Raw genomic sequence first — 288358 nt, 5'->3', positions numbered from 1 at the left:
AACAGAATTTGACCAGAATTTAAAATCTCCATTTAAAAAATTATCAATTTTCATGACATTTCCGCTCAGGAAAATCTAAATAAAAGGTAGCCTTGTGGCCAGCCACAGTCACTCTTTCTTTTACAGTCACCTCTTTCCCTGATAAGAACTGTAAATTGTAGGTGAACCTCAGCCTTTCATGCTCTCCTGCTGACTTTGCTCCCCAGCCAGACCATGTGCCATTACATACCACATCCCTCCATGGTGAGTCCACCATGGTGCATTGCATGTTTGTCACACTGGTATTTCTAAATTGAATAAACTTTTTCATTTTTATGGGTCAAACTTTTGTTGTCAGTGAGCAGTTAATCTTTTTATTTCTCTCAGCTTTCGGGGGGAAAATGTCAAAGCAGTAACTGGAAATTCTATAATTTAATCTGTTTTCATAAAAATGAACTAACCAACAGGAAGAAACTTTTCACAGATATTGATTTAATGAGATGCATTTTAGTTGTTACTAATGGGCTGTCCACATAATGTAGACTTCTATGAGATTAAGTATAATCATGACATCTATTGTGTCATTAATAGCCATAGACATCACTTAAGGACTTCAGAACTCGGAAAGAACATTTGTGTCCATGGTCTTCAGCTGCCTGTGTGCCTGAAATCTACTGACTGAATTACACAAAGGGAACTTGAAATGAGAAGCTAATACCTCCCAAATTCAGTGTGTCAGACAAGGATTATGATTGGAGGGAAGGAGCTTGTTTGCATTACCTTGCACAGAGCCAACCATTTTCTCATCATCCACTGGTGGATATTTTTGCCTTCATGTCCATAACTTTCTTTTCCTTTTCTAAAATGCATCTGTAGAGAAAAACCTGCTTCTTCTCCTGATACTTTTGAATGCAGTTTGTTATAGCTAGGATGGTGTCATATGGTTTACTCAGTCACTCTGAATAATACTGAATAATTCCAGCCACTATAATTGCATACAAATTTGTTGTGGAAACAAATAGTAACTCGTACCACCATTTTTTTTTCTTTCAAAAATAAACTTAGTAAAAATCAAGACAATAATTTCAAAAGCAGTGAGTAAATGTGGGTGCACAGTAATACCTTAGATAAAGAGGTGGTGTTCAGCATCCTCAGAGAATCTGCTCTCCTGGAGGCATGCCGTGTGGGCAGACTTTTGAAATCATGGCTTAACATGATCAGACAATGGTTTTAAATTGTGGTTTATGTGCAACAACATAGTAAACAGCTATCTGGTGTGCCTACCCTGTTCTATGTTACACATATTTAGGGCTAAAAATTACTCAATTTTTCAATAAAAAATGAAAATCTGCTATTTCTTGGAAAAGGTTCTTTTTTCACTTTTTTTTTTTAAAAAAAAAAAACCCTGAGATTTCAGTTTGGAAATATCTGGGGTACTGATATTTCAGACTACATTTCCCATGGGAAACCAATGGATTCCATAATTCATTGCAGCAGCTCAGCAAGAGGTGAAAACTATATGCAATGTAGTCTGTTTAGGGAGAATCACACAGCAAGAACAATGGTGGGATAAGGATCCAAAATATAAGTCCCATGAGTGCTGTGGAAGTATTTTTCAAATAAAAAAGTTCAGTTTTCAATTTTTGGTGAAAAGGCAAAATATTCTAAAGAACAGCTGCATGCTTCAATGCAGTCTGGTTAACTCCTGTGTAACTGCGACAGTAGATACAGCCAGGAGTTCATTTCTCTGTGTAATGTCTGCATATACTAACATGACTTATGTTTTTTTTTTTTTTGCAGTGCTGTGGCAGATTATGGCACTTACAAAACATGTGTCTTGTTAGCCAATATGAAACATGGTAGGAAAGACATAAAACTCCACTAAAGTCTCCAACCTACTACTGCAGTGTTGGTAGCTTAATAGTAGTAAACAGAGGTCAGCATTAAAGTCTATCTGATTTCATTTTCCACTTACCACATATTCTGTACATCAATCATGGACTATAAGACTCCGTGGCCCCTTCCACAGGAGGAAGGGTGACTTCATAGTTAGGGCATTAGACTTGAGCTGAAGAGATTTGGGTTCAATTTCCAGCTCTCCTATGGAATCTTGGGCAAATTATTTAATCTGTCAGTTCCTATCCCCCAACTGGGAAGACGATAATACTTCTTTCGTCACTCTTATGGTTTATTCACTTAAAAAGTACTTAAGGGCAGGAACTGCCCTACAGTGGATGTCTGTGTGCAGGGCTCAGCGCTGCAGAAATCCAACCCTGCTTGAGGAGTCACTGCGAGACCACAATAATAGCAACAATAACCTATTTCCAGAGATATAAATACACATGTAGGTTGGTTTGAGCATGCACTTAAGCCATTGTGGAAGGCAGGCCCGCAAGCAGAAGAGGCATATGCAGTGCCTTTGATGAACTCGCAAGCTGGCCGTAGCTGTGAGATGAGTCATGCCCCACTTTAGCCTTTTGCAGCAACATAGTGATGCTACCTGGCACCTGCAGGCTTGTGAAGCCTCACTGCCTGAGATCTTCACCCGTTATTTGGAGAGCACTTGACTGACAGGAGCTGAGAAGTGTTTCACCCTGTGGGGCTCGTGACAGCCACAGTGTCTGTCAACACATTCTACCAATCTCTGCTTATGCAGACAATTTTTTTTTTCCTTTTTCCTTTCTCTGTCTCTCTTTATTTTTTCCTGATGTATTCATCACTAGGCTGCAGACACCTAGTTAATCCATTTAGAACCTATCAGCTCTGTTCATCGGCTCATAAACCCATTACCTCGGAGGCGCTGTGCTCAGGGACACAGGTGCCAGACCAGTGCACAAAACCCAATTGAGTTATGTAGCAGGCAGCAAGGCCCTCGGATTCATGATTCTGCCTGCATGGGGAATTGCACGCGTTATGTGGCAGCAGCCACTTTATTAAATATCGATTTAAATCACAGCCTTTAATCAAATCTGATAGAAGACCTTTCTCACCTCCTGTCTCTCCTCCCCCCCGCCCTGCATGGCTTCTGCATGCTTCTGCCTCTTCCCCAGCCCTCCCCAGTCCCCTCCTGTCTTGCACGGGTCCTCCTGATGACAGCAAAGCTCAGGAATGAATAGTTAGCAAGTAGTTCAACAGCAAATCCTTATCAACAGTAATGAGGCATTTGCGATAATCGAGTGATGAAATGTAAATGGGCAGTAATGAGCACAATTACATCCACTGGGGAACCATCAAAGCTGCTTCTTTCCTCACAGATAGATGAGCTCTCTTGCTGTCGCTGCCCATTGCTGCCTTCACTCAGAGCATGGCGCAGATGCAGGGACCGGCAGGGAGGGAGGTGGCACTGGGAAGAGTGGGACCTGGTGGTGCCTCACCGAAGGAGATTGCTGACAGCAGCCAGGTAGCAGCCAGGGTCCCTCAGTGCTAATTCCACCTTTGATGATTAGCCTTCATCTCCTTCTCCTCCACCCTCCCTTCACCCTCTCCTCCCTCCCTCCCAGTCCTTAGGGATGATTTGATTTGCTGCAATGTTTGAAAACTGCCTCATTGTGCTAACAAGATTAACTTGAGCCTATGTCTGTTTGATACACTGGAAATGTGCAGGGTGACTCGGACTGGCTTTCAGCTGGAGCTGAAAAAGCCAAGAAGTGGGACGGTTGCCAGGGAACAGGCCCAATGGCAGATTATGTCATCCTTGCTGGTGAGGGACCAGCGGGAAAAAACACCAACACGTTCAGGAAAGGGGGAAAGTCGGCTCTTCCACAATCCGACTGGGGAACATTAACAGAACCCAGAAATTGCTCACCCAGAAATAAACACATCAAACTGCATAATCTGGCCCAGTTACTCAGTTTATCCTGGATAATTTGTGCAATTAAATAGTGATGGAGAAAATTCAAAGACCCAGGGTTAAAAAGTTGGGCTGCAGAGAAACCTGTGTGGAAAATGCCCTCTGCCCACTGTGTGTTCACCAAACCACTCTTGACTCTATTTCCTGGGTCTCACAGGATTTAACTGTGGCAAATAACCTATTGTCAGCATCCTTATTTCCCTGTTTTAAAGCCACGTTATCAATGGAGAATTATCACAGGTGTTTATTTAAGAAGTGATCAGCTAAGGAAAGCTCATCAGTTGCGACTTTTTTTTCTTCAAAGTCACAGAAGGGCTTCTCATATGCCTAAGCCCTGACTTAATGGTCAAAGTTATGTTTCTGATACTTCCTTACATTAAAATCCTCTTTAATTATTCATTTCTTATATCACACGAAGAATTCCTATGCAGACAAATCTCCTCCCTGCTGGATCACTCATTTGAAAGCCAGGCAGAGTGCAGATGGTCTATGAAGAGCACACGGCAGGACTTTTGACCCCTGGGAGATCTGCAGAGAAGGGTAGGTATCATGTTCAGCACGGCCAAAAACACACCAGCCCACTGTGGGTGCAGAAAGGGGTGGTTGGCAGAGCAGGATGCAGGGAAGAGTTGTTCACTGGTAACCGTGAACTGAATTTACACACTGTAAAGATGTGGGTCTCACTTACAATAACACCATTTCACAAATTGACTGGGAAGAGGAATCTGTGCACTTTTCTTGTTTTAAAAAGCATACACATTTTGTAAAATTTAAATGGCTACAAAGTCTCTGGGTTAACTAGAAACTCACACACAGGTAAATGGTAAAGCAAGCAGTGGAGCAAACTAACACTGGTGGTTAGAGAGTAATGGAATAGAAAACGGTGAATTTTTGGCAGATTTTCTTTTCCAAGGGCTACAAGGATTGTAATAGGTGGTATCTGATTGAAAACAAGGTTTGGTAATGGAGAATGCTAGCCAGAGAGCAACTGGCTCAGGGGCAAGAAAAAACCTCAAAAGGAAACCTGAAACACTTGCTAAATGTTTCGAACAAAGTCAGGGTAGCAGGCTGAACACACCCAGGCTGCCCGACTGTTTTCCAATACCACTGAGTTTCTCTCTCATTTGTGACTTCCCAGCTCTCAGAACATGTCAACTCATGGCAATAAATTCCGCTGGTTACCTCTTGCGCCAAGCAAGAAATACTTCCTCTCTTCACACTTTAATCTGCTGCCTTTTAATTTCAGAGACCGTTCCCCACTTTTTGAGTCAGAAGGGGCTCCAAAGGGCCAACTGTGGTGCAGAAACCACATGAGCAAAGAAACCCAAATCCTGGCAAACAAATCACATCAACTCGTCTGGGGACTAATTACATCAGTGTTGCTTCTGAAGGCATATGACCAATGCACAGGTTTAGGAAAGATCCCGTAAGTGGGCCAGCATGGTGTTGTAGTCCACCTACACACCCTCAAGGCAGGAAGCAGCTCAATGCTGGGCAATCATATGGTTTGGGATGGTCACCTCTGCTGGCTGTCACACGAGGTCTTCCTGATGTCCTAAGGAGTTACCTAATATTATGGAGTTCCATCTCACCCAGTATCTGGGTGTTTTTAACTGCACTATTTTGAGTGCACGTTGCATTTAGAAATACACTAGGATCTTTTACTTATTAGAAATGCAATAGCTATTAAATTGTATTAGTTATTGACCTTAGCAGCAATAAACTGTAGCAAGAGTAGTCTACAGTAAACACTGCTAAATCATAATCAGCTGGCACAACGAGGGTATTTCTGATCACTTGCACTATGCTCTGTAAAATGCATTTGATCACAGTACATAAAAATGTGAGACTACTGTATACGATTTTGAAATGTACTGAGTTTAAAGACATATTCGACCAATTTATCATTAACTTATGGCTTCGCAAAAGCTATTAAACAACACTGTGAGCCTGGAGGCCACACATATGCTACAGCCCTGGAAACTTGAAGAAGTTCATTTGAATCCCTTAATAATGACCTTGACCTATCGAACAAGGTGTACTTATTGTCAACAATTCATCTCACTCTTGACCCTGGCAAAACGCCTAACCCCTGAATACTTATGGTGGGGGAGGAAAGGCTTGGGCTTTTTTTTCCTTTTCCCCTGGTGAAATGGGCCAATTTTTTCCCTGTTTAGCAAAATCTGGAACACAGATCATTAGAATGCTTTTGGCAGCTAATTTGAACATCAGTGACTCAACTTTGAGAAGGAAGCCTTTTTCTGCCCTAAAGAATCTCAGAGAGTTTTCAGACTACAGTAATTGAAAAATCCCTAAACACTCACTCACAGAGGAGATACACATTACTGGAGGAACAGTCTACAAATTGTAAAGTATTCAATTTACATTCTCAGTACCTCAGGGCAGTTGTGAAGAATTTATATCTTCAGAAACCTTTGAACTAACAAAAGATAACATTTCACAGCAAAGTCTACTTGCATAAAAGTTTTTTAACTCCCTTCATTCTTATTCTGAAGGAAGTGTCTTTTGCACTTCTGGAAACAAGGTTCAACACAGGTATCTGAGATGTTAAAAATGAGATGGAGATGGAAATAGAAGTGTTAAAAGAATTTAATGGACATACTGCATCTCATTTAGAACATGAGTTCATTATTCATCAGTCCACACATGATGTATTCTTGCTCTGAACTTGATGTCTTTTTAAATGATACTTCGGTTTGATCAATGTGCAAAGATTCTTAGTTATATTAAGGCCCTTTATGCAAAGGGCTTCATAATGTGTAGGTAACGGGCACAGCTACACCCTGGGTGAGGGCAAGAGGGCCTTTTTTATTCCCTGTGTGCATCAGCTGGGGCAGTGTGTAGTGCCATATCTAATGCAGTCTGCTGGCTACATCACTCCTCTGTTTACATCGAGCCTTCATCTGCTTGGAGACGTTGCATTTAAAAATGAATTTTGATGAGATTCAGACCTGATGCTTTGTAAAACTGGAAAGAGAATCCTTCCCTTTAAAAAGTGAAACATTTTTGGTTTTGAATCGGGACACTTTGTAGACTACATTACTTGGAGCTCTACCAACAAACCATCGTTTTCAGAGGTTCCATTGTGAACCACACAAAAAGCTGTGTATTTATTTAGGACCAAAGAACATCAGGGGATTCGTGGAATAGTAGGTAACTTTAACGATGTGCTTAAGTCACACAGAAGTCAGAGTTAACATCCAGCTGGCACTTGAGTATACTGGGAAGAAGACAGAGACTGCTAAGTCATTAGGGTTGAAGCTCACAGAATCAGGCCCTGTTTGTGTAAAGAAAATTGGTAATAGAAACAGGCACCACATTTGCTAGCTAGGAAATGATCTTTCTCTTCCTCTGCCCCTTTTCCTGATCAAAGAACACTCAATATAATTACCAATCTAATGACATCCTTTTGCTTTGACTTTTTAAAAATTTCTACAGAAGAGAAGGGAGGAAGGGCAAAAAACCAATCTGCTTCAAGCCAACCCTAAATCTGTGATTACCATATTCATGTCCAACACTAAGCATTATGTGGAAACATTAATGAAAGTTTTAAAATGCAATCATTGGTTAAAGTTTTTTTCCCTTTCTCTATAAAGAAATTGATAAATGTTTCTATTAACTAATAACCCAGGAATCAACAGTCTTATAAAACCGGTTTATTCAGCCCAGAAAATTAGGCAATCCATCATGACTGATTTGTTCACATTTTCCCCTGCAAATAAGTGAGATGAAAACTTTAAAACCAATAAGATAATGCACTTAACAAATTCAGCTGAGAGAGATGGATAAACTAAGATGCCACTGGCATCAGTTAAGGAAAATCTGTCGTGTTTCCAATTATTTGAGCAGATTTTGTATCCCAATTTGCTGCCAGGCTGGCTGCATCCCCCACTCCCCTCTTTCAAACCAAATCATCTGATCTTAAATCAGAACAAGCTCATCATATCACACTATGAAAGGCCAACAGGGGATAAATGACACCAGATGTTATATGAGTTTTCTTTTAGGCTTTCATTTCAGACTTACTGCATTCCCCATGCTGCTTTTTACTTGTCAAAAACTAAAATGTGCTTTGATAGATAACAACCCTATTTTCTTCACTGCCTGAGCTTAGAGAATACCATTAAGTATTGATATTGATGGTGCTTAACTAGGGAATGCAACCTGGGACTACAGAAAGCACGATCCTGGGATCCTGAGGTATCTTTCAGTCCCACAGATACATTTTCTGCTAGTCCCAGGGTTTTTCTGTCGTTGCTGCTGGGGGTGGCATTGGGATACATGCTGTGTGATTTTACAACACAAAATGTGAGCGCACAGACAGACAGGAAGAGCAAGGAGGGGCAGGCATGCTCAGAAACATAACTCTTAGGCCCATCTGCTGCTGCTGCCTGAGCTGCTGAGGGAGCCGATATCATACCAAAAGACTAACAATGAACTTCTGAAGCTGAACTGAGGCTTGCTGGTGCAAAATCCAAGGCACATCATTTTAATTTGCTTTGATTATGGTCTTCTGGAGTCATTGTGTGCCCAGACCAGTAGGGAGAGGCTGGAAAATGGCAGAAACAAAGAACAGCACATGCTGCTCGACAGCGGTGGGAGAACAGGGCATGCACAGTAGAAGGCACACATGGCTGTTTGTGTCTGCAGGGTGCACGGTACCCCACCAGCCCAGGTGTGAAGGGAGAAGCTGCTCTGTAAGAGAGAAACCTGATGATTCTGCTGAGGTGTGGGCAGCCTTTTAAAAGACAGCTTGGCCATATGCAGTGTACTGTGCTCCTAGGCTTAAAATGGCTGGCTGGTGCTGCAAAGAACCTGATATAAAGGAAATATGAATCACATTGGTAGGGGGCAAAGAGATAAATTAATGAATAAGTTAGTCTCGATCATGAAGTAAAAAGCCATTTCTTTTCATAGTGTCATAAATGATTGTTTTTTAAGAGTATTTATGAAGCTATGCTAGCCTGTCAAAATTGCCACAAATATTTTCTGAAGAAAATACCTAAGTGGTGAATGCACTTTAACTCTTAAGCCCACAGTGACTGGTGACATCACATCATAGTGGTGTTTCACATCAAGATGATATAATTGTCTCCCAGATGGCCCAGTCCGTGTGTTTGTATGGAAGCACTATCATGGCTTTGAATACTTCAGTCTACTGCCTGGGAGTAGCTTGTTTGTCTCATGGGCAGCTGTAGGAGGTGGCAGCTTAACCTCATCGACTTTCCTTCCAATACACCCTGCAGATGCAATGAGGGAGCATTTTCACACATAGTCTGACTGCAGCTGCTGGCAAGGTGCACTGAAGTCAACAGGGTTATGCCTCAGGAGCAAAGGAAAAGATAAGGGTATGCTCAGTGCGAGTGACAGCAGATCAGAAATGCTCAGTCACTGATTCCGAAGCAGAATTCAACTTCATTTAAACAACACAACAACATTCCCCTCTCCACAACCCTTTCTGCTGCCCCAGTGCTCTGCTGCCTGCCTGTGCATTTCTGCCTACCATCGTGATTCCACATACTTCCATGGATAGCATCACCTTTGCAGCTCATGCAAAATATGCGTGGTGAACAAAACACATCAATAAGCCAGCAGCTGTCAGTAACCATGACTTATAAACAGCATCAGTTTGATTAGGCTGCCACTCTGCAATATCCACGTAGCACAGCATCACTTGATACTAAGAATGAGCTGGCCTTAGCTCCCATCCCAGCAAACCTTTACAGGAAAGTAGAAATCCTCACCAACCAACTTGTGCCATGAAGTGATAATGCAGAACACCCGGGGTACAGCGAGGGGGGCTGGCACCGGGTACATCAATGTGTTTAGCCATGTCAGTCTAGACATCAGTGCCTTTCTGAGCCTGCTTTCATTCAAAGAGCTAGGCAAAACACAGAGTGAAGAACGGAGTCAACAACGCTTATACCTGGGATGACAAGAAAAGAACCATCACTGAATATCTCACAGCAGCAAAGCTGTGCCAGATTTGCCTCACCTTTAGCCACTTGTACCACTGTATCATGTCTGTGATTTACAGGAGTCGTAAGCAAGAGCTTGAGTTGGTATGTTAATGCTCCTCTCCTTACAATAATCTGTTTGAGAACAAGCATCATATCACTTGTTTGTCCAAACTTTAAGTGTATTTTATGTCTTTCATAGAAGACCAGCAGAATAGGGTAGAAGGTGATAAGCTGATTACTAGACTAAAAGCAACTAACAGTGGAAGTTATTTAGGTGAAATGATAATGAAATCATCATCTACTCAAACTATTTCCCCCAAAAAGGTGATGAATTAACCTCTTTGTCCTTTCTAAATGTCTACTTATTATAAATGTGGTCAGATATGCTAGTTAGCAGACGTAAGGAAAGATCTCCCATCCTCCCGTGCTCTCTTTCAATGCTAATTTATCTTCCTGCACCTGAGTATGCACCTGCTCACATGCTTTGTGGAAGAGGGACAAATTGCTGCTTTTGGATCCGTGGGCACAAGAGAAAAAGCCTGTGACTCGGCAATCCTCCAGCATCATCAGGAAGGGTCATCCCTACAGTCACCGGAAATATAAAAACTGTGGCCCCCTGGTAGCCAAGCTAAGTTTGTTTCAAAATGGGCCGTGGTGGGGAGAGATGCCAGGATGCCACCTCTGCTCCCCTCCATGTCAGAACAGAACCAAATGGGCTTGGAAATGTGTTGTCCTGCACACTGTCACTCAGCATTTTCAGTCAATTTGAGCTGGCTTTCTTGGCACCTCTGGAGGTATTCCTGTAAGGGTTTTCTCTCTACGTGAGTTTCTCTGGCGGAAGGTTTTGCCCAAGCTGAAGATTTTAAGTGAAATTGGAAAGACATCTGTGGAAAGTGTTTCTGGAACCTCTGTTGGTGGACAGCCACCCTGGAAAGCTTGTTCCTCAAACCACGAAAGGAAAATGGTTCTCAAGACAGTGTGACATCAAAGCAGTTTGAACTGCAGTAGCAAATGCTGACAACAAACTTCTCTCAACCGAACTCCAGGCTGAACATTGCAAGCAGAAATTAGGCACCTAACACTTCATCATGACCAATTGATTTAAGAAAATCTACACTCTGCTGACATATAAGTCATGAAACAGGAGCAAAATTAATAAAATCAATTACTTCTTTCACTGTGTGATATTCAGCTCAGCTAAATCCCACCCATCACCTGCTTAGGCCACCAATAGAGTAAAAGTGCCATGTTCTGTCACTGGTCTGCCTGTGGAAGCAAGCTCCTAATTTAATTATTGCATAGTCTCTGCCCTTATTGCAGAGCTATTTCCTTTTACATTTGCTCTGATCTAAGACATGCCATTTCCTGGACTGAAGATAAAAGAAACAACACTGAAATACCCCCAGCAGTAACCCTCTTAAAATAAAAGTCTGGGAATTAACAGCAGCCACATAGGTATCTTTGGAGATCACAGGAACAACTCTGAATTTCCCCGCATACAACTGTATGAATATTTGCCTTCTCATATCTTTCCAGTTGAGAATGAGGCAGCCAAGTAACGGGATTTGAATGCATATTGGCTTGCTGCCTCTGCTGTTTTGATTTGCAGACTGGCCAAGCAGAACGCAATTAGTGGTTATTGACACCTTTACAGGAAGCACTCATAAGGGAAATGGGAAATTGAAAATGTCCTTTAAAAGATGGAAGCAAAATACTGTATCAAAGCTTGCTGGTAAATAAGACGCGGCCAGAAAAGTGCTCAGTCAGAATATTTGTATTTCTGTATCATTTAGGAAAATCCTATTATGGCTTTAGCCACAGAGACATCCCTGGTGTGCAAGATAGAGGCAGTTCATAAAATACATAGCATTTTCAGCCTGAAAATAGGGCAACCTATTGCTTTCTGTAGATGGCTATGTTACACCCCAGTTCCCATCAATAGAACATAATCTCATTGCAGCAGGCAATACTCAATATCAATGAAACACTGGTACTGTAGGTATTTGCAGACTGCCAGTACCTAAAGGACAGAAAGACTTTGTGTTTTTACAACGGCCAATATCTCTGGAACACATTTATGAAACAAGGCAGCACACCAAAGAGGCAAACGAGTTATACGCATGTGTCCACAGAGCTGTCTGGAGGCGTTTGTTTGCTCTTTCTCCCCTCTCTCTTTCCCGATACTTTGCACCATCCCTACCTTATACTCACTAAGTTTCACTAGCAATGTCAGTTATGCAATTTGTCCCCTGCCAATTAATGCCAAATTAGATGCCTGCTGTCAGCGTTCCCTAGCACTGATGGAGTGTATGGTAATAATCTGTAGCCAGGATAATGCTCTAAGGATTCTGCATTGTTCTCTGGGAAGGAAAAAAAAAAAGAAGGAAAAGAAAGAAAAAGAGAAAGGAAAAGTATGTTGCACGTTCACTTATGCCATCAGCAGTCAGTGCAAAAATAAAATAAGTTTTGTTGTGCAGTTATCCCAATGATTAAAATATAATAGGCTAATGAGATTACAAAGCTGATTGTGAACAAGACCAATTGTGTTAATTGGAGACTCCTGAATGGCAATTTGAGCTGCTGCCGCTGCTGAGTTTTGAAATATAATCAGTTTTACTAATTTTATCTGATTTCTTAATGAAGCTTGCCTTGAGCAATTGTTCTATGTGTTCTTTAGCAAACAGCGTGTGTCATAACTGCTGACATTAATCTTGATTACTTTAGTTAAAATAAATAGTTATACTTGGGCGGCTTTCAGAAAATACATCAGAGCAAATGTAATGTTAGGAAGAGATGGGGTTTTACTTCTTATATTTGTTGTTTTTTCTATATTATATTTGCAAAATCCCAACCGTGAAACATCTTTCTTGTGTGACCTGATCTGTTTGAGACTCCCCTATCTTTTGCTCGCCCTTCAGAAGGCATTTTTGACTTCCACAGAAAGAGGGATAAAGACAGTGTCAGTATAAGAGGAAAAAAAAATCCACCAACAAAACCCATCCCAGGAAAAATACTACGAAGAGCTTTTTCATGCATGAATCTCAAAGTTGGCACACAGATTCTTACCACCTCGTGCTCCAGCTGCCAGTACTTTACACTCAAGCCTTATAGAAATGCTCTCTCTCATATAGCTTATTTATTTTTATGGAGGATTAATATACTTAGGATGGCTCTTTGGAGCTTTCATAGTGCATTTGATGGGATGCTGTACCATATTGCTGCTTACAAAGGGACACATAAACATTAACAAAAATAAACAGTAGAAAAGGGGAAATGGGAATATAAGTGCAGTCTGAATTAATGGTAAACATAGCTAGAGATTGTTCATATTTCAGAACTCCTATTATTTTATGGCCTTGCCTTTACAAGGATAATCCTTTCATAATTAAGATAATGGCTAACTAGTCTGATAGGTATTATACATCTTTTTGAGCCAGTATGCTTATATGACAACATAATTTGCATGTACTTATTACTGGACTATAAAATCTGTGGATTTTATATGAAGTTGCATTGATTAGGTACTTGGATGATAAATAGAAACCATTTTGGAAAAGATGATATAGGATATATTAAACATTTATTTCACCCTCTCTTCATAGCCAGCACTGGTTTGGTAAATTAAAAGTGTTTAGTCTGGCCTGGATAGTAATCTATGTCCAATTAGGATCTAAATATGTATAATAAACAGTCTAGCTTTTAATCTATATGCATGTAGCAATTTCTTTAGTCATGGGGTTTTAGAAAGAATTACAAAGTTTTTCTCTAAGACACAGTATGCTGGAACAGGGGAAGGTCACGGGCAGCAGTGCGAGCGCAGAGAGCGGCTTCAGCACAGCACTCCCCAGGACTGCACTGAGTACCAAATAGCAGCATTTTCTACTCACAGATATAAAAGGTGAAATTCTGGATTTCCTACTCAAACACTGCTTCCCCAGTGCTTCAGTGCCCTACTGCTTGCAACAACGCAGCTAGAAAACATGTCAGCTTTTTGTGGGCAACTCTGACTTTTGTGGAAAAGCTGACATCTGCCATACAGTGTTTTCACTCCCTGCCCCTGAAAGTATTGCCTTTTATTTAAAACTATTTCCTGTCCTGCTTAAAAACAGAGCTAGAAATTTTGGGGAGAAAAAAACACCAAACATAAGGTGTTTCCACAACTACCTTCCCTTGATAGAATCGTAATTCGTAATCATGATTCATAACCACGATTCAGACCCTCCCCGAGAATGGCAGGGTCCCATCAGCCTGGGTCCCTCAAACACTAAACAACCTTTTTCAGACAGGTTGAAGTCTCCAGTGGGTAGGTTCGTGGCTTCTTTAGAAGATCTGCTTCACTCAATGAGTAAAAAAATACATGTGAAATTGAATCTGTGTATTCTCACTTCTGCTTAATAAATATGAAAATTTATACTTAATGAGAATCTACTTTTACCCCTCTCTGCCTTCCTTAATGAGATCTAATTGAATAGAACAATCTTCATTTGGCAGGACACATCACGAGGGCTTGTCTATACTTAGAAATTTACCAAGATAACTAATCTAAAATGGTTGAGAAATATCCCTACAGCTTTCTGCCCAAATAGCTCTTCCAGAGCAATTATTTCAAATGAGCTATTTTTGTAAAATTTCAAGTGTATACAAGTCTCAAATCTAATAGATGGCTGGCATTACATACCCAACCAGTTTTTATGGATCAACCTATTTGGTCTGGTGAGTCAGTCACACTGTAGCAACAAAAAGAATATGCCAGTGTTGGCTCTGATTTGCCTTTATGCTAATGCATGACACTATAAAAAAAAAGCATTAGTGCCACAGATAATTTGGCTATATATGACCTGGATATTGATGCTACAGTACCAGTTACAAATTCCTAGCCCCAAATACTTCTAAAGGTACTGTGCAGGCTACTTCATAATAAAATTTTTCACCTTTTCACTTTCCATTAGGACTGAATAATTTATTTCTCAAGTGCTTTCCCTGCAATTTACAGACAGCTAGGCTGCTGTAACTTTCAAAGGTACATTAGTGTGTGATAAGCCCTATTTCAGGTCCTTGCTGTGCTCAGTGCAAGAATGGCTACCAAGTTTCAAAGCTCACATGTATTTCTTTGGGGTCTGGCAGCACACCAAAACAGCAGCCTCTGCTAAAACAGCCTGGATTCAGCAGACATGGATTGATCCTTTCTTGTTATGTGTGAGAACCATTTCCCTCAGCATGACCACTGCTTTAATCTTGTATTTTAAACATAAACAGAATGACAGATTTTACAGTATAATCTGGTAGGCACAGCAGCGTTTTAGAAGAATGAATCATTAACCTAGAAGCTACGTTTAAGTAAAAAGGACAGACAACAAGGAAGGGGGAGAGAGGGAGAGGGAGAGAGATTGGTTTTGTTCATGATTTAACACACAACTGTGATCCACCCATCTCTAAAATGCATTGCTGGAGCAGAAATAAACCTCACTATAAGCAGGGCAGGAAAAAGCGGCAATACAAAAGAGTTTGATGAGCACGGTTAGAGAGCGGAAGGAAAAATGAATTTTAAAATTTTCTCTCCTGCTGCATTTTTGAAATGTAACACATACTTTTATGGTAATAATGTTCTTGTTGCTGTGCTGGTGTAAAGACACAGAAGAGAAGGAAGTCATGTTGAGAAAGGCAATGCCTCTCATTAGGCGAACTGCTATAAGTGGAAGAAAACAGAGAAGAGGAAATACAGATGTACTGTTTTCCTTGTATTCGAGTCAAGCAGTTTAAAAGAAACTTCCGTTCTATTACAACACTAGGTCATTTTTGTTTAGAGGATAACTAGATTGCAGCTAACGTTGATATATTAATCAATTTACAGAGGAAGAGCTTCTGGGGCAGTTTCTCATTTATACTACTGTCCCTTTTGTATCAAGCTGGTCAGATTAAATGTAATTTACACCCTTGTTTAAGTTTATTTTACATTGCTATGTTGTTAGAGTAAATAAGAATCAGACCCTCTGCTCTTAAACTACTCCCAAAGGTGGCTTAAATAATAGAGACCCAAATGTGAAACTGATACTACTCATTCATTATCTCTTTTGTCTTAATAGAATACATTTTGCTTTCATTTATATGAATATAACTGTGTGTGTAAATGTATTAACATTGCAGGTACATAGGTGGAGCAGGAGAATCTGTTAGCTTAGCTATAATTACAGTATTTATGTTAGTTCATCATGTGTACACATGTAGCTTTCCTTCTCCTTGATTACAACAACGAGGATGTTAGATTGACCCATTATTATCTTTGATGTTTTGTTTGTGGGTTGCATTTTCAAATTTGAACCCTTAAGAAGACAGCATGGAAAAAAAATAAGCCTTTAAACTTGCGGTTAGGGTTGGTACAGTCTTAGGAAATATATTTTCCGATGTATGACTTAAGTCCTTTGTGTAACTTGAACTTGTGCTGCCCAATTGTTCACTGCAGTTGGTATTCCCAAATGCATATGTAACCCATGTGATCAGCAGTTTTTTTCAGCCATCTCCTTGGAATTGTTTTATACACCTGAGTCACCAGAAATGATTGAACTAGATCAAAGTAGGGCGAGAGTGAGGTCATCCAGTTGGGTGGGTGTTGTCACGTGTCCTGATACAATTTGGTGATGCAGTGATAGACCATGTTACTGTCACAGGATGCATCAAAAGGAAATTAGATATGTTTGAAGGGAGCTCATGTCACCAGGAAAGCTTAGGCATGGCCAAATGCATGCGTATACACGGAAATATCTGAGGAGACAGATTCATGGCAATCTATAAATGACATCCTGCTAGCCTGGCTATGATGGAGGACCATCATCCGCTGGGTTTCCCATTTGCTTGACGGAATGAGCAATAACTCTTTCTTCTATTCTTCATTCAAACTAAGGCATTTGTAAACAAGAAACAAATTCATACCAGATGGGATCTTACTTTTCATAATGCAAAGACCAAATTGTTATTTAATCCTTCCAAATTGGTTTACTATGTCAGGCATGTCTTCTGTTGCTAATGGTAGGAACTCAAGAATTTGGGGGTTTCCCTGCCTCATCCCAAAATGCAGAGTGACTTATCTCCCCATTCTTATGACTTTTCTCACATACACGAAGCTGAAGCCACAGATGAATCAATCTTACCCTGGCCATTAGAAGTCTTTCACAGAAGACACACATGCCTTTACCTTCCTCTCCTCCTTCAAGCCATCTCTACATAGAAGAAAGAAAGATGGTGTTACAATCCCTTCCTTTAATTCTTCACAGATTTTTTTTTTAGTGCTGTCACACCTACACTTCTGAGATGCTTTCCTAAACTTTTTCTTTTTGCCCTCAGTTTCTCAAGTGGATCTGCTGAAAACAGACGGTTGTTATTTTTTCAGGCAGTATTTACTTAAATTATGTCGCATAGTCTACATTCAGCTTCCACTTTCAGAAGAAAACATTGCCTCAAACTGTACATACATGTAGGTAAGGTACCTTTACTATGTTTAGATTATTTAAATTTTTTTAGATCTAGGATTTACTTCTTTCCATATTGTTTTTATACTGCTGTTTCTTTTTGTTAGGGTTTTTTAGCATATTTGTGATATATGGCTGTGGCTTTCTCTGTAAGCCTTTAATGTATAAGGGAAACTTTTTTATACAACAAATAAGAATTAACTGATTTCCCAAAACAAAAGGAAAAAACCCCAAAAGATTAAGGTGAGGTTAAAGTCTAAAATTTGCCTATAAATGCTGTCTGGCACTTAAATAGGCACATAGTTTTAACTATATGAATATTCCCGCTGAAATCTAGGACAGGCAACTGTATTTAGAACAGGTTTTAAACACTCTTCTGACCAACGGGGGTTGTAGCAAGTTTTGTGTTCAAGCATAACACGATTAACAACCACGGGGAAGGGAAAAATAAAAGTAGGCTAAAGAGTCATCCTGGGTTGCCTGTAGAGTGATTTTATTCCTGATGCCTTCCCTTGGTTGGACAAGCCATAGTCAAAGCACACTAACGCAGCAGAAGCATGCCATGGAGCAGCTTGCCAGGCACCCAGGGTCTGTGGGACAACCATTGCTGAATGCTGGAGCAAAGGCTGATCTGCCTTTGCTTCCTGTGTGGACAAGTCCTGAAGTGCTGGAAAACAGAGGGAGAGGTTAGACCTTGGTTCTTCAGGTTTGCAGGAGAGGGCAGTCAACCTCAGTTGGGCTGCTTTCTTACCTCCCTTTTCCTCCAGAATTAAATCAAAACTGACAGTGTAAGGAAAAGATTAACACATTTGGAGTTTGGGAGCAGGAGGACTGATTCATTCTTGTTTATGATGCTTGCCTGGTTTGTGATTTGGAACAAAAGGAAAGTATCCAGCTAGATTTTTCAAGCATATGCCAAGCATGAAAGGTTGCCAAGCTTCAACCTTCCTCATGACATCATCTGTAAGGCTGTGTAATTCCCTGCAGCAAAATATCTACAGAGGTCATGGCAACCTGCTTCAGCAGCTTAAATCCGTTTGCTGTCCTCTACACACTTGCAATTGGAAGAAGGTTTATGATAATTATCTAATTTGGGGTATGGAAAAGTTCACAGGCTATTCATAAATAAACAGCCAGGAGAGAGATTAAAACAAAGGCATGATCTAGTGGAAAAAGAATAAGTAAGCATAAGCGTACTCTAGACTGCAGACCCCAAAGTTGTCTCCTTTATCCTTCTTCCAGAAGAACTTGTGATCTTATGAAAAACTAACAAAAAATAAACGGACCTCTTTCCTTCTCCCAGTATCCTGTTATCATAAGCCGTCTGTCAAAAATAGCATCTCAATGCTGCACAGATCTTCTTGATCCCTGTGTGTTCAAAAGTACTTATATATTTCACCACTGCTAACCGAGTTCAGTTAGTTTGTGGAGCTAGCTTGATTATTTTCACCTTGTGAAACAACAGAGTTAATTTAATTCCAGTTCAAACTTTTGCCATACTGATAATGCATATACCTGGGAGAACACCTTTTAGCTTTCAGATTTCAAACTGAATTTAATACTTGGCATGTCTTCCTGAGAGGGAAAAGTTGAATCCATATATTTCCTATCTACTTAATTCTGTGTAGTTTCTTTTGATTTAAAGGAAGATTGCAGTAACAGGAACTAATGTTAATTCTGTTGTTTTCTAATAAATTCAGTAAACCTCCATTTTCACAGACGTCAACTTTCAGGTCTGCAGACTTCAAGCTTTAGAAAGAAACTTATGTTTTTAACAACTGGGCCTTGTCTTTTCTCTCTCTTTTTAGCTTTGCAATGCCACATAATTTTAAGAAGTGCTAGTCTTACTCTGAGGTTTTAAAAATAAATTAGAACATCAGTCTTGTAAAATCACTAGTAAAGAACTGTAAACTAAAGTCTGCAGAATTTTTCCCCACAGAAATTTTGTTTTCAGGAATGAATAAATTTTCTTCTTTGTTTCAAAGTATTCAGTTAGTTCCAGCCAACGTATACTTCAATAAACATTGGAAACTAGTTGCAAATTTAAAAAAAAAAAGTAAAGGGCTTGTTTTTTTCTTTTAATTATGATGTATATAGTAGACTTAAAAGGTTGACCTCTACCATTTTGAAGGCCTTGATGGACATTATGAACAGAAACAGTTGGTTTCACTATGCCATTACACCACTTCTTTAATGTATTTGTTTTAAATTAAGAAAATCTGTTCAAGTAAATACATTTTTCCTTTCTGCACATCCCTCAAGTTTAAGAGAGATTTATTTACTTAGTGAGAACTATTTTAAAATTATTTTTTCCTGCAGTTGTAAAGATGCTGTGATTCCTGTATAAACAGGGTTTAACATAAATACCAAAGAAAAAACAGTATTCACCTAATGAAGCAGAGGTACATCATTCACCGTATTCTGACATTATGTAAAAGTAAAAAATGAAGAAGTTAACTATATTAAACTAAAAAGTTGGCTAATTAAATGCACAAAGGTATAATGCATCCTTCTAATCAGCAATAAATACGTTAACTTTATACAGCTTACTTTGAAGGATGTATTTAGTACATATTTTACAGTTCAAAAAACAACAGAAAAAAGGAAAGCTTTCTAAAGGGGAAAAAAAGGACAAATGCAAACAAGAGTAACAGATAACTTAAACCAAGTTAACTTCCTTGATGACTTAAATTGCAGTTAAAACAAACAATTTAAATCCTTGGGAATTAAATAAAATCAATGAAAGTTTTGGGTTTGTACACACTTTTCACATGTATTGCATTGAGACCCTGGCACATGCCTGCAATACCAATAGTTAATCACGCCTGTTCTTACTTTGGAGCTCTCTCCTGGTAATCAAGCTTGACAGATACCCCTGTCAGCTGCAGGGTTTAGCTCTGGGCCACAACTGGATTTTACCCATAACGTTTAAAGAACGGGCCACCCCAGAGGTTTGCAAACTGCAACATACATAAATGCTAGCCAAGTTGCCGCTAGTAGTTTGTGAACCGCTTTGGGGTGATACGTGACAGACGGTTGGGAGAAGCACTGGTACCCAGAGACACACCTGCCCCACTTAACCCTGCAGCCACTGCCAGGCAACAGTGACCAGCCTCCTGCCTTATAGCAGAGCAACGTGGCAAAATCACTTTCTCCCAGGGTCTGCAGTGACCAGTCTTATGCAGATGCCCATGAACTTCAGGTTCAGTGCTGTCAGCTGGACCTCTCATGGTCCTTGCAATGAGGAGGTCTCTGCCCATCCCTGCTGAGGATCTCCTCAAAACTGAGTGGCAGTATCATAGAAAACAACCAACAGGTTTTTGGTTTGACAGTCACTCTCACCAATATCTACCCTTTTGCAAATATTTCTTTCTTATAGGGAGCTGTCTGCAATGGCTGCATCAAGGTAAGTTTGGAGATAAGAGCATCCCCAGATTTTCTGCCCCTCTTTTCTCTTCTGTTTCAAGCCAGCCACTGTGCTGCAGATTGAATTTCTCTAGCAAGGGCTGAGACCTACCAGTAATAAAGTTCACCATGTGGTAGGTTCTGGGGGAGATAAAGAGGCCAGTTTTTTGATGCTCTAAACATGTAACCTGCAACATGGTGATGATGAGTCATTTGGCATTTCCTTTCTGCTAGAAACCCACTTGTTCCAACTCTTAACTCGCTGTCTTGCTGTGATTGAAACTTGAGCAAGTAAAACACAGTGCAGATCTCACAAAACCTCCAGTGAAGGGGCAGGCTTGATAGCTGGTCACACAATAGAAGAAATCTGCCTGGTTTTATTTCTGGTAAAAGTCACTTTTTGAGAAATTGGATTTATAAAACTGCAGGGCATGATACAATGATAATAAATGCATAGAAGCTTTCATATTTATTAATTGCACATATTATAAGATAGAAACCAGCTAGAGTAGTTTTCTAAATTGGGATCAAGAATTTTTAAAGCAGCAGCTCTTTTAGCTGCAGATTCTCATACAAAGCCCACCAGTGAGGTTTCTGAGTGTCGAGAGGTTGTGAACTGTGTTAGTATTTCAGATAAGGTAAGCGAGACCATCATGCGAAGGGCACAGGTCCATAAAATCACCTTGTTCATATGTCCCAAGAGGGACATTAAAAACCAAACCAAAGGAAGCAGTGACACTTCTTAAAGTCTTGTCCCAAACCAGTCAATAAAAAGTGACTTCTAGAATCACTTTCTCAGAAATTATTTGCAAGCTTCCATTTAGTGATCTGAAACATGAATGGTATGTGGCAAGAAACTGCTCTTGATCGTAGCTTAGAAAGCAAAAACTTAGGTTCCAAAAATTTGTGTAATATTTTCAAAGTCACAAAGGACTTGGGAATCATAGAATTGTTTAGGTTGGCAAAGACTTTTAAGATCATCAAGTCTGACTGTAAACCTAACACAGTCAAGTCCAACACTAAACCATGTCCCTGAGTGCCACATCTACACATCTTTCAAATACCTCAGGGATGGTGACTCAGCTGCTTCCCTGGGCAGCCTGTTCCAGTGCTTGACAACCCCTTCAGTGAAGTTTTCCTAATAACCAATCTAAGCCTCCCCTGGTGCAACTTGAGGCCATTTCCTCTTGTCCTATTGCTTGTTACTTGGGAAAAGAGACCAACACCCACCTCACTGAAACCTCCTTTCAGGTAGTTGTAGAGAGCAATAAGGTCTCCCCTCAGCCTCCTCTTCTCCACACTAAACCCCAGCTCCCTCATCTGCTCCTTATACTACTTGGCTCTAGACCCTTCACTAGCTTCATTGCCCTTCTTTGGTCACACTCCAGCACCTCAATGCCTTTCTTGTAGTGAGGTGTCCAAAACTGAACACAGTGTTCAAGGTACAGCCTCACCAGTGCCAAGTACAGGGGGACAATCACTTCCCTACTCCTGCTGGCCACACTACTGATACACACCAGGATACTGTTGGCCTTCTTGGCCACCTGGGCACACTGCTGGCTCATGTTCAGCCAGTTGTTGACCAACACACCCAGGCCTTTTTCTGCTGAGCAACTTTCCAGCCACCCTTCCCCAAGCCTGTAGCGTTCCATGGGGTTGTTGTGACCCAAGTGAAGGACCCGGCACTTGGCCTTGTTGAGCCTCATACAAGTGGCCTTGGCCCATCAATCCAGCCTGTGCAGATCCCTCTGCAGGGCCTTCCTACCCTCAAGCACATTGACACTCCTGCCTAACTTGGTGTAATCTGCAAATTTATTGAGGGTGCACTCGATCCCCTCATCCAGATCACTGACAAAGATATTAAACAAGACTGGCCCCAAAACTGAGCCCTGGGGAACACCGCTTGTGACTGCTCGCCAACTGGATTTACCTCCATTCACAACTCTCTGGGCTCGGCCGTCCAGCCAGTTTTTTACCCAGTGAAGAGTCCGCCTGTCCAAGCCATGAGCTGACAGTTTCTCCAGGAGAATGCTGTGGGAGACAGTGTCAAAGGCTTTGCTAAACTCCAGGTAGACAACATCCACAGCCCTTCCCTCAGCCACTAAGCAGGTCGCTTTGTCATAGAAGGAGACCAGGTTAGTCAAGCAGGACCTGGTCGCCTGGTTGTTCTATGTGTCGTGTGACGGCATTCAAAACGATCTGCTCCATAAATACAACTCCTGTCCTCAGCCTGAAGATCCTCCATCCATTTTCAAGAAATGGGAGACATTACTGTAGTGATTGTATTGTTTTCCTTAGAGTGGGAGGTGAGTCTCCTCCCACCCTATTTTCTTCATATTGTGTCTTTGATCTTTTTTGTCAAATTGCTTCTTTCAGCTGTCAACAGGGCATTTAAAAAACCAAATGTGTAAAGGAAAAGCTATGCCACATAGCAAGCATAAAAAGCAACATTTCTAAGGATTTGTGCAAATATTAAAACAAACCTCATACATCTAACCTGGTGTTGCTGGTGTTTTTCTGCTACACTGCCCAGTGGTATTTAATTGTTTCCTACAAAACTGCAAAGGGATACTTAAATTTTTCCTTTTGCTTTTATCCCAGTAATTAAGTAATGACTGACACTTAGAGACATGCAGGGTGAGACACCCCCATGCATTTTCTTTTGACGTTCCTTGAAGTAGGCTTAATGCTAAAAGATAATATTTTCCTGCACTCTTCCTGTATATTTTTAAATGAATGTCATCCAAATGGCATTGCCATTCAAACCTTACAGTGAAATTCCTTGCATGCTGATAGTGCAGTGTGGGAATCTCTAAAATTTTCCCCCGTAGGTTCAAACTGAGCCCCTGAAGGTTCACTTGAGTTTAATTTCACTAATCACACGGGGACAGTTATTTTTTCTCTCGCTCAGCTTCTCTTTCACATGCGGGCAGGCACGCGCACACACACACGCATGCTGCATCCCTCCCGTTCTGTTGCACTTAAGTCCAGATTAGCTCTGACCATTCCCGCACACAAGTGGAGAGCGACACAACACCACGGTGCCTAAGACCATAGGTGGGTCGTTTGCTTCAAGCCAATTTATTCACATTTGCGATGGTAAGATTGATTTTTATCCTGCATTTCTGAGTTTATTTAACTGATTTCAGAAACTGCCACAGAGGTGGGGGCAGAGATCGTCTTCAAGGTTGCTGTCATCTGGAATTTTATGTCCTTCATTTTCTTTCACTCTGTATGCCTGTCACATCGGCTTAACTGTGAGTAGCGTACTAGCCAGTACCTCTGGCATACTGTATATTAATAGAATATTGATATAGCCCAAATACTGTTGTGGGATTCATCATTTGGTAAATCCTCTGCCGTCTGCAGTTTTACAGAGCCGTTTAATTAGCAATTTTACAACCTCCTATTCTCTCATTAAATTAATTAATAATTAAGTTCAAATATAGGCATCTTTAATGTCATAATTATATTTCAGTTTTATGGTCACCAGAGTTTAGCTCATTAGGAAAGGTAGTCATAAACCATAGCTCTATTTAGGGGCTGAGGCACTGATGCACAGGTAGTCTGCTTCTGCTTTGTATTTTTATCCTTCTCACTTTCTCTTCTTCCTCCCCCCTCCCACCCCACCTTCCCCCTCCCCCCGTGCTTCCCCAGCTCCCCTCCCTCCCATTGCTCTCAACTCAGACTGGAGGTTTCTTCTGTGGCAGCTCTTTCTCATTCATATGTAAGGTTTAAAAAAATCCCCGACACACACACCTTCACAGCTCCCCCCACTCCCTGTCACTCTCTCTGGAGCAGTGTAGCGATGCTGGCCTGTTGTGGGTCCTGCCTCCCTGCAAGCCTCAGGGACCACCACCTTCAGCACTGGGCACCCAGCGGTGGCAAATTTTCTGTAGCATCATATCGGTGACATTGTACTCCTGTTTGACTGCATGATTTACCAAAGCATGGGACTTAGAAACGGCATTTCACACAGTATGATATGTTGTGCATTGTGTTATATGTAGTGGATTTATTTCAGTCATTATCACTGATTAAACCAGCTTAGTTGAAAAGGCAAAGCAAAACTTGGCTTTGAAATTGTTCTTATTTAATTTTGTTTGCGCTCACATAACCCAGGACAGCACTAATTATCTCTTTAGTGTAGCTCATATTTCTAATGTAATTCATATGTAAATTGTAATTTAATTCATATGGGAATGTTTGTGTTCCTTGCATATTCTCAGTAAAGAGCACAAACAGTGAATTAAAACTGTTTGGAAATGGAAACTTTATGTTGCCTTTTTTGAACTGTCTTTGATTTGTTTTGTCTTGTTGTTTCTCTAATGAATTGTGATTCTATTGGATGGTTAAGGCCAACGTACTCAGTCTCTTCTCTGTTTAGGCACATTGCTCACTGGCCTGCTTTTCCTTCTGAATTTGGAAGGTGGGGCAGGGGGGGAACTTTCTGCATGCTCACTACTTTTGGAAAAAAAAAAATCATTGTATGATGACTGTTATTAATAACGAATAATTATAGGGTACATTTGTATGACTACAGAGCCTATGAGCATGGCATGGCACTATTTGTGCCGCTTCACTACTCAGACAGAACCACAAGAGAACACAGCAAGGCTTTAGGAGTGTTATTTCTGGTTCAGTGTATCTGATAATGTTAGGTTAAAATTTTAAGCCCAACCCAAATTTTCCATCTAACAACCTTTACATTTTTATTGCCTTTTAAAACCATCAGACTGCTTAATGCAGAATTACTGTCATCTCTAAAAATTGCTGCTGCCCACAGCAAAGTGGTCTTTTGACAGGGCAAGTCAAAACTTCTTATTTGTATGAGTAAAGCGTAGGACAGTAAAAGTTGTTCCCAGACTGCTGAATTTTCAGGACAGGTTTGCTTGCTGTACATGGGAATAATGCTGTGGTACGCTCTAACACCAAAAGCAGAACTAAAAGTAACAGCAAATGCAACAAACTCAGAGTCACCAGGATGGTGAGCTTGGAAGCATGCAAAGCCATGGGCAGCAGGCACAGAAGTGCTATCAGCTACCACAGCAGACAGGGTGAAGCAAAAGACCTGAAGAAAACAGGAAGGATAAAAAGTTCAAATGAAAGAATAATTAAACCTGAAGAGCAAGTTACTGAATGATGATGTAAGGTACAGTTTTCTTTGCTGAAATTTCCTTTCACATTTCCCAAGCAAAATTGCACTCACATTAGGGAGATAATAAATGTCTATTCTCATCCTGACAAAAAGATCTTTGCTTGGCCCATGCCAAATGAAGCCACCTGTGCTGTAAGGACTGAGGCCAGGCTCAGAGCCACTGCTTTGCCCTGGCGAACCACGACGTGACCTGCTAGTGGCTGCACAGGAGCATATGTGCAGTGCTCCCCCAGGTTTGGTGCTAACCCATCATGTGGGCACGGTGCAGGGGATTCGTGACACGATGGTCCTGGAAGCCTCTTCCCGTGGATAACTGCTGCTCAAGCTGGTATGAAAAGCCCTTGGGGAAAAATCCTTAACTCCCTGCCGTCCTCTCTGTTGCTCCTGGGTATTGCTGTGTCCAAAAGAGAGGTAGGGCTTTGAGGACTAATATTTATCTATTAGTCCCTGCTGCCTTAATGCCCAGCTCTGGGACAGGTCACCCTGTTCACTGGTGGGAAAGTTGTCATGCACCAAGAAAAAAGGCAGAGAAGTCACAGCAGTGAACAGGCACATCTGCTTCATAACATCCCGCTGCCAACCTCCCCATCACAAAAACTGCTCTCTATTTTATGGCAATCTCGTCGTTCTCAGGGTTTTGGGACCCCCTGCAAAGAAGCTCACCTTGGGAAGGTGTAGCATCAGGGTGCTATTTAGGGGAGCTGAGTAGAGGGTAGACAAGGTGGGCAAGAGGGACTGCTGGTTGGGTTTTGCTGTGATCACACAGCCCCCCCCCCCCACAGCCAGGTGCCCTCCGGAGAGGTACGCTGCCACATCTAGGGCATGCATTTGAAACATGCGTGTGGACAGACACATGCACACACACACACACACACACGCTCCCCATGACAACACGAGAGCTGTCCGAAGCTATTTTCAATAATTGATTTGCTGTTTAATTGAACATCATGACTGACTAACATAGCTCATTACTTTACTCATTAGTTAATTATCGAAGAAAGTAGGACAAGTCAATAAAATGGAAGGCTGTAAATTCCAATACTAATTAGCGCCATTTCCTCAGAGACATATTTAAGGGCAGATTGGCTACCCAAATGTCCCTGGACCTTGTAGATGAAGGGAAAGGGTAGACTTACCATAAATCCAGATTACCGGCAGGCAAGGCTCGTCAGCATTAAGTAGTCAACTACACGGGTGCTGAGCTACCGCCAGGCACCCTGTTTGAACTGGAATATTGGAACACAAGCAGCACAGAAATTCCTATTTTTAAAAGGAAAGGTGGGGGGGGAGGGAGGGAGCACTCACTCACCAGAGAGGATCCGTATTTAAAATAAATTATGCAAACTGAACTACTTCTGCAGAGCACATTTGCTTTTCCTAAGCTCTCTCTTTTCCAATCCCCCTTGCATACACACACTTCACTCACTCAGGTTTTTTGGCAAGTCAAATCCTAGTCAAAACATCACTGTGTCCCTTCTGGAGTGGGCACATTTTTGATGTGTGGATTCTAATTTATATCTCTTATTTTGTGTTAAAAAAAAGTTCAAGTAATCCAGTAACAGCATTTATATTCACCTGTTATTGCTATTATTTTTTGTATTACCTTTAATTTAAAACAAGTCTGAAATACCATCAGAGGAAGAATTTAATAGTTCCAGCAGATTTTTAATCTAGCCAAAAAGTGCTTTAAAACAAGCAAAGGCAGTCTCAAAGCAGACTGGGAGAAAAGGAGGCAAGACGACTGTATGTATGTATGTACATGTTTGTAGTCATGGTTTATATTTTATATGACATGAGATTATATATATACACATATATATAGTTAAATAAATGTGTGTGTATATATATAAATATATACGCAGACACATCCATACATACACACCCACCTACTGAAATATGCCTATGTAGGGTTCTTGGTGCTCAGTAGGAGGAAATCAGCAAACTCTTTGAGTTCTGCAGTTTAAAAGACCAGGGGTCTTACTGGCTGCCTTTTAAAAATCAATACAAGAGGACTCAGACTGTGAAAAGGTTCTGTTGATATGCTGGTACCCTGTTGAGCAGTTTGTCTAAATTAATTATAAACAACTTGCCATCACTAACAGATCAAGACAGATACGCTTTTTGAATTCCTTTTATTTAGAGGCACATCTTGTGGGTCTTCCCCTCAACAAATATCCACCTTTGAAAAACTAAGTTCCAGTTAGGTGAATGAAAATGGAGATCAAAAGCATTACCTGAGCTCAACTTAAGCAAAGAAATCACCCTAAGAATAGCTCTCAGTCTGAAGCTTTAAATATTTAGCAATTCTATAAATATATTAATGGATTAATGTAAAAAAAAATGCTAACAAATGTCTATTACTTGACTTACTATACTTTGTGCCTGCAGTTCTGATTTTCAAGCCACAAGCTGTGATTTATTTTCAAGTGTTTTAAAAAAGTACCTTGCCAAAGTGTTCTAAAGATTGCATGGATTTCTTTTTTTAATCAGCAGTTTTGAGAATCTGGCCTCTGGTGCTAATAAAGCAAGACTGAAATTTAGGGCAGAAGGGGGAAATGTGGTTGTTTTGCTCAATAGAAAGCTCCTGGTGGAAATAATGCAAAGAAAATTCTCTAATGATTTTAGTAAAACTTAAAAAAAAAAAAAAGTGATATTTATTATCCATGTTCAGAAGGGGATATTTGTTTGGGATGTTCTCTTTAAGTTAGTGAAGAAACAAAAAAATACCCACCCTGTAAAACTGACCTGGGACAGAACAGAGAGGAAAAGATTTCCCGATGAGGTGTTCGCTCTGCATAAGCTAAGGTACGAGGTATATACATCATACACAAGCACCACGTACTTGCTAGCAGTTGGAAGTTTTAAATGAGAAAATTCAGAAAAGCAGATGTGCTCCGTCGTGTTTCCAGACAGTGCCAATGCTCTTTGATACTGAGACATTTATTTTTTAAATAGTTCTGGTCAGGCCATGCTGGATCCCTAGCTCTGCTTGAAAGCCTTGGCTAGAGGGCCTAGGGAAGCGCTCCCAAACTGAGCAGCCAGCATGCTCAGCCTACAAGGGCTCAGTGTACACACTTGGTATGGAAATGGGGAGAAGGCTGGGAGAGGACTCAACCTCAAGCTTTGAGTCATGCTTTAGACCCACAAATGGCTCTAAAGTGTACACTGAGGCTTAACATATGCAGTGCTTACATTTTACACTGCCATTTGTTGTACGTAATGTAATGTACATACATAATGTAAGGTAATTCTCATTTGCATGTTTAACTTCTTGTCTGTATCTGTTATCAAACACTCCAAAATTGGGGACAGAAGTTGGAGTGCTCTGTGCTAGACTGGAAGTGCTTTGGTGAATTTGCAGTGGTCCTGTTTTCAAGGTGGGGCCCCCAGGCCCCTGCAGCCTTTAATCAGCTGTAACTGGAGTGAAGATGTCAGCTTCTGCTTGTATTCTGTCAGCTTCAGTACTACTTAGAGCATCCCTGACAAATGCTCAGTGCACATTTAGCAGTCAATCTGTGAGCAAGCTTTTGATTTTGGAATAAACTTTCTAAGGTTCCACTTCCTACATGGGAAAACTTGTACATTATTAGGGAGGAGAATAGAGGAAAACATCCTTCAGCCACACTCTTTTGTTTTATGGAGAAACCCAGCTGTTATTTTTTCTTTAGCAGGATGATGGATTGGCTCAGTCCAAGGTGAAATCCCAGGCAGTGCAAGACCAAGAAAGGGCTATCATATGACGGTGACACCTCTCCTCCTCTGTCAGCCAGACCGTGCTAGCCGTATCGTAGAATTCCAGCAGCCTGCTGTTATTAGTAGTATTGTCATATAAATTATTCACACTGAAATATTTGTTCAGCTCTGGTGTGTTCATAAGCTTCCCATCAAGAATTCAAATTTAAATATCTTTTCCAGCTGCACAAACTTCCCTAAATACCTTTCCCCCACTCACCTACCTCTGGTGTTGCTTCAACAACACACAGGTCTAAGTGTGACTGCCTGGGACGAGTGACTTTGAGCAAAGCTGTTCATATATTTTAAAAATACTAAATGCATTTCAAAATAATGCAAACCCCACCCACACCCAATAATTCTTTCTTACGTGTAAATTATTTGAAGACTTCTTCCTTATCCATTTCCTTCCCTATGTATGGTGATTTTTTTTTTTTTTTATGGGCAGTTTATGGCCTAAGCCTATTATTTTCTAATTAAGGGTCCTTCCTCCTCCCCTTGGGACTTTAAAAATTCCAATATTATTTCTTCGCAGAGTGCAATCTTACAATGTCCCTGCTGTAAATGCAGCTGAACCTTACCTAATGGTGACAAAAATAAGGCCATGGCATGTCTGAGCAGACTGGAAGGGTACAAGGGGAGGAAGGGACAGACACAGCTTCTTCACAAGTCAAAGCAGTCCATAGCATTCAGTTTCCCCACAGTCCCCAGGGTAATGTCACTGCAAGAGGGAAATTATTGTAACATTACAACACTGAGCTCCAATAACCATGCTGATCCCTGGGGACTCTGCCGTTTGTCATCCCACAACACAGAAAATTCCCTCAATAGGCTCCTTCCCTAGCCCCATTAAAAACAGTTTTCCCAAGTAGAAGACAGAAACTTTCTTGAGGTCGCTGTAAAAGTTAGAGCTTTCAGAAGACAGTATTTGGAGGCCTATGCCATTTCTGTAAAATGGGCACGAAAACACTTCTGGTCTCCTAAAGGTGTCACATGAAGATTATGGCAACCTCATCCAGACAGAAATTAGGAAATTAATTCTAAATTAATTAGAAATTAAATTAAGCATTGGAGTAATTAATATTTATGTGGCACCAATATGTAACTATTTATTACTACTAGTACTACTGTTGTTAGTGTCACTTTTACTATTTTGATTATTTTTTAATTTCTGTAACACTTAGAATCCCCTGCCACAGAGGAGACTGTCGTTGCACCAGCCAAACAGAACAAGTCAAGGTCCTTTCTCCAAAGGGAGATCTGGTCCTATCAATACAGAGAGTTGCCTAGTGAAAGCTGGAAGATTATTTAGAGGAAAAAAGTATTAATTCATATTGCTTTCAGTGGGAGTTAGGTGCCTAAAATGCATTAAAATCCATGCCTGGATTAGGCAATCACAGCTAGTGACAAAGAACGTTTACTGGCAGACTCAGTAAACTGAAGCATAAGACACAGCTTTAGGGGAAAAAAAAATGCAGCGGCAAACTCTTGCAGACTTTAATTTTAATGCGGGAACATTTCCAGTCATATTTAAAAAGAGAAAAAGTTTCACACAAAGCCAGGCCTACCCATCTTGCAGAAGACCAAGGAAAGAGCAGTGTGCCAAAAAGAGTCGAAGTAAAGTCACCCATCTCCATTACACATTAAGTAAGAGGGAGACAAATGAGGAAAGAAATAAATATTTGTGCGTATATTTCAAAAGCCCTTCTTTCCTGCAGTTAACATTCATCAAATTCTCACTGCCTCTCCCAGTCAATTCTCTTCTTCAATTAACCAATAAGTCAATTTGTTCCTTCCCCATCAGAAAAATCCCCCTCTCAGCAAAAAATACATAACTTCACTATCAGATCAATTCACCCTTCCTTTTTGCTGCTTAATCGATATACTCCTCCTCTGCATCTACTCAACAACAAACAGGTCAGTGGAAAGAAACCTGCCTAGGAAGCTTCTCTCCTTTTATGTGGCACGCTACATATGTACGGGTGGGTTGCTGGGCACTTCCCAAGCACGCGAGCACGACAAACACTCAAAACAATACTGTAAAGAATTGGATTTTAAGACAACAGGAAGATCTGAACTGAGCTTTTATTTCCAATAACATTGCAGCTGTTTGGATAACCAGTGGATTTATATGTTAAACCAGCAGTGCATGTAAAATTTCACTCTATAAAAACAAATGGAAAATTGAGGATGCAATGATAGACTGCACCATTTTTAGACAATATGCAGCGTGTACAAACCATTCTATTCCGCTGAACTATGCTGATTTAGTTTGATAAAAGTAACAACATGTGCCCAAACACAAAGCTCTAGACAACCTTAGATTGCAAATGGAGAGAGCTACGGAGGCAAAAAAAACTGTATTCAAATGAAGAATGACTGTAAACCAGGGACTTTTCATTTGACTTCACCAGAAACCATTAATAAAGTTCAGTATATTCAAAATGTCTCTGCAAATCAAGAATGTAATGAAATATGGTATTATAAAAGCACAAGCTTATCTGAGAGGTTGCATCTTCTGTACAAAACACGTACAGAGATACAAACCTGGAGACGCCATTAACACAGGCAGGCATGCAACCCCAGGTGAAATACAATTATCATATAACTAGACAAAGTGGCAGTGTTCAGCAGATTAGGGCACAAAGTGAAAACTCTGAGACATTTAGATTATATAAAATAATGAAATTAGACAAATTGGTCAGGATGCTGATATCAGTACTCACACCAAGGAAAGGGCAAGGAGCTCACTTCCACCAGAAACCTTAGGCAAACAACAATAAGCACTCCATCTGGTGATTAGGAAATATATTTTGTGAGATTGTATTTTGGGGGGTTTCTCCACCATTTAGAAGTGTGAAGACTTAAAATAGGAACTAAAAGCAATGGGTCTTCACTCAATTCTTTTTTAAAAAGTTCTGTTCAGTGTCTTTTCATGTCAGGTTTGGGGGTTCCCCCCCCTTCAGTTGTTTGCTTTCTGTATCAGTGAGGCTGGATATGGAGTACATTTTTTACTTCCAACTGTTTAATCAAACCAAAAGTGAAAGCTAGACCTTTTTCTCTGCAATCTCTTAAGACTTGTGAATATTTTCATAACTAGAGCACTATTTGAATATTTATGAATAAAAATCCATAGAATATTAATGAGTTTACCATTCTCATTTGCTAGCCTGTTTCTTAATCTATTTTGCCATTAACTGATAATCTCAACATAGTAGTCCAAGTTAGTCTTGGGCAAAAAGTCTCGGCTGAATATTTTATTTAGGGAAGAATGCAAATTTGGGCCAAGCCAAACTATTCATAAACTTGTGCTGAATTTTGTTAGTAGGTCACCTGAAACTAAAAAGAAAGAAATTCACAAAAGTCAGGCTGCCCCTTTCCCCTCATTTCAAAACCATGTTTCCAGTTATTGTCTCAAACTGATTCTTTTCTGTTCCAGGGAGAACCAGGTCTCAGTTTAACCCACTTAAATACTTTCTGAGCAACTTCAGCTTTAGACACCAAAATCTCCCTAAAAACACCCAGGGAGCTGTAGTCTCCTTTGGGAGTCCAGCTGTTTTTGAGTGCCTTGCAGCTGGGCACATCACTTGCGTCAAAGAGCTCCTGGCGTAAGGGCTCCTCCCTGCAAGGATGCTGCATCCTAGTTTAGGCACCGACAGTATATTGCAAAGAGGTGGGACATCACACTACCTCCAGTTTAACTCTCCACGGTATAAAAGAGCCAGAGGTCAGGGTTGTAAAAGATGCTATAACACAAACTGAAAAGCTAGGATAAGATACAGCTTCGAGACAAAAATGTCTTCACTTTTGAGACAGCTTAAGTCTATATGAATAACATACACACATATTGTGCATTATACATTTCATCCTGTGAACACAGACACATGCATTGCTGATCACTTCTGATACGGCTTCTTTTGAGACCATCCTGCAGAAGCTGAGACTTTGGCAGTGTCAGCACTGCGTTTCATTTTACCACCAATTTTCTAGGCAGAGAAAGCAGAGATATTTTTAAGACTGAAAACTCTGAGGCAGCTGACAGTGCAATCTCTCCAGCCCAACCTTCCATAATATAGACATACGTTTATTTTGGGTCACAGATGATTTTATATGTGCCTTAAAACTCCAGCATAGGGAAATCTCTCCTTACTCTGTTGAGCTGCCCTAGTTGCAGGATAAACAGTTTTCACAGTGTTACCCCACAGCTGTGAGAGCTGCATGGTGGGGAGGGAGGAGAAAAGTAATCTGTGTGCAAGATTACAGAGGGGACAGAACATTGCAGGACACAGACTGTGCCTACCACACTCTTTGTGATCATCACCCAATGGGTCTCCCTTAATCTGGGAGGACAGAATTAAAAAAAAAGATACGAGATCTTGTTCTGACCAAGCAATTTACTTCCACATTGTGTGGTAGCAGGGAACAATACCCATACATCACTTGATCAGACAGACGTTTTCATGCTGTTGCTCTTGAAATCCTTATTTTTGTTAACCACAGGGCTTAGGGCTTCACTCCCCTTCCCCTCCACCCCCTTCCTTTTCAGCTCCCAGTAGCAGGGAAGGGGTCAGGCAGCCCACTCCTGGCCCCAAGGAGGAGGTGGCAGAAGGCTGGCCTTATTTACCTTAGCCATTTCCCCGTGTAATCTGGGTAATCATGTGGCTAATCAGCGACGCAGAGGAGCCCCCCACGCTGTGATTCACAATGCTGACCCATTCATATTTCATACAATAGGGTATTTAAGTCATCCCATGCCTTGCCAAGGCGATTGCGCTCCCTTTGTTCTGATGTTTTGGGCAGGGGTCTACTGCCCTACCCCCTCTTTCACACTGGCATATGTCCTACCTCTTGCCTGCTGCAGCTGGACAAGGGCTGTTGTTTTTGTTTTGTTCTTCGAAACCAATGAATCGATTATGGTGGTGTGAAATGTGGGTTAAAACAGTCCCCTCATGTATGCATACATTAGCCATTTGCTACATAACAACTTCACAGCAAGGTGACCGAGGAGGCAACAGTGTTCATGCTCTTCCATTTTGAATGGGCAATCTGTTGAGCACAAAAGAAAATAATAAATAAAAGACTGACTGCATGTATTGTTTCAAAAATGGCTTGCCATGCTATATCAAAGTGAAATAAAAGTGCCTTTACCCCAATGTACTGCAACCATAAAGAAAGATCGAAACCTGATCTGTAACGGAAAATTACAGGGTTCACATGTATGGATACTGAATATTAAATTCAGACCACATTCCTGCAATTAAGATTGCTATTGCATGTTCACCTTTACTTGCCATAAAGGTGATGTACTGAACTCAACAGCCTTTCAGAAGCAATAGGATCCGATCTCATCTTTGTACAAACCAAAGGCAAAAAGCGCACAGTACACACCTACAGTTCAGGATTTACCCCGATAACGTGTTATCTGTGGATCAGAATTGGCACAGAGATATTGCCTTCGTCTGCTAGGCTAGGCCATTAGCTCTCTTGCAACCCTGGCTGGCAATGACAAAAAGTCAATTGCCTCCAAAAACTCTTGTACCTTGCACAAAACAGGTCTTGTGGCTCCATTTCTCTCCTGATGTGTAAAGAAATGACACATCACAGCAACTCCCTCAAAATTAATATTACAAGCTAAGGGTAAGGTCTGGAACAGAAATGACTTTTTTATTTTTAAGAATAACCCTAAATGCCTTATAATGTAGTTCAGGTAATTAAAAAGATGTGTGTAATGACAAGCTAGAGAATGTCATTCAGTCCTGGTTCAAGTTCATGCTATACCACAGACGTACTACTGATGCTGAAACACGTCACTCAAGAATTTTCTCTTAGAAATGCCTAAGCCGTGTTCTTTGGCTTGAATTCAGCGTTTGGAAGTTCACACCTGTGCTTTGTGTTACAATCGATTTTCATTTTTTTTAATCCCAATTTTAGGAGTAAAAGTTTAGAGCTTCAGTCCTGAGAGCCAATTTTCTACAGGAATCTAAGCTTTCTGTGAAGAATTAATTAATTAGCACACGTGCAATATTTTACAGACTTATAAATAGTACCATATTGTATGAAGTATGCAAAATGAAAAATTTGTACAGCATGCTCACCTACCTATATGAGTACTTAACTGTAAAGCTAGAAACCAAGAAATTCAAAATCTTGAGGGGAGCAGAGGGCACAACACAGATGTGTTTAAAATTTCATTTTGATGATCAAAGAAGTTACAATATCTTGTTTCAAAATACAACTTTTTAATGTCAATATTTTGAAGCATCTACTTTTTTTCTGTCTCAACATCACAGAATAACAAAAACAAATAAAGCTTCTCATGACTAATCTTTCAGGGCAGACTCTGGCACCCTACATCTCCCACTGAAGTAGAGCAGATTTTGTTGAAATTGCTATTGGTAGAATTTATAGCACTTGAAAATTATTCTAATACAGCTAAATTTGTAAATGGTTACCTCCCCCAGCACCCAAACAGCAGGGACGCAGCTACAGCAATATAAATGTGCTAATCCCAGCACGATGTATTCCCATATCTCCCTGTACCAAATCATTCTAAAGGGTTTTCAATATACAAGTTAATTAGCTACAATGAAGCAGCAGAGTAACATCTAATGAAGACCAGGGCTTAAAATACCAGAAGTAGCCTGTTGTACCCTTTCCCCCCTCTTTAATCTTGACATATTCTTTTGAAATGGGTTACAGATATAGTTCAAGAGTAATTTAGCAAGAGATAAAAGGCACTTAATGAACAGGATTGTTCTGATTATATGGTAAACACATTGGACATTTTAAAATATGTATAGTCAACAACATCTACAGAACACCATTTCTGTATTAGCAACTCAAAATGCTACTGCCATACAGTATCTATCTATAAATATACATATACACACTTGTGCTGAGCAAGAAGATGACACCATTTTGTTACTGAATGTATGACATTATATTCTAATTACATACTCAGTTTCTCATTTCTTAAAACAATCAGTGCATGGGAAAGCAGTTATGTACATTCTACTCAAAAAATTAAACCTCTCAAAAACTAATTGCACAAAGTTAAAATGACACAAGCAATCAATGTCTGCAAAATACAACTTGCCGAGAGAAGATAAAAAACAACATAGGAGAGTAAACTTCATTACCTGAGAAATAACTGTTCCTTTCAGGAAACACAAGAGTTGCCACAGCTGCATGTTTCAAATTTAACTAAGAAATTAAAAGCCCTAATTAATTAAGTTAAGGTCCTGATCCTGACTGGATGTGGAAGTCAATGAGATTTCACCTATGTGAACCTCATTGCTGGAGTGGGACTGAACATTCCCTTTTGCTGTCTATCAGGGATGAAGCTCATCTTGTAATCCCACCACTTCATTAGCACCTTCCCAGCACATTATCTTTGCCCTAATCCTCCTGTCACTTTAGGGATTGAGGGTCATTAGAGCACTTGAAGGGTCGATGTTATTGTCATGGAGGTGTGAATTGATCCCTAAGATGACAACTGGTAACAAGTGTACTTTATTAGTCTGTTACTTTGCCTCTTAATTGCTACTGATTAGCCTGTCTGTTAGAAAGGAAATTTGGACTCCTTCTGCCATTGCAGAAGATTATACTGCTTTCTAGTAGGCCTATCTAACAACTTCCCCCGCCCCCTGCAATAAGCCCATTTAGACACAAAACCAACTGAATAGAACAATTTATGTGAGTAAAATCAAGAAGGTGGGGCCCTTTAACCCTCCCATTACATTTGGTTTAGCTTTTGACTGATAGGAGAATTTATCTGTTAAAAAAAAATCAAATATTTCTGATTGTTTCTTTTCCTTCCCAAAGACATGAATAGGATCATCTTTTTTCCAAAAATCCTGTTTTAGACATAGCTGTGCTTACTATTTGAATGGATATCCCAGAGGATGTGCTGGCTCTCCAAATATTGCACTGCATTTAAACTACACATTAAGACAAAACAACAAAAAAAATTAAACTTGCGCGTCTTGCCAGAGTTCACATGCTTCAAGTCTTAATTGCTGTTGACCACAAGAACTGAATGTTTACTCATACAGGGCACATCTGCCAGCAGCGAAGTAATACACTTAGTATTTTGTTTTACAGAACTCCCTGCTTAAAGGGGGGGGGGGAAAGAAAAGGAAAAAAAAAGAAGAAAAAATATTTTCAAACTAGATAGCTAGGATAGCAGAAAAATCTCAACGCAGCATAAATGTGCTATTGTACTTGCTCGACAGTGACAATCCTTGCATTGCTGGTGTTTTTGTTTCATACCAGATTAAACATATCTATAAGGGATCATGCTTAGCAGAAAGATAATGTGAATGCAGATCTCTGTAAGCTAACTGTTCACTTTTACCAACATTTATTCAAACATAACAAAGACAACAAAAAGAAAACAACTCCCACATCTCCTGTTTGTACTCCTAAATCCACGTAAAAATTATGCTCCCTTCCAAAACCAAGTGCTAAACTTAAATCAGCAAAAATTAAGGACATTACAAATGCCTAATCTTGAATTGTGCACTGGAGACATTATAATATGAATCTAGCTGCTCAGGATGAATATTTGACCTTCCTGGAGTCATCTGAAGTGTTCAGGGTTATTTTACAGTATCAGTATTTCATATCCTAATTTTCAAGGATGACACATTTCCCAAGAAGAAAGCCTGCTGAATAAAATTCATTGATTGGCTCTTTGAATTTAACTGTGGTCAAAAGAAAGCTTCAAACAGCTTGTGCAATAATCTGATCCCTCCCTTCCTCTTTTAATCATGCCTACATAGAACTTCTGCACAGGCATTTAGTTTGCTTATTAAAAAGAAGTTCGAAGATTATGGGAACCTTTATTTATTTTTAAATTTGATTTCACTAGAGAAAAATATCAAATACCTATGGTACTGGTTGTCCAAGAGTATGGCTGCTTTTTATAGATAGTTGTACGTGCGTAGTGCTGTTCAAAAAAAACAAAGGTTCTTTCACTCTACCTCCACAGGTTGATACAAACCACATCTGCTCCTGCCTAGAGTGTTGTCTGGTCTTCTGGTTCCACTGTCATCTGCAAAAAGAGATCGTGCCCAATATTTGGATGGAAGCCCCTGTAGACCCTATTTTAAACTGTAGCTACTTTAACTTCACTAGTTTATTTTTAAAATATATTAATTAAAGTAAGGCAAAGCCCATGTGTGGTCAATGTAATTTCAGTCTGAGTGATTCACCTCAGTTTTGATTAACCAGTACCTAAACAGCTTGGCTTACCTGAAACAAATTGGTCTGTGTGGAAATAATACCGCTACTGGCTGCAAGAGGTACTGGCTTGATGGGCAAGATAGTTAGAGCTGGTATATCCAAGTAGTCGTTACCACCAGCAGTTGTAGCTGGAGCTGGGGAGATGCATGCAATACCTTTGTGGGCCCAGACTGAGCAGTGCCGTACCAACTGGGGGACAGACATATCTGGAAAGTAAATGGGAGCAAGTGAACACTATCAAGGTCACTTCTGAAACAAATGTCTGTGCTTGCTTTACACAGACTGCTCTAACAAATGTAGTCTTATGAAATAACTGCTATCTGCTAGTATTTCTGGAAACAATCATACCTGGACATTCACGTTAGAAGATGGGTACTAAGAAACAGAAGACACTGTAAAGGCGTTGAGACAAACTGGTGTAGTGAGATGTGGTTGAAGATGCCACCGTTGCTGCTCTGATGATTCAAAATTTGGTTCCCACAGAATATAATTGCCTTCCTGCAACAAAAAACTAGTGAGTAGCCCTTCCTGGAAGGAGACTGACTGACTAACCAACCATAATCTACCCACTATGATTTAGGTAAATCATGAAGTCAGGTAGATATTTGGTTTTAAAAAAAAAAATAAATAAATATATTTCAGGTAAATTATCTCTGCTTGTCTGGACAGCCTTTCCAATGATTTGAAATCTTTCTGTTTTACATTTGAAAACATGGACTCTGCTGTTGGACAGCCTTTAAATTTTAGTAGAAATAAGCGTCAGACAGCAATTTCTGTGGTCAAGCCACACCATGCTGCTGAGCTGTTTGCTCCAGGACTACTCACAGATCAGAAAGGTATTATCCTCTTGTCAAATTTTCCACTGCATTGAAATTTAAGTAGTACAAGATCATCTGTCTTGCAAAAGATAGTTCTGAGTAGGTCCAAAAATTCACAGGAACAACTTTCAGGACATTCCTATAAAAGAAGGTAGGCCTTATGTTAGATGGAAAACAGCAGCTCAGAAGAAAGGATGCTGAACACCTTGGGAAGGGGGATCTTAGTGTACTGCAGTGGCTAGCTGTACTAACTTGACAATATCCTGGAAAAACAAACAGGTCATATTACCTTTATATTTGGCAGTGAAAAAACTGCTACTGAAATATACTTTGATATCCATATCTAAAGGATAGGGCAGATAATTTGAAAATTTTAAGAGAAGAATTAAAGGACTGAAAAATTAAAGGACTGAAAAAATATGACAAAAAATGGGAGAAGACTGTAAATTTGTCTGGGAGGAAAAGATCTAGTATCAAAAGGGAAACTAGGACCTCCTGGCTAAAAGCTAGGAATAGTCATATTTTGAGCCGAAGGCGGGCATATATTTTTCAGCACAGAAGATGGTACATATCCCTTTGCAATGACTGAACAGAGACGGCTTAATTACAGGCCCATCCTCACAGGCAGAGCTGAATCGTTTTCTCAGACCTGCTCTTTTCAAGCTGAACATCAGCAGATGCTAAGGCACCAGCATCAGTTCCAGGGTCCTTGTGGCAGAGGACATATCTGATGACAACAGTGATCAGTTCTAGACTTAGCGTCTCTATAAGAAGTATCCTTGACCCTACTGGTTTGCCCTCACCTGAATATTTCCAGAGTTTCTTTCCTCCCACAGTCTTGGCTTCCCAGCCCATTGCTTTGGTGTTTAACACCCAGGCACGATGCAGCTACTATGCGCCCAAGGCCCCCTCACAAACAACCCTAGTAAACTAATCTAAGAATGCCACAGCACATGATCAGAAAGGGGGAAAGGTCGTCTTTTCCTAAAAATTATTCTGATACAATACATTGGTGCTAGTGGGACTTCCAGTTCAAGGGATAGCTGTTTGGATAGGCAAAGCTCATGAAGTTCTGGTCAGATTGATAGCTTAGCTCAGGACTCTGGCATTTGGATTAAAGCAGTAGAGAAATGAATCTTATATTTGACATTTAAAACACTTTCAAAGGGAACCTTTTCCACTGCCTGTAGTTTCTTAAATCATAGCAGAAAGAACTGCCAAGGCAGAACGGTGTGAGAAATTACTCTCCAACTGCTTCTCTGTTTTCCTACATTACAACTGAAGACATTAGCCCGTGAATCATTTTACATCCTGGCATTATGTGCAACAACACTGTGTGTAATAAACAGACGATGCAACAGAAAGAAAATTTGAAAATTCATTTCTCCTTTCTTTTGGACAGCATCTAGAATATAAATGTGGTTTGTGGCAATGCCAGCTGAAAGAAAAGAAAGGGCTGCTTTTGGAGGGCTAGCATGACTAAAAACTTTGGATTTATACAGTCTGACACCCATTTCCTGTGCGACCTTGGCAAAGTCACTTATTGTAACTTTTTCAGAAACGGATGCTGTTTCCTCAGGCTTTCATTCTACTTCTCATATCCCAAGTGTCTGACTCTTTTGCAAGTACAACCAACAGCAAAAATAAATGTCTGAATGGACTTTATGGAATGTCTGGATCTTGACCCTTTCAGGCCTTCAGAGCTGTTTGGTGTAACATATATATAGCATGATTTGCTAGCTTGTTCCAGGACTTCCCCACAAAACTTTGGGTTTTATAGAAAGCCTTTACGGACTGCCAGAGTTTTGAAAGCCCATTTTGAGACAGCTAAGTCATCCAGATGAAGTCAGTAAGAGATACAGTAATTCTGAAATACCAGATCTTTTTCCAAATTAATTTCTTCCTATGCACATTAAATGCTGCATTTAACAACTGAAGGACACAAAACTGAAAAGTGGGTGTTTCATCTTTCCCTTATTTCACAGCTCTCCTAAATGGCGGGGTTAGCTATTTAGGAATGGTGTGAGGCAGAAGTAAACGAGACAACCACTGATAAGATGTTCATACTCAGAGGGACTGAAGTAATATGCTTTATACATACGCTTTATATATAAAGTGCTTTGTACCTTTGCTAGCAGCTTGCATTGATTTATAAGAAACATCTTCTCAAATCCAGATATTCATGTTGAATTAGTAATTGCAATCTTACTCTGCTGCAATGTCAAATAAATAGTACACACTATGTGACTGAAAGAATCAATCTAGCAGGGAAGGACTACACCTGACTGTAAATATGAACAGAGCAAAACCTTGCTAATCTGTCAAATTAGTTATTGCTGGAGATTCAGATACACTGCATACTTCCTCTTTATCTGCACCAGTTTCTCTCCTGTTTGAGTTCAGACTGGGGTGGGCTATCAGCCTTCAGAATCATCAGAAATCACATTCTGGTGAATAATCAGGTAAGTCTGGCAGAGCATGGGAAGCCAAAGCGCTCTAGTAGGGCTTGGAAAAACATCAAACTCTCTGCTGGTGTTCATCCCACCAGCCTTAGATATTCTCTAATTTTTATCTCAGGAAAATTTCAGTGAAGCCATCGTATGATTCTTGCTGATTTTTTTGATGTATGTGCTCTACATTTACTTTCAGTTGTGTGCACTTGAAGCTTTCACTGGATAACATTTCTTCCCCTCTTCTTTCTTTTTTAAGAATATATGTAAGCATTTCATCACTTAAATGCTCTACATAGCTCTTAATAGATGTTCCATTAAGTCAAAACTATGCCAAGGTGAATATATTCCTCTCTTTACATGCCAGAGCATAAAAACAGCTTAGCTTTTCTTAAAATTCTGAGCATAAGGTTTGCTCATAAAATTTGAAAATGGTAACAAACTTCTTATGAACCTATTCTTTAGTTCCTTTGAACAGATCTAACCGCCAGGAGCAGGACAGCAGACAATGGTGCCTGCTGCTCTTACCAGCAAAACCTACACGGGACAATAACCAGAAAAGAAAGGAAAGTGCATGCATATTTTTCCAGTAGTTAAACCAAAAAGAAATGGAATGAAAGTCTTCTGTACAGGTGAACATAATATTGCATACCTCTTAGTGAAATACTGACAAGCGTCTCAGTCACTGTGCTTGCACTGACTGCCTTTTACACTTGCAAAATCCAGTTGTACCAAGATTAGCCAATAAAGAAATAAAAACAGATGAGTAAACCATGATGCAGGTATGAAATACATAAAAGTAAGCTAAAGAATTGGGGGGTGGGGGGGTGGGAAGGCAACACCTGGGAAACCACAGGAACCTGCAAAACCAAGATCTGAATATGATCAGAGGAATTAGCTGTGGCATTCACTTCAGATTCCCTCAGAACATAATGAAAGATATAATTGTTTGTAAAAAAAAAAAAGGGGGGGTGGAAACGGGACTTGGCTCTAAACGTTTTCTTAACTGCCACTTTCTAATATTTTGGAAACAAAGAAACTGCAGTACACTGAGCTGAATGGGAACGCAAACTTCTAACACCTCAGTAAATACTTGAAAGAGAGCATTACTCTAATATCTGTAAATCAGGGTACTTCAAATTAACCCCATGTTCATTAAAAAGCTTGCTGAGTTTATGTTTTTGTTATCATTCAATACAAGTCTGAGAACAAAAGTGCTTAACGATTCCAGTCAAATCGGATAAGGGCATTAATACTAGTTTGGATGCAAGAGGGACATAAATCATCCATTCCAAGCTAACAATTTAAAAAGTGCACAGCACGTTATGTTAAATAAAGTATTAACACTGAGTTAAGAACACCTATTAAGGGACTTTGAGAGTTCTGGCTCACATTACCTTACACTGGTTTTGAAATAACCTTATTCCATCTTTTTAATCCCACAATTATTCCACAACAGTATTGTCAGAAAACTCCACTGATTCTAAGAATTTATAGCTGTAAGACATTATGTGAACCACTTTAGTTAAATTCTTGTACTTAATCATATTATCAGACTGGCCCACATCAGTGACTTGTCTTTTAAAGTTTTAAGATACATAACTTTGTAGTTGCAAGATGATTAAATAAAGTGTACTTGATAATCTAAATTTCTGTGTTCTTTTAAACAAACTGCTGAAATACTGAAGAAAAAATCCGATTTTGTGTGTGCATGCACATATATGCATATACGTGTATGCAAGCATATATATATAACACATGCCTGTGGTTGGCCTTCAGTCAGTCATTTAGCAGAATGATTTCTTCCCAGTCATTTTCAAAGTTTATAGGTCAACTCTCTGAGGCTTTTCTTTCAGGACCTCAGATTTCTTTCCAAGATGTTTTCTTTTGGTCTATTCCCAATTCAATGGACGTATTAGGTCCACCATTTTGCAGACACTTGTATTAGACATTGCCACAGAATTAATTTTGAGCCTGAGATGCTGAGAGTGTAATAATTCCTTCGCGGTGATGCTGACCTGGCAGCAAAAGGGAATGGTGGGTGGCACATTCATGGACTTAGGCAATGGCCTGTACATCTGGTCGGACAGGCCATACCCATCACTTGTTTAGAGCAGGAGAGAAACTGCTACCCTAATTACCGTGTTTCAAGACAGCCTTCACAGCCTCCTTTAACAGAGTTATGTCTTCCTCAGTGGCACCTGTGGTCGCTTTGACTCAAATTGGGATTCTGAGTATATGGAGTATCTGGGGGGGATATGGCAACTGTATATGTCTATACAAACATGTACCTACAGAGAAGGAGTTCTCTAGTGTTACAAATTATTGACGTGTAGCTAGAAATCAGAGAAAACTTAGGAAAATTTTCTAACAGCAAAAAGTTTAGACGGTCTGAAGTCAGTACTATGAAACAAACCTGACCAAAATATCTGTATGTTACCGTAGTTGTCAGAGGTAGTAAATAATGATCTTGGAAAAGCAGGTCTCTTACTGTGTCTACTTTTTGGCCCTTCAATACAAGACAGGGACAAACTGGAGAGAGTCTTGCTGAAGGCCATTTGGATGGGCTGAGGACTGGAGCTGTACATGAGAGTTGTTCTGGACAACCTCCTCAAGTCCCTTCCAGCCTGAATTATTCTATGACTCTGTTAGTCTTTCGGGTACTTCTCCTCACTAGAAATTTTTTGGAATATAGACAGAATAATACAGTAGAAAAGGTCCCAAGGGTCATCCTGGTCTGTTCCGTTTCTACCCACTACTTGGCCAGATTTTCCTTCTGACTTAGCTCCATAAAGCTTTAAGCTAGCTAAGAATCTAGCACCCAAACCTATTGGATTTAAGTACATTTGTCAAGGAAATTGATTGGGACAATTAACTGAATAAATAGATATAGCATATCTTTAAGTGCCATAAAAATGGCATGACTGCAGGTAAATCATATGAATAATTACAACCAGGAGTCAGGTTTTGCAATCACTCTCCATACATACTTTGAATTGCAGGGCCTTCTGGTGGCTGATTTGCCACTTTTTGTAGAGAAATTAAATAACAGATTTGCAATGATGGCCAAGCTGGAAGGTACCAGTGAATGAACAGCGAAAATACTCAAACTTCATACTTTTAAGAAACATCGAATTTTGCTTCATCTTTGTTACTTCTCATAAATATTAATGGGAGCACAGTGTCAAGAGAGTGAATTTTTATGTCCAGAGCTGAGATTAATTAATTCATGAAATGAAAATAATTTTGTGAAACAAATAAGCCTTACTTCAGGCAGAAGTGAAAGCAGTTTATAAAATCTTACCCAATCAGAGAAAATAAGAAAACTGCATGATTCAGATAACCACTCTGATCGTATGAACTATTTAATTCTCAAGGGAACATTCCAAGCAGAGAATCTGTGGGAAAATCAAATATGCACACTGTTTACATGACATGTAATTGAAATTTTTTTAATTTATTTTGGACAGAAATTCCATTTTAAAAAAAAACAAACAACAAAACAAACAACAAGCAAACCCTGATTCTATTGAAACGGTTCACTGTAAATTTAAAAGAAAAGTTAAAATGGTCATGAAAAAGAAATGGAACAATCACAATGTAAAATTTTGCCCCATTTTAGTACATAGCTCAGCTAGCTTTTGAGCTGGAAAGATTCTGGAAACCTCTGGATATACTTTTAAATGCATATAACAAAATTGTTTTCATAGAAATTTTTCAACACCTGACTTCGCAGTCTGGTCTACTTTTCACAGAAAGTGTCTAAAAAGTAATAAAATTTACACTGGAAAGACTTACTATTACTGAGAAAAAGAGGGCTAAATTTTCTGAAAATAATAAGCTGCTATTACAGATAGATTATACAGCTCATGAACTTACCAAAGAGATTCTGTCTCTTACAACCTGCAATAACATAATTTTAGATTTTGCATTTCTGATCTTCACATTTTCTTTTTATATACATATATGTGCGTGTGTACATGTGTCTCTCTCTCTCACTCTGTTTTTATGTATATATAAACTGGATTAACAAACCTGGGGCAAACTCCCATAGATAAGAAAACTTCATGTGACAGTTTTGGCTGACATTTTCTTTCTCTTCTGTTAGCTTGTTTTATTTCTGATCAACACAATTTCCCAATTCACTATAATTATTTTTTCCTTTGTTTTTTGTAACAATTTTAGTAAGACCTGAACTCTACAACAAGCCATGACTGCATTGGCATAGGCCAAGATATTATCTTGTAAAGAGTTTTGTAAAAAAAAAGGTTAGGAGAACATGAGGATAGGTTTTTTCGCACTTTCCTGTTTCAGCTGAAACTTGCTGTTGTGAAATGTAGCTGAACCTCTACTTTGAAGTGTCCAAGGGAGAACATGCATACTTATATTTCAGAACTGAGTCCCAGCTTGGCCAAGAAATCCAGAAATGTGGCCCACAATTGCTAGTTTTCAGTCCATCTGAATGGGATCTTCCCTTAGATGTGTTGATAGTCCCAGGTGTGAGTAAATCTATTTGGAAATGCCAGGGGAAGAAAAAGAAAAATCAAAGTTTTTGCATTTGCTTGGTCATTATTACTTCTGGAAACTGGACTATAAACTAATGTTACTGATTCATAACACTTTCAGACACTCAATTTATATAAACATGCAAAGTCTGGAGGAGTACCCAAGGATTGTCAGCCTGGAAATCTGGTGCAGGTTCCCTTGCTGGGTCACTAGCTCAAGCTTCCAAGCACATTCGTGTCAGGCCCTCAGCTTCTGGATGAAACCAGAGTGAATTGCCAAAAACAGTAGACAAGAGATAACTAGATGTTTTCCAGCCTCAGGAAAAATCTATTTCAGATGGGTACACCCTGAAATTTGGACCACAGTTCAGATCTTATTTGATCTGGTCTCTGCTTGTGTGAGACACAAAGAATTCAGATTCTTACTTGTATTTGCCAAAACAATGGTAATATCAGGTCGAACACAACCAATTTAAGAAAAACATCACTAAATCTTGGTCTAAACTGGAAAAAAATTGGGAAAACCAGCAAGGCTAGCAATAAAGCAGATCACTGCAGTTACTCGGGCAGTATAATAGCACTGATACTATACTAAGCACAAAGGTTAAGGAGCTCCTTGGGCTTCCAGAATTTATTCATTAGTCCCACCTGTTCTCCTTATTTTCATATGCCAAATGCTAGCCTGTGGAGACAGGGACCTTCTTTCCTTGTACAGACTTTCAGTTCCTAACATAGTGGAGTCCTACTTCTCAGCTGAATCCTACATGTTAGTTCAAGAGATCAAAATGCATGCGTTGGAGCCGTAAGGAGGCAAACGAAGATGGGTTTCCCAGCCTTTTCCAGACTGGTTTTCTGTTGAGTAGCAACAGAGCGCCAACAGATTTGACTAAAACACAGAGATAACAATGCTGCAGTTAAGTTCCCTTTAGCTTTATGGGGTTAAGAATACTGTACACAAAAAAAAAAAAAAAGGGCGAGGGGGAAGTGGGGGAGAAAGTAACAGCCATTTTTCCAATTTTTTTTTTTCCAAACATTTGCGGTTCTGCCCATTGACAAACATACCTGTGCTAGTTTCCTTCCATGTCAAATACTGTCATGCAATGTGCTTGTTTGGGTCAGATGCTAACACAAAAAGAGGAAAGGCTGGGGCCTTTCTAAGAGTGTGTTCATTTGAAAAGGTATTTATTCAGTATATTAAATCAGTTTTCCACTGGGGATGGTTTTGTTCTCAGTGTTCCTCTCACTGAACCGATTTGGAATCAACACCTAATCTTTTGCCTTTCTTGCAGCTTGCTTTCAGAGTCTTCTCCTTAAAGAAATTATGCATGGAAATTCCTTTTTACAAGCTTTTACTGAAACCACAAGTCTGTATCTGAAATATATACTACTGCAAAATTTTGCCCAAAGCTTTGTCTTGGCTATATAAAGAAATTATAGGTGTGGACCAATTTTTGAATTAGCATGAAAACTGCTTTTATGTGCATATGAGAAAGGCCTTTGAAACATCTTGCCAAAGGCTTTTTTGTCTCCTGGTTGTTATAAGAAAACATGGTTGCCCAAAAGAAAAAACCTGATCGTGGTTCCACCTTAATCAGATTCACAATCGTGTCCTAATGCAATTTGTCCTAATCCATTTCTAAGGAAGACAACCATTTATGATTTGGAAAGACATGTGGGAATAAATGTGGCTATATGGAAATCCCCTGGGTCCTTTATGTACTATATTTTACCAGTTCATAAAAAAAAACTAATTACATTTTAGAGAAGAAGGCATTATAGATGCGATGTATATTCTAATACAAAAACCCTCTACCCGGGTGTCCTACAATCAAACTGTGCTCAGTTTGCAATATCACAGTGCATTTTATATCTCTGTGGCTGGTTTTAGAATAATGATGCCATGCTTAACACATTTTAATACTGATCACACATTTCAGCACATGGCTGAAAATGCTGCTATGCTTTTGTCTGGTAAAAGAATGCCTTCTGCTTAGCATGCCAGCAAATTGCCCTTGCAGCAAAATAGATAATTACTTGGTGCCCATGGAATAAATCAATTAATACTTGTGCAAACATCTGTATATTCATCCATACACAAAACCCTATATAGATATGTCATTAAAATGACGTGCTCCAGAGAATGAAGAGAGAGTTCAGTGTGTTCAGGAGTCTGCTTAGCCATATCTACCCCAGCCCGTGCACATGCACGTTGGGAAGTGAAGAGTGGGATGGGAAAGGGTACAAGAAAACCCTTAAGAAAAGGCTTAGCGTTAAACATATGAGTTGTCCCATTGGAATTGTGTGAATAAAGTTAACCATAAGTGTTTTGAGGACTAGGGTCCTAAAATAATAAAACGGAGTTCCAAATGTAAAATGGTCAAGGTTTATTTGCACTGAAATTCTTTCATGTGCTATTTCCCTCCATACACACACATTCAAATATTATAAATATTACTGTTAGGAAAAAATTTGCTATAAACATTACTGACTATAATGGATGGCACAAAACTGGGGTAGGTCAGCAGTGTAAATAATCAGAGTCTTTCTATTTGCCCATTTGTAATAATTAGGAGATCATGTAACTCATGAAATCATAATTGTCCAACACTTCATCATTTGTTTTTTACCTGGAAAGTTTGAGGGGGAATGTTTTTCTTTTGCACACTTCAGTTGGTGCAAACTGAGGGTCTAATTCAAAGCTTATCATCCGCCCTACCCTTATTGTCAGGTGATTGGTTTCATGTACTGGAAAAGTTGCTGTTGATGAAGAAGCAATGGTTTTGCATGCACCCTGTAAAGGAATTTTTTTGTTTGCTTGCCTGATGAAAAATAGAGCTCCACTGAAGTTAAAGTTTTGTTTTACACAGGATTGCAAGACAGAAAAATATGGCCCTGTGCCACACTGGAGCAAAATCTAAAATAGTGGAGTTGCCTCTGAAGGAAAATTCCACTCCTTGTTCAAAACACGCTGATCTTATTTTGTGCATCTCTAATGTCAAATAAGACAAATGGAAAGAAAATAAGGTGAAAGGCTGAATTAAATTAAAAATCTCTTTGAATGCCAAAATGTCAAAGCATGATTTCAATATGAAATTATTTTTAATATTTTCTGAATAAAAGCAATATTGCAAAGCATTTCAATTTTCAAAAATATGCATATTTCAAAAGAAAAGTTTCCTCAAAGTGTCTTAAACTATCTTAAAAAAACAATATAAAATTGAGTGCTTCTTCATAAGAAAGTTAGAATGTTAGTTTTTTCCCCTTTTTTTAATTTTTCACTTTTAAAGGCACAGGAGTGCAATACCCCCAATTGTTAGTCTAATGTTTCTGTATGTATTACACCATATGACTAAAAAGAATTGATTTGCCCCTTGAAACCTTACAGTCACTGTCAGAATGAATTTTGGCATTCTGAAAACTTCATGCCTTGACAGCGACACCAACAATCAAAGATTCAGAACAAACTTCAAGGGGGGAAAAACATGCATTATAAGAACAACTTTACTGGTAGCGCCTAACAAGAAGGACTAAGATTATATGCCTTCTGATGCATAAGCAAGCAGAACCTGAAGTAATCCATAAGAACTGAGTGAAGTTCAGTTTCCAAGAACACATAAAGTCTACCACATGTTTACAGTTGAGTAGAAAGTGAGACACAATACATTTTTGTTTTGGTGCACTGCATGAGCACATCTCCAACCTGAAGTTCTATTTAATGTATGAACCAAATATTGCAGCAACTAAAAGAGAAGAAACCACTTCATTTCAAGTTACTATATATACACACACATACACAAAATGGAACAGTTCTCCTTTTATTTTTGTTGTTGTTGGTTTTGTTTGTTGGGTTTGGTTTTTTTTTCTCTATTGGATCTTGCTTTTATTTGAATAATCATTTCTCCTTATATACTTGGCTCCAATGCTTGGTATGTGTTTTTTATGCACATGTCACATACCATGTAGGCCTAGACACTGGTCTAGACAATACCACTGGGCAAACTTTGCAGTCATATGACAAAAATAAACTTTTTAATTTTGAAGAATATTAGAACTAATACAGTATTGATGTGTTTTGAGCTGATGGGCAATCAGCATTCAAAATTGACAACTCTAACCAGGTATGAAAATAATCATGCTCAACTTGGGACATTTCAGAAAGAACAGTTGTCAAAGAATGGACTTTCAACACTTTCTGAAATTTTGCCTTCTTTATACTGGATATCAAAAAATAAAGGTGCCCAATTTTTTTTTAATATTTAATTTTAGATTTATTAAACCTGAAAGTTGCAGACATAGTTTTTGCAAGCTCAGCATGCTCAATATGTAACTTTGACTACCTTTAACAAGACAAGACTGATTTTCCTATTGGGAAGATTAATTTCTCATTGCTGTTGTTGTATAAGTACAGGCCTGTTTTCCTTTGTAATAAATAAAGCTGAAGTCAACACATGTAACCACCGGTATAATACGTGCATGTTGTGAAACTTGCCTTGACTCAAACCTGTTTAATGGTTTTCCACTGAAAATTCAACATCTGCCAACACCACACAAATCTTGATAACTGATGTCATCATGAACCCATTAAACCTTGGTTTTTAACATGTTAGGAAAACAAAGGGTTTATGGAAGACTGCTAACAGAGGACTAAATCCTGGAGCCCTTATTCAACAGTAGGAATTGTTCCTTAAGTAAGGTGTGAGTAAGAACATCTTAAGTCTGGCAAAATGTAAGCAAGCTCTGGTTCCACATTAAATTTGATTAGCCAAGTCATTCATGAAAATGACACTGTAAGATATGAAACCTGTCACTGCAAATCACCTGTGTTTGTGCCTTTCGTCACTGAGGCTGATTTGGGAATGTGTGTCCTGCCACACCAGCTACTGGCTTTGATGTGTCACAGCTGTGATACTGCAGCAAGGAAAAACCATTTAAATAGAGGGGGAGCTCTGGAGGAGCCAGGCATTTCACCCTAAGGATCTGAAACTTCTCAGCAGAGGCCATCCAGAGATACATATTGAAAAGGTCCTTGCACTAAGATCTCATAACATGCCTGCAGGACCCCTGTAGCTGTAGCTAGGGGAAAAGCTGTGTAGTGTTGAAACAGTAAGGAGCATTCATCCAGATAAAGGAGGAATCCCATGTTATCTCTAACACCCATACACCTGCAAAACTGATAATGCCTATCCAGCAGTTTGTTTCCTGGGCACAGAAGTGGTTAATCAAAGTTACAACATAAGACTTGTGGGGGAGGGAAAGTCATTTAATTAATGTGCCAGATATCCTTGCCAAAGCTTTTGCCAAGATTAGGTTCAGATTGTAAAGAAATCTCCAAGAAAAGGATAATTCTCAACACCTGTGGGCACTTTTATTAGCTGCCTGCACAGAATAGAAAACCTTATGTTAAAGTATTTGTCTCCGCTCTACCAAACTGACCTCACATGCTTTTATCTGGCCATAAACATAAGCAGGTTTTAAAGCAGGCTGCAGGAGAGATTGCTAATGGGCAAGTGCTCTGTGGCAAATCCACTTGAATAAAGTAACCTGAGGATGGAAGCAATCATATAAAGCTGTTCAAAAAAGATGCCATCAAAATTCACTGTCAAGGGTAGATTCAGGTGTACAGAGGAGGAAGAAAGTCAGAGAGATCAGATCACTAGTATTTTTAACAAATCCAGAAGAGTCATCCATCTAATGCAGTGTTATGCTAGATCCGGGTCCAGGCCACCAGGGCAGAACCTTGGCTTTGTTACAGGGAATAGCAAAATTCCCCATGAACCTCTAAATTTTTTTCCACTGAAAAAACTTCAGCAGCGTTTTGTGGGGTTTTTTGTTTGGTTGTTGTTTGTGTTTTTGTGGGTTTGTTTTTTTTTTTTCCAGAGGCAGTTGATTCTGCAACACTCTGCAGAATGAAGTTCAAAAGTTGAGTGCATAGCCACAATGCTTTTAAGGAAACAAAACCTCAGTAAACACCTGATGCGTTTAGAAACAGATTACAATAAATCTAGGAAATTATTATGTTTTGGTACTTTGGTAGTGTAACTCCTCATTAAAATAAATTAAAGTGAATTTAAGGTTTGTTTATCTGTATTTTGTTGTGAAATAATTTGTTTGCATCTGAAATGAACAGTTACAACTGTCTAGTGGAGACTTGTGGAATTGTTACTCACCCTTGATCCAACAATATGCACTTTCAGCACATACACACAGACACATGGATAGACATGTGCAACCCAATTTCTGCAACCATTTGTGGCAGTGAAACATGAATTCTCAAATGTTCGTCATTCCACACAGTCTCTCTTTTATCTGTTTTATCCATTTGAATTATGTTTTTCTGGGCTTCAGAAAACTCCTACCTTTTTTCAAGCTAGAACAGCAGCTAAAGGGCTCTGATTTCCATTCTTCTAGTGCTAATGAAATAAAAATACTAATAATTATAGAAAATATCAACATCTGTGACTTTTAAAAATATAGTAAAAATCTTCAGGTTTTATACGAAATCATCCTGAAATACTGCCCTGAGTTTTGGTGATGTTACTTTTCCAGTTGCATTTTCTTGTTCCTGTCTCAGCTGCACCAAAATCCTTTTAAATAAAATGTTAGTGACAACTCACACCTTGGTAATTTCAGGTCGGATTCTTCCCTCTTCAGTCATGCTAACTAGTACCTCAGTCTGGAAGAGCCTAAGTCACCTAAATGAGTGATGCTGATAATGAATAAATGACCAGGAACATCAGGAAAGCTGTAATGAATCTAAACCTTAAATCACCTCTCCTTCCATTCTTCTCTGTAAACATTACAAAAATAGTGAATCACCCTCAATATTGATTACCCTTTACATCAGGTAGGGTAATTTATGGCACTTATCACTTACCACGCTGGCAGTGTTGCATGCTATAAAGTGCTGCATGAGGTAAGGAGAGCAGAGCTGTGATAGGGCCCTGCCACTTGCAGTCATTTGCAGAGGAATTGCAGAATTAGATCTTGATGTCACGACTCTCAAAGCCAGGATGGAAGGCCCTCCCGCAGCCTCTGACAATATTGCAACTAATCCAACAACTCACACACCAAAGCAACTCCTGAGCAAATACATCACTTAGAGCCACTGTCACTTATTAACTTGCAGAAAGCTGAATACAGTCTTAATTACAACTAAATCTGCACACTTTATACAGTATAAATCTATAAGCACAATCAGCTTTTACAAAGCAGTTCATTAAAAAAACCCAAATGTATTAGAATACACCTAAAGGTATTCACACTTGTCCAGGAAGGTAAAATTGGTGTTAGGACTTTTACACTATACTTCCCAGTTTTCTGAGTCACAAGAAAAAGAGCAACCCAGCTCTTTCTGTTTATTGGTTCCCTCACACTCCAAATTCAAGGTGACAGCCTTCTACTATTATGTTATGACTTAAAATAATTTTAAACCTACCCCTAGGAATTTGCTTTGAAAACACAATATATCTGAGGATATACTGAAGAGCCAACTTAAAAGACTGAACTTGACAACATTTAACACACCATTTTTCAGTACAGTAAAGATCAGAGTCAGCTGTGCGTGTATCCTCAGCAGCATTGTTGATACAGGTTTATCTGGATAAGACCTAGTTATTCAGCTGGCTATCAATAATGGAATAAAAAATGATGCAGATTTCGGTAAAATGTAACACACTTCTGTGTTCTGCGGAATTTGCTTGGGCCCCGACCCTACAGAGTACATACATCTCAGTTTTACACCTGACTAGTTCCACCAGTTGAGAGAGGCCTACTTATGTGTATCATGTTAAATGTGAAAATAAGTACTTGCAGGATCGTAAGGAGCAACACAGACACTGAAAAAACAGCATAATCTTATTGGCCAAATAACAAACATGATCCTCCACAGGGAAAAAATAAATAAATAATGCGAGCCTGCCATAATAGTTTCACCAATGCAAATTTGGCAGACACAGCACCATGGAGGCTGACTGAATTTTTCCACTATAACTCTGACCTGTAACTCATTAACCTACCACTAAAACAGTATTCACCTCATGTTCAGTCCTTCAAAGCACTTAAAGGAAAAAGGAACTGGAATAAATTTCTATTCCCCTCCCTGGAAAAAGTGCAAGATATAGAGTATTTGTAAAATTTCATAAACACTAGAAAAAAAAGTAGAAAAAAAAAATCTGGCTGACCTATTGAATGTATTTGTACACTCAGACTGAATTTCCTGGGGTTTTTTGTCCACATTAACACCATTGGACTGTAGCTCTTCTTTGATATTGCATTGCTCTCACATAAAAATAAACAAACCCTCCCGTAACACCAAAATTGCGAAGGTCCAAGACCAATGATAAAACTGCTTTTTCCTTATTTCCCTGGGTACTTGCCACCTGCCCCGCGGCTAACACTGTACTCCATAACACTTCTGGGTATTTCTGCAAAATCCCCAATGCCACCAAAATTACTTCTAAATCTTTTCATAGAACCTGAGTTCATGAATGGCTGTTAGTTTAGGAAGTATTAATGGGAGCCATTTGACCAAATACTAACATTGTTTTCTCTTTGGTGGGCTTGTGCAGAATTTAAGACAACCTAAAACTGAGCCCATGGTTGTTGTTTTTGCATGGGTTTATCAGAGTCTGTCTAATTGAAGACAGGTCCATAAATAAAACATTAGGCCACTTTTTTTTGCTCTTATTATCCTCATTAGGATAAGATTAGATCACATAAAGGTCATAGTATGTGAAAAATTGTGAAGCATTAGATTAGACCCTTTCAATGGGAATAAACCCCATACTTCCCAAATTCCTTCAGGAAACTCAGGTGGGTGGCTCACCTGGAAACTTCCAAGCAACTGGCTGAATAACTTCACTCCAGCTTCCACGAACAAATATAAGCTGTCATTTGTTGAAGAATTTTAGGGTGATTTCCTTCCTTTAGTTTTTGTATAAACCTCTTAACTAAAGTACCGCAACTTCTAGGTAAAGGAGCATAGGCCCTTGCAACCTTGGAAACAAGATTATTTTTACTTTCTTTAACAAAATGTAGTTATTCCTATCTTGAATCCCCCTATCTCATTCTTTACTTCTATTTTAAGGTCACTGAATTTTCAGGTCGCCCCTTGACAGTAGCAAAAGTGACCCATAATTTACCAACGCACGTGGACTAACCAACCCATTACCTTTCCCCTGGTCTGGAAATTGTCTAGTTAATATATCACCACTAAACTCAGAGATTCCTACCCTCTACTTTGGTGTTTTCTGTTTCTATTTCAGACCAGAGAAGATCCTGTTTGCCTTAAAGACTACCTGGTTTCTTCCAGCTTTTTTAGTTGACGTAAGGAAAGAAGATAGGACTTCCTACAATCTGGGGCAGTACTCTGCAAGACATCTTGGAGGTCGGAAAGACTGAGGAGCTTTCTGGGAAGAATCTTTCTTTTGTTTTTATTTCTGCACTCCAAGCCATGTAATTAATGCTTCAGAAGCACAGATATGCATAACCCTTACAAGTGACTATTTTTCAGCACTGATGCAAAAAATGCAACCTATTGTGAGTTGTTCTTTTAAGCTGCATAGCAGAGGTTGATCAGCACTGTGTGTGCAGCCTAGAGGCAAACTCCTGTGCTTATATGGGCGAATTCCAGGTCTGGATGAACAGCAAGAGCAAGCTCTTCATTCCTGCAGGATTTTCTGTACTGCCAGGTCCAGTTCTATAAAATACGACCTTCAAATGGGAGGTGACAGGCGGGGCCTAATTCTATCCTGAGTTATGTGTGCCTAATTTCAGAGCTTTATGCTTTGGTGTTATCCACATTGAGACAGATACTGCATGTTGCTCAGTATTCCTCCTCTTCACACACTTTTATCACTGAGTTGCAGTTCTACAAAACTGCAGTAGTTTGAGAGGCTGTATCCCCATTTCCTCCAGTAAAGTGTAGTCATACGGAGATTAAAATAGTATAATTTCTTTTTGTCTTTCCTATTCTTGGAAATGTTGGTTTATAATGGGTTAAAAGTCTGCTGCTAAGCACTGGCCATTTTAAGGTGTATTCTTCTCCCCTGCTGATTTGCCCTCTGACCTTCTGGGGGCCAGGGTGGCTGCAGACTTCATTTTTACTCTATTTCCTGGTCTCTCTCCTGGCTGTGCACTCAGTGTTTCCACAGCAGATTAATGACAGCTAATAATATCTGATATATCTGGACATTGCCACATAATGAGTTGCAGTCCCACTGGGTGCCCAAAGTGTCACTACTAACAAATTCACCAGAGCTGCACATAATTAGCATGTAAAGGGAGTGATCATGCAGTAAATCTGGAGGGGAAGATGGATAGCCCATGAGGAAAAAATATAAGGAAAAAACACTGTTCTTAACACTCATTGGTAAATGTATGTTTCTTGCCATGAATATTTTCATGATAACAAACTGTGGACAGGTTACCTTTACAGTAACATTATTCCTTCCGCAGCTGATAGGCAGAATTTCATTATGCCATTGCTAATGTTACAATATTTCTGCAAAATGTCACCGTATGTAAATTAGAAGAGGCTAAGGTTTCCATCTTAGTTTTCTTTCAAGATGCACTGTCCCTTTCTGCTATGGCCTAATTCTCCCTTCTACAAGTTTACAGACGTGCTAACGTTGACCCAAATCTTGCAAAACAGAATCAGCAGTGGAGGATCTTCTGAAATAGCCAAATAGGAATGAAGAAACCTAGCACACGACAGAGAGAGCAAAGATACCAAAGTAGAAATTAGCCTAGTTGATGAGGTTTTATCTAAAGTAAAATCTTTCATGACACATCAGAAAAAAAAAAAACACCCAATAAAGAAAAATGGGATGCAGGGACAGTGTGAATTACTTGACCTGATCTGAACACCTTGTGACCACCTGGCTGCCCATCACATGCTAAGTGCTGCCTTCAGTCTGGATATGTGCAGGGAAAAAGGCTTTCCCAGGAGAGAAAGGTTGACAAGGAAGAGATGAACTGTCCTGATGGGCTGTATTCACCCTGAGGAGCCCTAAACAGGGCAGCTCTGCCCTAGTTTAAGTCATTCACTCCTCCTGATTAGAAACCATTGCTCACCAATGCTAAAGACTTCATTTTGGTTTGATGTTGTGTCATTTACAGGCCTTTTTCTTGTTTGACCTGCGGGTGGAAACACTTGCATTTGCATGGCTCCAGCTCTCAGGTTTCTTTGAGCAATTGGCCAAAATGAGGTTAATAAGAAATGTAAGGGTTTTTAAAAATTATTTTTATCATTATTATTATTTTGCTAAACGGAGAGGTTTTTGGCCCTGAAGGCTTCAGCCTTTAAATTGTTCTTGTCATATGAGGAGAAAAAAGTTAACAAGGAAGCCTCACTTTAAAAAACAAACCCAAATCCCAATAAAAACCCAAAAATTTCAGTCTATAACAGATATATTTTTCCATGATAAATAATTTTTTAAAGATGTGAAAAATTCATAAGGGCTTACTCTAATCTCTGTAGCCACCTTCTGCAGAGAGAGAGGTTGGCCAGGACAGCCTTGTGATCCTCAGGCTGAGCAAGCACAAGCTGACTCAGAACCAAATTTCTATCAAAGGCAGAAATTGCACAGAGTTCAGGTACCAGCCCTGGTTTGTGATGCTGATGAGCGCTACCAATAAACCTCGGCACTTCTAAGAGTGTGAACTGCTACTCAGCAGTGCAGGGAAGCACCCTGGAAATAACAGTAGCTGCTCATGTCCAGTATTGCATTCCTCTGCTAAGTGCTCATGGGCACCTCAGATCAGCTCATAAACTCTGAAAGTTTTTGTATTCACAACTGCTACTGAATGTCGTGCTGGCTCGTGTTATGTTGGAGAATCACTTTTTGGAGTTATGCGACTTGAGCTTTTACCCTTTTTTAAAAAAGAAAGTTTCCAAACTGGATGTTGCCCAGAAAAGTATAAACCCTAGAGGATTAAAAGGGGCACAGTTAATTAAGAAGCAAGAATTATTTTTAAAATCCCACAAGTTTTGCACCTTGGAAAGGGCAATCCTACTGGTTGGGGGGGTTGGAGGGAAGAAAAATCTTTATACTCTTCCTGACAGAGAACAACTTTAATTTTTAATCCCTTGTTCTATTACCTTCTCTCTGCAATCCATGTGGTAATTCTCAGCACAGTTACTCACTTCAAGATTCACCTTCCCACATAATTTCCATGTATATAAAAAACCCAAATTAAAAAAAAAAAAAAGAAAAAACCCCCCCAAACAAGAAGGCTTATAATGTTTATCTTGTTTTTAATGAAAGAATGAAGCTCACAGACTATCCAGCTCCCACCGGAGCCCTTTTTTATGCAATCTTAATGATAATTAACTGACAGTGATTGATGGCCAGTATTGGGTAATAGAAGATACAATGCACCGTTCTATCCAATTCACTTTTCTGTTTTGTTATGAGTCCTTGTTTATATCTGAATAACATCAAATGAATTATTTGTCCAATTTGAATTTCGCATTTAGGGTTCATCTGAAACACATTTGCCCAACTGTTCTGTCACCTTGCTGACTGGGGTTTCATATCCTCAAATTTCATTCCGAGTCAACTTTAGGGAAGGCAACTACTTTTGCATTAGAAATACAAGAAAACACTCACATATATTTCCACATGTTTTCTAGGTAAAAGTATTTCTACTGGAAAATGGGCCCTGGTACGCTGAGGCCATACAAAATTTTTTACTACATCCACATGAAATTCTCTTGGAAGGAGCATGAGTCTTTTTAGCTTAATTTCAAAAGATTGTTGTTAACATCGTAGACATCTCTAGGGTTATTTTTATATGCACTGAAATGTTTTATTACAAAATCACCTTTGCTGAAAAACTCCCAGAATCGGACATCCAACTTTGGTCTTGTTAAAGCTCACAGCATCTCATACATTGTCTAGAATGACTACATGAAATTTCTACATTTTATGCTTTATTCTTCAAATCCACTGTTTGAAATAATTGTTTCCATTAAGCTGGTTGTGTCAGCCTTAAAATCTTTTTTATATATCAACTGTTTTAAAAGCTCTTTGAAGAGGCCTGTTGCTTTACGAGGAAAATGGTCCAATTTGAAATATCTATGTTACACAGAAGACCTCATGTTTTAAATTTCTTCATGTGACAGGTGAATTCTTTCTAGTATTTTATCACTTGTTACATTTAAATGATATTATTTTAACTGCTTTTCTGAAAGGCTCTTTCTTTCTTTTATTGGTTGAAAGAAAACTAGGTTCTTTTTAGACATGCAGCGTTTCCTTTACAGCTTTATTGCCCTTTCAGTGTGTCATTACATATAACAAAATGTACACACAATGCGTCCCTTGGGAGCTGAAGCTTATCACGGTGCAGTACCTTCAAAGTGAGCGTTTTATGCCATTTGGCACCCCGAGGACATGTGAGGTGACACCACTGATCTCTCAGGAGAGACATCACTGATTTCTTACAGGTCTTACTGATGAAGAAATTAGTCAATAATGTTATTTTGTAACTTCTAGCAGCCTTTTTTTTTTTTTCCTTCCCCTCCCATAAGACAGAGGTTGTGGTAAAACTGCGTCTTCCTGGGCCTCAACGCATGTTTAGTTTTTGCCTACCTTTATGCCCTCCTTGATGAGAGTAACAAATCAAGTTCAAGCATCCTGTACTGAAGGATCCGTCACAGAGTCAGATGCTGTGAAGCCCTGACTACTAGGTAAGACTTCCACGAAGGTCTATCAACAAGTCTCAATCATCTGTACGGGTTATTGCTTAGGGACAAGGGACAAGTCTTTCTACCTAGGGGCTGCTGCTGTCACTTAAGCATCCTTTGCCAATACAACCAGTGATCATTTGACACACGGGGGACTTCCAGGATTATGGCCAATAAACATTTTCCACTATGAGAAGAACAACTAATGGTCATGAATCACGCATTTTCATGCACTAGAGAAGATGGCCAATACATAAAAACCTCCTTACTAAATGATTTTTGAGGAATGCTTTCCTTAAGAATAAGCTGGGAAATGTTTGTCTGTGTGCAAGAGGACATAATCCTGCCTCATGCAGAAATGACATGGTCCCACTGCTTCAGAGACAACTACAAATGGAAAGCGCAATTGCAAGAAAACTAAAGGTTATTTTTTCTTTCTTCAACTGAAGGAACAAATAGCAACAACAAATTATTTTATGTCAAATTCCAGGTGACCTGAAATGAAATACTTCCTTCTCACATACTGCAAGCAAAGTGAAGAATATGCACTGAAGTTGTGACCCAGGAGCTAGGAGAGGCATTTTTTACCCCTCACGCTACTGACTGGCACCTATATGCAAACACATCTTCCTCCTGAATTAAGTTGAATCTATTTTCCCCTGCCCTCCTTAGGAAAGGATCCTGGACACTGGGCAATTGCCTATTTCTGTCTCTAGGTACAAGGTCAGGGGAAGGGAGAGCGTTCTTAATTACTCCTGTGGAAGCACTGCCAAGTATCGCCACGGAGATCACGGTAGCCACGCAGCTGGAGTCCTGCCTTGCCACTGGGCCACATTAAGCTTTTTTTATAGAATGAGAAGCAGCACTAATAGGAAAGGCTGAGGGACTCCACACCACTTCTCCCAGTCTAAAATATTATAACGATTCTGACATTCTCTGTGCAAATAGGTGATAAGTTCAAAACCCATCAGGTAAATGTAGGAAAAGAACTGAGCTCTTCCAAGTCCTAAATTCTGTGATGTTGGAAAAGTTGAGAGGCCAGGACAGCTTCATCCCTCGCATTACAAAAGTTTAGTCTCAATTTCTTCCATCGGAGAAAACTACTCATGAACATGTGTTACCCATGAATGTAACACAAATCAGTGCTTTTCAGCAGGCTTGCTTCTAATTTTATATACACCCATCTTACATATCTGTATAAAAACATGAGGAACATATAGCAATGAAAACAATCATCTGATTGTATCTGAAACAACATTAGGTATCTTCACAACAAACAGGAATTATGCATTGTATCCAAGACTTACTGAGGTAATTATACTTTTATATTCTATGGTGCTTGCTGTGTGCAAAATAACATCTGAGATCATTTAAGACCTACTGCCACAGCAAAACACATCCTTAATTTTATGCTGGTGGCCCATTATAAAACAAAATCATAGCTAGACCGATCTTCCAAGTCCCCTGTGCTAAGCTATCGCTTGCTCTCAGCAAGGCACAGGTATAGATTTGTGAACTTCTGCCGATGGAACCACCTTCGTGCTTTGATACTTTTAATGCTTCTAGTGACATCAGCTGCCAAAGTGCTTCTTAGCTACAGACTGGATTTACAAAAGACTTAGATCAAAATGGCTTGTGCGGGTTTCAGGACAGAATCTGATTTACCTACACAAGTAGTCAGAGAGATCATCCTATATAGCAGAATCATGGCTGCTCTCTTTACTGTCTAAATCAGGCTTTCATTTTCCTGTTCAACTTTTAGGTCCACAGAGCAAAGAAAGATGAAGGAAAAGGGACTTAATCTCATTGTGTTTTGTACGATGTTGACTTAGAGGAATACACTTGAAGGCAGCAGCAAGCACCTAAACACACTGGAAGGAACAGAATCTGCATGCACTGAAGAACAATGTGAAAGGATAGCAGTAATTGTATATTATTATATATTCCAGTTCCTAGTTTTAGACTTCCACATTTACCTCCCTTTGCCCCAGAGAGTTTCAGGTGAGGTTTTCTAATACAGTTTGAAGGTTGATATCAGGCAAGCAACGAGCCTCTTTCCAGAGTGGACAGAATAACCGATTAAAAGCTCTCCAAGTGTCATGCCTCTGTATACCCAATTCTATTTTTACTGGGCACACTGCTTGCCAAAATAACATTTAGTTGGGTCCAGATGCTCAGTCTTCCCTCTTGTTATACCCGTTTGTACAGGCACCCATTAATTTTGAGCCAACGTTACTTTGCCAACACCTTATGTAGGGGAATTGGAACAATGGAAAACAGCCGCTACTCAACTTGGTGATTCATTTAAAGTTTTGTTTCAGCAAAGCAAAATTTGTACCAGTCTGCATCCCAATTATCTCAGACAAATCTGCCATGATTTGTAATTACATTATTATTTTAAATTAATCCATCCGTGAATTACAGTTGTCTTTTGTTTATTCACTGGTTTCGAGTGGTCTATAAAAATGAGCAAAGCTTTCAGCCATTTATAATAAAAGCAAAATGACTAAAAAGATCTACTTTTTTTTAGTTTGCATTAATGAGTTCATCCCAAAATATATATGCAATAATATAGGAAATTAAGTTATAAATGTAGGGATGTGCTCTGAGTCACCATGAAAATCTGCATGCAAATGCATAATAATCACAAATCTACATTATTACAATATTAAAAAATACCTACAATTAAATTATCATGTGGAAATAATCATAATGTTATTGGAAACTCAATTATTGTGGCAACCCTTGTCGGGGAATTAGCAGGCTATGGCAAAGGCAAGTCAGACCTGAATTCATCAAATATATATTATCACAATATTACATGTTCACTTCGATTCCATGCAAAGACAAACATCCTCACTCACTAGTATCTGCTCAATGCATTTGTATTATTCATGAACAACTCTGTGATCTATTATACATACAAAACTGATTGTACGCTGCTTGCCGGAGGCTACAATGCAGAGACACAGAATTAATTTTATTATATACACATGCATGATAATTGTGTAGAATTCGGTCAAATATCAAACTCTGCTCCTGTGCTCCATTATTTTACTTTCCAAAAAGAGGTCTAAGGTCAGCAGCAATTTCTCTTTGGCGACAGTGAAACTCTTTGTCATTTAGAGTAGAAAGTTCCTGGGTACTAATGAGCCTGGAGCTGTGATGAATGGTCACACATTCCCTTTCCTTTCCAACCCCCACCCATCAAAGGGAAAATGTAACTTTTATTGAGATTCTCAAGAATTCCTTGCCTCTCATGCTTGCAGAAGTCACTTTGGGGTGTGGACTTAGAGGCTTGGTTTTTCAGAGATGGAGGCAACTTTTTTATTTGTTTTGGACACTTGGCTAAAATTGTGTGAGATCTGTACAGTTAAGGAAACTTGTTTGCAGCTGTAGTTTTATTCCTGTAGGAACTGCTGTTATTTTCAAGACGTTTAAGTAAACCCACCAGAAGTGTTTTCGCAGGGCCATCTTCCCTGCTACAAGTTTTCATTAAAAACAAACAACTACCTCCCCCTTTCTTCAATAGCACAAAAGAATGATGGGGAGACCTTTTTCCTCTTCTCCCAAATCTTCCAAACTTTTTGCCAGAAAAAGAAAGATTAGTGTCATCCAAGACATTTGTAATTCTGTGAAGAGACAGGGAGATAGAAATGCATCTAACTTGAGAAGGGACTTGAACAAGCAGCACCACCTCAGAGTCCTGGTCTGGATTCAAATGTCATTGAAAGTCAGCAGGACACTCAGCTGCAATGATTCAGTTTAGGTAAAAGCCAGCTCTAAGGGAGTAAGTGGTATGCACGGATTTTGGCAACAATAACTACTGTCCCTGAGCTTCAGAGATGGGTATCAGCTCTGATGTACTGCAGTTACACAAACACCCCTTATGCATCTAGCCCAATGATACAAAAGAGTTGTTTTGGGAATGAGAAAAAGAGAAAGGTCATCTTTAACTGAGCAAAACAACTGTCCAGTGTGCCATTCTCCACACTGCATTAAAAACCAAACCCTGAAACATCTTTCCTTGTATTTCCATTCACCATCCAGGCTTCTGGCCATCATGCCCATCTGAATCTCTGAGCTTTTAGACTGAGGAACATTTACTCCTTTCCCCATGCATTCAGAGTAGGGTCCCATTCAAGCATATCCCAAACCCGCTCTTGCATTACTGTGCTGCTTTCAACAGTCATAAGCAAAAGGTGCACTCCAATGCATTTATCTTGTACATTCATAGCACTTATAGAAATAAACTGTAACCTCTAAAGGGTTTCTCTAAGTCTATTCATGAGCAAGGGGAGATTTAAACAGCTTCATCTTTAAATCTGTCTTTTGTATGCTTATGTCATGCCCAGAGTCCATAATTTTCATAGCTCCGAGAATAATGCAGGATGATCCACATTTAGTAGTGCATGGCTTGCAAGTTTACCACAATATTATACATTAACTATAAATTTGCAAAATCATCACTGTCCTAATTAAGGAATGTGATAGACACACAAGAAAATGTCAGGAAGGAGGGTGTGAATTAATCTCCCACGTAACATGTGGCTCCATCACGAGAGGTAAGTGAACATGTTAAGATGGGCTGTTTATCTTGGCTGACTCATTGCCATCAACAATAGAAAGAGCAAAAACACAGCTTTGATCAGTCTCCAGGGCAGCAGTTTAGCTAACTGAAATGCTGGAGGTGGAGAAGAAAAGCCCTTGTGTTAAATGTCTCAGTAATGCATATTTTCACTTAATAGTATATAACTCCATTCTGTTCTTAAAGATTTCTGGTTTTACACAGGCACAACCTACACCTTTTTTAGTGATAGCAATGACTCCAAGGGAGTTGGCACCTTTTAAATATCCCACTCTTCCGTGGTAAACCCATGATTATTTTCTGCCATTTCAGGCTGGCTAGGCAATTAGGTGAGCAGCAGGACCTTAAGGCTCAGGCAAGCATCGTTTAACTTCAACCTTTGCTGTAAAAGTAGGTAACATAAGCTGTCAGGTTGTGGAGAAGGTTCCTTCTGGTGATCATTAGCTCAACAGGCTCTGGCAGGCAGTAAGATAACGGGGAGAAAGGCCCTATCGAAACTACTTGTTTTGTTATCATTGTCCAAGACCTGTGAATTCTTAGGTACATATAGAAAGTTTCAGTAACTCAAGCTCATAATTCTCACTAGCAGTAAACCCATGTGGTTTGAGTTCGGATAAAAATACATATTTTAAGAAAATCAGTTCAACCTTGTGCGAACTACCAAACCTCTTAACCACATGAGGAGATCAAACAATTTGGGTGGACAAACTTTTATTAAACCTGAGATTGTAGCTCTGTCTGGTATACTTGAAAACACCTCCATGGGTTTCCCATGTCATTCTGGCACTTTCCCACTGACCTTCAACTGCTAAAACATACAAAGAAAAAACCATAGTTGTTAAGCCAAATTTTCCAAGCTTGTAAAATGAAATCATTTTAAAAATCATGTAGCTTTTAATTGGTTTGCCCAACTCCAGTTATTAGTAGCCACACTAGAACCACCAGCTAAACAGCAAATTGTTGCAAAGACCAATGTTATTTCCTCAGTTAACATTTATTTTGCATGTACCCATAAAAGCACTACATAGAAACAGTGTGCACACACAGAACAAGTCCTGGCTTCATTTTCTTGCCAGCTATCAGACAGCATTGCTCATGCACAAATCTTCTGGTAGTTAATATTAGTAGTGCAGAAGCATCTACTGATCCCAGTTAGGATCAAGAAATTTTATGAGAGGTGGTGTACAAAACAAAGATTGTCACAGTTCTGACACAAAGCACTTAGAGATGGACAAGTTGACAACTCAACTATTGCTGCACTGTGTATTATATAAGAAGTATTTTTTAATGTTATTTTAGTCACCCTTAAATGGAAATATGACACTATGTGGTAATGGAGGGAATTCCACTTCTTGCAACAAATGCAGGACAATGTTCTATCTCAGCAGCTACCAAGGCAAAATAGCTACTTTGTCTTACCAGGGTTTGTTTGTTTATTTTTTAAATATTTTTGTGCATATATTTTATTTCAGTGGAAAATTCAATGACATGGTAGTATTAGTCAAGCTGAATTTAGAAGATAATTAATTTTCAAACAACATAAAAATAAGAGTTGCTCAAAATTAACAAAACTATACATTTTGACTGTCTTATCAATGGGGACAATTTGACATTTGATTTCAAAATTCAGTAATATTTTTGAGACACATGGCCCTTCTCCAACACTTCTTTCCCCAAGAGAGATGGTATAATAGTGGTTTGCTTGCATTTGTTTAACAGAACACTTTCTCTCACTCTTAACCAATGACAGAAAGGCTTTTCTGGTTCATGAAGTACAAAAAAAAAAAAAAGAAAAAAAGAAAAAACCCAAATCTTTGCATAACCCTATTTGCCATGATCAACCTTCCTTCTTGGGAGGCATATTAAGACAGAGCAAGTTACCTTTGAAGTAAGTCTAGTATTTAAGTGTTCTTTGGGAAACCTGCATTACTGACAGAGAACAGCTTTCCCAAGACTGAGCAGAGAGCTGGATGGGACCAGAGCTCAGGAGTAAAGTCTCCCAGTCACATGCGATCCCCAGCTCTCTTCTGCAGCCCACTAAAGGCCCCTGGCAACCCGAATCCCCCAAATGAGGCAGTAGAGGATGCTTCTTCAAATATCTCCTTGATGCCAAGGATGTTTCTATGGTAATTCTGCATTCAAAGTTACAGGCTCGTGCTGTGTGAGAGGCTACACCAGGGCCCAAGGAGATGAATGAACCTATCTAAGGTTGTGCATACCCAGGGGGCTTCCATAATTTTGGGTGCACAGAAATACAAAGACAGAATAATGACAATGTTGTGCTGCACTTCAGTTGTTGGATTACTTCAATACCTTGTTCACAGATGTGTGCATGTGAATCTAATCAACCAAACTCCTTGCAGACAGCAGAGATTGTTTTGAGACATTATTCCTGCTTCTGCTACAGAAAAAGAAGCACCAGCCTTTCATAACCTCTTGTATACAGGGATGTGTGTGTGCGTGCATACGCAAACACACACCTCCTCTCTACACGCACAAAAAAAACTGAGGATAAAATGTTTCCTAGATATAGCACATTATTCTCAGAAAGATATGACTTCTAGTAAGAGACTCATCTTTTCATGCAGAAAAAACACCAAAAACCTGTTTGATTTTTCATCTACCTAAAAATTTACAACAAGAAAAAAAAAAACACAACAGGGGAAAAGGAAAGGTAGCTCTATCAGAAATAAATATCTAAAGGAAATGAGATTTTTCCATATCACTTTAAATCCTAGAAAAGGCAGCTTTTCAGTATCTTTCCATCTTGAATAATTTTTTGCTTCAGATACTAAAACAGCACATTCGACTACTCAATTTGCTGTTCAATAATGACTTGCATTGTCTTTTAAATGCATACAAAAATGTTGCATCTTTTTGCTTTCATTTTCCCTGTGTGTTTGTTGCATACTGACATCAAATTCCCTGCAGGCATCCTAACCTTGCAATTGGAGAAACAGTGCTTTAGGGTTTTCCATGTGTCTAATACACCTGGATAAAAAGTGCTAATTGTTAGCAACTTCCATTAAATGACAGCAGTAAGGCACAAAATATGCTTGATTTGCAGACGCTAGTGCCACTGGGAGTTAGCAGCAGATTAATAATTGTGCAGACCTTGAACATTCCCCTGGCACTGCCAGTCTGGGTTTCCACTGTAACACCAGATTACAAGGCCTTTGTTTTTAGCTCACTTTCCTAAGGAAATAAGGCTTAGGCAGTTCCACTGTCTCCCTGTGCGTGTGTTTGACTGTCCTGCCTTCCCACAATAATTTCTGGTCAATCTAAATACATCTTATGTGAGGGTCGAGGTCACAAATGTACAATAGCCTTAGCAGTTTTGTGAAAAACAGGCAGCTAGGTAGATATTGCCAAGCCTGAGCGTAAGTATTTCAAACATCCTGGCTTTCTAGATTCAGGCATTCTTGTGAACAAATGAACCCTAATTCTGCTTAAGTTTTGTTAGCGCTGAAAGTAGAAGGGATATGTGCCATATCACATATTCAGTAGGCAGCAACTCTTCAGTTTGACCACCTTTACAGGTCAGGTGTAAGAACAGGTTCCCAGTTGTGGGTTTTGTTTTTTTTTTTCTTTTTAAGAAGCTATATGTCAAAAATCCTATTTCAGCTTGAGGCTTTGAGTGTGCATCAGGAGGCAGCTTCTTGCACAGGTACAAGCTTGCTCCAGTTTCCTCCAGACAAGTTCAGGGACCAACACTTTACCTTCTCCTTTCTTCTTGCTCTGCTGCTTGTGCTGCTGTTTCCTCTCTGCTCTCAGCGCATGTGGGCACGTACTCTTGGGTATGAGGACACCACCCCTATGGCGTGCAAGCTTACTGACGGCTCCGGTGGCATTACAAAGCTCATTTCTGCATGCAGCAACACGATTATGGCGAAGGTGAGGGTGAGGTTGAGCGAATGTGTTTCAACACTTCTTTCTTGGTATTTATTACCATGCCGTAGCATTCCTGCAATCTGGCCTGCTGCTGCTCCAGCTGCTTATGCAAGCTTCTGATTGAGCGCAACAGCAGAAGCCGTCGGTACATAGCTAGCTGGAGCCGATACTTCTCCTTTTCCTCCTTTTTCTTATTTTCTAAGGTCTCCATTACTTCTGTGGTCTTTGTCCAAATCACCTGGCCTAGACTACAAGGAGCCATATCGCCCTTAGCACTGGTCCCCACCTGCAGCATGTGGCAGCCCCTGGGATCCTTCCCTGGCAGGGCAGTGACAGCTTGTGGGGGCTTGCCAGCCCTGCTGAGTGCCCTTGGGACCTGCAGCACCTCTGAACTCGGGTCACCATCGCAGCAGTGGCTTTTGGAGCATGGGGAGGCAATGCCCGCAGGCTGCAGGTTACGAACTGCCGCAGGGTATGATGAGCCACCTAATGATGTATTTACAGCTGTCAGAGGATGCTCAGCCAACCCAGAGGCTGCCCACTGTGCCTGGCTACCACTAACCATCTCTTGGCCAGCAAGGGCTTTTGCCTGGGCTGCAGCTTTGCTGGAGAGGATGGACAGCCTCTCTGGCACTGCTGAGTTTCCCTTTTCTTCATTAAGGGTGGCTAACAAAGGGCTGGCAGAACAACACAGAGATGCTGCTATAGCATCATGATTCAGAAGTGGGTCTTCATCATCACGCTTATTTGGGATGTCCTCTTCATCTGCTGGCATTACACCTACTGTCTCAGCCATTTATCGCAGGAGCTACAGAAAGTTTCTGTGGACAAAGTGGAAGCAAGAGGATTTCATTTCCACATACACACACACAGAAGCCCAGTGCAGAGTGACATTTGAAGAAAGAACCTCTCTTTATATTTAAGCAATGGACCTATTACTTTTCTAATAAAGCACAACCCTTGGGTCACTTCGGGCCATTTCTTGTGATTTGCATTAGATGTTCTTTGAGACACAACATTAATCCAATAATAATTAAAATGATATACTGTACTATTAACATTCTCAAATCTTTAAAGGCAAGCGATCTATCCCTGCAGCACTGGCTGTGCTGACTAATTAAACAGAATACAGTTGTAAATGGGCATTGTAAGCACTTCTCCCATTTAAGAACACAGCTCTAACAAGTGTAGTTTGTAGAGACGGGCGAGTTATCAGGATTGATCAGCTTTAAAGGGAGGCGGACGTACTACAGACAGCAGGTTGCATTTAAATGCCCTCTCCAAAATTAATCTGTCTGCTACCAGTTTTTTTACAAAGTTGCCTTTTCCCCTCCTATTAATTCTAATAGTAAAGGTATATTAGCACCATGCTAGCCGTAGACAGGAAAAAGAAACCAAACACTTACCAAGGTTACTGGGGGAAAGGAAAAGAGTTACAGTGCACTGTGTCTGTGTATCATGTTTTCTTGAATGTGAGTCAGCACAATCTGGAACAGAAACATCACAGTGCTGGAGCAGGAGCAGCAATAGCATTACACTGTTCCACCCAGCAACAACACAGTCAGTCCCAATCACAGAGGAGTGCAGGGCTGGTTTCTTCCCCCGCCAAGAGGATATTCCTCCCTGGCATCCAGCTTTTATGTCATTTCTGAGCACCAAAATGAAATCCAAGGTTGGATGACACTTCCTTTCCCACCTTAAAACCAAACATACCTGATTCACTCATTCTACATGGGGACATTATCTATGGCCCTTCCCGTCCCTGCCAGTCAGCAAGGAGGTAACACTCCACCAGAAAGAGGGTGAGGCATTCTGGTTTCCAGTGTACACATTTTCTTTCAGAGAAAATAAGCTTAGATATGCTTTATCTGCATGAACAAACTAAATGCAAAAATGAAACAAGCATTCAGTACCAACTGAATACTAAGCATAAAGGCAGGCAGAAGCTGTAGATTTAAGTGTTTAATGTGCACCCATGTTTAATTATGTTGGCCTAATCTTTAAGGAGCAGCTCTTCATCCAACTAAGGTATCCCACAGAACAATAAACTTTATCTGCACCTTTGATGTTCAGAAAAGCTACCTTCAGCATCCTCTCTTACTTGTAATGCCAGGAACAAAATTCACAAATCATGTATGTGCATCTACTTCAGTCAACTTACCACAGGGCTTCAGTTGCCCCAAGACTTTCTGTACTCCATTTTGCTAATATAAATAGAAGAAAGAACCAATCCAAAATACTATCTAGAATCTTCCTGGAGCAGGAAAAGAATAAAGGTAGATCCTATCTCCACTCCTACGTATGCTGCAATACAGATAATAACTTCTTATTTTTCATCTGTACTGACTATCTTTCTTTCTGATGAATCTGTTAGGATATACTTCCAACCTTGAACATATGAAGTCCGGTTAACATAAATTCAGATTTGCACCCTGAGGTCTAGCTTGAATACGTTTTTTTGGTGCAAGAGATATTTTGCACGGAACTGGTAAAATAAATTAAACCTTCTGTGTTTATGTGCCAGATCATGCTTCAGATTATATAAATAATACAAGGAAGATATTAATATCCAGCAAGTTAATAAACCCTCAAGTTTATATCTTGGTGATTGTCATTTATCACAAGTTATGGTAATTGAAGAATACGGAATTCAAATGACGTGGATTTTACTGTATTACACACTGGAAAGGTTCATTGTAATACAGCATTATGTATAGAGTCTTTTTAGTTTCAACTGCTTTCCTCTCCAAAGCACTGCAGGCATATCTTCCCACTACAAAGAGGACATTGGATGAGTGCTAGGTAGTACATAGTCTCCAGCTATGTCAATACTTTTCTATCATAAATAGATGTTCCTCACTTCTACCTTTGTAGCAATTTGCTGCAAAATAACTATTTTCTAATACTCTAACAGGGCATGAAGAAAATGAGTTTTGGGTTTGGGTTTCTGGGGACTTGTTTTGCTGTTTGGTTTTGGTTTTCTTTTTTTTTAAAGGTCTCTGCAGCTTTAATTTTTTCAGCAAAATTTTACAGGCAGCAATGTCTGAATGGGTGGGGAGGGGGACAAAAAAGTGGGTTTGCACACCAAATTAGTTTAATCAAAAATTATATTAAATGTTTTATATGTCTGGATCTGGATGGAATATATAGCATCTGATACAAGCAACTAAACAATAAAACTACAAACAATCAAAACTTATTGAGCTAGATGGCTTGTCATAGAATATTATGACGTCAGCTGTAATCTATGAAGCTAAATAGCAAAAAATATTCAGTCCATTGGACTTAGCGATTCAGCAAAATAGAAATATCATAAAAGATACATATTTATTATTGCTAAAATGCAAGTGCCACTTATGGCTAGGGCTGCATGCATGTTTCTGTTATTACCATCCCTTCCGTTGTTCACAACTTCCTAAAATCTCACCTGGAGTATCAGATGGGAATTTTCTAGATTCAGTTTCTGCCTGAAGGTGAATGTATCCCGAACAAATTAGCCAAAAAGACTGAGATGCTTGAGTACGAAAGCAGGAACAAAAACAGTCTTACTGCTGGGGAGATTTATAAAAACCTTTCAGGAGAAAGTCCTCTTGTGCAACACACAGACTGGGGAACAAGACCACAACTCATTTCAAAAGGAAACATGTAAATTCTTGTTCTGATACACAACCCTTCTTTTCCCCCAAGACTGTTACCTTGACAAAGTGACTCCTACAGTTTAGCCCCCTTTTATTTGCAATTAGGCAGCTTAGTAGAGAGACCTGAAAAGACCTTACATTAGCTTCCGCTGCTGCAAGAGGTACATTGTGCCATTTCACTGATGAAGAAACATTTTGAGAAGATTTTGCTGTTCCCACTGAGAGCCCGTCACAGGCAGACTTTGCTCAATGCCTCTTGCTCATTCCTGGACTTGTTTTCCAAGGCAATATTTGTGGGAACCTTTCCAGGCAGAAGCTGCTTCAGATTTCACAGTGAATACCTCTGTCAGTCCAATGCACTGAGAATTTCAGGTAGGTAAAATGAAAGCAAAGATGCCTCCAGTTGAGGTTCATTGCATTTTATTACCACCCACTCACAAGTAGATGCAACTGCAGCAGTTTCAAGGTGCAGACCCTAGGGAACCACATTCAAGCTGTCAGTCTTCCATGCCCCTGCAAAGGTCTATGCCAGTAGAGGTTTTTAATCCACCACACTCCTTCAGATATTAGCTAGAAGAGGTACTTGGCAACCTACAGGCTCATTCATACCTGTAAGCATGTGCTGAAATGCTCTGTGCTTGCCTGCCTATAAAATGAGGGCTTAGCCATCACGGTTGTATCTCACATGGCAACAGGAAAGAAATGGTCACAGGGGAGTCCCTGCAGATAGTCATGACAACTACTTCTCCTTTCACTTCCAATTACAGTGCCATTCCCTGGTGTGGACAGACGTGAGGACAGGAAGGTGCTTGGTCTTGTTTTTTTATTAAGTACAAATATTTTATTGAAGTTCAAAGTGTAACAGCCAAACACACGAACAGCATCAGAAGGTGACAAGCACTGGTGAAGATATGTCATTATAAGACTGCAGCCTGTGAAGCTATGTTGTTTTGTATTTGAGTTTGGGGAGTACTTTTAACAAAGTAGTAAAAAAAATCCTATTACACAGTAGTGTAATTCTATATTTTACATTAATGGTTCTTAAAGATCAAAAGCCATATTCTATCTGTTAATGTACACACTCACATGGCCTCCTATGAAATCAATGAGATCCACATGTGTGCGTCTGAGTCCTAAGTTTTTCCCCAAAGATTCTTTAAAATCATTTTACAGAGCAGTAAGTCATAGAAGAAAGTCATATGTTCCCTTTCTTCTGCCTCCATACCCAAAAGAGACATGAGTTATTACAGGCTGCTCTGCATTATGCTGGATGGTAACGGTACCCCGAGGGGCCACTGGCCAGCTAGAGATTGCCATCATTCTGCTCTCACCCTCATCCACACCTAGACATTTCTGCAATCCCTTTACACCAGCAGAGAAACAAGAACGAAATGGAGACCAGCTCCACGTGCAGCCCACTGATGATATCAAGAAGTGCTCTAGATATTTCAGCAGCAGGGAAAAGCACAACGGGATATCTCAGTGGCTTTCAGACAGAAGGAAATTAAGTATCTGTACAGAGCTGCAACACAATCATGTGTGAGGATAATCTGGAAGCTTTTAAGAAAAAGCAGAGTGGATACTTGATTTTACCAGTGGGGAAAGGTTCAGTGGCTTCAAACCTGAAAATCCAGGGTTTCCAGTAGACTATCTTTATATTAAGGGCAAAAAACATTGAAACAATCTGCCACAACTGGCAAAAATTAACAGGCTTGCTGCCACTCTCAACAGAACTGCCTGTCAGAGGTGCAAATCTCTGAAGGAGTAGCTCAGACTGCATTCAGACTAAGGTTGAATTGAGTTTGCAAGCTTTGAAATCTCAAGACTGCAGGTGCCAAAGTGACCCAAACACTAGGAAGGCCTTGATGACAGCTCTCACTGCAGTATTTCAGCAACTTTACTCCTAACCCTGCTTGGGCTTAAATATTCCCAGGGACACAAAATGAAAAATATATTTATATGGTTTTATAAAGATATTTTAAAAGTGGAATGTTTTTATTTTTCCTCAAGGCAGCAGCTGTTCTCCCTACCATCTATGTGGAAAGCATTAGCTTATGATTTGAATCACCATTAACTGAGTAAAAGAATAACAGCATCGTTGCCTAAACCAGTTTACAGTCTAAGTCCACATTCCTGACATCTGATCCACGGAGCTGTGTTTTTATGCTGAAACAGCCACAAAGATCTTTCTAAAGTCTTGTTGTGAACTCAGGGATCTACTTCAGCTCGCACAATAAGCAGTTAACATTGGCACAGAAGCCACGATGAGTGGCAGGAAGAAACCGTGGGCACAGGTAGCTGGGCTTTTGTTTGATTTTCTCCAGTCTGGACAGACCGATCTGTTTTGAGCACACCCAATAGCCATCAAATGGGCCAGCACATTTCAATGCAGAGCAAACTCTGCACTTCCAAAGTGGGTTAATAATGCTTCCCAGTGGAAAAATAAAGGAGGAAGGCTTGCACAACCACTAGGAAGTAGTAGGGGGACAAATGGAGATCTTTATATTGACTTCAAAACCAACAATGAAACTTGAGGACTGCCAGTTTACCCCATTTACTGTTTCTTCGCTAATGGAGAGAACACGCTTTTCTGTAATTCGTTACAATTGTACCAAAAAGGAAAATCTGATTAAAAACTGAAAAAATGTTGGGTTGCAAAAAATAGCTTCCCTTACATGTTAAGTGAAAAATAAATTCTAAAATATTAAAGGTTTGGGGTTTTTTTCCTATACTAAAGAGAAGATTGTGGTTTATGGTAGAAAAATTAAAGGTGACCTTCTTCAGCGTTATGTTTCTGTCTCTATTTTTTTTAATTTTAATTTTGCAGGGTGCCTATGATTTTGTTCAGCAAAAAATAAAGTGTGGGAGGGGAAGAGAAAAAATGCAAAAGAATTTCAAGTAGGACGATCACATAACCTGAGATGCTATTACAGCCTTTCTGTGGAGAATAGACTAAAAAATTCTTTCTGCAGAAAAGATGGTACTTGAAATATATTTGAATAACCTCCAGTATTAAAAGATTTAAAAGTATTGCTCATATATTGCAAGAACTCCATGCCTAGCAGGTAAATACTGGATTACCCAACCTAGCTGTTAGATTTCAGATGTGAAAATGAGCATGTAGACAACTCGTGTCTAGTTACAATTCACATCCGGTATGCAATGAAAGAAAAATCCTTTCTGCTAAGGAATATGTAAACAGACTGTGTAATTTTTGATAATTGATGCTTATGTTTGCTTTCATTTTGACACTTGATCATAACTGACAAACCGATGGCTAGGAAAGAAGAAAAACTTTAAGCTGTAAGAATAATAAACAGCGCACTGTGAGAGATGGGGCGGGGAAACCCTTACACGAGGGGAAAACAGCAAGTGGGGCTAAGCCACAAATAGATAGACAAGTAATTGTTTGCTGTTTCACCACAACTTAAAATTAATTTACAGGCCTTTCCAGAAGCCAAGTGCATTTTTTTAAAAAAAGTAACAATATTAAATACTTTAAAAAGGGTGTGCCTTTTCTGCCTTAGCTGTTAAACCAGAATAGTATTAAGTGAGAATATTACGAAAATTACATTTAATATAAAATTATTTTTTAAGAAACGGTTTCAGATCAAGCACCTAAAAAATAAATAACGGATGCATTCATGCTGTTTGAGCCTAACCATTTCTGTGAATCTTCAACTGACTCATGAGGAGCTTAACTCTACAGATCAGTATCAAGGGCAGAAAATACTGCATCTACAAACATAATCTCAAAAATTCTACTTTCTCATTCAGTATGCCTTCGTGCGTAGCCCACCGTGGTGTTGCCTACGTATCAACCCTTGCATAGCACCCAAAGCAATCCAGCTTTACTCATAGTGTCTACATAGGCTCACTTGCTGTCTGTGTTGTCCACACACAAACACAGAGTGAAAAAAGCTTTCCCCAAGCTCACTCGGGGCCAAGAAGAAGGTCAGGCTTGCTCACTCCATAATGCCTTTGAGGCTGCTAACATGGCTGAGATGGATGAGAGTGAGTAGGATACAAGCCTGTCTGTCAGCAAAAAACATGATCTCAGCAGTATGTAGTTTAATTGATCTAAATCTCAACTACAGCAGAATTAACAGACTCCAACAGGGATAGAAGGCATATGGTCCACAGCTTTTGTTGTACTTGACCGTGTTCTTACTTTGCAACATAGGCATTGCTCAGCAACCTGGATTTTGGCAGCCTGCTTCCAGCGGTTAGTACAGATAATTCTTTCACACCAGCAGTTTCATTTTTACATCCAGAGGCTCTTTGCTGAGTGTCTGTAAAAGCCCAATTCATCACCTGCAGAAATATCAGCTAAAACCCTATCACTTTTCTATAAGTAAAATCTTTAAGATATTAGAAAGTAACAGAGAAAAGATAGCCATATACAATTAATGAAAGATAAGCCTCCAAATGTTTGGATGTTTATTTTAGAGATGTGTATCTACAGATACTTATTTCTTAAAGGAAGAAGACGTATGGAGTCCAATTTTGATTTGATTGAACAGAGAACAGGCTAAGAAAAAAGAATCTGAGATACCAATCCCATCGAAGTCTCAGGCTGAACAGAAGAAATAATGTGTCCCAGAAACAACAAGCATAGTTAGGTTCTGGATGTCAAAATTAGGTAATGCTTCCTTGTACCACTTAAGTTCCCTGCAGCTTTGCCTGCTTGAATCGTGAACCTTTGTTGAACCTCTCTGCACCCCAGGCAAATGTCCTGCTAGAATCCCACTGGCACGTGTAGTCCCAAATCCTCCTTGTACCCAGAAGGCATTAGCAAGTTGTTATTACCTCCAGTGACACAGGTCACAATTTTATCCTCAGTCAGGCTTACATAGCCTCCTTGAGATCTAGCTGAAGAGCATTAAAAGAACAGAGCAAGACCATTGCCAACTACCAATGTATTATTTGCCACCTTGCAAGCTTTCCCTCTGTCCTTTCTAAAACCTCCACCAAGGCACCACCAGCACCACCTTAGTGACCCCAGAAGAGATCCCAACACTTAGTGGAGGTATTATACTAACGAAGATTTTGAGAGCAGTAAGCAAAAACATTGTGTTTGACCTCACACTTGGCAAATTACTCACTGTTCCCTGCTTCCCTTCACAAGATTGTCTTGATAATAACCCTTGCCAGTAGGCATCTGAGACAGAGAGTGCAGCAAATAAATAAATAAATAAATTTCTACATATGTGAACTCCACTTCCTTAGGCAAAAATAATGATTCAAATGAGTGAAGGATCTGCTGCTCTCTTATGTATGGTAGTTGTACATACACTAATGTGCAAGAAGCCTCCCAGAGACTTCTGTTATCGCTCAGGTAAGCAATAATTCAAATTGCCAGTCTACTGATTTAAGGAACTTGAATTAATCTCAAGGGAAGGTTGCTGTTTTGTCATTCTAAAACGGCAGCACACTTCTGCAGCTTCTTTCAATATAGGTTGAGGGAATGAGTGCATATCACGTATGCCAGAAGGAGGTAGAATTGGCCAAGCTGAGCAAGTTAAGGCAATCCAGAGCTTTGAGACAGGGGAAGAATAAACCCATGCAGAAGGACACATAGTACATGTATGAACAACACCCACGGAGACTGTTTGAGATCTTGCTTTCTTGCTTGGAAGAACAAACAGTCCTTTATGAATTCTGCTCATTTTTACAGACAAAGCCACCAGTAGAAGTCATAAGAGTACAGGGCACCTAATCTGGATAATTTATCTCATCCTAAAGTGTTTTCAACACAGACAGGAGAAACCGCCACTTGGAATAGGCTTCCCTTAACTTCACTTTCAAATGATGTAACTTTCAGATGACTAAGTCCACAGTAGTGCTCCTTATCCATGAGGCACATATTACTGAGAGAGACTGAAAGCTCAGCTGGAACTCTTGGTTGGTGGAGAGGGTGATCCTTACATTGCTACAGCCAAACTTCTTCCAGCAGCCACTGGTTTAGGTGTTTCCTGAGCCTGGTGCTTCATCTAGATAACTGTGCTTAATAGTCATTGATGGAACAATTTGCCTAATTCCCTTTTGAAGCCACTTATGCCTTTTGGCTTCTATAACATCCCATGGCAATGAATTCTGCAATCTAATTTTGTTGCGTGAATAGCATTACCAACAGAGCAGGCCACACCTTTCCAGGGATTCAGTAACAAGCTGACACCATCTTACTTTTGTCTTGTTTGATCTCATGAATCATGAGAAATACAACAAAGATTTCCACATCTGTCTGCGTTTTTTCCAACATGAAAAATCTCTTTTAAAACAATGTCTATGAATGGGCAAATGACCTGCTATGCTTTTGTACAAGAACATATATTTCTCACATATCTTGTGCTACCATAAACCCAAGGCTGGCTGAGGCTGTTCAGCAAAGGCAATAAAAAATGAGGAGCAAATAGTTATTTGCAGCAGTAGAAAGAGATGCAAGGCTGGGAGGGGACAGGGAATCCCCTCACTCCTGGAACAGTCCAGGTAGAAACAGTGGATTCTCCCTGGAGAAGAAAAGCTAGGAGAAACCAGCAGCAGCTTTAGAGGGAGGGTGAATGAGAAAAAGAGAATGGGAGAAGTCAAAAAGATGTCTTTAGAATTCCACAAGAATTAAACTGGAGAAGGGGGAGTGGGAGGGACAGTGGAGAGGCAGGTTAAAGGATCAGATTCCTATCATTGCCAGCAAAAAGTAGGAAACGAGACTTGGACTGCCTCTCTCCCAAGTCCGCTGCCCTAGGCAACTGTTTACTTTGCCTTTGCCCAAGCCAGCATGATATGTTATAAAATGAGTTTCCAAAATGCTCTGAGTCACCAGAACATGGATGAGATCTGTGGATCCAAGCCACCTTTCAAGATTATGAATCTCTTCTGAATATCCATTATGCCAATGATATATAACAAAATCACTGCTGTAACGTGGTGCACATGTCAACTTTAAGGATGCAGTCCCCCTGCTCAGATGGCATCAGCAGAGGGACACATCAGCATGGTGGATTACCAGAGCAAATGCTTTTGCATGCAAAGTGATGCAATGTGTTTTAACAACAATTGTTCCCCTATGTTTGTTTCTGTGTCAGGTTTGACACGACTATCTGCCAGGACAATGCTCAGGATCTTTCGCATTGCTTTGCAGAAGCTGATTATGTGATCAAATGCTTAAAGCACATAAAATCATTTCCAAGATTCAATGAGATAGATGCGCCAGAAAAGTCAGTAGGTGTTTGAAATAATTGATGCTAACAGCTAGACCTGGATTTTTCAAAAGAATATGCGTTTTGTTTTGAATTTGGGGTCTTTTATGTTCAGGGAATTTTTTTTTCTTCTACTGCACTATCATATAAACTGCCTAGAAATTCAGCCTTAGCATAATGTTCACATCAAATGAAATTCACCCGTTAAGAAAGAACATGCACAGGGTCCTCCCTGAAGTGGAAAAAAGGAGTCTTTGTGTAAAGCAGATACCCTGTGAGCCTTCTTACCCTATGTGGATGCCTGGAACAACACAACAGACGCCATTGGCATAGTACAGCTGATGCTTGTAGGACTGAGAGACTCAGCACTGAGCTGTAGCTCTTAGCAGCCCTTTCCCCCCATCTGCGACACTAAAGTTTTTCCAGTAAAGGCCCAGACTCCCATAGAAATGTTGCATTTATGTATGGCTGTAGAATAAATGGGTTACCTGCTCTTCTCTTAATCACTTTTATATTGCATTTCCAGCGTACCCTGAACCATCTCACAATGCCCGACGTGAGGAAGTGTGACTGGCATTCAGGAGGCAAAGGCAGAAGGCAAAATGACTGCGGCACTTGCCCGAAAGTCATGATATCATGTAGAGGATTCATCCTGTGAAAAAGTTTTGAGTCTAGCATGGTACCAGTGTCTTACTATGCAGTTTACTACTGAGAGGTATTTAAGCACTGAAACCAATGAGAAGTGGTACCTATACACTTTCAGAAATCTGTCATTAATTTCATCATCCCATAAATCTCTTTAATGGAGACATCCTTCATCTTTTCTGCTTCACAAGCCAGTTGTGAAGCTTAATTACATGATGATTATGAAGTCCAGTAAATACAACTTATAATAAGAGTAGTTAATGAGATTTCTGTCACAAGCAGACTTTATCTCTTGTGAAATATTACCCACATGTTGCAAAAAAAATTGTTTTCAAAAGAAAAACACAGACATATTCAATATAACACAAATCCAGCTTCATTACTTCTGTAAATAACACTACACAACTCAATGATATTTATTAACATGGCATGGAAAACAGCATAGACTTTTCTGACCAACGTGGAATACTGTCTGCCCATCCATATGTCAGTCATTATCTGAAGTGCCTGGCCAAGACTGGGACCCCAGACCTACAAGGGCTCTGATTCCCAAGAGATCTAGTGGCTTAAGTACCTCCAGTGACCTGACTGCACCAAGCACCACGTAAATCCACTACAAAGACATTGACTCAGTTTCAGATTGTCTATACTCAGTAATGGAGCCTTAGCTTACCGCTGAGCCCCATCTATAAAAAGAGTGCATGTGACATCATTGCAATTGCAATGTACTCAGCCAGTGCCAGTTCAGATTCCCCACGCTGCTTTAACCATTTGTCCACCAGTCTTTGCATGACCAAAGTACCTTGTTTTGCCAGAAAAGAGTGAAGAAAGGAAGAAAAATAAAAAAGAGACTGTCTAAGAGGTTATGCAGTATTAACTATGGCTGAAGGGGATCCAGTGTGAAGGCAAGTATTTTCCAAACAGATACTCGCATACTGACCAACTAATTCATTACATAGCACGGTGGACCTTGGCTAGATGACTATGTGCACACATAAGACGTAGAGAAAGTGTTGCCTGTATATTCAGTGCTTTCTCAAGCAGTAGTAAAGCATATAGCCTAACAAGGGTAGAAGGACTCGAAGGGGGAAGGAGTGATTCCTTCAAAAGACAGAGCTCTTTGGCGCGCATCCTTCCCATACAGAACAAACATACATCCGACCCATGCTGTATATGGGCAAATGCATTTCCTGTTAACAATTATGGTATGGAATTCATAGATTAATAAGACTTGTGCTGAGCTCAGGCAGGAGTGATTTTTCAGCACATGAAGCCTGTTACAGCAAGTTCTGTTAATATTCACCAAAGGAAAACCTGTTTGTTGACCTAAAGTGCGACTGCTTCCTATTCTCTTCTTGTGAAATTATTTAGGTCCTGTGGGACAACTGTACTGAGCTTTTGACGCAAATATTAAAATTCTATTTAGATGTACAATGTTTTAATGCAAATTTTTACCATAAAACCAAATGCTCCATTCAGTTAAATTAATAGAATTACAAAAAGATGTAATGATAGCAATTAAGTCTTGAAAATGCAAATTTTATAGTCAAGGACAATTACTTCATTTATAGTATACTGGAATGATGCCAGATGAAGGTAATTTAGATCCCCCTAGCTCACAGTTATATCATGAAGGATATCTTAATTTCATTAGTACAACAAAGATGGGTGAGAAGTTAGAGAATACAAAAAAAAAAAAAAGAGATAGAAGAGAAAATTTGACCTTTCTCATTTCATTGCAGCTAGAATACATAGATCTTACTAAAGTATTAGTAATATTTCTCTCTACTCCCATCTCTGAAAGCAGCAATGGAACATTAGTATGTAAAAGGTCAGCTTCATTCAGATACTTAGAGCCAATGTGCTCATGTCACCACAGTTATGGACCTCCCATTATTTCAGTTTTAAGGATGCATACAGTTTTAACTCATGGCTTACAGGGTCTCAAGCCACGGCCTCACAGACACATGATTTTGACTCTAATAGGACTTAAAATATTCTTGGAAAATTCCACTCACTCTTACAAAAGCATTCCTGCCTCCCCCAAACAGGAAAGTCAAATATAATTAGTTTTTCATTAATATAGCAAAGAGTGATCAAGTAGATGCAGAATACAGACTGATATACTATAGACTTCCTAGCTTGCTTTGAGGGGAAAAAGAAAGAAGAAAGAAAGAAAAGAAATAAAAGAAGAAGGAAAGAAGGAAAGAAGGAAAGAAGGGAAAGAAGGAAAGAAAGAAAGAAGGAAAGAAAGAAAGAAGGAAAGAAGGAAAGAAGGAAAGAAGGAAGGAAAGAAGGAAGGAAAGAAGGAAGGAAGGAAGGAAAGAAGGAAGGAAGGAAGGAAAGAAGGAAGGAAGGAAAGAAAGAAAGAAAGAAAGAAAGAAAGAAAGAAAGAAAGAAAGAAGGAAAGAAAGAAAGAAAGAAAGAAAGAAAGAAAGAAAGAAAGAAAGAAAGAAAGAAAGAAAGAAAGAAAGAAAGAAAGAAAGAAAGAAAGAAAGAAAGAAAGAAAGAAAGAAAGAAAGAAAGAAAGAAAGAAAGAAGGAAGGAAAGAGAGAAAGAAGGAAAGAAAGAAGGAAAGAAAGAAAGAAAGAAAGACTGTTTCATAGAGAGTCTTTAGCACATTTCCACGGTCTAATAGGAGTTTGAAAGACTCCAGAGGTTCTTCTTTCTTTCTTTCCTCACTGCTCTAGTAGCTACTCCTAATCCAAACAAGTATCCAGGGAAAAGAATATTAAATATGGTGCAGTATGAAGTTTAAATAAGAAGTCTTTACATCTACAATTTTTTCTTCATGACCTGCTGTAGTCATTACAGAGAAACCCAAGCCCAAGAGGGATGGACTCACTGAAGAGCTACATCCTCCTAAAGTATTATTGTTATACCAAATTCCCTTCCCAAAACCTGACACATGGGGCCTGGAAAGAGCTGAAATCGCCACAGACCGAGCAGCAAACTTTTCTACCACTTTCCTCACCCTGAGCACAGGTGACAAGGGAAACAGAAAATATGCTTGCCAAGAGAAGAAGGGATACTTTATTTACAAAAGGAGTGGCTTTGCTCCAGACTTTGCCCACAAGCCTCCAGCTAGCAAAGCCACCCTGGCACCCATGATGGGTCAGCGGCTAGGGACTGGGTTTATCCCCTTGCACAGCACCACACTGCCACAAGAACATGGCATTGCAGGACCCTCACCCGGATCCGCTTCAGAAACCCAGCTCACTGAAAAACAACCCATGCACTTGGGGGGTATAGCATTTTTATCCTTCATCCCACTGTTGCCATGATAGAGAGTGTAAAATTTTTAAATGGTAAAATGCATACATGCAAGCCTTACTGGGAGACAAGTGTGAACAAGTGAAACTGTTTTGTTAATCTGACCTAAAAATTCACTAAATTTTTTCTTCAGTGATTTAGTTAAAGGCACCGTTTACCATAAAAATTGGTGTCTTAAAAATAAAAGAGCAACTACGACCTCAGTTTAGTTCATTATTGATTTTAATAACAGGGCCTTTGGCTATTTTGTTTTAAGAAAACAAGTCTATTCTGAAGCAAAAAGGTACTCTTAGTAGTTTTTGTGCTTCTTCCTCCTTATTCCTGAATTAAAATACACCTGAGCATGCATGGAGACACACTGGCCTTGCTTCTTTGGAGATGGTCTTGTGATATAGGAACAGGACCAGTCGTTTTTTCCCCCTCTACTTTTCAATATGCATGCTCAGGCACATGTGTGTAGTGCCATGTGTGTTTTGTACTGATCTCACAAGTGAAAGTCTGATCATGCTGAAGTGAGCTGGAGAGATGGCACTGGCTTCAGTGGCAGGATTTCACCCCATATTTCTTCAAGACAAGGATGCTTTCAGTCACCCCGGCTGCTTGAAATCAGTGGATGATGTCCTGGATTATGGAGAATGATTGGCTCGCTGTGGGGTTCAGATTTCCTTCAGTGAATTCTGTCTTCTACTGACCAAGAGAAAAATTAGACCTTGGACCAAGATTGTCCTAATGCCATACTTTGGGTTGTTACACCCGTATTACACCAGCTGAGTTAATCTGAGCTATCTATCTATCTATCTATCTATCTATCTATCTATCTATCTATCTATCTGTCTGTTTGTTTGTTTGTTTATTTATTTATTTATTTATATGGACTAAGGTAGCATTCTAAACTCTCAGAAAGTCTTTGTGGATGTCATTTAGAGATTTGGCTTAATAAAGAGTGCTTGAGTGCATTAAGATTTGGTATGTTTGTACCATATTGTACAATACAGCTTAAACTTCCATGTCAGTTTATTGAAAAGCATAGATTTAACAAGCTCTCAGCTGTTGCAGGAAGAAATGTTTTGTCCAGGCTATTCCCAGTATGTCTCAGTTGTAAAAAAAAAACAGGCTCTGATCGTAATAGGATATTGATTAGTCTGGATCCCACACAGAGCAGAACTTGATTCTTTGGTGGACCACTCAAGGTCATATTGCTTGATTGCTCCATAGCTTCTAAAATACAAGAAATATTGAACCAAAACTGCTTTCAATTATACTGGTGTTATCTGAAGCCTGGGAATGTAACCAAGGGCAGCATTTGGCCTATTCTGTTAAAAAAATGGGCTGATTCTCAGCGTTTCACTTTATCATTAGCAAAGCTGACATCAGCTCTGCCTACCCTAATTGATGTCCTGGGCTAAACTTAATTGCAAAGTAAGAAGGTGCATATCTGTTCAATCCATGGACTTACTTTTGGATGGATCTGACATATAGTGATTTGTGGGTAGTGTAATCTGAAAATAACATTGGGTTTAGGACTAGTTTTGCTTTACATCTTCATATGCATTTCTGCAGAACAACTCTTTATGTACCTCAGATCTCCAAATTCCTCAACTGACCTGACTTTACACTGATCTCAGGTCAGCAATAACCTAACAACTTTCTGTTAAATAAGATTTAATCAAAGCATGATGCTGTGGCCAATGAAATGAATTAGCTTTTTGTGCTAACAAAGATCCAGGCCAAAAATTATGTGATGATGTCAAAATATATTGTGGAAAATAGTATAGATCTAACTCTTCCTTTTATTACACTGACACCACCAAGATTGTAAGCACAGAAATGGGCTTCTAGGAAATTTTATTACTGAAGGAAAAATTTGTCCTATTCTATCCTTTTTGAAGAAATCCAGTTTTCTAGTCAGAACTCCAACAGAGTCAATTCCATTTATAGTCACCCAGACAATGCAACTGTAGAGAAAAATTCTAGCCGCAAGTCAATTATTTCCTTGATCCTATCAGAAATGTGAGTTAGATTTATCTTGATACTAAATTCCACTGAATCCTAAAATGCAGTAGAGAATGAAATAGAGGAGTCCTACATTAATTTTAGTCAGTACCCTTCCTAGTTGTTCTGTCACTTGGTAAGACAGAAAACGACTTACTCCTAACCTCCATCTGCTTTGGAAGCTGTATGGACAGGATAATTTCTTTTCTGTTTTCTAAGTTTTCCTTTTCATTTTATGAATGCTGAAAACTGAGACGATTTCTGATCATTTTCCATTTTCCCAACTTTCTGAATACTGGAGTGGGTTTCTTTTAAGATGTGATTTAAAAAGGATTTAAGGACCTGCATTTTAAGTGCATATTTTCAGAATTTTCCTGTGTTTTTTTAGAGACTTGGCAGTTTGTGGGTCCAGTTTAGACAACTTCTTAGGTTTCAAATATTCCGAACATTCACAAGCCTGCCAAAGCACAAACAAGGCTTTCAGTGCCCTTTAGGTCCTTCAGGGTTATTATCTTCATTAACACCAAACTGAGGTATTTTGGAAAACCCTATCTTTAAAAACTCTTGCCCTCAATTAATTCCTCTGCAGAAAGTCAGTGGGAAGACCGGGTTAAGCCCAGGCTTCAAGTTTGCCTGATTCTTGCACAGTTTCTTGTCTACTGGACCGTTTTCAGCAACTACAACCACCTATCAAATTCAACCAACAGTGGAAATAGTTAGCAAGATTCTGTCCAGATAATGGAAAGCCATCTAAAATGTTATTTTTTTAAAAAGACAAAGAATGGTTTGCTTAGATGATATATACATATATTTGCCTTTTTTTACTTTGTGAAAAGGATAAAAAGAAAGTTTGTAAGACAGAATAAATAGGTATCAAATTCCAGAAAAGAAAGAGTATAGACCAATCTTCGCAAAAGCAGATTGCAGATCCACTGATACTAGCGTGTTCATAGTAATACATCAAGTAATTTCATAAAAGAGTTTTCAGCTTGTTCATTTAAAATGTTCTAATAAAACATCTAGCTCATAACATTACAGTACCCTGTAAGGGCTTTCATATGCTTTCCAGTATAGCTTCTGATTGGAAGTATTAGCTGATGCAGCAGGATATATAAAGAAATGTCTAGATTGCTATGGTTCCCAAAGGTCATTTTTATGAAAAGATCAGGAAATATGTTTCATTGAAATTAAAAATAAAACCATATCAAGTTTAATAACATTGTTACTATAATGACATAAAATTCAGTGAGATGGTGTACAATTTAATATTTGACTGTCAAGTTTCCACAGTGAAGCTGAGATGTGTGGATGCATTTAAACTTTTTAAACTGAATTTGCTTTCAATTTTATTGCTGTTTCATTATCAGCTTCCCTTTTTTTCCCCTTGCTGTAACACTGCTTGTTTCTTAGTTGAACCTGATATTTTCAGTCAAGTACAATAAAAATTCATGGAAGGCCACACCTCTATTCCTAGGAAGACTTATTGTGACTAGGCATCCCCAGATGGCCAAAAGCTTTCTACTGCAATTCATTTTCTTCTTCAGGAAAAGACCCCAGCAGTGGTTTAGGGCATGGCAAGGAGGGCACTGCCAGGGCACAGCTGCCTTCTGGGTTTTTCTCAGTGATGGCAGCAGCTGAGATAGTTTAATATCAGAAGCTGTATCAACCCTCAGCCATTCTGGAAAAGGGAGAGGATCCGGCTGGCGTAATGCCACCGCTTCCAGGTCTGCATTCACATAAACACCTAAAAAGGCGACCGAAGCCAACAACTGCAGTCAGAGTGGTCTCTGGCTACATACAGCCTTTTGTTGGACATGGTGCTGAGTGCTAGGATCAGAGAATTGAAAAGTTTGTAGCTTAGCAGAGGTCTGTAAAATGTGGATATTCAGATAAACAAACAAACCTCTGCCTCCATCCCTGCAACAGAAATGAGTCAATACATATAAATAACATGTAACATTTTGAGACTGAACCTTTTTTTTAAATGCAAGCTTGGTTTAGCACATTTCCCCAGGATGGATATTACCAGGTTAGTTTAAGAGTTGTTTGGATTCATCAACATAGAAAACAGCAGTGAATGCCCTTGAAACATTTACTTGCCGTTCCTGAGAAAGCAAAAGTCTGAGTGTCCTAGCTGCAAGAGTTATTCTAAATGTTTCAGTAACTGTAAAATCCTGCATAGCAAAGGAATCGGTACATTTATGACAGTCTTTGGAGGCCTGTCTGTAAGTGACTGTATGAATTATACTCTATATACTGACCTCTGTTCTGGAGGGCTTTTTCCCACCCTCCCACTGAGCCACCTTTTGGCTATATATGTACTTACATATGTGTGAGTACTTATATATGTGTGTGAACGAGAAAAAAGGGGAGACAACAGTTACCAATATCCATTTATATGTCCTCCCTTGCTGGCTTACAGTCCCATGTAGAAGGCAGGAGACAATTGTCAGCAGAGGCTCTACGTTGTACCTACCAAAGGCCATCTGCCAGGTGGGTTTCAGCACAGCATGTGGGGCTGGGGCATCCCTTCTGCCGCTCAGCCGTGGCATCCCTACTTTTTCATCATCCCTCTGCAATGCCCCTTCAGGACTCATTTCACATGGGGCAAACAACCCTCCATACCTTGAAAGGATACAGAGATGCTGTTGTTCATTACTATGATAAGCTTTCAGGAAAGGTTACTCAGCTAAAGGACTAAAGAAGTCTCTGCAAAGGAGGTTTCAGAGATGAGAAAACAGGGGCAGAAAAGTTACTATCTAAGAATAACGTTGCAAAGCCTTGGTCATGGATGGCATAGAGCTACATATTCTGATGGCTTTGCCTCACGCTTTCTCCACCAGCTTTGGTCACCAATAGATGATGCAAAGAGGATTTAAACTTGCTTTATTTATTCTTTGTTAGTCTTTTGGCCAGACTGGCCGGGATGAGTAGGTACTGGATGGGCACACTTAGGTCAGTTATACCTATTCTGGTTCATAGTCTGATTCAAAAAAGAGGATTTGGCAAGTCTTCTTAGCAAATACAGATACTGTGGATTTTATAAGTACTGTAAATGTGCTAATGCCATCTTGGATGCTGGTCATGAAGCTGGTAACATTGGTTTGTATAATATGCGGGTAGAGAGCTCTGAATGTACAGGTCAAAGATCTGCCACTCTTTGTGGACAAGCTTAACTTTCTGTCATTTGTGCCTGAGGTTAGTATCTGAGCTGCATGGATCATTCATTATGAAAGCTAGGACTGTGAACTATTTAGCTGGGCTTAGGTGTGTTCATGAAAGTGAAACTAAGAGGTCTGACACAAAAAAAACAGAGGAAGGACTGTGATTCTCCTTGCAGCTGGTTTCGTACAGAGATTAGCTAAATTTGGATATTTGCTAATCCCTTCTCTTAAATATCTCATAGAAAACAGAAAGTATGATACATCTACATGAGCTGGACCATATTCTAGGCTGATGTGGACTTTAGGCAATACTAAAACTGCCACTGATCCCAAATCCCTAGCTGTGGGTCACAATCAGACCAATGTATTTCTACACATCTGACTCAAGACACCTATACACTTAAATCTCACCATCGAAACAAATGGCAAAGCTTGTGGTTGTTCAAATGGATTTGGAATTTCAGACATAAAACTGACTCAAGAATTATATCCTCTTCATAGATTCGTCTATCCAACAGGCAAACTTCTCTAATAGGGATTCTAATAGGGATGGAAATAAGAGCTTTTTATTTTAGTTTTTCTTTGCTTTTTTTTGGAAGTTAGTCAACATGATTCAAATGCAGTGTTTGAAATGCACTGTGAAATCATTAATAAAGGACTCCAGTATTATTTAGTGTAAAATCTATTAACATAAAAGATCAATAATTATTCTTTCTACAGTTATTTTGGTTTTTGAAGCATTCTGTAAGCATTAATAGCAAATTACAAGCCTGGTACAGAACTATATGGGAATGGTTAAGACATCTGTATAATGGATGGCATTCTCCTTTCAACACTGTAAACTGAAATCCTGCCTTCATTATGTTTTGCCATTCATTTCAGCAAAATCAGAATTTCACTCTGTCATGTTAGAGGCATCTATCTATCTATCTATCTATCTATCTATCTATCTATCTATCTATCACCCTGTTAAATTCTGCACTTTCTTTTCCATAGACGTATCTTTTCCTATTAGTCAGGTATGTGTCCACAATGGGTGTGAGTCCAAAATTAACTGATGTGGGGAAAAGCAGGTGTCTAGGGACAAACGGAAGCCATAATTGTTTGGTGAGTTCAGACGAAAGGGGCTATGGCAAAGAGAGCATACCTTGATGAAAGTTTGGGGATTGGTGTAGATTCAGCAGTTCAAGCCAAATGCATGGATTGGGGGGGGGGTCACAGAATTAATTATTTGGTCTTCAGCAAGAAAAATGGAGCTACTGAGTAGTTATACAAATGTACTATTTATTTTTCACAATTTGCATTACTGCAAAACAAGGAGACACTACACACAAATGTAATGGTTTCCTTAGCCTTGGTCTCTCTTTGGATGTAGTATTCTCTGTTATAACATCTTGAAAGCTAATGTGTCATGGGAAAGGGACAGCCCTGGAGTGCAGAAAGAAGAAGAGTGGGCAAAGGATTAATAATAGGGTGTCCTGATTATCGCCCCTTTCCTGTAGACTATCAGACTATGGTATGCTGAGCCAGAAGGTGAAAAAAAGGCCAAATCTCACATTAGCAATGAGTCTTCTAGTTGTTAAAGGTACAAGTCATCCTGGGTGAGGTCAATTTTTCATGGTGACTCAAAAGGATGATGTTGCTTTTGTCAGCAGAAGCTTAGCTACGGTCACAGCCACACAGGTGTGGGCACTGCTTCTCTTAGCGAACCACCTGGAGACTAGACAGGTTGCTGCATGTAAGGAAAGCATTCAAGAAATCTGGGAAGGTAGATGCAGGTTGTGGCTTCAGCATGAACATTGTGACCCTTTCCAGCCCAAGGTTACAAGTGAAGGGGAAGCTGCACTCTGAACTTGGCAGGGCCAGGCATGTTGTAGAAAAGCCTGGGCAGCATCAGGTCTTTTTTTTCCTAGTTCAAAGGCCTAACCAAGTCATTCTGGGCACCACAAGTGTGAGCAGGGAGAGCCCAACAAGTCGCTGCTGGTGCTCTGCTGCTCTGCACCATGGCTGCTTTTCACTTACAGATGCTCTGTTGTTTCATGTTTTTATGACACCAGGGTACCCAGTCCTTGGCAGGCACCCCTGGGAGCTATTATAAAGCAAATAAAAATGTTCCAGCTTTCAAAACGGCTGTGAGAACTCTTGGGGAAAACATACTGAAGTTTTGGTTTTCAGTGGGTTCTCACACCAGGTCTGAAAATTCAAAATGCTGAGAGAAAGTTAGGTTTTGGGTCCCTGAAAACAAGTAATTTTAGAGTGGTCCTAGCGATTAAACCACTGGCAGTTATTTTCTCACGGCAACAGATGCACCAGGTACCATGCCAAAGGCTCATTTACAGAGCTCCTCCACCGTGGGCAGAAGCTCAGTGTTACTGCAGTGGTCCTTAGGGCAAAACAATTCCATCAAAAAAAGAGAAGGTGATTCAGAGTTATATCATGGAATATGTGCCTAGTGTTTTCTGGGTCTACTCTAGTGAGGAAACAAATCTACAAGAAAATGGCAAATGCCAAGACACTGCTGAATGGTGGGTCCCACAGATGAGACATGAAATAATGCAGACCCTCAATACTGAAGGAACTTCAAAGTTCTATAGATGCCCTCACTTGCCATGTTTTCGTAATGAAATGGAGCTGTTTACCTCAGGAGGAAGCTACAGTGAGGTGACAACCTAACTGCCCTTCCTTGCACATTGCTCTACAGTAAATGCTACAGTCAAAACGCTTGCGAATCTGAGTTGCCAGATGAAACTGTTGAATTTGCCTGCCTCTGAGTGCTGCAAAGTAGAAAGGCTGCAAGAGCAGCTTAAATCACAAAGCAATATCAATAACATTTAGCCGTGATGCAACACTGTGATTTTGAAAAATCATAAATTGTACTGGATTTGTCACAGACAGGATTTAGAGACAGGCAAGGTTATCAATGTGTTGTACATTGGCTGGGTACCTGATTTATCTGGATCAATATTCAGCCAAGACCTGAAGATAACTTATTAGGAAAAACTGAGGGATGGATGGGATGTTAACAACACATTAAAATACATGGACACTGTTGTTACTTACAAGCTACATCCTCAAGGAGTCGTGTGTGGGGAACAGCCACCTTTGCCACATGGTAGAGGAGCTGCCTAATTTCAGCATCCAGGATGGCGAAAGGAGTCCCACTCTTTGATCACTTAAGCTATTGACCTTTTCAAGTGTTGACAAGTGTTGCTGGCATTTGCTAGCAAGGCTTTCTTCTGATTGTTAGAGAGAGACTGGTTTTGTAGTACACTGCTGGGTGATGTCAGAGCAAATTCTGGAGCTAAATCCAAAGCCAATGTCTGATCTGCAAGGTGGGACTACAGCTGCCAGTATCATATGTGGGGAAAAATAGTAGAAGCTGTGTCTGTCAAAGGAGCATTACAAAATTTGTCAGGCTATGATACTGCAAAACCAGAGTGCTCCCCTTTTCATCTTGCTTTAGTCCTTCCTTCTTTAATGGGCAGCAAGTTACAGTCAATTAAAGGTGACTGATAGGAACTGCAGGGGATACAATCATAAGCAAATATGAAAAATAGCCATACCTTGTGATCAGGGTATACAAATTATATCATAAACAGAAAGTAGTTATGGTTGATTGGAGCAATTCAATGTTTTCTTTAAGAAAAGAAAAAAACACTCCAGTGAGAATATTTTAGAAAATTACTTTTTAATCATCTGTAGAACTGCTAAAATTACTGTCTCCTAATAGTTTTAAAGTGTTCCTTAGTTAGAATTAGCTTCAATCCCTTTGCAGAGCAGCTGAATACTTCCCCAGGAACCTGTTTACAGGAAACCTTATTTTTAATCACAAGACCACATCCATATGCTTTTACATAGTCCAAAGGAGACCACAGCACCTTTAAGCATATTTCCCTGCTGTGCAAACAGCCACAAATTTGGGAACCATTGCATGGGAAAGAACAAGTTCTAGAACCAATCAGGAAGACATAGCACGCAGCAAGATTCACCACTCAAGTAAGAAACATTAACACAAATCGAGAAATCAGGTGTTTCCAGTGCTATCTGATGCATACTAGCCAGCATCCTGCCACATTAATAAACCAGCTAACGCCTTCAGACTTGTCCATTCCCTCATCTACTGTCATCCCTGCAGATACTGCTAGTTTTGCATGGGTAAGACCAGATTTTGGGAGGGGAAGGACTGTGGCCACATTGCTGTGGAGAGCAGTCTCTGCCCAGCAGCATGAGAAGGATATGTGCCCTGTGGGCAAGTGGCACAGAACAGCTTGAAGCTAAACAGAGGAGCTCCTGGGCACGGCAAGACCCAGTGCTCCGCTTCTGCCTGTCCTCACCTGGGAATGCTGCCTGTCTACACAGCCTGGGCATGGCCATGGACACAAACACGGGCATGGGATGTGAGGGACCAGCCCCTGCTAGCAGTGCCAACCTGCAGCAGGTGCCTTATGAAAAAGCACCCCAGCTGAAAGGAAGGGGGATCGGCATCGTGTCTTAGAAATGGTAGACCTAAAAATGGTCCTATCTGAACAGAGAGAACACGTGCTTGGTAGATATACTCTACCAATTGTCCAATTTAACATCAAGAATGCTGCTCAGGGTGCCTTGAGAGTTCAAACCTTGTCTCAAGGAGACTTGAGAGGCTGGCAGAAATAAAGGAAAGGGTAAAATACACTGAACACAGCCTGATTTGGTCAAAGAAATCCAGAGCAGTTTTTATATAATTGTGATTTTTTCCTCAATCTCAGTGGAAAATTCACAATATTCTTCCCTTTTCTGCCAACTTCAACCATACCTTCCCTTTGTGTCTCCAAAACAAAGATAGTTATTTTTTACTCACCTGCATAAAATGCTTGAAGAACTCCAGATGATTGAAGATATAAAAATGGAAAGGAAATGTGTTTATATGCCTGTTTATATATAATTGTTATTATTGTTACAGTCTGCCAAGGAAACAAAGATTATTTCTAGCAAAGCTTTGGGGGTTTTTTATAACTTCAGAAGATGTTTAATAACTAGTGATCAGATGAAACCCAACTGCTTTTGAAATCAATGAGAACTGGATTATGTGCTGGAGAGGAAGAAGCTTCAGGAGAAAATGTTTATATTACTGAGTATTTGTTATCTTAGATAATCACCATTTCTGCCTATATCTTCCAAGAAACTCTGTTGCAATGAAAAATCTGTAATGACTTGAAGATAGTTTCAGAGACCAAAATCCCTGAAAACCTAAACCCGTGATCAAAATACTTGCAAACAGTGTCTCAGATCAGTAAAAACAACCTGAAGAGGACAAAGGGAGAAGCAATTTAATAATCTGTCCTCACTGACTGCAATACATTTATTCTGTTTTCTTTGCCCAGTTTTCCTCTTTAGATTTTTATTTCAAATAACTTATTTTTTAATGTATATGATATAAATCAATCAATGTCAATAGAATGTCTTCTAAATATAGCTTAACTGTCTGCCTGTCAGCTTCCTCAACTATAAAAGATAACAGTGACTAAAGCAATTCCCTCCATGGACTATATCCTGACTACCACCCATTTCTAGGAAAGCTGGAACAGTGGGTGCAGTTTCATGTAGACACTGTAAAAGAGGCATACCATTAAAGTGAACATGGGGATATTTATATAGTCATATAGTTTGGCTCTGAGCTCATTCATGAAGCGCACCTTATCCCTGCAGCTAAATTATTCTGTGATTCAGTCGTTCTGTGATAGCTCTACCGTGCCCACCAATGCTACACTGGAGATGTTAAGAGCTGAGCTGGTCCTTACCACTCCACAGCTTCATGAACTGCCTCAACTTTACTACAGGTATATCTACAAGGAGAAAGGCAGATATTACCTTACACCACCATCTCTATTTTCAACTAAACTACCTACCTTCTGAATTAAATAGAATCACTCAGCCTTTCTTCACCACCATAGCATAAACTCATCTGCACTGTGTGGGGACTAGGCCTGTGGTTCAGGCCCTCAGCTGTTGCTTTTCATCCCTCTTAGGTCTTGGTGATGTGAATGACATTCTGATGTAAGGCACGTTAGCCCACCAGTTGGAGCGCAAGACCCTGCTGGACTGCGTGGACATAGTCACTAACACCGTGGGAAAGGTTTGCATTCGGCAGATTGCAGTAACACCCTCAGAAGGAAAGCATTGGGCTAATACCAAGGAATAAGAATCTGGAAGAGTGCCTGGGTTCACAAGAAAAAATATAGTTTCCACTACAGCTTGTCAATGAATATTGAAAAAAGATGAGTGATGATTAAGAGTTTAAAATAATCTCCTTTCCACCCTTTCACCTGCCTCCAGTCAAATCATAAAGCCAGCCATGCCCCTGGCTTACATTATAATGGAATTACTGTTCGTCGAGGTTTGGCCAGTCAGCAGTCAATAGCGAAGAAATGACAAACGTGTGCACAAGGGAGGGCCTTTGGAAAGAAAAGAGAAAGGAAAGAAGAAAATTTATTATTGCCAGTCTACTGATGAATGCAGGCATTAGAATAGCAGATGTAGAGTATATAAGGGGCTGGAGAGTGAAAAGCTATGTGTTGCCTTAGAGCACCAGGAAATGGAGCCAGGGTTGTGAAAGCCATCAAGCTGCCTGCACTCTGCATTCCTTAATGTACAATTAAATGCTTTGATAACTGCAACAAAAAACCCTAAAATGGCAAGCGCTTCCTGCAAGAACCCTTGAAATAAGGTTTGCCACTAATGTGGGGCAGTTGTCAGTGGAAGGGAAAAAGACAGGGGAACCGGAACGCCGTGTGCTGGAATGGGATGTTTGCTTCAGCGCGTGGGACTGTTGCTTGGGATACACCAAACAGCAAGAAAAGAATGAGGAAGGATGCAGTCTTAGCTCCAAGGTAATGGATAATCCAGAAACAGCTGTTTCTCTTCCTCAACCTTTTTTAAACTGCCACAGGAGACCTTTTTCCACTCAGAGCTCAGTTATTCTTCAGCATCGACTTCTCAACACACCACTTTGGCTTTCACAAGTAATCTGTTGGACAGGCTAGGAAACCTGTGCTGAATTCCCTGGTCTCCAATGTTTGGCTTCAGTTAGGAGAAGATTTGCCCCAAGTCTAAACATGTGTAATATTAAGCATAACCTTTTCTTAGCTTTATTGTACTTGCTCCTAAATCTAAATTATGTATACCTTGTGTGTGTTTATGTGTATGTGAGTGAGGGAGAGAAACTCAAACAGGCATGGAAAATGTGGACTCCATTCACTCTGCACAGGCTGTAATATGAACAGACTCACAGAGGTGTGTGGGCATATGTAGGCTTAACCACATCTACTATAAAGAGGAAAAAATGCTGAGAAGCATTTTGTCATGTTTTCCATTTGAAATGTGTGAGCTGTGGAAACTCAAAGCTATAACATTAATGTTTCTTCTGGTAGGTTTTTTCCTGTACTATTTATTTTTCCTGTGCTATTTATTTGCTATCATGTTTTTTGGGAACTCGACAAGTTTGTGAGGCGGTTTTTTTTCCCCCTTTCCCCGTATCTAGAAAATATGCACACTTTTGAATTATGACTTTCCTACAGGAACTAACAGCTGTATGTGCAAATCATGCATATAAATCAATTACCGAGGCCTATGTACTATAAATGCACCCATTAATTAAGCAATGTCAGATGCTATGAACCATGAAGTTCATTACATCTTTAGCATTCAAACCAAGGATTATTTGAAGAAGTAATACTACGTTTACCTAATAGTTAATGAAATTAAGCCGGATTGTTGCCAACATTCTTATTTTATGCCTAATTCAGTGTTTAAATGTTTATGAATAAAACACTAACTGCTGAAAGCAGAAATGTTGAAATGTAATTACTGGTAAGTTATAACGCACTTGAGGACTCATTATACCAGACTTGGGAGTTTTAAGATCACCAGTGTAACACACACGCCAAAAACACAGAATTTTTATGGGCTAAAAGCTGGAAAGACATAAATGCTGTTGAATTTGTCCTGGCTGAGTGGAAATTTTGATGATCGTGGTAGTATGATTTATGGGTATAACATTTTCCAGTCATTACGTGGTTGCATTTCAGCATTGTGACATGATTTGCATATGTGAATATCCCTGCAAATTAACTTCTGATGAGAGCTACATCTGCCTGGATTAAGATGCTCCTATCTTAAAACCGATCCAGCTGCTACCCTGAAGGACCTATTTGAAAAAAAAAGACAATCTGCAATGTCATCATATATAGTTTTTCCATATGTATGTCCCGATTTACATTTAAATGTAAATATTGCATGGCAGTATTGGTGTCTTTATTAGGATTTATTCTGCCAACTAAGAGGCACTAAGTGATGTCAATGTTAGGATTATCACTGCTGTGTAGCACTCTACTTTCCTCTTGTTCATTAACCTATCTACAGACAACTAAGTACCAAGAGCCAGAGTAGGATCCATCCCTGCTGTTCAAAGCCATTCTTAGCCATATGAATAAATAAAATAAAATTTAAAAGAAAACAATGCAAAAGAAAGAAACAAAACCGTAAGACTCTCCAGAAATAACAGGAGAAGAGAACAGCAAAGACCTTTAGCCAAACAACACCTTCTGCTGCTGGCTCAGCATTTTCCAGGGTGAGTTTTTTCTGCTGGAAGATATGTATCCACAGAAAAATGGTACAACTTCTGCCACAGAAAACTTGTGTGTGGGCTCTGAATGCAACCGATAGACACAAGGGGTAAAGTCAGACGGGCAGACAGATGGGGGAGCACAGAAAGATAATGAAGCAGCATTTTTTTTCAGAATAACAGTAAATTCATGCCAGACTCTTGCTAAGCACTTTGCAGACCCCAGTAAATTTTTTGCAGCACAGTAGAAGAGGAAGTTGAAGGAGGAATTTAAACGAGAGTCATAAGGCAGAGTTGTAAAGGAATTGTGAGAAAAGCAGCAGTGCTTTTGAGCACTGTAAAAAAAAGGATTGTGGTGTGGAAGCCAACACAACTGTGTGATGCAGAAGACTGAGGGGGGCCATTGATGCTTGGAGAGTAGTAACACAGTCAAAGCAATGGACAAATAGACTTCTCTCTGGGGTGGCCTTCCAGTGGGTTACCAAGGTGGCCAGATTGCTTTGGACAGGCTCTGAGAAACTGGCACATTCTCAAAGAAATGAAGAGTTGTAAAGGCAGGGATGTGACTTACCTGCAAGGCTCAGGTGGGAGGGACTTAGTACCCTGGAGGCCAGGCAGTGGTGGTGTGATGCAGAGGAGGGAGAGGTTGCACCAGGAAAACAAAGGAACTTTGAGAGCCATGTGGTCTTCAGAGTGGATCTGAGGCACTTCAGAGACAGCAGAAAGGGACAGGAGCTGGTATTTTAGGGTGGGAGGAAACAAGTTTAAAGAAGCAAGGAAGCGATAGGAGTCAGTAGCAAAGCAAAAGGAGCTGAGTTTGAGTTTGTGCTGACAGTACTCAAAAATAAGAGTAGAGAGGAGCCTAAGTAAAAGTAGAGAGATACTGAGAGAGTGACAAGAGAGTTAAGAGAAGAACCAGAGAAAGGAAGAAGCACTGACCTGAGAGAAAAAATATTTAGCATGGGATTTGTGTGCTTTTTTAGGAGTGGAAGAAATGAGATATTTTTGTTTTGTTGGAAGTGTTTTCATTTTTACAGGTATCACGTTTTTAACATTTGTAGTAGTTATTGCATTGAATGTATGAGCTTATCCTTTCTTCTCTCCCAGAAATGCACTCACATTGCTGCTGCTTGAAAGCACTGCTTTTGCTAAGTGCCACTGAAATTCAATTAAAATTTTAAAATTGTGACAATATTGATAAATTTGTAATTAATTTCTCTTTGCACATGAGTTGAAAGGTTGACACACAGAAGTCAATGGCCAAACCCCAAGGAGCAATTGGAAACTGTTTCTGCAGCTCATGTGTAGAGTCTTAACTGAGGTTTAAATATGTAGAAACCAAAACCACACAGTAATACCCATACCACACTTTTAAGTGCTTTTCATCCCAGTGCTGTAAACCAAAATGTTAGTGTAAGTACAATTCAAAAATAGTTACAAACAGAAAAAAGTGTGCTCCCACCAATTCAATAAGGGGCAGCAAATACCAGTGTGCTAAGCAGCACGAAGTCTAGAAGCTAGAATAACTTCGCCAAAAAAAAAAAAAAAAGTTAACAAAATATCTGTAGGCAAAGGCATAAATAAGCCATGCTCCTGGGGCTAAACATGTGCAAGTAAATTATCCTACCCATTCTTAGACTGAGCAGTGACTTACTGTGAGATCAGTCCTCATGCGAATATATCACTGAACAGAGAAAGGATAGCAGAGTCAACACCACAATATATTTACACATGCCAAGCAGGACACCTCAGCAAGGACATAAGGCTATGTTCTGCTGATTCCATACTGGAGCTGGATTACTCCAGTAGAGGTGAGAGATCTTGCTCTGCCTGCAACCCCATGTAAGATATGTCTGTTGTTTGAAGTCTCAGAGTCTGCAGCTGGTCGTTGCCTAATATAACCAGTTACTTACTTGATGGGTGACGTCCAATGATGTTCAATGCTGCTGAATGCAGTCACGTGTTAACAAGTGAAAGACATCTATTCAATCTTACCAGCATTCATGAACAGCAATGAGATTCATTCCAGTGCTGGTAATTCTTAAATCAAGACCTCTGTTATCAAATAGGAATGCATACTTAGGGAAGGCAGGAGGAATTCTCTCTCTAAGGCACAGCTGATCTCACAAGTTAAGGAGGGGAAGAGAGCGACCTGGGGAAGACCTTGCAATCTTTATCCAGTGCACACATTGCTTCCTCATACAGTGTCTGCTTTATGGTCCCATAAGTTATAAATGCAGAGTCAGCAGCACTAAGTGAACTCATTGCCTAAATATAAACTCCTTCTTATCATAAATTGTTGGGTTTATTACATTTTGAGATGGCATCTTTGAGACGATGAGGGGTAAAATCCCTGATATTGTATGTTCCCAAGGAAGTTTCATTTACTGATTGTGTGCAATAAGAAATGCAAGAAATTTCTTCCAGTAAATGGAGTTCACAGTGGCCATATTCACATATCTATCCTGGTGTAAATCCCACATGGCTTTGTGAAGGTCTGAGGAAGCAAAGGAGTAAATAAACTCATTCTCTGTCATATTTACAGTTGCTTCTTCAAGAAGGGCTGCCTTGATTGCAGTCTGCCTGTGTTGTTCCCAGGTGGGTTCACACAGAACTCTCTAAATGATGTCAAGAGCAGAGGGAGCTAGAGCAGTGACATATATTGGATCTCAAGTTATTGGGAGATATCTTGATTTTATTTCTTCTGGCACCAGTAGTCAGTCTTTGCCTTCTATTTAGCATGGAGAAACACAACATAATATGCCCTCAAAAGGGAAGGGTGAAAAGGAAACATGTTATCTTAGAGCATCAGGTGCTCATCATAACCAGCAATTAGCAAATCTCAGATGTTAGGGTGCTTATTCAAGCTTTCTGATTCTATGCTGTTAGATAGGAAATCCCGTGAAAATCATCAGATGTGAGAATGCCAACAGTTCTATCTCTCAACTGAGCTCAAATATTTTCTTAAAAAAATCTTTTCCCCTATACCTTGGCACTTCCAAGCTTGGAAAGAACAAAGTACTGACTCAAGTATACATATTTGCTTTTAGAAAGGTTAATTCAGAGAATTTAATTGTAGGTATTCCTTAATCTAACAAGCTGGCGAGAAGTCTTTCACCATTTTAAATATACTTGGAGCTAAGAATAATGAAAGCAACAAGAGCTAACTTTTCCACAGGGCTGGGCAGCTTCAGTTCACTCCTGGCTATTACTATGTGGAAGCGTTTCCTAACAAGTACTGCATTTTCAAATGGTGCCAATGAGTCTGGTTACCTCAGATTTTCAGCACCTTATAGCACTCTAAACAGAGCATCCCAAAGGCCAGCCTCAGAAGCTACTTGCCATGTTTGCAGATATGGACCAATATTTTGCACACTGCATATTTTAGATTGGCTTTGAACACAGAAAATACTATCCCTGTAACATAAGGATTCAGTTACAGTTCTGTCACTCAAATATTTATGGAACAGTTAATTTTAGGTAGTTGCTTCAGAAGAGATACTGATCTATGGCAGCACGGAGATATCTTTTGTGGTTTTCAGTTGATAAAATGTAGCCCAAGAGCATGAAGGACCAACTGAAGCTAACTGAAATATTCCCTTTGTGTTCTATGGACACTGAGTTAGGTTCTAGGTGCTTTTACCATTGGATGATTACCCAGTGGCCAATGCAAAATACCGGTGTTTTTATCTCATTCCTCAGAAATAGGACACACAGTTCTCCCCCCACTTAGCATCATGGTCCAGAGTGCTCTAAGACAGAAAGAAAGAATGATCAGCCCACCTTTAGGGGTGCATAGATTAGTAGGACAAGACAGAAAAGCCTGCACTGGCAACACTTCAGCTGTACTTGCATGGTGAATAATGAAAGCCCTTTCATTTCTGGATATATTCATGAGAGGCCAGAAAGAACAATGAAATAATCAGTATTATAATGTGAATCCTTCAATAAGTGTTCCACATATGCCCAGATGGGTATGTGGATTTACTTTAAAACTAGATACTCTGATTTTTTCATAATGCTGTTTAAATTCAGAATAAATGTCTTTTATATTGTTTTTAAGCAAGTGAAGAACATTTTCATTTATCTCTTCACTGCACTGGCTTCCTCTGAGACCATGAGTGAATAAATGAAAATTTACCTCTTATTCCTCCAGTTCCTGCTCAGTAAGCTCAAGAAGTTTAGATAACACAGGTGGGATCCCATTTTTTATCCAGGAACTCAGACATCCAGAAAATGATTAGTCTCTGTCTCTGTATTTTTTTTTTTTTTTCATGGGAAAGATTGCACAAGTGGCTTTTCTCAGAGCATTACACCAGGAACCCTATCTTGTTTGTCTTCATTACCTAAGAAGTTTAACTCTGCTTTAGTTGCCTGACTAATTACTGATTATTTGCCTGAGTGGGGTGAAGGGGACCACATCCTGCAATATTGTCATACCCCTTTTGTTCAGTCTCTGTGTAATGCTTTGGGTGTAGTGTTGGTGCCAGCTCTCTTGCATAGGTGGGCAACATTCCAGCTGACATATTTTGCATTGGCCACTGGGTAATCATCCAATGGTAAAAGCACCTAGAACCTAACTCAGGGATTCATCCAAGGGAATACAGTGAAACTCTCATCTAGTTGTCAGGCACTGTGGACATTCGTTGCTCTGTAGCTTGAAATGACTGCTTCTATATTTTGCACTCTGCAGACTTTAGCCTGGTCAAAGCCAACTTTGGCCTTAAGGCCTACTGCCCACCTGCTCATGCCTCACTTGTAGTTCTCGCCTCTCTTGGCCTTATTCCTCTTCTGCTTATGTTCCTGGTGCTGTAGTCTTTTCTGTCACATCCAGTGTCCGGGCAGAAAGTTGATGTGGTACTGGTGGAAGAAGGATTTGACTCACCTTTCTGTGAAGCATTGGGGTGCTCAGAGGCTTTTTTCACTGGAAAATTTAATTCTGTTCAATGGCATTCTGTGGTAGCAGATAAAACAGAATTTGTTCCTGGGAAACCTACAGTATGGAAGAAAACTCTAAAAAATTGTGAGCATTTCAACAAAAAAAAAAAACCTAACTGAAATACCTGTCATGAGCAGCCTCATTAGTTTTTCTTTGATAATTAGGTGTAACTGTGTAAAAGAAATATTAGTTGTATTGAAACAAAGGAACTTTTGAAAGAGAACGAGCATGAATACTTATTGTTAGTAAATTAATTCAGAAAAGCCTTGATTAAGCAATATACACCTAATTTTACATTAAAATGCTGATCTTTTCCCCTGAAGAGTAAGTGTGAATTCCATTAATATTAAGAAAGTTCTGTCTGAATGTCAATTAGAGCTTTGAGAAAGTTCACTAGTATGCTGTATTGGGGAAAGTCTGAGTCACATACACAGAGGACCTGAAAAGTGTGGAGTTAATGGCTTCAGTTTGTCTTTGTCTAGGAGTGTCTGTGATCCCTGCTTAGGTCTGGATTTTCCTGTGGTCTTGGCGTGTCACTTTGTGCTTGGTTGCTGAAGCACAGAAGGAACAGCAGCAGAAAGTCTGCCAAAGTCAGCTGCACCGATAGCTTGATTTTTCTCAGGTCTTGCCCATTTTGTGGCTGCTTATACCCCAGATGCTACAGAATTAGGATACTCCCTTTGTGGGACCAGCACATGTTCCTTCAACGCCTTGGTGAGCCACTGAGCATTGCAGCGTGAGAGGGTGAGGTTCGACTGCCTCCAGAAGTGGGAGGTACATGCCTGGCTGCATGTTGAGTTCCCCCTGGATGAGAGAGGCAGTGCAGCATTGTCACTGCTGGAGGCTCCTCCACTGCCATCAACAGCTGAACCCTGGCAGTGATTTGGCTGTCTCTCTGGATGCCCTTTCCAAGGCTTTCTCACAACCAACACGTGCACAAGAAATGCAACTAAGTGAGGATGCTCACGGGTCACTTGCTCAGCTGTCTGTGTTACACAGTGAGGGCTGGGGTTATTGTCTCTGGGTTTCTTACCCAGGTAAAATAACATGCAGACATTGCTTCCCATGCTGTACTTGGATGCCTAGGGAGTGAGGATATTCAAAAGGCATATGTAAGTTCATTTTTATTATTAAAAAAAAAGACAGAATTGTGGAAAGGATACAATACAAAAGCATGTAAGACAGTTTTGCAATTAATTCTTCTTTTTCTTTCCTTGAATTCAAACACCTTTTAGAACAAATGGTCTGAGGCTTGGGACAGTAATAAGTCTTTGATTTGAATATCATTTTGAAAGAATCACACATCTCTAAAAGATTGTGGAAATATAACTTTTCTTTTAATGCGAGTAGTATTTTACTAGACCCTGGCAGGGTATTAGAGAAATTATCATTTTCTCATTAGTCTAACTGCCAACTAGCTCTTCTTACTTTCCTTTTCTTCACAATGGAGGGTGTCTCAGACAAAATCTACTTAATCAAATTAATTAAGAGGGAGTAGATTTCTAAAGAATGAGGTTCAGAAGGAATCAGGCCAGGAACTTAGCATGTTCAAGACTTCAAATGCTTTCTCAAGTTCCACAGACTTCAGTGGTATTTAATTGCTCTCTTGAGTCAGGTCCTAAAAGCGTGGCTTTGGGATTAAAGCAGGGAAAATTTTTGTTAGACAAAAAGGTGCCATCAAATGGATTTATGAAAATATGGAAATGTTGCTGAACTTCTTGTCAAAATAATTTCCTTCAGGAACATTCAGCTCTGTCAGTGCCTTCATTTTTTAATTAAACATTTTGACAATTCAGGTTGAAACAACGATTTGTTTCAAAATTCCTTTTTGCTGTACAGTTGTGAAGTCTGAAATCAAAACCACATCTGACTTGATCTTTTTCTAATCAATTGTTCAAAATAACTGTTTTGTGCCAAACTGAAATAATTATTTTTTGAACTGTCAGAGCTGCTGATGAATGCAAAAATGAAGCAATTGGAATAAAAGCAGTCTGTGTACAGGACTCAAAATTTGTGGGCTACAAAAAGAAAATCCTTCATGGATATTTTATTATAACTTAGCTTATTCAATTGTCATGTGCATTTATGTTAACTGCTGTGAATACAGAGTAGTTATACAGTTTATTTTAGCATATATATTGAAAACAATACTTATTTCTTCAGCTATGACATATTCATCTGCTTCCTATTCTAGGAAGAAATATCTAGTTCTTAGTTGTGATTAATACTTCAGTATTATATAATGCTCACTGTAAAAACTCACACAGGCACTACCTGCTGTGTCAGGCTCTGTACAAATCAGGACTGTGAAATATCACAGCCTGGTCCAGGCCTGCTGGACCTCAATTTGTTGTGATGGGATACCACTACAGCATCTAGTGTGATACAAAGGACTGGGGTAGAAACCAGATCCAGGCCACCTCAGGAACTCTCTCCAGGCACAGACCCTTCTTTCCCTCCTTTTCTTCAACAGAAGCCTCTCTTAGCAGTAGGCTCTTGGTAATGATCTAACCCAAAGCTTTCAGCGCAAAGCTTTAGGAGGCACAACAACATTTGGGCCTTATGACAGACAGTGACCACAAGCCCCAGGGTGGAAGAGATGCCTTCGCATAGGGTTCCTCAGATATGAGGCTCTGCTCTGTGCCACAGCATCGATCTCCAAAGATGGGTAACCATCCTGGTTTGGTGAAGCACAGCATGGAAGAGATACCACAGCACTGCTCAGTATTTATGCTGCTGCAGAGAACCTTCAGGCTGGACTCAGCCACACAGGTCTGAAGACTCTCTATGTCAGATCTCACAGATCTGCCATACCAGAATCCTGCCCATCTCCCTGTTTGTTTGAACAACCATCCCTGTTTGTCCCCTGAACATGTTTTTCAGGCATGGCATGATAGTAAAGCACAAGGCAAAAGTATAGCACACATCCTTCTGTCTCATCAAGGGTAGAAGAAATGTGTAGACCTCTCATAAACATCATGTGGCTTAGTGCAGTTCCCCTCAGACTAATCTCACCTCCCATGTTCAAGTCCTTCATGGAGAGTCAAGTCCTCACCTCTCTTATCCAGGTCCTTTAAGGAAAGCTGGTTTCATTTGCACTTACCTAGAGTGATCTGATGTTGGCAACAAAGACAACTTTCTCGCATGAAGAAGCACATCTGTTTGAAATGGTTTCTAACATTTTTTGGCAAAGAGATCAACTGGGGAAAACCAAAGCTTGTCACCATGTGTGTTCTCAGGTAGAACACTGAGGCAAGGGGATAGGGGATGAGGCACAGCCACAGCTAATAGTCCTTTCCTCAAACAGTGTTCTTAAAGAGGAAGCCAACAAACTGAGGAAGCAAACAAACTACTGAGAATAGAGCTTTGTTTTCATCTGTGGTTCAAAGGGTGTAGTGTGAAAATGTGTGATTCTCTTCTGAAAGGGTAGCTATGGTGTATGTGATAATCACAAAAACCACTGGAATCTGTGACTTGCAACAACCTCTGAAAGCTTATCCCTCTATCTCCATTTACCAATTCTCTCCCTTCCCCTCCCCTGTAGCACCATCTTATTGCAAAGCCTCTAAGGGGAGGTGCCAAATAGGGTGAAATAACTTAAGTATTTCCATAGAAAGATGAAAGGTACCTCATTCAGAAGTAATGTTTTTAAAGCCTTACAAGAGATTGCTTTATTCATTTTTTTCTAAGTAAAATGAAAGCAATAATGAACATTAAGTGGAATTAGCTGAGATGAAAACATGAAAACTTGGCCCAGCTAGGATGTCACATAAAGCAAAAAAAAAAAAAAAAAAAAAGAAAAAATTGGTCAGATGTTTTTCTGAAACTAGCTATAGAGAAATTAAGGAAGTCATGTAACCAAGTAAAGAGCAACATACTGCAGATTTTTGTTCTAATTGTTCAAAAATGTTCTCTGCCACTCTCAGACCTTCTAGACCATGTTTGAGCCCGAAGCAAATTTTTACTGTAGAGTTATAAACCCATGAAAACAGAGGTTTATAATGGAAACACTGGCACAATCCTAACTAGCGGTCTTGTGCCATGGGGTGCCTTTGTAATAAAAAAAGTCTCTCTGATCCTGTATGCCAGCCAGAATAGCTAGCAACACCCAAAAAAATAGACAGAAGTAGACCAAACATCAGCAGCACTAGCTTTCTGAGATATAACGAGTACACAAAGTCCTATGCACTGTAAAGGAGTACAAACAAATAATTTGTCACAGCTTGGAATAAATACAAAATAGGAACCATACTTTGAGAAAATGATGTGTTATTAAGGTATGGAATTTAATATCATTGTCAATCTATAAAACTTTTACAACCTCGTCTTATTTGCACGGAGATTACATCCCCAAAGCTCAGTGCCAAAGACACATGTTAATAAGCTCACAACTTTTAATTAAGCAATATGTATAAGTAGATTCCCATTAAGCTGTGATTTGTGGGCTAGTTCATTACAGTGGGTTCCAGCCACCAGACACATATTCAATACAAATCAAGCAGCCTGCATATTATCCAGCTTAATGTGAGCCTACTTGGGATATTTTATCACCAGTTCAGATTGGCGGTTCAGAGAACTATATTTTTTTCTAAGACTGGGGGCAGCGACCAGAACCTTATAATGACCCCATGTTGTTTTCTTAATGAAAATATCCATCTGAGTTGTTTAGTTGCAACTGGTAATTATTCATATAGTTAATCATAGTTCTATTATATATAATGTATATATGACATTCAGCTAGAACACATTTGCTCTCATTTGAATTAAACGTGTAAAATAAGGCTTAAAAGAAGGAAATATGGATATTAAACACATGGAATGATAAAAGTAATTCACACGTTCTACTCCAAAGAGATTGATGACAACATTTTCCAGATCTTGGAATAACTCTCTTTTGAGTTCCTCCCCCAGTTTGTGACACAGGATGTCAACTAGAATTTTTTCAATCAGCATTACTCATGACACAGTGTGGCATGCCATTTCACATCTTTCTTGCTTAGATGGATTTCCCACTGATTACATCAGCAGTGAGGATTGTACAGCAATCTGACAGACCAGTCTTAAAAATAAAATGGATATTCTGCAATATTTAACACTTTTTTTTGAGGAGTTAGAAGTTCATGGATGATTGGATCATAATCTAGAAGAAATTACTACAGTCAGATTTCTGGAAAGTAATACTTCATCATAGCATTTTCTTCTGGTATTCCTTCCATAATAATAAGTTAATGAATTAACTTTGCTACATATTTACAGTTATCAGGAGTGACAACTGTTGTTTCTAACAGCCCTTTCAGTAAGGATTCTCCTATACCTAACTGTAAGGAAATACACATTTTATTTACTGAGTGAAGTTTTCCATGTAACCTCTCTTTAGCCCCCATAAAACTACACAAAATACCTAGGGTCAAATTTTTTTTAATTTATGTTTTCTATTTCACTACTGAAATATTCTCTAAACATCCAAACTTAGCTAATGTAATGACACTATCAAGAGCTATCCAGTATTTATTTGGAAACCAGAATTTGCCATTCATGAGGTTTTACGAAACCAGGGTGGGAATGAGTTCCAGCAGAGTAGACTCCAGGCTGAAAGGGAAAGGAGGGAGCTCCTGAGAAGGAGATGTGAACTACAAATCAAGAAGACAAGGAGAGGAGAAAGATCATAATTAGCTATAGCTCTCAATGTAACAAGAAGAATTTTTCAATCAATATGGTAAGCTGCTTGTAGCCAATTAAAAGACTGTAAAGTAGGCACAATGCCATATGTAGATTAGGCTTGTCTCATAAAAAGAGCCTTAAAGCAGTGTTGCATAGTTCATGAATTGATTTTGCTTGAAGGCCAAAGAAAAAGGAGCTGCAATAAGCCAGTCCTATAGTAACAAAAGTGGTACCTCGGAGAACTCCAGCAGCAGCAAATGATAGTCAGCGGAGCTTTATACATCCCTTTTTTACCAAAGTTTCAACCCACCCCACTAACCTTCATAGGATCCCACTGGCACAAAACTGTAATGAAGATTTTTTTTTAATGATTACACTATTTCTCAACTCACTAGAGCAATGCAGACCTGGGAAAAACTACACCTCTACATTCAGCTTTCATCCACTGCTGAATCCCAGTACTTTGCCTTTGACAGCTCCATGGGATACAGCAGCATTTGGAGAAGTGAGGAAACTACCACATATGCCAGAAACTAAAGAGTTAAAAACAGTCTCCTGCAGCCTGCAGAGAAAGCGTGGAGTCAAGAAAAACACCCAGACATATAGCTGTTGAGACAGGAGCAACATTACAGCCATTAAAATCAAATGTCAAAGAAGGAACAATGCCTATTAGCTTTTAGAAACAAAAAATGAACAGTTCAGCTTTATCAAACAAATGGGTTGCACTATCCAATTACTAACTTCTGATAAGCACCATGTCAATTTTGAAATTGTACTGCTGAGTCTGTGGAGAAGAAAAAATAAATCTGAGTTATCCACATAACAAGGATAAAAGGAAGCCAAACTATTACAATCATGACCTAATTACCCAGGCAAATCACTCCCCTTTCAGGAACATTGTAAAGCCAGTAAAAACACTGTAGCCTTCGCTGACAAAGCTCTGACCTTGTATGAGGCCCCTTTCCTCTCCCATTTGTGTCCCATCTGATCAGAAGCCTTCAGAAGTCCTCCGATGGGCTCCTTCACTTGAAGCAGTATCATTCACAGCATCTTTTTGTTTCGTCTTAGCCAGGAACATAACAGCTAGGACAGTGTGTGCCCCAGCTGAGTGGGCAGCAGAGGGCTGCAGCCTGCAGAGTGAATGGGACTCCCCATCCACCGCACATAATTAGGCACAGCCACATAGAGTGGCTGGCAAGCATACTAGAGAAAGCCAAGGGCATAACCAATAGCCTATTTGCTTTTTTAGAGCAATGTCCATTGTGTTCAGGGAGGATGTAAAGGCTTCCATTCCTTCTTCAGTGTTGTTAAGTCTGAAGCTGGCTGGCAACTCCCATTTTAGTGCTATTCTCTACCCCAAGGTACATGAACTGTAGATTAAGCATGGGTTGAATTTCTCCCTCAGAGCAGACAAAAGGAGTTAGGAAAACAGCAGCAGCAGAGTATATCATTGAAAGAATAATAATAATAAACACCCCTGAGGTTTTTTTTCTTTTTGAAAATACATTTATGGGGTTAAAGCGAAGCATATTTTCACACATTCTTATCTAGCATATGGTAGTCAGATACCTGCATGGATGTAGCCTTGAACTAAATAGAACTAATGCTCCCTTTACCTTCTCCATATATCCTGGCAAAGCTGAAAGAGGGCACATTTCACCAGGGATATGGCAAAATTAGAGAGAAAGTTAATACCCTAGTAGGATTATTTATGAAGTTTAAAACACATAGCTACTTAATGACTTTGCTGACAATCTTGGGAGCGCTGGGAGCATAAGCCACGACAGAGCTGAGCAGGTTCCCTTAATGGACAGCCATCAACTTTGATCCATTAGGTGGACATTTTGTGTCTTGCCTGCTCCCAGGTGAGGTGGCATGGGTAACTTTGGAAGTTTCTACATTAGTGCCTTAGATGAGCTTTCGGTGGAAATATTCCCAATGTCCCCACTTACTGGGCTTTTTGCTTCACACTGTGGCAGTCTTGGGGCACATTCACTAGGTTCCTTAGTTGAAACTAGGCTGGAATATTATTCCAATTTATTCCTGAAAGTTTATTCCAGGAATAAACCTATCTTACTTGACTGCCTAATGGGCATTAAGTCCATAGGACCAGACTATAACTAGTCTGAAGTAAAACCCCACAACAGGTGTGACATAGATGCCAGACCTTCAGCACCAGCTGTTTTCCTCTACAGATCTGTTCCTGCTGTCCTGTGCTACTGCTAATACAGATGTAGTGTCTTAGTGTTACTTCCTTGCTCATTCTTATGGCATACACTTCTTGTGTTTTTTTTTCATCTCAATCTAAAATAAGCATTAAAGTCCATGTTTCATCCTCAACCACTTAGCCATCTTTGAGGACTCTTACCTCAAATATCTGTCTTACCACTCACAATATTTGTAGTCAAATAAGAAACACAGGACTTCCAAATAAACCCTTAAACCAGACAGGCAGGCACACAGAGCAGAAATCCACTTCAGTTGCAGCTATGCTGGATGAAGGAATAACAACATCACCTCCACCTGTCCTCACCACCCTTCTCTCAAAGATAACTGTGCTCAGAGCTGCTAGTGGAGTTGCTCATGCAAATGGTCTCTCACCTGTTTTGGGTAAAATGGCCCTGCAAAGCTTGAGTGACTGCAACAGAAGGTATTTGCAGAAGGAAATGGGTGAGCTCCCATGGGAGCTGCTCCTGCATGATTTTCATGCAGCAGCTGCAGATGATCCCTTCAGGTGGCACAGCTGTGTTCAAAGGAGAGCTTGTGTCCACAACAGTAGCAAGGGTAGAAGAGGAAAGCTAAAAAATAAAAACCTGAATGCAATAGCTCTTAATCTGGTCTCACTATTTTCTTTTAACACAAAGTTGTGCCTGTGTTCTTTTGACATTCCTTGTAAAATCCCTCTGGCTGTCAGAGGAGCATAGACAAGCCCTTGGCTTATAAATTCAGCCCCAACCTTGAGTAAAATATTGTGTTCCTGATAAGCTGGATTCATGTGTATAAGGCCATTGATTCATTGGGAAAGGCCAGCATTTAAGAGTTGTTAGTAGGTCAATGTAATGTGGTAAGCTTTTGGACCCAAAATATATGCAATTCCAAATGCAAACATAAAAAAAAAAAAAAGAAAAAAACGAAAATAGGAAGCTGTAACTGACTCATGTCCACCACTTGTTAAAGAAAAAACATCACGTGCTCAGACCATTAAAAATTTTAGACTTTTCCATCTCTAATTTGAAAGATTCTATGAAAAAGTAACATACCTTCTTACGATACACAATTCTAAACAGTAGTTTAGAGCTTCTCAAATATATTCACAGATAATATTTGTGGAAAAAGATAAAAACCTTCAAACATTGATTTTCAATTCAAAAATAAGAAATAAATACTTAAACAGCATGGACAACAGGCAAAATTCTGAAAAAGTTTGAAATACAGAGCCTTGCTACTGAAATCTGTCCTGTCATCATTCTATATACATGAACATATACACGCACTTATGCACTGGTTTTAGATATAACAACAGTTGTCTATTGCTCCAAATTCAATGGGGTTATTTTTTCCATTGCATGGTGAAGTTCTAAACTTTATCTGAAAAAATGTTGTGCATAATCCTTTCTTTTTGTATTTTTATTATTTCATTATGTAAGGACTCTGCTCCTTTGGAGTAAGAGGCTATTATAAATATATGTCGTAGTGCAGATAAGGAACTTTCCAATTTCATTAACAAGTAGCAAGATCTGTGCATATACCTCCCATACAGAACGTTTTAGAAATATGTCCTATTATGTCTAGTTAAGTCAACCTTGTGTCATTATTTCATATTAGTGTATATGACAGGATTGGCATACCCAGAAAAGATGCATCAGAACCATTACATGTCAGCTAAGAAAATGAAAAAAAAGGAATTCTATATTTTGAAAACTAGGTTAAATATCATGTCCTTAAATATTTTGAGAAGAAATGGCTGTATTGGTACCAAAAATAATGTGTGTTGTTTTAAGGTTTAAGGAAGTCCTTTGATTAAAGTTCTTGTAAAACAAGAAAAAAAAAAAAAACACAAACCACATTCTGAGTGCATATCTAAGTAGCAGATAGTGAAATGAGAATGAAAATCTTCTGCGCCAAGAGAAGGAAGCATTGCTTAAACACCTTGTTTTAGAACAATATATTGTAAAAGACTGATTTTTTTCCACAGGAAACATTTTGAAATAAGTCAAGATTTTACAAAATATTTCTTTCAGGTCCAACATCGTTATCCTACGCTGTTAGTGGAAAGTCTTCTGCTGTACAGGACTACTCTGGTGTCACTAAAATGTTAAGCACAACTTAAGCACAAATTGAAAAGATACTCATTTTGGGCAGATCTCATAATTTTCAGAGAACCCCAGAAACACAGGGCCAAAAGAAAACTCAAAACTTCTCCAGCCAACCTTTGTATTAAGAAGAGATGAACTATACCTATCTTATCCTTTAGGTATGGTTGTTTGCCCTGTCTCCGAAAACCAGAAAGAAATAATATTTGCAAGAAACTTATCCTTCCTCCCCTGACTGCAGAAAACAACTGATAGCCATTTTTACAATGAATCCCAGAAGAGGTGGTATTTTACTCCATGTATGGGCTCCTGCAATTATGTGCTGACAGGAGATTCTTGGTTTTCATCTTTTTAGTTTGTCCCTCCCTTCTTAGCTTTTACTTTTATAAAGAAAAAAGATTTCAAACCTAGTCATAGAAGAAAACTCAAAATAGGATTCCCTAAAGAATGACACTAGGGGAAAATCGAAGGACTGAAGATATCTTCATGCATAGCCCCCTAATCTTGTAATTTTGATACCTGAACTGTAATTTTCTCCCTTTCTAATGTTTTGTGTTGCTGGTGAAGATGCAGCTGTGGCTCAGACAATGGGCCATCTCCTGCACGTGCCGTTCCCAGGACTTCTGCTATGTGGCTCCTACCAGGCGACCGCTGTTTAGGAAGAGGAAGAGGCTTAGGAATGGTCTGAGACTTGGAACAGCTCCATGTGTTTGGACAGCAGATCTGAATGTCTCCCAATACCCATCATTTTGGAGGACATAATGTTGCTACACCATATAAAGGTAGCCCTCAATGTTAAAACCTGTTCTGGTGTAAATTCTCACATCTCCATCGTCTGTAACTGAGCAGCCAAAAAGTACCTGTGCTCACCATCAGTATCAGGCTTCCCATCTTTAGATTACTGGATAATAATATCCTATCAAGGAGATATAAGAGGGAATCAGAAAAGCTCATCAAAATGTTCAGTGACATGGCAGCAGATTTATGAGAAAAAAAGATGTCATTATAAGGAAAAAAAAAGGAAAGGTCATATTCATTAGTAAGAAGGAAGACCTAAAGAAGGTACAGGAGATGCAAATATTACAGATCTACCAGCACTTTGGAGCTTTGTTGTTAAGAGAGAATGAGGTTTTCTTAGGGCATTTAATTAAAATGAGGTACTGCTTCTCTTTATTTTTACATTTTCAATCTTTTTATTATCATAGCAATACATCTTCAACTGCTTCCTTAAGCATTAACAGCTGATTTATTTAATAAAACTGAGGACTGAGCATCACTGGAAATACTGCTTCCAATGGAATGCTCTCATGCTGTGATTGGTGAAGTGCTAAGTAATTTGCTTTTAATGCTAGCACATACCACTTAGCACTATATTTAACTGAATGATGAAAATCACTCATTTTTCATCCCCTTGCTTAACTGGTGCTCAGTGTAATCTATCTACTGTACTGTGAGCCTAGCACCAGATATATTCTAATAGACCGTGCTCTCCAATCTACAACAAGCATTTTAATTTTTAATTCATACTTATGTCTTTATCCTTTAATAGAACAGAACTACAGATGGGGAGTATGTTTTAGATAATAAGAGCACAGTAGGTACCTAGGGAAACTACACCACTAAAAGGATTCTTTATTTACACTTTTCAGTAATGACTACATATATATAGCTACACGGGAGAAAATTGTTGTAAAGGAACACTGCATAGACAGGCAATTACTATCCAACTATAACTGAGCATTATGGATGACGTTGCTGATAAGAGCACTTCAGAAAACAATTTCAAAGCCAATGCCACCCAGAGTATATTGACCAACAACCATGGGAACTCATAGGATATACGTAACCAAGATTAATAGGTAGGATGCTACATTTTCAGCAAAAATATAAGGTAAATTTACTTAATATTTAAGCATACTTTAAATTCAGCTTTCAAGAATATGTACTGTTGCAGAATTGTACATCCCAGAACAGATGAAAGTCAGTGGAGACATGCTGACATAACAGGGGAAATAAAAGTGGTCAATCAAGTCCTTCATGCTGATCAAAGTCTCGGGACCAGATCCACCTTTGTTAAAAAAATCAGCATAGTCCTATCAGAACTGAAGGTGTGGTGGGTCCGCACGTAAAGTCAGTCTTGCCATCAGACTAAATAGTAACATATTACCAACACTAAAGTCAAAATCGCACAGAACCAGACTAGGATCTCTTAACTCAGTGGCGGGAAAGCTACGGTATAATATTGCCTAAAGGGATTTTTACTATTACATTCAGTCACGTTCAAAGGCAAAACTGAGGCCAAGATGATGCATATAGTATGATGCTGCCCACAGCATGCTGTCGTCTTGGTACTGTTGCCCAGAAAGTGCAGTAGGTTACAGAGCACCTCCTTAACTCATAGCAGAGGACAGTCATGTACACAAGCAATCCTAGTGGCCTCCTCTGCATTGTTTGTGTCATTCCCTCATTGTGGCATAAGTGGCGTCACCTGGGGTAACTGGTGAAAAGCACAACTCTGGTAGAAAAAACACACAGAAAAATTCTTGGACTGGACGGTTTCTCTTCAGCTAGTTTCTTTTTCAAAGATTTTAAAGTGTCAACAGGCAAAGCAAACATTAAAAAGGCATTTTTATTCCTGCTATGACAAAGAAAAGTCATCCAAGTAATATCTGATGCAATAGAACCCACAAAAATCACATCATTTCTTGTAGATATTCAGAAGATTTTTAACACCATTTCTGTCTGGATGTAACACATGAAAACACACACGTGCAAATGCACACAAATCTATTAAATAAAGAAAAAAGTGAAACCAAATTTCTATCATGCATACCCAAAGAAAAACTGTTTTCAGGAGTGGCCTATAAATATCCAGATTACCACCTAATGTCATTTAATTATTATCCAGATGGACGAGAACCATAGATTTAAGTATCAAAATTAATCAACAATGTTCAAGACAGTAGGAAAGACCTTGCAAAGGTAAATGCATCTGAAAAAGTTTTACTGTACCAGTGTGAAGAAAGGACACCAGAAAAGCATACATGTTAGAAAAATGGCACTGATTACTATGTTAATTGATAACAGTGTTCTACATGAATGATTTAAAATAGCAGGAAAGCAAGGCTCTTCCCTTTTCCCTCTGCATTTTCAGGACAAAAAGGATGCTACTACAGGGAAGTCCAAGAGTCAGGATGCTGGCAGTCCGCCCTTTATTTCTACATTTGCCTCTGACTTCGGTGACCTTCGACAAATGACTTCACCTTTCTTCATGTGTTCACCTTTCCACCTTCTCCTTCTGTTGTCTCTCTTAGGCCTTGCCTTTGGGGCATGGTCTTCATTTCTTATGCATTTGTATGAAGCCAAACAAAATAGGCACTGACTGGTTCAAACTAATAGGCAATACTTTAGTGCTACTAAGAAAGCATGAGGATAACCTCCAGGTTGCTTTAAGCTGCTGTAACTCCCAGAGAAGCAGGTCTGGCCAACATTAAGACCCCAGCAAAATTATCTTCTCTGGGATCTTGTAAATTTTGCAGCCTGTTGGGGCTTGGCTACAGAAATGGTGGCATGAAGCCATCATTGTTCCTCTTCTGGGCATCTTTGCAGCCTTGCAATTACAATAGTGCTGCGCTTTGAACAATTACTGAAAACACTGTCAATATTTTAGTCATGAAACTTGAAAGACAAATCAGCAACATTTGCCCCCCCCATCACTAGCAGGTAGAAGCAAACCTGAAAAAGCAGGAACAAGCAAACCTGAGAAATCTAGGAATGTCATATAAAATAATTACATCTGCACGATCCAATCTGTGATCTGGTCCAGTGAGCTCACCACACCGAAAAGTTTAATGAAGCCACAGAAGAGCTATGACTGGAGCATTTGCAGGACACCACTGTACACACAGAGGTGCAGACGTCAGAACCGTAAATCATGTCAGACAGTAACCATAACATGGATGAGGATGTAAACAGCTCTGTGGCCTACACGTTACTGCAGGAATTAGCTCTTGTTGGAGATAACATGATTTCCTGAAGATTAGAGAAAAAGATGTAGAGAAAGACATGATGTAAATACATGGGCAACAGTTTACCAATGACCTCCCTCCCCCAATGAGAGGGAGACAGGAGCAAGAGCACATACACTATATTTATCAGCTTTTCTTCAAAGAACTGTCTCTTGTGTGATCATGTAAACTTTCCAAGGTTTCTCTGTCAGCAGACAAGATTACTGTGGATTTAAAAGTAACACAAGGTGCTTTCAACTGAACTTTACTTCTCGGAGGGCATCAGAAAACTGGCACCAATAGGACTCAGCTAAGTGCAAGGATCTGGTGGAGCCAGCTCTGGCACTGAGATCCTGGGTAAGGAACAAGAGGAGATTGATATCTTTCAATAACAGTGACATCTAAGGACACCCGGTGTGTTCCGTAATTCTCTGTCATCAAACACCCTGATACTGCTTTCAATCAGCAGCAACTTCACTTAGCAACTTAACATACATGGGCATACTCCACTCTGCAGTACTTCTCCAGGCACTGGAAGGGGTCAAGTGGCTCTCAGTACATAGTGGAAAATACAATGCATGTCTGAGAGACTGGGACTTTCACATTCAGGCCAATATGTGTGGACATATACCTAATTATATATAAAGTAGATGATTTAAGCCTGCCCTCAGCATACTTTAAACTCTGGCCCTTGCTCCACATAGATTGCGTTACTGTACTGAGTTTCTGAACGGAAAGTGTGACAGCGTTTGGGTGAATGACAGCTCTTCAGCCTTCAGGACTCTTGCAACAGAACTATTAAACCACCCAGGGATGAAGACCCACTGGAAAACACAACTGTGAAATTTCAGCCCTAACAAATCACACCCGAGCCTTTCCAAGAGAAACTGTGTTTTCAAATTATCTGTTGTCTTCTATCCCTTCCATGGTTTTACGCTTAGGTATCGGCATTGTTTTTCAGCTAAGTACAGAAACAGAAAATAATACCTTTCCAACTTGTTGTACTCTTTTTCCTCTCCCTCAGCTTGATACGTGAAGATGTATGCAACACACCGTCCATTTCGCTTACATGCTCCTGGGCTGTGCTCATTTCATTACACAAAAGACTTTCTCCAGTAATATCACCAAAAGCCTGAAAAACAGAACGGACAAAACCAACACATTATTATGGCAGCATTCAGTGAAATATCAGAGGGAACGTAGATGACTTTGATTGCACTTCCCCACCCCTCTCTTCTTGCTTTCAAAATATTGCGGCTTAGAAGCTTTTTGTGTGTGTGAAATTTTATTCTGTCATACTAATAACCCAGCTTTACAGCAGCTTACAGTTTAGCTTTCATGGTTCAGTTCCACTCCTAGGCTTATAACAATTTTTCTAACAGTTCTGCCAAAATATTATAAAGTAAAAGTTACTGTAAATGTATTCACTAATACAGATAGAGCACTGAGATTAGCAATTTAAACACATGTGAAATGTGAATTCGCCTAATTTTTCTCAGACTCTAAACACTTTAGTAAAACAGTGGAATGGGGATTTTTACGCCTGTTGCTTTTAATAATTTCTTCTTATGATGTTCTTGACACATGGAGAAGATTTGAGTGAATAAAGAATAGACCTTCAAAGAAGAAAGTCATGGCCATGAGGAGGAGATGATGTGTTATAGGACTGGAAACCGGTTATAAAGCCAAGACACTGCATCAGATCCAGCTCAGTTCATTAGCAGTTACCACATCACATGTCAATTCCTCAGCTTGTGTCATGTGGGTGGCATTTTGCACAAGAGCGCCCTGGATCTGATTGTTTTCACTTTCTGGAGTGCCCATGTAAGAGAAATTTTGCGTAGATGAATGTGAGCAGAAATCAAATTTTAGCCGCTGAGAAGTAACAGAGCCTCAGCTCTGTCTAGCTGCTGTTACTCAAACGCCAGCATGCAAAAAGCAGATTGCTCCAGTAATACCGAAATGTTTTAATGAATTTTGCTATTCTCAAGCTGGTTTAGCACAGCTGTAATAAATTATACAAACACTGGTTTATGTACAGGAATAATCTCTAATTTCTATTGTATTTTTGTGTACTTTAATAATCTGCCTGATTAAGCACCTTGAAATCTTTGTTGTACTTTTGGGTTTGATACCCTGTGAAGCTGGGAAGTGCTGTTGCCTCTCAAACAGGGGAATACAGGCAACGTAGGGGATATCCCCACCTCACGTAAAAAACTGTGATTGAACATTGGAGCGGTCTTGTGCGTCCTACATCCTAGGCAAGTTTCTTCATACCAAGCTACTCTTTCTTCTTAGGTACATACCACTTACACAGAACACCCACTACTTCATTTTTAGTTTTACTCTTTTACACTAAGAGTTAGCCTGGTTTTAGATTGTCCTAAGATGCTTCTGTCATGGCATAAAAAATCTTCAGGGCAGGTCAAAGAGAGATACATCATCATGGCAGGGCTTCATAGCAACGATTTTGCAATAGGCAAAGTCAAGAAGACAAAAGACAAAAAGGGGGCCTATTGCATCAGTGAGCTAACAGAAACAGCAATATTATTCCTGTCGCAATAAGCTGAGAAAAAATGTGGAAATATAGTCAGGGTACACCTGGACATTTAATCCTAATTCCCCAGAAGTTAGAACACTAATTTCATAGAATCATAGAATCATTTATGTTCAAAAAGACCTTTAAGAGCATCAAGTCCTAGCACAGCCAAGTCCACCACTAAACCATGTCCCTGAGCCCCACATCTACATATCTTTTAAATACCTCCAGGGATGGTGACTCAGCAGCTTCCCTGGGCAGCCTGTTCCAAAGCTTGACAACCCTTTCAGTGAAAAAATTTTTCCTAACATCCAATCTAAACCTCCCCTGATGCAGCTCGAGGCCATTTCCTCTCATTCTATCATGTCCTACTCAGGAGAAGAGACCAACACCCACCTCGCTACAGCCTCCTTTCAGATAGTTGCAGAGAGCAATAAGGTCTCCCCTCAGCCTCCTTTTCTCCAGGCTAAACAACCCCAGTTCCCTCAGCCACTTCTTATAAGACTTGTGTCTATGCAAAAAAGAGGATACAGGTGATATTTAGAGTTCACTGGAAAAGCCTTTCTATTGGTGTTGGTTAACACATACCAAAAGCTCTTTCAAATCTGATAGTTCACATACCCAGCATCCCTGACTGAAGCAACAGAAACCCTTTGCTACACTTAAGGTGCTATCATTTACCTGTGTACTTTAAATTGAAGCTTGTATGGCTATGTCAGATTTTTAGGCTTGATCAGATGTTGTGCAGAGTGGTGCTCTTAAATTAAAATCCAAGTTGTTGTTTCTGAGAGTGACTTAATAGCAGTAACCTTATGGTTAATCAACTGTGAAGTAAAGTTCACTATGCACTTACTGCAGTGTAATTATAAAGTGAGCAAAAATATAATTGATGCATTTTGTCAATCTGTGTAGCTGCAAGGTACTTTTTCAAAGGTTGGGGGTTTTTTTATTCGGATAAAATAAGTTAATGCTGGTTTGGCAATTATCTTTTGACTTCAGAGATTTTACTGCTGATTCAGGTAAAACTATGTGATAGATGAATAAAGATTACAAGCGATTAAGGGTACAAAATACCTTCTGCAGCAATCAGTGGCTGTACCCTCACAGCATAAAGTCATTCAGAAAATCACTGAAAATACAGTAAGTCTGGGTGTTTATAGTGGGTTGGAATCAAAAGGGAAATGCTTCAATGCAAAACAGCACTTTTAAAGTACCCCTTAATTACCAGCACTGATGTTTGTTATACAGCACAGCTACAGTGATATAACAACATTTGTCCCATGAGCATTGGCTCAGGCTAAATGGATGTGCTTGAACTTGCTCCCATCCCTTCTATGAACATCCGAAGGAAATAGGTCTAAGTCCTCAGGCCCCCGTGGAAAAAATAAATGCAAATATCCATGCATATAAAATATTTGTTTATCTGTCAGCTAGGTATATAACCCTTGCTCTTCACCCCATGTTCTCCGCCAGTAATAAAGAAGGCAGCATGATTTAAAATTGCATATTCATATACAGAACAAGGATATAATGCTGCAGTGTAGGTATTTCAGTAATTTTCTGATTATCTGAAAGCCTGTGCATTCTGCTGAGAGTCAGTGATGGACCTGTCTCGTCACTTTCCTGGCCCTTCTATGGGACCACATCCTCCACCACAGATAAGCAAGGCATGGCATCCTGGCAAAAATAAATATTTTTCCTCATGGCTCTGTGAGTTTCTGGAGAAGAAAATATATCTAACCTGGGATTTGGAGAAAACTAGAGAGAGGAGAAATGGCCACATGCTGCACATCTGCCTCCTTCATCTCCATCCTGTTGCATGTAGCAGCATAGCCTTGGCTGTAGTTGATAATCTTATAGACTAATAATTAATAGACAAAGACTGTACCTCAATTTACTGAAAAAAAAGTCAGGACTTGATCTCATACTTGAAAGGGTAAACAATCCAAAACAGAAGGTTTGGAGACATAATTCTCCTTGGCTGAGACACAGCGTGCTCATCCGCTTCAGCAAATGGGTTGTCTTAGCCATCATAAGGACAAGAGGCAACAGACTGGGTCCATTTCAGGACAGGATTCAAAAGTCACATGTGAGATAAGCTGGATCAATTTAAGTGAAAAGCATACAAATGCAAGATTTCTCCAGGAAAACTCTTTCTTGTTCTCACCTCTTCAGTGGGGTGGAAAGAGTTGCCTGGACAACTATTTTATTTCTTAAACTGCTTATCTTTAATTGAATTAAAAGAGAAATATATACTGGTAAAGATAACTTAAAACAGTCTGGTTTATTTCTTATTTGCAGAGAACTAGCAATACGGCCATGACCCTTAACAAAAGGGCTGTAAGTCTGCAGGCTGTACAGATTTAATTGTCTCTGTCCATGGCAGTATCCCTTAGCTGACTTTTATCATGTATGATTCCCAGCTGAATCTCAATGCATGTTGAGAGGGATCATCCTTCCACTGAATGCCATTGCAAAATATTACTTGTCTTCGATGGGACAAGATTAGATCTCAGGATTAGGCAGGCAGCATGTTGCAAAGCCTATTCAGCCTGGGAGTATGTACACACATGCATTCATTAATGTGGGTGGAATTACTCTTGCTGGGGACAAACCTTTGCTGTTAATCCCTACTTCTACAGGGATCTCCAGGAAACTGACTTGTCATAAACTGGCCGTGTTTGTGGATGACCTGGCACAATGCTGCTGAAGCCAGCAAATGTGGGTCAATTTAGACCAAATAATTACTTTTGCCCAGCCTCTCCCTAGCGAAGTTCTCACCCACTCACCTCGGCTGATCCAGCTTATGGTTTGGAAAGGCCAGAGTTTTCCTGCTCCCTCTGCAGGGTCTGGTGAGATGATGAAGCCATATAATGATGAAGACATTAGGTAGCGTATCAACCTCAGTTACTGAGCTGGAGCAATCTTTCTCTTCTCCATAAATCTTTAGTGACCACTGCAGTGACACACTTTATGAAAACAGCATGTAGGGCTTTTTGCAGTAAACTTGGCCAATTTATTCCTTTACTGAGGTCAGAGTCAGAAAAAGCTGCACTCAGATACATGCATAAACTGCACTGGAGTCAACTGTATGGCTTATGCACATACGGGAGAAAAATAGGGCCTAATATTCATAGTAACATTGCTTTTATAAAAAGAATTTGTGGAATTAAGAATAAAACATGAGTCAATTTGTTGATTTGCCCAGGGAACATATGGGAGTGACAAATGTGTGGATTATTCTAAGGTTGTTTTTTAGTGTCATTATCAGATCCAAGAACTGTATATAAAAGCATGCAGTCCTTCACATGCTAAAAGTATAGTTTGCTCAAAGAATTGTAAAATATTCAGTATTCTTAAGATTAAATATCTGAATATTGCTTCTGAAGGAACAGCTGTCAGCTTAAATCTAAAGTCTAGTTTGTTTACTGGCTGTATTTTATATCTGTTAAAAATGACACCAAATGGCAATAAAATTGTTGTAAGTATTCTACTGGGGAATATAAATGCCCTTTGGTTATAGTGTACATATCTTTATACATAATTCCAGTATATTTTCCCTAGAATTATGTTAAATATGTAAAAAGCCTTTTCTCATAAAGGTAAAAATGCTAGATGTTTCCAAGCTGTAATTTAGCATTAGTGTCAAGATTGCTTCAGAAAATAAGCTACAGTTACTGTTTCGTTCTTTTTAAGTGTCACTCAGCATACCATATCTGATCTTGTATTCAAAATAAACTTATATGATTTTATTCACTTTTCCAGAAGTGCAAGAGAGTTTAGACATAATTTATAGCATATGGATTGATGTAAATACCTTAAACTAAGCAATTGGCTAGTCACCTATTCTGTCTTATCCTATTACTACCGGGTACTTTTCAAGTAATTAGGGAAAACAGATCTCTCTTATCCAGTAAGTTTAAATTGGATGAATCCTTGACATTTGTGTAGGTTTATTTGATAGATAAAATCATACTATACAAAAAGTTTCTCTACAATGCTGAGGTTTACTAGGCCTATAATAAGAAACTGATTTTCTGCTGAGTTAAAGTAACTTATCTTTGCCCTTCTAATAAGAAATCAACTCCAGTCAGCAAAAGTCAAGATAAAAATCACTAAGTTGGTGTTATCACCATGTAGACAGCAAACATGTACCACTATCATTAACTTTTCTGTGCATGGATTTCAAATACATTTAAAATGCTAAAACTCAATAGTTTCCTGTATATTACAATAACATTAGATTAATGAATAAGGGAAAGCATGAAAAGTGATTTATTTTGGGAAGGTCATTCCTTGGTTAGCCAACACTTAAATTGAATACTATAAAGGAGAAATATATTATAGGTAAAAAGGAAAATGGGTTTTACTGCATGTGAATTCTTTGAGTTTTATGATGTTTATGATAAAAGGACTGCACTTACAAGTTTAACCTCTATAATTTTTATGCTGCACATTAAAAAAAAGAATCTTTTTATTTAACATTTCTAGGGCAATTTATATATGTCACCTTGTACTTAACGTTCCTTTTTAAACAGTTATTTTTGCCTCATGCTTATGAAACCTATAAAACTACTTTTCATACCAGCCATGAAATTTCTAGTTATACCAGCAAAGTTGGACCTTTAATGGAAACAACATACTTAAAGAAATAAGTATTTTAAATAAATTATTGCATTGAGAGACATTTATTCCTGGCTAGTGTACTCCTGCACACAGCACTTACGAAGTAAAGTATTAGTAAAGTAAGTGCTTTGGCTCCTTGGCTTAAATGAAGTTCACACTTAAGTGCTTTACTGAATTAGGGCTACAAGAAAACCTTGCTTTCACTGAAGTAAAACAAAGTAGGATGAGGTTGTGAATATAACGTAAATTCCTTATGAACATCCAAGGACTTTAAAGCAGGATCATGCAAAATTCCTCTTATGCCTGTCAAAGAACATTTGCAGATACAGAAACATATCTGATGTTGAAGTCACTAGAAGTTGAACACATGAATTTGAGGAAGAATTTGGCCCAGTGATTTAAATACTCTTCTCACATCAGCTTGTCTAGCTGCAGCAGAAACAAAAAACCTGTTCCCGAGGGCCAACAGCAGCAAGTGGTGAAGCTCAGGTGTATTTGCCCCATGGCAGCAAACTTCTCAGTAGTCAGTGTTTACTTTTAAAAATCATTAACTTATAGAATATTCCATATTTGGAACAGAAGTGGAAAGTCCTGACCTATAAAATGCACAAATGTGTCATTACATCCATTATCAACCAAATGTAAGATCCGTATGTAAGTTTTACTGCAATTATTAGTTAAGCACATTTCTTATACGTAATTGTATTTAGATCTACAAGTAAAAATGCTGTAAAGCATGCACTGATCTCCTAAATTAGATGTGCATCTTTCAAGACGATGACATAAGACTCAGCCATGTAGATTTTAGGGACAGACTATGTTGTGACCTGGTGTGGAAAACTATACAGAAGTGGCTTGAACCATCCACATTGTGCAGTGCTCACTTTGTGGATGCTGATCAGCATCAGTTCAGAAGCTGGAAGCTTCTGGGAAGACAAAATTACATTGTATGGGATCGCATTTCTCCTCTCTCGGAAATACAGAAGGGATTAATGAACTGAAGCAGTGCACTGGGTTACGATTGCCTCAAGTGTTCAAAGCCTCTCCTTCCAAAGTTTTGTGGAAGCTGAACAAAACCTCATGACCGAAAAGCTGAGAACTTAACTGGGAAAAACCATTCTGCAAAAAGCTACCATTTGTAACAGGTGGAAAGTAGGAATGGGCCTGTATCGTTGACCTCAAACAGAGAAAAGGTGTTCTAGCAAAAACCTAGCCAATGATCTTTAACAGACTTAGGCATGGACCTGGATTTGCCAGTTTTAGTTTCAATAATTAAGTTCTACTTCATGTAGGCCACATGCCTTTGCTTGTTTTATTTGGCCAGCTTTAAGACTCTGGTGTCTTCACTCTGGTGAATCAGAAGTTCCCGGGGCAAAAAATTATGTTTAGATTCCTTGAGGACAGTTTCCTTTAAATTAAATTTTCTTTAAAAAGCCAAGTAGGGCAAAGACATTAAGAATAAAATCTTTTAATGAATAAAACAGCCTTGAAACATTAACCAAAGGAGCAGAAGCAATGTTTGCCCCATGCTGGAAAGATGTACTTGAACCTTCACCTTAGAAGTGAGCAGCTGAAAACTTCATACTTCAGCTTCATTTGTGCCAGTTTTCTATGGTAAACAGACCTCCATGATGATGCTCCCACTTCTTATCTGGGTAGGTAAAGTAATATTCTTTCACTCTGTTTTCTAAAAGATGCCAAATTTTTTTTAAAAAATCTCTCAGCACAAGACCAAAGACAACAAGGAAATGCACTTCTAAGCACTTAGAACAAAAATGACAATGCAATGAACAAAATGCAGCCTACAAAGAAAGTAACAGGTGATACTTCTTTTTAATACCACCCTGTATTGTATTTAAATCTGACAACATCCAGGATTCAATCTAAAACTTGCAAGATGCCAGTAAATAATCTAGCCATGCCTTAGCTCTGTGTATCCGAGGAAAAACGAAGTGAATGACCATACCTGTAGTACTAGCTGTATAATAAATGTGCACAATGCTTAAACTGTATATTTATATATGTAATAATTCCTGTACAGAATGACCTTATGTTGTTCTAAGGAATATATATTTATAAAGAAACTCTATGTGTGTAGTTTCAGTGTATATCTTACAGAATTGCCTTTAAACAGCTCTATAAACAATACTAAATTGCTACTTTGCACTGCCAATGCATTAACTCGCTGATTTTACACTACTGTTTAGGAGCGAGGTCTTCCTATAGAAGATTTTGGTGTATATTTTGTGCAGGGTCAGGCAGGTCTATTTTCCTGTTTTGATGCTGACCTACTTCTGAAGTGCACCCCTTTGCCTTCAGAATTTGCAGGTGAGGAACCTGCTTGGACCTACCTCAATGATAGCCCCATCGGGCAGCCTGAGGAAGTGCCTATAGAGCTCCTGGAAGCCGCTGAGGTGAACAGTGTAGACAGAGACGTGAACAGTGGTGCTACCTCTCGAGCTAGCTGCAGAATCAGGGATTTCATCCTGGTCCTCGAGGTCACAGCTGGAGACACCAGGCTTGCTGGCGTGGTCCTTCCAGATGTAATCAGACACTGCCACCTAGTGAGACACAAGGCCCCCCCCATACACACGCACACACATACGCACACACGCACACACACGGAGTCCCCCCGCCCCCCGCCAAAGGAACATATTTAATTAACTTCTGGCAAGAACTTAACCGATTTAAAATGATTTTACAATAAATCTGCAAAGCCTGTACCATATGCAGTGCTTGCACACAGTTCTCTGCTACATATTTTTTTATGACATAGATCTAAATAGAGGAGATAGACAAATCCCTAGTGTATATTCTATAAAGTTAATTCTGCACAGATGAAGCTGTAATTGACTCCCGTATTAACCAAAAGTAGGGAGATCAAGCAGCGTAGGTTAAACAATAAAATGGCAATGCTGATTAAAAAAAGAAAGCTTCCCGAGAATTTCGTGAACGAGTATTTGTATTTCTTTCTCTCTGAGACGCCTTTGCGCCTGTACCCACAAGCACTTTTTAGTCTCTGATCTCTGTGTAGTATTAAAGTAACCTTGTGCTGCTAACTGAATTGTAGATGAGGCAAAGTAAATAAGATGTATTTTAGTTCCTTGTACAAAGCTAGTTTATTGACACGGTTACCTAGTTTCCTGGTTTGCTCTAAACACATTTGCTTGAGTAGGTTTTGTGCCTCCCTGTGTCAGGCAGAATTTACATTTAACCTTCTTCGTGTTAATTCTTTACACAGGCTGAGCAGAATTCAAGACTTCAGATGGATTGTGGCACGCAGTTTAAACACCTCTTATTCTTAACAAGAACTGATGATAAGAACCATTATTTTTATACTCCCACTGAAGTGCAAGCTTTTTAACCCTTCACTTTTGCAAGACCTTTGCGTCACTCATTTTCTCCCATGAGCTTCTACTCCTTTTTACAGTAGGAAGGGATTGGTGATATTGCTATATCCTTACAATACACCAGCATGCTCTTCACAAACACTTCTACTTAATGCAGAGGAAATAACTCTTTTGCTGGTCTAGCACAAGCCTTTTCTTTCAAGAAAATATATTACACTGGTTGAAATGATTGGAACTCACTCATGAAGCTAGCCATAGAAAACCTCTAATTTAAGATACGTGCATCAAAACCTTCTTTTGCATAGTTTTGCTTTTTCTGTTTGCTGAAATAAAGAGCTCAGATTCTTACAAGAGATTCCAAAATCACCAAATTTTCCTCCCCACTTGGGAAAAGTTAGATTTAGCTCAGTTTGCTTGTGTTCCAGTTCACATTTCTTCAACTGTTCTTACGCATTACAAGGAATCCCATAACTAGCACAGTGTGCCAGCTCCACAATCCTGACATGCACGCTGCTATTCTGAGCAACTGCCTTAGGAGAGGATTGGTTTTAGGTGAGTTAAGAAAGCAAGTACACACACTGGAAATTATCTCCAACTCTTCTCCAGGAACGACAGAACAATAGGAAACTTCATTTTAGTGCCAGCTTTGATTTGCCTCAGTCCTAAATGATTTTATACATTTTAAAACATGAAAAGGTCATCTGAAATTTAAGGTAAAATATGCACGGTCTGAATTTCCCACATAAAAGTCTCTGGGGTTAAAAGGCTTTCATTCAGGACGACTTGTTAGGAACACACAGCAGCTGCACGGACAGGACAAGCCTACAAGCCTAATTTTCTTCTCCCTGCAACACAAATGTGTTTTATACACCTGCCATACACAGTTGCTCCTTAAGAATTAAGGTGGCCAATGCTCTCATGAAAGCAGAAAGGCAGCTTCTGTTGGGACAGTGTTGGCCAGAGCAGAGACAAACAGCTGCAAGAGCTGCCATAGCACAGCTTGTGAAATGGAAACAAAGACCCCACCACGGTTACCCTTCTCTCTGATCCGTGTCTCACAACCAAAAGCTCTGACCTGTCCAATCAAGAGCACCAAGCCCTTCCTGGCCTCTTGTCTCCTCCCTGATGTATGATTTCAGGGAACAGAAACGACTGGGAAATCCAGCTCAGAAACTCAGCCTGCAGGGGATCCACGCAGCAAACTGGATGATCTCTGTCGTGATCCTCTTTTTATGATAGATGCATTTTCCCCTGTGCTGCTTGCTTCCTTTCTTGAGAGTGCTTTCCTCCCTCCTGAATCAATCCTGCACATTCCCCTGCTTCTTCTCTGACCTTCATCTTAGCCCACTTTCATTAAATCTGCTGGTTCTTCCTTTGTGTTTGCCCCTACCAACAGTAGAGGGGCTTATTTACCATGTGTTTTGCAAGCCGCGTATCGTTCACTGTGAACACCATATCCTTCTCTGCAGCTTGGTTTTACCCATTTGAGGTGTGAGCTGTGGGGGGCAAAGATATGCATGCTGTGCTTGTCCAGCACAGAGTACAGCATGGACCTTAGACTACCTTCGTGCAAGTGAATTACCACATATATTTTTCAATCAGTGCCAGAGCTGAGTGTAATTTACAGCGTATAATTACCATGCTAGAAGCCAAAGCCACATCACTCTAACCTTTCTGCTTGACCAAACCTTACCCTTGCAAGGCCAAAGACCGCCTTCAGGAGCTCCCAGCTCCTGTGGCACCATATCCATATGGGACCAGGTACAGTATCAGCAGCCTCTGTCTTGCCACCCACTCTGAGGGCAGACAGATCTGCAGGGTAGTGAGAGTAAACAAACCCACCTGACCTGTTGTCACATTCCAAGATCTGGCAAACTCCAAGTGCATTTATGTGACTAGCCAAGAGAACATGACAGTATTGGTTGGCATGTCCCCCTCTCCCTAAAAGCACAGCCTGATCATCAGACAACCGAGAGTGTAAAAGCGCTACCAAAACTGATGGTACTGTGCTGAGTTGCATCACCTTGTTCCTGGGTAGGCACAAGTAGAAAGGAGGGAAACTGGATGCTTGGCTGGAATATCACTCACTGACCCTTCCAAATCAAAGTCATCTGGTAGCATGAATTTGCCCAAAGGCAGACTCTGCAATATGGGTTGAATATAAAAGCTGAAAACCAACCCTGGGACAGGAAACAGCAGCGCTGGGGGTGACTGTGGACTCAGACACCCCAGCTCTGAAGGACCATTCAATTCCATCCTTGCTAGCACCATCTTAAACTATTTGGCAGATGGATGTCCACTGCCTTGAAACTTTCAAAACGCATTTCTGTGAAGTGATAAGTCACTGGAGAGCTGCTGTGGCCTACATAACCTGAAGAAAGCTCCAAAAGTAAACTCTACCGTCATCTGAAATTTCTATCATTAAGTTAATCAAAAATGTCCATTCATTTCTACAGGAATACAATATGAGTTAATAAATCCACTGAGACAGGCTAGTCAAGAGACTGTGCATATAGGACATGTCAGAGGAACTGAAGTTAGCTATGATCTAGATTCACAAGGGCTGACAAGAAACCACAAAATGCCAGAGCAGTGTACAGTAATCCTTAAATGAAATTCATCTTTCAGCAGAAAAACACATTAAGGATGGTAATTCAATGATAAAAGAGGCAGGCCAAAACAGGTCCAAGTGCTGAATATTTCACAACATAACTTAATTAAAGCAGGAGTGTGAGGCTGTTAATCGCTTTATAATAGTTCAGCTTGAAATGAGGTCTGATGTGAATGCCCTTATAGTTTATTTGTTTATATTATTATAATCACAAAATGTTACATTGACCTAATGTAAATATACAGTTTTCTCTGGTCTTTATTGTGTTGGGTTTTCTCCTTTCGATCCTCCTGTCTTTGTGCAAGTATGCAAAGGGAAGATCTGGGAGGAAGGGTCATAAATTTAGGTCAGATCAGATGACTCAGTAAGTCTCGTGTGGGTTTAAGTCTTATTAATAATTTTAATACATTCTTCCTTGACAACAATGATTTCAATCACTGCTCCTTTAACGTACAGTGTGACGTAAAAATACATGGAATTCTAAAGGAATGGAACATGCTTCTATACAAAGAAGGCAAATTATGTCACCCTCTGGAAATTACAGTACATAACCTAGAACAAAAGACAAAAATACATTTCTAATGATAAATACAAATGTACTGTGTTGTATAACTATATCATGCCATACCAAGTGTATAGAAATATGTTATTGAAGTAGAACATGATAACATTTTAAATACAAATATATTAATAAATGTATATTTATAAAAATATTACACACATTATACACAGCCAATTAATATTAATACTTCCAAGGTGAGGGTACAGAAAATGTCATGTTAGAGCATGAAGGTACTATGACATTTTCTGTTGGTTGACATCTTTTGTAAAAAAAGAAAGGAAAAGAGAATTCCTCACATTTTCTAAGCTACAATAGAAATGAGAGGAAGACTGACTTTCACTGTCTTAAAAAAAGACATCAACATGACAACATTATTTTAAAAAATTGAGAAATACATATATATCCATGTGCATCCAAACAAGTAGCACGGATTCTTGAGCACTTGCAGCATTATTATTAGCAGTGTCATATGAATCAATTCCAGCTTCATGCATTATAAAATGTATACAAAATGTTTAAAAGTAGCATTCAAAGAAAATACATGAAATGAGTAATACAGACTAAATCAGCCAGCTGAGAATGGGTGAAACTCTGAGCTGGTCATAACAAATAATTAGCAAAAGTTACAAGCTGTTAATTTTAGGTGAAAGGGCAAAAGTGTTGAAATTATAGAAAAAAAGACATCAAAAGTCAAGGGTGCTGTATTTACTTCAAGTAACTTTCATAAACACGGTACGTGCATTTTCTGTGGTAAGAGTTGTAAATATGGGAATTGCATTCCTGGAGGCAATCTTTGTTAAACCAGTGTAGCTCTACAATTAAAAAAACAAAAGCTGGCTAATATTAACCTCTGAGGAAAGCACCCTTTAAGTATTGCAAACCCCATCTCTGACATGCTATTGCTAAAAGCCTTGCCAACCCTGGGAAAAGAAGAATTTACATGGACATGCCTAAAAACACCCTTGCTGCCTGTGTCAAAGGCACCTTGGTGGCATCCAGGTCCAGGTGAGCCTACCACTGAACCTCACGCAGAACTAGCTGTGACAGTGCAGATTTTTAAGCCACCATAGGAAGGATGGGGTACTTTACAAATACATTCAAATACATCATGAAATTAGAGAAATGCAAAGCAAAGGCATGAACAAGAGAAGCTATTAGGACTGCCTAAAGTCATACCGCCATGAGAAATTCATGACCAGTTACACCAATACCCCTCATATTTAATCCTTAAATGTATAAGTATGTACACATGCTTATACATTCACAGAGTACTTTGGTGGGGAGACAGCATGCAATCTCACACCTGGGGCAATAATGAAGCCTGTAAATGTCTTGGGTTAGCAAAGGCCTTTGGTCTGCTGTTGGCAGAGGACCTCTGCCAGGCACGTGTGGCGTAACAGCCATACTCTGACCTACGGAGCCGGATCGGTGGCAAATGCCTTTAAACCAGTGTGACATCCCTGCCTATGACTGCCTGTAGTAACTCTGCAGATAGATAACTTATTTCTAAATCGTCCTATTTATGAACATAACGGACCAACATAATGGACCAGTAGTATCCGGGAATTGTTTATATCAGTCAAATTATGAATGCCTGAAGCATTGTTGTTACAGTCTTCCCTGATTTATTTAATAAACTGACATGGACAGACTGAAAGATGAAAATAACCATATACAGAGAATAACCTCTTTGTAAACGACTGAGAAGAAATCCCAGAATAGATTTATGGCAAGCTGCTCAGCATTGTAACACTAGGAAACAGTGGAAGGTCTTTTTTTTTTTTCTGACTTACGATGGCATCATGTTTATGGATATATCCAAATGAACAGTGATGCAGAGCTTTTCTAGGGGATGATTTTGATCCCCTGCTTTTAGATATTACAATGCACTGTCACATATTTCTTAGCCACTGTGCACCCATTGCTAGTGTAGTCTGCTGCTTACCATCCCATCATTTCAGATCTAAATCTTATGTGGTTTTAAGTCTCCACACTTGAATCACCTATAAATAATATACAAATGTAGAAATAGACTCTTCCAAACAATAATAAATTTGGAAAAAAAAGTCATCTCAAGTATTAAGTCGAGGAAAACAGATATTCAATTCAGCAAAAACCTTAGTGAGTGAAAATTAAAGGCTGCAACCTTTCTGCATTTCCTTGTGCATAGCAGTGCCTTTGTCCATTGATTTGCCCTAAGGAAAGGAGATAAAATACATTCCCTTCCTATTCCAGAGAATCCTGCTGTATTCCAAGCCCAGAATGGGTTTGGGTCAGATGGGTAAAACAAATCTCTCTCCACGCCTCATTTCCCAAATTTATAAGGGATGCTGGAATCAGTTACTTAAGAAAGCATCTTCAGTAACTTCAGACAGACAGGATTTTATATACAAAAGTGTTTAGAAAAAGCTATTTTCTCTATGAAAGTCAGGATTTTAATGCATACAAGGGCATATCTGTGTAAATAAGAGTGTCTGCTCTTCATTATCTGCTCATCAACATTTGTTATTCATTTCTCATCTGTTTACAAATGTAATGTAGCCAGAAAGCAGGAATAATACTATATGACTTTGGTGACCAAACACACATCAGAAACAACAAATAGTAAATAGATCAACAGAGCAGTTCATCTTATGGGATAAAATTTGCCCACAGAAGACATTCTGCAAAAATTTGTGAAAACAGCCCCGACAGATCTGTAGAAAAACAATGTGGTTCAAGAAGAATCTGTAAACAGAAAACAAAGGAGCTAAGTTTGTCAGTTAACCTATTTGCAATGAACATTTTATCTTAGACTTTTACCATTTGGAACAGATTAAATGCAGAGAAAAGATAGTTAAAAGAAATAAGTCTGTGTTCACAGATTTCATTCACCGTGTCCAAGACCATGTGCATACAAGATGTATGTTTGGGTATGAGACACATTTTTACTCACCTGTGACTTATGACAGATGGACAGATCTGTTCCTGGCAACTAAATAACATTTTTAAATCTGGATCACTATATAGGCAGTAAACCAGCCGAGAACTTAAATACATTGGACTGGTGGCTTCTAGTTGCATCTTCTCCAGCTTCAGAAAATTTCCTCCTGGGAAGGCAAAGGAATTGTGTATCCTTATGCCGGTGGGTTAGAGCATAGTGTGAACTGTGCTTTTGTGGAGGATGTCTTTTGTTGGATACCTGACTAGATTTTAAGCTTTCTTTTCTTTTTAATATTCTTCAAACAATAACAGAATTGTTATGAGGTTTTTCTAAGAATCAAAATTTTCCTAATTTGCCTGCTTAGACCCAGCTATCTTTTCAAGCAGATGGAAGGGGGCTAGGAAGAAGAAGGTGAAAGAGAAAAGCAAACTTCAACACTTTTGGTAAAACATACATGAAAATCTGTGAAGGATGGCTGCCCCCCTTTAGAAATGTTGTAAATATCCTCTGGTTTTTTAATAGTCCTAACAAGTGCATTGACTACTCCGTCATGGAGTATTAGCAAACAGATTTACCATAGAGGCACCTAGAACCTCTCACTCACACTGTGACCCCATTGCTCCAGCTGCTGTGCAGACAGGTAGAAATGGGCTGCCCGTAGAACAAAGAGTTAAAAACCTATGGGTGAGATCAAAGCAATAGCTGTATTAGCACGTATATATGGCTATTTGCTTTAACTGCCCCTAAATTATCTTATCTGTTTTTCCAAATAATCACCAGTAGTTAGCTTCTTTCTTGCAGACATCACTGCTGAGGTAGGCCACGGAGGGAGAACTGAAGGATAAAAGTTTCACAACCATCTTCCTGGCAGGATGGACAGTAGCTGAAGGGCCTGGCATATTTGTGTAAGTATTTGATGTTCCATGGCAGTAAAAAAAAATGCTGAATTAATTGTAGAAAAGAAGAGAAGAAAGAAAAAAAAGACAATGAAGGTTCAGGTCTTCTTTTGTGGTCAAAATTGGCAGTCCCCATTCTCATCCTATGCCCTCTGCCATCTTCACCCCGACGATCTTTTTTCTGCCTCCACAGGGCCAGCACCCCAACTGCAAGCTCAACAGAACCTAATCCAAAAGTGCTTCAACTCCTAAGGCATTTCCTTGCCAGTCTATTCCTTGCTTTTTCTGAACCAGGGTTTTATTTTAGCTCTTGCAATCATTTTAACCATGCCTGGCACTGACACTTCTCTAGAAATCTAGAAGTAGAAATATACTGTAGCAAGTAGACAAAGGGTCAAAGGTTCAGGGCAGTTTGCATAAGCCTTCAACAGGGTGTGCAAACCAGTTGGGTCTGCAAAACTTGTCAAAAGAACTTGCAAGATCAGGCTGCCTCCTGGGGGTCTCTGAGTGTACCAAGAGCCTCTAAGCAACGCCTTCTTCCCTGCTTGAGTTAAGAAACCAGATAGCAAAAATTCTTCTGACAAAAATGTTTCTCACTTGTAGCAGAGTATTGCAAAAACAGGCCCCTTTGTGGTATTTTCAGTAGTGCTATCTTCTGTTCAAGCAGGAATCATGAAATGCACCAAAAAAATTTTACAGCTGACTGCTAGGGACTCTAACAAATGGTTTATGGTTCAGCTTCAAGTGTGGGGTAAAGGTGTGGCATGATTTTATGCATGGAAGAAAGATTCTGTTCATATTTGATTTTACCTTAACGAGTTTGCCCTTCCTGAACTAAGAGTTACTGTCTAAGATATCCAGAAACAATTGTATTGTATTATTGAATTTGATGTGCTTGGTTTGTAGAAAAATGGTTTAGTGTACTGTGACCAATTGTCTATTATAATGAAGCTTCTTATTAATGGAGTGTACTTTTATACCCTTATTTTTTCCTCCTTGGAAGAAAGCAGAGTTCAGCATCCGACAAACATGTAAATTGCATTTTCCTTTTCACACAGGACAGATTTCAACTTCTGAACCAGCAGTCAACAAAGATTCCCCCAGCTGCTGGGGAAAAAAGTAAGTATTTATGAAGAAAGGCATAATAAGATCAGAGGGAAGCCTGTCATAAAAATGCACATTGCATAATACATGATGGATCAGTTCTATTATTTAACTTTTGCATAGATATAACAATACAGAGATATGTTAACCATCATAGTCAGCATTAATTTACAGTGGGAAAAATAATTAGAATCTCACTTTTTCTGAAGAATGGAGTGAAAATGTAAACAATGCTTCCCTCCAGGCAAGTGCTTTATCAAGTTGACAGGTGCATTTGAATTTCCATGGGTGGGGGACATAATAGGTTATTTATGTGTCATTTTAATAGAAAGGCCCAACCATCAAGATGGACAGGAGACTTTATCAGTACTGCTGTTTGCAACTAATCCACCAATTTAATACCCCATGAAAATACCTGCAACAAAACCTGGACATTTTTCTTTTCCACTCCATTATAGGCAAATCAATATGGGTGCTATTCATCTCAAATCTTTGGCTCAGCAGGTGCCTACTACTCAGAGCTCCTCACAACACTGGTGCATTGGCACAGCTGCATAAGCACAGAGACTTTGACTTGTGGTGCAATCAGTGACTCCAAGACAGGATTACAAAAGTGTGCTTGGATCAGTCATTCACCCCCAAATACAAGTAAGTCAGCAAAAAAACCTGTTGCTTTTTTTTCTTTTTGAGAGGAAGGAGATGACAACCTACAAAGTTGTGGCATGGGCCCTTGCAAGGTGTCTCTGCCAGTCAAGACTTCTGTGCTCTCTGCTTGACTTTCCTCTTGGAGCATGAAGCTTCCTACAGTAATGGTAGTTGTTGCATGGGCCAAAGAAGCGAGCCTCCTACACTAAATACTGCAGTAGTGTTTTCATGTCATGGCTGCGGGCTGAGACCTGTTTTGTGCGAGGTGCTGTGAGAACTCATGTGCAGAACAAAAAGACAGCCCCACAAAATTCAGGTACAAACAAGACCCAATCCTGTCAGACACTTCATATCCCATTAATTTAGTGACAGGTTTGTCTTGGAAACCTTGTCTTTTGTCCAAGGTACCAATTTTGCTGGTCTTTTTAGAACTATTCTTTTTTTCTGTGTGGATGTAGTATTCACATCTACACAAAGGTGCACATAACTTGGTGTTAATATAAAAAGTCTTGCTTAATTATTATACTAATAAATAAGTATGATAATATGCATAGCAGCAAGTTTTAGTTTTAACACTGAAAAAATCCAGCAAAACTTTTAAGAATTTTGGTTACTGTAGTAGTATTTAAAGTAGGCACTCCCTAATTTTCACAAACAAGTGGCATATCCTTGGTTGTGGAATAGCCACAAGCCAGAAAAATATTATGCATCTCCTAGGTATAACAGATTTATTTACACAGATTTGCCATGAAAAAGAAAGATGCTACAATATGTGCTCCAGTCACACCCTTTTGTGCATTAGCTCTGCTAAATTCTGCCCTTTTTTGTCCTGTGTTGGACTGTGAGGTTCATTGACACATAGCCCTGGTCTGACTGAGAGTAAATTTGGTAGCCACAATCCAATTTCTTCTTCTTCTTCCCTCCTTGATATTTTCATGTGTACCAGCTCACAGCTTCCCCCATATCTGTCTATACAGCTATTCCTGCCACATTTGTAACACAGAACACATGCTGACAGCTCCCCAGTTCATCACTGGGGGGGGGTGTGTGTGTGTATGTGTATGTGTGTCTACACGGTCCAAGTCTGGCCTGATCCACACACCAAAAAAAAAAAAAAGGTATTTTCCATTAGGGAATATTTCAAAAAAACTTTCACAAGAGCTGAAGGTTTTCATTATTACAAATCCATCCTCATCTGCGTGCAAAAGTTCAGTTTCCAGATTCATGACCCACCAGGGTCTATGTGGACTGGAAAGACAGTCCCTCGTGTGCTCAAAAAGCCTTAGAATAGTTCTAAGGAGGATAGAGGTAATGAGGTCATCCACCATTCCAATGTCCACTCAGAAGCATGCTCTAATTCTGTAGAAACAATTCCTTCCTAAGAAACACAGGTACAGCTCCAGAGACATTACAAGGATGTAACTGGGGGTATCTTCATGCCCCCTGGGTAATTCCTAAGACTAGCTACCCCTGAAACATTTTGCAAAAGCAAGCAATTCACAGCAACATAAATTTGATTAGAAACAGACCTGAGACATTTCCTATGCTCAGCCTTTCAGACTGCAAAGCTCATGCATCCCTGTGGTTAATTAGGATATATTACTCATAGTAAGATCCAGTTATAATAAAATGTATATTGCCTGAACATAGCATCTTAATAAGCTTCAGAAACAGTCACTGCTCTATTTTCCTCCCATTACTTCTAACTTCGTGACCATGTTTTCTGGTGGAAGGACAATGCCACTTCTCCCACCTGCAGAGAAGGACGGTATGCTGCCTCTCCTCCTAGGGCATGTGGTTGAACCTCTGACCCAGCATAAAAGAGAAGGTCCAACTCCAGGAAACAGAGGGTTTGCTGCACACATCTGCCCTGTCAGCCTAGAGAACAAGCAACATGAGATGTGCAACACAATGCATTGCACAGATACCCCCCACAGCACCAGCCTGCAGGAGTAACTTTGAGCAGGCCAGAACTGCAGTTGAGGACAGTTGAAACAAGGTTGCTGCTGCCTGGGCAATTTATCCATCCATTTATCTCTTGTGGGAGTCATTCATGAGCTTAGAGGAGTCAGGTTGTAGCCCACAGGAAATCCCCTGGGAGCACTGAGAAGCAGTCACACGTGGGCCAAGAGAATAGAGCCCAGGGAAAGACACAGACTGGGAGAGCACAGCCTGAGATCTCAGTCCACAAGAGGGGGAGGTAGCATCTCTTCCTTATGTGACAGCACCTTATATTTCACTCATATATTACTATAAGAAGTACATCACAAGCCATGAATGGTAAAGCATGGGGGGGGAAAACCCAAATAAATTGCTTTGCTTAGTCTTAAATGACCTATTAAAAAGCAGCTCAGTCAGTGCAGAAGACTACAATTGCAAAGGCACACAAGTGCAGGATGTTGAGTTGGCAGAACAAACAAAACTGGAAGTCTAAATTTTCACGAAGTTTTATACAGTGTCTATTTTTCTCTCTGCTTGGATAGTGACTCCTTCCACAAGTCATGTAAGGAATGTAAGCAGCATGTCAGTCCACCATCCTCATTACAAGGGACAGCAGATGCTGGAAAGGAAGATGACTGTTACTCCCTAATGATTTTGCTTCAGTTTTGATAGCTTAATAGATGACAGGTTTCTTCTCCACTCACAGAACTAGTGAGAGATGTTGCTATTTTATACTAGATTTTTATTAGGTAGTTAAGATATAAAAAAGGTGAACACTGAAAATTATTTTGGCCTGAGTAAACACAAGTTGATTGAGCTTGTGCTACATGGGAGAATATAAAAAATATCACCTGTAACTGTGATGTTTCCTTCCAAAAGGGCAAACTTTGAGAAAATTATTAGTAACATCAACAAGAGCTTTAAAAATATGGATCTAATGTGTTTTCACCATTTGTTCTAAGTAAATTTTATGCCTCTTACAGTGGGATTTGTATCACATTATATAAATCTTTAATTCCCGTGAAAAATGTACGCTCTATAGTAGTTTAGATAATACACCAAAGTAATTTAATATCTTATCAAAAATTATTTTTTCTGCTTTGCATGTGTGGTTGATTCACTGCAACTTTGCCGCTTTTATGCTGGTGTAGCTTCTTTGATCAAGTAAAATTAGAGTAAGTGACAGCAGCACAAGAATGAATCATGTCCATACTTTTCATGTTACTTAACTGTAACCAGAACATTTCCCCAACTTAGCAGAACAACATATCAATCACCAGAACGCTAAGCATAGAAAAACATCAACCAAATTGTTTTAGTATTCAAGAAGAAATGGGGCATGTGTACCCAAGAATAGTGTAATGCCTTCTGAAGTCAGCAGTTACCAATCACTTAGATGGTACTTTTCAAGGACTGAAAGCACCAAGAAAAAGGCTGGTTTCTGTATAATGATTGCTTAAAATGGATTTAAATGACCGTCCCAGTTTCCTGGCACATGTAAAAGCATGAGTTTCCAACCAGGACACTATGTACCATTTCTCAGCTCTTTGCTGGTTCTTTTTCTTGTTATGTGTCTAGTGGGATGGGTGAACTCTGTTCAAAGAAGATCAGAAAACACTCAGCACACCTCCAATTTTGACAACATTTTGATGGCTTGACTTTATGGAAATAAAGACTTGGTAAAGACTGTTGACTTCAAAAGTCTTAACACAGAGAGAAGGGGGATGCTCCATTTTTTTCTCGAGTTTTGAGAAAAAATTATTGAGAAAAAGTATTTTGGGATCCTTGCTGGGTGTTAAGCTTGGGAAGTTATGTTTATGAATCATTTTTCAGTCATATTAAGGATTCATTTCCCATCATTACAAGAAGATCAGCAATCTTGCTTGGCTCCTCCTTGTATTTAATTCGTTTCCAACCAACTGTACTTTGCATTTCTAGTTAACACCAAAAATTAAAGATCAGGCTACATTAGTAAACAATCACCTATCAAAAGCACTGCTCTGCCTGCCCAGAATATTTGCCTTCTTGAGGCAGGACCAGCTCCAGGTATAAGGAAAGCAGGCAGGTGCCTGGAAGATGAGTTTTGTTTCTGTCTACTTTGCCTGCAGCAGTGCCCTAGCAAGCCAGGCTGGTGACTGCTGCTGCATCCAGGCATGGTCCCTGCACTGGGGCTGCTCCTCAGGAGACAGCAAGAGCAGAGGTAGCTTGGGAGTCTCCATAACAACTGCGACACCGCAGCAGAAACCAACCTGTTCCTGCAGTAGCAGCATTCCATTTTACTTGTGCTGCAAAGAAACCTTGACTTTGACATGCTGTGGACATGGTCTGATGACAAGGTCTGTTATTCTGAATGTAGTTTAAAGCAGCCCACTGTTATAGTGTCCTGTCTGGCAGAAGCCATTTCAACACAACACTAATTTGCCTCCCAGAGTTAGACTGTGTTTGAGCTCTTGCAACCTATCTTAAAACCTAAAGTGTGATGTTTAATAATAATTTTCAAAATCCCTTTTCCATTTCCTGGGATAACACTTGTATTTGTGAAATAAATGGCCTCTCCAACTTCCAGTGCAAATGGATTTATATATACAATAATTCCTTGAAATAGAATGGCTGGAAGTGCTTCTTTAATCTTTTCTGCTTTGAGATGCTGCAGTTCTCTTTTCTAAAAAAATCAGCTTTTCTATACTTGTGTTTTCCTCACAGCTTGTTTGTACCTCATAAATATATTCTGCATGTAATACATGACTCTTTACTGATCCATTTATCTACCCATAACTTTCAGAGATAATTCTATTTACATTCAAAGCTTTCATCTACACATCAATATCTTCTGCTTCTAGTACTCAGACAGGTGACATAAGGAAAATAGTCTCAGAAGTCCCTATTTTAGGGAGAAGCAACCCAACTGGTTCTGGTGCACCACACTGCCTCATGTCCTCATATTCCTGTTGGTGCTTTGGGAATTTAGAGAGTGGCTGCTTATAGAGTTAGTCACTATGTGGGAAGAAAAAGGGAACCGAAATGGGCACTGAGCAATGTTACAGTGCAGCAGTCAGTCGGACTCAGGCAGGACGGAGGACTTGCTATAGGTTGAAACCTCAAAGATGTCATACAAGGGACTACATCCAAACTAAGAGCTACGTTATAGAGCAGGAGGGTGTCAGCTGAACTATGAAACCACAACTGTACAGCAGAAGATGTATAAATGCTGACGTTCTGGGATTATTATTATTACTATTTTAAATGTTTTAAGTTCATTATTGCCAATACCTGATGGAAAAAAGATCATGTTTCTTTCCTGGCTAACTTGCAAACTGTATTAAGTTCCACTTCTATACTGGTTATGTATGAAAGAAAGAAAAAGGGCATACCATAAATTTACTGCGGATTTTATAGAGAGTTAGACAGTATTAGATGCTCAGCTACCTAACAAATGACTTGATCTTTGTTTCTTGTTCAGATAAAGGATTTAGAAGTGGCAACGAATAAGGAAAAAGCAATTGAACTGGTATGAAAAAACTATGTTGATTTAGAAACCAGGCCAAATAAAAAACATTACAATAGAGTTTCCAAAAAAGTTATGTTTGCAATTTAAAATACCCATAGGGCAGATCTGACTTACATGACCAACACTTAATGTATAGTACGTGATAAGATGACACATGCAGTTTTGAAACTTGGCAGTAATTCAGAAAAAGAATACTTTGCTGGCCATTAACAATTTCCGAGTGATGTATTCATATTTATTATGTACGTCTGTAGTTGAGTTCCTGAGTGATTATAGTTATAACATTGTCTTCTCTTGTGATCTTAGGACACCAAAAGCTGCACTGCAAAATGAAACTAAGAGCTAATAAATGAGCTATCTTTTTTTTCCTGCTATCAGTACACCAAATTCACATATTGAGCTTGCTTTCTGTTAGCAAATGCAAATGAAGAGAAACTGCCACAGATCTACAGGGTTGTAAATGGTACAAGAATTGAGCTTGCACTTTTCTAAAGGCCCTTGAGGGGTCTGGGGGGGTGTGTGGGAGTGGGGGGAGAAGCAGCGTGAGCATTATACTGAAATATCTTAGCATGCTTTAATGCACCTAAATAATCTCATACAGGGAACTCAAACTAAAATAGCAGGCAACAATGAGCAATTATACTTTCAGTTTTATGCTGGCAAGGTTTAAATAATATATTAAGATTTGGGGTTGTTGGATTTTATGTTTTCATTTGGGGAGGGTTTTTTTTAGAAACGTGTGTGTATTTTCCAGTGGAGTTGGTACTGTCTTGCAGCTGTTTGATATTAGATGCAAGACCTACCAGCCCTCAAACCTCACATTAGAAACAGACCTTTGGCCAAGTTGTGTCTTCATTTAGACCTTGGCAACCCTGCTTACATCAGTGGGGGTAATTTGACCTCTCATTTGAATAACGCAGTGCAGTGATATGGTTCTGGTTTGTATTTTCTATGATTGTTTCAGTCGAAATGCAACAACTCCCTGGATTGTGTGCAAGATGGAAATGCCTTCCAGAGGTAACAACGCAGATACAGGAATCATGTCTGATCTGACAAACCAGGCGGCAGGACAGGTTACAACACTGTGCCAGTCTGGCCACCAAAAATATCTGCCCAGGGCCTCTCCTGATAACCTTGCACTGAAAGGATCAGAAAAGGTACTGCAGGCGATGACAAGGCAGCAGGAACTCTTGGAGCAGAGCGTTCAGCTTCCTGGCACAAACAAATTATGTGTACAATCTTTGGAAACAAGATGTGTCCCTTCTCTCTCTTCCTCAGCCACAGTGAAGTTTTAAAGTGAGCAAAATTCAGCCCAGGCTAGAGGAGAAAACTTCCAATTGGAAGAACTGCATTAGAACAGAATTAAAGTGATGGTAAACATGCTTTAGTAATCCACTTAAGACATATCCTAGTTGGCTGAATTGTTATGACTCTGAATTTAGGGGGTTTATGAAAATAGTTGTTTGTGCACTGTCTGAAAGAACTTTTACGCCCTTATGAAAAAAAAGAAATACAATATTAGAGTCCTCCAGGAAATAAGCAAAAGCCTATGACCTATGGTAACTTTCAACCCCACATGTTTAATATAGATATGAGAAAAAAATATAATGGGGTTGAAAACATGAAAAAAATACTGTGAGCTCTCTTTTTATTTTTGTTGGTTTGTTTGTTCCATAAAGCGTCTCCTTGCCCAATTGTAGTGATAATAATTCTCAAAAAAGCCTGGGCTGAGAGTCTGAATCCTAAGCTTTTAAGTAAGAATCTTTGCCTGGCTGCACATCAACCAGAAAAAGGAACAACAAACTCTAGTCATGACGATGCCACATCACCACGAAAACAGAATGAATGTATTTGAACTGCAGCATCTTTGCCTCATTCAAGAATTTCCATTAGGTTTCGTTTAAACTCTACAACCTTCTTTGTGCAGGCAGAAAAGAGGCTTGTTCCATGAAAATAAAGAAAAACAAAGCAAAAAAAAAAAACTTTTAAAGCCAAAACATTTAGCTTAATCCATCTCTAAATCCTATTACACATTCAGCAAATGACAATAGTAACACTTAGTGGCCAGAGATGAAGCAATGTATGGCAGAACAAGCAGAGTTCTTCCATGGTTAGCTTAAAGGGCACTGTCAGGTTCGAAAATCATAAATTCCTTTCTCTTTGTACACTCAAGCCTTTCCACACAGGTCTGGCGTATCATTATACCCACGCTACAGCTTTGTCAAGATGCCAGAACAGCATAAATGAGAGTCAGACCCCAGACATTTAAAACAGACACAATTACTTGTACCATCAGCAGTGCAAAAGCAAAGGGATTTTTTTTCCGGTAAATTTGACTTATTTTCATGGTCAAGCATTCAGCTGGGACAATGAAGTAAAATCTAACAGGAATTTATAGTAAATAATAATGGAGGAAGTTTTAGCTTGCTTCCTATTGCTTACCCTCTCCAGTGCCCCAGAGTTTGGACTGTAAACATTGCAGAAGAACGTTATATTTAAACAAAGATGCCATTGTCATTTGGGTTTGAAGTTTTTTGTTTGTTGTTTGCCATTGTTGTTGTTTTTTCCCCTCCCTCACTATACCCCCAAAAGCCTGTCCTGTTTGCCTTTAGTTTTCATCACAAAATGTGCAACTGGAAGCTACCTGAAGGGTTGATTTCAAGTATTTAGCATCACATACAGATAAATTAGCACCAATGAGACACTGCAATCAATGTAAAGACTGCTCCTGTAATATTTAGGTGCTGATTATAGCTCCTTAGGCTGGATGTATAAATGAGTGACAAGAACCCTAGTCCACATGCATGCATTTCAGAGTGTAAATGTGGCAAGAGGAAATTGAGGGTAAAGACTCCAAATCCACTGTCATATCGTTCTCGCTCAGGCACATGTGTTTATACTTTTACTTGTAAAAACTGAGCAAGAAAATATTTTGAATACTTTGCTATTGCTGGGCCTCCTTTTCTTTTAGTCACTCTGTGCAACATCCAACTGTGTGCCTCAAGCAAGAGCCTCCATGGCATGGGGCTCCCCGGCCACGAAGCACGCTGCACAGGGGACTGTGACACCTTGGCCTCAGAAACAGAACAGCTAAGGACCTCTGTGATGAGAAGTAGCCATTTCAACCTGCTAGGAAGCTTTGCAGCAGACTTCTGCTCTCCCCATGCAGGCTAAAGCACCCTCTTGGTTACTGGCAGGATGTCTGAACAGTTTAAAGCCATCACAAATACTCACAGTGCTTTCCTGATGAGCACTACTGTACACCTGTGCCACAGAGGGTGCTCATCCTCCTTCAGCTATTTGATTGCACGTCTATTTCCTCTGAAGAATACTACTCAAATCATAAAATCACCCTCCTCTACACATCCGTACTGAGCTGGCACACCACGGACATCAGGACACACTTGTTCAGGTACAGAACACAAAAAGGCTACTTTGGTCCCTAGCTACTTGTCACATAGCCTGGGGGGCAGAAATGGCCAAGCAAGCACAAGGAAGCTGTACTATTGAGAAAGGAGACTCAAACCAGGAAAACACACAGATTCTGCAGGAACCTGCACCAAATTTGGTGTGAAAGAAAACAAGAATGGAAGGGGCTATGGTGGACAGAGCAGCGCTTTTAAGAAGACACTTTTAAAGTCAAGCACCCTGGACCTTCTTCCATTTCAAAAGGTCTTTTCTTTGTCACTGGAACAAGTCATTGGGCGTTAAGGACACCACAGACTCAGATGTTCTGAAATGGGAGACACTGCCAATGCCAAGCAGCAGAAGATCACCCCATAGAGGAACGTGTTGAGGCTGTGCTGCTCCAATCCTGGCACTGCTGTTTGAAGGGGAGAGAGATCCATAAAGCTCCGCTGCATGGCCTGGGCTGCAGCTGGGGGAGCTGGTGGAGGTTCTGGCTCTCTCACTCTGTGGAAGGGCCTGACAAATTGTGCAGGGCTCTCCATAAGTTGTATCAGTGTCACGCCTACCTAGAGAGCCAAAGGCACTCACTGCATATCTGTAGCCCTGGAGGCCTGCATACATGTGGTGGATGTTGCCCAGACTTGAGTGTCAGGTGGGATAATATTTGTCAGCAAAAGATTTCCCATCTGTCTCAAATACTAACAATTACCTGAACCCCCCAAAAGCCACTTGAAAAGACACTAGTTCTCAAACAGCAAATTAACTAACATCCTCCAAGTTGTTATTCAAGCTGCAGTATGCCCTGCTTCAAACAATGCCATTTATAAAGCAATAATGAAAGGAACTAGTCTATAAACCTTTCCTTAGCAGCAGGAGGGCTTAGGCTCCCAGGTTCACAAGCCTTCAGTTTATTTGAAGCCCATCAGATTTCAGCAAAGAGGAACTAATCAAGGGAAAGGGTAGAGTAGTCCTAAAAAAGCTTAACAAGACACTACCCACTATGGTTTTTTCTCCACCTATATTGACTTTGAAAGAGACAGAAACCAGCTTTTTACCTTTACTACATTTCCCACTTGTTAAATGGAAATGCAGAGCCCAAATGTGTTCAATAAAGCTAAAATAAGCATCCTTCTTTGTGAACTAGTGAAGTAAGGATCGAATTGGCAAGCTTGCTCTCTCAGACAAGACCCATTAATACAAAAGGGGGTTTATCTGAGAAAAGTCTAAACTACAAGTCCTAAATGGGTAATCTCAGCTGCAAAAGAAAACAAGGTTGGGGAGGTTTTTATGCTGTGACTGAGCTTAAGCTTCAAGCCTGCAGGCTAGCGCTACTCAGAGTGTTTCTGATGGGATAATTTTCTACGCAAAGGGACCGATTCATCAAAGAATTAATCATGTCATGGCCAATGTGCCAATTTCAATGGCTGATCATCTGAAAGGTACAACAAAGCCTTCTGAGATATTTTAAATGACCAGGTGCAATTTCCCTATTTTTAAATAACCCTTCATCGTTACTGTGGCCAGAGAAATGCCCTGCAAAATCAGACAGGCTGCTCCCACTGCTACAGCCTGGGGAGGGCTTGGGGGGAACCCAGCTCCCCAAGATGCTGCCTAGCTTTGCCCTTTCCCTTTTCCTTTCTCATTTTAAGGACATGGGAATTCAGTCCTAGTGCCTGACAGTACCACTAAAAGTGTTACATCAACTTGCTGATGCTACTGTCGCTGGGCCATAATCAGGGAGCCTGGCGTGTAAATAAGTCTCTGCACCCAGTCAGTGAAGGGAGATAAACACCTCAGAAGATATGCTGAGCTGATCCTAAATACTTAGGTTAGGCAGAGCCAGAGGTGCTCAGAACTGGCAGGAGAGGAGGCCCTAGGATTCATGTGATCAAGGTGTTGTGGGGCTCAAAGTTTGGCTTCATCTTCATTAGAGCATGCCAAAGTTAGCAACTGCCCACCTTTTCTCCTGATCATTTCTCTACACCCTCTCCAAAATTGCTGGGTTTTATTTCAGAAATTTTTATTTTTAAAAGTCTGTTCTGTTTTGGACAAAACCAAGTAAGTTTTGAAACAATAAATCCACAAAACCTGTTGTACTTACATGTCTCCTGAATGGCACAATTATCCCTTTCTGACCACCCGACCTGTCAGATTTTCCGTTAATATTAATCACAAATCCTTGCAAATACAACTCCCATTTAACTGTTTATGGTAATATTTTGCAAGATGAAAAGAAGAGCTTTCAAAATAGAGGAAAAAATACAGAGGATGCGACCACATTTCACAGGTCAGTGGCTGGGGTAGCAGGAGCTACTGAAGGAGAGCTGGAGGAACATACTTGCTCAGGGGCATTTTAGCACTCTTGTGACACGATACCCATATTCATCAGCATGCAACAATCCCCTCTCCAGATGAAAAACACTACAGATCATGTTCCTAATAAAACAGTCAATTTGCCTCCTTCTCTTTTTTGTTGTTGGCAGGAATTCCTTACAACCTCACCTCCCTGGGGCATAGCTTCCTCTCCCCCTTTGTTGATCAGGAGAAAACAAGTCTCCGTACAACAACAAAGTCTCACTGGCCGGCCTCAGAGACACTTGTCCCAGGTTTCAGACAGACCCAGGAAATAACTGTTGTTTTAGATGCCCTGATTATCACCATTATAAAAAAACAATGTAGATGGGAAGCATGGCGAGAGCATATTTCTGTCCTGACAAACACGCCAGGGTGAAAATTATGACCCCTTTCAGAAAACTCCTGCAAACAGGCCCTAGACAGACCTGTCAGGCATCAGCAGAGAAAATCTAACTCAGCCCCCATTTCTATACAGCTTCAAAGGGTACCTATCTCAAATCTTGTGCCAGAGCTGGGGTTCGTAGCCTACTCTGAGACCACAGTCTTTGGCATACCTACACCAGGAAGGACAAGTGTCTGCTGAATCCTACAAATTACATGCATTCTGCCCACACTTGGCTTTAGCTTAGCCAAAGCTCACCTGTAGGCTCAGGCACAAAGTTTTCTTCACCTTCTGAGCTCAGGTTAAGACAGAAAAGGGGATGGGCTTGAGAACAAGTGCACATCTTTGCTAACCTCTCCGTGCAGACACAGAGTGGCAAGACCTCAGCCTTCCCATCGAGTCTCCTAGAGCTATTCTTATATACAGCCAGACCTTGTTCAGTGCTTGCTATATTCCTCCAGCCCCGTTCAGTGGGCAAGGGGATTTTGCTCTGCTATGTGCAGATGTCTTCAGTAGCCTCTGCTGTCAGTGTGAGGAATTTTACTTTTAAAGAAGAAAACATCATTTGATCCCACAATATTTCAAGGTCATTACTAGAACGCAAACTACTTGAGGCTTCAGTTTTGTAACATTGCTCAAGTATTCTCTAATGCACTTACATCTAAAGTAATTCACTCTTTGTTAGCAGCCTTTTGTGGGACAAACAATGGTAGTAAAGCCATTTCCTCTAAAGGAAGAAATTAAGAGCCTGATCTGCAAAAAAAATGCTTGTAACTACGTACATAATTGGCACATGAACTTCATGCAATTGCATACGCAAGCTCACAACCATATGGTGATTTAGATGTTATATTGGTAGAAGTATTTCAATTACCCCTTACCTGGCTAGATCATGAGCGCCTATAGTATCCTGCTCAACCTCAGAGGATGACTGATGCCGACGATGTAAGAAGATGAGATGAGCTCAGTAAATAGAGAAGGCTGAGATTTTAAAAAATCATATCATTGGAAAAAAGAAATCTGTACAACATCAAGGGGGATAGTTCACGAATAATTAAGCAAATATTAGCTTTTAAACAGCTACACCCACCCATAACGGACAACACCACAGTAACTTTTCCATAATGTGAGTTTCTTCTTAAGCCCCATCTGTTAGTAATTAAATTATGCCTATTAATCAACAGGGCTGATATTTCATAGAACATTTTTACTCACTACTGTAACTTTGAATGTTTTTGTTATTCAGGTAAATTGTTGATTCTTTTCACAATCCTGCTAAGTTGTTAGACTTAGAGATGTTGTATGCACCAATGAGTTACCTGTATTATACACTCCAACAGAACAAATGAGTGCAGTCAAAGGTATTAAAGTAACCTTGTTTACAGCACTACCTGACAACCATATGAGACACCTATTGGTTAATTCTGTTTTGCGCAAAAATGAAGACTCAGCTGATTTTTGTTACAAAGAATAGGAATCACCGTTAAATAAGTGACTGTCCTGGGGGTTTTCAGAACTGCTCACATCATACTTCAGCCTACCAAGGGGAGGAGAGAGTCATTGTATAAATTACTCCTGCAATATTTCATGAGCTAGTAAATTTTCCATGGAAATTATCCAGCTTGATGAAAATGTCTGTATTTCAAACCTCACAAGAGCCTGATTTAGAAGAGAAATAGTGCTCGTTTACTGCAGCTTCATTGAAGACAAAGATGGAGAGAACCTGAAGTGTTGAAATGTTAACATTCCAGGAAAACTAATTATCATATTTTCACTTGCAAACTTCAAACCTGCTGCTAATTAATCTCTGTGGAAAGGCTGTGTATGAATCAAATTATAATGTAAGTCAGATTATATGGGATGAGATGTATAACATGCCCTGCCACTGAGGAGAAATGAAATGGATTTCTTGCACAGAAATGACAGAAAAACCCAAAGAGCTTGCTCTTCATTAGTGCACTGATCTGTACCGGCCAGCTGATGACAGATTCACCCCAATGGAGTACTGCAAACCACCTTGGATTTTCAAAAGTTTGCCTGTGGTCACAAATTATCTAGATGCAAAGAGAAAAAACTATTTGACTGTGCAAACCTTGATGTGGCACTTGCAGAGTTCTGTTGTGAAAACATCTTGAGGGCAATCAAGTGCCATTAGCACATGTCAATGAAGCTTCCCATGAATTACTACAAAAATTACAGTTAAGTGTACTCCTCCTCCATCACTGTCCAACCTCTCTGACAAAACAGTTTGGATATCTGTTGAAGTATTACAGAAATTAACACCTTTCTGCCAGTACAGTAATCAGAAGGGTGTCAGCAGACAATTAATTCGGTCCATCTGCACTAAGACCTTTATATAATTCATGTATTGATTATAGGATTAAAATGATTTGTTACCATTCACTCTGGAAATACTATATTGTGTGTATAACGGGGATAGTAAAGGAGACTTGAATAAATCAGTTCTCATTGAAAAGAGTAACAAAATACATGTTTTCTAAAAACAAGATTGTGTTTACAACCCCCCTGAGCAAATTCCATGGAGTTTGACTAAATCATTTTGTTTTCAATTTATAGTGTTATCATATGAGATATCACATAGCAACCAAAAAAGAAATGCTGTAAATAGCCCGTAGTACTTGCCTCTGCAAAGTTTGCTTTTCTTTTTACCTTTTTTATTCTTTATAACCTATTGTCATGCAACTTTTAGATTCAGAGAGGCTTGCATAGCTCTTTGGTTTTTTAATCTGTTTTTCATCTCTCTTTTTTTTTTTCCTTCTTCTTTAAGATGGGATACAACATGGAATCAAGAAAGTCCTGTGCAGTGTTACTCTAGTAACACTTAACTTCCAAGGCAGTTTTCATTAGTCTACTTGTTGATTATATCCATTCAACCACTGTTGTAATTTATTACAAGGCTTCTTTTTGTCTACATGTTTGTTTAAACAGTTCAACTCCTTAGACTTACCCACCCAGGCAAAAGAAGCTTTTCCTTTACCTAGTCTGCATTACCATGTTTTCCACAGCTTGCACATACACACTTTGTGACGAGTTACTAATCAAGTGTTGTGATGCTTAATGGCATGTCTGGGTATGGTCAGCATAGTTGGCTATTCCAGATGCTTCCGAACATCCACATTTCCCCCCTTTCTTCTGTTCACCCACCACTCCCTGTGGACTAAAAGACTCTAAAAGAACAGCAAGCAAAGTGTTCCAGAACCATCTGGCCAATTTGATCCTACAGAGTTCAGGGCCTCGTCATTTCATACAGAAATAATTTTATTTTAAATCTAAGAGGCGACAGAAAGCTACACTCTTTTCTGACCTTACATTTTGCTCTGTTTTCTCTAACATCCCATTACTGGGCTGAGCCTTCCCTTTGCTCATCTCATGACTTTCAATCTCTATTTAATCTTCAAAAAAATACAGACTCTGCCTTCAATAATTTATTCCAGATGAGAATCTGACCTTATATACACAGATCACGTAGAAGTTCAGTGAGACATGGCCCTATTTCCTCCCTTCTCCTTTGCTTACAGAGACAGATGGAAATTCTGGCCCTAATGAAGTCAGAGCAAGTTTTGCTGTTGACTGCAAAGGGGTCACAGTTCCCCTCCTACAATTTCTGTAGCAGATAGGTAATTATTTCTTATTGCCTAGTGTTGTCATTTCAACATGCTAAGCCGAATTGTGCTGGACTAGCCGGGTGCTTTACTTGTACTGGTTAAAACAATTCTGCATTACCCCAGGTCAACATAGCGATTTATTGATACTGCTGCTTAAAGGATTAAATTCTACATTACTGCTCATTTTTCTGGATATGCTCAAAGTCAGTGTTGCTACTGCTTTCCAGTTTCCTATGTTACTCATACAGTAAACTTCATTTTGATTCTTGGTAGAATCTAAATTGCTGGAGACGCTATTGAGAGCTCCAGTGAGCAAAATTTTTTACAACATGGGTTAATGTTAGGAAAAAGAAACCTGACAGTGAACTCACAAAATGCTGGGTTTCTAAAAGATCACTGAAACTAGTTTAGGGAAAAGAAACCATAAATCAAAATTGTAAGACCATTTCTTCTACTGCAGCTTGAGCGCTCTCAGCCATTTGTTATTTTTTAAAGATACAATACAGAGTACATGAGGTAGAACTTACATATATAAGGTGTAACTCATAGTCAGAAAGAGTTTGCAAACAGAAGAATGGACAAATAAAAAGGAAATTTTCACTTTCTATTCTTTTGCTTTCTCAATAGGTTTTCATTTCTTCATTTACAGACCATTGATACCTAAATCAGCAATTTGAGAAGAGAATTCTTTTCATTGAACCAAAAGTAACATGATTATATAGCTATTTTTTCCCATCAACTTCTCTTACCTGGCATTTCTTTCCATTTTCCTTGGCATGTTTATGTCTTCTGCACAAATTCCTGAATGACTTTCCATTCTTTTCTCTTATGACCACCTTGTTCTTTGCTGACTTTTCCTTCAGGACCCCACAATTCTGTACCATGGTATCACCCCTTCCAGCTCATTTCCTCAATCTTTTTTTTTTTTTTTAAAGCCAAAATACCCCTGCAACTTTTCACCTATTTTTTGAAAATCAAGCTTCCTGAATGGCAATGGCAAAATTTCAATTTTTGTTCCTGGGAAAAATTCACCCTGCAACTTCAGAGAAATTTACAATGATCAGATCTATTAGATCCACAGAGACAGGCTGGCATTCTTGTTCAAAATTTGACCTGGTCTCACCATCCATTTCTAGGTGTCATCTTTCTCCAAAAAGAGGAAAGAAATTTCACTCAGAGTAGTGCTAAACCTTCAGACAGAAAATACAACAATTATGATGGCAGTATTTTCTTTAGCCTTTTTTGATCTACAGTGCAGTCTACTTATACAAGGGGAACTGAAGAGCTTGAATCTGGGATTTTGGATCAGGGTAGGGCAGGGTATCCTCCTTTTTCTGTTTCCAATATCAACTGCAAGAAAGGGACGTGCCTACTTCCATTTCTCACTACGCGCCGCACTTTCCACGGCGCAGCGCCGGCTCTCAGAGGACTTCAGTCTTTGCCCTTGGCTTCTCCCCATCCATCATCCACCTGTCTTTGCAAGCAGCTCCAAAATCCAGCATGGGAGCAAGGCCAGGACCATAAAAAGAGACAAATTATGGTGATCTCAGGTGTGGTACTGCCTGCCTTCAGCAGCCTCCACCTGTGGCCGAGCAGCTTTTGCTGGAGCACAGACTACCTGGAGGCTCTCTAAGACAAGATGAAAAGTTAACCTCCTCATGCTAAATGGGTTAAGTGACTTGCTGCCTGCCAGCCCTTGTAACGCTGACACGTCCAACATTGGTTTCCTCTCTTGCCACTGCTGATTCCACTAGCAAGGGCAGGATTTTGCCCTCAACTATTCACAAGTAATTAATGCATTATTGAACAGGAATAAATAGATAGCAATTAAATAACAAGTATTAATGACTTATTTATTAACATATTAATAGTTGGCCTGAGAGTAATAAATGCAAATTAGTGTAAAGTGGTACCAAAAATTGTGTCGATAATAGGCCCTGAAGTAATCTTGTGTGTTCAAGATAATTACAAATATATTTTCCTTTCAAAAAACTACTGCCGGGTAATTTTTTATCGTTTGCTATAATATCATTTTAGAATTAGAAAATTAGCCCTGGTCTCATTAAAATAATTTTGCAGTGCATCAGGCTTTGTTTCAAGTGTAGGTTTCACATTATCTTCTTGCCTATAGAGCTTGCATTTTTTTCAGAAACCTTCTCTATGTGCAAACCTTCTGGGCCTATGCTTGGTGTACTAATGGTGTTGTTTCAGCTTACTGCTTGTACAACTTTTCTCATCATTAGTATTGTTATGTAAAAAGTCCCACTGCAACCAGTGGTGGTACCTTGAGGGCTAAATGCAGTAAAAATCACTGAGGACCAGATTTTTTCCTTTTTACTCCTGCTGACAGCAATTCACCTGATAAATGGTTCAGAGGCTTTAAATATGAGCACAGTGATGCGCTGGGCACTGCACACCTAAAAACTGATCCAGCCACAACACACCGCATTCAGAAAACAAACCCTGGTCAGAACCAGTTTTACTAGATATACTTTCCTCTTTTTTTTTTTTTTTTTTTTTTATTTTTTAAGACTATTATCTGTTCAGGCAAAAGAAAACCCCACTTGATATTTTGGCTCAGAACTGTCACTTAACTTTGGGAAACTGATTACTTTGTGAAGACAGCAAGTCATTGTCACTTTTATCACATCTACCAAAAAAAAAAAAAAGGGCTGGCCAAAATCCAGAGTCCTGACCTCACCACTGATCTGTTGTTATCAATGGCAAGTTAACGTATTCCTGTCTGCCACTGGTCCTCATATTCCTGATTCTGGAATTTTACATACATTTAACATGTGCCCATCTCTAATAAAAGATCAGTAAATATTCAGCTCTGCCTCCATATTTATAACAGGTTGAGGAATGAGGTCCATGCTTCCTCGTGGCAGAAGGTACCCAGAACACTGTTCCTGCAAATATTTGTTTTTACAAATATTTGTCTGCCTCTATATGTGGCGTTTTTACTTCTTTTCAGCTTTCCTCATTAAAGGCATTGTAAATCACATTTTCCAAAATAATCATGTGCATTTCTGTATGGTAGGGGGCTTTAGTGGCTCTCTCCCTACAGTGCCTTCCAAAACGCTACGTAAAAGTGATTGTGGCCGTGTAATTCGTGTACCTGGAAATATAATTCGTTTTGTTGCTAATGAAGGTCCTACGGCACAAATTTATTAAAGGTATACTTTTCCATGGGATAATAATTGGGTCGATAATATTAAACTCATAGGCTCATTATTTAATTGCAAGGGCAGATTATGAATACAGCTTCTAAAATGTATTTTAATGAAAAACACTACATCCTGACCTAATCATATCAACCTTATGCTATCTAATTAAGGATGCAAAAAATCATTAGAGTTGCAAAATATTAGTTCCAGCTTCATCAGGCTGCTAGCTGCCCCTTCATGAATATATATATTTTTTTACTCTATGATAAATACTTAATGAGGTAAAAATGACAAAATTTGCATGTAGGCAAATTAGTTTAATAGAGTGATGTCTTCCTGGTCTATAGAAAGTGACCTTTTTCCTATCAAAAGAATGACTGAAAATACTTTGAAATGATGGCATGGATGTCATTCCACAAATGACAGATCGCTTCTCTGAACAATATAAAAATTATAAAATGCAATAACCTTAAATTCTCATCATACTGTAAATGTGTCCTCTGCTGCTGCATTTATCAATTTAATAAAAGGAAATTAAGCATATTATAAAATACCCATTTATGGGGCAATTTTTAATCCAGGGAATAAAAATGAGAAGCACATGGTTAATAGCAAGAAAATATTGCAAAAACGTAGACCTATTTTTTCCAGAAGGTTTGACTGACTATTTACTTGAATGACCTCCATTTAAAATATATTTTTAATATGGAGTGATGTAAGATATGGCTGTCTCATGCTTCCCTTTATAAAAATTGCTCACAGTTAATTTGGTATCTTATTTAAAAATTAACACATTAATAATGCACGCAAAAGGCCTAGTGATGTGTCTTCCATACTGATTACTTTGTACAATTAGACATACAAAAAGAAAGGGACAAGATAAATACCTTATGCAAATTTGTGGCAGGAAAAGGGTCTTTCAGTATCTGCAACGCCTAGGAGCACAAAAGACCTGAAAAACATAGTTCCTAGTCTGGCAGGGAGATGCTCAATGTGGAGAACATATTTCTGGAATGGAGCAAGTTTTCATTACAAAACCAGATTTGCCAAAGAGCTAATGAAATTTGGTTTGGTGGTTCTTTTTTCCATTAAAATAATATAAACAAGAAATTGGAGCAGAAGGGGAAGATTTCAGGTTTCTGAAGAACACTGGTTATATTTTCACAGTATTCATGTTTCGTACAGATAGCTTGGGAGTTTTGGACAGTAGTCTCCGCTTACAAGTTTTCCTCATTGTGAGGCAGATCCTGTGCCCAGTGAAATAAATTACAGAGATCCAGCTAATGCCAGGGATGCAAATCCCTGCACACTTTCTGCATTATTCCTATCTCCTTGTATCGTATAGTCTGTACCAGTATGTCCCACAGAGAACAGGAATGCTTAATACTGTCACAGCCTGGCATTTGAATAGGGCCGATATAAAGGAAAAGGCACAAAATTCATGCAGACTTAGACAGAATAGGAACCAGAAACTCAGGGACTTTGGGTAAAGGCAAAAGTGTGCATCACTCTGTTTTGTCAAATGAGGTGCACAGTGCTCCCTAGGCAGCACAGGGGAGTCCTCCCTCTACTCTGAGTGGGCCCTCCCTCCTGCTGGATCTGTCTGAGGCTGGGTCCATTTTAAAGGATCTCAGAGTAAGATCAGGTACTCACATTTCAATATGGCATTTCATACATGCCAAGCTGCATATTGGGAGCAAAATTAGGCACTTACATATGTCTATAGGTATGGGCCATGTTGTTCAATGTTCTGTCCTCTGAACTATGCCTTATTATAGCAGTGGATATGCCCCTCTACTCCACTCTCGTGAGACCCCTCTTGGAATACTGCATCCAACTCTGGAGCCCTCAGCACGAGAACAACATGGACCTGTTGGATCAGCTCCAGTGGAGGGCCGCAAAAATGGTCAGAGGGATGGAACACCTCTCCTATGAAGAAACGCTGAGAGATTTTGGATAGTTCAGCCTGGAGAAGAGAAGGCTCTAAGGAGACCTTACTGCAGCTTTTCAGTACTTAAAGGGGGCTTATAAGATGGGGACAAACTCCTTAGCAAGGCCTGTTGCAATAGGACAAGAGTTAATGGTTTTAAACTAAAAGATCATAGATTTAGTCTAGATAGAAGGAAGAAATTTCTTACACTGAGGGTGGTGAAACACTGGCACAGGTTGCCCAGAGAGGTGGTAGATGCCCCATGCCTGGAAACATTCAAGGTGAGTTTGGATGGGGCTCTAAGCAACCCAATCTAGTTAAAGATGTCCCTGCTCACTGCAGGGGGGTTGGACTAGATGACCTGTAAAGGTCCCTTCCAACCCAAAATATTCTATGATTCTATTATAATCCAGATTTCTTCCATTCAGGGGCAGACTATTTGTATACAAAGAAGTAATCATTCCTTCTATTCTTTTCCATTCATCTTTACCCCCCATCCTCTCCTTCCCGACCTCCCCCTTTTTTTTTTATTCTCCCTCTGCTCATCCAGCCCTTTCTGTACTGCTGCAAGAAATTATATACTGGTAATATCATTAGAAATGTATTCGGCACTTGAAACAGAAAAGCAGTTGTTTGCAGTTGCCTTATCCACCACTTTTTCCATATGACATTGGTAGTCCTGGCATGTAAAATGATTCCACTATATTCTTTGTTTGACCTTACTTAACCTGTAACAAAGGTAATAGAAACCAATCATCAGTAGCTATGTTTTGACTTACTGTAGAAAGGTTTTAAGTTAAAAAAGAAGGATGATTTTGCTTACTGGGGTAAAGCAAATAAGTGCTATCTCTATAAAAAGTAGGAATATCTGAGGCAGGTGGCTGTGGTAGCACATTCAGTCACTCATACCTTTTCCCTCCCCTCTGTTGAAATGCAGTGCAGTGCTTTGTGCTTTCCCACAAAAATTAAGCTTACTATCTGGTTTTTTCATTCAGTTGGTGCATTCACCTTTTTTTTCTCCTTTCAGGGTCCAAACTGTCAGCACAAAAAAAGTGGAAAATAATTACAGCTGTGCCAGACGTTTATAGCAGTGACAACTGAGGGCATATATTTAGCTGATCTTTCAGAGGTAGCTATAGAGACTTGAAAACCTGCAGACCCTGATCTGAAATCACTTGTTCCAGTGGGTTAGAAAAGAAAAGAACACAAACAACTCATACGTACTTAAGAGGACTAATTTCCTTCCTACCTGGAATCTGCTAATTTTTACACTGAAGCAGGAGAGTTACTGAACAAGGTGTTGTGCACAGAGACACTCACAGATGTATAAATCCAATCGATGAGCACTTTAGTAATTGTCCAAGAGCTGTTTTATAAGATAGTCCTATAGGAATTAATAATGGTGATGCAAAGCTAGAAAGCAAGGAAGAAAATATCCCTCACAGAAGGAAAGCAATGACCCTCACAGACTACCGACCCTGTTACTTCTGCTATTTTCAATTCTCTGAAAGCAGTTATGACCAGATGGCATCCCCAACACTGGACACTGCAAACACAGATATATCTCCTGCACATCATGGCTTAAAGTCTGTATATGGGACTAGAGCCTAGTGACTTAATAGAGGAATTATTTTGATAGCCAAAGTAAAGCAGACCAACTTCAGACCTCTCCTACCTCCCCCTGTACATTTCCAACTCAGCCTACTCCTCTGGGCAATCCCAGAAGGAAAGGGCCAGGAAGGAAAGCATGGCTATGACATCTGACTCACCAAACTCACACTCTCTCCTCAGGGCAGCCCCATCCATGCCCTTGCAGGGAGCAAATTCGACTTGTCCATGGAGCTCCCCAGTTTGCTGAGCTGGCTGAGAAATTATCTGGGATCATACTGATATTTAAACAAGCAGCAAATCTCTACAACGCAGTCAAGAATCACCAGATGCCATAGATAATTTTTTACATCAGTGATGCTGCTAAGCCTTTGGATACAAATCAGATTGTAACCCTCAAGATGTCCAAGCAATACACATACAACCTTCTCACAAAATTCTCCTGAACGTGCTTCTTAGCTTCTCCATTCAAAGAAGCACCCTAAGAATAATTTTCTTGTATATCTAGGTCTTTTAGGTAATACCCAGAAATACAAAGCATTAATTTGGACCAGTATGTCACAGGCTCTTTTTGGAGACTATTCACTGCTCACCATACGTCTTTCACCGTTGATTCCTCTCCACTGCTCAGCCCTCTTCATAATGTAGCTCAGCTCCTGATTGGAAATCTCTAAATCCAATGGAACAAAGAATGCGCCTTCCTCACCATAGATGCGTTGAAATACATCCAAGAGCCATCCTTCGCTATGTAGCCTAAGGATAGATATGACACATTTGGTTCTTCTTTGAAAGTACTCTTGATGCAAAAAAGAAAAAGGAGTCTTACCCTGTTGTAGACTTCTAAAGCCTGGCTTTCTCTTCATGACTGTCCCATGAGTAAGAACCTTCTTTCCCACAAGTTCTTTAACATACAACCCTCTCCAACCCTCTGGAGACTTTACAACACTTGAATCAAATCACATGAACTTAAGCAGCAATTTCTTTTAATTATTTCAAGATATTGACTTCCCAGAAAGATCCTGATCTTCCCTTCCTTCAGAAATGTCCAATGTCTGTCCTTAGCTTTCTGTTGGGTAAGTAATTCCAGTGCTTACATGGACTACCTCAGTTAGGCATGAATGGAAGTCCTTCTGTGCCAGGGTTCAATAAACCACATCATATAGAAAGGAACTACTCACCATTTTTTTCAACCCCAAGCCTGAAGTCTATACAATCTAAACTTCTCTTGATGTTAGAAAAGTTCATTTCATTTGTTGGCTTTGTTTTTCTATGACATTTCTGTGCTGTGGTAGGGAATTGAATAAGCACTACACAGTAAAATTCTCTACCACAAGAAAGGCTTTTTGTGTGGTATTTCTTAATGTAGGTGAAACCAAGAAATATTGTGAGGTTTTTGGAAAAGCCTAGTGTCACATTTTTAGCCTTAGATGAACTTTAAAACTTCAAAACGTTGCTGTTTAATTCAAAAGGAACCTCTTCAAGTTCATCTCTCTCTCATTCTACTTTTATTCCAAAACCAGGGGTTCAAAAAATAAAGATCAAAAAATCTGGAATCTTAATCACGGATATTGAACTGAGGTCTTTCCTTTTGTATACTCTTCCAAGCTAATATTTTATTACAATTCAGCCATTGCTTGGTGCCAATCTCAGCTTTTCCATCCCTCACAGAGACTGGCTGGGTAGTCAAGAGAAGCACAGGGATTGCTGCATGGCACTGCAACCAACAAAATGCTCAGTCTTCTGTGGGGCTGTACAGGTCCTTCACTTTTTGGCAGGTGGGAGAGAGATCACAGGCACAATTCCTCTGAACTCTCATCCTTCTCATGCAGAGTAGCACTAGACACAATTCTTGTGGCTGATCCTTTTTCTCGGATCTTGTATTGGCATTATGTGCTAACCAATGTGTGTGTGGGTGGAAGGCAGCGGACTGTTGAAGTAAATCAGAATGAAGCTGACATTTACACCAGCTCTATATATCACCTTACAGTGCACCCAGTAATTGCAGAGAAACACACTTCATAAGCTACTTGGTACAATTTTGCCCTCAACTGAGATTTAGTGAGGAACAGAAATAAGGAGATGCACCAACAGACAGTTTTTCAACTTGATCTCAGGAGGAGCTTTAGCTCTCTCTTCAAAGGGGAGTATGTATCTTAGGGTCATGCTCTATATCCAAGAGCTTCTGTGATGGAGTAGCTATTCTGATACTGAAATCTTGCAGTCTGGCTCAACATCAGATTAGGGAGTTATATCTCCTTTGCTGCAAATGCACTCTCTGTACTTTTTTCCCCACCCTTCTTTTTTGAAACATTGCTTTTTGAAGCTGCAGTCCTAAATTTGCTGTAGTTTCCAAGATGTCATTTTGGGATTCTTTTACAAAAAGAGGAGAGCAGCTGGAAGACAACCTAACTGAGAAGTAGGTAATCCTGGGAATACAAAAAAAACTGGCTACCAAGAAATAATAGAAAAAGCTCTAAAGTGTGAAATGCAAATCAGTGCTACGGCAGAGTAGGATACTAAAGTACCTTAAAAAATGCTACAGAAAATATTTTTTTAAAAATAAATAAAACCCTTCCATGGAGTAATTTTCCAAATTCCACAGCGTCTTCAAAGAAAAGTTTGTCTCTTAATCCCTGGATCTACATTAGATGTTCTTTCAACACAATAGATACATTTTTGCAAACACTGACTCATAACTTCGAATTTTCTTGTGCTTAGTTGAAAAACTACCAGTCAAGCTGGTGGGCTTTCTGACCTTCTGCTCATCTTGAAACAATAATATTTTATGGTGTTTGTCTTTGAAATTCCAGGTCAGCAATTTAAATGACTTGCCACTTATCTTGTTAAACAAGAAAAGTCCTTGCCATTTATTTAAGCTCACTTAATGTAACATTCTTATTTCAAATGAAGCAAAATTTAATGTGGTTAAATTACTGTCTATTTGCTGCCATAAACATTTTCTATATGAAGATTTTAAGCACATGGTTATAAACAATATAATTAACTTTGAATTAATTAAGAATCATGAAGCCTCACTTCCAGCTTTGTTCCTTTTGCCCAAAAGGACTCAGCCTCCTCCTGTTACCTGCTTTAATTTCTTTTCTTTGGCACAAAAACTAATAAAACACTTCTTCTTGTATCTTAATATGGCTTCTTATAAATACGACAGTAATAGTTTCTATTGCTAATGCAATAAGCAGAAAGACAAAACTCTGATGTTATTTTGTAGAGATATGAGACCCAGTATAATACCTTGCAAGGTCATTTATTTATCAGCAAGAACAGAAAACACTGAAATGATTTGCTATCCAGAGTCAGATCAAAAACTGGACTTCTCAAAACTTTACACAAACCAAAAATTGAAGAGTAGAGTGGTTTGAAACAGTTTATTACCTCTTTGCTTGAGCCTTTCTCATCCTTTTTTGGAAACAACGGTAAAAAAATATAAAAATAAATTTGCCGTTAACAGAGAAACTTTTAGATTTTTGAAGGTTTTCCCCAAAAAATATTTCAATACCAGGAAATTTAGACTCTTTCCAGCAGACACTTTTAGTTGAGATGGGTCTGCATTTTCTCACAGTGCAGAAAACATTTCACCAGCAAATTTCTGACTGTTTCTAATGTCTAGTGGAATTAAAATGAAGGAATTGCAACAAGTGCCACTTCATTTTTCCAAAAAGTAACTAGAATATTTCTCCATGCTAGATATACTACAGACTCCCAAGACACCCAAGGGGAGCCAGATTTAGTGAGGTTTGTTGGTTTATAAAGACACAAATAGATGCCTACTGCTGTTTATCCCCTGCCCATGATTTCATTAGCTTCCTGGTTGTTCACCAGTGTTGCCATGAAGCTTTCTAGCTGTGGCACAAACAGACTCTTCCCCTACTTGCTTTGGTGGTCTGGTGGGTTCACTGTTCTTATCCCTTTCTTATACTCTGCTGAACACTTCTGTTAAGTGGCAAAATACTGAGTAATTCTAACCAATGGCACCAACTCCACCATCCAACAGCCAGTCTTCCCTGTGGTCTGGTGTCTCAGGACACAGAAGATATCCCTCAATATTTATATCGGTTTACCTTACAAGAGAAAAATGTGGTGGATTCCTATGTAAAAAAATATCTGTTTTCTGAGTCGAGCAACATTACATTTGAGTATCTTTAAGATACATCACCTGAGAAATATTCACACAAAGGGATACTACTGCCTTGGCTATAATGCTATTTTCTCATTAAAACAAATGCTGTTATATCAATATTCGGAAACAATGTTATGAATTGTTAAGATGCTTTCCTTAAAAACATTTTAAAAGGTTTTAATGTTATCATTAGTGGACTGACAGTGTGCTACTCAAGAGTCCTAACCAGGTCCAAGGTTCCCATTGTGTTGGGCTGTGGGCATACAAGGAATAGAAAGTTGATCCAATTTCAGAAGCTTATAGTATAACTTTACTATGCACAAACTCCACTATTCAAACTGTTTCTTTTTGTTGTCAAGCAAAGAACTTTAAAGACCTTATGCACTGTAACAGATTTTGTTATCTTCCCTTTGCTTTTGTATTTTGCTATGAATCATTTTAAAAATGTGTCGTACTAAGACAACTTTTCCCCTAGTCACATTCTCCCCCCACCCCTTTATTGGAAAACATTATGGGAAAATTGATCCAGAAGGAAAGGAACCTTTGATGATCTTGCACCTGTTCCCTAGACAATGAAGATGTTGGTAATATTCTCATAAAAACCTGCCTTACTAATGTTTTAATTTAAATTAATTTTCCTGTGTAATAAACGACAGCAGCTAAAACTTATGAAGCTATTCAAAACTATTAAGTCAATGATTAAGAAGGCATTAACATCTCAAAAACTAATTAACTAGACTACCAGTACATTGGAGTTGTGTACAGCTTCCAGGAATACAGGAGCTTTAAAATACTTTGAAGAAATTTAAATTGTCATTTATCTTTTCTGCCTGCTGCAACAGTTTGTGGAAAGGAGACCAAGGGATGATTCTGTCAGATGGAGGGCATATGCTGAGCTTTTCTCTTCTTACGCCTGCCTGCATCTTGCCTTTGAGTACGGCTTTTTATTGATGCTTGCCATCGCTCAATGTTCATCACTGAGTGAATGGAGGGCCAGTACAAAATTCATGCTGCATCATAGATGAGTCACTCAGAAAAAAAGGAAATATACTTTTTCATTCAATATATTGGACAACTTATTCATTTTCAGTGTCCCACACCTGTCCCTATTGACTGTACAGCTAATGGTGCTCACTAGAAAGGTGGCAAGAAAGGTAGTTGGTCAAATTTCATGATGGACTGAATATTGATAATGGGCTAAAGGCATGGAAAAATTATTTGGATTAAGTCATGTCATGCAGTAGGTTAAAGCCTCAGCCACATCAAGTCAAAAATCCTGTATCATCAAAAGACTGTGGGGGCCACTGCAGACTCAGAAAGAGATCACACCATATGCAACTTCCTGAAATTCTTCCTATTTCTCCCAAGAAAGCTGCTTGGAAGACTAAAGACAACATCTTGCAAAGTACCTAAATAAAAGGTACACAAAATTTAGAGCTTAAACCCTTGACACAGGCACCACTGTCTGAAGCCAAAGGAACAGAGGCTTCTAGACTTTATGAAAAATCATTATATCAGTTGTGTTCCTGTTGAGGAAATAAGTGGCTCGCTCACTCTCTGACTCACTGTGCCCACCAAATACCAGTGCCTTAGAAGTTAAACAGAAGCTAACCCCTTCTTGATTGTTTGCAATTCCGGGATCTTGATATGTGACATTGATATGTCCTTTCTGATGCCACCTTGTTTTAGCTTACAGGAGAAGGGGTTTGAGCCTAAGCTCCTAAGCGAATAATGAGATAAAGAGACACACCTTAAGAAGTACAGGTACAACACTGTTGATGAGATGATGAACAGGATTGTATAAAGCATCACAGTGATTAAGGCACCAGGAATCCCCGACTCCTCCGCTCTTAGAAAGACCCAGTAGAGCTTTGCGGCATCAGCAGTGGGTTTCTCTACACTGTTCCCAAGTCGCTGTTATGGGGGAAAAAATCAACATAAGAAAATGCCTAGCCTGATTAGACTATTTACCTATAGACACAAAAGAACCTGAACTTCTTTATAAGAAGGATTTAACTGTAATTTGTGGGGCACACATCTTGAAACTTAGGAGTCTGTTACACACAATTTGAAATTAACAATGAGATGTGAAATTAACTATATTCTGACTTATTTTAGTACAACAAAAATCTACCCTATAGAGGCAGTTTATTGAAAAAAAAAACCCATATCACAGTGAAAGTACTTAATGTGAGCCTTGTTAGCATATTTCCGGAGAAGTGGAAGGGGAAGAAGGCTGAAATTTGTGTTATTTCAGTGACCACAGGAGCATAATATTGAATGATTTATGCTGCTGATTTTAGGAGTGCTGAGTGAGCAGAAAATACTTGTGCCAGTGCATCATTCCAAACTGACCAGTCTCAAAATGACTTGTCCTTCTCAGAAGAAAAATGCTGGTTCCTACTAGACTCAGGAAGTCACATTATTTCGAACGTGTGCACTTTGGTGGGCGTATGCACACCAATTCCCAGTTTCAGATCAAGTCACCGCTTGGTGCTACCACTGGAAAACAAAAGTAACCATCATGTTGTCTGAAATGCCAAATGGAAGTATCAGGGCATCTGCATGTGTTGCTAGCTGACACCTGTGATAGCTTTTCCACTAGCCTTGCAAACAACAGCCTCAGTCAAAGAAGGTAGTGGATTCACAAAGCTTCACTGAGGCTCAATGAGGTGAGAAAAATGGAGAAAGCAACTATAAGTAGAACAACAGGGGACACCAACAGGGTTAATTTATGCCCAAAGGGGTTGACCTTTTTTCAGTGCAAAAGTGACAACTTCCCCCGAATGAAGCAATATTTTTATTTATATACATGCATTATCAAGTCTGTCTGCAACGTTTTAAGTCAGAAAATCAGATATTCCCTTGATCCTCCACTCCTAGTGTCCAGTCTGTCCAGTTTGGGAAGCCACAAAGAACAGCCTGTAACACTGAATAACTAACAAGCATCAGCATTATTTTATGATAGAGCCATCATTTAATTTCTTTCTTTCCTGAGAAGAAATAGAGACACAAGGAGACCAATACCTCTGAAGAGGTCCATCTGTACTGTATTCCCACTGCTGTGGTGGAATTAAAGATACCTCTTAACTGTACAAAGTAGCAACCGTAAGTTGTATCATTTATAGCTTCTCCAAAGATACATGACAGTCATATACCCTACTAAGTTATGCTATTAAGAGTTTATGTTCAACTGTTCTGTAAACAAATAAACAAGTATAACTATTTTCATTCTACTGAAGATGAAACAAGTCTTTAGCATACTAAATTTTGGTAAGGAATTAATATTCCTAAAACAAAATTAGCAATTTAATTGAGGTGGTTTGTGTATTTTTGCAAAGATTCACAAAGAATCCTGAAGGTTTCCTGGCACTCAATATTTCATTATACTGCCAGTAAAACATGGAAAACAATTTCCCAAAAATTTATTATTTTCCTTTTTCCCCCCCATATCTAGTTCTTAAGAACTAGCTACTGTATTGACATATTATTGCCCTCTGCTGGATCGATTTAGAAGAATTCAGCTACATATCATGGGTCTTCTACTGCTCAGAGCTAAAATAAATACCTCTCTTCACTTTTTTCTTTTTAAAGTTACATAATGACAACCATATCCATATTAAATCACAACACATTTTGCAAGGATGTGAAACCACACCACCAAAAAATCCAGTATTTATCACTCAGAAGGGGAGTCTGTGACCTTTAGGCTTCAAGAAATTTGCACCTTCCTAAGAAACTTGCCTGGACTAATGCTTAGGAAGAGTCAAAACTTCCTCTCCATTTTTTGCTACCTTTGCAGTGACATACATAACAAACTAAAGACAATCAGAAGTCCAATGATGAGCTGTACAAGGACTGAGATTCTGGAGCGTATTTCTGTTCTCTCTCCACCCTTTGCAACCTTGCCAAGTTTCTGTAATGGAAATTACAAGTCCCTGGAGAATGGTAAAGGTATATACAGACTAGTCATTAATTCAGATCTGTCTGTATTCTTTACAAAAAACTTAAAATACATTATCTCCTGGTTCTGCTCTATCCTCTCTTCTAGCAAAAAAAAAAAGCTGTCTGACTCCACCACTTTCTCACCAAGAAGACTGTCTACCAAGGAAAATCCTCTGCACAGCAGTCACATCCTGACATCTCTCCAGAGAGGCAAAAGTCTGAATGGTAAATAAGAATAAATTTCTTTCTCTCATCCAAGCAGTTTTTTCTGGATAGGCAAAAATGGCATGGGGGAAGTGTATCTTTCTATATATTTTTCCTAACAAAGAAAATGTGTCAATCCTTCTGTGGTCCTCAAAGACGTCATCCAAGAAAGGTGTCTTCACTTTAAATTGTTTCAATAATATCTGTCAATATCTGTCTTCGGTACTTATCACACCACAGAGTGATGGTCTTGTGCACACTTTGCAGCCTCTAATGTTTTTTAAGATGACAAGTATCCATGTGGCTAAAGAGGTGTTACTCTGCCTTTTACAAGCTATAGAGAGACCAAGTGACTGGTCCTGTGAAAGCTCTGGCAGAACTGGAGCTTGAACTGCATTCTTCAAAACCATAGGAAACTTTCTTACTACTGAAACATCCTTCTACAAGCTGATAGTAAATCAAGCCTCGAATCATATATTTGACAGAGTATCTTGAACTATGAGTTGAAACTCCCCCATACATGGAACTGGCTCTCTAGTCTTCCCTTATAATAAAGCAAATTAGTTAGTAAACAGAAAAACCTTTGTCTGCAGGGCTATCTGTCATCTTTCATAAGTATTAAGGCTGTTTAGGATGCTACAATACATTCTAGCACTAAAATAACTCATATTACCACAGCACAACATTTTAAAAATGCTTGATATAAAATAGATTGGCAAGTAAATCTGAAATAGCTGCTGAAAAAATGCCAGGAGAAAAAACAAAATACAAATGTAATAATGAAAACACATGTAAGAGATATAGTTTCATTCTGGAAAGGATACACACAGTATATTGTGTAAGATTTGAACAAATTAGTTTCTACCAAGGATAACCTTGGCGGGTAAAATTGCCAAATTTTCAGTATGAAGTACAGAGAGAGGTGTGCTTTTTTTTAATACTGTAATGAAATTTTGGCTACTTTATTCATATCTCACCTTTCCCTCTGACCAAGCAAAGAAGCCCTATTTGAAACTGATAACAAATCCAGTCTGACTAGGACTGAACACAATTCCATTGAAATCAATGGCAATGATTTTCTCACTGCAAGTGTGGGAAAGACAAGGCAGACCTCAGCCTTTCCTCCAGTTTTTATGAATACACCAGTGTTGGAGTGGGGAAAGCCTTTTAAATATTTAAATATTTAAATATTTCTAGCCTCAATATTGGGCAAATATCCCATTTTCTCCTAGGAAAAAAATTAATCATCAGAATAATTACAATTAAAATTCAATTCTGTGCATGGTTTACACCATGAAATTAAAAAAAGAAAAAAAAGAAGAAAAAAAAAGCGCAGGCTGTCCAAGTGAAAACTACAGTGTGTTGCCACATGCTTAAATGTTTAAAATATCACAATTACCTCCCAAGCAAGCTCCAATTAAATTTCTTGAATGGCTGAATTTTAATTTTCAAAATCATTGCAATGGGAAACAGCATGTAAACAGTGGAAAAATCACATTTTTAGCAGGAATTCTTAAAAGCAGAGCACAGGTTAGTGGATGAGGAGCAGAGACACCTGAGAAAACCTGATCCACAACACGGACTGTGGATTACTACTTGATCTGGAGCAAGCAACACCAACAAAGATATCTTTGAAAAGCAGACGAGGGCAGAATAACAGCAATACCACGTTCCCCAGAAAAGCTCACAGCACCCTGCACCCATTGAAAGGACCTGGTTTCACCTACACAGTGAGAGCCAAATCTGAAACGCGTGTTCTGGGAGATTGGGCATTACCTCAGATGTGATAAAAGCCCCCGGCCACCAAAGTACAAATGGGCTACACAGCACATATGTAGGCACAGACAGAATTGGGAGATTTGCTCTCATAATTTTATGTGTGGTGGAGCTGTTTCCTTAAACATGTCTGTCTTTCAATCTCATGAGTCTTTTTTGGTGTGCCAGCAAGTTATATTAACTACATTGCATGTCAGGGAAGTGCACAATAATGTCTCCTTTTGGTTTTGCTATTTTTTCTGTTTGTCTGTTTCAGCGCTTAAAAAAATCTAAAGCACTAATAATCAGGACTGCTCATTAACCCATCCCCATTAAGATCCAAAATTGCAGTAATCCTTTTCAAAGCAGATGCAATCATTCCAGTGGTGGATTTACTTTCTTATCTCCATATATGGCTTATACAGTGCTCTTAATTTTATGCAGAAACACAGTGACTCCATTAGATGGGAATTTTGTTAATAAAAAGGTAATGTATAACATTATTACTTAATTTCTTTTTAACTTTCATGTTCCATTGCCAGGGGTGGAATTTCATATCTTGCAGTGATTCACTGAATAAAACAAACTTCTACGTCAAGGTCTCGTGTCCAAGTTATTTTAAGTGACTTACCCCCAGGACTGAATCCACTATGAACACTGCCAAGGGGTCTAGCACTGTCCAGAGTCCCAGAGCTATGATAAACTTTGACAAGAAGGAAGGGAATGAGTCAAACAGCTGCTGACAGCCCCATCTGATCAGGACCATAAGAAGCAGCCCTGCATTCAAGGTTAGGGGTCCCACCACAACCATGACCAACTCTTCACTGGTCTTGAGCAAGGAGTTCTGGTAGCACAGTTCAACAGTGTGAGGGAAAAGCTGGAATCTGTAAATAAGCAAAAGGAGAGGGTTCGTCTGTGCTGCTGGGCAAACTATTAAAAAATCATAGAATAACGCATACAGCATGTTGCATTGTAAAGCTGCCTCCTTATCCTGGTCACGATCCTCTGATCAAAAACTGTATGAAGCCACTCAGAAAAGCAAAATCTTTCTCCTCCTCCTGCCTTGACGTCCTTTGATCCCCTCTGACTCTCGGTTCAGTGAATGCGCAACAAGGCCCTTGGGACTGTGCAGGCAGGGCTACAGGAAGATGTTAGCAAAGGCCCCAGGAGCTCACCCCTCTCTGCAAACTGCAGTACCTCTGGACACTGCATAAAGAGCAAAATGTGTCAAGGAAGACATAGCTTTTAGTATCCCTAAAGTGACTGGAAGTTTTCCTCTTGCCACCGTGGGATGGTGGAATTTGAAAATCTCGCACAATGAGTAAATTTGCTGGCATTGTAGGAGAAAGGAACTGCATGGCATCGTGAGCTACACACAGATGCTGAAATTTAAGACAAAAAATTCAAGCAAATCAATGTGTCTTAAATTTTGCTCCTAAGTAAAGGTGAAGTGGTTTGATTCTCACTTTGGTTCCAACTCATGAGTGCTACCGCTGTATTTGGCAGGACCAGAGAGCACTTAACCCAGTCTCTTCTGCAGGCACACAGCTACAGATTTGGATGCTGATCCAGTGCATCTTGGCTTGAGAACATTATCCTTTATCTATCTGACTGCCTGGGACAGCTGTGATTAGTGGCTTCGAACCTGACCACCTCTCTCTCACACACTGCTTCCTTCTGTTGTGTTTCCTTTGCTTTCACAGACTCTTGATGCTTGGCCTCCCAAAAGTTTTAATGCCAGCTGGCTGAGCCCACCTGGTCTGTGCAAGGCCGGAGCAAGAGATGGCTGGCTTTGCATTAAGATCTAGAAGTGCACCTTAACAACATCCAGTGCTGTCCAGAGTCTGCTCAGGCACCCTGTTCAAATTTTAGCCAATAATCCCAGTATCACACCAGACACAGGTCACAGAGTTCTATGTTACTGGCTCCTACTGACTGATTCGGGTTTGCATCATGCTTTAAAGTGAAGAAAAGAAAAAAAAAACCAACATTCCTACAGAAGAAATCTTTCCTTCCCTAAGCATGACTGATCTTATTTGCTCTGTAAACCCATTTTCTACCCCACAGCAACACATGGAGAACCAGGTATATATCACCTTGTGGACTTGTTCTCCATCTTTTTTTTTTTTAATGTCAGGTAATGACAAGTAACGATTTTCCTGGAACTCTCTAGAGCGCTCTGATTCATGAGCTAAAGTCAATGTATCATATAGTTAAAATATGTCAACCCATTGCAGTCCTCACAGTAAAACTGATATATCAAAGTTAAATTCTTCAAAGTATTTTACTCATAGATCACTTTGGTAACATCAGATATGATTTAAATGCTTCTTCATTTTTGTGCACTTCTTAGGCATTTTGAAATACTTGATCCAAAATGAGAAATGATTCTTGTGGAAGACACATAACCTGCTGGGTATCTCAGAGGGGGAGAGGCAGGCATGACACAAGATGCACAAATGGACACATCCTGTTCTGGGTTGAAAATTTACATGATTAACACTTTCACCTTTCTGTTAGGGTCACATTTACATGTCAGATCATCTGCAGTCTGGATGTCTTCCTTGTTCTCCTAGTCTGTGCAGAGGCTCCTATCAGAGCTTGCATGCAGAGCCCTTAGCACGAGTCTTAGTCATCAGTTCTTTTCATAGTGTGAAGGAACTGCTTTGAATCCAACTATTTGTGGAAATATTCTGACAGAGAAAGAAGGCAACAGGACTTACTTTGTAACCGGAATGGAGATCATCTGAAGGAAGAGCCACTGGCTCAAATAATGCAGGTAAAGTCTCACGAACCAAAGCAAAACTACCAGCAGCATGAGCAGCCAGAAGTCCCTGGAGCGCCAGCGTGTGGCTCCCAGTTCTGAGAAGGCTGCGTGTACTGCAAAATGGAAATGCTCGAAAACCCGCCTGGACAGTTTCACTTCGGCAGGAGAACGGCAGCTGGAAATGTATGGAAATAAAACAACAGAGTGTCATTCATGAAAACACACAAGAAATAGCAGTCCCTAAAAGACTGTAGTGTCCTGCTATACAGATAAATGTGGCACATACTCTGCTCATAACTTTTGATTGACCAAGGCATCTGACATGAAAAAAAGGAAGAGTTTTTTTCCATTGCAGTCTAGATGATAGGTGGCTTCCTCCCAGAAATCATGCTGCTATTTTAATAACAAAAACAACAAATCACATTTAAAACAAAGGTTTTTAAGGTATTTTGCTATCATTTGGATTTTAATTTTCTCACAAATTGCTCTCTGAGGAACACTTTATCACTTATTTTCTTTCTGAGAAAATGGTAAAAGAACTTGTCATATTTGTCCTGAAAAAGTATTCATTTTTTTGAAAAATGAAAACAGCTTTTTGGCATTTGGGTAAAAGATATTCAGTAAAATATTTCAGTATATCATGTGGGCTAAAATTTCTCTTTAAACTAGTTTCAAGTGAAAGAGAATATAGAAAGGAACTTGCACTGTACAGCATTCTGCTACTGAGCGTGGTGTGATTTGCCCTTTAAGCTAATTACAATACTGCTTCAAAGGAGGGAAAAAAATAAAAAGAAATTAGATGCAGAGATGCAGCCTTGGCATCATGTTTCCAAGAAACCGGAGTCTCTCAGGTGATTCAAAGCTGAAAAGACAGTAGTTTCTTTGACCTTTTGAAACTTCTAACTGCTATGCTTCTTTCCACTGATTTACATAACTAAGCAGCTGAGATGCACAACTCTAGGACTAAGTATGATGTCATCATGCACAAATTGTTATTTATATTGATTAAGGCTTCTGAAAGTTCAGAAATATAAAGCTTTTTTTTGTGGAAGAAAACATGCTGACTTTTTAAAGTGTAACATATGACTGGAGAAGAAGCGACAGCGATACTTGCACTGTATTTCATACTCTCTTAAAGCATGTTCCTGCTGACATATATGAATTTCTTAAATAGCTGTGTACGTTTCTTTCTCCAGGAGTCACAAAGAGAACTGCAAATGGAGAACCTTAAAACAATTCTGCATTTGGTCTATGTTTGAATGAGCGGGAGAAATAAAAATCCCAACTTGCCAGCCATAAGTCTGGATTTTGGGATCAGCCTTGGCATCACATTACTCCTGTCCCTCAATGTTGAGCAGGATGTGTGTGTAGAAGGCATGCTGTTAGTCAGCCCCTTTTCTTGTGAGAAGGCTCAAGCTTTAGTTACCTGGTTGGTTGAAGAAGAGGAGGGGAAGTTGTCAGAGACACACCACAAAAGACAGTTTTTGGGTGACTGAGAAGAACTCGGGTACAAATCACCAAAACTCTTTAGAGAGTATCTGTTGGGCTGAGACAGGTGATCTTTGCAGCAACTATGGGTTGATCTGTCAGGGGGTTTGAAGGGCTTTTTGAGAGACTGCAGTCCACTTTGCTTATATCTTAATCAGTCACAAAGTCCTACTTAACAGACTTAGGGCCACATCATGAATCACCTTCCTCATATTGTAATTATTTACTCACAGCAGCCTACAGGAACATCACAACACATTTCATTAACATTATGAAATCATAGTCTAGGCTGGTGTGAGAAAGAGACAAAGAAAAATGTAAAATAAGAAATATAATTGACTGCGGTATTATATTACAAAAACCATGGCATTCTGGATGTTCTGAACTACAGATTGTACTACATTTCCTTTTATATAAAGCAATTTTTGTCATCCTTAATAATTTCCATCAAAGTCTACTCTTAAGGTATTCACTCCTTGAGGAGAGTTAATAGGGCAAGATTAGCCACACAGTGATTTTAGTTAAACCAAATAGTTTGTCGTCTGTGAAAAAAAAAAAAGAAAAAAAAAGAAAAAAAAAGAAAAAAAAAAAAAGAAAAAATACTATCTTAGCTCATAATACTCTTCTCATCCTTCATCAAACAAGCAAAATTACATAGATGTCCCACCCAGCCTCACCCATGTCAGGATTCTACATCTTATAGGGATAACTGCCAATCTTCGCCTCTGTGCTGAGAGCACCAGTAACCAAGTATTTTCTATGAAAACCTGGATTGAGATTTTATGTAAGAGTCGTTTACAACTAGGTTATTTGGGCTCAGTTTACTAAATGAAGCTACCTCTGAATAAGCAACACCAGAGTGAAATGTTCAATACGCCACCTGTAAAATGTTTCAGGACAAAAATCCTCCCTCCAACACAACACACAGATTGAAAAGGAAGGCACAGAGCTCAGAGTGCTGAAAATACCGAGTCCTCTTTCATTCACAGCTGCTCTGGAGCACCAGAAACACTGAGTAACATTAGTGACCAAAATACTGGGTTAAGAAGGGGAAGTAACTTATTCCTTATGGAGGCAGGATTCTGGCGATGCGATCAGCACTTTCACAGGTGTTTCACGACTACACTTACTCCAGCTCTGTAACTCATTGTGTGGAAGCTGCTTGTGTAAGAACCATGAGTGCACAATATGAAATGGAGCCATCGAGCTTCGCTAAGGTTTAGGCGGCAACGAAAATATTCAACTTGTGCCTTCATCACTGCATTGCTCTCCAGTCTACTTCCACTTTCAAGAGATCAAAATAGAGCTAATGCCTCCCACCTATGAGCCGTCAAGAAAGTCACACTCTTTTAGGACATGAAGATGAAAAAGAACAGAATGGACATATGTGCGTTGTCGTGCCTGCTGAGACACTGGCTCCCTCAGCCACAGGAATCCACCCACACAAATTTCCAAAGTAAAGAAATTCAGAGCACATTCGCTGTTACCAAACCCTAGACACCTTCCACCGGCAATGACCCCAGTTAAACCAGCAGAGCAACATCTGTGATCTCTTTACTTTGGTGCATCTTTCCCCTGAAAAAAGTAAGAGCAGCCCAGAAACTCCACAGAAAGCCAAGCTTGCTGGAAGTCAAAGAAATAATTAAAAATATATCCATTAGGTAAAAGCAAACAACAGTCATTTTGATTTTTGAAGAACCATTTTTCCTATAAAAAAAAACACTTCATGATTTTCATCACACACCTTGACCAATGTTTCCAGCTTTTAAATGGAAATTAAACTCCTCCTTACTGTTTAACTTGTCAGACAGTCCAGATTCTGAGTGTCACTTCTGTGCTAGCTTGTAATTCCCTGTGACTATGTAACACGTTGACTTGAACATCCTCAGCCAGTGGTAGAAATTGGTGGAAAACATAGCATATCCAGTGACTCAGTGAAGGTCCCAACCCACAACTGGAATCTCTTCATTTACTTTAAAATAAATTCAGTGGGCCCCAACTTCCTGCTTGTAAGTTACAGCAAACTATTCCTGAGTACTCATTAATCAAGGTATAAGGTTGTTTACTGGTTGTCACTTCAAAACACTGGGCTTAAATGACATCTCTTACTGACTTTTTTGAAGAATTAAGAAAGGAGGAGGCAGAAACACAAAATGAAATGCATGAAACAAGTGGAAACAGCCCCTTTAAATATTTTTAGCTGGTGTTACTAGTGAAAGCTCGTGGGTGGAGTGACAGTGCTGGCAGATACAGTTTTCAGAAGAGATTTATATAAAGTTGCTCTAGGGCAGAGAGCATGAGTATTACCTTTCAAAAACAAATCAACCCCTCCACCCACAAAAAACCCAAATCTCAACCCTTGGGTGAAAACTATATAAAGCTCCAAATGAAAAGCCACTTGAGCAATGGATTTATCCATGATTCCTTGGATTACTGGTAAGTAATTTGGCTGAATGTTTCTGTTCTAGGGCATTAGTTTTGCATTTTTCTTTGCAAAATGCTGCAGTAACAAATAGCAGAGACCGAATTACCATAAAAGCAGGTCAATTATTTCAATGGAAATTGTTCAGAAGGAAAGAAACGATGCACAGATTCTCTTAAGCTACACTTGATGATGATGACAGAAAAGTAATGGCTGATAGAAGGCAGTGTGTACTGTTGGGTGACAGCTTTGCTGCTGACAAACTATGACGAACATTTGTATAATGCACTCCAAGACTAGCACTTACAGCTGATGATGGAGGTAGATTCTCAGTCGATACAACCCTGCTTGTTCCACAGCAACACTGGTGTATACCAGCTGAGATATTCAGGATGTAGTCTTTAATGTATCTATTATTTACTTTGCATAAAATAAGGCAAAAATAAATGTTTTATGTTACCCATACAGCCAGAAAAGATTTAAATAGCAAATGCAGACGTGAATGACTTTACGCAAATTACATTCAGGGAATCACAGTCCTCACAGCCCAAGAATCTGTGCAACGTATTTACTCAGTTCACGAATAAAAAAGACTCCTCCCCATCATCGCCATAAATGGTAAGTATTTAAACTTAGCTATAAAGTCCTTTATGGCTTATCAACGGTAACAGAGATGCAGGAAATGCTGCCCCGTGTCACTATAATGAAATGCTATCACTTTCAGTGGAAAAACACACCTGTACCTGAAGGAGCAGCTAAAAATAATACACTAATACATGTAGCCCTCAAAATGGAAACCAGTTAGCAGCACTGCTGATGAAGCATGGGCAGAATGGAATCTGGTTCATTCCACCATCCACACTGTAAACATATATATAAAGCATATAATTTTATTATCATTGGAAGGATTTTACTGTTATTCCTTCTACATAATATTTTTCCTTTATAGATCTCATATTGCATTACAAAGAGATAGTCTTTATCGCAGGCTCTATGGTGATGATACAAATGATTTTGCCCAATAAGCCAACAGCAGAGCTGTGAACTGAGCTCTGCTGAGTTACAGTCCATTATTCTATCCACTGGATTCCTAATAAAATATTACTTTTTTGTTTATTTGTATGCAAAGTGAATATAACCAGGGAGAACATTTGCTAAGGGTGAAGACACCACTTTTTCTCATCTCTTTCTAGACGCACTTATCCTTCATATTCTTCAGTTTGCAAGCGTCAAGAAAGCAGATACTACGAAGAGTTAGAGAGGCTATCTGCTGTATGAGAGGTGGCAAAAGACCTCAGGGTACATTAGGTAATTCCTTAACATAAGCATGCTCAGGGGAGAATTTGTTCTACGGCTTGCTAAAAAATCCAAAATCATGCTAGAGAAGAAAGGCTGGAAATCATGACAGGTTTATTTTTCAGGTGCACCTGTGGTGGAAAAAAGGAACTGGCAAAAGCATACAAAATCTAAAAACTCTGAAGGAAGGCTTTAGGAATTTAAACATCCTTTCAAAGCAGGAAAAATAGTCAGCCAACAACTGCAGTAATTGTTTTGGGTTGCTGCAAAGAACATGACACAGGTATGTGAGTGCACCTGGCAACACCCACTTTGCCCCACCAAGCTGGGGAGGAGGAGGGCAACAGTGGCCGAGTTCCTTCCAAGGTCCAGGCTGTGCCAGCTCTCAGGGAGATGGCCAGCGGGCAGCAAGCTCTGGATCAGCAACAGCCCAGGTGTGTTTGCATCATGTGCATAGCCAGGAGCCAGAACAAACACATCAGTTGAAGTTTTCCCACAACCCACTCATGCCAAAAAGCTCACAGGGATATATGCTGGCAAAGCTGCTGCCTTGCGGGGACCACTATGCTATTCCATACTGCGAGATGGACACTGTGGGTCAGTGGACCAAGACCTGTTTGTTAAAGAGGAAGGGAAGGAAGTGATATTCCTCTGGATACATCTGTGCTAGCCCCAAAATGGTGGACACTTAGCTCTCACCATGAAAGACCTTACGGCAACTGAAAATTGGCAAACAACAGCAGATTCCTGCCCTTATCAGTCCCTTTACTCAACAGTGTAAGGCTGGCAGGGGATCCCATCTTCTGCCTTTAACTAAATAAGAACTTCCTGAGGGAATTATCTGAGAAATTCAGAAGACCAAGCTGGGGAAAGGAGCATAAGAGGAAGGAGGAATCACAAAATTTAAGCAGAGTGGCAATAGCGCTGGAAGACAGTGTGGTTCCTTGTACAGAGCTGGCAGAGCTTTGCACATTTCAACTTTGAGCAGCATCTGACAATGACAAAGCAAAAATGACAAAAAACAAATTATTATCGTCACGGCTGCAGTTTAGGTAGGCAACTAAAACTTTGCCTATTTCATGCTTAACTGCGTTTTCATGAGCCTGTTGGCTTGGCAAAAGAGTCTGGAAATCTTACAAGAACAGACTTTGTTAAAATATTCCAGTCTGTCTGGTTCCAGCTCTGGATGGGAACAAACATGAAACGAGGAAACTTGAGTGCAGCTTTCAGAACTTTTAAGAAGCTCTGTTTTGTATTTCATTCTAGAAAGGAACAAAGGCAGCAGACAGTCTCTGTTATTCATCCTCATGACATGACTAGGCCAGTCAAGAAGCAAAGGAAAGCATGTAACTCCTCCCCTACTCCTCTCCCTCTGACTGCTTTAAGTAAATAAGAAGACAATGAACGAATGAGAAAAAGTCACAACCCATATAGGGGAGGACGCGAGAGGTATAGATCTCAAAAACACAGCACTCTCTGTAAAGTTCTTCTACCATTAAGGAAGCATGAATGCTCAACCTTGTGCATGAGCAATAAAACAAAGAGTTTAGGACCTGGAGAAGAACCATACAGGACAACCAGACTCATAAATACACCTTTAAGCTCACCTCAGTTAAAAAGAAAAGAATAACTAGAGGAGGATAGATATTAGGGCTAAAACATCTATAGAGGTTCAGGAGAATCAAGATAAAAATCTTTACATTTATGTTAATAGCAACACCCTACCCTACCCAGGAGAAAAGAAATACCTATATCTGTAGGTAGCACTCCTGCTTAAGCTAAGAAGAGTCCCCTGTACCTGATGTGTGGAATGGTTTCTACCTTGACACAGAAAACATCCCCAAGGACATTTGCTCTGTCTGGAGGAAAAATGTAATCTTCCTCCTGACCAAATACATATCTAATTCTGAGAGCCACTAAACACTCAAACACCATCTGTGAGCTGTGCATTCATCTGTAACACACCAATTTAGCTGGCAGGCCATTGGGAAACAAGACTCTGAAGTTGCCAAGTTAAAATGGCGATCTAGTACCAGCCGAAACTCTACCAAGCAAACAGGTGAGGTTTCCAGCGAACATTGTAGCAAAATGCAATGAAGCTTCAAAATAAAAAACAGCCTTCTGGTGTGGAAAAAAAAAAAAGAAATAATTGAAAAAAAGAAATTAAAAAAAAAAAAAAGAAGAAAGAAAGAAAGAAAGAAAAAAGGCAAAAAAAGGCACAGCTTTGATCTTTTCCATCCTGGACTTAATTAGCAGCAGCATCACTCTAGGAGCATGGGTCTGTAGAGCTAGAGTCAAACAGCCACCTTCCTTCAGTGAGAACCACCATATTCAGGGCTGCTGTGGGCAGAGCAGGCAGGAGACGCATTGCCCAGGATGGTGCTACATTTCAGAAAGACCTTTTTATGGCTGGCTGCACAGCGATGAAACTTCATCTAATACAAACACAGACAAGCCACAAGTCAAAGCCCCTTGACTTCTTCAGTTGTATCTGTTTTTCACAGCAACAGGCTGAAACAGAAATTGAATGCCTGCATGCTTGCACTGTTTCCCTTGCCACAGTTAAATTGTACATGTGTGCAGGTGCTGGAGTTAGGACGTCGATTGTTAAACTGAACATACCTTTCGCTTCATGTGCAGATTTATAATACTCATGCACCATAGGAATAAACGTGTATAAAAATGAAAGAAAAGACCAGTGAATCTATGGCTGTAGCTCGTACATAAAAATGCTTCTAAAAAAAACCATTAGTTTTGTTCCAGTCAGACCTCTAGAAGCTTCTGTACTGACCTGACAAAAATGACCTTTCCTTTTTCATAGCAAATTTTACAAGGAAGAACTAAGCAGGCAAAACAGAGGGAGTCTGGGAAAACAACGGGACATGTATTTAAAGCAATTATGACGTTGGGAATTAATTTTTTTTCTTTATATCAGTTAGCTTCTTGTAGTTAATATTATTTTGTGCACCAACATGTCCATGCACAGAAAAGTTTGACACAGGAATAGCTTTCTGTGAAAAGAGTGAAGTATGATGTAACCTGGGTAATGCTAATTAGAATGCAGTTAAAAATAAATCCTTGCAGATTTAAACACAACCAGATAAGGCAATTCAGAAAAGTGCAATGAAAATGTAATACACTGAAAAACAAATCTCGCAGACAGAAAATTGCCTGAAATATTTCGAGCATTTACGAGGCATACTTTGTCCAAATGTAGCTATAATGAGCCATTTTGGAAGAACTCCTCCTCAAGGTTTTGACGAAAGAGAGCAACCTCAAGTTTGAGCAGATGCCTGATGCTATAACACTGCACTTTAAAACACTTTTTTTTTTTAATAAAACCTGTTTTCTGAAAGAAAAAATATCTATGTTAGGCCAGCTTAATTAAATCTTTAAGAGCCTTAGGAAAAAAAAAAGAAGGGAAAATGATAGGTGCATATACAGAGTACTCCAGGATACTATTATATTTAAAATATCATTACACAGTTATCGAGATGTAAAAACTTAGATACTGTACAGGTGTCTTAAATTCAATTACCTTATGAAAAAACACAGCTATTGGAAATGTTAAACTGAAATCTTTTTAAAAGATCTTTATAAACACCACTGAAATTATGGTGGAAATTATCCATACAATTTCGTGAAACAAAATGCATCACATAATAACAGTATTAACTTTTTCTTTTCAGTTTAATGCTGCATTATTATATTTAGCTGCCTATTTTAGAAAGTAATTTGTGTTGATGGCTCTGGAGAAAACCCAAGCATTAAAGAACTAATTTAATTCCTTCTGAGCTATGTTCGATTCAAAAATATTTCTTTTAGAATGTCCCAGTACTGCAGAATCTGACTAGAAATCCACCTTGAACTATGTGCACTTTGACTAACTCTCTCCCCAAGGCAAAATGATCCTACATTCAGCAGGGCTTTATCCCGGTCTTCTAAAGGACTTACACAGAATGTACCTGATATAACTGGACCAGAATGTCAACCATGATAGAAATTATGATCAAGACATGGAGGATACATAATGAGAACCTTATCTATTTTACAGTGGACTACTATTGGTAGGGGAGTACCTTTAGGGGGTTGTTTACAGAAATCAGGTCTCCCGCCTTTAAAAAAATAGAGAGAGAAAGAGAGAAAGAAAGAAAGAAAGAAAGAGAAAAAACCATGTAATTTCTTGTACAGTGCTTTCCTTCCTGCTTTTTATACTATATGACATAATGGATACTAGCTGTATTTAAGGTGTTCAAGTAGTGTTATAACAGGCTGCCTGGCTGCCTTTCAAATGAAATTTCACAAATTTTCTTTCAACATGAAGATATGGTTTTATTCCTCTGGTTCCACGGTATAAAGCAGAAATTAAAAAATTGCCACAGCTTGTTTCTCAAAAATCAATGTGTGACTGCTAGCTGCACCGGGAGTTTGAGGGATATCCCCTTATCAGAGACAATCTCCAGCTAACATACTTTCCTCTATTGCCCATAGCTGCATGTAAGACATGGCAAGACAAATGCAGGCCTCCTTTTCTGTTGGTGTCATCTATTGATCCGGGGAAATGTTCTTCATCTGAAATTTCCTTCCCAAAGGGGACATTTTCTATGAGATGCAAACCTTTCTGCCTGATGCTAAGAAATCCTGAAACTTCCTGCTAATTACTGCACAGCGTCATGGTAATACATAGCTCTAACAGTGAAAAAAAAAAAAAAGAAAAAAAGCTCAAATGAGACAGGGGACATCCTTTTCCTGGTAGAAATGGTGCTTTGCGCTACTGAAAGCGTAATATAATAAACTAATTTTGTGATTTCTGTGTGCTCTAGTTAAAAATGTGCTCTGGGTCTGTGTTTTTCTTCGGAGGCATTTCCTCTCAGACACATTCAAAACTGCTATCCCAGGTGTGACTAAATGGCCTCCAGTATGGGCCAAAACACAAAACAGCGTCACCATGAGAAAAAACAGTATCAGAGAATAATGAGAAGCAGAGGGGTAGGATTTTGGGGTACAAAAAGAACGACTCTGCCTACAAACAAGTCCCTGCAAAAAACTAATTCACTTGGGCATCTATGATTCCTGTGTTGTCTCACCTGTCTATGTAGTGTGCTAGCCTAAGACATCGGCACCCTCACAGTAAGCTTTGGCTACTGAGAGAGCAGAAAGAGAGGATGTAGAAAAGGTGCACTCCTTTAAAAATAAAAATTGACTTGTAAAATACATAGCTAATCAACATGAATCTTTGCAGTTTCAGACAGCTTTTGGTATGGCTTGTATGTAACTGTAATTTCATCAGATTGAAAAATACAGAGAGAAACATTTATTTTTTAAAAAAATTTCAATGGCAGCGGAATATTTTGGACTTGACACCCCTAACCAAAAGAAAGTTTTGCTTCAGAGTGAAAAAGGGGCACATACTTTTCAAGATGGCAATAAACTTGTTCCTTCAGTTCAAATACAAAGTATTACACTACTTACCCACCACATGCATAATTTCGAAAAAATTACTGTCTAAAAGAGACTTGGTCATGAGACTATACCCCTACAATAAGGATTTCCAGGAATAGGGGAACTGACTTTGTATAGGGTCGCACCTCAGTGTTTCTCTCCACAGGGGCAATAACTGAGGGATTTCCCTGCTACTCTACCCCTCCTGCTAAAATTGGCCAGCAGGTTCAGAAGTTACTAAAAGTAGAGTGACAGACAGCCTTACTGCATACACCTTGCCTTCCTAAAAAACCTGGCTAAGAAACAAACCCTTATGTTCAGGAGCCATTAGAGTAAAACTTCCAAAGCAGAAGAACCATGTATTTGAGCAGAACAAAAGCCTTGTTATTTTGCTGGTTCTGATAAATTATAGTTGGCAGGTATTGAACATGCAAATAACTTCTCTGTTTGTTTGGGCTTTTGTTTTTCTCCTGTGTATATTTGTCTGCAAGTTTATTCGTAAGCAATACAGCTTGTTGAGAATTTCTTGTAAAAGCTCTCAGAAAATATTTTTTTACAGTCTTTTTATGAAGACAGAACTCTGCTTTTTCTTGGAAGCTTTAGATTTCTCATCAAGAATTCTGAATACCTGAAAGATACAACTGCCGTTTTTCAAAGAGCCAGGTTCACCGGTAAGAAGGTAAGAAACACTTAAATAACCTTCAAGTGGCACCATAGAGGTGCTTTAGGGTTCCCTTATTCTGCTGAAAGCCGAGATTGTTGGGGGGATGGGGGGTGGTTCAGTTTGCCAATCAGCCTTAACACTTATTAATTTTATGCCTTTCTATCTACATCAACACAATCCTAGAGGACAAAATCCCATTATCTTAGACCAAGGGGGTCTTCCACAACTGGTCTGTATTCAGACAAGGTTTCCCTGGCTTTCAGTAGACTGTGCTCCTTTGACTCAACACAGCTGTTAACTCATTCAAATAGAAGCACCTACAAAGCAGTCATACCTTCCCCACCTGGAATAACTTTCCCTTATCAAAACTCAGTGTGATGAGCTAACAACACTACTGGGTCTGGTGCTCCTTTTCACTCCAACAGCGCCTGGTGCAGTGGGATACTTACTGGTCTGTCCTTCCTTCCTATCTAGAGCTTTTTATTTAATTGCAAAGCCTAATAATCAGATGAGCTTTCACAGTATTAATTCAATTTAGTTAAGTAGCCTGCTCACCTTCCCATGGGTTCCCATAAGTTTGGTAGCAGTGTATGGATGCAAAAACCTCAAGAAGTCAGGCAGGGTGTTTTCCAAAGATACTGAAGGAATTCAGCTGCTGAAATGCAACTAGAAAGAGCGCTGTGGTTACAGGACACACACTACTTTGAAAACCTCTGCCTCAGTTCAGACAATAATGCTCTCAGGCTCTAGGTATTTTATAGCCCCTTTTTCTTGCCTAATATGCAGGTTTAATAATCTTTATTTCCTTAGGGATCAACCTAAAACTTACATGATCCACAATGCATCAGAACTTACACTGATGTTAAAACTTTAGTTTTCGCATCTCCTAGTTTCGTGTTGGTGATATTTTAGTACTGTAACCTTAAAATTGTGTTAACACACTGTGTTATTTTTTTATTTTGCTGCTGTTTTAACCTGAAGGCAAATTGGTTCACAGGTCATATTCGATGTTATTCTTTCAGCTTAAAGCCTTCAAATCATTACAAAAAAGAAAGGGAGAAAGTTTTGGTGGTTTAGGTTTTTGGTTTGGTTGGAAGGTTCTTTTGTCTGCTTATTAAATAGTTTTTGCTTGCTGGGCTCAAGGTTTGAAGGTAAAATTTACAAAGACAATGCCTTTTGTCAGTGAACCTTCTGCTACATTTTTAGAGGCATTCAGCAAATTCCAGCAGCAGATTTCTAGACACAAAAGCCAAATACAACCACTCCATGATTTAGATTGGCTTTCTGTTTGTGGGTCATGAGACTCATTGCTGAGCATGTCAGAAGTTGGCTGAGGCATTTAATGAAGGTCATCAGCAACTTCATAGTTCCCATAGCAAAAGGAAGAGTGTGCTCTGGTTTTGGTTTTGGGGCATGAGTGGTTTCTTTTTTTTTTTCCCCTTTCCTTCTTTTGGGGCTTTGATTGGACTCTGAGACTGGAGTTAGTGGATAAACTCAGTTACTGCAAGAGAATCAAATTAAAATTATGGAACAAGCTAGTGCTTTGAAAAATGTTGAATTGCATAGGTTTCTTTTTTTCAGAGACATCATTTAACATTCAAAATAAATATTAAATTTCCCTTCAATTCAAAAGTTAAGAGTCATTCATGAAATTAGGAACAATAATCATACTGTATTATACCCTGTCTCATGTACGTCTCGGGAGGGCTGTGACTTGTCATAGCATGAAGAAACCTGGAAAAATGACTGCTGCCTGCTTCAAACAGAAGATGCATAGCTAAGATGCTCATTAATGAGGCAAAGAAAAATTAATTGACATGTCTAATAGTTCTTTTAATATAGCCTTTAAGCCTTGATGTGTCAATTCTCAAATTACCCCTGACGTTATTTCTTTCTCTCGGTGATCTTGTGTCGCTTTGCTAGGAGAAAGAAATAACATTTTTTTCCTTTGGTCTCTCTCAGCGTACTTTCTGGGAAATGGCATTAGAATTCTAGAAAAATGAGATGCATTAGCCCAGCTGCCTTAGCCTCTCTCCAGGTCAGGTCTAACCTCCCAGGCTGAAGTACTCCAGCTTTGGGACTGCTCTGTGTTAATGATGCATCTTTCCTGGGGCATATGGTGGTAAAAACACAAGCTTAAAAAAGCCTAAATGTGTCATCCTTTCTACAAGTCTGCACTGCTCTTGAGCACTCCTTTGACTGAGGTCAGAGCTCCTTTCAGCACATCAGGATCTTCTCTACCTCTGCTTTCCTTAGCAATGATCTCTCCTCCAGAAGAGACTGCCTCTTCTACCTTGCGATAGTCTTTCATACTTTCTCCAACATAGCCAGTGAAAGACCATTCCTTTTAAGGCTTCCATTCTTTTCACGTTATTATCACCCAATCCAGGCTGGAAAAAAGCTGTTTCCAATAATCTGCCTGTTAGTCAACTCTTTGCCTGACAGCAAATCCTTTGATCAAGATGGTTATACTGTGTATATAGGCTCATCTAAGCTTATTTAATGAATCTTTATAGTTGGCCCTGATATTTAATCAGTTGTTATTTCTATCCTACATGAAGTTAGGAAGAAAAGAAAACACAGAGAAAGCAGATGGGTCACATATTGCATCTGCAGTTTGTAGTCTGGCACAAAATGCCATGGGATTCCTGGCGCTAAACAGCATTTGAGAACTTTACACTGGCAGATTCTTTAAGCCATAACTCCAGAAGCTGAAAAAATCCTGCCTACAATGTGATTTGTTTGGGGCTGGTTTTTCATATGTAGATTAAGCAGTGTGGTTTGGAAATTAGCCCCTAACAGATCATAACAATAAATCTCCTAATGCAGAGCCATACTGGAAAATACAGCTCTTTGTGCAAAATTAAAATCACTGCATAATAGTATGTCAGATCTCTAGGATTTTGTTAAAAAAAATCAAGATATATTTCATTTTATATTCAATAATCTCAGCCGTTCTGCTTAGGGTATTCATACCTCTGGACTTTCCCATAAGAAACAGATCCGCATGTGCTGCAGAGCATAAGCATGCTCAGACCAGTAGTCAAGGAAGTACTACAGAAATACTGTCCATAAAGCTGCATGTGTGCAACAATTCCAAGGCATCTAGAAAGCACCAGATTTCTTGTGCATTTGAAGGCTATTCGTCCACACACAATAGTTCTAACATCTCAGGCACAAAGAAGTCCCTTCTAACGTGCTGTAGAGCAAGTCTGTACAGCCCAGTGGATGCATCTGGATTTGCCACATGGGCTGTCAAAGGTCCAGACATCTTGAACAAATGTTGAAAGTCTTCAGCTTCCACCCAGGCCCAAAAGAGAGAATCTGGGAAAAGCCAGGTTCTGTGAAGCTGGATGAGAAACTAATGTAAAATTTAGTGACATTTCTCTGTGAATGTCTTTTGATTATCTGATACTTTTTGAACACCCCAACCAATCAGTACTAAAAATTCAGGGAATACCACAGCTGTAATTGGCCTGAACTCCATCGATTTTGACAGAAAATGAAAGAAGGAGGGAAAATAGAAGAGAACAGGCAGAGAAATGGCAGAAAGGCAGTTTGTAAGCAAGAATGGAAACCTCTAAAAGCCACCCACAGAAAGCAGAACGAGCGTGAAGGTCTGTAGCTATAATTTTTTTCCCACAATACACATCATAATAAGAATACAATAAGGATGCTGAGGCACAGACAACAACAATATTCTCTAAGATAAAGTAAGCCAGTAGCAGGTTGGGGAACTGTCCTTACTGTTGATTTGTTCTTCTTTCATGCAAATCCTATTCCGTGTTGCTGAGATGTGGGAGTTACACAAGTTAACTACCAAGGCAGGCAAAGGGAACTAGTATAACTTATTTCATGCTGCATGGGACCTCACTTTAACAAATACATGAAGGTCTCTTAGAAGTTTTTAATTGCAGAATAAAGATGGATAAGAAATAGCTTTCCCTTCATGTGAAGATTTTCAAAAGAAAATTCTGATCCCAAATTGGGATGAAAATGTTAAAAACAAAAATGTTCGTGTACTGATAATTTGGTTAATGAAAGGACCGGTTTTAATCATTTAAAGTGCTTTAGATTATTTTGACTTTAGATGAACCCTTCTGTATACATTAAAACATCTGAAACAAAAGTCACTTAAACATATATTATTTTCAAAATATCATGATAGAATATTTCAAGAATCTCTGAATTTTGTTCCAATTACACTTTCCTGAGCTGGAAGAAGCATTATCACCAGCTCTTTCCCACTATTTCATTTTTTAAAAATCTTTGTTTTCCAGTGAAAATTGTTTTTTCAAAAAAAAAAAAACCAACAACAACAAAAAAACAAACCACAACCAACCCTTCAATAATACCACACATCCTTGTTTCTGATGTGGTCATATGTTTCCTTCATTTCGGTGGGTAGTTTGAGACAGATTGTAAGATACTGGTGTCTCACCCATTCCAGCGCCACTCTGGCAAGCACTGTGGCAGACCGTGAAGAACACTGAGATCGTACTCATAGCGAGAAGGAGAAGTGCAAACTGAAAATACATCTTCCACTGCACGATCCAAGCAATTTGCAGACTATCCTTATGCTGAGAGACTGCACTCTGACTTGGCCAGAGCACAGACAGAGGCTGTGTGGGAGGACTGGGGAATGCTTGGCAAGTCCTGCGAAAGAAAGAGAAGGGGAGAACTCTGCACTGAGCACATCACCCCCCAGGATGCCACCAAAAGGTAAAACCAAGTTCTTGCCACACCAGTCAACCAGCTAAAAGGTGATTGTGGATCCATTTAACTAGTTAAAGTACTGAAAACCCTGGCCAGTTGTCTGCACTGGACTTCAGAATGTTTTTCCCACAAATCGTCTTTTCCTCCTTAGTAACAAATAACCTAGGACTCAATTGTAGGCAAGGGCTTGGTGCAGTCTTGAACAATAAACTGGTTAGATTTATTATGAACTGGGTTGGATGACACAATGTTGGAAACATATGCAGCCAGCCTACGAGACTAGGCTTGGTTACAAAAGCATCCACCACCAGTCTATTTAAATTCAGAATTCCAAAGATGAAGAATGTTTGCTGTGAGCTACAGCTACTTGGGCTCTCTTATTGTAAATACGAGCAATCAGCACACAATCACACATACATTGCTTTTCACACTTCCTTTCTCTAAACAGCATGTACTTTCTTTCGTAAAAAGTGCACTGAGCTTCATTTTTTCAGCTGACTTAACCATCCTGCTGAAGCCACCAGACTTGCAAGCTAATTTACACTGGTGAAGTAACTGATCTCTTTTCATTTTGCTTATTTTCTTAATATGCAGTTGATGTTTTTTATTCTACCACTATATCTGGAGATTTTAAAATTAATAGTAAGCTATCTTTCTAGTGCTGTGTAAGTACTAAAGCAATACATTGCTATTATTTATCAGAATTATCAGAGTACAACTCTGATAAGTTAGTAGTAGGGCCACCAACAGAAGGGCTCTTCCAAGTACAAACCTATTCATTTTCCACTTGACTTGTGTGCAAGCTTATCCCTGAATAAAAGTCATCTCTACTGGGTGAAAACACACTCTCTGTAGTCTTTTCTTGGAGATTTCTAATGAACGCAAGGGGCAAAGGCGTGCTCTGAGTCCAAGACTCTTACACTACCCAGACCAGCAGACTCAGACCCAGCAGGAAAGAAGGCAACACTCAGTAAACCTGGTTCATGTGGAGGCTGCAACTTTATTAAATGTAAACCACATTATGGGCTTATTTAAATTAATGGGCACAGTGGGTGCTCAACACCTCTGAAAGAGTCTGCACTAGAGCTAGCCATAAAATTTTCCATTGAGTCTGTTGTGTGAAAGGGAACTGAAACTTCTGACGAGTAGTGGTTGCCAGAAAACTGCCTTTCTGCGGGATTCTTTTTCTTGATAAAATATTCAGATTTTGGTGCTGAAAAAATAAAAATGCTTTGTTGCAACAGTCCCTCTCATCAGAACCAGTAACCAGCTCTTCATTTGCACAGTCCAGGTGCTGTGTGAGGCACTCTTGCCAGATCGCCTCACTTGTGAATACCTGAGTCAAATGTCCCAATGCGCCACACAAAGGCTGAGAAGACGACGCTGCACGGGGGATGTGCATGCAGCCTGGCTGGGGAGCCTTGGCTTTAGAGGAAAATATGGCGATGACGCACAGAGCCACAGCCAAACTACTGGGAAAGTGCTTTCAGGGGTAAACACCAACATCATGGTCCTCAGACGCAGTCCCTGATCTTTTCACTGAGTGATCTCATTGCCAAGTGATCTCAAGTGTCATCCCCTTCACTTTCACCCCATGTACCCAGGTTTCCATCAAGGAAACTCAGGAGGACAGGCAGGGTAGGGGACCAGCCCATGACCCACCTTTGTCAGAATGACCAGAAGAGAGGGACCATGGAGGGTACCATGGGGTACACCACGGTGAGCATGCAACCAAGTGACAAGCTTTCTGAACTGAGCCACTTTGTTAAAGAGCTGTTGTTTTCGGCGGGGGGGGGGAATATCATTTCCCTAAAATTAGGGCTGTTAACTTAAGAATGGCTAAGGGAAAGTAGCAGGTGGTGCTTGAACAGCAACCCTCCACAGTTATGAACAATGAAAATCTCTACAAAATATACTCAGCTGAAAACAAAAGGAGGCTATTTTCCAGTTAAAAGGCAGGAGCACTGTATTGTAATTGGTTCTTGCAAGAAATAGAAATATCTTAACTGAGTGAATGACAATTGCTTCCATTATTGTCATACTTAAAATGTCAGTGTTCAATGATTGCTTTCAGCTCATAATAATGAATTTTAGACTTTTAAATATCAAAGCCAATACAGCTATGTGGAGACAATGTTTGTCATTGAAATAAAAATCATCCCAAATATAGACCCGAAGCATCATTTTTAAAAATAACAGAAATACTGCTGAAGTCATTTTAATAGCCAATGAATAAATATGGAAAAATCACACAATTGTGGCAATTAAGAAATTAAAATTAACAATTACATGAATTGGTACATTGAACTGTACCAAATGCAAATATATTTATACACAAATACTCATAAATAAATAGATCTACATTTATGTTTTTGCGTTTTGCATAACCCCCAATCCTGAAGGTGTAAAAGAGAAAACATATTGAGGATGGCCTGAATAACTTTAAAATGTAGTATTTTGAGTTAAAGTATTTTATATTCCTATTTCCAGTCATTTATAATGACAAGATAATGACTGACAGAATCACTGATAAACAGCAACTGTGTCCTTTTTATTTGCTTCCTAACACTCCTGGAAAGCTTTATAGTAAACAATTCAGAAGATAATGAAAGGTAAAACTTCCATCTGAAAAGGTTTGATTCAACAAAATTATTGGGACAATCACTTAGGTTAAGTGTTTAGCCCAGAGGGCAGTATAAAATTTCATCAAAATTCAAACCATGCATAAATGATCTCAACCTGCAGTGTCTATTTATACCACACAACATGTTAGTCACATTTTTCACTGCAGATTGAAAATAATGATGAAGTAACAGATAAGGATGAAAGACTGAATATGTGCTATGCCACCCATGTATAATTCAGTTACTGGCAAACACGGATTAGAAAATATCCTGCAACAGCACGTGTTTTTCAACTGCCTGAGAAAACCTATGAACCACTTACAAGGAAAAGGGGACAGCAATGAAAACAGAGATATTTCGCAGAGGCAGATTAGCCAAGTAAAGAAGAGAGAGTTCATAAACCAGCGGCTCTGAAGCAAGGATTCAAATTCAGTGAGAAATGCAAATAAGGGTCAAAAGAATATCAGACTTTGATATATTTATGTTTGATGTTTCTTAAAAAAATATCACTGGCTTTTTTAAATCCAGAGAACAAATCAGTGTCAGTGCAAAAAGCATCATTTTTGTAAAGCCAAAATCTTCAAATTTTGGTGAATACTATATTAAGAAAACTTTAGTGCAGTTCTCCATTTAAAGTGTAGAATACTGTCCTCAACCTCTAGGAAGAAATAATCACAGTAAAAAAAGATTACGCTCCTGCTTTTTACAGTTGAAATTTTTGCCTTTGTTATTTTGGAGAGAAGCTTTGAATTAAGAAAGAAGATCTGTGATTTTTCATTTCCTAAATCCTAAATGAAGACAAAACCTTTAGCTGATAACAGCCATTGAAACAAAAAAATAACTACAGTACAACGTGTTATTTATCAGCTGATTATGCATCACTCCACTGAGTGGATCAGCTGTTCTCATACACCTGCTACCGTTTTTGCCTAAACTATTAGAATCAGCTTCTTACATGTGTATAACCATTGAAATGACAACAGTGACACTGACCTTCAGCTGAAGTTCTGTTGCTGATAAATGGTAAATGCAAATGATTAATTGGCATTCCTTTTTTTATTATTCTAGAAACATCCAAGGTGCTGGATGAACTAATAACATTGCCAGTTCATGCGTCAGAGATTGTAATGCAGCATTGAAACTGCACAGCAGAGAATTAAACACGAATGTAAGTTGAAGGCCGTGTATGAGGCTGCGTTTTCGTTCAACATCATGCTAGTCTAGGCAGTCTCAGGTTATCACTCTAAGCAGAGCTAGATGTTAGTGATTCTTAGCTGCCTTTTTGCAGAGGATGGGATTAGAGGAAAGGCTTCATAGATATCAAGAGGAGTTCTCCCCAGGTAAAAAGGACAGGTTAAAGCGGCATGTGGAAGTAGTGGCAAGGGGAGACGAGAGCTGATATCTTTGGATGTAGAGTAACATCACCACAAGACACGCTATTAAAAAGTAGAGGGAGGCTAAGGGGTAGAGAACCTTACCAATGACTGGGAAAGATTATAGTATGACAGATGTGTCCAAAGGTAGCTAATTTAAATGCCATTAGGTGCATTATATTTCATGTGTAGACAGTTTACAGTGTGATGGAAGGTATTACAGTAAGTTAGCATGAAAGTTTACACTTCAGTCAGATTGAAGTGTCATCACTTCACTGGAAATGGCACTTTAACAACACACCTTAGCTGAGGGTCTGCCCCTTCACATCACTACAACGTTTGCTGTCTTCAGGAAATACTCACAGCAGATGCTAAAGCTGGTAGAACTTAAGCAAGTTTCTGCTGACTCATTGCTCCGAAAGGGAAATTAGAACAAAGTTAATGAACGTTCAAGCATTATACAGCATTTTTAGTTTATTTTGCTGTTCTAAGCTTCCCTTTTTTTTTTTTCAAAAAGGGTGATCTTAAATACAGCATTTTTCCCAATTAACATTTTTACATCTTTATATTTAGTGCAATGCTGCTATTCTCCCAATGAAGTCTAGGAAAAGGGCAGAATGAAGCCTGGAGTACATTATTTTGAGCTGATTTCCCTGTAATGTTAGTAAACAGTTTGATGCGCGATGTCACTAGTAGCACTATTCTCTCTTGTCTTCCCCCATTTAATGAAAATCTGTGAAATAAATGCTACAAGGCAGTACTGCTGGCATGACAAATTCCAAGCCAATAAGTCTTGCAGTTGCCAAGATGTAAGCTCTGAAACTTGGCATTTGGCATTCAGAGCTAGATAACCTTACTATAGTAACTACATTCACTGTATCTACAAGAGGTATGAATAAATCAACAATAATTGAACTACTAAAAGTGTCTAATTTCCAGCATAGTGCTTCAAGCAACAACTGAAATTAAAAAACTGTTAAAACACAGCTACATACCCATACAATCTTGTCATGAATGCACTGAAGCAAAGGTTAACAAAAAAGAATGAATATGCATTCTTTGCTAAAAGTAGCGTTCCCTGATCTACAGTAGTGATGAACTGTATAAATGTCAGGTCCCATCTAAGTCCCACGGAGCTTCACGTTCCCAGTAGCAAGAATTTTTTATTGTTCCTATAACATTACACAAAGTAGGGAAAAGGCTACTCCTGGTGCATGTGGAATGCAGCCCTTATTCTGAAGCCTGGCAGTGTTTCCAAAGTTAGAAATGATCATAAAGCCTTGAAATATGGCTAATATCTCCAGGGCCTGGTCCAAAACCCAGTGGAGGAAAATGGGAAGATTCCACATGGCTGCAGTTCTGTGGGGGCCAGGCCTAAAAATATTACTTCTTTTGTCACTTGATTCCATAACTGAGAATTTCTTATATTGCCCAAGTCAGATTTCACTGAATTTCCCATCCACCCATCTTTTCTCCCACTGTTAGTTTTTATTAAAGAAGTACAGGACTGGAAATCTTTAGGAAAATAACTAGCACAGTAGGTTAAATGGACTCAGCGCTTTAGAGAAACAGGATAGTCTAATAAACAGAGCTTTTAATGTAATACATTTCCTCACTAATGCACAGGAGAGAACCTGCCATGGGGACACCAGCCTGCTGTACGCTGCTTTGAAAACTCTCTCCCAGAATTAATTCAGACTGATTATTAGCATAGCATGGATGCGTTCACCTGGGGAACTAACTAAAAATAATAGCCAATTTACCAATGAACTAGAGTAGGATTTTTAGTCTCCTGTGACTCTGCAGATCAGTGGCAGCACACTGCAGAGCCACATCTCTGTGACTGCTGCACAGCTGGCGTTAAGCTTTTGGGTATATGCAATCACAAGGCATTGCTGGAAGCCACTGAGATGCTGGATGAAGCCATTCCTTGGGCCACCATTTGAAGGGTCCTGCCATGATCTTAACATCTGGGATGCCCATTTATTAGAGACTGATTAAAAATACCAAGGAAGAATGTTTCCATCTAAAGCCACTAAGAGATCATTTTTTTCTAGGACTGGCTATTGACCTTCTTTTGGGACCTCAAATATGTAAGTTCAGTGTTTATTCAGTTTCAGCCTTGAAAAAAAAATATAGGCATATGGTTGCTAAACCTTTCATTTATCATATTTTTGCCGAAAGTCGAGGAATAAGAAAGGCACTACCACAGTGGAGGTGCTGGCTCTTATATTTAAGTCCAGAAAAACTGGGGACCATTTTCCAATGGTTTGTGTAGTTACCTATATAACACATGTATGGACAGCACAGATGCTTTGTCATGTGATGAACCAGACTGAATATGCACCTTTCACCCTCTGCTATTTTGTAGGTCAAACTCTAAATAAGATGTACGTATGCTAAAGCCAGAGAGGGAAAGGCATACCCAGGGATGAGTGAATCTTTTCTGTCTCCAAAATTCCTGCCACGCCTAAGGCTAAACTGAATACTTGTGGCATGAACGTACATCCAAGTGTCTTTTAGAAGCTGAGGATCATGATGCAATGTTTTGAAATGGAAATTATTCCAACTTTGAAATACTATAACTTACCAAACAACCAAAGATGCTAGAAGGCCCCTGTACTACATTTAACCAAAATGCAAGGCAAATACAAACAGACAGTTACCCAGCATAAAATGATAGACATGATGGTTAAGGGTGGCATTGTTTCCTCTATATAAAGCAAGCTTCAAAGGCAACAGTAATTTTTGGATTAATGGGCAAACAATGCAGAACAAATTACATCAGTAGTTAGTTAAAAGCTCTGTAAAATAGCTTGTCCTCTATTTCTGAGTAATGGGACTGATTAAGGAATGGGATTTCTTTTTTCCATCCCCAGCTCGCTTTCCCTGCAATTGTTTAGACTGGAGGATTAACAGCCAGAGAGGGCATCTCTGCGCACTGTGAGGAAGACACAGCATTCAGTACTGCTGCAAGAATGGCTGAACCAGGAGTGTCATTACTATGAACCCCATAAAACAAAACATCTAGAACATTTCCAGTCATTATCTCTCAGCAGAGACCTAAAACAAAAACTGGGATAGATCCAGGTACCAGCTCAAGAAGCTTACGAGGACAAAGTACACCAGAGAGCTACCTAGTCTGTTTAAAACTAAGCTCAAGATGTGCTCAAGAAGTGATTCACACCTTCATAACATTCAAGCATGGCTACTGCAAATTCCTTGTTTGCTGAACTTCCTCTTAAATCAAAAGGCAGGCAGATTGCAGCTTATTCAGAATTCCATAACCAGACTCTGAATCCCTGCGGGTCGGGTTGGATTTTTGGATCCAAGATCAAGCAAATGACAGATCCCCTCCATCCTTTCCTATTCACCTTTGTCATCTCTGCCCTGTCCCAGTTTGATATTGGCAGGGAGGGAGATACTGCATTCCACGTAAAGCAAGGACAAAATACGTAGTATGAAATATTGGTCCCACTAGGTGATCGAGGGGAGGATTTTGACAGTCATCCACACAGTTATAATCACCTCTGAGCTAAGAAAATGTCACCAGTTACAAGGCCCATATTTGCCCAAACTTTCCTGCTTCCGCTCTTTTCAGCGTACTTTCACAGCTTCTTGTTCCTACCCTTTGCAAAATGGCTCAGTTTATAATGTAAACCTGTAAGGGCAGAGACCCTCCTAACTTATCTGGTTGTTTTGTCACACATCACTGTATATTTAATAATAATTATGCCTCTGCAGAGGTATTTTATTCTGATAGATTCAGAACTATCCCACCAGGATCTTCAGCTACTTATTCATTTTGCTACAGGCTACAACAGAAAGAGTTAGAGAATTTACTGAAATAACAAAGTCATTTTACATACATATGGTCTATGCTTCTGTGCCACAGCAGTGACAGATAAAAAGCAGCAATCTATCATATTTTTCTCTCCACACTGTACTCAATAGGTTCCAAAGTGTGGTACCCATTTTGCTACTAATGCACGTGTATAACTCCCACTTATTTACTGTAGTGCCCTGAAGATGTGACAGTTAGCTATGTAATGCACTTATTATTTTTATTCATTCTATTCATTAGAGATGACTGTGTATGGCACACTTATAGCTTTGCTTTTCACCACTAGTCATCAGTAATGTCATCTTTTCTAGCTCATGAAAGCAAAATGTGTATTAAATGACAAACAACCTCCACATCTCTCTCTACCCGATGCTTCACAGCCAGCTTGCCAAGTCTTCTACCTTCCTATGAGTCTGAATAAACTAAAGAGCAACTCAGCTATGCCAAAAAGTGCTTTTGTGCTGAGCAGGAATCAAGGCTGAATGGTGTGAAAAGCTTGTGAAGTAGCAATGCTGGCAGTAGTCTCTTGGAGGCACTTTGACTACCCTCATAGCAAAGGTTCCAACAACTTTGGGAGCCCAGGCTGATCGTTGACTGGAAAGTCAATGTTCCCAGTATTTAAAAAGAGAAACTAGTGATTTCTGTCAAAAACCTGCATCATAGCCATATTCTGTCATCATACCCAGCTTTCCCCTAACTATTGCCAAATTTGAACCATCTTCTTTCACTTTTACAGAATAGGAATTCACTAAGGGGGAGAATGAGAGTGGGGAGAAAAGCATTTTGGCAGGGAATTGTAAACCTGCTCTCCCAGACAGGATTAGGTCAAACTGTGAATTGCTCCATCACCAGGGAGCTCTTCTGGCTCCATCACATATAATCATATAGCAACCACACAAGTCCCTTGACAGGATCTCTAGGAGAACTTCATTTTTGTACTGAGGTTGCTCAAGGACTGAACTTACTACTCCTCTCTGCTCAAGAACATTAAAGCCAGTAGAAAAAGAAAAAAGAAAAAAAAAAAAAAAAATTAAAAAGAAAAGGGAAAAAAGAAAAAAGACCAAACAAACATCTCCCTGGCACCTTCATTGAGTGATCTCTTGCTGACCACTCTCAACTGTGTGATTTGTGTCCCTAATTTCTCCTCTCCATTGCTCGAGGCCAGCTCTCAGCTAGTGGAGTTCTGCAGGTCTGGAACCTGCGGGAAGAAGGGCAGCAGCTGCCAACTCATTTCTTCATCTTGAACATATAAATAAAATTATTGTTGAGCATAACTGCACTGATATCCATAAGTACTCACAATAGTAAATGTTCCCCTGACACCATAACAACACTGAATTCCAGCAAAATCAAATGTGTGCATAGGCATTGGAGGGCTTTGCAAAAGACGCCTGTAAAAGACAGTTCTGAATACAGGCTTATGTTTCCTTTGCATGTATTTCCAATCCTTACATTATTACTTCCTATTTTTCGAGCAGTTTAGAAAAATTTTGACATAATTTAAGACATCCTAATATTGGGGTGAAACTGAAGGCAATTTAGGCAATACTAAATATTGCATAATCCATGGAAATGAGTGGGTTGTAGCTAGAATGGGTCCCTACTGTCCATAACTTGCTGAAGGTGAGCTTGGCTAAAAATATTTAAGCAGACTACCACAGGAGGAACCAAAGACAGAATTTATAGATTATGAATACAGATACCTGGCTTTCTCTCTGGCCCAGCTAGGACATGAAGGCAACCATGCTTTTGATTGTCTAATCTGCTAGTCACCTCCCAGGATTTAAAAATTCCTTATTAACTCTGAATATGCAAATCTATGTTGTTCTGCCACTTAAATTACATGCCCTGAATTTGGACAGAGAGGGAGCAGACTCCAGATGCCTGCGCCTTTTGTTGATTTCAAATTTGTTTCCAAACAGTTTGGCCCCACTGTCTTCACCTCTACATCTGAATCATCAGCAGGAGATACACCTTATTTCTCATTCACCTTTTACTTGCACTATTTTACCACAATGCACTGGTACAGGAATATAATTCTGCAATTGAACAAGACAGCAAAGAAATACAGTCTCTCTAAATGTATGTAGTTCATTGGACTTTGCCCATCTATGAATTATAATATATAGTAAAGGAAGCAACAGGCAGCTTCAGAAAAATCACAGGGAATAGGAAAGACGCCATAGCTATATTTAGTGATTTGCCCATACAATAAGTTTCCAAAAAGTACACTTTTACTGTGACAGAAAAATTCCTGACAAAACTAAGACTAAAGCAAAAACTCCACAGAAATATTTACCGGTCTGCTGTAAAATTTCAGTCTGCAAAGAAGTGAGGACATACGCCAAAGTAAACATCGATCTGACACCCGAATACATGAAAACAGAAAAAAAACCCCAACTCCATGACCTGTGTCCTGCTATGACTTGCCTACAAAACAAAACTCCCTCAAAGAATACAGAATCAGGACCAATCCTGGTGACACACTGTGCTCACACAGCCAAAGCTTAAGCATTTTTAGGAAAGACGTGGAAGATTTTAAGGCATTCAAAGAAAACAGTAGGACTTCTGATTTCTCAAAGAGATAAAGTTTGGCCTGGCTTTAAATCTCCATCTTGAAAAATATTAACTATATTCCGCTTCAAATTGAATTAAAAAAAATGAAACAAGGTTTAGGTAGACTATCAAAAGTTACTGAGAAATTGTTTCTTAGAGTAATTTTTCAATTATTAGCACTTTTTAAAGCAAGCAATAAAGAGCTAGTCTCCTTTTCACAAAGTTGAATGCCTACTCTTAATGGCAATATTTTATATATAGTGCATGAAGCAGATCCTACTAGGACAGCTATAAAAAACTGGTAAAATTTGACCTTTGATTTTAGGTAAATGTTACATATTTGAATAAAAGGTTGCATTTATAGGCAGCCGCAGAATTCTTTTTTTTATTTTAATGAAATCTTTAGAAGAGCTCAAGGGAGAATCCAAGGAAACTTTTTAAACAGGCAACACAAATTTTGAACAAATTTTAAATACTCAGACAAGGATTTTCCTCCAATGTGTAATTCATCACCCTCCTTATTCGGTGTAAATTCAATCTGTTCTGTCTGTATGACATAAACAACAAGCAGTTTCACAGGAATGAGGCAAACCATATGCGAAGGTGTCTTAGAAAGCACAACAGGGAATACAACAAGCAAAGAAGCATCTGCATTTATTTCAATGTCAAATCACATGTGTATTATAAAGGGAAAGTTTATTGTTTTTATTAAAAAACAACTTTACTATACTGTGCTGTTTACAGTTAACTCTTCTGGCCCTTCAGTGTCCTCACTGATTTGGCAAAAAAAACCCAGCAGGTAAAATCATAAAGGCTACAGGTGAAGAGGCAGGTTGCAAAGGGATCTTCAACCCCCTCCACCCCTGCCCAGGCTGGCGTATGCTGCCAAGAGGCTGTTTCTTATCCACACTCCTCTTGGACTGGGGCTGCATCTGCTTCTGATGGCTACAGTTGAGAGCAAAAGCCTGGCCCACCTGCTTTGGATTTCAGAGCTGGGATATAAATCTAGGCAGGATTCAATTCTTACTGATGCCTGCATGCAGTGGGACACTGTCTCATCTCCTGTCTCAGGATGCTGTCTGATTCTGCACTGATGCTGCACTGACCATCCTGCAGCCAAGCTACGCATCACATGGCACTGCTGCATGCGGTGCTGGGTATTCCCCCACAAAAGGCAGCGCCCTACAATAAATTATTTTTACAGAAGCTGGCCAGAGTCAGCTTAACACGTTTGGAATTCAGGAGAAAATATTTCAAAGCAGCATTTAGCCTGGGTATGAGCTAAAGGCACGTTGTTAAAAAGCTAATTGCATGGAGACAAAGGATGATCGTTACTTTTATGTTACTGTGTAATATTAACCCTTAAGAGCTGTGTTTGATGATAAATTGTTGGTGGTTGAAACTGTTAGTTCACTATTTATATTCCAACTCAAGCTTGAAGATCCCTAGATCACAGAAAGTGTTTATGTCTTTTTTAAAATTTTTTTTAAGACAGATAAAAGGTTTTGAAACCTGATATATTTTTTCCTATCTCCTGCAAAACTATGCAAAAACATCAGTGTTAAATTGCTGACGTGCTGAAATTATTTCTCAGATCTGTATTATAATGCATTTTCAGGAAATCTGATTTTATAGAGAAAAATAGCCATGAAGAACATCTTTTCCTCAATTTTTGCTTGTTTCACGGAACAGAAGAACAGGGCTAGAAAGCTTCTGACATCAGGTTTTAGGCTGCAAGGGTCAAAATTCCTACAAACATTTTCTCTCTCAAGGTAATAGATTTTACCTGTCTTTTTTAGTCAATAGCCACTAAAAATATTCATGTTCTGCTGCAGGTTACATGGGTTTTTAGTTCCAGAAACACAAATTTCTGAGAGAAGGGAGGTTCGAAGACATGGTGGTGGGAGGCAAGGTCCTGGGGTTGGATCTCCAGGAAGACTTGCAAAGCGCCTGGTGGCTGTTTAGCAGCAGCTACGGGGCTGTGACCACGGCTGACCACATCAGTGGCGTGCACCTCCGTGTAGTATGTGACCATATTCATCTCTTGTCTTAACCTCTTCTTTCTCATCTTATGTTTTGTACTCATCCCCCTCACCATCAATTCACCGGACCTAAGCAAAAGCCTGCTGCTTTCAGCAAGGGTGTATGTGGACACAGTGGAAAAGTCACTCGGTTAGGCTGCAAGATCGAAGCTGAAGGCTGCAGGCTTCTGCAGCCAGAATGATCTTTTTATTCCATATGTGTATAATGCCCACTGTAAGGAGCTTTGACTATGGCCTACGGATGTGAGACACCACTGTCAAATTAATGTGAATGGAAAAGGACAAGCATGCTATAGCAATGGAAACTAAAAAAAAAGAATCATAATTATCAGAAAAATATTTGTGATCACAAAAGAATATTTTGCTTGTAGTCGCCAATCTCCCCATTGGCAAGCCCTACAAGAAAAGAGAAGATGAGAGAGAGGAAAGAAGAGAGGAAAAAATACAGGGAGAGGCGGGGAGAGAGAATGGAGAAAAGAGGCAGACTGAGACAGAGTAGATACTTTTAAATTGTCACAATACAACACTAGCTTTTAATTAATACAGGTTATGTACAACTTTGAAGAGTGCTGGTCGTGTACTATTTTATGATAAATACATTTTATGGGATTTTGTTTTTAAAGAGGATTTTTTAAAATAACCTAGGCCAATAAATGATTTACCAGCTGCAATAAAAGATCAAGGAAATTGCTCAGATTGCATCTTGGAGCATCTAAAACTCTGAAGTTTATGGAGATCTAAGCTGCCCCCAGATCTACAATCCTATTAAAATTTTTTGTAGTAGCTAATTATCTTGCATTGCATTTTTTAAAAGGTAGCAATCCTAGCAAAGAGGAAGGTCTGGAAACAGACAAAGAGAAGCTGATGCCCTTTGATGGGGAAAGTAAGAGGGAAGGAAAGGAGAAGAGATCGACAGATGCGAGTAACAACAGAAACATCATGCTGGTATGGTAACAAATGGAACTCACAACTTAAAAGGTATCGGATACTCCTTCAATCACACAGGAAAACTGAATTAACTCTAGGAAAAAAAAAATCAAGGGCACATTCTTTACATGGCATGCTAAGTGGAATATCTATATCTGTATTACTTGACCAAGAGTGGAGTAATTTGTTTTCTTTTTTTTTTTTTTTCATTCTGATAAAGATGCTGTTTTACCACAAGTGAAACAGAAAGCAAAGAAATGCTCTCTAAATTCTGTTTTGTCCTAACCTCATGGGACCTTCAGGTAACAAATAAGTAAATAAAGCAAACACTGGTCCTTATTTCAAACAGGATAACAGAGACAGTAAATAGAATGGCATACTGAAACAGTAAAGTACTAGCCTCAGCTGCCTTCACAGGAGGACAGGCAGCACAGTTACCATGAAGCATGCCTTGTAGCTTACTGTGCTCAGACATACCTCTGCCCCCCACGGGAACCCTAGCAAAGCCAGCACCCCTGCCTGCATGGGGCTCCAGTCAACTGGGCTTCCTAAGGAAGGACAAGGAAAGGAAAGGTAAAAGCAAAAGGAAGAAAGAACCATCATTTCTTCTTGGTCCACAGATCAGACAACGAGGTGCATGTCAGCTTAGACAAGTGCCTGCTCCCTCTGCTTCTCTGGGCACCTTGTGCAATGACAGAGGGCACGGACTTCAAAGCCTGGGGCCAGGTTGCTCCAGGGACCATGACCAGAAAGCAGTATGTGCTCCAGCAGTGCTTCAGCGTTAAGGAAGGATGGACTTGGACCCCTTTCCCAACATATTCAAGCTGAACATCTTTGAAGAGAATAAAGGATCAGTGCTGACTTTAAATGTTAATTGTATTACTGTAACTCTGCAAGACATGGAAATGAGACAGTGAAGTTCACCACCACAGAAAGCAAGCACCTTGAGATAGAAAGGGTTTATGATAATTTGGTTAATTTAATTTGAAAATTGAGGTAGGTAAAATAAAACGGGAGTCGGCAAGGATATTTAGATGAACACTGCTACTCTAAAATCTATTCTTACATTATGGCCAGGATGAGGCAGTCCTTGATTGTCCAAAATAACCACAATTAATTCAGCAGAATTATGGCAGTCTAATTGTATGATTATGTGTTATTTTTCCACTCGATTCCTGCCTTCTGCAGTACTCAGGGCTGACCACCTCTGGGGGTGAGTTCAGATTTCTATAGTGAAAATGCACTTTATGTCTGTAGGGTCTTTACCTAACTTTCTGCCAAACTTTAAAGGCACCAAGTGAATGTGGCAAGTGAGAGCAAGGAACAACAGGACTAGTGATGCTGAAGGCTACTTGGCTTGCCTGATTAGATAATCCTGCTTTTAAATGTTTTGATAAGGAAGTAATTTAAAACTAAATTTTCACAGACATCCACCCTATTCTGATGCTTATTTTCTGGATGCTTTATCTGAAACTCTAGGGGTTGGTTTGCAGAAGACAATAGGTGCCAGAGATGTACATTACAGCTGGGTTTTGAACATTCAAAACACAATACAGAGCTATGTGAAAGATTATCAGATCATCTAATTTAGTGAAGGATTGGGTCTTTATTGTTTTCTACTAATTACAAATAACTGTCCAACTTCTGAATTACCTTGAAGACGAAATCTCAGAAAAAATAATTATAAGTAAATGAAAAGATTTCATTTGATGCACTTTTTAATTTCACTTTATTTTTTCTTTTTAAGTCATTCCCAATATGCGTATTTTATAACAGAGAAAAGTAATAATATTTAAAGTAACATCCAAGAAAGGTAGTGTATTACTCTTAAAATGCTGAGAAGATTTTGCTAGAAATCGTCTTTCATTTCTTCCCCTAACACAGCTTCTCAAAGCAGCACAGCAATGTCAAAATTGCATTCTCAAACAAAAAATGCTTCCAAATTTTTTCTACTGTACTTCAATCAAAAATAATAACGACTCAAAGAAAAACCAAGTCTTTGGTTACTTATAAGTGCTAGAAATATCTTACCTCATATACCTATATATGAAGGTGAAAAACACCCCTCCCATACTTCACAATGATTTTGCAAAGAAAAAGTAACTCTTATTCGTAAAGTTCTATTGGGAAGGAAAGTACAAGGAAATCAGTCATTCTGAATTCCAGGAAGGATCTGTGTGTTGTAAATAAGGCTGGGACCACAGCGACCAGAAAGCAGAGTTAAAAAATACTTAATACTTGCAGAAATAAATAATGCACACATAAAAAAATGATCTCTGTGGAAAATAGCATATGATGTCATAATCATAACAGAATCAAACAGATGGGACAAGCTGACATTGCTTAGGTAATTGTTAACCTATGTGTTGGATTTTGCAGCCTAATAACATTCATCTGAATATAAATGCCTCTATAATACAAGAATAACAAGGCATGCTTTTGGGTTGTGAAACTATTTGATGCTGAGATTACTTACCACACAGAAAAAGTATATTTCTCTAATTCCTCCAAGTAAAAATTGTTCTCTGCAGATGCCTTCCCTTCTTCTGGGATTGCATGATTCCCAGAACCTGATTTTTCTTGATGACATTGGTCAGGTGAGTTATTCCAGGTGATCTTTAAATGCAAAAAAAAAAAAAAAATCAAAAAACAAAAAACAACCCAAGTTTGAATAGTAAGGTATTTCAATTGGAAACCTGCAATGATCATCTAGTCCAACTGCCTGACCAGTTCAGGGCTAAGTTAAAGCATGACGTTAAGGGCATTGTTGAAATGCCTCTTAAACACTGACAGGCTCAGGCATCGACCACCTCTCTAGGAAGCCTGTTCCAGCATTTGACCACCCTCTCGCTAAATAAATGCTTCCTTGTGTCCAGTCTACACCTCCCCTAGTGCTGCTTTGAACCATTCCCATGCATCCTGTCACTGGATCCCAGGGAGAAGAGATCAGCACCTCCCTCTCCACTTCCCCTCCTCAGCAAGCTGTAGATAGCAACAAGGTCACCCCTCAGCCTCCTTCTCTCCAAAGTAGACAAGCCCAAAGTCTGTAGCCGCTCCTCACAGATGTGCCTTCCAGCCCTGTCACCAGCTTTGTTGCCCTCCTCTGGACACATTCAAGGACCTTCACATCCTTCTTAAATTGTGAGGCCTGGAACAGCACATATTTTTCAGTGAATTGATTTATGTTCCTATAAGGTTGTGGTTTGACAAACCCTCTGAAGGAAGCATAAGCTCATGCTGACACCAGAAGTCATCACCCAGCCTTCCTCTACCTGCTCGCTTTTTCCTGTGTTGCACACCACACACAGTCAGCACAGAAATATGGACATGCACGTAGCAAAACATATGGAGGGAACTGATCTGGGAAGGGAATTAATGCTGTTTAGCCTCTTTTCTTTTCCTTTTACGAACTGGGTTAGTTCTCAGCTGGACCCATTCTGATCCAGGCCACCCTGCACTGGTGCCAGTACAAGGGAGCAGAGGGACAGTACTGCATCTTTCCATGCTGGTGCCAGTTTATGCTGATTTAAACTACTCCTTGAGCTACAGAGTACAGAATCCTAATCTGTGCTCACCTCTGGAATAACATTCAGCACTGGCATTGCCTCTCTCTGGAGCGACAGGCAGGTTCCTCACATACTCAGCATTATTGTCACTGGACAGAGACTCAAACACCACTTCCACCAAGAGACACAATGAGGTCTTAATTTACCAGACATCTGCAGGTGACTTCATTAAGCTATCTATTAATACCTTCCTAGGCACAATACCAAACTCTGTAGTAGGTTTGTTAACATTTAGTGAACAAACCTAGGGAGAACAAAGGGATGGAAGTTAAAACTAGTTATGTCTAAACTAGAGACAGGACTCCCTTTCTTTCTTTCTTTCAGACAGGGAGGTGGAAAATATACTGTTTAGAGGTAACCACAAAGGGAAATTTTAGTTCTCCATCCCTTGATGCCAATTTTATGGAGCAAGCAGTTGAAATTTTCTAGGCTATACTAGAAGTTAACCTAAATGATTTAAGGTCCTTTTTGACTTCTGCATTTATGAAATTTGTAACGATCAAAACACCCAAGTTCAGTCTGTAGATCTTAAAAAATCTCAGAGTTTCCAGGGAACATAGCGTTGGCATTAGATGTAGTCACATCACTGCTAATTATGAAAACTACAAAGATGTTTTCATTTTTTAACTTGGTAAACCATTTTGCTCTAAAAGGCAAATTTGTATTCTGAAGCTTGGATTACATAGACCTAATCGAAATTTTGAATTTTAATTTAAGGCTCATGGACATAACAGAGGTTCATATCCATACCTGCATAATGTTAATATGGTTATCAGTAAACACGATACACAGCGGCCATTGGAAAAGCTGCCACAAGCGATGGAATATATTGTCAAAGAGCGGTTCTATGTAAACATGAATAGTTAAGGCACAGTAGAATTGGGTAATATGCCTAAAGCTGTTTTCAAATACTAAGACCAGGCAGCTACAGATAGCATTGCATTTCACCTAGCCACATGACTGCCCAACTTAATTCCCTAGAAAAAGTCAAGTTTTCATAGTAGGTAGTGTGTGCAAAGTACCTTGCATGCACTGGCATTGTCTCCGTGAAACTATCCCTGTACAAAGTAGATATAAAAACAGGTTTTAAGCAATAAATACCAAAAGTGTTAAAGAGTATTATGAGTGAATTTGTCTGACACCGTGCTTGAACTTGTCTGAAGTACAAAAGCAGAAGCTCAGTCATCTGCACGAGGATGGGACTATAGCCACAGGATATATTTTACTTCTCTCAGAAGTCACTGACTGGGAGCATTGTGTCCTTCATAGCCACCATTCAATATCCTGAATACATGCAATGGTGTGCACATTCACTGCAATAAAAACTAAGTTGTCATTAATGTACATCACTCAAAAGATACTCAGTGGGAGACTACCTGCAGCTCCTTAGCATAGATGTATTTGGGGTTGGGGGGGCAAAGAACTAACACTTTTGGTTTTGCTGGTATATCCTATATTACCCAAAAAAGTGAGGTCAGACCCAAAGGTCTTTCTGTTTGCTTTTGTGACCAAAAAAAAAAAAATAATTAAAAAAAAATCTATTTACAAAAAGAAAAAGAACGGCTGAAGAGAATAATCCACTACGTGAACTTAGGTCTTCTGCCTTAAGTCTGTTCTTTACATTAGTTTGTAATTGTTTCCAATACATGATTGTTGGGCAAAATTATTTGAGAAGATGGTTTCAGTTCCAGAGATACAAATAGGCCCAAATAACATAATTCAAACCAAGCGTTTAAATCTTGAACATGCCAAAACAAGGATCTCTCTGAACATTAGGGTTCAGTCATCCCATTAAAAAAGAGGGGCTCTTACAACCTTTGAAAGGAGATTTCCCATGCTCACATTTCTTTTGTGCAGAAGTATTCTTGTAAGAGGCTCAGTTCAGAAATCTATTTAAACATGTCAATAACTGTAAGCTCGTGAGTCATTCCACTGAGTCCAAAGGGACTAGACAGTGCTGAATTACCCATGGGCTTACGCACCTTTCTGAAACCAGGTCACTTTAATGTGGCTTTGAGAGCCACCCACAACTGAGGTTCCTATAAGAGCATGGCACTTTGTTCAAAGGCAATGTGCTATTATGGGATTGTAGGAAATGAATTTCACTCTACCACTCCCATGGGTTGGGTTGCTTTGGCCATTACACCCACTCCATGAGTGCTTAAATCGGTCTTCCTGTTAGGTATAAGGCTACACACACACGCATGCACACATCAGTCTGCAGTTATGTTTATATATAACTCTGGTTTCTCCAAGTTACCCTTACCTCCCTGAAGAAGTAAATCACTTGAAAACTTAGTCATTTAAAATGGAGGGAATTTCCAGTTGGCCAATCTGGTTTTGCTCATAGATATTTATATGTAGATCATCACACTGCTGAAGTCAAAGTTGCAATAATAATTCCCAGCTATTAGGTATTTGTGCCATAGTACACGTATAGGTATAAACATATAGTACACAAGTTTGTGACTACTCTGAGTACCATGATGACTTTTTTCCGTGGAAAATTAAAAGCATTAAAAATATTTCAGGGTACATCTGGAACAGGGTGAGACAAATTGCCAGCACGATTAATTTGAATATTCATGTTTGCAGTTATAGTTCACTGCAGTCATGCTGATCTAAGGAAGGAAAAGGAGCAACACTTGCAGAGAAAAAATTGCATCCTTCATTGGAAAATACCTAATTTAGAATGGATAATGCATGTAGAAGAATTCTCAGGAATACAGTCTTATTTGTGTCTTATTTCTCAGGACTTATATTAAATTGGAAAGTTCCAGTAGTATCTCACCCAGAAAGTGTTGCCATGATGTAGGTGTGATTTCATGTTAACTTGTACTAATGAGACAATATTTTTTCACAGATTATGTCCTTGACCAAGATACTACAGACAAGGATACTAAAAGTATCTGATGGTAGGGGTCTTCTGCACAAGGACATGAGAGCTTGAAGGTTATAGACACATAGGAAATCTGTCTTGAGTTTAAACATTGCTGAGATAATATCATGCTGCAGTGCAGCCTTGATGAAGCTGCTGTTGTCTGGTTACTGGATGGTCTTTCCTACTACTCCTTTCAAATTCCTTTGCTGGAGAGATTAGCTCCCTATCTATGCAGGAGACAGCAATACTCCTGGCCATGTGAAGCCTTATGATAGCTATAATAAAACTCAGAGTGATAGATTAAAGAAACACAACAACAAGAAGCAAGCCCAGAAATCATTCCTAAATGGCACAGGTAGAAACTCCAATGGCTTCACCATGCGCTTTAGGGAAGACGGCGACATTCAGACCAAGGCCAGTACCTTGTGATGTCCTCCCTGGCCTTCCTTCAGCTGAAATGAGCCACAGTGCTCTTCCACACTGCCACAGCGCTCTTTTGCACTGCCACAGCAATCTTGGTAAAAATCATCCTCTGTAAGAGAAAAAAAAAAAAAGTATTTGTATATCAGTGCAGAACACAAAGCTCTGGAAAGGAAGGAGCCAGGTTTTGTTCCCTCTCCCACCAAGATCTTGTGTGACTCCAGGCAGGTCAATTTTTCCCCTCCGTCCTGGTTATAAATAGGTGTTTAGTTCTCTCCTACCTTCCAGAACTTTTAGGATGACAAATACAGAGAAAAACTCAGATACTGTGGTGGTGCAAATAATAACTCTATAAAAATGAAGCAGGGGAAAAAAGTAGAAATAAAGAAATAACAGACACAAGAAGAATGACAGTGAAGGGTATTTAAAACACCCCAGGATGTGTTCTTCAGGAAAGAGAAAGAAGCTTGTTTTCTTGTATAGACATAGATTTGGATCGAGAATAAGGCACAGGGATCCAAAGTGCTCGTATTTTCTAAGCAATGTTTGCTCAAGTAGTGTGTGCCTTGAACTCCTGAGAAGTGGTGACCTCTGGAGTAAACAAAAATATACTCCCACATCCCAGGAAGCAGTGGTGCAATGGAAACAAAGGTCTGTATTACACTTCCTAATGTACAGCTCATGGAGGATAAGCCAAAAACATACTTAATGATTATTTCACTATTTTGTTTCTGTTACTTCCACTTCCCCTCAGTAAAAGTCAGGTGTACAGTCAGGATCTGCTCTTAGGTATTAGAGCTGTAGATATACGATATGCACGTATACAGTGTCACAGCTTTGAGCCTCTGTATTTGTGGATGTACCTATGGATATCTTTCTACTTCCTACTTTCTCTATATATGCACAGGTATAGGTGTATATATGCTGAGAACTCATAGTGGATGAGGTATATACAGGAATTTACTTCATCTGGGGTAAAAGAAGAGGTCTGCTGAAATCAGTGAAACTGCATAAATACAGCTGCTGGGTATGTCACATGTGTGCACACATGCAGTATAAGCAGTTCAAACTGTCTCCACATATTCTGTTTATGTGATTCGTGTATGAACCCATAAACACATATTAAAATATAAAGTTACCTTTGTAAATATGGTTCCTGTGGGGTTTTTTGTTGTTCTGTTTTGTGGGTTTTTTTTTTAATTTTGGCTCACTCAAATGGCTTTCCAAATAGCTTTGCTAGAAATAATGAAGACTTTGACAATCTTTTTGGAGACAAATTAATAAAGCATTAATTACCTTGGCAAAAAGAAAAAAAACGGCACAATAAAAAGCATAAAGAGAACAATAGTATTCTACATTTAAGAAATAGGAGGGAGAAGGAACTCAAGTTTGTTATTTAATCATGACGTGCTCTTTTTATATTTTATTTGTAAGGCTCTGAATGCTCTTTACTTTCTATACCAGTGAGCTCATTACTTTAATTCTTCATAGATTTCTCTGAACAATTTTTGCTAAGTAAAAACACAAGGTAATTCTTCAATGGCTGTAACAGTAAGAAGCTGCTCAAATTAAAGATCAATAAAAAGTACAGAAAAATCTGTATGAAAATAAATAAATAAAGGAGAAGATGGCAAATGCTTGCAATTAGACAGGATGAAAAATCTAAAAAGAAATTAAATTTAGTTGTAATACATTTCCCATTCTTTTCTTCATGAAAATTACTACTGAAGTGGTTTTTTTTCTGTAATTTAAATGTTAAGCTGCCAGATGTGTGTCTCATGCTTGAAGAGTTGAAGCTTTGCATTATTTAGCATATTAAGATTCACAGAATTTAAAAAAGGGCTCCTTTATTGCCTGGAGGTTCTAATTAAGTAAACCTTAGCCTGGTACATTTAAAACTTGCAATACAAGAGCTTTTGCTTCCTTTTTTTTCTCTGCAGCCAAGTCTCATCAATATAATAAATATGGAAAATACTTAAGATGATATAATTTTTCTTTGGCTTGAGGAATTAAACCTATCTATTATTTTAAGAAGTTTTTAATAGAGGCCAGCAATCAGAAAGACATTTAAAGACTCCATTCTACTTTTTAATCATAGGAGTTGCTCTTAGTTAGTGGGGGGAAACGTGTCTTATAAAACTGAGCTATGTAGAAATTGTTTCTTCCACACGCACAAAACAAAGCAGTGCTGAAAAAGAAACAAGAATCACACAGTTCTTTATTATTAAATTGCATTTTACTTTTTTATAACTTGTTATAATTGACCACAGAAACCTAATAAACCATTAATTAGCTGCGTTATCAGCAATTTATTCACTGAAGGAGTTCGGATGGCTGTATCAGAAACCGTAATAAAATAGAAATTCCTTTGACATACAGTACCCATAAATCATACCTTAAATACTGTTATTTTTGCCATTTTAGAAAATGTCAAAGGTGTCAACTTTGTCCAGATATAGCACTTAGCAGAGACTATTTTAGTAAATTGACTCAAAATACATTTTGTTCCCTGACAGGGGAACATAATATCATTCATGATAAAAATGAACAGTTTGAGGAGGAGAAAATAACACTGCGTAAGAATGATCAAAGACAGGTATTGTAGCTATGATAAAGGTAAAATGGCAAGTGTAAATTCTCTGTTAATAGGTTTATTTGGAAGTCAACAAACATATGCATAAGAGTAGGAAAATGTGATTACATCAGACCCTGGAAAAGACAATAAAATTCTTAATACAATGCTATAAATCTGTGATCAGGTTTTAATGCTGTATATTTGTATAAGACAAATAGGAAAGAATGGGTGGCATTTTTTTTCCCACCACCCTCTCTGGTTAGGTCTTTTGTAACAAGTAACTGTGGTGCAAGAGGAGCGGATCCATAGAATGAAACCAGTGATTCAGAGGACACAATTAAACACTGGGGACCCCACTCTGTGTTGAAGAGTTTATGAGAGACTAGCTCTAGTCTGGTCCTGGGAATTGACGCCCCATTAGTACCCGATACACACATCTAAAGAGCGTCCTGTTACATAGCTTCACCCTAGAGGAGTCCAGTGCTTTTCCTCCAACTGCAATGCGAACCAGAGAGCGGAAACTGGGGCAGGCATTCACTTCAGAAGCGACCTAAAAACCTAAACAGAAATGTAGATACGCCCCTTGTGAACGGGGATTACAGAGTGGTGGGAAACAGTCTCTGTGATGTGAAGCTTTCAGGAGCTGCATATAGAGCTGATACCATGAAATATTTGGTGGGGGAAGAAGTTTAAAAGGTTTTTTAAAACATGGACAAAAAGAAACAGCATGGCTAGGAAATTACTTCAAATTGGTTTAGGGGGAAATACATCTGCCTTCTATGGAGGCAAAGTAGAGAAAGATGAATTGTGCTCCCTTCTGATGGCTGCAACCTGTCTTTCAGTCAGGAGAAAAGGATTTTAGAGTGGTGCCATCCATGACTGGGGCAGCAGATGGCAAAGAAATCACCAGCTTTGTTAATTACAGCAGGAAAACAGAAAATAACAGGAGAATACTATCTGGACACCCTCCCTAGTAATACCCCGGCCCATGGGAAATCAAACAGTGTGCTAAGAGTCAGAAAAGAGAAGAGTTTGGGTTACGTGGATTGCACAACTGTAAGCAGGAGCTGAATTTCATCCTATCTGCAAGAATCAACCCAATCCTCTCTACAGCCATGCTCAGAGGAGGAAAAGGCCAGCAAAGAAAAAGAAAGTTCAGCTGTCTGAGGCTCTGCCTCTGAGGCTCTGCCTGTAGAAAAAGATGAAGGGCAAGCAATCTTCATTTTAAAACATCACTTTGCTCCCTTTAAAGTGGCACCCATGAGGAACTACCAATGAGAATAGGTTTAGGGTTTTTGGTTTAGGTAATTATTTTTGCATCTGCACAAGACTGTTATGTCGATGCAAACAGCATGTCAAAAGGAGAAGAATCTCATTGCAGTATAATGAGGAATATTGCAAGGAAAACTCACCAATTTTCATGAGATTTTTTCAAAACTGGCTGCGAGCATAAATGTAATCCTCTCAACAAAACCATTTTTCACCTATACAAGCATATTTGAATAAATGAAAAACTTTGCCTCCAAAGGTAATGATAAAATTAGAATGAAATTGTCTCTGTGTTTGGTTTTTTCATATGAGGGGACACCTTAATACGTTCTGAATAAATTTCTGAGTGTTATCTGCTAGTGTACTAACTCCTCAGTTAGCCTGATGCCATCTGCTTAGGTGTTATTCTGACGCCTTGTTCAGACAGAAACGTTTTTAGATGTCACGAAAGGACACAATTCACTTCCCCACTTTTCTTCACAGATGCAGAGCGGGTTTTGAATTTAAGATCTTAAACATGATCAATAATTAATATTCCATTTTCAATATTCAGTTTATTTTAGAAGACAGACCTTGAATGAGACACTCTTTCTGAGCTGGTAGGTTTGAAAATCAGGGGCTAAAAATTTGTCCTGGGTGTGCCATAGAACGGTTATAGAGCAGAGGGTTGAAGGAAAAACAGAAGTGGTGTCAAACCCCAAAAATAGGCAGAATGCAAGCTGCTTATAACAGGTTGACTAACAATATTTACAAGAAATATTTTACATGTTTTCAGGGTTTTTACTGTAGTACGTGCATAACTAGGGGTTTTGAAAAAAGAAATCAAGCTTCATATGAGAGGAAGGTGGGGACCAGTTGCCTGCTGGGATGACTGTTGGTGGGGAAGAAAATGTAGGCATTGTTGAAACTCCAGTTTAAGCACCAGATACACTATAAATCCTAGTTTATATGTGGCTCTGCAGAAATTATCTGGGGATTTCAAAATGAGGCTTCTTTCCCTCCCTAGTTCTGAGTGCAGATATTGAGTATAGTGGTTACATTACTGACAGTGTTCCATCACAGAAAACCTGTGCTTTACAAACGTGCCTTCTGAAACCCAAGTTTTGCATGAAATTAACATGTAATAGTTTTAGCAGGTATCAGAAATTTAACTCATCACGAAAAACTTCTGTTGTCGTATGAATAAAGATAAGCTAAAAAAATTTTCACCTAATTCAAATCCATGGATGCTTTTGGAGGTCTGTTTGTATTCAGGTAGACTCCCTGTAATACAAGACCTCTTTCTAAAATCCTCAGTAGATTTTGGTATCCTCAGTAGATTACAGCATTTTCTCTTTGAATGTATTGAGTCAGATCCTCTGATGATACAAAACAATACCTTTTGAATCTAACCTTGCTTCGATAAAAATTTTAGTAATTCTGTACCTCTCAAAATCAGGCCAATTCTGCAATCACATTGTTTCAGTGTATTTGTAAAAGACACCCTTGAATTGAAAATACGGGCTCTAAAGTACTTTGTTTGGCATCAGATCTCAGCCAAACTCCACATAACTAATTTGGATAAAAATTCAACATGGTAGTTTTACACCTAGATAAGCATTAGTGATGGGGGTAGGGTGGAAAGAGGGGAGAAGGAATAGCTGTCTACCTGCACAACTAATAATTGGGGTTTGAGACATACATTCTAAAGATGGAAGCATCCAAACATTGGCAAGGAAAAGAAATCAGCAAAGAATTTAAAAAGCAGCCAAAAGCAAATGTCAAATACCATTAAATGTTATTTAAAACAACTTTTGTTCATGCAGGTTACTTATATTTTAAAAACTGTAAGTATTCTAAGCTGCTTTGCACAAGAATGTTGAGCAAATTAATTAAATTAACTTCAAAGTAGATTCCACTAACGTAAAAGTTGGAAAAAAGTTCTAAGCTAGGGCTGCAATAACATTCTTGGAAGGACAAACATCTAGAAAAGACATGTTAATGAAGCATTGGCCTTATTAGTCGGTGTATTGAGAACCCTTGAAAGACTGGGAAATTTTTATTACTTTATTACTTTCTGCAACATGCTTAACCTTTTGTCACCAACACCATTTAACAAAAATTGACACCATCTCTGTATTCTACTTTTTACTCATCTGTGATGGTCAACATCAATGCTCAGTGCTTATGAATCCTGACTGAGCAATGCTATGCTAGCTCCTACCTCTATTTATACCTGCTTAACATGAGATATTCAACAAATGTACTTATAATAGCAGATGCATAGCCATCCTGGGCAGTCAACAGAGGAGGACATCTCCAAAGAAATGGTTTTTTATCTATATTTCATGGGTTGCTGTAAAAGGAAAGCTGGTGTGCCAGTTAGCTTTAAATCAGCATCTGCAATTCTACAGAAAAATTCTGGGGAGCCCACAGACTTGAAGACAACTACAAACTACTGTTTACAGAGATAAGAGGTAGCTATCAGACCTCAGGTAGCTATCTCTTACCTAATATTTTTCAGTTCAATGTCTAAACATAACTTATTATAGCCTCCTTGTACAGAAGGAGAGTCACAGTTTCCCTTCAAAAGGAGAATTTAATTTATTCTTTCCTGCACTTTCAGTGCTTTCTATGCACCAAAGGCATGAGAATCATCCCTTCCCTAAAATGAAAGGTGACCCTTGCCTTGTTTGTAGAGGGTGGGAGAGTCACGAGTGCTGGGAATGACTGTAGATCTCAGGTCAGCTCCCCATGTCCTCTCCACTACCTCAGCCACTCAAACTACCTATTTATCCTAACCACCTGTACTGTAACTGGGAGGACTGGCTGGCACCCAAGACATGTGCGTGGGTGCGAACACGAAGGAGAGCATGCATAGCAGCGGTTTCTATGCCTCCACAGCCATTTTCCTACTGTGGAACAGAGAGCACAATTCACTACCCAGGTTGTTAAGCAGGGATGTCTGTCTATAACCTCGGTACCGTCAGACCCCTATCCTCTGGCAAACCTGCCTCTGGCCACCATGGTGGTATCTGAGTTTAGAATAGGACCTAGGGGTTGTGTTACTCAGTTCTCAGACCTGTACGTTTTACCTGGGATTCAAAACAAAACCAAAACAAAACAGTGCGAATGGTAAAGCTTTGTCTTCAAAACAAATTCCACACCCCAGAAGAAAATGCTACCTGATGTTAATACAGACAGGTACTCTTATGTCATTTAGCTCAGCACAATTAACAAAGGATATTGCTATTAACATGCCGCAGGAAGAAAAAGTACTTCCCAAGCAGCTAAGAACAACATGTTGTGATCCGTGGATATAAATGACCAAATAAAATGAAAGGATGTAAAAATGTCACAGAAACACCAGCGGTAATCTAATGTTGTCAGTGCACTCCACACACACCTTGTAATTACTAACACATTTGGCCTACTAATACTTTTTAGACAGAGGAGCCCACCACTTCTGTACCTTTTTCGCCTAAGCTGCTTTTGATCCCTCACAATTTATTTAAACTCTTCCTTGGCTTCCTTTGCTTAGTGAAATAATGATGAGATGATATCGCAGAGCGAGGGGGAAGGGAGATGAGGGTATTTACACACATGCCAAGCAGATCTATTTGCAAACTTTCAGTAAATTAAATAACGCAATAAAAGTCCTAACCTGCTGGAAGCACTTTAAGCTCTTCTCTTTTCCTCCCAGCTTCTTCTGACACACACGCTTCTCCTCCTTTCGCCGCATTAAACTGCTTTTCCACTTCCTTTACAACAGTGGGAATACTTCCCTTATGGGTGTCAGGATCTTTTGGGGAGGTCAGAGGTTGCCCTGCAGAGGAAATGACAAGCTGTGAAATGTAAAAGAACAATTCCTTCCACATGTTTTCTTGCTCCAGGAGCAGTAAGGGGTTGTCGGCTAGCATCACGATGGGATGGGCCAGGCCTTTGCCTAGCAGTCTTGTCAAAACTAATTTACAATTAAAGACCTGCGCAACTGTTTAAAGCTTTACAACTCCGGCAAGTTTCAAGGACTGCCAACACCAAATGGTACAGACCTATCTTATTTTTTACAGCCAGGAAGGCAAACAGACCAAAAAATGCTCTAAATTGTACAGTAACCAGATAAATCGTATACCTGAAAATGATCCTGTATGATATTTATTTCCGTTATAAGCTCATAGTTTGGGAACTGAAAAAAATTCAGCTGCTTTAACTTTTCTTCTGGTTGATACATGGGGCATGTGAGCCACATGTGCTGCTGTTAGACAGCAGACCTTGTAGGGGAGGTAAAAATCAAGTTCAGGAAAAAAATGAGCTATTTGTTCATTGGAAGAAAATAAGTGTCCTCTAAAACCATACTCAAACAGCTAAGTATTTTTTTTTACGCTCCCAAAGTATAGCAGTGCACAGGGGAATGAAGGACAAGCAGACTTTCTGGAAAGAAAATGTTACAGACACATAGAAAAACCTGCATGTAGGTGTTTAGTCCAAAGATAGCTGAGGTAGTGGGAGTCTCTGCACATGCATAATCTGCCTGGCAAAGCAGGGAAAACAAACACCTCTGCTAGCCCAGATACTGGGAGCAGTGTAGTCATGCTAATACAACCCTGTACACAGGCTAATGTAGCCTGTGTCACAGCTCCACTATAGCAAGATCATCCTGCTGCTAGGACCAAAGTAGCCTGGCTACCTTTGACCACTTTCCCTGAAAATCTTGGCCGGTAACACCTCTCCTCTTGATTTCACACAGTAGTGCTTGGGCTAACTTCTGCTTAAAAAGATGTACCATTGGTCATGAATATTTAGGTAGAGGTAGTGACTTCTGCTGTAATTTGACTAAAAACTGAACACAGCTTTGCACTAAAAATATTACTGTTTCAGTGTCTTAATCCTCCTCAGCCACTCTTTCACCTTCTCCCTTGTAAGCATCCTTTTTAGGTCTTGAGTGCATACGATTATATGCTAGAACAGTGCTGACCATAACTTCAGAACTTCAAACTGGCCAATATTAGAGAGGTATGAGTGAGTCACTAGAATGAAAAAGGTTTTCTTTTGGTTCTACAAACTACAGAGAATCAAAACATCCCTGGTTTTCTACTTGCTTATTTTATTTGATCACCATTTCTGACGGGCAAAAATAGGTGTTTGCATTCAGGTCAGAGGAGCAGCACAGATGGAAGAGCAAGCATTTGGAAGAATGTTCCCAACAAGTGCAGAGTGACACTTCCCAAATGAGCCTGACTTAAAAATACAAGTGCTGTCCAGCTACGTTTTTGAGGATGAAAGAGCTGCCACTTTCAAAAGACTGACTTACACTGACATTTTGCGCACGTGAATCCCCTCTTCTATGGACACTGAAGTCAAAAGGGATCTTGCTGTGAATTTCACAGTGAGAAAGAGTGCTCTCTTGAAGAATTTTTATATCTAGTGTTTTATACGAAGAGTCACATTTCTGAAGTTTTCATGCATTTAGAAGACCGGGTTACATAGATCCAAGCATATTGAGGCAACATTTTTGGTAGCTACAAATTTTCCTACCTATGCTATTTCTATTAGAGTTGTTACCACCTTCCACACTACAATGAACTCCACAGAGAAACTGTCATTTATTTATTGGCAGGGACTGTTGATCACTTAATGGGGCAACAGATCAACAACAAAGGGTTTTCTTCGAAAAAGCAAAGGATGGTGTTTGTGAAAGCAGAAGCTGTCTTCTTCCATGAACCTCTCATGGAATACCACTTCAAAGATACAGTTTGGAATAAAAGACACACTAGATCTGATAACGTGCATTTGTCACCTACAAAGGAGGTAGAACGGGAGGTATTAGGTTGCATTCCCCTGCATTATACTCTGGAAGAAAGATCCTGTGCAGCAGCAAAGAGCCATACCTAGCCCAACAGAGAGCGGTGGTTTAAAAGAATAATGTAGCCTGGAATTAATGGAACTAATATGAAGGTTCTGTCTTAAACTTCTGAAACAAGGACAAATTTAAAGTGAAGGTTAAAACACCATCTCCTGACCTGCTCCATTCTGCTTATATGTTGCAGCACCACATATGGTATCGATATGTAAGATCACTCACTATTTAGACTACTGCAGTGGAGCGAGTTACAGAGCACCAGTCTTCATTTAGACTGTTCTTGCTTTCTCTGGTTTGTGTCTCAACCTTAATGTCACTTTAACAGAGCTTTTCTTCCCCCTGCTTTTGGTGGTTTAACAGATATAATATAGTCTTTATAGAGCATATCAATGTGCAACAGCTTGCCACAGATCATAAACACATTTTTCTGTTGGAAATGGTGAAGTCGTGATTTTCACCACGTGATCTCCAGTTCCCTAAGGTTCACTCCTTTAATTGTAAATAGCCAGAAAGTCATCAAGCTAGCGTTTAATAAAGTTTTAATTTGAAATGGATTACCACATGTTGTGTTTGTTTACCCATTATTAAATCTCTTAGCAACATATCACCAGCAGAAATAGCATACTGTAGCACTGCATAGATACGTTAAAAAACAAACCCATGGGGGATATTAGCAGCTAATAATATCTTTAAAGAAGGCTCCAAGAAAAATAAATAAATATAAACAATATCAAAAATTACTTTTAGAAATTTTGTTAGTGCAAATCTGTTTGGCATGGAAATTGCAGATCTTCCATGATCAGATTATCAGCATATTTCAGAGGTCTGCATGTAAAACAGGACATACATTAATGCTCTTTCTCAGTTCTTATAAATACATCTTTCTGAACTTCTCAAACTGAGTATCACATGTTTTTCTGTTTGTTTCCAGAAGTGTGACCTATTTAGTTGCAGCCTCTATGTGTATGTGTGTGTCTGTGTGCATACAAAGACTGATGGTAGAACCAAAAAATCAGTAAGAACAAGTTTGATTTATTAAGAGCTTGTCCATAACTCTTCACTGTTGAGAAAAATTGGCTGCAACTCCACCTTTTGGATCTGCTATTCATGGTTTTGTGCTGCATCTAGAAGCACCTTAGCAGATATGTAGAAAATATATGGCAACAAGAAGGACCTTACTCCTCAGTACAATCTATGTTTACGCTTTTAGCGCTTCTGGTATCAGGGCGGTTATGTAGAAACCTTTTGATCATGGTGCAGTTGCTGCTTAGCCTAAACGTGTCACAGGGCAAGCCTCCTAAACCACCACCCACTGTCTGAAAAATACTTCTACTGGCCTCTTTTCATGGTATACTTCCAACCTGAGCTGCCCATTCGCCATGCTAAATGCTTATTGCTTATCTCCTCTCTTTCCTTCTAATGTCCTCCTCTTTCTCCTCGTGTGTCTTCTACAGTGCATCGCTGCGCTGTTCTCAGATGCCTGAGGAACCTGTGTCCTGGAGAACTAAATCTCGGTTTCAGATCTGCACATAATATTCACACAGACACTACAATCAGTGGGTTGGCTGCATTCTTCTGTTCATTAAACAAGAGGGAATATAGAAATATATATACCAAAAATGAATTCTTTTTGTCCATGGCAGGCAGGTTCCACATGCTGAAAAAGAAAAAGCAATGGCAGTACCCTGCCATTCTTCTCATTCATGGATTTTTGACAGAAGAGGAGTGATTTCTAAGTCCATTGCAATATGGTCAATTATGTCTTCAATATAGCTACATCAGGAGACCCAAGGAGGCCAGGGAGGATGCTCAGTCTAAAAGTAATATTCAGAGATTTTTAAAGAGAGCTTCTAGGGAGGTCTCCTGCACATAAGCAAACGATCATTTCTCTTTCTTATGGGTTGCCACTTGATTGAATCTTAATGGGATTTCATAGGAGCAGCATTAAGCATGCCTCTGATGCCACAACTATCTCCCTGCCAAATCTGAAGTCCCTGTTCTAGCCCAGGGAGGTGCTAGAGTTCTTCCAGAAATAATTAGACAAAAAAGGTATCTTCTCTTTTTTATTTCTTCCTGTAAGCTTGGTGTTGTAAGCAGCTGTACTGTTATTGCTGCGCCTTTCCAAGCATTATTCAGCCTCAGAAAGAAGCCAGCATGGCAAGTTTCATCCTCAGCAATGAGCTGGCTTAAATTATTCAAAACTGAAAACAAAAATTAAGCAATATTAATAAAAAGAATCACAGTATTCCTGCTATAACACATGCTGGACCAATAACTGAATGAGAAAAATCTAACTTAACAAGAACAATAATGACTAGCCAACACTGAAATGAAACTATGGGTTGCTCCAGTGAAAGCCTGAATATAACCATGAAAGGTTGACTCCATCACCTTGAGGTCCAGACTGTTCAACTTTCTGTGAGACACCATTCTTTTCGGCAACACTTGAACACATGAGAAGTTCAGGTGGGAGATAATGGTGCACATCACGCTTATTTTGCTTGTCTGAATCCTGTGGTAGTTTAATTATCTATTGAGAAAAAAAATTAACATAAGCAGTTCAGTATTCCACAAAACCAGAACATACTTGTTTGTACACTATTTTGTGAACCCTGCAAGTCAAAGATGCTGCTACAAGGATTTTAGGAAGTTCTTGTTTCTCTGTACTCCATTTACTACAGTTTTCTCTGGTATCCGTTTCCCATGTACACCTTCCCCATGCTTACAGACTAAAGCTGACATCCCAGTAAATAGGGGTGACTCACAATCCAAATTCAGAATCATCTGGGAAAAGACTGATTCCGTGGATCATTAAATCACCCCAGTTTACACATTGAGGTGAAAGACTCATTTTGCACCTTTGGGGTCTCTCCCCTGCCCCATTTCAACCAATTTTATCTCTTCTGTTATCTTTTTTACCATAGCTCTACTAATGTTGTTTCTGACATTCTCTTTCGTAGCACATCTTAAGTGTATTTTTGATATAAATTCTTATATCTCTACATGATTCTGAAGTTATTTTCACTTCCTTTTAGTCTCGGTAGACCCAAAAAAAGAAAATTGCCTGAAAACTATCACTACAAGAAAATTAATAACTATACTTTCTATTAAGTAAACTCACAGGTTAAAATTAAGAAGCTTTCAGAATACATCTCTTTTGATAAGTGTTTTTTCCTGAGCCAGACATGACTATCAAAGAGGTGTAAGTTTGAGGTCTTGTTAAGATCCTGAGGGAATGTATCTCAGGTACAATAACACCCCTAATTTGCAAGTCCAGAAACAAAACTTCCACTGAAGAAGAGTCCTTAATTCAGGTCCATTTTCACCAGACATACAAAAAATGTTGCATCTGAATTACGTCCAAAAACTATTCAAAAGTAAGATTCCTACCACACCAGAGCCTTGCTCACTAGCTGGGGATCCCAGACACACAAATGCAACAATATCATAAACAAGATTATTTTATTTTGCAGCTATGTGAAAGTACCTCTGAGATTCACTAAAACTGTGGAGAAAATTAATGTGTACCGGTGGCAGGCTCAAACTCAGCATTTCAACTTTTGATCCAATTTTTGGATCCAATTACACAGCGCCCCAAACAATATTCTGATATTTGAAATAATCCTAAAATTCAGCTGTAAAAAATCTACCATTTTCACATAAAAGTTGGAGATGCATGTGATTTTCATTTTCTTTATAAGTCCACTGGGTAGGCTGATAATCCGCTTTTTGGAGAGATGATGTTGATTTTAAGGCTGACAGAAAAAGACTGAAATCTGTTCTGAGGAACGGTGACTAAACCCACAGGTCTAATTTTTTTAAATACAAACCTGAAAGTAGAGATTGCATAACCAATGATCCAAGTCTTGAGAAATAAAATTTTCTATTTTTTTGAATCGGTCGACTCTTGAGTCATAATGGCCTCTGAGAAAGGGACATTTAAATTTTCCTTCCAAAGCATTAAAATTGTTGTCACACAAGGGAAAAGCTCCCCATCCCACTTCTCGATCGATCCAAGAATGGGTCCCACGAAGAAGGAAGAGTTCGAAGAGGAGGACCATGCCTGGCTTCACAGCTATTCTAGGTGGCAGAATCTACCAAAGGAAGAAAAAAAGATTCATTAGTTATAAAAACATCACAAGGGAACTAGCTTTATTTTATCATATTAAGCTCTACAAAATTCATACCTTTAAACCAATTTTGCATGCTAAAACAATTAACAACTCTTCTTTTTCCACCAAATCATGCATTTGAACAATTTTCCACTCCGACAGAAAATGCTGTGCTTTTTTCCATGTTAATTTTGTGATTTCTTATTTTCCTTTGGCTTTCTGAAAGTGTTCATTTTCTGTCTGTCTTTATCAGTGGTGGAAAAACATTGCCACTAGAAAACTTTAAGACAGAGTAACAAACTAACTCAGGAATGTGAGGTGTCCCTGCGAGGGCTTACTGAGATTCACCACTGGATTCTTCTTGCAGTAATTTTGGAGAGTTCATCCAAATACCCAGTAAGAATACTTGCAGGCTTGCTCCTTACTGAGCCATGAACTCTTCTCCACCCAGTTCTGGGAATGATATTAGTACACAATAGCCTTCCTTCTTCAAATTAAAGCAAGGAAACTCTTCTTGCAAAGTATGTGAACCTCAGGGTAGGGTCAAAATGATTTTGAGGTAGTAAAATTTCAACATACCAATGACTGGCAAATACTGTTTACACTTTTCTAGAGATATTCTTCTGAGCAGCTTGGAGCTGTGGAAGGGGGTTACCAATGCTGTAGGGCCCTGGAGCAATTGTGTTCCCATGGCAAAACTTGAAAATCAGGGGCAAAGAAACACCCTGAAGTAATGAATTTATGTAAATCCCCCTGTAAGATTTGCTCTGTGAAGCAATGCAAGGCCATGGAAAAGAGAGTAGAGAAGGAAGCAGGACAAAAAAAATGAAATCTGGTCCTATGCCACAATTTTAACTGTTTTCTTTAATTAATGTGGGTTGACACAGGTCCTGTTGAACATATTCAAAAGGGTGAATACAAAAGCCACAGAAACACTGGAACATGGAAGGTGATTACCATCATACCCTGGCTAAGGGTTCTGAAGGGTAGTCACCTGGGGACAAGGGGAGCAAATAGGCCAGCTACACCTCTCATACCACAAAACATCTACTTCACCACTGCTACTACACATTCTCCTGGATTACAGAGAACTAGGACTGCCTAATCTTTTAAATAAACTATCTTGAATGATTCTCTAATAAAGACATTGTTCTGTTATTGGAATGTTTTCCACCTTTTATTGTTCCCATTTCAGTCCTCAAAGTTCACAGCAGCATATACCTTCATACATTCACCTTGCAGAGACTCCTGCTCAACCTTACCTTGCCTTCCAGCCAAGGTAGAAAAAGAGGAGCCTTTTCTCCTTCTCTCCTCCCTGTGAACTGGCATGCACTTGTAGAAGGACACAATATTCAAGGGTATCTGACTCTGAGTGTCTTCTAGGATATACCCTCAGTACTTTTTGAAACCTAGAGTAAGACCTCTAAGTAGAAGACATCCATCCAAGCTGATCATCCACTATTAAAAGGCTAAAATGACAGTCGTCTTAAATTAGCAGGGATTTCTTCAATCAGACAACATTCTGCAGCTAGATAACTAGCCACAATCTTTATTGACTCAAATATTGCTGCACATAAGTACACACCTCAACACAGCTCTTTCTTGATTGATATTTTTAAATACAAGCATGACTATTTTATACTCCCGATTGAACAGTAGGCAAGATAATAAGCACAACTCAGATAACAGCCAAGCTTTTTCTCTCTCTTCTTCTGAAGCAGCTAAGGGATTTACCCATACCAATAACTGCTATGTTAGGAGATGATACATATTCATTGTTGTACTGCATTCTATAATTTTTTTGAAGAGGTGGTTATAAATTATTATTTTAATAATACACCTGCATGTTTCAAGTTATATATTGTCATTAGATAAGAGCAGGAGAGGGGAAGCCATTTAAGGAAATCTTTTAAAACTATAAATATTGTCATTATTATGTAGGTATACTTTATATTAATTATGTAAATATATTCTAAGACTTAGTGTAGGCTTAAAATGAAACAGAAGCATCTGTTGAAAAATGCCATAACCCTGTGGCAGCTGCTATTAAACCATTAACAGTATCAGGTTTCATTTAAACCAGATTTACCATTTTCTATAACAGCCCGTGGGAAAGCTAAAAACATTAGGCACAAATTACTGACAAAAGAGATCCTTAATCAAGCCATACATTTCATTTGGCTAGCTGGGTGCTAGATAGTAACCTCTGTGCTACAAATTAAAGGTGGTGGTTACAAGGCTATGATCAAAGACAATTACCTGCATTATCGAACAGTCCCAAAGCATAAGCAGCTGAAATCACTGCTGTATCACATCCCTTTCAGTTTCTCCCTTGTTTCCCGAACTTACTCTTTTCTTTAGGATAACTCAACAATACACTGTCTTCTGCCAGCCTGCCTACAAACAGACAGTGGTCAAGCAGTTGATGTAAGGATAATTGTGACTATTAAAAATTCATTTCTTTGTTTCCTACTCACAGTTATTCTTCATTTTCTGTAAACTCCTGTCCTGGACCTAGATTGCAAACTCACTCTTGGGGACTGGAAGCATCCATTTGCTTACAGTTGCAGAAGCTGGATGTTCAAGCCATGCCATGATCCAAACACATCATGACAAAACATATAATAAGAAGAATAAGGATTTTGTCACACATACGTGACCAAATAAAACACAGGTGAACCACTAAACCGGGAACCGCTGTTTAGGAAAGGACAGCCAGGCTGAAGCAGGAAAGTTTCAGAAAGGAGGTAGGTCCCCTCAAGACTCCCATACTAAACCTATTCCCATTGCCACAGTGAATGTCCATTTCCATCACAGCCAGCTCTCCCACAGCCGCAGCATCAGATAGCTCTGGGAGGGAGCTTGCTGTTGTGCCACCTGCCCTTCATTAGCTTCCTCCTAGATGGCAAGCCTGAGAGCAGGGATTTGGGGCATGGCCAGTACAATCCCTAGGCATAGATGGACAAAAGCATTTAGGCATGTAGCTCCAACTGAAATCCAGAGTCCTTGAGTGCCTGCATGCATCTATGGGTTTGGGCTGTCATGCTCAGATAACAGGGCAGGGAGCAGCTCAGGTGTTTAAAGGAGGAGGAGAACCAGTAACTGCTCTCTCTCATAGGACACTCAGGGCAGGGCCTGGGATGGACAAGGCACAGGCAGCTCAAATGAACCAGTTCATTTTGATGGACTGTTTTGTCTCTGACAAAAAAAAAAAAAAAATCCGCAGTTATATTTTCCCTGCTGGCGGCAACCTCCTTTGAGGCACTATTTGATAAGTTAGTCCATAAGCCTGCACCAACACTCTTGATGTCCAAAGAGAGCATACTACATAAATACAGCTTCCTGGATTTTAATGGGTCTACTCTCTAACACCATAGCTTACTGTTTCTACTTGGCCAGGTAAAATTTCCATTGAGGTCTGTGAGGGATATAGCTTTTTACAGTGCTATGAAAGCATCCAGCACCCACTTTCTCCTGGTGCAATCTCTTCTGCAGAGAGAGATGCAGCAGAGAATAAATAATGCTTGTGTGTGCCTGCACAGGCACAAGTAATTCTTCTTAGTCTGCAGTAAACAGTGTCGCATTTAATTGAATTAAATCATAGTGAACTAAAATTATCTCTTGCCACTATTTCTGAATTCAACTGTTTTATATCAGTTTTATTATAATACATCTTACTTCTCCATATGCCACCATAATTTCAGCAAAGAAATCATTTACTCTAGAGAGAGAATGAATTCTATTTGAATATTTCAATAAACAGATCCACTGTGAGGATATTGGGGTTTTTGTCTGTCTTACTCTTGGGCTTTAACCTTGACAGAGAAGAAATAGAGCTTTGCTTCCTCTGCACCTTCAAATACTTTCAATTTAGAAGAAAAAGGACAAATTACATTACTTAATTCATGTAACACAAGAATTTGACCATTAATCACATACAACTCAAATGGATTAAAGTGAATTTGAATATGCAAAGACAGTTCAATGTTTACTTATATAGAAGAATCTTGCAAAACACCACATAAATTAACGGCTCGTCATTTCTGATTATAAAAACTGCAACAAATGAACCTCATTGGTGTAAAACATGGGTAGAAATTTAAATAGGAAGCAGCTCCCATCAAACTATTTCATTAACAAATAAAAAATTACTTCACTGTAAAATGAATAGTGCTGAAGACGAGGCTGTTATTGCCAAAATAAGGTGGAGCTTTCACAACCAGATTTCAAGCCCTCCCTGTTTATGTGCAAGGCCCCCATACAGGTGGAGGGAAGGGCATTCTTGGGAAGTGTTTGTGCAACTTTGAAATTTATAAAAGGCCAGAGGGGAGAGAATAGAAACACCGACTGAGGTGAAAATAAAATATTGTGTTATTAGGGTTTTCCAAAAGTCCTATCTATCATCAGAATGTCCTGGAGCAGCTGGAAACTTACTTCCCCATCTTTCCATCGCTGCCTGTCTTTGAACAGGTATCTGAATAAAAAACAACACACAAATCAAAGGAGGACCATGCAGTGCACTATCATTCATTTCAGGCCCCCCCCCACCTTTTTTTTTTTTCCTATTTTCTGAAAAAGAGTACCGACCTTTCAAACCTGACATAGGTCAAACAACACCCTGACTCCTCTCCCTGCAGCTTGTGGATCTCCTTAAACCTTTGTGTAGTATCACCATATCTCCTGTGACCCAGTATCCCAACCTCCCTGATTATAGGGGAGTATGGACCAGAAGCGGCTGCAGCACAGCACGTGAACTCAGGGTCATGGATGAGCCGCACAGAGCGCAGGACAGCAGTAGCTGTAAGCAGGCAATTTATTCACTGTTCTCAGTCCTGCAGAGGTGGCAGCGAGCAGGATTTCTCCTGACATGCTGTGCAAAAGCACCCCAGTGCCTTTACAGAGGCACACTGAGTGCCTCCATGGAAACACCTCCTGCCTTCTCCCATACCACCAGAGCAGGGATGGTTCCTTGCTGCCTCCCTTTCCTCCTGGAGAGATAACTCAGGGCATAGTTAACTCCAGCAGCATCACATGCAGCATGACTACCTTACACCAGAGGACCAGAATCTGGCCTTTTATCTTCCCAAATACAGGGGAATAATGTTTGCATTCTGTGAGCTTTAGCCTCTGCATCTGTTGCTAATTGTCCTGACACATCTGCTCCTAATTCTTTTCTGTTCTTTGACCAGCAGGGAGTAGTAATGTATGGTACAGACAGAGCTAGCCTCCTCGAGCATTTCTAGTGATATACTGCTGGCTTGGGTGGATTCTGACCTCATCTAGTGAGGGGAGAAATCTGTCTGTGTAAGAGGAAGGCAGGAACCCCAGTTTCTTCAAGGGAGAAAGAGGTCTGTCTCTGTAAGAGGAAGGCAGGACCCCTGGTTTCTTCTCCTGCCACTCCCATCTCATTTACTCCTGAGATTGATTCTAGCAAGGTCAGAGCATGAGTTTCCTGGGATAACATAGGCCACCAACATGAAACAGCAGAGTTTATTTCTTTTGTGTCAAGAGGACATGTACTTTGCTCAGAAACCACTTGGAGCCAAGGAGTCTCATGAAGACAAGGCTCGTTCGGCACACAGGGCTGAGTCACACGGCAGTGCCGCTCTGCCTGCCTTGGGCTCTGGTGCAGGAAGCTTTCCTCTCCTTTTTGCTCCACCTTATATCTCTTTCCTGATGCTGTTCTGGATTCCCCATCAGGCCTCGCATAGCACAGCATCTCATTCCTCCTTCAGCTTTGGCACAGCCTGGGACACAGCAATGCTCCCTTCACCAAGGAAGCTGTGCCAATGTGGAGTTCACACTACTGCAGTATTTTCCAGATGGTCCAGACCTCATCAGCCTCTGTCCTCTTTCTAGGGGCTCAGCTAACACCCCTGGAGCACAGACACAGGAAGACTGACTCCTGATAAAAAAACAAACGAACGAACAAACAAACACCCACCTTTTCCTTGTGTACTTTGCTTAAAAATTACATGTTTAAATGGGATCACTTTTTTTGATTTTTGTGGCATAAAGTGCTCTTCCTATTTCTGTAGTACAGCTTTGCAACTAACCTGCTCATCCTGAGTTCCCAGATAACTATTTAAAACATGAAATGCTTCAAAACCAGATATTTTAGGGGAAAAAAAAAAAGGTGTCTTCTGAGGATGTTTTTCTGGCTCCCATGACTTGTAGATATGGACCAAAACACAGCATAAATCCCTTTTCACAGTTCCAGGCTGTCAGCTCTGGTGAGTCATGGAATTGCTTCATTTTTCCACTCACAGCATTTTTCACTGGGGGCAGGCATTTACTTTGCTCTCAGTGTCCTCTGTTGTTTGGAGTTTATTTGGAGCTAAGGATACAGGCAGGGGCTGCTGCATTCTGCCTTCCCTCTGCTCCACCCCAAATAATATATGACTTCTGTACAACTATTGTATTCAATGGCTCATATGAAGCTTTCTTACAGATGTGATTTCCCATTAGGTAGGGAACAGGCCACGGAGTGGTCCAAAATAAAAGCCTGTCCCTAGACACTCCTGATTTTTAACATATGTCTGCTAGATTTTCCAATGCAGACCACGTACCTTACCCTAGTTAGATATGATACATTATAATCTAGAACACATTTCTGAGCTCTTTGGGCAGTATACATTTGTCTAAGCTGAAGGAGCACACACGGTACAGTCCAGCAAGTGTTTTCAAGAACTCCTCCACTGGAGCACATTGACTAGACAACCCATGAAGCTTAACTCCAATTAATTACCAAAAACAAAACCTGGGATAAATAGTAACCTTTTGCATATATAAATCAATTGCAGAATGCTAAATACAGTAGAAACAATAGATTCTAATATACAATGGCTTTGTAATATCAGCACACCAGACTTAATCCCTTCAAGTCTTCACACAGTGCTGGGAATTGAGCTTTCCGTGTTGGGAAAGTCCATCTAAAGGCAGCAAAGGTCTCCAGAGACGCCACCTGTCTGCAGCTCACAGCCGGAACAGGATCTGTGCACAGCACTGGGCCAAAGGAGGTCCCTGTGACACTTTTGCTTGGCCCACAGCAAGGAGAAAGACTCACAGCCATTTGGGGAAAATAGCAACCAGCCAAGAGCAGCATGGGGCCCTTGGAGCTGTGGTGTGAAACAACACCCCGTCCAAGGGTTGCTCGCAGCATGCCTCAGAGGTCTGTCCCCAGGATGGCACGGGGATGTGGCACAGCTCTGAAAACATGCATTTTGAGGAGCTTTGCAAAAAGACATTTAGCAAATAGCAATCGTGGATCAAAACTCCAGAAAAAGTCAGATAAACAAAACAGAAGCAGTATGTGTTCCTGCTGTGTGGAAAAAACATCAAACCTGCAGTCTTCAAATAAATACAAGCGCCTGTCTAAGCTTAGTTCTTGCATTTACCAAAAGGTTCACGTAGCACCTTATCATCCCAACTACAAATAATTGCATCCAGGGAAAATTTAAGTGGCTCTCATTTTGAAAGTCCTCTGGCACTGCCAAGCGTTATTACTTACTATCTTTTTTTCATAGTATATCAAACTCTTGTGTTATGTCCTATAAAGTGTCCTAGAGCTAAATGCTCTTCATCTGTGCCAGCGTTTCACTCAAGAATAAAATGGAGGTGGGGGGGAGTTTGTGCTCTACTTTTCCTAATGATACCTTGTTTTGTAATTACTAAAAGCATCATAGTCCTTAGACAGCTGCTGACATACAGAAAATAAGGTCCTTGAAACTGTTTGTTTCATCATATTTTAGAATTAATACCTTAGGTCATGTTAATCAGTTTCTGATATATGTAGTTTTCAAAATGCACTTCAGGGAAGAAAATGCTGGAAATGACTAATAACAACAAAGATTTGAACTTTATTCGTTATATATCTAATTCCAAATGTGAACATTACCGAAGTACTTTGCCATCTTAAGTATTTAGGAAGCTTTAAATAAAAAATAAATCCACCTCATTCAATGAAATAGAACATGCTTTTTTCCAAACAAGAGAGTTCAAATTTATTAATTTTGTAGCTGTATTTTAAAATGAGTGTCAGCCCCTGCTAGATGACTGCATGATAAGTGTGTCCTGAAACTTCAGGAAAAGGCACTAAATTTTTCACAGGATTTGTGTTTCATTTTCAGTGTAATAAAAATATGGTGCCCTTTTAATAATGAATAATAGATCTCATGGTATGATTTACATGCGTGGATTAAATGTCATGTTTGAAAAGTTGCTATTTTATTCATATTGAATTTCCCTCAAGTAAAACAAAATGGTACCCAGCTACTGTTATAATAGTGTTAGTACCTTGCCACACTGATACATAAATATTAACCTGTTGATACACTCTAAAAATCTACAGATCTGTGAACTGTTCTGTCAGCAACTGTGGTTTTATATGCATATGGACGGATTTAGTACTATCCCAAGTTCCAGGTACATTGGGGAAAATGTGTAGTGCCATTGCTCGCATACTTCTGGAGCTCACGTTTATTTTTTTGCTAAAGTGCTGATTTTGGAAGGCTGGCACAGAATAAGGCCCAAAGCTGAATAGGTGCAGCAGGACCAGAGTTAGAAGGCAGCTTGGGGAACCCAATGCTGACTTGATTGTCCCTGCTTCTCCTCAGCAGTGCTGGACTGACATCCCACATGACTGGACAGCTTAATGAATGTTTTTTAAATGTCACTTGCAGGCAGTCTTATTGGCTTATAAATGCTCTTCGCAAGAGCTGAAAATTTCCTTTCTGAACAAAAACTCGCTTCCTAATGGGCAATGCTTTTTCTGGAAAAGCATTCCAGAAATGTTTATGATTTATTGCAAATACTTGAAATAGGAACATCTTCCATAAGGGTTCCTTCTCTTAGTAGGGGAAACTTGCAACATACAACATATTTTGGTCCTGATAATTGAAATTATAGTGGAACAGTTTTTTGTGTTTTGTTTTTTTTTTTACAGAGAAGCGTTTTAGCCACACTCCAATTTTTATTCCATTGAAGCCAATGAATATTTTGACTCCAAAAAGTGAGGATTTGTTCTTACTGTTGTATTTTTTTCATACAACTATTTTAATGTTTACTGAACTAACTTAAGAAAAGCTGACTAATAAAAAAACCACCCCACCATTTTTTCTTTTTCTGAGCAAAATTAAACTTTTGCACACTGCAACTCATTTGTGCTCTTCAGGTCATCATTAAGCTGAAAAATGTAATCTGGACTTGCTAACACTGGAACATGAGTCTTATGGAGTAATAAGACACTGCTTTAAATATACTGTGAATGAAAAATGTTTATTGACTACTTAGATCTTATCTGTAGTAGGATCTTAGCCACCAAGAGACGGCAATAAGGAAATTATACCAGTAAAATCCTCCTCCTTCTGTGAAGTGATGCAGTCACATCTGTGCAGGTGCTGCCAAGGACAGTCTAATTGCAGTAACTGCCTCACTAGATGCACAGTAAGTGTCTCACCTCCTTTCCTATCCTCTCCTTACTCAACTTTCATTCCAGACCTGAGAAAAAATCAGGCAGCACAAAAGTATATTGAAAGTTTAAAACAAAGCTTCTTTACCGCCAGAGTTAACCTACTGCTTTTTTTTTTTTTTTTTGTATCTCTGCTTGAGTTCACATTCAGTTGGTGTTATAAAGTAGGTGAAGCTTCAAAATAGATCTTGCTTCACCTAAACCAGGCAGCATTAGGCCTTCTAAGTCTGAAGTCCCTTTGCATAAACTAAATATATGAAAATGTCCTTGAAACCCTGGGTCTAAAACAAGTCCCCCTTCAGATCATGCTGTTAGTTGCTATTCCTAAAACTATAAAGAATCATTTGAAACAGCAACTGCATTTTACCCCAATCCAAAGCATTCATACATGTTTTGTCCTGCAAAATTTAAGGAAAAAAATACGTTGCGTGTGACTGTCTGGCCTTACTGAAAGCCAAATAAAATTCAGCTGGAGCTATTAGGAGCCACTGTCTAATAGGTAGTCAGAGGTTATTATTGGGGGAGCTAGGTTGACAAACTAAAAAGGAAGACAGTGAAGGAGGGGAAAGAAGGGAAGCTGGCAAGCTGGAGCAAAGAACATTGATTAATGAACAAAAAACATTTTTGAAAGGTCGGGTGCACAAGTCAGACTAGCCCTGAGGCAGATCTAACTTACATGACCAGCACTTTCTGTACGCAGCAGGTAACCCATGCTGACACCAACTTTGCCGACATGACAGGGTTATTATTTTTGGAAGGATGTAGTGTTCTGGAACAATTTCTCTAATATATTAGTTAAAACTAAGCTTTCCTTCAATAGCAAGCATGCATGTCTTAATTTTCACCACGTTTACACTGAACTCCTATCATTATTCTGGCCAACGAAAACAAAAGCTTATTCTTCATTTGTGAGCCCTTGTATTTTCCCCACTGTAATATATTCCAGGGCAGTAGTGCTGTATATAAGATTGTGTTCAAACCCAGATGCTTATCTGGAGCTCACTACTAAGACCTCCCCACTTATGGTAAGTTTTGCAGTAGATGCTAATGTCTGAAGCCTAAAATTTGCCTTATCTCAGCACAGATCATAAGGGTTTCCTTTGAAACATACCCTAAAGTTATGGGCCAATACCCAGGTGGAAAAGCAGAAGGGTAGAATCATTCAGGGTACAACTCTTATGCCTTCAAAATGAGCTGGTGGAGGAGGTTTTCTAAAATTACGACACTAAACTTTTACTGTCCGTTATACAGTAATGAAGACAGGGAATCATCAAAAGGTCATTTAATCCAACTTGTCCTCCTGATCTTGCATTTTAAGTGGACTAGCCCAAGACCTGCACCCTTGTTCACTAGATCAAAAATGAAGTTTGGTGAAGATGCTGATTAAATGTCCTCTGTGAGAGTCAAAGAGGACTTTAAAGCAAACTCTGGAGAAATGGTAAAACTGCCAAACATTTTTCTCAGACCTTTGGATGATGCATAATAGGCACCTCTAAGCAGTTACTGAGGTGTCCCCACAACCCCATAAAGACTAACAGAAAGGCAATTGTGTAGATTTGCACATACTCATAAACCCGTGTCAGGAGTTCCTTCGCATTGAGGAGCAGATGGACAAAAGATGGGTCAATCTGGACTAGCTCTTGCTTACTACTGGGAAGAGAGATGTGCTGTTTTGACCATGTGCCATTTCCCAGGTAGGAGCAAAAGCAGCAGGCAAGACCCTGGAGGAGAAACACGATGCTGAAAGCAAGAGGCAGGGCATGCTGGAGTCATTCAGTAGTACTGCCTGTACTCGTCTCCTTTCAGTGAAGCCTGAGAAGTCAGTACTTTGTCTTCGAGGCAGTAAGCAGGATGCGTGTGTCCTGCCTAGGGAGGAATCCCAGCTTAATGATTTCTCTGACAGATACACGTATTTGTTTTAATGTCATGTGACAGTCACATTCATAATTTCCCTCTGTATGCATGATTCTTTTCATACCAACAGCTGTATTTACAGACACTGTTCATTATCCATTACAGATGATAAACAATTATAAAGCAGAAAATGTGACTTAGCAGTACTTTATATACCACAAACCTAACAGCTGAAATGACCTATCTAAAAGTAACTGAAAGCATCAGTGCCATACATGAAAGTTGCTTTATCTGAAAGCTCTTTTGGGTAGGGACTTTCTGTTCTGTGTCTATACAACTCTTCACACAATGGAAGGGGTGGAGCAGGAAATCTACCATTCAGGTCATACTGCAAAATAAATAATTTAAAACAGAAAAAACTCTCCATCTTATTCTACCAATTCCTCATAACACACACACAAAAAAAAAAAACACCACACAGAGAGATGGGGGTTGTTTTTCAAACTGTAAAGAAGCTTTCCTGTGCCAGAGAGTTTATCCGAGACCAATGTTTCAACCAGCACTAGGCATTAGCTACAACAGTGAGCAACTGACACACAACGATCCTGCCACACACAGCATGCTTGGACAGGAAAATATGTGTGCCTCGGTCGCAAAAGACAGAATAGAGCCTCAAGTATTTGGGCTCCTTCCAAAATAATCCAAATGCTGCTTTTTTGGCAAATGGGGGTCAATGGAGCTAAAAACTCACAGAAGGATTTGGGCATTCGTGTGTCTATATACACCCACTCATTCATTTATTATTCTAAAGCTACTTCACGGGAATCAAATTACATAGCTGACAAGCTGCATAGATAAGAGAATAAAAGTAAAATTTAAAATTAGCTGACAACACTATGTGATGTAGTGTATATTTGGCCCTTTTAGAGTGAGTGATGAGGGTTAACCTAGGGGAAAAAAAATTGCACCTTCCTAAATTGCACCTTAAATTATTAAATAAATTATGAACATGATGGAATGCATTAAATATATAAGCCTGAAGGAGAAAGAGCGGATGTGTTTTAACTTTCAAAGCAAAGACAGCATATTTAAGAAGTGTTGCTTACTGTCTGGATACTTTGTCCAAAGTAGATTTCAGTGTTGTAGAAGTTTCCGTCGTGACTAACAGGCAGCGTTGTCCTGGCCTGAGGCTGCTCCTTCAGTTTGGGCCACTCCAGCAAGCCACCACCTAAGCGGCTGAGAACAGAAACTTTGAGGGTGTAATGGCCTTTAGGGACCTTATCTTTGACTCCCCTCAGGCATTTGAAGTGAATTTCTATTGGCTGTGGTGTCTTGGAGCAGTCAACCTAGGAAGAAGCCTCTGAGTTACTGACCTGGGTTGAGTCAACTTTAACCATACAATTAGCCATAACAAATTTCTTCAAGAAAATAACTACCGAAAAGCAGACAACATGCTTCTTGTTCAACCTGCAATTACCTATTGTTAACCCAGGATCTGCAATTAGGGAGGTCAAAAGTCATAGAGATGACAGATAAAAAAATAATACAAATACTACTAATAAAATGTTTGGCATCCTCGGGGGGAAGGTGGAGCTGTTGAAGTATGACACCAGAAGCCATTAGTCTGCAGTAATAAGGCAGAATTAACTGGAAAACAACACCTTCAAAAATATAGCATGCTTTGCAAGGCAGGCACAATATGTGATGTGATGAGCAGGCTGCAGGCACAGAGTGAAAGACAGGGCAGGCCGTGTTTTTGTACTAATTATTAGCCTTGCCAAAGCTATTAGTGCGATGTAATACGCAGACTATCCTTTCACCTTCTGATTATCGTATAATCAGATTCTCTTAAAAATAGTAATCAAAGTGCAACACGTGTAGAGTTTAATAACAACTCCCTACAGGCACCTTTATTCCAAGTCCAGACAAAAGGAAACATCTGCTGCTTGCTGTTGACAAGATGTTGTCTGAGTTACAGAATGTTTAGTATGGAATAAATGCTGTGCTGCGTATCACAAATGCCTTTCTGGTGCTTTCCTTGTACACTCAGCTTATGCCGTGGAGGTTGGCAGAGGGGAACAGACACAGCCGTACGATCCTCACAAGTCTTGCCTGAGTAAAGGCGTAGGGCCCATCCCACTATGCCAGCAGACACTTCAGTGCTGCCTAAATGCAGTCCTCAGGGTCAGACACATAACAGGCAGTCCTGGTTTGGCTCCAGTGTCGACTCCAATGGATAAAATTGCTTCTGCAATTGTTAATTATTTAGTATTTCAAATCAGCAATGATTTCACTCCTTCCCCTCCAAGGAATCAATTTCTTCCATTATTCTGAGAAAATACTAGTGCTAGGTCTTCTTCTTTTAATGCAATGTGATACAAGAGCCCATGCCACACTTCAGAATCAAACGGCTACCTTGACTACTAGGTTTAGTAGTCTCACGGTTTAAGCCTACAGTTGCTAATAATCTCCTCTTTAATCCTGTCTTGGATTTATTTTGGAAGAGATAGCATATTTCCATATAGATAGAAAGCTTCTGGAATTAAATTAAGCAGTTAAATAAACAGTTGAATTTGTTAAACTTCTTTTGTTTCTCAACACAAACCATACTTAACAGCTAATCTGAATGACAATTATTTTCAGCTTAATTAGAAAATCTTAATTAACAATGAAGATTTAACCTTAATATTTTTGGTTTCTGAATCATATATAAAAAAAATTAACATTATGTGAATAAATAAGACAATCCTTTTAAACCTCAAGGCAGGATTACTGATGCAGGCAGGCTTCGTTATTAAACACATTCTAAATTAAACGCCTCTATGAATTTTATACTGAAATATATTATGATAGTTTTGCATGCCAAATGTGACATTTTGTATTTTAGATTCATCTTCTGTAGTAATTTTGGAAATGTCATACAAACAAAGATTTTGTCATTTACCAATGGAATTACTATGCATGGCCGGTTAGCCATCTCTTTTCTGGCTCTTCTGGTTGTTTCAAGTCAGCAAGCCATAAAAAATCTTTATCTCTCTGAAACACAGCAATTTGGAAGATAATCGAATAGTGACTGGGGGGCAGAAACGCCAGTCTGAGGAATTATACTACAATCTCTCTTGCATTTACAACCTTCCTCAAAGCGAGTGTCAGTCGAGTAGGAAAAGGAGATAGAAGATTCATCATATTTCAAGCCTGTCTCATTTGCATGGTGGCATAGCTGTCTCATCTCCTGCTGAAAGACTTTGCTTGGCCAGTGCTGACAAGCTGTTTTGAAGAACTCTTGCCATGCCCAAATGATTCATCATTAATAGCTTTAGACATTCTCTTTAAGCGTGTGGTTACTACTGCTGGAAAGCACATTTTGAAACCTGCTAAACTCTATCCTCTTAAACTATGAAAAGAAAAAAAAAAAAAGAAATAGTAACGCAGTGCAATTGATCTAGTCATTTAGCAGTTTGCACCAGGGAAAAGAGCACTCATGGAGAACCTCACCTTCCCACAAGATTCTGCTGCTCCATACGATCCAGTATTCACACCTGTGACGTTACCAAAGCTGGCTACCATTTCTGTTTCACATTCACTCTCCTCCGCTTTCAACAGCCAATGTCTCACGCTGCAGCAGTTAGAAAGGGAACAGGGAAGAAGAATCGAAAAGTAATCAACCACAATGCAGATGCAGAAAGCACTCGTCAGTGGATATACATTGCAGTTTGATGCGTTCCTTGAATATATCATAAGCCTTGCAGGGCACCCAGAAGAAACTAGTGAGCTAAGCAGAGAAAAGACTAGGCTTCAAAAAGTGCCATATGAAAAATGCAGTCACAGCCCCAGTAACACAACCAACATTTGTCAGCCTGTGCCACAGGTCGACAGAAGGAACCTAAAGTTTCTCTGCCCATGTATAATCAGCTCTGTTGATATTGGGGCTATTCTGTGTTAAGAATATTAAAGTAGGAAGCCATTGCCTCTGTCAACACTTTCAGGACCCATTAACAGCTTCAATAAACTGGAACAGGTTTTTAGAAACCTTTGATTCCTCGGGGACAAAGTTGCTTTAAACCACTGAAAAAATCTTACTATATGTATAAATATTAAATTTTTTCCAAAAATCATATTAATTTTTATATAAACCTTATTCATAAATCTTCTAAAAGATCTTATTTCAGATATACTTTATATATTTTTTTGGTATATAAGTCATGTAAAGGTATACACACACACACACACAAATTGTCAGCAGTATGTGAACCATTAAACTCTCCTTAGCATTCATATGTTTACTTTAACTATACAAGAAGTTATTTTGGGAGTACTTATATCAACTCAAAGATTTTTTTATTTATTTAGAGGTCCCTGTAGCAATGCAGAACTCCAGCAAATAGCATAAGAACAGCCCTACACTGCATATCTCAGCACTGCCTTGCTTAGTGCACAGGTTACGCAAAAGGCACGCCACCCTACGGAGAAAGCCATGTTCCTAGAGCACAGCAGGAGTAGATGCAAAACTAAGTCATTTACAATAAGCACTACAAAGCTGTATGCTTTGGCAATCCCATCCCGTCTTTCAACAGACACAGAACCACGAGCATTTCCTCTGCATTTCTGAGGGCCAGCCACGTGCCACCCTGGAAGTCAAGAGAGCTGCCTGCAACGTACTGAGAGGAGTCATATGCACCAAGGAGAAATCATCGCATCAGGTACAGCTGTAATTCAGGATTAGCTTGGGCATCTACAAAAGAGGCAATCAGAGGACAAGCCATGTGTTCAGTTAAGTTTTTGGCCACAAAAGAAAAAACTAAAATTTGGTTTTCATCCAAAAAAGAAAGGAAAAAAAAAAAAGAAAGAAAAAGACGAATCAAAAACATTTCCCTAGACTGCACTTCTGAAGCATTCCTTCGTATTTTTTGACTTGCCTTTGGAAAAAGCCTGCACATTTGTACAATTAACATGCTGCTTTATCAAGAAAACTATTTGCAGAGACTCTGCAAATCACGCTAAATATCCCAGCCTGTCTCCAAGTTCCCGGTGCATTACTACAAATCAGTTTCTACTCAGACCTTGCTTATATTTGGTTGTTTGGTTTTTTTGTTTGGGTTTTCTTTTTTTTTTTTTTGGGGGGGGGGGGGGGGGGGGGGGAAGTGGGGGGTGGGTTTTTTTAAGAAACATACATACACATTTATAGCAGTAAAGTTGCCACCAGTGCATAGCTGAGCTGTTTTCCATATTCCTCTACCAGTAGAACTGCACCATGTAAATGACCAGGCAATAGCTACATCAGTTGGAAGATCTGCGTAGACACTAGTCCCAAAGACATACATAGGAATTTTGCCCAAGCCAGGACCGATGACAACTGAGGACAAAATTTTACTGCTAAGGACCGCATACGAGAAGCACAGGGTTAACCACCTTTGAGGTTTTATCCTGGAGCTGCAGTCAAGTCAGCTTGGTGCAGTTGCCCTACGTGGAAGTAACAGAAGATGTTTCTTGAATGGCTCTAGCTAATTTGTAGAACTGATACATGTGAGAAGTTAACTTCCCTCCTTGAGAAGAACAGTATGTTTGGAACTTTGTACTTATTTAGTTTCTCATGATGGAAATGATTTCACTTAATTTGGTTAGAGCTGCGTTGACACAGGGGTTCATTAGGACACCCATTTGCTTGCAATTCAATTTAAAATTAAATACACTTTGTTGTTGATTTTATTACTTTTAAACTACTGTATCTATTGCCTTTATTAGCTGCTAACACACAATTATGAAGGTAAACAGTTTTCATTACTGAACATCAAACATTTAAATAACCGCATTTGATCTCTTTTCGGGTTGCATCATTTTTCTCCTTTCCCTCCTTTTGCTGGGTATTAGATTCAAGAGAATAATTTATTCAGTGAAGTTAGACCTCTTCTGTGCTCACCAGCATGCTCATCAGCTGTCACAGCAGAACATAGCTTCCTTGGCCGTTTCCACCAGGTTATTTATTTCCTCCATTCATTTCTTTACAGGTAATTTGATGCATGTATTTATCTTAAGGTCACCTATAGCTTGATCACAAAAACATTGCTCCAATTCATATTTCCTTCTCTCTCTAAGGGTAATTCAGAGGCAGGGATGAAGGGTGCTGGGAGAAGCCATTTGGTCACCTTTTGAAGTGCACTGTGTGTAGCACTTAAAAATTACAGCCCAAGCTGGGTAGCTGAAAATGGAGGTATCCAAAACAGAGGCCTCTTTCAAAAGCAAAGGCTCAATTTTTCTAGGCCTCAAGTCCTTTGTCTGGGAGAAGTTCCACTCATTAATATCTGTAAGGCACCAAAAGACCTTTGGAAGGAAAGCACATTAGATAGAAGTACAAAGTAACCCTTATCTGACATACCTTTGAAAGAGTTCATGAATCCTGGCTTGCAAGTTCTGTTTCTTGTGGTGAGACACTTCCTTCTGGTGCTTTAGTCCCACATGTCAAAAAGAAAAAGAAAAAGGAAAAAAAGAAAAAGAATACATTACAGTAAGAACATGGAAATAAAAGCCATAAATGTGAAATCTTCCAAAGGTTTGCCTTAGGTCTTCTGGTTGAAGATTTTCAGAAGCATTAGGAATTTCAGCCACCTTTACTTTATTTCGTTGTTTTTTCCATAACTTTTTTCCGTGTATTTTTCTATATGTTTACTCCATTACTTCCAAGGGAAACTGAGCTCTAATCTTGCGTTAAAAACTTGAGTGTTACAATGTGCATTTATGCATGGTAGAGCCCTACAGTCTGTATTTTTATTACACCTAACAGTTATATATATGCATATATACATATATGCACGTATAAGTGTGTTTGTACACACACAATAAAACTTAACATGCCAAACAGTCAGTTTGGCAAACTACCAGAGAGCCCACGAAATTGCCCCACTTTAAATGTACTCCTTGTATGACCACAGCTGCTTTTTAAATGTTTGGTAAGAGGGACTTGCATTTTTGGACGTTGCAAGGTATAGGAAGCTAACTTGCATGAGAAGTCATCTCCCCCCGCAGTTCTGCAGCTTTCCAGCAAAGCAAGCTGAAAAAGTTAGTCCATCAAGAAACCAACATCCACACCTTTTTGGACTGTGTTCTCTGTACAAAACCTGAAAACAGTAACACTGTCGAAGACCGTAGACTCAGGAAAACAAAATTCTTCTCCCTGACCTGCACTGCTCAGAGATCTTGCCAAATATGCAAGGCCATATGTTGTGCTTCCTGCTGGTGTTCCTGAGATCATCCATAAAATGTGCATGCAATACTACCAATATACAAGGAGGCTTCCTACTGTATACCATATACTGTTATCTAAACCGTGTAAAATTACGTTTTTAATGTAACCCTGTAAAATTAAAGCAGGGACAACATAGTTCCTCTAAAACACAGTATGGTTTGTTGGTAATCCCAGCAGAGCCTCAGATGGATGTGGTAATTCCTCCAGGCCCTGGTCAAGCATTACACATAGGCCATTACAAAGGTGACATGAACAAACTAGCTCAAAACAAGACCGTCCAGCTTTCCACGTCGCAGCGGTATCATGGGCAACACTCCCTCCACCACTGTTCCTTGGTTAGTGGGAACCAAGCCCTCCTGCTCCTCCATGGCTTTGGACTGAAGTTCACTAGGAGCCCCTGGAGAAGGGACCAGGACTCAGTTCTCTCCTGCTCCCACAAATGCTGGCACTGGTTTTCTTCCCCCAGCCCAGTGAATCACCACCTACGTCGCTTCCCCAGGAAGGGCTGGGAGCTGGCTGTGGTCCCAGCTCTGCTCCAACAGTGCTGGCAGCTGTCTGGTTAGGGTGATCAGACACACACCACACACACCCCCATGCCACTTCTTGCAGTCTGTGGGGACTGCAGCCACCAGGGAACATGCCAAGAGAAAGGGCATGTTGTTCCTCTCGAGGTGCCCCGTGAGGACATGCTCTCGCAGGTGTAGGGGACCTGTCCCAGCAGCAGCGAAGACCAAGGAGCAGCATTCATCACTCCTGCAAGGCTCAGGAGCCAGCCTGCCATGGCTGGGGCATCTGGGATGGTGCCCAGCAGAGTTTGAAGTCCCTGAGAAAGTTTATTGACAAAAACTACAAACCAAAAGGCATCAGGCATTTCCAGAGTTTGGTGGCAGATGGGAAGGAGTTTAAAATTGGACTAAAGCTGTTAAAGCTACAGTTCATAAGGCAGAAGGGGGGCTTCGTTCACAATCTTTCTCCTGGGTACAACTCTTGGTGATGCCTGGGATAGCGATTTTTGAGGTAGGCACTTAGATTAAGAAATACATGAAATAGATTACATGAAATGAGTTTTCTATCAAGTAGCCATAATGTTACAACTACATTCAGACATTACTAGTCCAGGCTTATGCTGAGCCAGAAGTAGAGAATTCTTTTTCTTAAAAAAAGTATATTATATTACCAGACTCCCATAGCTATCCAATCCCCTTGTTTATCTTCCTAACCTTAATTAAATAATGAATATTCAAAAGAAAATATGAATCAGGTCTCTCTGTATGAACTGCACTGTTTTCCATCTGTCTGCCTCTGAAATGGCAATGGGGATATGATTTAAAACTATTTCTTCTGGATCATAGTAAAATATTTGCCACAGCATGTCATGATAATTTTTAAAAGGCTCTATCATCTACCTAATAAATTTGTTAAGTTTATTCAAATCTTACTGAACAGGAAAAGTGCAATGAGTCATGGTTAATATTTCTTTACCTACACTAAGAAATGAAATATATCAAAAATTCAGTGCTTAGGGTCCTATTCAGAAAACCTCTATGAGTCTGTAATACATCTTCTACATGATTAAAAAAAAAACAGGAAACTTGCTTTAAAATGAATTATTCACCACCTTGAATAAATTTCCATCTTTCCTATCTGCAAAACCCCTAAGTCAGTTATGTAAATTTTAACCTACACTAATTACCTCAGGGGTGTGCAAGCTAAAGGAAAGTAGATGCAGGAGAAAAAAAAATCTCAGACATTTCCATCACCAGGAAGCAATTTAATAGAGGAAAAAATGTGTAAGTTTTCAAAAACAGAGCAGCTCATATTTTTTTTTTAAATGTGGAATAATCATTGCTGCAATATCCCTTGAATCAGAGATTTACTGGAATAAACCCAAGTGCATTTTCTCAATGGCATATACCATTGCACACATGCTTGTTTCTCATCATGACACCGGCATTGTCTAGACTGTAAAAATGACCTATTGTTGGCAATGGGCGTTCCCAACAAGAAGGCATGAAATGTGGTTTAGCTTCAAATCAATACAGACATTGAGGGTCCCTTCAGAAAAAAAAGTTACTAAAATCTGGGAACCACTGGATATCCCTTCAGAGCTCACCTGGGATGTACTGGGGAAAGCAGGGCGTTGTTTGAAGGCAGAAGGGCTCAGTCACAGCACCACTTTGTCCTATTCCCCTTCCTGACACCAGGCGCTGCTTTAGCTGTGAGCCAATTCCTTCACGTGTCTTTCTCAGTTTCTTCATCGGCTATCTTGAGGTCTAATTACACAAATGACCCATCTACTGATTCCAGAGGGCATGGTTAAGACCAGTATTTGAAAAAGGTCTTTCAGGCTGGGCTCAGCCTAGAGACACACAATGGTAAGCATTGTTTCTAGTGCAGACAAAAACAAGAACCTGACTCAATACTATTAATCAGTGCTGACTGGCTATTTTCACTGGGAAACTACTTCATGAACAGTAGGACTTGATTCCTATAGTAATTTTCAATTTGGAGAAAAAATTAAACCAAACCCTGCCCCAACACATCCTTTTCTCTTAGGAGAAAGCCCACAAAATGCAGCAAAGAAGCTTTGAAGCAAAACAGAATTGGTTTTCTATCGTTTAGCAGAAATGAAGCATTTAGGGAAAGTATTTACCCGCCCCTTTTTGGTCAGTCCTAGCACTGGTATTACAACCTTCTGGTGAGGTACTCACCCCATTGTGATTTGAAACAGCTGGTTGAGCCCTGGCATTGATGCAATGGTACTCCCCTGAGAGGAGTGCTGTGGGGGTCCACCTTTCCACAAGTCCTCCTCACCGGGTCAGGGCACAGCAGAGGCAACATGGAGACACCACCAGCGGGGTCTCCAGCAGCCTCCCACTGCCCACAGGATCCCACATGCAGAGGACGCCAATGCTTCCCCTTTGTTCCACTCCTTAAGAAATCAAATTGGTACATCACAGTGCAGGCAGTGCTGTCTTTCCAGCCATAAACAAATGCCCAAATAAAAGCTTTTATACAGGATTTCCATCTCTGCATCCTAAAACTTTTTGTAGTGGTGGAAATCCTGTCCATTCCATTTTTATGGATGGGACGAGTGAGATGCCAGTGAGAAGTGACTTGCCTGAGCTCACTGAGCAAAGTGTCAGCAGGACTAGAAACAAAACCCATGTCTCTGGTCCCACAAGGGCCACCTAGTCCACATCCTTCACACTCTGGCTGCTGCATGGAGATTCACTCCCAGTCAACATCTAGTGCACCGTATACCACAAAACAAGTAAAATATGAAGAACCATTTGAGATTAAGAAAAAAAATATTGAAAGAAAAATTAACATTCTTTTCAGGCAAAGAGAGATTTGGAGAGGCTTATCTTCTCCACGCTAACTACAGAGAGATCACAGGGAAGTGAGGCACTGAGAGATAGTGGGATAAGTGCCCTTCATTCAAAGTAAAGAGACTGGTAGCTTGATAATGCCTGCTCTGAAAATTACAGTGTCCTTTGCATGCTGGAATTTAGGTGACCTTGTCTCGGGGATGGCCACAAACCAGGAGGAAAAGTTGTGTCAAAATCCTGGGCACATGGTAGTATTACTCACAGTGCAGTCTGCCAAAAATGTGCTACAAACTCTCAGACATGTTTTTAAAAGGGAAAGAGAAAAAGCAACAAAGCAACCCCCCTGTGACTTTCCTTCCAAATAGAAAATTAAACCAATTTACTGTTCATGAGCATAAAATTAAAAACTTAGACAATTGGACCATTTGTAACAGCTAGGAAAAAAAAAAGAATTCATACTCTTTTATAATTGATACTGCAGAACACAAAGTGAGATTTACTTTAGTCATGCTACAGCCTTATTACACTGAGTAATACGGATACATTTAGTGACAACATTATGGGCTGATCATTTTGATAACTTTATAAAGCATTGCATTATCTCTACAATGCAGTGAAGACTGAGCTACCAACCAACACAGGAAGGCAGTATCCTGCTACCAAGGTGAACACTTTTGTAAGGCATATATATCAAAGACACTAATTCTGAACAGTTGTGGAAACTAGATCTGGCTGTAAAGTAGGTGTGATAAACAAATACATGAACTTCTCCAAGACTCAGAGATGTTTTCATTCAGGATTTTCATCAAAGATTATAGTACTAACAAATTAAAGAACTTGAACCACTTTTCTTAAGATGCACTGAGAAAACTCTGGAGGGATGTCTGTTGCAGAGCTACCCAGTTTCTGCAAAACAAAGACTTTGTCTCTCCAGCCTTAAAAACAGAGGACTCCCCCTTCTTCTTTCCATCTTGCCTTTCACAGAGAGACCACCTGTAGTTTCTTCAGAACCACAAGGTACTCCTTCAGATGCCACTTATTTCACAGTTGAGAAGATGTGGCTTCAAGGTCATAAAGCTATGATGTCCTCATCAAAATCTACAGACTGTTGTTAAGTGTATGCAAGGCCATTTATCAGAGTGCTTGACAACCATAGCTGAGCGCTGAAAACATACAATGTTGAAATGACGTTTGCCATCGATGAAGAGACTTAGCACGTTTCTGCTTAGGCTGTCAATGCTCTGCAAGTTCAAATGTCTCCTGATTAGCCTGGAAATCACCAGCTACTAAGAAGCTTCAGGTAATTTAAGCCTAAATAACAAGATATAATGGAAGACCCTAACACGATATAATGGAAGATGCTAACCTCACTTTATTAGGGAACACATTCCCTCCAGTATAAACTCATGTAGCACAAGCAATGCCAGTGGAAACCAAGTGAATTATGTCAATCTATGGATCTAAAATGACTAGTTTACATTAAAAAGAAAAAAAGAAAAATTGTTCATAAACTATGTAATGAACTTCAGGGTTTTACAATCTTTTCTACTTTCTGGATACTGACAGTGAATCATGGCACGAACAGCTAAAGAGAAACTGAAAGGAAATACCCATTAGAAATACTGAGACTTTTTTTGTGGGTTTTTTTCCCCATTCTTCCTCAATTTAAAATGTTTGTTAATGTCAGCACAGAATGTTTTTATTATTTCTATAGCCTTTTCAAAGTCCCTCATGAAATTTTACTCCTTTAATCCTCTTACTCTTTCCTAAAGCAGGTATCTAATTTTAGGTCTGTTTTGCAGATAGGGAAAACTGAGTCATAATAACTAATTTGCTTGCTATAGCCCCATAAAACTGATGTTTAGGTTCTGAACCCCCATTCTTTTTTCTGACTGTCAGTAAAGCATTGCCTTACAAATTTGTCTCTATAATTCTAATCTAAAAGCACAGGCTTTGGCTGTATCCAATAACTTCCATTTGTAGTGGCTTTCACATCATCTTCTGTTTCAAGTGTGCAGACATGCATTTGAACACTTTATAATTAAGAGAGACATTCACTTACAATTAGTATATGAAAATTACAGGGAGGGAAACAATGCTTTAATTACAGTTTACTATATGATTGTCTTAAATACAACAGTGGAAATGACAAGTTGCCATGCCTAATGATTTTCCTCTGTAGAGACCAGATCTCCTGCAAGCCCACATCCTGCTCCATGTCTCTGCTGAAAGTTATAGGTGGAAATCATTTCACATTTTCAGCTGAAATGTAAGCCCTCCTCTGATTTGAATGCTGACATGAGCAATTGCATCATATTATGCTGACACATCTTTGAGAAAACTCATGCACTTTAGTATATGTTCTCATTGTAACCACCTAGACCGGAAAGCTGTATCTTGTCTAAGGGTCTAGCATAGCAGTGAGAGAAACCAACAGTGCTAACAGATTGCCAGCAGGTTGACCAACAGCAATGATTTCCCACCTTTGTACTAAGCAAGTAAGCATGCATGTAATGCAGCTAGACTGTCTTCCCCAGTATTTCTACACCTCTCAACTTACAGATGACCTGGCAACTTTCACACCAGTTTGTTAGTGTGAAACAACTCCAAAGCTCTTAAAAACTCAGATTGCATGTGGACAGACCAATATACCTCAGAGTTAACCATGTTTTGAGCAGGAAGTTGGACTAGATAGCCTCCAGAAGTCCAGTCCTTCTTCACCTGAAATAATCTGTTCTATGAAGTAGAGGTCAAAAGCACCACCCAGCATAGGTTCCACTTGACAAACTCAGATCTACTGTAAGACTGCAGAAGCAAAAAAGTTAAAAAATTTAGAGCAATTCATTTAACTGTAGCTCATAAAATCTGTGTAGTTAATGCTGCTAAGGAGTCTCCTGTCATAAAAGCTAACCAACAGTAGACTTAGCTACATCTGTGACTACAGTTTGGTTCCAAACATATTAAAAATACAAATTATACCTCCCTGGGAAAAAAAAGAGTGGTAATTCTGGAGAATATGTAAGCCACCAAAATTTCATTTTTATTGTATTTATTTTTGCAGGTTCATGCCTTTTTACATCAATAATGCTCACTCTTTCCTTACAATTCTCATGTGAGTTCTGCTTCTTTTACCAGGTGGTCAGTACTTGATGAAGTCACTTAAACTTCAACAGGATTCAGCAAGCGCTGATTCTCTTTGAAGAATCTTTCCAATTGCCTCTGTTTATTGAACCATAGAAATAGACTTCCTTACTGAAGTTTGTATCAGGATAATGAGCCAGAGAGCTGACCAGTCAGATTACCTTAAACTGCAGCAAATACAGTATCATCATTTACAGTAGTTGTAGGATTCATTGTTCCAGCTCAATAGAATATCAAGAATTGCTTTAGTTGTTTAATTGCCCTTCTCATCTTAAGGAATGAAAGAACACAGTAAAAACTAAGTGAACTCCTTTTTAGTGAAAAATATGAGAAATACATATTTTCATTACTTCCACCTAAATATTTACTCGACTTAAAATCCACATAACTCCTGAACAAAGCAATCAAAAAAGAATTACAATTAAAAAGAGCAGCTACATCAATGTTAAGGGTATTGTGACAGCACAGTAACAGGCCTTCTATAAACATATAAAGCACCTTTTCCACAGTTCTGCTTACGTTGACATTGATTTCCATGCTCCCTCTTCCATCCCCCAATGATAAGAAGAAAAAAAAAGAAAAAGAAAAAAATAAAAAGAGAGATGTTTATATCTGAGTGTCCAGAAGAAATGAGGAGGAACCTTAGAAATTAGGAGGGTTCCCAGGCTTCCCATTGAGGAAGCAGCAGCAAGCCTGATAGAATAAAGATACTTAGAAATTTCAGATTGCCAGCCTACAGGGTAGAGAGGTCCCCTAGCTACCCGTGCTGGTTTCTTGGTCAGGCTTTGGGTCTGCTGGCTGGGTGCTGACACACATCTGAGGACCATGGATACTCACTAGGCAGGACATCACAAGTTCAAGGGCCAGAAGCCCAGTACCCCAGGCTTTGGGAAGTTCACCTTGTGTTTTTTCTCCTCAAACACAGGTTTCAGTGAAGTGCTTTTTCACCACTCCGGGAACAGTGTACCTGGCAGGACTATAATGAATTTGATGGCCTAATGACAGATTTCAAAAGGAAATTAGGTGCTAAGCACTTCTGATGGGTGTAGATTTCAGTCTATCTGTCACCTTGTTCTTCCTCTGTAAAAATGGAAATATCCATAATTCCTACAATATCACATAAATGAAACAGAAACCATTTTACTAACAGACTGTAGAGATGCTTTGACACTCAAATAATGAGTGTAGCTTATAGGTAGCTCACCTAAAATTAAGTCATCCATTTTTAAGGCATGGTGTAAAACATTTCAAGCTTTTGTATTCTTGACCTGTGATTCTCAGTAAAACAACAAAAAAAATGACTCATTGAACATCACAGTCACTTCAAATCTTGGCAAACATCAAAAAGGAGTAGCCAGGTTTGAGCTGAGGAAAGGTCACCTTCAATTCTGTGTTGCTCTTAGGTGCACATATTCGCACAAGTACCGTATTCAAGAAGAATGATCACACAAGATTGTACAATTCTTAGTAGGCTACGTCTTTGTTAAGGGGAGGCCTGCAGGTACCATGAGGATATAAACCACAGTATTATCCAACATGGTAGAACACACAAGCAAATGTGCATTGGTGTTTTATATGACCAAGGCTTGATCCCACTAATTAGATTCCTGGTTGGAGGATACATTTGTCATTGTCTTACATAGTACCAAACTTTACCCACATGTTTTTCACCATTAACCGAAGAAAAACTGGTCACTCCATCATCATATAAATTGATCTCTCTGTGACTTGGCAAGGAATCAGAGCAGTGATGATATTGACCCTGTAAGAATATTAGGTCTAATGCCCAGAGGCATTAACCTTTGTTTAAGCAAAAGGTAAATCTCTTGATGAAAGGCAACATTTTATTACTATCCACCTGCAACAAATAGCTCATTTCTTAGTACTATAACTCAACTGCTGGCTCTGAAGAGCAAAACTAGCACTTTACCTTCAGAGGCTCTTGAGTAATTCACACTGAGGTCATGGATCAAAACTGATTATTATAGTTATAATGACCAAGTCCTGCAAGGTGTTGTACCCAGCACAGAGGGCTGAATCCTGTAGAGAGACCGAGGTTGTGAAAAAGTTACATTTAGTTAAGAATACTGACCAAGTTGCAGGAAGAAAATGGCCAAGCAGTAAAGGTGTTCTTGACTTCTGGGGCAGTATTGATCCTTACAACTGCCCCACTAAGAATTTCTTCTGAGAAAACCTACATAAAACTGAGTAACCACTTTTATTGTCTCAGTTCAGAAACAGCTGAAAATCCTAGAGCTGGTACTTTTCCATAGCATTTGAATTAATGACTGGCAAGATTATGTTGCCAAATGCCCATCAAGTGCAATCTCACCCCAATCACCAGTGTTTTCTTCAGCCTCAGCAGTCTCATGTTTTGAAATCATCTTGCCTTTAATCAAACACATTAAGCCAGCATGATGTCAGGTCTTTCCTTGCATGTTTCTCTGCCCTGTAAGATCAAGTTCTGCCCATAAGCATATGTCCCTGCATTGTCTCATGACATTCTCATGCATTCTGCATACCCTACCTTTGTTGTACCTACTCAGCTTCTACCTCAACACAGTCCCTAAGTTATTATTTTTTCTTTATTAAAAGCAAATGTAATTGGGCTTTTGAAATCTGTAGGCCTATACGGATGGTAGGCCGCAGGAAACACTACTGCTTTCCAAATTTAATATTCTGTAATGTGTTTGTTAACAGAACATTGACATCTGCTTAATGCTTTCTTCACAAGAATCTATCAGATCTCCCCGTATGTATTTCTTGCCAGCCTCAACTATCAGCTCTTGCATTTATGAAATGGAACTTGAAGTAAGTAACAATGCAGCTTAAAGTTCCAGAGCTAAAACCTTGCATAAACTTTTTTATTATTATTATTTTGGAAAGCGCATCTGCTCTTTCAAAAACTTTTAATCATGGTGATCTCATGCACCGAGCTGCTGTTTAAACAAAAGCCACCCATTTACTGTAAAGCTACAAAGCAAAGAACAAAGGCAATGAACTAAGGAATAGATAGTTAATACGTAGCTGTCCTCTTCGTGCCAATGCTGCCAGCAAAGCTCTAGTGCAAATCAGATGCCTCACTGGAGAGAATTTTTGGCAGCCTAAAAAGAAACAGCAGCAACTCAAGTGTGTTTCTGAACCTCACTTATAAAACCAGTCTCATGTACTGTAAACTCTCACTTGCTGTTTTTAACCCTTGGGCTCCCCTGTTTTGTTTTCATTTTGTCAAAGCAAAGGAATGTGAGAGAAACGTCTATTACACTCCTTTACTCCGCCTGAGGGTTAATTACTCAGTTTGGTAGACATTTGAAAATATTATGTTACCTCTAACGGCAAAATTGATAGAAGCTTGTTTCAGGCTCACTTTATGTCATTAAGGCAGATTAAATTAACTAATCATAAATTATACTGGCTAAAGTACATCTGCTACTCACTAAACTGGCAGAAGGAAGTGAAGGGTTTTTTTGTTGTTTTTTTTTTTTTCCTGAATAAGTAGTAAATGGGATGCGGCAAATTAAAGACTTTTTCAAACCAATAAACATACACTCAAACAACAAAAGCTGGAAGCATCCCAAAGATGGCAGAGACAGATTCTGAAGACCATGGCAGCAAGTCTACCACTGAACATGTAGCTGCTGCGGAAAGGCATTGACACTGCGGTGCTGCAGGGGTATATCCACAGATCAAAGAGGAAAGACAGTCATTAAAGAATAAAGAAGGTCAATTAAAGAAGAATAAGCATGCTCACATTACTGTTAGATGTCTTTGAACACCAGTATGATGTAAGCGGTGCATATTTGCAGTCCCTACTTCCAGTGTCACCTTCCATTTTCTCTTCAAAGTGACTGAATGCACCATTTCTATGTGCTTCCAAGGAAAGGGTGGACATATATGTCACTGATTTAGAAGCCAATATAGATTTTACAGTGACCCGCCTGTTACCTTCTGCATTGCAGGGTGCAGATGTGACAGCTGATACCATGTCAGTATGATTGAATTCCTAAACAGGGCATGGACAGCTGAAGTTAGAGATGTGTGGGAGGAACGGACAGAAAGCACAGGCATTCAAGACCTCTTCTGTACAATATAAAGTATTAAGTCTCTATCTGTAAGATCATGGTAGACCACTTCAAACAATCACATTAAACGAGAATTTCCTTTCTTTTGGAAGAAGACAAGGAAGAAATGCAGTATTATATTGTATTATACATGGATTCACATATGCAGTCATTAGTTAAAAAGCAGAATGTTGTTCTGGGATGACTGGATATCTTGCTCCTGTCTAGGAAACAAGCTTTGTTGAACACCTCCAAAAAAAATATCTAAGACAATCGGTCTCCCAGTGACCATGTTTGAGGGAGGGTAAAAAAAGTATTGACAAATCTATTGTGTTCCCTTCAGGTGTCACAGAGCCTCATGAACCTTTGGGGTCATCCAAACAGCCCAAACTTAGTTAAAGTGTAAACTCTCAATATATACTAATGTCTCTGGAAAGGTGCAGCACTCTCTGTTCACGTGTTCCCAGGGTCCTATTCCATCAGTCCCCTGAGGCAGGTGAAGCTTTTAATACCATCCAAGTCCTTTTCCCTCATGTTTCCTCCCATTTCATGTTCTCTGAACAATATTCCCCAAACCACCTTCTATGCATGATGCATACAGCTACAAAAAACCACAGCAGGAAGGAAATACAGCTACACAAGGATTTATAGGGAAGCAGCAATTGCGTCCCTCACCAACACACAGAAGGCAATGATGAGGTTCAATCCTGCAATGAAAAAATTCTAAAAACTTCCTCTGAAAATAAAAGAAAGCTTAGATCACCATCAGTCACTGGATAACCTATTTTAAGCCCATCAGAGCCAGTGCGCTGTTCTCATGTTGCTAATTAAAAATTATAGATTCATCAATTAATCTCTCTTCCTGTCCCCTAATGCTGGTGCAAGATTTTTCAAACGGATAAATGGTAGTTAGGTGCCCACAAGTATCATTTCAGCCCTGAAAACTCATGCCTCTGTCAACAAGAACCCAACCTTGTCTCTTTAGATTATGAAATGACAAAAAAGAAAAGCATAGGAAATTTTGCTACTCTGAAAAACACAACAGATTTATAATTTGGGAATAATCTTATCCTCTGTACAATGAATATTGCTGCATAAATCCTTCCTGGGCTCCAATCCGAACTTGTTCATTGATAGATGAATAAACCTCTGTTAAATTTGGCAGAGAGAGATATCTTAAGCTTAGGTTCTTGATTGAAACTCAATTGCAATACTCACTACAAAGCAGTCAGAGACACTCCACTATTTAGGAAAGAAACCACAAAGGCAACCTATTTTTATTCATATTGATATAGAGACAAAGATAAAGGTCCTGCTGTTAGCTTAGCAAAGTATCAGTCACATAAAGCAAGCCAATGAAATGGGTTATCTTTTCCCCTTTCAATATATGTATCGCCAGGCAGTGAAATAGAATTGGGGTGTACAAGGTTAACAAGCCAGCATCATGTTATGAAGCAAGCAATAAAATTGTCTTATAGTTCTTAACTCTGACCTGTTCCAGTGAAAAGCTGCCAAGCAGAATTATGTCATCCTGAACATCTCTCTCAAATTGTTCGATATATGAAGGAATCACTTCATCATCCAGCTCCCTGTGAAGGTCACGTGCCTTACTGGAGCTGACAGGCATCAAGTTGTCTGGAAAATTTTCACTAGCGACATGGCCTGCTTGAAACAAAAGTTGCAGATAATCTCTTAGAAAATGAGAGTTCATTCACTGATTAGTACCTTCTCAGTTAACGTGTTTGGCCTACAAACATTTTAAGACAACAATTCATGCCGTCAAGTGAACACTAATAAATAACAGCAGAAGAACAACTGGCAGTTCCAAGTGCCACTACCAGGAAAGCTCTTCTCAAGAGCAACTTCTGCATACAGGGATAAATTTAGCACATGTAGCTTGTTCCTTAAATAATTTTATAAAGGGGCACTCCGCATTTCCACCATCACTTCCCTCCCCTGCAATTCTTAAAGGAATTGGGATTTGGAATTACTTTGGCTTCCACTCCTGAGGAAGGCAAGGAATTACTGCAATTGAAAGGGAGTTTTAGGTGGAGCCACAGTGAGCATGTCATCTTCCTCCCACTCACCCTGGAGGATCAGATTCCTCCCCCAGGTGTGTGTGTGCAGCTCCTGCCTAATTAATTGGGTCCAGTTCTGCTCTCACCCACATCATTCCCCTGATTTCACTGCAGTGACATATGCAGAACCAAAGGGTACATGCTGCCCATAAATAAAAATAAATCCTATTTGTAAAGTTGACTTTGAAAGAGAAGCTATGGTTTTTTTTCAGTTTAATTCATCATGCTACATAAAAAATAGGTCTTCTCATTGATACCTGCCACAGTACTAATACTAGTTTGGGTCATAAATAATAAAGATGACAATTTTTTTCTCATTTCTCCACATTAGGATCACTAAAAATGACAGATATCAGGTTGTCCACATCTGACTTTCTTGCCTCACATTTTTGTGTAAGTGCATGTTTTTATAGTTCTCTGCCCCTTTCTCTGCAACAAACTGCCATATCTAGTTATTTGTTCTTCTCTTTGTCCATCCTAAGACATGAAAGCAGTTAAAAGATTTTTTTTTCCTCACTCCCTTTTGAAGTCTCTCATTCTCTGATGAAGACCATAAAAGAAAAGATAAAACTAAGGCTATTAAAATTTTCAGTTTTGCTCACTACTCATTGTTTAATGACTTCAATTGTTGAGCCTCCTGAGTACTTAAATCACCTCAGTGCCACCAACACACAGGAAGCAGGGTGTGTTTTTTTTATTTAATTACAACAGGATACAATTCAAAATCATGTTGGGGGAAGTGTACAGTAGATATAAACAACTCAAACCATTACCTTAGGGTACAAAATCTCTTCATGTAGCATCTTACAAGCCTAATGAAAAGTGATTTGACCTACAACTATTAACTGCAAAAACAAAACAATATTTACATTTAAATTTACTGTAACATTAAGGGTTTGGCTAGGAGAAAGAAAATCCAGGAAGTGCTGGAAAAGGAAACATTGCCAACAGCAGAAGATGCAGCATTGCTTGTTCCCCTCGATGCTGTGTTGTACACAATGGGCCATATGCTCAGCTGGTATAAATCAGCTGCTTTAAGGCTTTCACAGGAGCAGTGTGAATTTACATCCTGGGAAGACTGTACATTCCTATCTCCGGATCCTCTGGGTGTAAAGAGAGAGTCCTTATATATCAAAAAAGGAATAAACACATTTGTTTTGCAAAGATGACCATGCAGTGTGATTCATCAAAACATCTTTTTACTTTTTTGTGTTTATTATTTTTGTGAGGACTCGTATCAAGTGAACTCAGTTTTAGTGGAAGACACTGGGCTCATTAGCACATGTTTTGTGGTAAAAGAGCAAAAGAAGAGAGAGAACATTTTCAAGAGCCTTTTCTCAGGAAATAATTGCTGAAAATATAGGTAAATTTTGATTCGGATTTGAAAAATATTTGATGAAGAGATACATATGCTCATTTAAGTACAGTTCAAAAAACTGTTCATTTGCCTGAGCTGGAGTCAGGGAGAGAACAGGGTTGTTCAGCTGGCCTGTTCCTTCCACACTGGCTTCGCAAAGAGCCCTCTGAAACTCAGTCACCATCAGGTTGCTCCTTGTCTGAACTGACCCCCAGGTTACAGGTTTCAGCTGCTGGCCTGGAGCAATGCTTGACCAAAACAAAGCCTCCACCTCCTTGCTGTACAGAAGTAGCCACGGTGTTAAAAACATTACTACTTTGTACACATGCAACGAAATGGCTAAAAAATTATGAGGAAATTCATTGATAGATTGATAAACTAATTAAAAACTCACTGCATCTGTGTCAATCTTTTCATTACCTCAGCTGTACTTAACACTGCAAGTTATATTTTCCACATGGTTTAAATCACTTCTCCTATATTTGCAGATGCTGGGCTGTAATTAAAACAATCTCTGGTATTAGCTTGGCTACGTGTAACTTCATTTACCCCTGCATTTATCCATGAGATAGCACTGGTTTATATACTGAGATGAGAATTTAAAGGGTAGGTTCACCAGCAGACTACAGCTCAGCATGTGTTTGAATGTATGAAGCAGCTATAAACTCCACATGGAAAATGCATTTTGGCTGCCTGGTTCTAGAAGAGACTGTACAAATTGTAGCTAAAAAAAGTACATCACCAAAGGCTCATGCATCAGTTTCAAATAACTAAAATGCTGCAAAACACTGCATTTCAATTTTTCAGTTATTGCCAAAGAATAATTGGATAGAAAATATTTTTTATGGTATTCACCTAGCATCATTTCAGATGTGCATGGATCATGATCTTCTATTGCTTGAGAGATTTTATCCCTAGGTAAGAAATATACAGGCTACACCTTCCTCTAAAAAATAGCCAACAATGTTCATTTTTAAGTTGCCTTATAACAGATACCACAAGAGTGACCAACAGGTTACTCGGTGACAAAATGCTTTAAATATACAATTATATAAATTCTGAGCCATGTTCTTTCCTTTCCTTTGGGGATCATCTATTAATTAGGACTGTACAACTACGTGATTTTTCAGCTCAGTGGTCAAATGAAGAAAAGAAGCAGTTGTGTAAGAGTGGAACCAAATGAATCCTAGTTTTCTATGGATTTTCTGATGTCTAATAAAGGTCAAACTCCTACATTAGCTTTTCCCTCATTGAAGACATTAATAATGCTTGTCTGTTCTGCTCAGCTGCCCACTTCCATAAAACTGGTAGGGAAGTCATACCTGTGAGACTTGCTCTTTCTTAAAAAAAGGGTTGGGAATTGAACAACAGGTTCAAAAATTGGGAGGGAGAAACACAAACAGGCAGAAATAAATAGAGCCTGATATAGGCATACAGAGGTGGAAACTGCACAAGTCTTACTTCCTCATTAAAATCTTGCTCTTTTCTGGATTTTATTCATCCAAGCCAAGAAAAATAAAAAAATCAGCTAGGCCGGGGTACAACATTTACCCACAGGACTAGCTTTGATGGCACTTTTAAGAAATAAAAGCACTGAGGCACTGCTCAAGATACAAGACCGCTGTGGGCTGTGGTATCTTCCCCACTCACTGCCTTCGTGCCTACAGAGGGGGCACTGATGTGCTCCCAGAGTGCAAGACACACGTGTTAATGCATTTGCTTGCCCTTGAATTGAATCAGTGAGCTGTCAGCTCAGCAACCTCAGCACAAGATCACCATCCATAGAGCACATCGTGTGCGTTCAAATGGCTTTGGATGGATGAGATTTGAACATGTCTCACACCCCACATAACCAAACAGCAATAAGAGAATTTTGCCTCTCATGGTCGTTTGATGAAAGTAGTTGGAGAAAAAGACATTTTTAGTTTAAATGTGCCTGGTAAGTTTAAATTATAAACATTTTAGGTGGTCAGTGAAACTATATTTCTCTCTAAATATGCTATTTGCCATTATCCTCTATAAAGTGGCTGTTTTTCTTAACAATATTCATTAATGTTATTTGTAATATACTATAAAGTTTCAGGGCACCTAGCTGAAGGAGAGACTAACCACTGATGGATGGGGAAGGCTCTCCCTTCACTCCTTGGTTCCCTTGCTTAAAAGTGGACAAATACACATGGTGCAATTTGGCTCACTTACCTTTAGCCACACAAAAGGCAATCGTCGAGTCTAAGTCAGTCATCTAAGACCCTTCTAGAGCCAAAGGAAGGAGAAAAACTGCTTCCAAGGTGCAATTTATCTAATCAGCTAAGAGGCGTCTCCGTGAGGTGGGCTGAACCACTGCCCAGAGGTGCTTCTCTCCACCTCTCCCATCACTTTGGGGGAGCCTCAGAAGTTAACTTTCAGAAAGCTAATGGAAAGGGTACGAGGCCCCAGCCTGGGGCAGCCTCTCAAATGATATCAGGACATTTTCCTTAATCATACAGGTTTATTTTGATGATAAAGCTATTGAAAAGCTGTAAATATTGGTAGACGGCGATGACATAAGTACCACAGACACCCCACGTTAGTATTTCTTATTGAAATAAAGTTGACTTCACAGCCAAACCTGTTTTTATTTTAATCTATGTTTTTGCAAGATAAAAGCAACAATTGACCTGCAGCACTAGTATAATCTTTCTCAGTAATGTGGAGTTCTACATTAACATGCAACAATAGAGAGCTTGCTAATAATTTGTTAAAGATTTTACTTATACTATCCACATGAATTTAGCTGTGATGGTTGTACTTTCTTTTCCTTGCATTTAAAATGAGACAAGATGGGTTTCAAAGATGTTACTGATATGCCCAGTGCCAGTTCAAGGGATTTTGCAATGCTAGGCAAATGAAAATGTTTGCCTCTTCTAGAACAAAGTTGCTCACAAACTAAATAGTCATAAAACATATTGCAGCTCCTGGAGTTCCAGTGCCTTAGGCAAGCGCCTGCTCTGTCTCTCTGACAGAGTAGGTCCTGTGTATAACTGAAATATAACAGGAAACCTCATACAGATACAAAGAATAGAAAATACTTTTGCGCAAAAGACCTCTGCTGAAAAAGGAGGGGGGAGGGATACCCAAAAATACTCGGGCAGCCCTGAGGTGGGGCTTCTTCATATGTCACTTCTCCTAGGATGAACCAGAGGAGAGCAGCAGACGTGCACCTTGTGTAAAGGCTGTGGTGGTAACAGTCTGGTGAAACAACTGGGTGTTAAATAATGCCTATAAAAATAAGGGAAGCTAAAGTAAGGCTGTTGGCCCGAGGTGAAGAAATCTCTTCTCCTACACTTCATAGTTTTTACTGTAGATGGAACATCAATTCGTATTTTCTAAAAAGCCACAGAAAACATTTTGTTACTCACCTGGTAGTGTAAATCCTTGCACAGATAACCTCAGACACCGTGTGATGTGACCTGTGCATCTGACAAATGGCCCACCCATTTATGACCTCAAATAAGGATTTAGATTTCTAGCTTTGAGCAGATAAGCAATTATATTTCCAGTCTTCCTTCATAAGGGTGGAATTCAACACGCAATGAAGCAGCCTACAGAAAGCACGCCACTTAAAACCACATAAACATGACTCAAAACAAAAACATTTGGAGGAAGAGGTGTTAGGGGCTTGCATTAAAATCCACAACCCTTTTGCTTCTGAGTTCAAGGGGGTGGATTATGTGTTTTCCTCCCTGCATCCAGACTCAAAAAGAGTTTTATTTTGCTTTATGCAAATGATTTTGTTTTTTACCTTGGAAGTCCAGCATCTTGTTTTCTTCATCTAGAAGCTTCATCAGTTTACCATACAGGATTTGCTCGTCAAATTTCACGGCATCTTAAAAAAACAACAGTGAAACATCTATTGTTTCTTGAGGTAGTATTTCAGGAAACCCTATTTTAAACTATAAATAAAGAGATAAAAATACAAAAGTTAAGAAACCATTGATACTTACAAATAGTTTTCACACTGTGCTAGGTTCATAGCAGAGGTGACTCATTTTCTTCTGAGTTATGAAAGAGTTTAAAATAAAAAATATATAATCATATATTTTTAAATGGTGAGTAATATATCTTGATCTGGGCTGAAACCGGTTTACTAATTCAATTAATAGACTAGTTGAAATGATTATTTATATTCAAATTGCCAGATGAATTCTATGTGACTCTTAATAAAATTCAAAGTACCTAATTTCTTTTCTGGTGTGATTTTGGACCTTTTTTAGAAATTTTACCCTGTTGTTCATGCTAACACACTATCTAGTATGAGTAGTCATTGCAGCACACTGTGAATGCTGGTTTTGTGGCTGGTCAGTCATTCAAATTCCCAGTAATATCCACAGATTTTAAAAAGGAGCAAGAGAGACACGCACACATAACCTTTTCCCATGAGGCCTAAAAAATCCCTTCAAGTATCTATATTCAAGGGAGAAATGACCAATTGAGACTCTCTTCTCTCCAGATCTCTCAGACCCTAGCCTCTCCAAGTTGTCAGTGAAGACATGCAGTTAGAAGGCCAAAGAAATGCATGCAAGGTAGTTGAACTGAAGTACAGCTACAAGCAACCTTGGGTAGATCTTTTTAAGTGCCCGATACAATTTCAAAGAATAAATTTTCTTTACCATGAAATTTCAGAGCCAAGTTTTTCAGTTACACTGAACATTCAAAGAGGGAGGCTTCTGCAAACATATTCTGCAAGGACAGAATCTTTTACATTTCTTTTAGCGTGTAACATGGAAACGTTCCCTCGGCGAGGGGGGGAAGCAAATCCATAGTGGGGTGGTGTTTGTTCTCAGGGCATTATCAACTCAGGCAAACTTCCAGAACAAATTTAATTTATCAAATATAGAAAAGATAATTGCTAATATCTTCATTTTCACAGAATAACCCATTAAAGAATCCCATATGATGAACACATTAAAATTATATTTAACTTTGCATAATAGAGTTAGTGGCTGAAGATTTGCTTTTCACCAGCTATTCTCTTTGGGCATTGGGCCTGACTTGCTTAAGTCATAAAAAGAGTGTAACTTTAAAGTGTGCCCTGATTTCTTCATTTTGTTCTGCTTTTGTCTCTTGTTAGTGACAAGCTGCTAGCTGTAAAGGAAAGGTAAACAAATATAGCTTCCAATCAGGGGATGACTGTGCAGGACCAGATTTCAGTTCTGACTGTCCTTTTAACTCCATCCACTACATACAAATGTAGTTCCACTTATTTAACACTTCTGCAAGGAAAAGGAAAGCAGACAACAAGCCTGGTTTGCGAGTATCACCAAATCAGACTGGCCGAGGTGTGAAGGGGCCTCTGGAAGTCATCTGGTCCACCTCTCCTGCTCAAACAGGGCCATCTAGAGCCAGGTTTCCCAGGACCATGTCCAGCCGGTTTTTTAATATCTCCAAGGTGGAAAACTTGCTCTTGGCAGAGGTGTTGGTAAGTATAGTGCTATAACTGCTCTGCAGATGTCAACACAACCAACCTGAGGCTAGCACCATTGCTAACAGACCTTTAATAAACAAGTGTTACCCCAACCTTTGAGTGACATTTTTGCTGGGGAGAAAAAGGAGGAATGCCAAAAGGACAGCTGTTCACACATGGATGTCAGGTCTAGCCTGATATGCAAGCGCCTAAAACCACTTCTGCACTCCCACCCCCAGAACTGGATGGTCTTTCTCAGAGGTTACATCTGTTCCAGATTAAAAATAAATAAATAAATAAAACCACCACCGAACACACAAAACAAAACACCAAAAAAACCCAAACCACCAAACCAAAAAAAGCCAACTATCCACCAATTAAGAACATTTAAGGTTAAGTGTGCACCACTCAGCCTCCTCAACACAGGCAAGAGAACATTTTTTCCCCAAAGAAAACTGTACTGTATCCCTTATGCCACCACTCTATCTGTACATGGAAGGCACACGTACAGATGTGCCTTACAAGGCACGCATACAGTTACAGAAATCTAATCTGCTTTTCATTCACTGGTTATAAAGCAGATCATGACTCATCAAGCCTATTCATAAGATGAACTAAGGCAGTATCAACAGAAGAAAAAAAAAATCTTACATTTAAAAACTCTGAACCAGAAGTTGACTTTCAAGGTATTACATTGCAGTCCTATACAATGAATGGGGAAATTATATGGGGTTAGATGTAATTCACCCTTGATAAGCCTTTTTCACCAGTACACAGAAGTTCAAGTTACTGACATGCATTAGAGCCTGCTTTTCTCAGTCACACAAGTTTTTGCTTCAAAAGTTTAAACGTCCATATCTATTCAAAAGTTTCTCATGAATTTCAGAAGTGACCTGCTTTGAGACCCTTTATAATACACAAACTTTTTTAGATTTGACTACAGCTGCATGTCTGGAGAGTCTCTGCAGTACAAATAAGTGCAAGGTTTTAAAAAGCAAAGGGCTAGGAAAGTAACACAGGAGAACTGGGTCTTGCGTGCTATCAGGTTGTTAGTGCATAACAACAGGATCTGGGCCAACGCATTCAGTGCATAGGTAAGCACTTCATTTCCATGATGATGTTCTCACTTACACCCATGCAAATTCAGGCAGGCCCGTTCCCACCCTTTTTTATCTAAAAGCCATGACAGCGAAGGAGAATTTCCTCCACTAGACAATACCTCCTGGTTAATCTCTCTCATACCTATGCATAACTTCTGTTCTCCCAACTCTGCAGAGTCACACCCTCTCACTCCTCGTTGTTGCCCACAGACAGCAAAGCTAAACATCTTGGCCAAACTGGCAAAAAGAAAAGCAAAAAAGCCTCCTGGTGTGCTGGGAACTTTTGCGGACTCTGGGGTTTCCTTCTATTAGGCAAACACGCATTCAGGTCAGTGATAAAACTGATCTCCAAGAAGGACTGTAGGAGCAGAGTTGCAAAAAATCTACAGCTTAGTACTCAGTTCTGGACTAACTTCATTAATTAAAGAGAACATGGCGTAGACAATATTCTCAGAGCATAATTCATTTTGCTACGGTAGCAGAGTGAATACAGCACAGCCTCACTTTTAGCTGTCCATTAACTCGCTGTCCTTGATCAAAGACTCTGTATACTGCCTATCATGTTCAGAGCGGTTAAGGCTTATAATTTAAATTGTAAACCTCAATATTTAAATAGAGCTGCATATGTGATCTTTGTCACCTCATTTTCATGAATGGAAAAGAATATTCTGACACCAAAATTACATACTTAATTCTGCCTCACCTTCTTCACTGACCTCCATCCCACACTGCCTTGGGTTTATTTCCTCATCCATCAACGGGTCAAAGTAATTTCTGCTGTATTCATTTCCTGTGGAAAGCACATGAAGTAAGGGTCAGTGATTATTAGAAGCACATGAACCAAAATGTTAATTTTGAAATCGACACCAGCAAGCAAAGGGGCATTTTTTGCTACTTCATAAGCTTAATTTTTTTAACAAGTCCTCTAAGCCTACTAGTACTGCAATTATCATCTTGTGAAAGGTCAGAAAAGGTAATTCTGGAAACAAGTGCACTTTATGTTACCTTTGCTCAGGAACTAATGAGAAAAATTCTCAAATTTAGATGATGGAAAGATAAGAAAAATTTTTAAAAATCCAGCATCCCCAACATAAGGCAAATTATTCTTGAAACCCATTGTACAAGTGAATTACACATGCTGCAGAGGAACTTGTGTTTCACAGCTGACCCCTCCAATTTGAACAGTTTTAAATTTCACCACTGAGGTTTCAATGTCTGCTGCATCTTTAATACCGTATTCAACCAGAGAAGTGTTTAATTACAGAGGAGATACTAGAATACTGCCTCATTAATCTGAACAGCAATTATATTCAGTTGGGCTAGGTAACTAATCCAAGATTTTGATGGGATACAACCGCTCATTTTAGCACTTTCCATTTCAACAGCTAGTTTTATCTGCTCTTTAGAAACTAATCAAGTTTACAAAAAATGTCATTTGTTAGACTTATCAAGGAATAATGCAGCATCTATCTGCCTAGAGGAACTTCCAGTAAAATTCAGAAGAATTTTCTTTACGCAAGGAGGAAGGGAGGACTTATCTCCTCAAAATATGTCTTTCCTTCAGCAAAAGTGCTACACTCTATTAAAACCATTCTCACGTTCATTGGGTTTGCAAACACAGTAAATTACTAAACAGAGAAAATGTAAAATAATTAAGTCCATAACAAATTTTCAAACTGCTTGAATAGACATAGATCTATATCCTGGAAAACATATAAGAGCTAAATGTGCCAGGGGTTAGTTCACCCAAGATACACTACAGCAGTCTACAGTGTATTCGTTTTAGGATCAAAAATAATCCAAGCAGCAGCTCCTTTTCAGAGACTAAATGAAACTTTGATATGAAACTAGGTTTAATTTATATTTCTGGACTGGCACATTTTGACTGTCAGTCTTTGTTCCTTCAATGTAGTAAGTACAAGAACTGAAAATTTGCTTTACCTTGAGGTCTCAATAAAGAAAAAATAAATGAGTTTCATTTTTGTTACTTTATCTGTCAACAAGTACTAGGCTGGTATGAATCTTGGCAGTATGTAATCAAAGTCTTATGTACTGCAATAACAGAGCCATTCTACCTTATTCACTGTAATTGTTTTTCTCTAGCGCAAAGCACCATGATGTTATATGAACACCCTTTCACATGTTGGTAAAATAATTCACCCATGTGCTAAAAAAGAAAATGATGATGCATTTCTTTATTTGATTACTTCATAGCTGTAAATGTAAATTGCTGGAAAGTATGTTGCAACCCTACAAGCAATACTCAGCTGGTGCATAGGCTTTTTACAAAATTGTAGTATCACAACAGCTTTGATTGAATTTTAATACCCCAAGTTCTTTATTGTGTGGGTCTGGCGTGAAACTCTGAGGAGTAAGCTTTTGGGCAAGTCCTCTGGACAGAATAATTGGCATTTAGGAGGAAGTGTCATGTTATATTTGAGTCTGCGAGGCATGGAAACCATTATTCAAAAAAGAGGTACATTGACAAATAGCATTAAACAGCTTGCTCTTTGGTCCTCTTTAAAAAAAAGAACAACCTCAACCCTTCTTTGAGGAGTATGAGATATTTTGTCCAGGGCTTTGGTTGTGTCAGAACTGCACATAGCTGGGGACAGAAAGTTATGCAGAAGTAAAAAGAACTAGATTTGATTCCTCCACAGCAACGTACACACTTTAAAACCTACCTAGGTAGAATGAGTGGTAAATACCAGAATCACCTCCTTATGGTGATTTTATAGATAACAGCCATTTTAAACTGCATGACCCCATGGAAGACTTTCAGCGAGGCTTTCTAAAGAGTCAAAATCACATCAAACCTTAGATTACTGCTCTTGTGGGGTATTTGTGGTCTTTCCCCCTCCCCCTCAGCTCAACATACACCTAGAGAACTGGTGTGACCAGGAGGTCTGGGCTCTGGTCAGGTCCTAAGATTTGCTGGGGGCAGGGGGAGTTGCTTTAGTTTTAAAATACAAACTTATCAATTTTAGTCAAAATAACATACTGCCCAAGGCATTTTGCTAATAACATTCTGTGAGCATGTGAATGGATTACTAATCATTTCACATTTGCTTTTGGAAATATTTGAAAGTGTATAACATGTAAATTAACAGTCCACTAAGGAATTCTCATAGCTGTGCTTCGTAGTATAAACACAGTAGACTAAATGTTAATACAGAGCTTGCTTGCAGGTATTTTGAACAGCAGTGTATAGCTTGGTGCTTTCAGACAGCAGGTTACTTTGAATACACTTTCCTACAAAGACTTGGCCAACTTTAGAAACTTAGGTCTTTGCTTTGATCCAGAGGTTTGCTCAAATCCATTAACTCAATTTGAAACCCTGCCTACCTCTCAAAACTGTGTTATTTCACCTCGAAAACACAATAGATAGCTCAGGAAATCAGAATTGAAGTGCAAAACCACAGATTATCTATACACTCAAATAGAAATGGAAAGAAGGGTGTTGGCACAACAGTGACCAGGTGGGAATTTATACAGTTTAATTAAGGCAAGAGGACTTGCTAATAAAATTAGCATAATCTTTGGATGCAGCCCATGGGACTGCACACACATTACTAGGACTGGATGAAACTCTAAGATGACTTTTAAAGCTAACATGTCTGTAGCCAATTATACTGCTTATGTCCTGAGAATACCACAGAAATGGCATGACTAAGGTGCATTTCTACAACATCATCTACTCAAAGAGATGAGGTAGCTCATAGTAACATCACATCAAGGGTACAGCATGGAATTTGGATGGCAGGCGATTATTCCATTCATGTCGTACTACTGATCAAGGTTTTTAGCTTAATGAAAGAATAGACAAACTCTTGGATTTGTTAAGTGCCTCCCGGCCAATGTAAAAATGAAGGAATTATTAATAGCTAGGTGACTGATTACTAAAAGCTTGAATAAGCATTTACTGGTGCTTGTTTTCAGAGCAACGCTGGGTCTTAGGGATAAAAACAAAAATTTTGGCATGAGCCAGCTTTTATTAGAAGACAGAATGCAGGCTATGGTCTGAGCCAACTTGTCTTATTAAGTAATAGGTCTCCCTTTTCAGGCAGCAGTGTGGTCAACACGTGTCTCTACCAATAACTTAGTAGAACACTACTGGGCATTACTAAGGCAACCCATAAAAGCCTTTTACATAAGATAGAGGCATCTTGGAAAGATGAAATTCCAGTCTGAGACAGCATTTTGACCTGAAGTTCTTTTGAAACATAGTGATGCAGCTGGGAATGGAAAAGAGCAGTCCTTCTTCCCACGCAGCTGTCTTAAAGCATTGATTTCAGTAGCAACTCCTGTTAGTGATCATTGTAAATACTCACTGTCTCCATTCAACAGAATTGAGTTTATTTCCCTAAGGATGCTTTTTGTTTTACTTTGCAGATATGGCCCTGTGGGCAGCCCAAACATAAAGTTCTGTGCTAACATATTTCCCAGTTTCTTTCTGAGAAAAGTATGTGACCACATGAGCCAAAGCAGCATCCTGGGGTCAGACCTGAATCCCCTCTACAAAAAGGGTGCCCACTTCAACTTGGCGAGCAAGAACTAGGACTTGGGATCAGGAGGAAGGGGAGAAAAGGGTCCCACCTCCTGCATTTCCAACTGCTTCACTTATTCACCCTTCTTCAAGAGGTGGTGGGTCTTGTGACTAGCGCTCCCACTCACCTGTTTTCATGAATCAATACCTACATTGACAAAGCTTGATATCTGAAAGTTCTTTCTTTGTAGCTACAGGCCTTTACTTCTAATCTACACTTGGCGGGGGGGGGGGGGGGGGGGGGGGGAATCTATAAAGGATTATAAAAAATAACCATTCAAAACAATTAAAGCATAAGAGAGGAAAAAGCAGCCTGCCCCCTTAAAAAAAAATCTCACAGAATGCAGAAGCGAAGAAAAATAAAAATCACCAATCAAAACTGCATAAACAGTGAGAGTTTCTGGGCAATGAAAAACTGACTGGAGTTCCAGTGAATTTATAGGTTCTTAGTTGATTTAAACATTGATTTTAAACTGGAAAATAATTTAGGAAAGTTTGAAACTTTCACAAGAAAACTTTGAGGGTTTTTTCCCCAAAATTTTGTGTTGTGAGATTTACTCATATCTAAATGTTCTGAGGATGTTAAAAATAAAACTGTAGTTTTTAAGAACATAGTGAATTGATATGTAATCCACAAAACAATAACTGCTCTCATTTTGGCAAGAAAAAAAGAATTATTGTGCATTAACTAGAAGCTAGACATTTAGTTTGGATTTTCAATTGTCATTACTGAACCACAATATCTGTTACATTTACCTCACCTCATGTCCATTACAAATGCCTTTAAACTTATATAGGTTTATCTAGGTTACACATAGAAGATTAATATTTTAAGACATACTATCACTGTTTTTGATTTACATCTAACATTATAATCTGTATTATAAGTATAGATTATATTTATCTATATTATTTTAGACTTAGATCTAATATAAGATTCCTGGGAAACACAAAGTTATTCCAGATTATCACCAAATACACGGTGGGGGTAAAGTGGCTTGTGTAGATCTTCAAATTTTCACAAGTACAAGGCAGAATTCAATGAAAAATTGCACATTAATGGCACCCTCAAACTGAAGAGCATCAAGCAAGTGTCGGGACAGTAGATTATATCTTGAAAACACAGCTTGTTAAATACTACCAACACTGGGCAACTTCTCAATTTTTAAAAAGTTTTAAAAGTATCATATGTCATTTTCCTTAGCCTCAACAGAGACCGTAGGTAACGAGTAAACCACATAACTGCATCTTATGTTTATATTGCAAGCCTTGAATAAACTCACTTGTCAGCTTTGACAGGACACTGGCAAAGGGGCCATTCATGAGCCTGAGCAGTGCAGACCATGCTGCGCCTTCCCCAACACTTGAAAAACACCACAATGCACTCACGGCACCCACTTTCCCCACCCCCAGTCTGCTTCTGGAAGACTTACCACATTTTCGACTGTTTAAGCAAAGGTACAGGACGGGATTTTTTTTATTATTTTTTTTTCCTGCAGGCAACAGAGGGCACTGTGCCAAGAGACACCAGTGTGAGACCTGCTGCTTTTCCTGGGGAAACACTGTTGGTTGAAGGCGTGAGAAAAAGATTTACTGATGATGACGGAGTTCATTTAGGAACACTATTAGATAATGTGACACATGTCAATGGAGAAAATGGATAGCAAGAGCTCCCAGGCTGGCAGGCTCGGCTGGTCCCACCCTACTCCAGTGAGGGAACCTGCTGAATTTCAAGGGTCCAACAGCACTATTATGAAGCAAACAATTTCCCAGTGTAATCTGTTATCCTTAAAAATATATATTCAGTCACCTTCTGAAAGAGTATTTCCCAATTATAAAATGCAACCGTTCTTCACAATTCTTCTCCCCCTACCTTTCACAAATTCAATTTTAGCACATTACTTAGATGAGTGGTACAGTATCCCTGTTGAAATTGCATGCAATGGATCACGTTTTGCACACTACATTACACCTTGTGCCGTTCTGCTGATTTCAATTGGATTACACATTGTGTAATTCAACGCAAAATTACTTCCAATGACAACCCTTTTTATTCCTATGCATACACGGTGATCCATCATGCCCTGCATACCGGGTTTGGCATTTCTATTTCAAGTCCCTGTTGGAATCAGAAAGCATGGAACCACATACATAGAACTTGAATTATGAGATATAAACTTTGCCATTGTTTAAGAAAAAAAAAAAGGTACAGTTTTGATTCATATTTCTCGTCCCATCCTCCATGCAAATCATTTTGTCCAACACAAATAGCCAGTGTTTCAAGCTCCCATTTCCTTCACGTGCAGCACAAACATGAGTTTCCAGCAGATGCTTGGTTTTTTTATCTGCACTTACTGTCTCTCCAGTGGGTAACTAGCATCTCTCTGGAATGAAATTAGATCCTGTTCAAAAAGCTTCAGCCTCTAGTTCTCTGTAAACAAACTGAATTTGATGCACTTGCTGATATTTTTATCATCAAATTGATATCCCACTTGGCTCCTTCACAAAGCCCTTTTTTTTGACTGCATATTCCCAGGTCAAGGCCCTCATCAAGTTACACACTTGAGCAAGAAAGGCCTTATATTGCCCTGCCACAGCTGAACTAACATCAGCAGTAACTATTCCTTAGCAAAGGTTTCTCTTTGGCTTTTGGTAAGGAGCAGAACTGCTCCATTTCACAGTGGGATTCTCCCCGTAGGATGCATGTAGCACTATATTAGGTACATCCAACCTAGCTCCACAGCTAGGCGGTGGTACAGCAGCAGCATGCCACGTAGAGACACCAATTTGTTCCCAGAAGCAGTATAGCCACATTAATGCCATGCTGTACCTGGGCCAATGAGAAGAATAGTTTCTGGCCTTCAATTGAAAGAGCTTTCTCCCCCCCTCCTTTTTTTTTTCTTCCTTTTCCCTCTTTCCCCTCCCCCCTCCCCTCAAATGTTGTTAATCTCTGTGGGCAAATTTATTGGAGCATGATATGAGATGTTAACAGTGCCTGTTGTAGATAAAATGGTAGAATTAATTAGAGTTTTTGATTTTAGGAGATAATCTAGTTTTGAAAAAGATTTGTGTATTGGGGATGGTAGGGGGGAAAAATGAATGCTTCTTGTCACCTGGAGACAATTTTAACTAAAATCATCAACATTTAGGGGTCAGACTGCTTCCAGCCTTTGTACAAGTGTGCAGGATACAGGAAAATACAATTAGCCTTTCTTTCATCTTCCATGCAAAAGCCAGAGTATCCCAGTCTCCAAAGGTGTCTATGCAACCACCAGGTGCAAAGTAGGGGAGACGCTCAAAAAGCCCCATGCCTGGATTCTGCAGCTCACATGCACGGTTGGCACCCCAGAAAGACCACAGACAGATTTCTTCTCACATATATTCCCTTTGTATACTTGGGCTGGAAATTTTACCTATCTTTTAAAAACAGATACCGTGCCATCCCACAGGGCTCTTCTCAGGATTAGTTGGACCAAATCTGTGCAGCTCTGTGCTGTGGTGGACATGAAACAGTACAAACTGGTATAAGCCATTTGCACATTTTCTGATCACAGCACTGAGGGCAATATGTATCTAATGCTAAAACAGATTAACATTTGCTTTATAGGCCTATGAGAAAATGCTAAGTACACTAGTCCTGTGTTAAGGGATTGCTTGTGACATACATCATCCATCTGAGGTTGAGCAATTGCCCTCGTATTCTGCCATCAGCCAAAGACGGAATATTTCAAGAGGTTTGGTGCTTCCATCATGACAGCTTGCTGGAAGCCCTTTGCTGGGCAAAGACTTTACCAAGCCAACCTGAACGTTAGGACACTCTACAAAGTGTTTTGGGTTTAAATCCCTCTGGAGAAAAGAGAAAAGCCGATATTGGCTCACCTTGAGATACGGCAACTAGCAATTGAAAAACAGCTGGACAGATGTTCTTGTTACTCCAGGTTTGGGTGATCTAACCCCAATAAAAAAATATACCCAGGGGAATTTGTCTATTAGACCTCCCATTGGGATGGCCAACATTAACATTTCTGGGAATTTGACTATTTGCTGAGGGGAGAAAAAGCAGAAGAGTTGGTTGGATTTAGTCACAAGGAAACTTTCAGTACTTTCAGGAACAAATAAATTGCACAGTTTGGCAAAAACAAGGCTGCTACTAGGGAAAAATAATTTCACAAGCAATATGTGAAAGAAATTAAGGTGATAGGAGCGATCAGCAAAGAGTTAGCGTAGAATCAAGAAGAGAAAATAGGATAGAAACCACTGCAACAAGTTACCTGGCTGAAAATCAGGAGATTAATTCTGAGTAAATAGCCAGTTTCCCCGGGTCACTATAACATTTAACAGCAGTACCAGGTCTTCACCATAGAAGAGCAGTGATGGGAAGCATACAGCAGAAAGAGTTACTCAATGGCCTATTCCTGAACAACAGTCTATTGATGACAAAAATTTGGAATTTTGTCCATCATGGGAAATATGACAGTATGAGACACAGAATGGCCTAACAAACAGAGCAACGGACTAAGGATCAGAGGTTTTATTTCTATTTCCATCACAGGCATGCAGAGTGACTGCAGATAAGGCCTCATTACTGCCTCAGTTTCCTCACATGCAAAGCTTGCAGAAGCCTTGCACTTTGAGTCACAAGAATAGTCCCCACAAATCTGGTTTGAAAAGTGAAAAAGCCTCTGAAAGAAATGCTGGAAAAATTTAATTAGTTTCTTGAAAGCAAGAATCAGTTCACAAACCCTCCTTTTCAGATGTTCTATTATCTGAGGAAAGGAAATAGAAAAGTCAATTAGCACAAACATACCTGTGAATTTAGCTTTTTGGGGGCAGAAGCAGGCAAGTTGCAATATCATGGACCTCTGCACTGGCAATCTAATCCTCAAGTGATGTGTGTTCTGCAGAGCAGCCTTCTGTGCAGACATAGCCAAATTCCAGGAACAGGTTTTAAGGCTGTCATGAACATGCAGCTGACTATTTACACTCCTTCCCAGTACCCTTAGCATGGAGGTGTGTGAGAAGGCATCTCAAAAGTAGGTGGAGGTTTTTCTAGAGAACACTTCCCTCCAGCAATTGCTGACAGAAGAACAGACTGTGACACTGTTGCAAGATGGAGGAAGTGATAGCAACCCCTGTAGCTATTATTTGCTGCCATTAATGACATGGGCGATGGGTGGAAAGATAATGGAAAGGCAATGCCATCTCCATGCCCTGCCTTCACGTGCATAGCTTGAAAATCCAGCCTGATGTTTATATAGTATTTTCAACCTGTAATCTGCTAAATGCTGCGATTAAATAATTGTGCTTAAGGTTATAACTGCTTTTAAATTGCACAGTTTAACACTAAGCAATAGAATTGACAAACGCCATTCCCCTTGAGTAAGAAACCAAACCTAAGCCTGGGGGCTGAGAGTTGGAAGAGCACCCAATGATTGTGGAGGGGAAGAAACCCCAAAAGGAGTATTTTATTGGCATCTGGGGAAGAAAAGGGGAGAAAAGTGAGACTGCAGTGGAAAGGCCTAAAATATGTTTATTTTACACAGGCTGTGCTGTCGCACTTGGCAGGCATTTCCCTTAAGGTAAGGAAGTCCGGCATGAAGTGGCAAAAGGCCTGTCATTTTACTGGCACAGCAAAGTTTGGAACAACAAACCATGCCAGTGTGCGTGGGCATCCCCTCCTAGAGAAAAAGCTTCCAGTGTAGGGTCCAAGTCTTGCATCCCAGGGGGAAGAGAGAAAAGAAAAAAAAAAAAAAAAAGACACTTCTGTGCTAAAATCTCTCTTGTGAACTGCACAGTGGCTCCTGAGAGCTGAGGGGCAGGAGAGAAAGCTGCGGAAGAGTTTCCCCTGTGCTGTAAGAGGGTGGTAGTTTTCAGCCCACGTGTGGTTTTGCTGTGAGCTGAAATGACAGCAGCTACGCAAAACTGCCAAAAACATAGAGCAAAGCAGAGGAAGAAAGGCTTGAGGAACGGATCCCATGGGCTCTGGGGTACCAAAACACAACAGATTGCCACAAGAAAGGGTAAGCCACCTGTAGACGTAGTCTTCACTGTGGACTGTGAAATACAGCCATTTATACATGACTACTTTCATGTGATACTGCATTTACCTACACAGTTGGCTTTTCCCTTTCCCTCTTTATTGAAGCATTGTTACACTTGGGAATGGGGAAAATTAGTTTGTGAGGTACCAGAAGGTTTAGCTCAATTTTTTTCCAGGTTTCTGGACAGGTTTGAAACTGTTGTTTTATTAGCAGCCCTTGATAAATTTGAACTGGCCCCTGTGACTGCCAAACAAGTCCTGACATAAGTTAGACTAAGAATAATTTAATGCAAGGTTGGACCAGATGATCTCTAGAGATTTCTTCCAATCTAGACATTTTTATGACGGTATAAATAGATTATTTTTTTTTTTAATAGCTGCACAAGTTCGAGGCAGAGCTACATGAATAACTGATCTTTTGGTTAACTGGATGAACAGAAGGTCAAGGACGGAGACAGAGTGTTGGGAAACAAAATTTTCCAACTCTCAGCAAGCTTTCCTCTCCCATTACAGAAACATTTAGCAGTGTATCAGGGCATTGCATTCCAGGCGAAATGTAACAATTTCTACCCCTTTCACAGAGATTTTATTCAGTTAGGGTTTTTTGAACAAAATATTACTCAGGATGAAAAATCAAAATGTTTAAAAACACATTTCAGGCTTTTAAAAAAATGTGTTGTTTTCTTGAGGGAACTATTCATGAATTTCTGAAGAGGCGACTGAAAGCATGGATAGTCTCCAGTGAGCCCGACTTAGTTTTTTGCCAGATAGACTATTTCATTAAAAAACAATCAATCCCTTTGTCTGCTTAATCACTGTTCTGACAGGCTGCAAAGGGAAGACAAGAATTCCTGCTCCGTGCAGAGCTACAGAGTCACTTGAAGGCTAAATGGAAAGCCAAACCTAATTTTGTAAAGGGCCGTTAGGAGCCATGGGCTCTCCAGTCCCGCAAGGATAAAATCTTAACACAACAAGGTCCAGAGTTTTAAAAGCGAATGCCTGAAGTTCTGCTCACCAGCCTGCACTTATCCATTTAAATACCTGGGCTGGCATGCAAGGGTACTCAGCAAGCAGCATCGCTGCTTGCAAGTTAAGAGGAAATGCTGGGCAATCAGGACTTTTCAAAGTCATGTCAGTTCCTTTGGCACCTTGGATGCACATTTACATATTCATGGATGCACATAGTCCACTTGAAGTTAATGAAACCACACAGTCCAATATGGTAAATTTTTTAATGGTTATTTAGGGAAGATTTTGAGTCTGACTTCAGACATTTTTGCTTTCACATTCAACCTTGGCTCAAGATCTTCCTCATATAGCTCACAAGATGCCTTTAAGTTCTTTTCCTCACTGGATTACTAAATAAAAATAATCATTTGTTGCAACATTCAGCAGTAATAATAATTCAAAACGGAGTAATTAAACAATAGGTTAAAAGATATCGAACCCCTGCAAAAGGAAAACTGACATCAGTAAAGATCCTTATAGTCTGTTTGAATGAACCTAAGTAATAAACAGAGATTGCTTCCTGAGGCATTATCTCTTTTGGGTGCTGCACCAAAGCTGAGCTTAAAACCCAGGATTGCTCCTCCTGGACAAGCTGAGCAAACAGGACTCTGCTCCAAGTATCTGAGCAACACTGGCTGAAAAAAAATAGCTAAACATGAAGCAGAGGCAGGATGTTGATTGACTGAGGGCATATGGGAGACCTAAGGACAACAATCAATCATGGATCTGTAAGCTGTTTAAAACTACTCAATGCTTGGGAGCCAGCAAGGGAACAGCATCTGTGCACTTGGACCAGCTGTGGTGCCTCCGAAACCCAACCCGACAAATTACAGGGAAGCGCTTCTGTAAGAGCCTGCTCCCTGGGCTCCCCCTTGCTGGCGGGGAGCACTGTGCAACCTGTGCCCCCCGTTACGGGGAGTCACCTGAGCACGGAGACAGAGCCTGGGTCTCTAAATATTTAGACAGCCAATGTTTTCGGCAGTATTTTGGGTTTTCCATCCAGGGTTTGCAGGGGCGCCTGCTTGGACAACTTCGGATGGGAATGCCCAGCAGAGGCCACAGAGCGTGCGGGTTGGACAGGGAACATAACCACTGTTGCTGTGTTTGAGGCTAATCAGGTTTGATGTCTCACCTCTTGGTTCAGCATGGGCTTGCAGCCTGAGTTTTTGTTGGTGAGCTGCAAGGGTGCTATCTGGCTTGTCATGTCTAATAACTTTCTCTTCTGAAGGCTGATATGCTGAAAGATCTGTGCTGCTGATGTTAAAAGCTGGATTTTCAATGCCTTCTGTTGCTGCTCTCTCTTCTTTTACTACAGAAAACAAGGAGGTCAGAAGAGCACATTATAGCAAAGTGTATTTCAATGAAAAGCAGAAAATTCCTTCTAGTAATTCCTTTGCTGAAAGACTCAAGTGTATCGTCCTCAAATGTCGCCAAAACAGAATTAGGTTAAAATTAACTCTAAAAAAAAAAAGAAAAAAGAATAAATGATTAAAATAATTACAAATTGCACCCTGACAAGCAAGAGCAAAATTTCGCCCACAGCCATTTGTCTGTAATTAGTTAATTAATCCTTACACAAATTATGAGCAATAACTCATCAAGCAAGGCTCACCCATCAGAAATTCAGCCGACTTGGATTTCTTCTGCTTAGTTTGCTTCAGAGCCTTCTGCTGGAACTTCTGGAGGGAAATTGTTAAATGAATAAATTAGCTAAAGAACGAAGATCATCCTTTATGATCCACAACTAACACAGTATTTTAAATATGGGATGGCATTGAAATGTCATTTAATTTACATCTCTGCTAAAGGGGTCAAACACTAATTGAACAACAGAAGTGGAAGAATTAAATAAAATAGGAGAAGAAAAGTTAAAACAAATGCCAAATGAAGGTCACATTAAAATACTTTGGTTTTTCCCAATTTTGATTAATGCAAAGAAACCTCAACAAATGAAGAACATTGTAAGACTTGTCTTTACAGTACGCATTCAGCAGCAACTGCTTTATTGCACTTGCAGTACTGCAGTGCTTCATTTAGAAAAGTTTGGTTATGCAGCATATTTATTTTCTAGGTCCACTTACATAACCAGTGTATTTGTTCATTACAGAGCAGCTAAAAATGAATGAACTCTACCATTTTATACAAGGTAATAAAAATAACTGCAAAAACAACTTACAAGATGTCACAAAACAGAGATCGCGGACCAGGGTAGAGGGGAAGCAGGACTCATTTCAGCAATGAAAAGTTCATTTAATATTAGAGAGAAGTCAACAACAGTTACAGTAAAAACAAATAGCAGGAGATCTTGGAGGACCTAAACTCTGACAAGTTCCACGTTAATTCTTAATCCACTTTAATGCTCCCATGGGGAAGCAAGAGCCAAAAAGGATGCTGTCATATAACTACCATCAGCAAGGTCCAAGTGCTAAACATCATCTTTTTATAATACCTTAAGCAACACTAGCAAGAGAGTCGCACATGGGCTCGTACATGGCTACAGACCCCTAAAATAGACACTAACAGTCAAATCAGGCAGAGATTACCTAAAACAAAGCACATCTGGGAGCATTAATCAAAGCCAAAAATCAAAGTAAGAAAACAGTTCAGACCCATTTATTTTCAAATGTCACATGGCAGTTTCCAAAAACAGCATTATTTTTTCAAGCCAGTTGCTTAATTGTCCAGTGATAAAGACCACTCCTGGCAACATAGCTCCTGGAAGCTGTCAATGCAAAAGGATTAATTACAAGAATCATTGAAAAATTGCAATTTTTACAGCATCCATCTTTCCCATTTGATTGTGGGTGTCAATTTCCAGTAAAAAAAAACCCAACGTTTGCAGCAGACACAATCAATAAATCTGTCAAAAATAACTGAACCATAGCACTGACAGATTACTATAGATATTAATATCTTCATATATATACATGTATATATGCACACATGCATATACATTAGTATAAAACAGTGGACTTCCTCTAAATTAAGACTACTACCCTGCTGAAAAGCAAGTAAGTGTAAAAATTACTAGACACATTCTGGAAATCACAATAAATACTATAACAGAACGAATGCCTACAAGTCACATGCAGCACAACTAAAGTAAATTATAATTTTGACAATTCAATAGGTTCAGAAATTCACCCTAACGCTTCTGATTTTTTCCCAACTGAAAAATCTTTCAAAAATACATATTAGCTCAGTTAGAATCTTTAGAATTATATCACCTTTGCAATATTAAAGTATTGCTGCATTCCTGCATACCATAAAATTTTAATCGAGTCAGTTTTAAAGACTCCATTGGTGTTTGTAACACTGCTGTGTGATAATTATTCTTATTATGCTGCGTATAATCACCACACAAACCCTTAAACTTTATATTATCAGCTAGAGAAAACAACATCTAGACAAAAATTCTGTGACAAATTTTCAAGTGGTGTAAATTAGCATACATCCGTAACTTTGAAGGAATTAAGATGATCTGCATTACATTCTATGGATTCTTCTGCATGTCAGATTTCCCTAGCAAAACCGACTGCAAGCTATACTGGCCATGGTCAACTTTCAATTATTATAGTCCATAAAAGACAGAAGGTCCTCTCAGAGCAAGGGGGGGGAAAGAAAGTATTCCTCTGCAGCGTGGGTTTTTGTGTTTTGGGTTTGGGGTTGGGGTTTTTTTTTGTTTGGTTGGTTGGGGGTATTTTGTGGCTTGTTTGGGTTTTTTTTTAAAGTAGTCAATATAGTTAGCACCAAATTTTGTTTTTTCAGGAACACAACAGACTACATTCTTTGGCGCTTTACTCAAACACAAACCAGTATTTTTAAGTAGTTTATGTACAGGCTCATGACTCCTACTTACTTACCAAGAACTTCAGAAGAAATTATGCTCTTTTCCCTGAATGTCATCAGGTTTTGAAAAGGTGTTTTTCATGAGTTCATAGTTTTAGAAGGAAAGCAACACCTGATTTTCAACAGCAGAGAGGAATTCTCCCAGGGTTACTTCTCAACATAACTGAGTAACAGAGTATTTCGGTGGTGGCCTTTGTGTAATCAACACATGTTCTTGTCACTTTGTGCTTCAGAGAAAATTAGAAGACGTTTTCCTTTCATACCTATCTCCAGCCAATTTCCTCATCCTTCTCTCTTTTACACATGAGCACCTTTAAGTAGTGTAAATTACACTCTTCCCCTCCCCCCACTTCATTTTAGGTTTCCTTCCCCAGCCCCCCTACCTTTATGATACGTTGCCTTCTCATCAGAGAATAGGCAGGAAATTATCCAGTGGCATTTTATATTCATTTTATCATTAGTCACTACTAGTTAATTTATGTATTTATGCAAATTTATGTCTAAAGTAATTGTTCTTTAATCAGTTCACATGTACCGGCAAAACTTAGGTTTCCAATAGTAAATTAAATTCTTTCAGTGTCCACTTCCCATATTTGCAGGTAAAGTCCAGTTGTGTGAGCATACCTAAATGAATGCAAATGAACGCACATCTGTACAGAAAGCTACCATTCTAATAAGAGAACATTATCCAAAAATTAGCATTAAAAAACATTCCTATAAAAAAGCCAAGTTACACAACTTGAGCCTCAAGTGATACAAAAGCTGTGCTGTTTTACACCTGCGGTGGAGGTGGTCCACCTTGCATCCACAAACAATACACATCAGACCTGTCCATCTACAGCCAGCACATAGAAAGGGGACGTCCTTTACTTGCAAAGTCAAGTTTAACGGGTGATGCTGCTGCTGGTAGCAATTCTTCCTATCTCAAACATCCAACACAGCTGGTGAAAAACAAAAAGTCTTGCCTTTTGACTTGTTTTTTTTAAAAAAAATGCTTTTTACCTTGAGTGTGCTGCATTACAGCAAGAACAAGGGGAGTTAGAAGTATCAGAGCACAACGACGCAGACTCATCATGTTGTTCAAAGAGTGACCTAAACCTTTAAATGCCCTTTTGCATGCCTTCGTCATTAAAACATATCGCCTGCTTTCCGACACCAATTGAAACAAAGGAAAATCGGGAGTACCAGGACCCACCGTGCTTGGGTCTGCAGAAGAACAGCAAGCATCGTAACAGCGGCAGCAGCAACGGCGAGGGAAAAAACCCTCATTTATAACCAGTGACAACTAAAACCTATGAAGTTTTTAAAAGAATGTGATTGTTGTCAAAAGGAATTGGGTACAACAATGCTGCATTCAGCTCTGGTTCCACTCAAAGCCGTGGCTGAGGGGCTCTGGGAAAGCTGCTGGAAGGCTGGTGGGCACAGACCAGCAAGAAAGTGAATTTTGCATACTGTACGGATCATCGCTCAGTTCAGGGCAGTCATATTGAATCTGTGATCAACCAATTGTGCTTCATGAAACCGTCAGCCCTCATTTATGTCTAGCTGTTTTCTTCTGTCCTGCTGTAAACAAGCTCTGCTCTGAGCTGTCTCCCTACCCTTATCTGCTTACGAAGATCACACAGACAGACCTCATCAGCAGCCTTAGAGTTAAAGTTAAAGTTACTGCTTCCAGACAGCAGTCCCCATGCAAGCTGAAAGTCAAAAAGAAGAGCAACTTTGGAATGACAGAGTTTTAGTTCCTTTTAGGAAATGCATACCTTAGATTCATACACATACTGGCATGTTACGTCTCTTTCATGAAATTAAATTAGGTGTTCCTAATATGAACAACTGTTTCTAACATCAGCAAACTAGCTCAGCAGATTCATCCATGGTTTTGTTTGTAGGTTGGGTTTGGGTTTGGGTTTTTTTCTATTGGGTTTTTTGTTGTTGTTGTGTTTTGGGTGGGTTGTTATTTTTTGTTGTTCTTTTTTTTCTTCCTTTGGGGCCTTGTTTGAATACAGCCAAAAGAGAAGTAGCTGGAAATATTGTCAATCTGGTAGGGCTCCAAGAACCTAATGTCTGAAATGCTCTAAGGAGTGTAATGATGGTAAACAGGAACAGGTATGTTGGCTTCTGTTCTCATTCACTTCAGTGAGAGCATTAGCCTTTCAACATAAAGCAGAGCACAGTTTTCAAGGAATGATCCTCTCACATGAAAAGGGATGGAGCCTTACTAAAAACACATTCCTCTGCGAAGGCACACACAAACATGTTAGTTGGTATTTACAGCATTTAATTCTTGCAACCAGCTGCTAAGTCCCTGTTAAGGCTTTCCTTTATGCAGCTGGAGCTGGAACCTTTTCCCTTCGCCTAGCCTATTACATTGTCTATTTAAGGGATAGCAGCCAAAGAGAAACAGCTTGTAATTTGCACCTGTCTGCTTTAAGCTCTCCATGTTAGATTTTGTAGAGAGCAAACTCTTCATTGCTAACGAGAATGACACTTAGTAGGGTCAAACATATTTTTAGCTGACTCCACAGCAATTAAAAAATAAATAAATAAGTACGCACGTCATTTAAGCCTGTTCTCGCTAGAGAATGAGGCTAAAGGTAAAGCTTGGCTAAAAACAAGCACTTCAGCGTGTAGGTGGAAGATGTAACCCCACGTGCCTAGTCTAATACAATACTGGGCACAGCTAGGTACAACTGAACCTGTACACTGCCCATGCAGGAGCATGTGGGAGAGCTTTTGCCTCTTCCCCTATAAAATTCAGAACTGCTTCAGAAAACAGCAAAGAATCTTTCCGGATTTTTACATACTGGGCTGTCTTTTGAGGACTCACAGTACATTTTGCTACATATAGAGTCAGGCCTATGAGAAAATTGTTTTCTGAGAATTAAAAAGAAATGTGTGCTTCACTCCCAATCCAGACATGTGCAAGCATTGCCATGTAGAGACTCACTAGCTGGAGCATAGAGCAGCAAAGTTGTACCTAAAGCGAATAACCCACATGTGATCCTTCAGCCTTATGTAAACTAACCTTAGCATGTTTGCTTTTTGCTCGAAAACAAGCACTGGTGCTTTCAAGTCAGCTGTGGTATCATTTAAAATTACTGTGAAATAAATAGCAGTTACACTGGCATATTAGCTTAGTTACTAAGAAGTAGTCTTTTTCTTACTTGCTTTTAGAATAGAAAAGCCCTCAAAAACTCAAGCTACAGAGCTGATGACAAAAACAAATGGCGGGGGGGGGGGAGGAGAGCAGGAATAGAAAGGAAATAAAAAGTAAAACATACAATTTATTAAAGACACATCGGTGCTGCATTTCAAGTTCATAAATTGTCCCCATTTGTTCTTCCTGTTTAAACAATAACTAACATGATGATGGGTTAAATGAAGTTGAGATTGTCACAAACATGGTATCGCTAGTAATTAATGTAGTTTAATATGGTTGTTGGCACACATCTCACATGACAGATAATGTTCCAACATGTCACTGATAGGACCTTTCAGCACAGCTTTAGGAGATCTACCAGGCATTGCTGAGGTTGGTTAGGTCAAAGGGTTGAACCATGTGTAATTCAGAACAGAGGAGGTCCCACGGTCACTCCACAAAAACAATTACACTACTTATTTCACTCCATCCCTTGCCCGAAATTCACAAGCCTCACAGTTTCAGCACAGTCAATCTCGCTCTGCCCTGGGGCTATGAGCCACATGAAAATATGTGGTGCTGTGTTTATAAATCTAATCAAAAATAGAAACAGTAGACAAGCACAATGAGGTCCTACTATGGATCATGGGAATTCTCTAAATTCTGAAGGCACTTTTGTTTAACTTCTGCGGGCCTTCTCCTACCATTACATTGTCTGTACTCTCGTTAATCATCCCCTTGACTTGTCAACGATATAAAGGAGCCTACATGTCTGCTGACTTCCCTCCCATCACACTACAAATAATATTATGCAATAGCAATGCTAGGAATAGCCCCTTTAATTTTTCTGTTTTAAAGCATGGTTTTTCTTCACTTACCTCTTTCTCCATGCCAGCCTGCCCTTTCTCAGACCTGCAGCAGAAAATGTTTCCTCCTGCAACAAAAGAGGGAGCGCATCTGAATTTTCAGTCTGCACACAGTCATTAATACCCTTAGGTTTAACATGCAGACTTGCAGAGCACCAGCCTAGAAATCTGCCAGGATGGGAGGTCTTTTCCTGCTGCAGTCCCTGCTCCTACCTTGCCAAAGAGCAAAGGGAGGATATAGTGCTGGTCCTTCACTTCATCTTTTTGAAAACAACTTTGCATCAGATCACATTAAAAAAATAGCTAACAAAGATAAACAAGAAAAATATAGTTTTAACTCAGATGAAGTAACACAAAGATGTCGTTTTGAGTGGAAGTAGCCCAGAAGTGGATAATTCCTACCCACAGGCAGTATCTACTAAAATGATGCAGAGTTTGCTATGGAATACACCTAACCTGAAGATTACAGTACCAAAGCTGCCAGACTCAGGAATGTTTCTGTGATACAGCATTTAGGTGGATCCCACTTGTGTCTCACTCCCTGTGCTGGCATTTCCATTAGAAGGATGGAAATTATCCTCTACTCTAATGTTACAATCATTACGCAAACATACAATAATTTCACAAGTTATATATCACATCAGAAAAACACCTCAATTCCGTACCAGTTACTTTTGTCTCTATACAGGGGAGAGGGGGAAAAATTATTAATTCAAAACAGTTTGACGTGTTGCCCTGCACTGACGTGAAATAAATGGCAAAACTCCGTCTGACTTCACAGTTGCAGGACCTGAACCGCAATGAATAGCAAGCTTCTTCCTTTGCCAGCTTTTCACTTATGCATTTATACAAACACACATTCAGATTATTTTGCAAGGACTGAAAACAAAACAAGACTTTGAACAATTAAATTAATATCCCTTCGGAATCCCTCAGAAGCTTTAATTGACCTTCTGGGTCAGAACATGCCCCATACAAAGTACATGTTTGGCCCCAGTTGAGGAAACACTCTCTCCTGAGGGCACCAGGAGAAGTGCTTAATTCTAAGTACACACTTAAGTTTCATTGAAATCAATACAATGGACAGTGGACAGGGCCCCAAATTTTCAGTGGTAAAAGGCTGCATTGTCACTTTGGTTGCTCAGTAATGAATGAAGGGCTGAGCTTTTGCCCAGGCTTTGCAGATGCTGAGAGTCTGATGACCTTTGCCATCACGTCTCTATTTCAGTGCCCTTCTTGAGGTGCCAAGGCCATTGCAGCAATGCCGGGGGCTGTGATTCCGGCAGCTCCCACCCTTCCTTTGGCCAGCCCTGCCTGAACAGCCCCTGCACCGTAGCCCACAGCTGTTGCAGAATCAATGACGAAACTCCTCTCCTCCATAGTACTCTGCAACATTGAAAATAAAGCCCCACACAGATCATACAGGTAGCCTAAGGTCGTGTATCTAGTCATCATATATCTCAGAAAACAACCCTGGAGTCCCAGTTCCAAAATCCAGGATGGGTTTCCAGGGCAAGGTAGTATCTGTATCACTTTTCCAGCTGCTGCTCTAATCTGATTGCACATCCACTGAATGCAGAAGGTAAGTAGTTTTGAGTCCGATGGCACAGCACATTCCTTGTTATGGCTCAAAGACAAGCAGCATAGAACAAGAACTTGAATGAACCAAAGAGAATAAAAAGCTTTAAATGGCTCCCCTCCTTTTTAAGGTATAATCACAAGAAGCTGCCAGCAGAAAGAACTGATGAAGATATAAATTCAACATTTCCCTCTACGGTCAACATCTACTCATTGAAAAGGAGCCAAAGATGCAGCAGTAAGGACTTTCAAAGCCTTTCAATAGTCACTGGAATCCAAACATCAATGGAAAGACTTAAAGTCTTATCTTAAAGAAAGCGATTCACCAAATTAGGAAAGCAGAGGCAAAGTTACATAAACAGTAAGTTCAGAGGAGACATTAATAACTTTACTGCCTTAACAGTGATTTTCTCAGAGTTCAGGAACTTCCCTTTATTTGGGTTTTCTGGGAAATCTGTTTGTTTGGGTGGGGGATGACTTTGGTGATATTGTTTTTAAACAAAGGTGCTAGATATTGCTTTTCCTTTTTTTTTTAATACCTATCAAGCAACATATTCAACGCCACATTAACTGATGTTGACTGTGGCCTTACTTAACCTCATCAGTCTATTTCTTAGCTGGATAACAGCTGAATCATTAGCATTAGACTGGCTTGCAGTCCTGAAAGAGTACGGCAAAACTGAAGTACATTATTTTTCTATTAATCAAAAACCAACATAAAACCTATTTCAGATCCCACCAGATATTTTATTTTATACCCAACTGATGTAATGATTTGTATGATTTAAGGGCAGACAGTTGTTATTTTCAAGCGCATTTGTAGTAAAATGACAAAGCAAAACAGTTACTTAGAAGTTATTAAACTGGATACTTCCACTTTCTCTTTTCCCCCCAGTTTTGCTTTTTTCCATAAGATAAATAGCTGAGGAAGCTACATCAAATATGCAACATATCTGAGTAGCTTTCTATGACAAAAATATTTTTAATACAAAGATGGAGGGAGATGCAACAAAAATAACCCTTAAAGCACCACAACTATATTGATAAGCTCCTGTTGCCAGTCATAGATCCAGGAAAGATCAAAACAACAGACCTTCCCACTGGAGCAGGCTAAGGAACCTCTTCCAATACCGGTTGATGCAGCATAAAGCTGATATTTTATGCTGTGTCAGATACTGGAAATCACTAGAGTTGCATAAAGATCCTCAATATAAGGGTCTTGCAAACGTAGCCATGAAACGTACTGTTCTTGCCATGCTGGCATTATGAAGAAAAACTGTGCTGTTTGTAGCCACATACCCAGCGTCTCCTTAAAGCGCTCCCAAACGCGCAGGCGTGTTATCATGGGCTGAGGAGATCAATGCTGGGCACAGCTAAGGCACTGGTGGTTGCTGGCGGAGAAATGGCAGGTTCATAGTGGGAGTAGCAAAGCAACAGTTTGTCATCACGGTGGCTGCCCTCACTCCTTTCTTACCTTCACCTGGTACACAATTTATCACATGCTAAGAAGCAGTGCTGTGGGATCTCTGCACTACAATATCGGCACAAACCACTGAGTAAATGATAACCCTAGCAACCTACTTGTAATTCCCTTTGGACTCTCTCATAAATACCAGCTAGCTAGCATTGGTCTTTAAGAAGTATTTCTTCAGGGGAAAATTGCACCTCTGGTGAAGAGAATCCATCAGTCACTTAAATTCAGCAGGACTGACCTTTGAAGCCACAAGCTCTATGCTTATCCTTCTTTAATCACCAATTTTGGGAGCAGGTCCTTCAAAGTAATCTCAGATCCTTTCTATCCTTTCTTTTTTTTTTTTTTAATTTAAAAAGGAGTTTACTGCAAATATACATTTATAAAGATCATTAACACACTTAAAATTAAGCTCACATTCAATTACTTTGATTGATAGGTTATAATGTGCCTAGCCTTTTTCTGTGCTTGAAAAAGTAGGTAGATAGATTATTTTTCTATTGATAAACCTCAGTAGGCAGCTAAGCATCACTCAGCCACTGGCTCACCCCAACATGCTGTAGAATGGGGGAGAGAATCAGAAGGGTAAAATTGCAAAAACTCATGGGTTGAGAAAAAGACAGTTTAATTTTTTTTTTTTTCAGAGGAAAAAAAAACCCAAAACAACAAGGGCAGGAGGGGACCCATAAGGAAAACAGGTAATGGAAAATAAAACAGTTGCTCACCACCAATCGACCAATGCCAAGCAACATCAGCCCCAGCAAACCTTCACTCACACCCCCCATTCCCCAGTTTTATTGCTGGGCATGACACAATATGGTGTGTCATATCCCTTCGGTTGGTTGGGGTCAGCTGACCCAGCTGTTTCCCCTCCCAACCTCTTGTGCACTCCCAGCCTGCTCGCTGGCAGGCCAGTGTGAGAAACAAAGAACCTTGATGCTGTGAAAGCACTGCTCAGCAATAGTTAAGACATCCCCATGTTATCAACACTTCTGTCACAAATCCAAAACATAGCCTCCTGCACATGAAATCCTAAAAAAGTGTATGTTTTAGAGACAGAATCGGTCAATGATTTTGCTTACACAAAAATAATACTATAAAATCTAAGGGGATACCATATACCAAGGTAAATATAAATCTAGACAGGGAGAAAATACCATCAGTAAACACATTAGGAAATATCATTTGACCATGCACAATTTTACTGACAACAGTTTCAACTTCTTTTCAAAAGTGTGTCAGCATTGTCTCCCTAATCTATTTTCAAGGAGTAAGTAGTTCATTTTGTAACTGTCTATATTAGCCATACGTTTTAGCACTTACTCATGAACTTCTGCTATTCATCCCTGAATGAGAAGTTACTTTTATACATTCTGCAGTTTAGGAAACAAGCCTATGATTATTGAAGCATCATTTTCCAGGAAAGTTTCCCTGCAAACAGCACATAAGATCTGCTCTAAGAAAAAGTCCATTTTGCTGCTTATCAGTTACAGATTAAAATTTTTAATATGTCTATAAAAATGTAATATTAAAGGTGTTTGTTGATCTACAACTTCTCTCTGAATTAAGCAAGAATATAAGATTACATTGGAAAACACAAAAAAAAGCATCTTGTAAAAGTAATGACTTTTACATTTATACCACCCCAGATATCAATACCATTGCTAATAGATCTGTAAAGTTTGACTCAAAACAAAGAGACAGAAATCACACCATATGAGCGATCCCAGAAGGAATGCCTCTAGTGGTTCAAAACATATTTCACTTGCTTCTGGCACACGTTTCTGGATTAGTGTCATATACATGTCAACATGAAATAACATAGGCTTTTTGTTTATACAGTCACATTACTCCTCCTTATGCTGTTCTATATGCCAGTTGACATTGACTATACATATATATCAATATATTCAACCCAGTGAGCGCATTCCTCCATCAGGTACCTGTTAACGAGACATAACCACTGAGTAAAAGTGAAGACAAACTCAGGTAATGATGTCTATAACTGAGAAAGTGACACAAAACAGACAGTCTTAACAGCACTGTTTGCATACTACTAATTAGAAATGGCATTGTGTAAAGACATATTTTGACCAATAAGCAAACGCAACTGCAACTTGGTGTTTAAGATCCAGTTAGTTGATAAGACCCTGACACACGCAACCTGAAGTCTGTAGTGGTTTCCATTAGTTTTCAACCAATAATAGCAGGAAACTCATGCCTGGCATGTTTTAAACCAGGTATCCTTGGGAAACATGACTAGGTGCAAAGTTTCTTTGCTCCAGCCAGAAAATTAGCAATTGGAATTCTGACTCTAGGATTTTAATTCTTGAACCAAATCTCCCTTTGAAACAAATGCTAGCAATGTTTCATTTATTACACATAAAAACCAGCTAACTTAAGACCTTGAGCAGGCAAAGAGTAGCCAAACATGACTTCAGCCAAATTCCTGCATTTTGGGGCAGAGGGCATGTCTAATGGGCTGGTTTTCTAACCAATGGAGGAACTGTAAAAATGAAACGCCCTCTGCATGACTTCCATATCATCTGATAGAGTAGAAGAGTCAGAAGCAATCCCATGACATGTTCTCCTTGGTGGCAAAGCAATTCATTCCTGTCCCTCATTGGGCTGATGGTACCATCAATCTAAGCCAGGTTAAAAATACTTGTCCCCAAACCACTTCCCTTTTTTATTATTTATCTTGCACCACTTCACTGGTCCTGCACATGACTGTACCACCACAACCAGGGGACAAGAAACTCCAGCAAGGAAAAAGGAGATCCTTAAGTGAGCTTTCCCACCAAAGAAAACATATTAGGAATTAGATCCTATAATGACATTAGAGTTTACTGCTAGCCTTGTAAACTAAGAATCTGAAAATGTTTATGTTCCTCCACCAGCAGAAAACTACACTGACTGACAATGTGAGAAGGAGAACAGAATCCACTGATACTACCCTATTGCAGTAGGTATTGCTACTATAAAAAAAAAAAAAAAATCTAAAAACCCCACTTCGCCAAGATAGTACACAGCAATAACTTGAGGATAAAGAACCAGGAAGAAGACACACTACCATGCCCCAGCAGTCCAGCCCACCTGTCTCCGGAGGATGCCTACACATACCACACCCTCTTTCTCATTTGTCCACTGCCTGGAGAACAATGAGGCAGCCCTCCCCCCTTCTCACCCACTTGGGTACCACTTGCTGCCCTACAGCTGGTTGTTAGGTTTTGGACTGGGGAAGTCCAAAAGTAAAAAGGCAGGAAATTTGCCTTTCTGTAAAGAGTAAGCAAAAGGTCCCTGAAGCATTTTGAGGTTTTAATCCCATACTGGCATTTTGATAGCCTCTCTCAAAAAAGCCAGTTTCACTTGAGAAGCAAGTAAACTGAGCCAGAAGCATTTTTTTCCCAGCATCACTTGCTTTGTTGGAGAATGAGTTTTCACTTTCTTGGCTTTTGCTTGTTTGGGCCGCACCCATAGTTCAATCTAAAATTAGCTTTTAACACTACATTTTTTTACTAACACAGAAAAGTGGTTTGAAAAGCACGTCATTACTCATTTGAGATATTACAGTCTGCAAGTTGATTTTCTATTTAAGTTTTGGTTTGGATGATTATTACTGTTGAAAAACTTATCGCGTAATAAGTGGAAGACAGTAACTGAAGCCTAGTGTACTTTGTAATTTATAGTTCTCAGTTCTGAAAAACACTTATCCACACACTTCTCTATATTTGCATGAATTATTTCATTGGATGTAGCATATTAATGTATAAACCCACTCCTGAGAACATTTGTAGTAAGGAAATGTGCAAAAGTTTCTACAGAACTAAAAAGGCATGATCGCACTTCATTTTTTCTGATCCCTCGTCTTTCCTTCCTCCCCCCAAATACCAAATTAAGGACTTCAGGAGCTCATTCTAACATCATTTGCAGCAGTTTCAGATTGGTATCATTTCACTGACTTGAGAATTATTTCTCATTTGGTGAAGGTGAAAGCAGTTTCAGATACTTACTGCTAATCAGTCACACTAACAACTAAAAGCATTCAATGGGACATAAGAGAGCTCAAATACTGAGCTCTTTTTCATCTGATATTTCAACATGATTCTTTTCTACCCTAAAAAGCAGACAGTTTCCTCATGCAAATGTTAACAGTGGACTTAACACAGACTTAAATAGGGTGCTGCTATATCATGAGATCATAAATGCTTTCTTGTTACCATAATTTGTGTTCATTTATTGACAAGGGGGTTAGCTATTTCACTGAATCCAAAAATCATAACTGACAGTATAAAAACCTCTTACCAGTGGCTGTTTGTTACTGCTTTTGCTTATTAAGTGAAATCTACGCTGGCCTGGTTTAATACATACCCACACAACAGGAGTCGCGATTGGTCCCTGTTAGTTACAACAACTGAGTGGAGCAGTAGTAACTTCCAGTTACCAACGAGCAGCAACTTTTCAGATCAGACCAATTCTGCCATTGCAGACTATCCCACTGCAGCCTATACATGGTGCTGTGCAGAAGTCAGATAAGGCACGGAACCCGTTGGAGACAATGAGAAGATTACCATTGGTTTTGAAAAATTTTAGAGCATGCCATCAATACTATACCAGTCCTGTCCAAAGTGCAGGGACAACTAGAAACCTCAGGAAGTCCAGAGAAGCTGGTAGAAACAGCAGAAGTGACCTTTGTAAAGTAATAACACTCACACAGGTGTGTCTCAGGTTGGACGGATGATTGACAAGCATCACTTATATTGCATGCTGCTTTTAGGTGACATTTTCTTATGGGTTTTCTTAAGTAGCCAAAAATATTAAAATGTGGTTATCTCTGTTTTACTTCCTTCTCTGTAAGGTCAACTCACCTCCTAAACTGCTAACACCAAAACTAAACAAGAATTTGCATAAGGTCATGTTAAAATCCTTGTCGATTCAATCTCTCCCTCAGACTTCAGAAACTTTTTGAAAGGGTAAACATAGCCCTAATCCACATGCAAAAGCAAGGGGGTGAGTCTGCACAGTGCCACCATGCCTCATCACAACAGTACTTGGAAGAAATTTTGAGCAGATCTTCAGTTCTTTCTGACCCACCCCCATGATTTTTCTCTGTACTTGAGCCCTCACAGGAAGGAGGTAGTAGTAAAATGTAAGATATATTACTTACAGTGCCCCTTCCAGGCCCTGGCTCAGTCACATGCTCTTCCAAGCTAAGGCTTAGCACGTTGCAAGTGGCAACCACATTGCAAGTGGCTCTTTGTCTCAGAATGGGTGGATTAATTCTCCTCCATTTTCACTTCACTCTCATGAAACACAATGAATGACATTTGTTTTAAGTTACTGATATGTCCATAGGTTAAGTGTAAGCATTTGGTTAGTTACTTTTAACACTTCCCTAAGGTTGATCTTTCAGGTTAAAAAGAAAAGGGTCTGCCCTGTTCTTATTTCTTAAGATCCATAAAGAATGCCAAAAAATTTTCCCTTTGGGATTTTCTTTCCCCCCTTTTTTTGGCCTTTTTGTTTTTTAATATCTGAATTAAGAATGTCAAGTCTTGTCTTTCAAGAGTTTTTGGATATGCTTCCAGAGCACTGGAAAGCTGAATTAGTAAGTATCTTCATCTGTTGAACGAGTGAAGCTGATGGATCTTTCACATGTTTTCTTGCAACTAGTTGTTGGGCATTTGAGTTAAGACCAAAGAAAGCAAAACAAAACATGACCCATTCACAGGAGTTTATGATGCAGTGAGCTGTGTGTGGGCAAGCCACTCCTCAAGCAAGATCCAGCAGGACTCTCAGATCCCAAAGGACCCTGGCAATGGCATGATTGCAGGACTATGGGCTGAGACTAACATGAAGGCCATCCTCTACTTGCCTAGTCATACACAGTTCCTTCAGCCACATACTTGCATCAGGTGAGTTGCTGGAACATGTCCAAAGAAGGGCAATGAAGCTGGTGAAAGGTCTGGAGAACAAGTCTTATGAGGAGAGGTTGAGGGACTGGGGTTGTTTAGCCTGGAGAAGAGGAGGCTGAGGGGAGACCTTATCGCTCTCTACAACTACCTGAAAGGAGGTTGTAGTGAGGTGGGTGTTGGTCTCTTCCACAAGTAACTAGGAAACAGCCTCAAGTTGTGTCAGGGGAGGTTTACATTGGGTATTAAGAAAAATGTCTTCACCAAAAGTGTTCTCAAGCATTGGAACAGGCTGCCCAGAGAAGTAGTGGAGTCACCATCCCTGGAGGTGTTCAAAAAGATGTGTAGATGTGGCACTTCAGGGCATGGTTTAAGAGTCATGGTGGTATTGGATTGATGGTTGGACTTGATGATCCTAAAAGTCTTTTCCAGCCTTAATGATTCTATGAACAGCTTTTGGATGTTCAGTTTATGTAAATAAGACGGAAGACGAGGTGTTATAAAGCTTGCTATTAACTTCGAGGGTAGTTTTCTTTCCCTTGTACTAAACCATGCCAATGTATCAGAGATGGCAATAAATATCATGCAAGTACTGGCCCTCAGTAGCATGCTATAAACTTCCTAGTACTTTATTCCTGCCCTAAATACATT

The 288358-nt window shown here is 39.4% G+C and overlaps 3 protein-coding genes across 3 annotated transcripts; all 3 read right to left on the bottom strand.

Moving 5' to 3' along the window:
* Window positions 1-66286: 66286 nt before the first annotated feature.
* LOC142053915 (uncharacterized) lies at window positions 66287-70227 on the bottom strand. Its single transcript, XM_075086148.1, has 2 exons — window positions 70160-70227; window positions 66287-69574 (listed from the first exon to the last, which is right to left on the bottom strand). Exon 2 carries the CDS (start codon window positions 69547-69549, stop codon window positions 68746-68748), a length of 804 nt encoding a protein of 267 aa, XP_074942249.1. The 5' UTR covers window positions 69550-69574; window positions 70160-70227; the 3' UTR covers window positions 66287-68745.
* A 44491-nt stretch (window positions 70228-114718) lies between these two features.
* Window positions 114719-234526, bottom strand: LOC142053695 (uncharacterized). The gene is made up of 15 exons (XM_075085711.1): window positions 234494-234526; window positions 232656-232895; window positions 219945-220208; window positions 218506-218644; window positions 213919-214080; window positions 206434-206543; window positions 203318-203374; window positions 202041-202273; window positions 170127-170345; window positions 168035-168287; window positions 163250-163413; window positions 157955-158114; window positions 125697-125906; window positions 117168-117312; window positions 114719-116205 (listed from the first exon to the last, which is right to left on the bottom strand). The coding sequence occupies exons 1-15, from the start codon at window positions 234524-234526 to the stop codon at window positions 116177-116179; spliced, it is 2418 nt and encodes an 805-aa protein (XP_074941812.1). The 3' UTR covers window positions 114719-116176.
* Window positions 234527-234865: 339 nt separating this feature from the next.
* On the bottom strand, window positions 234866-278773 carry LOC142053694 (orofacial cleft 1 candidate gene 1 protein homolog). Its single transcript, XM_075085710.1, has 9 exons — window positions 278762-278773; window positions 272508-272574; window positions 272028-272204; window positions 260005-260091; window positions 256540-256623; window positions 250816-250985; window positions 237923-237990; window positions 235045-235165; window positions 234866-234943 (listed from the first exon to the last, which is right to left on the bottom strand). Exons 1-9 carry the CDS (start codon window positions 278771-278773, stop codon window positions 234866-234868), a joined length of 864 nt encoding a protein of 287 aa, XP_074941811.1.
* Window positions 278774-288358: the final 9585 nt, after the last annotated feature.

The sequence above is a fragment of the Phalacrocorax aristotelis genome, chromosome 2 (assembly GCF_949628215.1).
Source record: "Phalacrocorax aristotelis chromosome 2, bGulAri2.1, whole genome shotgun sequence".
NCBI lineage: Eukaryota > Metazoa > Chordata > Aves > Suliformes > Phalacrocoracidae > Phalacrocorax > Phalacrocorax aristotelis.
Note: the sequence above shows the minus strand (reverse complement) of the source record. Positions and strands in the feature narration are given on the sequence as shown.

What these genes read in the sequence shown, in the direction of transcription:
- LOC142053915 (XM_075086148.1), bottom strand. Translation starts at nt 69,549, where the DNA reads ATGGCTGAGACAGTAGGTGTAATGCCAGCAGATGAAGAGGACATCCCA.
- LOC142053695 (XM_075085711.1), bottom strand. Translation starts at nt 234,526, where the DNA reads ATGGCTAACCGGCCATGCATAGTAATTCCATTG. An exon ending in TGAACAGTCTGGACCTCAAG is followed by an intron (nt 214,081 to 218,505) that starts GTGATGGAGTCA and finishes TTTCCTCTGCAG; the next exon opens with GGCAACCTCTGACCTCCCCA. An exon ending in ATCTCCATTCCGGTTACAAA is followed by an intron (nt 168,288 to 170,126) that starts GTAAGTCCTGTT and finishes GCTTATTTACAG; the next exon opens with ATTCCAGCTTTTCCCTCACA.
- LOC142053694 (XM_075085710.1), bottom strand. An exon ending in GTCGGCTGAATTTCTGATGG is followed by an intron (nt 272,205 to 272,507) that starts GTGAGCCTTGCT and finishes TGTTTTCTGTAG; the next exon opens with TAAAAGAAGAGAGAGCAGCA. An exon ending in CAGCAGAATCTTGTGGGAAG is followed by an intron (nt 234,944 to 235,044) that starts GTGAGGTTCTCC and finishes TTCTTTTCATAG; the next exon opens with TTTAAGAGGATAGAGTTTAG.